Below are 247,486 nucleotides of genomic sequence, written 5' to 3' on the forward strand. Positions count from 1 at the left end.
GTGTCGCTGAATGAGCGTGCCAGGCCACAGGCAAGATAAAGGATCTACTATTGCTGTTATAGGGGAGTTCTCCTGTAGCGCAGGCTGGAGATGTGCCTGTGCAGGGGGTGTGAATCCCAGCTTCTTGTGTGTGTGAGATTTCCCCAGTTGTGTTCCACAACACAGGGCGGGCAGACGGACCAACAATTCAAATTCATTTCAGGGAGAACTGTGACCCTCCCCGATCAGGCCCCCCATGGCCTGTGCTCCCTGTCCTGCCGACCCTCTCCAATCCAGCCCCCAGGCCTGTGCTCCCCAACTTCCCCTGACTTTCACCGATCCACCCTCCCATCCTCCCGACCCTCACTGATCTGACCCCCCCACCTGTGCTCCCCAACCTCCCTTGACCTTTACCAATCCACCCCCCATCCTGTGCTCCTCCCCGACCCGCATAGATCCAACCCCTGCCATCCTGTGCTCCTCCCTGACCCTCACGGATCCACCCCCCCATCTTCCCGACGCTCACCAATCTGAACCCTCAACCTGTGTTCCTCCCGCTGACCCTCACCGATCCAACCCCCCGGCCTGTGCTCCTCTCCCTGACCCTCACCGATCCGACCCCCCAGCCTGTGCTCCTCTCCCTGACCCTCACTGATCCAACCCCCCTACCTGTGCTCCTCCCCTGACCCTCACTGATCCACCCCTCCAACCTGTGCTCCTCCCCCCGACCCTCACTGATCCACCCCCCCATCCTGTGCTCCCCCCCCAACCCTCAGAGATCCAACCCCCCCAGCCTGTGCTCCCCGTCCCTCTGACCCTCTCTGTTCCAGCCCCCAATCCTGTGCTCCCCTTCCCTGTGTGTTCGAGTCAGTGTTAGAATTCAAGGATTCCTGGCCCCCAGTCTTGTGCTCTGCACCCCCCATTTTTTCTAATTGCTTTGTTTGATGCACCCCATTCATTTACGTGTGTGTTGCTTCATGCTGTAAACACTGTGCCTACGTGGGACTCTGCATTTTCATGATGCTGCAAACCCCAGCCATGCAGAACTCCAAGGCAACACTGGGGACAGACCCCAGCTCCTCCAGCTCAGTGAGCACAGGCCCCTACCACTTGAGCTAATAGAGGGTCCCCGTCAGCAGTATTGGGCTTATGACACACAGTTGAGCAGTTCTTATAACCAAAAGAAGCTCGGTGGTACTCAACCTTTTCTGTACAGGGATCCCTCTCCCACCTACTTGGGATCTAGTCAGGATCCACCCTCCATTTAGCAGTAGAGGAAGAGCAAGATGGTTGCAATACTGATACCTCTTCATGTTGCCATGTTGATTACCCAGATAGTGATGGTGGCAAGTGGGCTGAGGCCAGAGAACCCTCTGCTAGCAAGAATATTTGATGGCCCCTCCAGGCGACTCTGGGAAACCCCTCTTCCCTCTTGCTCATCTCCGTGTATTGGGATTTGGAAGTTCTTGCCTGAGTGTCATGGCTGAACCACAGCAGTAACCGGAGTGCAAGAACCTGTCGGCTTCAGTGACTTATCCCTTACCATAACCCAGCCTCTCCCAGCGAGTCATTATTCATCGTATGCTCACGAGCCCACGTTTCCGGAGCTGGCGCAGCTAGGACAGTGTAAGGCAGCGGCCAGGACACCGACACGACAAGCTGCATCCTGGAGTTTCTAGTCAGCCGCTGGAACAACCAGCGTTCACTCTGTGTTCTAGCACTGGGCTCCCTCCAACCCAATCTGAGCAAAACAAGACTTCTGGCAGCTGTGGGGGAGAGGAGGGAATTTTCAAAGACATTCGGGGGATCAAAAATCACCTCCTCAAAACCTGAACAGAACAGGTGGGGCATCAGGCAATCGGGCAGCAAACTGATGGTGGCAAGTTGAGCAGCCCGTTCATCTGACCCCCTCACCCTTCCCTCCCCACTTCTCCCCTCCTGCTGTTCTACTGACGGAATCCCATCAGTTTAAGACCTAGTCAATTTTACTCAAGAGTTACAAGCAAGTTCAGGTCCAACTTCTGCCCTGTGGTCTGCTGGGCAAAATTGGGGGTTTTACCGTTGCATTTACCTTTACAGTTGTTCTCCCTCCCTCCCTCACACAGACAGCAGGGAATCTCATTAAGGTCTCGATCCTTCAGTTGGATCCACGCAGGCCTGGCCCTGTGCCCACCTGCAGCCATAAAAGGGGGTGGGGGTCCTTTCTCCCCAAGGGCAGCGATCGCAGGAGGTTGTGTGTTACAGCTGTCAGACAGAAACATGCACTAAAGGCGTAGGGCCTCTCTTGAAGCCTGGCTGGAGCGTAGCAAAGGTGGGAAAGGAATGGAGAAGGCAATAAATAACCCTATTGAAGTAAATAGCAGGCAGGAACCTCTCCAGAACAAACATTCCAGGACCCTCCCAGTGCTCGCAGCTCCACTCTCAGGCTCTCAGGCAGAACAGAGGAACAATGATCACTTTTCAGAGGAACAGCCGTGTTAGTCTGTATTCGCAAAAAGAAAAGGAGTACTTGTGGCACCTTAGAGACTAACCAATTTATTTGAGCATGAGCTTTCGTGAGCTACAGCTCAATTCATTCATGATCACTTTGTTAATCCCTTGGTGTCAAATCCAGTGACTGTGGCCCCTCACTACCTGTCCCCTTTTTTCCTTAACCACTCTGCTGAGATATTACCAGCAGCCTTCCCTCCTGGAGGGGTGGTCAGCCTGAGGAACAAGGATGGTGGCCCACATCAGACATGCCAACTGGGGCAGAAGCTGGAGCTAGGGCTGATTAGGATTAGCTCGACCTGGCCTGGATGAGCCTCCTCCTTGCTACAGGTTTCAGAGTAACAGCCGTGTTAGTCTGTATTCGCAAAAAGAAAAGGAGTACTTGTGGCACCTTAGAGACTAACCAATTTATTTGAGCATAAGCTTTCGTGAGCTACAGTGCCCCTATCTGTCAATCAGGGAAGGACGGGTGGCGGGATGCACAGACACAAATGGGAGATAGGGGCTCCGCTTTCAATGGGAATTGGGTGCCTTAAGGACTCTCCAGTAACCAAATGGTTAATAATATACTCTCCCACCCAGTGCATGAAGGCCCCCTTCTATTACTGTGACAAATCCATTCATTGAATGAAAGCCAGCAAAACCCAGACTGCCCCAAGCTCAGAGCGAGCTGAGGCGAGAGTTTCTTTCTTCTGTGGTTTGTTTTTAAAACCTGTGCGACCTTCTCCCACCTCAGACACAGCTGCCGAGGTCTGAACGCCGAGTGCGTCTGTCCACTCGCTCCCACTGCCCCTTTCCATCTAAGAAAATATAGACCAGCCAGAAGTGCAGATTCTTAAAAGGAGCCTTTCTCCATTTTATTTTGCTGGAATAAAAACCCCTCACAGTCAGATATTGATCTAGAGAGATAGCTAGAGATACGTATACATATAGATCTTTACATATATATATACACACCTATCTCTATATGGACATATATATATATGTACACTGTAGAAAATCCAAAAGGCAGTGACTCTTCACAACATTATAACCCGATGGGGATGTACAATAGACTAGTCGATTGTGAAATGTGCTGGAGGTTTAACAATAGGTTTCTAAATGGATACATCTTTGCTGTACAAAAAGTCCAGGGTTTTTTGTTTTGTTTTAATTTCTTTTCTTTAAACACATTTACCAGAGGCACAGTTAATGCGACGGTGTCTGAATGTGGACATGAGCCACACTTAGGTTTGTTTTAATTAAAACTTATTCTTTTGAAAGTATATGTTTTCGTGGATGTTTTTTCCAAGTCTTGCTAGACGGAGTTCAGAGAAACCCATCAAAAGTCAATGCGGAACACAGGGGAACAGTTTAACTTCTGGTTTGAATTCACAGTAAGAGCAGATAGTGAGTAAGAAACAAAACGCACAAGGTCAGGACTTAGCTGCAGAAGATCAGGACTTACATTTACAGTAGGGCTGTCCCAAGTGCTGCCTGCAGGTCTATGCGGATTCCAAAGAAGCCGCCCGCAGCTAACCCAACCCCTACCATCGGCAGGGCCAGGCTCCAACCTGTTCAGCTGTGGGGTTTTTATTGCTGGTGAACCCAGACAACGTTAGGCCAGATCCTCAGCTGGCCTAAGTTGGCATCTCTCCACCAAAGTCAAGAGAGCTATGTGGACTGCCAGCAGCTGAGGATCTGGCTCACTGTTGCTGTAAAGGAACAGACACAAGACAGAGACAAGCAAATAAGCCATGGAAATTTAGTTTTGATTTAAAAAACCCAATGTAAATGCAAAGGCAGGTTGGACACATTCCTGGCAGGTCACCTGTCAGGGTCCCACATGCTTGGGTGCTCCCGGTTCACCGCTTTTAGAAGAGCAAATGTCAGACTTAGAGAAGATCTGAGGAAGTGCAAATGAAAACACCCTTCAGAGGTTCCAGCTCAGAACCTGACTCTGTCATCACATGGTAAGAAACTGCATAGGCATTTGGTTTGCTCAGCACACTACTAGGGTGTGGCATTTTGCACCAGTGGGGTAGATCTGCCCATGTGGTTTTGTTCCTCCAGTCATCCAAAAGGAGCCAAGGTGCCATCCCAATAGACTAGAGAAATACAGTGTCTTCCTAAGAGATGGGCTCAAAATGATACTCTAGATCCAACCTGCCCATACTTGGATTCTGACCAAGTTTGGATCCCAGTCCAAAATTCAGAGCTGCCCCGGTCTCTGTTTGGATCTGAATATAGCAAACTATGGCTGCAAAAGTATGGACACAATGGTTGCCAGTGGGGATCAAACTGGTACCTTCAATGCCATAAACACAAGCCCTCCCGCCTGAGTTAAAGGACTCCTTCTGTCAAGAAGCAGAAAGCTGTTATAGTTGCAGGGGCCAGCCCCTAGAGGGAGACATGATCATGCATACTAGGGGATTCTGATTCACAGAAATCTGAATCACAGCCCAGGGAAGGCAATGGAAAGACTCCCACTTACTCAGATGGAGTCTGAACCAGGGCTTGGGCCAATGTATTACACAAACTCTGGGGAAACTCCAATCTCAAGTCAAACTCTGTAGCTTGGGCCCATCCCTCATCCAAATGTCATAGTCCTGGCTCCAAGGGAAGAAAGCTATGGGCTTCTTATACGCATGGTCTGACATTAGGAGCATCTAAAGGCCCCATCAGAATGGATGGCTCTGCCTGACAGTATCTGGAGCAGGAAACAGCTACAGCTAAATCTTGCTCGACAATTAAATATCTTTGTAAGGGAAAGCCAAGATTGATTTCTTCTGAGAAAATAACCATTCAACTCCAGAAAAGTACAATCCTTGCTCTTCAGGTGCCTTGCCTGACACTGGGCCAAGCTATGGATTTTATAATATATTCAAGGATTTATGATCTAAACAAACAGACTCACCTACCAATTTGAGCCATATCCCCAATGTCTCCAATAGACCACCCTGTGTCTAACTTAGCTCCGGAGCCCTGTCTTCCATTTGATCTGCTAAGAGAGGTCTCCATTAACAAGCTGGCGTTTGCTAATAGTTCCCACATTGCAGTAGTCATGACTGTCATTGTTTCCCTTTCCATTCAGATCAAGAGTGATCTGTGGGACCTATGGGGGAGGGGGAGGTGGCAACAGCTGTGTACATATGTAACATCTGGCAAACAAAGTTCTAAGGGATCCCTCCCCCACTTGCTGCTCTGCGGTGTGTATGAGGCGTTGCACTGCGGCTTGCTGCTCGGTTTGGAACCGTTTTCCAGCCAGCTGGCTGCAGTTGTAACACTGTTTGAGCCCCCACCTAATGCACTGACAAGCCATGTGACAATGGCGCATGCTAGGCAAATATAGGCAGAGCATGAGAACTACATTACTTGGGAGCGAGTTCGGAGCATGTTATTGGCTAGCACAAGTTGTTCCAAGAAATATCTGCACACACTGGACCGGGAAATCATGGGGATCAATAGTTGTGCTGGAAAACAGGTGACAAGCACAGCTCCCAGAGAGGCAATCCTGAATTGGCCGTAGCTAGCATAGGTCAAGCTCTAAACACAGATGGGGATGACAGGGCAGATCCTGCTAATAATTTCATGGCAAAGGAGCTGATTACTAACAGAAGATGGTTCCTAAGAAAAGAAGGGCAATAGTTCCTTAATAGTGGAAGATCCAGGCCTTTCTGCGATCCCCTGTATAGTAGGCACTGAGATTCACCCTGCCAGGGGCTGACTCCCGCTGGCTTGCCGAGCCAGTTGCTAGGAGTTCCAAAGGGAAGGGGAAATGGAGCGATGGCTCGTAGGTGCGACATCTCTCAGGGGCGCTTGCACGGTGGTCCCAGGCAATGTGCTGGGGCAACTTCCATGGTGTTTGGAGAAGTGCCTTGAGGGCAAATGTCCTGGTGGGGCAGAAGTGGTCATGTGTGTGGATTTTATGTCTTAGGCTACAGGGGTAAAAACAGGAGAATTCTTCGCACTGTATCAAATGTGGGGCCAACCAGGCCTTCACTGTTGTCACTGTGCTGCACATCCTGGCTGCTGAAACCTGCCCCAGCAGCTCGGTCCCTCACTACTTGAGCTAATGGCCTATTGCCACCGGGTGCGAACAGCATAGGTCCTATAACGCAGTGCCAATTCCATCCAGCAGTGGGCAGTAGTTCACACACATTAGCCTGATCATTACAGAGCACATTAGCATGCCCCTTGTGCCAAACTGTGGCCCGCTGTGGCCTTGAGCCCCGCATCAGTCGGTGAGACATCACTACCTCCAGGAAGTTTATTCTTTGTGAGGGACATTTAATAAGTTCTCTCCTATGAGGCGAGGGGCACAAGGGGGTAGGGGGGAAAGGCTGTTCTCTTTGTTCTCCCATAGCACTTTCAAAATAGGGCTCTCTCAGGCAGCACATTATATTTTTCTTACCCCTTTCAGATGGAGATCTCAGGGCATCTTACAAAGGCTGTCCCTCTCTGGGCATTTCTTCTGGGCATCCAAGTCTCAGAAGAAGAATGGAGGGAGCTTAATGGCCTTGTCTAGGTGGGCTTTGTGGAAGGTACGCACCAAAGCAACAACAGGACGTCAACATCTCAGGTTCTCCACAGGACTATCAATGGGTAGAAGGAACACAGAGATAAACAGGAGAGCAAGGGCCCAATCCAGGGAGATGGAGAACACCCCCCATTCCTATTGGAGTCAATGGGGGCTTGAGGATGCTGAGCACCTTGTCGGATGAGGCCTGTAGTCCAGAACTTAGCTCTTGAAAATGATTTCTGCTCCTACAGTCACCCACATAGAAGTTACAGAAGTTTCTTTTTTTGTTTTGTTTAATAATCATATATACAGAACTAGACCATTATTTACATCCAAGTACACTTGTCTCTGTATAATTTAGCAGCATATAGTATATGATTCGGTTCCTATTTCCGTTAATAAGCACTTCACACAAAAAACCGTCAGTGATTTTCCTACAGTTTTACGCTAGCAACGATACTGTTTGCTTGTCTGTTTGCAGTGATGCGGTTGATCGCCAGTCAGTAGATTGGTGGAGGCTAAGCAGTACTGGGCATAGCTAGGTGCACAGTTTTAATCTCTAATCCTTTCCCGTATGGCCATTACACACCTGCTGCTCTGGAGACAAGCCAAAGCAACGCAGGTGTGACGTCTTAAAGCAATAAAAGCAAAATCATGGAAGAAAAACAAACACATAAAGAAATAAAGGATCCCATTCTTCCCTCCCTTACACGAGTGTAACTCATTTGAGCCAAATCTTCAGCTAATGTACGTCCGGAGCTCTGCGGCAAGGAAGTTATGCGGATGCACATCAGCCAAAGATCTGCCCTACTGACTTCAATGGAGTCGTTAAGGATCAGAACCTTCTGCTTGGCAACCCACCAGCAAGAGGCACCTCAGGCAGCTCGCTGGGGCATTAGCTCCGTGCTGACCTGGGAGGGAAGAATGCCCGTTCCTGAATCACCAGCCTAACTTCTGAGCGCACCTCGGGTATTCGGTGCGGCTCTCCCACCAAAGGAATGGAGGGCTCAGAGCTGCGTAGTTCAAGAGATCTGAGTAGATCCCAATCCAAGGTGACATATCTGCAGGAAGAAAGGTAATGACACACGACCAGAGGGGTGGGAACAGGCACTTTCCGCCTGTAAGGTGGAAACTCTCTGCACAACACCCTCTCCTGTCCTTAAGTGGCTCTGTGGTCCCTAAAATCGGCAGTGTGTCCAGCAGAATGAGTTCGTTTTCCACCCAACAGTTTTGGTGGGGACTCAGGGAAAGGAAGGGAACGGGATTGTGCACTTGCTGGCATTTCGGCAAAACATCTGCCTACAGGATTCACGGGGTAAGTAACCTCAAAAGGGGGCAACCTCAAAAGGGGGCCCTCAGCTACCCTCTTGTAATGGCAACACACGGGTGGGCGTCATACACAAAGAACAATTTGCAGCACAATCACCCTGCAGAAAAGTCATGCCTGACTAATCTAGTGGCCTTCTATGATGAGATAACTGGTTCTGTGGATGAGAGGAAAGCAGTGGACATGTTATTCCTTGACTTTAGCAAAGCTTTTGGAACGGTCTCCCACAGTATTCTCGCCAGCAAGTTAAAGAAGTATGGGCTGGATGAATGGACTATAAGGTAGATAGAAAGCTGGCTAGATCATCGGGCTCAATAGGTGGTGATCAATGGCTCCATGTCTAGTTGGCAGCCGGTATCAAGCAGAGTGCCCCAAGGGTCGGTCCTGGGGCCAGTTTTGTTCAACATCTTCCTTAATGATCTGGAAGATGGCATGGACTGCACCCTCAGCAAGTTTGCAGATGACACTAAACTGGGAGGAGCGGTAGATACGCTGGAAGGTAGGGATAGGATACAGAGGAACCTAGACAAATTATAGGATTGGGCCAAAAGAAATCTGATGAGGTTCAACAAGGACAAGTGCAGAGTCCAGAAGAAGCCCATGCACCGCTACAGACCAGGGACCAAATGGCTAGGCAGCGGTTCTGCAGAAAAGGACATAGGGGTTACAGTGGACAAGAAGCTGGATATGAGTCAGTTTGCCCTTGTTGCCAAGAAGGCCAATGGCATTTTGGGCTGTATAAGTAGGGGCATTGCCAGCAGATGGAGGGACATGATCATTCCCCTCTATTCAACATTGGTGAGGCCTCATCTGGAGTACTGTGTCCAGTTTTGGGCCCCACACTACAAGAAGGATGTGGAAAAATTGGAAAGCGTCCAGCAGAGTGCCACAAAAATGATTAGAGGACTGGAACACATGACTTATGAGGAGAGGCTGAGGGAACTGGGATTATTTAGTCTTCAGAAGAGAAGAATGAGGGGGGATTTGATAGCTGCTTTCAACTACCTGAAAGGGGGTTCCAAAGAGGATGGATCTAGACTGTTCTCCTTGTTCTGTCATCTGCTACCATTGAGTAATGGTCTCAAATTGCAGTAGGGGAGGTTTAGGTTGGATATTAGGAAAAAATTTTTCACTGGGAGGGTGGTGAAGCACTGGAATGTGTTACCTAGGGAGGTGGTAGAATCTCCTTCCTTTGAGGTTTTTAAGGTCAGGCTTGACAGAGCCCTGGCTGGGATGATTTAGTTGGAGATTGGTCCTGCTTTGAGCAGGGGGTTGGACTAGATGACCTCCTGAGGTCCCTTCCAACCCTGATATTCTATGATTCTATGATTCTATGAAATGGTGACTTTGCTGAGTCTGGCTTGTTAAAGTGTCTGGCTAATTTGCATAGAAAACAGCCAGTTAAGTAAGGGGCGGTGGAGTGTTCAAGGTTCAGCTTTTTCTTGGATTTCCCTTTGCACTGGCTGATTCCTATCACAGCCTTAATGTCTCTTAAACATCGCCAGATCCTCAGCTGGTCTAGCTCCGACTTCAGTGGAGTGACACTGATTTACAGTAGCTGAGGTTCTGGCCCAGAATCTTCACCCCCCCCTCCCGCCCCCCCCGATCAATGGTGGACAATGGACATTAAGGGTGGTCTTAAAACACACCACCTGCCTGTTTACTCAAAGATCTGGGATGCTTCAGTGCATTGGATAAATATGCATTTAGGGGCTTTTTAATGCATGGATTGTTGGCCTCCCTACTCTGGGACACACCTAGGGTATATCTACAAAGCAACTAGACGCCTCTGGGTGTGCCAGCCAACTCTGGCTCATGGGACTTGGCTGTTTCATTGCTGTATAGACTTCTGGGATCCTCACAGGGTCCTAGAGCCCAGGCTGCACCCCAAGCCCGGAATTCTACACAGCACTGAAACAGCCCCACAGCCCAAGCTCCCACCCCGAAGCCTGAGTCAGCTGGCACGGGCTAGCCGCGGGTTTTTCTTTGCTGTGTAGACATACCCTGAAGGAGCTTTCAGGAAGTGTACTATTGATCTGATTAGATCACTCTTTATTTAGGGAATGTTCCTGCAGAACACGTAAATCTGCAATCAGGGTCTGTTCTGCACTTGTTAGGCATCAGTAGGAATCTCAGGTATGTATTGAGTGGGTAGACGGCAACAATGTGAACTGCTAGTTGATGCTAACACAGGTTAACATCAGGGGTGTGAACATTCTCAAAGGCTGATTGGGGCCCTTGAGAATGATAGGGGGAACTCCTGGCACCACTGAATTCAGTGTGAGTTTTGCCATCAACTTCATTTGAACCAGAATTTCACCCCTAGTAATGGAGGAGCTGTAACAGGTCCTGGGGCTCATCCCATTCGGAGTGTGGATCCTGTTCCCCTAAACATCGTCTTGTTAAATGATGGCCTGAAAAATGACATGTAAGGTTGGTCTGAAATCTATTAAAAATATTTGTAGTTGCTCAGCCCTTTTCCCTTCCATCCAAGGAGCTCAGAGCTCTTTGGGGACAGGAATAAATTCATCCCTGCAAGGTAGGGAAGGATGGTTATCCTGGTTCAATTCATGGGGAAACTGAGGCACAGCAAGGTGGCTTGCCCCAGCTCACACAAACAGAAATCAGACCCCCCCCCCCATCGCTTAACTCATGAAGAAGCCTAACTCTGAAGGTTTAGGGCACTCAGCCCGTCACGCTGACTGATGGGGACTCAGGGTGCTCAGCACTTTGCAGGATCCAGCCCTCACAGGGTAGGCAGGTGGCCAGCTCCATTCAAGTCAAGGGAGTTACTCTGCTTTACGCCAGCTGAGGAACTGGTCTAGCTAATTTAAAAGGACAGAAATAGGGCCTAATTTCATACACGCTTAATTCAGCCTTCGCACACAAACTAGGCATTTGCAGACCCATGTGGCCCAGGTATGGCTCCAACAGGCCAACATGCATATTAGACACGCCCCACTCCGGGTGCACAGAACGTTTGCCTGTGGAATTGCACTGCCTGCTGCTGAAAGCCAGGCTGCAGCTCTCCAGGAACTATAACTGCAGGCACCGGGGAGGGAAAACGCCCTGGCCTGGAAACGGTGCCAGGTCCAATGTTCTAGCCGAGCCCTATTCGCTGGTGTCTGCATGCTGCTCTATGCACACAGCCTCAGCCCTGTGCACCCTCAAGCAGCACTTATTATGGCCAACTCTGCTGCCTGGCTGGGGGCGGATTAATGACTGGCACCTGGAAACCTGAGCAGGGACACAATTGCACCACTAAAAATGGGCAGCACAGCAAGAAATCAAGCTTGCAATGCTAATGCCAGGTCTCGTCCATTGCTAAGACTGGAATGCAATAATGTGCCCTGCTGAAGCCCTTGTCGACGGATGGTGGCTGGGAAGCAATGCCCCCTCCCGCACCGTCCTGGCTCTGTAGACAGAGATGACGGTGGCTAAGGTTGCTCCTCTTCATATGACTGGGAGCTTTGCCACTGATCTTGCTCCCACTGACGCCAATCTCCCTCCTACTGTAAGTGCTTCCGCTCCCATAACTGGGCTACAGGGAACATGGTCAGAGCCTGACTCCTCTCTCACAAGGATGTTATACTGGAGTCATTCCACTGACTTCAACGGAGCAGAAACTGATTTAGGGCCTCATCCAAAGCCTGTTAAGTCAATGAGACTCTTTCTACTGGGCTTTGCTTCAGGCCCACCCGGTATATTCAGTATGTGAACCCCATCTCCAAGAGCCAGGCCCACTCCTTGTCCTACATAGCCCACACCTAGACCAGGACAGTGCCATTTGGCCATCAATCCAAGGCCGTTTCTGAGACAGCTGGCTTGGGTTCGTCTCTGGGACAGCCAGTTTCACAGGTATTTGCTTTAGTTTTTGCTGGACTGATGCCATATATTTTCTTTGCCTCCCCTAGCACAAGAGCAGCAGGGGGAAAACTGAGGAGCCCTCAAGATCAATTGCTGTTTCCCAGGACAGGCTGCGACAGGTCATCCCGCTAGATGCCTTCACTTGTACAGCAACAACGACCATTGTCATCCACCAGCACCACCCGTAGCCCATGCTGGTCCCTGTTGGTACGTGCTCAAAGGGCAAAGTCAGCTGGGAAAACAACAGAAACTCCCTGAGAACTGGTCAGTTTCTCCATTCTCTAGTGAGCCCTGCTTGCTGACTGCTGGGCTTTCCCCAAGATGTTCTAAATCCCAACAAAAGTTCAACTCCTCCCCTCCCCCCGAGGAATTGTGAGCCACCAGCTCGTAGTGAGAGCTCAGCTAAGGGGACATATGGAAAATAAGCAGCTTCCATGCTTTTCTTGGCTGCTCTTTTCCCAGTGCTGAGCCTCTCATCCTGCCTTTCTCGCTCAGTACACGCTTGGGCCTGAACGCTCATTGAAATCACCGTGTAGGGCTTTGCGTCGCTGCTCATTCTACACCCTTTGTTCCTTCTAGCTCTGCCTCTGGAAAGGACACCGGGCCTCCTCCTGAGTTACACTGAGTCTCCCGCACACCACTGCTTCCGACTGAGTCCCATTTGAAGACCCCTTTACACTTCCGGAAGGGTGTGACACATCCTTAGTAGGAGACAGAATCAGGCCCATTTATGGCTGAATGCGGCCCTTGGGTCCCGGTGTGAGACTTGGCGATTGTGCACCTGCATCTGCAGGCAGAACTGGGCCCCTAGGATTTTCCTACGGCTCCGACTCAGTATGGTTCTTAAGCACATGCCTAGCTGAGGCCTTTGTTGAACTGGGGCCTAACTTACTTCCTATGCGAGGGTCTTAACTCCTGCCACATCTATACATGGTGCTGATGCTTGTTCACTAGCAGAGCAGAGTCTGCAAATGTGTGGGTGGTTTCCTGAGGCCCTTTTGTAACTAGGCCACCTCGACAGGGAACAACGGCAAGAGGAAATGCAACCCTGGCACCTTTCTTTGGGAATGGGATAGTGTCACCACTTGGCATCCCCCACGCGTTAATTTCTGGTTTGGACAAACATGGAAGGAGTTTGAATGCTTCTCTGAAGCTTACTCCAAGTTCTTTCCTCTGGGATCTCTCCTGAGGACTGGGAATTGCTGCCTGAATCACTGGGGATTCCTTATCTTGGCCAGGCCAGAAATACAGGAAAAACAGTGGGGTTTGCTACAATTTGCCATTTCTGCTTCTAGTCCTGGTCATTGCCAAGAAGTGGAAGGGGACGGGAATGTAAATATCAAAGCGAAAGCACAGCATGTATTCAGAACCTCAAACGCAGCTCTCGGGTCATTTTGGGCAGCGGTTGGTGTCGGCTCATTGTACCTCAACTGGCTTATTCTAACCCCTAGTGACATCATGGACCTTGGCAATTGTTAGCAATGTACTTGCTATAGAGACCTATCGGAATAGGGTCAAAGCCTGGTTTCACTGAAGTCAATGGCAAGCCTCCTACTGACTTCATTGGATTAGGCTGTCAGACAAGTATCATGGAGATAGGATACCGTGATGTGCTGAACTGCACGGTTCTTCTGATCCCAAGAGCTTTGCTCTGTTAGCCAATGTGGCTAAAATGCCCTGAAAAACCCTGTCACTTTGCACTGTTTTGCTGCATGAACTGACAGGGAGGGGCGGGGGGGAGGAACAAATGGACAGGGCAGGGGAGTTGATGATGGTGGAAGGGATGGCAGCATATAGAGAAGTAACAGTCACGGCAGATTCCAAAAGGGCCACTGGGCCCTTCCTAGCTGTACCAGGAGAAACCGATGTAGCATCATCAATAGTATAACAATGTACACCCACGGTTAGTTTACTTACAGAGCACTGAGGAAGAGAGAAAGGGTGGGGGGTTTGGTGCATTTACACCTCTGGTGAAAAAGCACATCATCCTTAGGAAGATCACTGGCAGGAGTAGGTAGTACATGCACAGTAATAAAAATTACTTTTATTGACTTGGTCCCGTGTTAGATCTCAGTGGACTCTATGCGCTCTAGCCTGGATGGAGTCCATGGTTTTTTCTCCTCAGCGTAAGGTGGGCTGGTGGCCTTGGTGGTCATCTCATTCACCTTGTGCTCCAGGAGCTGGTTCTTCTGGTACATCTCCACGTAGTTCAGCTGTAACTGCTTCTGGTATTTGATCACCTTCTCCTTCTCCTCCTGCCACGTGCGCCGCTCCTCCTCAAAGTCCATCACCTGCTGCTCCAGCTGCTGGCGCTCCAGCTTCAGCTCCGTCTGGAGCCGCTCCACCTCCTTCTTCAGGGCAATGACACGGTCCTCGTTCTGGCGCTTCATCTTGGCCTCATCGCTCTCACAGGCCAAGGGGTCCCTTAGTTTCTCGGTGAGCTCTGCATTGAAATGGCCATGGTGCCCCATGCTGGCCAGCGTCTGCTTCAGGCCAGAGACCTCCAGCTCACAGTGGTTGAGTTTTTCCCTTAGCATCTGCACCTCATTCATCTTTCTCTGCAGCTCATTCTCGCAGATCTCCAGGTTGACAGTCTTGGAGCTGTAGGAGTCTTTCAGGGTGGTGATCTGCTCCTCCTTCTCTCTCAGGAAGTTCTTACCTTCTTTGAGCTGAGTCCGCAGCCCCACTATCTCGTTCAGTTTCTGAGAGACGTCAGCTTGGGAATCCTTCAGTTGTTGCTTGAGTAGTGAGATCTCACCAGCCTTCTGGCACACCTGGAAGAGCAAGCAAGAGCTATTCACAAGAGCACAACATGTGCAAAAGGCAATTTTCAGTGGCTTATAACTTGGCCAAATCAGAGTGGCTTTTCTTGGGGTGAGCAGGGGGGAACTCCTTGACCCCAGAATTATCCCCCTTTTAAATCTTTTTGTTCCCACTCCAGTTCATGGAGGTGATAGAGCTCTTCAAAAAAACTCAAAGCAACATTAGGGCTCGGGTTGCTAATTTGGGTTGGACATATTCCTGGAGGTTTCATCAAATGACAGAATATTTAATTAAAGATTAAACTTTAATTCCTGGAGGCTCCAGGAGAATCCTGGAGGGTTGGCAACCCTAATTAGGGCAAATATGTTAACATTGGGAAAACTACTTCCTTTCGGCAAACGTTGTTCTTGGAAATGGCTGAAACTCACTTATAAAAATGAAGTCAGCCTGAGGCAGAGACCAGGAATGGAAAATTTCAGCCTGAACTGTTAAAATTTGGTAAACGTGTCAGCAACTGAAAATTGAGTCTGATAATGGAAAGGGTTAGGAAGCCTTAACTACAGGCATCACTGCCAATTAAATTAAAAAACAAAGCATATGAGCTGTGAATTCAAGGGTTTGTTTAAACACAGCAGTTCCGCCAGTTTAGTTGAAATCTGTTTAAAAACTGATTTACTTAACAGTGGTGCAAACCCTATGTGGACACACATCAGTTTAAACCTGACATACATCAGCTTAGCTGCCACCTACCAGCTGAACCAACATAAACCAGATTTAACCCAACTAAAGAGAGTGCACGTACAAAGTTGCGTCAGTTTAACTAAAATCAGTTTAAGAAGAGGTCACAGCTTTAGTTAATCCAGAGCAACTCGGTGTGTGGACGAAGCCTTGGCTGTATTACCACATGCCATAGAACAGATCAGAAGAAGCCTCCAAATCCGGATGTAACAAGGATAATAATAATTTGCACCAGTTATTGAGGGTGGTTGTGCCATTCTCACAACCTCTCTGCCACCAATGGGAGTAAGATAAAAGACGTTGACAGAGATAAAAGGCAAATGGGCACAATGGGAACCCCCATTTCTTTTCCCAGCAGTTCATGCACTTCTAAAATCAGAGGACCCCAAAATGCTTCATGAACCCTAGCTCAAAACATCCCCATGGTATTATCATCCCACTGGGGAAAATAAGGTGCAAAGAGAGGTTCTATGACTTAAGAGTAGGCAGGCTGGGAAGAGAACCCAGTAGGCTGGAGTCCCGCCGTTCTGCTGTGGCCACAAGCACAACACGTCTACTAATCTTTGGTGTTGAGCAATTATTTATTCATGCCCAGATTGCTAACGTCTTGGGCAAGGTATCCTTCAGTCCATTCTACACGGAGGATTTTATCTGAGTTTGTTGTACTCGCCTAACTAAATGTTTTGCTGCTAGGGCCTTGATCCAGCAAAGCACTCGATCATGTATTTAGCTTTAGACATGTCAGAAGCCCCCCTGAAATTAGTGTTCCGGTGCTTTGCTGGACTGGGATCTGTGTTAACGCGGACTGATGCTTTCGCTCCCCAGACACCAGTGTAACTAGTGTAATGCTGTTATTTTTCTGGGTCCTTACCTCCCACTTGGTTTCTTCAATCTTGGGAAGAAACTCTGCCTGTTCTTTCTTGAAAGCCACAAATTTTTTCTCTAGCTCTTCTCGCTGTTGGAGAAGTTGCCCCACATCATCCTGGAGCTTTTTTTTCTCTTGCTGGAGCTTGAAGATCTGGAGCTGCAAGGCCTGTTGAGCCCTCTGGGCCTTCTTGGAGACCTGCTGCAGTTTATTTGCATAATTTTGCCTGAGGTCCTCCATTTCACGCTCCCAAATTTTTTGCTTCTCCTCAAACACTTGGAAGATGGCAGCCTCGCTTTTGTCCAGGTTTCTTCTCATCTGCAGGACCTCCTGCTCCTTCTCCCACAGCCTGTCCTCCAGGTCCTGGATAACGTCATCTGTCGAGGGTGAGTGGAAAGGCATTGTTTCGTTCAGATGGTTGAGTCTATTGAAAGAAGAAGTACTCTTGCTTGAAGACCGTCCACTGTCTGAGGTAGATATTCCATTGTATCCCCCTGTGTTCTTATCTACATAGGTTGTGCCAATGCGGTTTATGTGACTAGTTGAAGCACTCATTGGGCCAACGTGCTGACTGTAGCCCGTCCCGTAAGTGGGCAAGCTCGTCAAAGAGTTACGGCCAGAATCAGAAAGACCTCCCACTTGGTTTGTAGTCCTATTAAGGCTGGTCTTCTCCAGTCCGCTTTTGCCAGCAGACGGGCTATTGCTGTTGGTGTGATTCAAGCTCTTTCTGTTCTCAGTTATTCCATTGTTCTGCGGCGGGCAGAGATTCTGCATGGAATGGAAGTTTTTAGGAACTACTGGTTTAAAGGCTGAAGGTCTAACTAAGGGCTCATTGCTCTGCAAACGAAAAAAGAATCACACATCAAACGTAGCCAGGAGGCTTTGTAACAATACACAAAAGATCACGGGCCTGATCCAGAACTGGGGTAAATCAGTGTAACTCTATAGGCTTTGTTAGAGTCAATGGAGCAACACTGACTTACCCCAGCTAAGAATCAGGCCTCATGGTTTTCTACTGCTCAACTTTGAAAGACACTGTAGATTTTTTGATTTCATATTTGATGGACATCATGAGTAACTCCTGCCAGTGCTGAGCTCAAAGCACTCCACTCCCCCTCTCAATCTCTCTCGTTCTGTGACTGAACTGAATCAGGATTTATTCCAAGATCCTACCATTATCCTTTTACGCTCTATTCAGGTGATCACCATTTTCTTCTCTGTAAGAGAAAAAGGTGTCATCCTCCCATGGGTTGGAGTTGTTTAACAGCCCAGATAGAAATTGCTCTTTGTTGAGCGTTATCTTCAAGTTCCATGGTGCTATTTGTTGAGTCAGACTATGTTTTGAAAGACTTTTCTTTAGTCAATAAGGGTGTGTTTTTAAAAGGAGTATACCCCCTTTTATTGAAAACTAAAGTAAGCCCTTGGACTAGTATGGAAAAAACGTTAGTGATGGCAATTATTTGCTCTGATAAAGTCCAATCCAAAGCTCAGTGAAATTAATGGAAAAGGAGGACTTGTGGCACCTTAGAGACTAACCAATTTATCTGAGCATAAGCTTTCATGAGCTACAGCTCCCTTCATCGGATGCATTCAGTGGAAAATACAGTGGGGAGATTTATATACATAGAGAACATGAAACAATGGGCGTTACCATACACACTGTAATGAGAGTGATCACTTAAGGTGAGCTATAACCAGCAGGAGAGCGGGAGGGAAAAAACTTTTTGTCGTGATAATCAAGGTGGGCCATTTCCAGCAGCTGACAAGAACGTCTGAGGAACAGTGGAGGGTGTGTGGGGGGAATAAACAAGGGGAAATAGTTTTACTTCGTGTAATGACACATCCACTCCCAGTCTCTATTATTCAAGCCGAAGTTAATTGTATTCAGTTTGCAAATTAATTCCAATTCAGCAGTCTCTCGTTGGAGTCTGTTTTTGAAGTTTTTTTGTTGAAGAATTGCAACTTTTAGGTCTGTAATCAAGTGATCAAAGAGATTGAAGTGTTCTCCAACTGGTTTTTGAATGTTATAATTCTTGACGTCTGATTTGTGTCCATTTATTCTTTTATGTAGAGATGTCCAGTTTAACCAATGTACATGGCAGAGGGGCATTGCTGGCACATGATGGCATATATCACATTGGTAGATGTGCAGGTGAACGAGCCTCTGATAGTGTGGCTGATGTGATTAGGACCTATGATGGTGTCCCCTGAATAGATATGTGGACACAGTTGGCAACGGGCTTTGTTGCAAAGATAGGTTCCTGGGTTAGTGGTTCTGTTGTGTGGTGTGTGGTTGCTGGTGAGTATTTGCTTCAGGTTGGGGGGCTGTCTGTAAGCAAGGACTGGCCTGTCTCCCAAGATCTGTGAGAGTGATGGTTCGTCCTTCAGGATAGGTTGTAGATCCTTGAGGATGTGTTGGAGAGGTTTTAGTTGGGGGCTGAAGGTGATGGCTAGTAGCGTTCTGCTATTTTCTTTGTTGGGCCTGTCCTGTAGTAGGTGACTTCTGGGTACTCTTCTGGCTCTGTCAATCTGTTTCTTCACTTCAGCAGGTGGGTATTGTAGTTGTAAGAATGCTTGATAGAGATCTTGTAGGTGTTTGTCTCTGTCTGAGGGGTTGGAGCAAATGCGGTTGTATTGTAGAGCTTGGCTGTAGACAATGGATCATGTGGTGTGGTCTGGATGAAAGCTGGAGGCACGTAGGTAGGAATAGCGGTCAGTAGGTTTCTGGTATAGGGTGGTGTTTATGTGACCATTGCTTATTAGCACCATAGTGTCCAGGAAGTGGATTTCTTATGTGGACTGGTCCAGGCTGAGGTTGATGGTGGGATGGAAATTGTTGAAATCATGGTGGAATTCCTCAAGGGCTTCTTTTCCATGGGTCCAGATGATGAAGATACCATCAATGTAGCGCAAGTAGAGTAGGGGCGTTAGGGGACGAGAGCTGAGGAAGCGTTGTTCTAAGTCAGCCATAAAAATGTTGGCATACTGTGGGGCCATGCGGGTACCCATAGCAGTGAGACTGGGAGTGGATGGGTCATTACACAAAGTAAAACTATTTCCCCTTGTTTATTCCCCCCCCCTCCACTGTTCCTCAGACGTTCTTGTTAACTGCTGGAAATGGCCCACCTTGATTATCACGACAAAAAGTCGTCCCCTCCCCCCCCGCTCTCCTGCTGGTAATAGCTCACCTTAAGTGATCACTCTCGTTACAGTGTGTATGGTAACACCCATTGTTTCATGTTCTCTATGTATATAAATCTCCCCACTGTATTTTCCACTGAATGCATCTGATGAAGTGAGCTGTAGCTCACGAAAGCTTATGCTCAAACAAATTTGTAAGTCTCTAAGGTGCCACAAGTACTCCTTTTCTTTTTGCGAATACAGACTAACACGGCTGCTACTCTGAAACCTGAAATTAATGGGAGTCTTTCAACTGACTTCAATAAGCTTTGGATTGAACCCACATAGAGCCTTTCACTGGAGCATCTCAAAATATTTCAAGTATCAGTTCAGCACAGCAAGGTGAAGTGACTTGTCTGGGGTTTCACGAGTCTAGCTTCCCTGTTGCCACTAGCCAACTCTTTTTACATGGAGGCGTACATCTGTGACACCTGCACAGGCTCCTAAGTGCCTAAATCCCTTTTGAAAATATTTCAGCTCCTAACTCACAGAGACATTGCAATGCTAAGAATGCCTAAATACCTTTAAAAATCTGGACCTAACTCTGACTTGGGTAGCCTAGCAGTGAAAGACTCATTACCAATCCCACGAGGTCCCAGAAGGTAGAGTTTTACTCTGCTTAGCCTCCTGAGACCACTGAGAATTACAGACCAAGACCTGTCCTGTTCTCTCTGCTTCACTGTTTGGATTTGCATCACTGGACTTACGCCCTGCAAGCGTCACAGGGCACCAAGGTATATTGGAATCTTACCTGGTCCAATTTGCCAGAGACTGGCAATATCTTTGGTGGGTTACTGGGTTCTCTGTACTGGGGAGGAGGTGGCAGGTTTTTCTCGTTGTTGGTGGTAACGTTCCCACAAATGTCTGTCTTCATCTTCTCACTCTTGCGCAGGTCCCCATTGATGTAGAGGGAGTTGGAGATCTTCTCTGACTTGTAGGTCTTCTCCTCCCCGGAGTAACGGTTAGAGATCTCCCGCGTGGAATAGCCATTCCGTGAGCCATCAGCCTGCCTGCTGCTGCTCTGAGTCCTGGTTCCCACGCTCTTCATCGCAAACTCTTGCTCATTGGCGACTCCGCTGCCCACGCTTCCCATAGTGTTTTGGGGGGCAGATTCAGAGGGCCTGGAGGCAAACGAGTGGAAGGTGTCCTGGCTCTGGTAGCTTGGGTCACTAAGAGCAGACACGGTCTCTAACTTGGCCATGGCAACTCAGAGGTGAAGTTGAGGCATGAGTCAGTGGCACTGAAAGAGAGGAAAAGGAGAGAGTTACTGGATTGCCTTTATTTACTATTTCGCCTTTGCTGAGCACTGAACACAGAGGAGCAAATGTGTCTCTGAGCACTTGGGCTGTGTGCACTGGGGCAGGAATACTCCCCTCCCAGCCTGCGGAGCAGGACAGCTACTGGTCTGCACCTGCTCCTGTGACTGTGTTAACTCCCATGGCGGTTGAGACCCTGCTTCTCCTGTGGGAAGCAATGGCTGGTGGATTCCGCTAGCAGCAGATCCACTGACTCTGCTCCTCCCCTAATCTGCCCCTGCCCAGTTCTGTGTGCCTCTATGGGCAAGAGCATGCAGGAAGCCCTGCTGCATAGGCTCCCCAAATCCTGTCTGTCCCCATGCAGCAGAACTGCTCTGGTTCCTCTCCATCTGGGGATCTTGAGGTCTGTGCTCACCGGAGCTGGAGGAGCAGGACATGTGCTGTAGCAGGTATGTGTTGCAGCGCTGCCCAACAGCAGTCTACTGGGGTCTGATCGGTTTAAGGTGACCCAGCTACCGAGTCACTGCTGCAATACCTCTCAGGCCAAAGTAACAGTCACTGGGGATGGAACATTCCTCCATGGAGGTCCCACCTGGTCCATCACAGGGCTTGGGTGGAATTGTTCCCTCCAGTACATTTTCCAGTATGGTTTGAAATGTCCTAAGCAATGGAACTTCCACCACCTCCCTGGAGAGACTAAACGTGAGCTGTAGGAGGCTGTGGAATAAAAAGCTTTCCCCCCATGACAGTCATACTAAAATTTTCCTTTACAAATTTTTACTCTCTTTTTTGCTAAACATTCTCCCTTTGATCACCCTAAACAAGCCCTGTCCCCTTTGGCTGTTTACCCTTCATACGCTTGCAGATGCTTATCTTGTTCCTCCTCGTTATTGCTGAAGCCAAACTATTGGTATTTAATTCTCTCTCTTACCTCCTATGTCGGTTTCTCCAGCCTGGTAAACATTTGTGTGGCTTTCCTCTGAATTCCCTCATATGTACCAGCATCAAATGGAGCCAGAGTGTTTTAGGTGTGGATGCACCAGTCCTGAACCTCCAGCCCCAGGAGTCCATCTCCATCCTCTCTTCAATGCAGGCATCTCACTTGGAACATCTTCATACTAAGTGATTGGCCAAAGAGGTGACCTCATGGCTGCATCCCAGGTCACAGGGGAGAATTCTTTAAATCAAGGCTTTGAGCCTCTGGAGTGATAAACTATGGCCTGTGTTTTCAAAAACAAATAGTGATTTTGGATCCCTCATTTTTTGGGTCCTCAACATGAGGGATATTAAATGGGCTGGGTTTTCAGAGGGCAGTTGGTCAGCACTTTATGGAAATCAAGCCCTCTTTAAAAGTGTCTCAAATTGGGTACCCAAAATCACTAGTCATTTGAAACTTTAGGTTTATGACCTTTATTGATCACGTCTGCACTACACAAGCACCCAAACTATGCTAACTAAGCTCCCAAAATTCTGCCCCACCATGCACGGTGTGTGTGTGTGTTTTGGTGTAAAGATTAGGATGTACTTTTTATCCTCAATCTCTGGTTATGGTCCTCGTCAGACATCTAGATGTGCACCCCCAGGACATCACAACCCATACTCAACCAGATCCTGAAGACATGGCCAACCCATAAAATACAAAGCCCTAGAACAGGTCACTCTAGATTTTGTCTGAATAGGGTTTCTGGGAAGATGACAATTTTTTTTTTTCACTGAATGCATCCGATGAAGTGAGCTGTAGCTCACAAAAGCTTATGCTCAAATAAATTGGTTAGTCTCTAAGGTGCCACAAGTACTCCTTTTCTTTTTGCGAATACAGACTAACACGGCTGCTACTCTGAAAAATGTTATACTTGATGACAACACCAGGTTTTCTATTCATTTCAATCACTAGTTAATTCAATAATGTTTAACTTAATCCAGCACCTCATCAGTATGAAATCATTTCTATTAAAAAAACTGAAATTCCTTTATTTTGATCACCCTACTGGTTATTACTGGAGAATCTGATCCAATACTAGCTATGGGCAGTTGTTTATTAGAAGAGAAGGCCAATATTCTGAATGCAAGGGAAGAAGAAAAATCACAAGGAAGAGCCGTGTGACAATAATCTGGGCCTGGAGATCCCACCCTGGAGATCCTCAATGGAAAGTGACATGTGCGTCTGATCTGTTCATAGCAGCTCAGACACAAAGGGTCAGACCATGCTGGGGGTCTCAGTGGGATGTTTCATTCGCCCAGGGTGTCATTGTGAGGTTAGCCCTCCCCCAAGCAAAATAGGACAATTGGTTTTATTTACTTTGGCGAGCCAGCTTAGGTCTAAAGGTCGGCTCCGATACAGCAACTCCTACGCTCCCAAGTGTCCCCTGTTATCACAGCATACTCACGGCTCTGGTTATTTGCACTAAAAATGGAATGGAAAAATAAAAGATTACAATGAGGTCCATGACTTTTGACTTTTCTTTTATTCAGCTGCATTTCTAGGGACTTTGCCCTTTGCGTTGCCACCACCCTCCCTGGGTTCTGCTCTGAAAAGGTGACCTGATCAAACTGCAGCCCTGCAAGTTACACCACTTTATGGTGTAAAGGGCTTGATCCTGCCTAGGGCAGGTGAGCAGAATTGTGCACCTAAGCACAGGAGAAAAACTGATGAGCTGGGCAGGGGACCCATATCACATATTAATGAGATTGGTGCCAGGTGGCTGTCAAGTCATGAGGCAAGGGCTTAGCGAAAAGCTGGATGCTCAAATCCCTGTCTTCACCCACACCCTGCCCATATTTTAACCCTGTGCTCTTGCGAGTAAGGGTACGAAAGCATGCGGGGATTCCAACCTGGGGTTCTGGTTCAGGCCTGTCTCTCATCGTGTCCTGTTAGAAAAAGTTTCAGGTCTTCCCTGTAAATAATCTCACCCTGATAGCTTTGAGCAAATAAAAGATCCCCAGCTCCTATACAGAAATCCAGTCTGACATTACAACAGGCAGAATATATTTCAAACAGAAAACCCTGGACAGGGGAGGTGACACACGGTTAGCAGTAGAACTCCCACCCCTCAATGCGACTGTAAGGCAGTGGGTGCTGTCACTTTTCACCCAATACACAGTCAACCTGTGGAACTCCTTGCCAGAGGTTGTTGTGAAGGCCAAGACTATAACAGGGTTCAAAAAAGAACTAGATAAGTCATGGAGGTTGGGCCCATCAATGGCTATCAACCTGGATGGGCAGGGATGGTGTCCCTAGCCTTTGTTTGCCAGAAGCTGGGAATGGGCGACAGGGGATGGATCACTTTATGATTACCTGTTCTGTTCATTCCCTCTGGGGCACCTGGCACTGGCCACTGTCGGAAGACAGGAGACTGGGCTAGATGGACCTTTGGTCTGACCCCAGTATGGCTGTTCTCATGTTACCAAAGGCTACGACTAAAATGTAGCCCCTAGTACTCCTGGTCTGCCAGGAGCACTTGGGCTGCAGAGAAGAAGGGCGAAGGATTGAAGAAAGTGTTCATTAATCAAGAAAGCAAGCCTGGTCAGAGATGCTTCTATGAAGTGCCACTTGCTGGAAATGTTAGTGCTTCATTCTAGAAGAACATCCCAGCTCTATCAACAGTTTAGGCCAGGGGTTCATCTTGTGCCACTTGAAATGCACCCAAGACCGAAGCGCCCCAGGGAATCCTCCCAGGGAAATCATTATCTTAACATATCAGATAATGGTAGACGCTAGTCTAGGGGTTCTCAAATTTTTCTTGCTGAGACCCCCTTCAACATGCTATAAAAATGCCAGGGCCCAGTGGGAGCGGGGGCTGGGAACTCGGGGCTGGGGGATCCTTGGGCATAGGCCTAGTTCTACTTCTATTGCGGGGGGAGGGCAAGAGATGGCAGAGCTCAAGCCAGACCCGCCCAGCGGGGATCCAGGGAGGGAGCGCGCGCCACCTCCACCCCCTGACTCACTCAGGAGGCCACTGAGCATGTCTGGGCTGTGGGGGGAACGCAACCAAAAAATATAACTCAAAGGGGGGAGTCAGTTCAAAAAGTTTGAAAACCGCTCAGGGTGCAGACATAGAGTAGCTAGGGGCTGTGTGCAGGCCGAGGAGTAGCTTAGGGTGCAGGGAGGGGGTAGCTAGGAGCTGTGTATGGGTGGGGGGCTACCAGTGCTGCTTTGGCTTTGTGGGGAGGTTTGCCAGCTTCAGCCCCACACAACTCCTGGCTTCGGGGGCTTGAGGGGGTGCTGGTATCAGCCCTGCGTTGCTCTCGGCTGGGGTGTGGGGGGGCTGCCGGCTTTAGCCCCCCACCACTCCTGGCTAGGGTGGGGGGGCCACCGTCTTTAGCCCCACACAGCTCCTGGCTGGGGCGTGGGTGGGGCTGCCGGCTTTAGCTCTGCACCGCTCCCGGCTTCAGCGCTGGGGCTCAGGGCGAGCTGTGGGGCTCCCCAGCCCCCTTTAAAGGGCTTGCAGACCCCCCAGGGGACCACGGACCCCTGGTTGAGAACCGCTGATCTGGTTCACTGGAAAGGCAAAACACTTGCTCTGAGCCCCCAGGGACAAGTCATTTCTGGCAGGGAAGGCGTAGCAGTATTCAGAGAAGGCATGACTCCAGCAGAAGCAGGGAGCTCACCCCAAATCTCAATCCGTGCGGGTGCCCCTTGCTAGGACTATGCCACCACTGAGCCCTCCAGCCCGTCACTGTTACAAATCAAATTATACAGAGTCACTTTTTAACGGAGTGAAATAAATTAGCACTCGGATCAGCCAGTCCAGTCCCTGGCACTTCTGTAACAGAAAGGCAATGACAAGAAGGTGGATATGCGGAAAATAATAGCCTTCAAAATGAGTACTGGGCTGAAGGGTCTGGTCAAGCAGGAAAGATTAAGTTTATTGTGGGTTGCCTAGCTAAGGGACCATCCCTTATGGACAAAGCCTACAGAAGTGAATAGAGAAGGATACCCTCATTATCAGTGTTTAAACAAGCCTACATGAGTCTATAGTAGGGATAGAACACTCTAGGGATTTCAGAGTTATGTCTCCAGAACCCTATTGGTTTAATCTCTACTAAACCCAATGGAATTTTTTCCATAAAAGCACTAAGGAGGGGTGTGAGCAGATGTAATTTCCAACCTGCTCTAAACCAGTGTCCACACACTGAGAAGACTCAAAGCTCACCCCCTTTCTTGGGTTTGTATTTAACACCAAAAAATTAACAATGATATAACAAACTTCTGCTCAAACCTTCTACCCAGGCTTGGCTGCTCCTATGGGTCCTCCCTCAGGACTGCTCAGCCCACACCCTAAATTCTCTCTCTTTAGGCAGCCAATCCTATTTCTTTAATATCTGGGCAAGGTAATAAGTCGCTGGCTTCAAGGAGACAGCAGAACCCCCACAGGAAAACACTGGTACAAGGGTTGGGGGTAGTATAACAGCAGCAGTGTGCACATATGTTTGAAGGGTGTAAACTCCAAAGAGCAAGCAGTTATTTAGAGAAACAGAAGTTGGTATTTGGTGTAAAGGGATGAAACTGAGCTATGGAAAATTTAGACTGAAGAGCAACAAAAACAAAAGAACCAAAAAAGCATCCAAGGAGTGAGGTGTACTTGACTGTGGATCAGCTTCCGAAGGCACACATGGAACCGCCGTTCTTTTGAGACAGGATAGCGCCATGGAACATACGCTAGGGAACAGACCTGCACCGGCAGGGAGAGCGACCTTGTGATCTACTGTCACAGGGCTTCTCCATTCCAGGGTGGGATTTTCACATGCAAGCTGCTCAGCACTGGTCTAACCCTGCTTCCACTGAAGTCAATGGGAGTTTCCCCTGCCTGAGCTAGATATTGGTGCAGGGAGTCTATGTAGCAGTTCATTGCCTTTTGTCCATTCACTTTCACACTGATAGCACTAAGGATTAGGGCCTTTCTTTTTCCCAGCTAGTCACTCTGCTTTTGACCTTCGCTGAAATGGCACCACAGGAGAAACTGTCTGAACAGCACTGGAGTCAGGGTTCTCCCCAGGGCTCCCTGGAGCACATGCTCAGCAATCAGGGAAGGGAGTGCAGGGGGGAGTAGAAGTCAGAGGTGTTTGTAAGTGAGCAGTCGCCCTCATGGCATGCAGTCAGCTCTGCGTTGCTCCGGCCGTGCTAAGGCCAGCACCACATGCGCCCTGAGACCTGCAACTCCACGCCAAAATGACAGCGAGAGGCATGTCAGGTGACACGCACCTGGCCGGCGACACTCCAAAGCTCCTCTACTCGCGGCTTGTTCTTTTGCTTGATGAGCCCAGCAGTAGCGAAGTGCCTGCCAAGCCCTGCTGGGAAATAGGGGTTATCAGCTGCTGCTGCAACAAACTCCGACAGATGAGATCATGGCAAAAGCGAGACACCGACAAACCACTGCCTCGTTTCTTCCCAGCTTGAGTGCTCAGCTGACTGAGCAAGAAAGAGCTCAGTGGGTTGGTCCAGGGACAGGAGCCCTTATGCCCCGGCGTTGCCAGGGATTTTAAGTGGTGACTGTGGGATGACAGGTTGGTGACCAGTGTCAAATAAGTGGGTAGCCTCAGTCCAGTGCACAGCTGCCCACATCACAAAAGACCTCCAGACTGGTCATAACACTGGTCCCCTTCGCTGTCCCAGTTTAACGACCGAAAGCTGAGGGACTGAGGGTGCAATAAAAACCCACGGCTGGCCCGTGCCAGCTGACTTGTGCTAAGAGGCTGTTCAATTGCAGTATAGCCATGCGGCTCATGTCGCAGCCCAAGCTCTGGGACCCTCCCACCAGACAGGGTCCTAAAGCCCAGGCTCCAGCCTGAGCCTGAACATCTACTGCAAATAAACAGCCCCTTAGCCGGAGCCTAAGCCCGCTGGGACAGGCCAGCCACGGGTTTTTAATTGCAGTGTAGACACACTTGAGGTGGCCCTGCCAGTTCAGGGTGGGGACACTTCACGGTTAAGGCACAAAACATTGTATACATGAAATGAAAGAGAGCGCAAGTGTATTCAAGTTTGTCTTCTCGCCCCCTCCGGACCCAACGATGCCCAGCGTCAGTGAAGAATGCAGTGTGTCAGCAGTGAAGAAGATGGGGAGTGCTGGGGACCCTGACCCTGCATTAATGAGAGCACTGCTGTGCAGACATCAACTTGTTCCAGCCCAGAAGCTAGGCTTAAGAGGGATGCCACATGATCATGATGAGGACCACACCTCAGACACTTCCATTCTATGCCCCCTTTTCATCCTGTGTGCTTCTGACTCCTTTGCAGTGGGGCTAGAGACCTCCTGCTGCTCAGTGCAGATTAGCCTTCACTCAAATGTTCTGGTGTAATCATTGCCCAGGCTGACTTGCTGTAGAACTTGAAAAACCTCTGGATTTAAAAGCATGAGCGTCTACTACTGAAGCCAAGGATGAGCTGAGGCAGTAGCTGACTTAATATGCAAACTAGATACCATTAACTTAGGTTTGAATAGAGACTGGGAGTGGCTGGGTCATTACACATATTGAATCTATTTCCCTGTGTTAAATATACTCACACTTTCTTGTCAACTTGTCTAAATGGGCCATCTTGATTATCACTACAAAAGTTTTTTTCTCCTGCTGATAATAGCTCATCTGAATTAATTAGCCTCTTACAGTTTGCATGGCAACTTCCACCTTCTCTGTATGTATCTATATGTCTTCTTACTCTATGTTCCATTCTATGCATCTGATGAAGTGGGCTGTAGCTCACGAAAGCTTATGCTCTAATAAATTTGTTAGTCTCTACAGTACCACAAGTCCTCCTTTTCTTTTTGCAGATCGGGGTGGGGGGTGGGGGAAGGGATAGCTCTGTGGTTTGAGCATTGGCTTGCTAAACCCACCCAGGGTTGTGAGTTCAATCCTTGAGGGGGCCATTTCGGAATCGGGGCACAAACTGGGGACGGGTCCTGCTTTGAGCAGGGGTTGGGCTAGATGACCTCCTGAGGTCCCTCCCAACCCTGACATTCTATGATTCTATGGTGTAGCCACTACAGGGGGACAAACAACCACAAAGTGTTAGTGGACGTTACACTGTTGTGCAACAGTTGCATCCACCTCACTGTGCATCACATAAGGCCTCAAGGAAGAACATGATAGGAACTCCATGACAGAGCTCAGCCTGACAATAAATCCAGCCGGTTCCCAGGCACTGCAGAAACTGGGTTTGTCTCTCTCTCACCAAGGAAAGTGATGTGTAAAAAAATCAACTGGCTCAAATAAAACTCATCCCATTCTGTGCCTGAGGATTATGCTAATCAGGGAAGACTTTTCATTCAGTTAATTACGTGTGTGTTTAGGAGTAATCTTTATTTCAATGACTTTGGAGGATTTTTGGTCTTTATAGGCCGCTTGTCCTTTATGGTATCCCTGCTGCCGGTGGCTGATATCACAGAGTGACTGTAAGGTCCCAGTGCTAGGAAAGGGGAGAGAATGTTACAGACTTACATGCAAAGTTCTCTATCAAATGAGCAGGGTTTCAGGGAAGAAATCTAGTTTAGTGTTATCAGCTTTGTAAATTTCATGGTGACATTTACACTGACTTTTTGAGGGCAAGATGAAGTAACCGGAGAGACGCTTTTATCCTTTTTTAAAAAATGGCGTGTCAATTTAGTGCTGGTGAAAGAGACAGACTGTTAACACTCCCCAAGGAATCTCTCTCGTGCCAGGCAATGTCTAACACAGAGACACTGAAAGCTTGCCCCACACTGCCCTGCAGGGACCACCTTCACAGCCCCAAGGCCTGTTCCGGACTTATGGGTCTGGGTACTTATATGGCCCTCTTCCCTGTAGTATATGAGCCCTGCCCTGGCCTCTTTACCAAGACTGCTAACAGTGTGCGATGGTTTTTGTGACATGGACACTTGCCCACTGAGAACTGTCCTGAAATCATAGAATCATAGAATATCAGGGTTGGAAGGGACCCCTGAAGGTCATCTAGTCCAACCCCCTGCTCGAAGCAGGACCAATTCCCAGTTAAATCATCCCAGCCAGGGCTTTGTCAAGCCTGACCTTAAAAACCTCTAAGGAAGGAGATTCTACCACCTCCCTAGGTAACGCATTCCAGTGTTTCACCACCCTCATAGTGAAAAAGTTTTTCCTAATATCCAATCTAAACCTCCCCCACTGCAACTTGAGACCATTACTCCTCGTTCTGTCATCTGCTACCATTGAGAACAGTCTAGAGCCATCCTCTTTGGAACCCCCTTTCAGGTAGTTGAAAGCAGCTATCAAATCCCCCCTCATTCTTCTCTTCTGCAGGCTAAACAATCCCAGCTCCCTCAGCCTCTCCTCATAAGTCATGTGTTCTAGACCCCTAATCATTTTTGTTGCCCTTCGCTGGACTCTCCAATTTATCCACATCCTTCTTGTAGTGTGGGGCCCAAAACTGGACACAGTACTCCAGATGAGGCCTCACCAATGTCGAATAGAGGGGAACGATCACGTCCCTCGATCTGCTCGCTATGCCCCTACTTATACATCCCAAAATGCCATTGGCCTTCTTGGCAACAAGGGCACACTGCTGACTCATATCCAGCTTCTCGTCCACTGTCACCCCTAGGTCCTTTTCCGCAGAACTGCTGCCTAGCCATTCGGTCCCTAGTCTGTAGCGGTGCATTGGGTTCTTCCGTCCTAAGTGCAGGACCCTGCACTTATCCTTATTGAACCTCATCAGATTTCTTTTGGCCCAATCCTCCAATTTGTCTAGGTCCTTCTGTATCCTATCCCTCCCCTCCAGCGTATCTACCACTCCTCCCAGTTTAGTATCATCTGCAAATTTGCTGAGAGTGCAATCCACACCATCTTCCAGATCATTTATGAAGATATTGAACAAAACCGGCCCCAGGACCGACCCCTGGGGCACTCCACTTGATACCGGCTGCCAACTAGACATGGAGCCGCTGATCACTACCCGTTGAGCCCGACAATCTAGCCAGCTTTCTACCCACCTTATAGTGAATTCATCCAGCCCATACTTCCTTAACTTGCTGACAAGAATACTGTGGGAGACCGTGTCAAAAGCTTTGCTAAAGTCAAGAAACAAGTACATCCACTGCTTTCCCTTCATCCACAGAACCAGTAATCTCATCATAGAAGGCAATTAGATTAGTCAGGCATGACCTTCCCTTGGTGAATCCATGCTGGCTGTTCCTGATCACTTTCCTCTCATGCAAGTGCTTCAGGATTGATTCTCTGAGGACCTGCTCCATGATTTTTCCAGGGACTGAGGTGAGGCTGACTGGCCTGTAGTTCCCTGGATCCTCCTTCTTCCCTTTTTTCAAGATTGGCACTACATTAGAATTTTTCAAGTCATCCGGGACTTCCCCCGTTCGCCACAAGTTTTCAAAGATAATGGCCAATGGCTCTGCAATCACAGCCGCCAATTCCTTCAGCACTCTCGGATGCAACTCGTCCGGCCCCATGGACTTGTGCACGTCCAGCTTTTCTAAATAGTCCCCAACCACCTCTTTCTCCACAGAGGGCTGGCCATCTCTTCCCCATTTTGTGATGCCCAGTGCAGCAGTCTGGGAGCTGACCTTATTAGTGAAAACAGAGGCAAAAAAAGCATTGAATACATTAGCTTTTTCCACATCCTCTGTCACTAGGTTGCCTCCCTCATTCAGTAAGGGGCCCACACTTTCCTTGGCTTTCTTCTTGTTGCCAACATACCTGAAGAAACCCTTCTTGTTACTCTTGACATCTCTTGCTAGCTGCAGCTCCAGGTGCGATTTGGCCCTCCTGATGTCATTCCTACATGCCCGAGCAATATTTTTATACTCTTCCCTGGTCATATGTCCAACCTTCCACTTCTTGTAAGCTTCTTTTTTATGTTTAAGATCCGCTAGGATTTCACCATTAAGCCAAGCTGGTCGCCTGCCATATTTACTATTCTTTCGACTCATCGGGATGGTTTGTCCCTGTAACCTCAACAGGGATTCCTTGAAATACAGCCAGCTCTCCTGGACTCCTTTCCCCTTCAAGTTAGTCCCCCAGGGGATCCTGGCCATCCGTTCCCTGAGGGAGTCGAAGTCTGCTTTCCTGAAGTCCAGGGTCCGTATCCTGCTGCTTACCTTTCTTCCCTGCGTCAGCCACCACCTGACCCCCTATAAGCTACCAGTCTGACGGCCACCACTTTCAATTACCACCGTCCTGCGCTGGCTTCCAACAGGCATCAGAGACAAGGGACAGATCCTCAGTTGGTGTAAAAACTGTTCAAGCATTAAGTTGAAGGAGTTACAGCAGCTTACACCAGCTGAGGAGCTAACCCAAAAGGCAGTGGGTCCTCGACGCAACCCCCTGAGCCAGCCCACCACGGCCATCAACAAAAGAAACCAGGCCCGGCTCAGGCTAAAGCCCAGGAATCAAACAACTGGGGAGCCCTGCCTCCCTAGAGACACCTAGCCTCTCTGCTCCTATAAAACTGCTCTGGGGTGGGGGGTCCTCTCTTTTCACTGAGTCCAATGGGCAGAGTGCTTGACTCCAAGGGCCTGATTAGGCCTTCAGCCTCCATCCCTACTTTGCATCTCTGCCCTGTCTACCTGGGTGAGGGCTAAACCAAGAGATAACTCCTTGCCTGCTGGGATTCAGGGAGGAGCTTGACATCTTTTTAGAAGCAGCTTTTACATTTGCTTCACACCATAGATCACGGATGGGCAACTGGCGGTCCGGGAGCTGCATCCGGCCCGCCAGATCATTTCATCTGGCCTGCCACAACCCAGATTGGGGATGGGATCTGGTAGGCCAGGGCCAGGAAGGGAGCAGGGAGGGTTGCCGGGGGGCAGGGGAGGACCTTGCACATGTCATGTAGCACTGTGGTGAGAGACAAATGGGACAGAGTAGGGAGCTGGGCCCAACTCTGTGTGACAGGAGCCCTGGGGTGAATATGGGGTGGGCTTGCTCTCCAACTCATCCCAACCCCTGGACAGGACACAACCCATCAAAGCATTTTAGTGGATTTTGTGGCCTTCTCCCACCTTAAAGCTGCCCATCCTTGCAGTAGAGGAAAAGCCACAGGCCTTGTCAACACCTGGGCAGATAGCAGACCGCTGGCCCATAACATGCAACTGAACGACATCCCTTCAAAGTTACTCTCACCACCACTCTCCGCTCTGCGGGCACCCAGAAAGAAGCCAACACCCAAGCCCCTCACACATAGTGACCGACAGCCAGCCCTCGTTCAGAGCCAGATTCTGTGCCCTTCCTTCGGCAGTTCCAGTGACTGCTCCCGGCGTAAAGCGCTATTCACCGAATCGAGCCCTCTGGTTGGAAAACACAAAAGCCTACTTCCTGAAACATTTCAAAATAGCCAAGATGTTTTTGCTCTGAAGGGTTTGCCTCTCCCCCCACCACACCTTTTTTTTTAAAATGTGAATTTTTCCTCTGGAACATTAATGGAAAACATGAAGACTGGTATCAAAATGGCTACTGATATATTTGTTTACTGAAAAGTCAAGTTTTGGCAAATGCAACATTTTGCAATCTCCGTCGGGAATCTTTTGCATAACAAAATTTGAAAAGGGTATAAAGAGCACACCATTTTCCACAGAGAAATTGAAAAACTTCAAAAACGTTGATGACTGTTTCTGCCCAATATTTTTTGGGGAAAAAAGAAATTTCTTAAGGGAAAAAAATTGGTTAAAAAAAAAAAAAAAAAGACCAGCTCTGATTTTAGGTCAGTTTTTACCTCAGTCCTTCCTCAGAGACAGTCCCATGAAGAGAAGACTGAGGTTAAAACTAATTACCTCACTCTTTGGCCCTGTTTGGTTGATTTGTCTCCTTTTGGGATTACAGATGAGTGTACAACGGTCCTTCCCAGAGAACACGCTGCTCATTAAATACCGCAACAGATGCTGTTCTAGCAGTGTTCCCACCTTGCTGGCAAAAAACAGAAACACAGTTTACATGAGGTTCCCAACTTGATTTCTTAAGCAGAGAGGCTCAGATAAGCTTCAGATCAGCCTGTGACTCTTGGGATGGTTACCTCAACTATCCCAAACATTCACGCAACACAGCTTTGATGTTAGTCACTGAGGAGAGGATCCATGTGGTCCCACTCTTCTGCTCCAGACTGAAGTGCTGCTGGCTGTGAAAGAAGAGTATGATTGATGCATCCCTGGCCTCCCTTGAGCAGAACAGCATGCCCCTGGGAACTGGGCAGGGACAGGACTAGGAACATGGCACAGATGCACATAGCCCCTTTCCTCCAGAGTCAAGGCTACAGGACCCTTGTTCCTGAATGGATGAACACCCGATTTCTAGGCCTGGTCCAGCAGGGCATAGCACGGAGCTACGAAAAACATCTGGAACGAACCTACCAGCTTGGGGACAGGTGTTTGTCATCTGCACGTCATACACATCCCTCACTAATGCTTTGGGGCTATGCCAGGCTCTTGTTGTCCAGCAAAACAGAATTTATTTGGCTGTAGCCAGTTCCTACGGAGCCTGAGCACTGGCCGGCTGGCACCTTCCCTCCGCAGGGCAGCTCCCCAGAGAGAAAGTGGTCACAAAACTTCTCTTGGTTGAGCGGAAGGAGGAAAGATGAGGGTCCCTAGTGCACTTACTCTTGGTCACATTTCATGTAGACCCAACGATATGCCATGGGGGCTGCACAAATCCCCAGATACATAGGGACAGCTGCTGTAACCACATGGTCCGTGACTGATATTACAGCAGAGTCTAGAGGTGATGACTGAGACCAGAGTTGCATTGTGCTAGGCATTGTACATTCACGCGTTAAGAGATAGGTCTTTGGTGCAGGGACTGACAATTTAAATAGAGAACATGGGCCCAGGGTGGGAGAAGGGAAGCATGCTCATTCCCTTTAACAGATGGGGAATTGAGGCACAGAGATCCCAAAGTCACCCTGGAAGTCTGTAGTAGTGCCAGGAACTGATCCTAAGCCTCCAGAGTCTCAGTCCACTGCCTTTCTACCTTACTCTAGTCTCCTCTCAAAAGCTACTGGCATATAGCTGTTAGCTACATATTTACTGCTTCTATATCAGAGCCTTAACCACAAGACCATCCATCCTTCTCTTAGCACTTCTATTATCTTTTTTTATCCCATCTTTAAAATGCTAGATGGCTATTAGAAGCCACTTTTGGAAATGTTGGCCATGATTTTAGGTGCCCAAGTGAGACCCTTTCCCTCCACTAATGCTGCTCTGAACTACGTTGTGCTGAACCCTACAGATTTTAAACAAGAGTAGACAGACAGATGCTTTCTAAAAGATCTGCTCTTGGAATTACTGTGGGGAAATTCTCTGGCCTGTGTTATGCAGGAGGTCAGACTAGATGATCACAATGGTCCCTTCCGGCCTTGGAATCTGTGATTCTATAACCCATAACATTTTGCTTGTCTGTTTAGATTGTCCCTTCTGTCTAATAGGTTTTAAGCTTGGCCAGCTTTGGAACAGACTACCTTCCATTATACCATGATGGCAACCCACATGGCAGCCTGAAATAGTCTGAGTTACCCTACGGTGATGCAGGGGAGACCCAGGTGAGAAGGCATCAGAACAACATACCAGCCAGAAGTCATCTCAGACTGGGAATCAAGACCAGGCCTGGAGGGCAAAGAAACCTGTTAGCGACCGACCTGTCTCTCTGTTGTATCCCATCCGCAGCATACAACTGGACCAAGCATCGAGGGGGGAAGAGGTTTTCCATTCATTGCAATCCTCCCTTCTGTGTTATGTTTATCTTAACAGCAGGATGCATCCTACAAAAATGACTAAGACAAAAATCAATATTGAACCAGCTCTTCACCCCCTCCCCAAAAAGGGCATTTGGTTACTAAGGGGCTTTAAATGAAAACCTGGATTAAGAGGCTTTATGCAAACACAAAAGGAGGACAAGGGAACCTTTCCAGAATGAATGTTGATCTAACTTTCCATTTCCGAGTATTTCAATCTGAACTCTTTTTGTGTGTTTAATAAAAGCTGGAGAGGAATTCCTTTGTCTGGATGGATTATACTGGAGCGGGGTCCCCAGCAAATCCTTTTGCAAAAGTGCACAGACTCCAAATTAACTCTCTAATGTTGTGACAGAAAAGATGGCTCTAACAACATCCTACCGGCCCAATATCTAATTAATACAATCACCTTTCTATCTGCCTGGGAATATACTGCATGCCCATTGCTGCAGTAGGAGAGCCTTAAATTCTAAAAGTGGCAAGGAAATATCATCTTGTGGTTAAGATGCTAGACTGGGACTCAGGAGATCTGGGTTCAGTTTCTGGCTCTGCCACAGACTCACTGTGGGGCTGTGGGCAAGTCACTTAATCTCTCTGTGTCTCAGTTTTCTATCTGTGAACTAAGGATGATCAGACTTCTTATTGCCAACCTCTGGTTTATTTAGTACATAAACTCTTTAGGGCAGCAATGGTCTCTCACTATGTCTTTTTGTGCAGTGCATGGCACAATGGGGCTCCAATCTCAGTTGCAGCTTCTAGGTGCTATAATAATAACAACAATTATGTTGATCTGATTACTCTTCTATCGTCAGATCTGCTTTAGCCAAATTCATTTGCAAAGTCTAAAATTATTTGAATTTTTTTAAAAAAGCTTTCAGATAAGCAGTTGAACAGTGAACTAGGCCAGATTATAAAGACCTCACTATTTCTCATCTAATAGGTTAATTGTTAGCACTGTAACGACAGACAAATTTGGAAGACATACATAGCCTCTGTGCCATTCCAGCTGCTGAAAGGATTCAACCCGTTGTCTGAGGAATACAAAATTCTAATAACCAGCCCGAAAAATTCAGTGAATTTGCATCAAAACTAAAGCATGGGGTCCCTGTTTGATTTTTATAGCACAGGGTTGTTGTCAAGGGTATTTGAATATCTGCCCCATTTTAATAATAGTTATAATCAATGGAGAGAGTTCTCTGAGCCCTCATTAGCTAGATTTTTAAAAAATCAAACATTCTATTACCAATAAACATGCTGCACACATTTCTGCAGGACCTACATAAACATAATATTTAGTGCTTCCTCTGTTGGTTCTACAGCAGTAATTAAATAGATGACACTATTCCTAGAGAGCTGTTCCGCTTGGAGGAACAATGTCTCATTCTGGCATGATGATGTACTGTAGAAATAAAGGTAAGTGATGTTAAATGAAAAGGGCCATGTTAATTTCAGCTCCATTTGAAACACAGAAGTGGAGGGATGAGGGGGAGATAGATTACTATATGGAAGAGGACAGATTTAGTAGAGAACAAAGAGTCTATGGAAGTATTAACAAATGCTGGAGAGGAAACACAGTTAAAAATCATGAAAAGTAATTTACTCTGTCCCTGCCAAAATGTCCTTAAAAACCACCATGTAAATCTGAGATCCCTCTTCCCCCAGCAGTGTTAGCGGTATCAGTTAGTGGGACCAGACATCGGCCAGTAGAATACTGTTGGACTTGCTTCTGTGTGTCTGTGTGTATAAACTTCCTAGCAGACAGGACACAGACACGAGTCATCAGGTAACCGTACACCAGGGACATGGGGAAGAGAAACTACAACCTCTAGCTCCAACGACGCATGTTCCCAGATTTCAGCTAAAGAAAGAGTCCTGCTACTATTTCAACGGAATGGGCCCTGATGCGTAGAGGAGCAGCACTACGGTGTGCCATCGAGTAGAGGGAGCACACACACATCCATGCTCCGGGACAGGGCGCACTGGAGTTTAGCTGAAGAGTTAAGCCAAAAGAGTTAAGCCGCTCTGCTATCTCCCGTATTTCGTGGAAGCTCCTTCCTTGCTGGCTGCAGAACTGGGACATTCAGGCCTCATTTCCTTAATGCTCTCAGGTTCTTGTACAGAATGTGACATCTTGACAAATCTCCACTGGATCCACCCAACGTTAATAACGCAAGGCTGACATGTACAACACCTGCAGGTAATGAAGCGACTGCTACTTTACTAGCCTACTGTATGCAGGGATGACAGAGTATCTTGCACTCACTGCATGCCATTCCAGCTGTGCTCATCAGTCATTATTATAGTTAGAGCTGAATCAGAGCAAATCCCAAACGATCATCACTTAAGCTTAGTTACTATAGGCCTGATCCAATGCCCAGTGAAGACTCACACAGATTTCAATAAGCATTGGACCTGGTTCTAAACTGGGGGTGGGGAATAGCTGACTAAGGCAAAACCCCAGATTACAACATGCCTCCCCTGAACTTTGGAAGCGTTTGGATCAGAACCTGAATGTGGTGGTTTGGGCCTCATCTCTGGATTGAAGTGTGGTTCGAGGGAGAGGAAATTCTTTCATCAACAGAATTCTTTACTAAATTCCAATCAGTTACATCCATGCCAACCCCCAGGGGAAGGCAATGGGTTGCACAGGTGTCACTAAAGACATACTCTGAAAGCTTCACGTGACCTGTAGAACCTTTACCACTAGTAATGCTGCATGAGAAGTAAAGTTTCATAGAGTTTAAGGCCAGAAAGGACCATAAAATCATCTAGTCTGACCTGTGTACCACAGGCCCTTGAATCTTACTGTTGCCTCTGCATTGAGCTCAATAAACTTGCGTTTGACTAAAGCCTCTTCCAGAAAGTCTTGATTTGAAGACATCAAGAAATGGTGACTTCCCTTGATAATGGCTAATCACCCTCACTGTTACAAAACTGTGCCTTACTTTTTATTTGAATGTGTCTGGCTTCAGATTCCAGCCACTCGTTCTTGTTGTGCCTTTCTCGACTAGATTAAAGAGCCCTAAAATACCTGTAATTTCTCCCCCTGAAGGTACTTATACACTGTAATCAAGTCACCTCTCAATCTTCAAGCGCAACAGATTGAGCTTTCTAAGTCACTCACTGTAAAGCATTTTCTCCAGCCCTCAAATATTTTTGTGGCTTCTCTCTACCGTCTCCAATTTTTTCAACATCCCTTTTAAGCGATGTGGGCATCAAAATGGGACACAGTATTCCAGTCTCAGCCTCACCAATGCAGTCCACAGGAGGTAAACATCCCCTCCCTCCTGCTACTCACTGCTCTCCTGAACCTGGCAGGGCTCTCAGATCCCAGGCTGAGGCTGCAGGGCCGGCAGCTGGAAAACTCATGGTTTTGCTTGTGGAGTGAGCACATTTGATCGGGAACCACTGAGGCACAACCGCGGAATCCCACAAAAGCATTTTTACAGAGCCCCTTTTCAGAGCACAATTGTATGTTAAAGGGCAAGCCCAACCAAATAAGAGAACTGCATATGAGTAGGGAGCAGTTAATCTTAGAACACAAATTATGACCTTTCTACAATTCTTTGCCCTCAAGTCTAACTGAACTGTTTTTGAGGTTGGCAGAAAGTTCTGAAAGGCAACAGAAACTATGAAAGCCATCACAGAACCACAGGGTTAGAAGGTACCCGCAAGGGTCATCTAGTCTAACCCTCTGCCATGATGCAGGATTTGTTGTGTCTAAAGCAAACAAACTCTGGGTGAAAGCCTGACTCCATTGAAGCCAGTAGCAAAACGCTGTCCCTGCTGTATTTTCAGCCTGCCTGCAACTACACTCACACCTGCAGTCAGCCTCAGTCTCCTGCTCTCCCCCACCAAGAGCTAGATGGCATTCCTGGTACATCCATTGCTCCCAGTAGCTTCCATGGGCATTGAGCCTTCATTTCCTGCACACCCGAAACTCCCACTGAAGGAGCTCTGGATGTGCAAGGAACTCAGGATGGAAGCCCGAGTAAGGTTTTCCAATACACAGCGCTGACAATCAAATCTACCCATCTAGCTACAATACTTTCCCCGAGAGACAAATAAAAAACAGCACCCTGTTTCATCAATGTCCATTTTCAAAAGTGAATCCCAAGGAAAACAGAGCAAAAGCCCTTTGTAACAGAGCTCTTTGAAAGCCCACAGCACAGTTGTATTTAGCAGGCTCTCCAAACTAACAAGAAAGGTCATGGCTGTTTGGTCTTTGGCTTTCACAGGGCAAAGGCAGGCAAGAGGGAGGGATTCCACAACAGCAGCTAACTGAGAACCTGCTCATGTAAAAGGCTTACTGACGTTAACGTGCTGTTTGGAACAGCCAAGCAGCGTCTTGCAGTTAGTGTTCAACAAGAAACCGTTTAATGGCAATTGGTAGCAAACTGTAAGCAGGTACATCTGAATTCATTGGCTAACACCAACCAGGTATATCAATCAGACTTATTATGTGTATTGTGGTTGTGCCTGGAGGTCACCAACCAGGGAACAAAGCCCCATTGTGCTAGGCACTGTAGGGACACATACCACAAAGGTAGTCCCTGCCCCAAAGAGCTTACAACCTAAGTAAGTATTGTGCTCATCTGGGGTCTGATGCAAAGTCCACTGATGTCTCTAGGAGCCTTTTTGTTGACTTCAGTGGCTTTTGAATCTGGCCTTTGACGGCCAGCCACGCTTCAGATCCGATTCATTATTAAAACTGGGGAAAAGGGGAATCAGGAGCAAGAGACAAATATTCAACAGACCAAGAATTCAATCCAACTCCAAATGAAACGAACCATACTGACTCCAGTCGGACTTGAATCAGGCTCATCTTGACTGATTAACTTGGGTATCTCTGGATGGGCAGTGACTGGGTGAATCTCTCTTTGGAAAAGGGTGATTTAGAGAGAGTTTTGTAGTGACCCCAAAAGACTCTTTGCCATTTACTGTAGTAACAAGTGAGCTGTGAATCTTAAAAATCCCCACTGTCATCTTAGGAGTAACTTTCTTGTGTCCTAAGGTTCTTCCCCTCTTGTATCATGTTTAGATAATTGCATTCAAACAAGAGAATTTGTCCCTGATACTTCAGAACCCACTTAACACTTTGTAGAAGAGCCACTATTTTTTACAGGAGACAGGAGCAAGCCTTGAGCACTCATGGGAATAGTTCCCATGGAGCTTTTCGCTAGACTGAGGAGGTTAGCCCCAGATTCTTATTTCGGCACTTTCTGCCCATCTAAGCTCCCCCTGAAGTCTCAGCTGGGCAAGTTATTTTTCACTTTCTGTCCTACACAGCTGGGTAGTGTTTAGCACCTCCCATGGCTGAAGGGGCAGCATCATAGTGGCAGAACTGACTCCTGTGTAGCTGTAGGGAGTATTGTAACCCTTCAGGATGAAAGGTGCTCCACACAAATGCAATACATGACCTCGGCCCTAAGGAATGCCACCCTGGAGCTGAATAATGATCCATCCAGTCTGGTATCCTCTCGCAAAAAATGGTCCATTACTCAACCTTTCACATCATGACATCACTCTGGACCCTGCATTCAAAGTCCTTCCACAAGTATTTTGTACTCGTTTGGGTTTGTTACTTGGTTTCCTTGTACTTCCCGGTTGCCCGTGTGACACGCGATGGTCAGTGCTGAACATCATGGTGACAGCAGGGATAGAACTCAGCTCCTCTTATTTCAAGAGCACAGGCCTCTACCATCTAAGCTAAAGGAGACTCAGCATTAACAGTATACGGACTAAGTCACACAGCTGAGAAATTCCGACTGTGATACAAACCACATGTGCTAGCCAGTTTACCCTCCTTTTTCCACAGAAAATGGATTTCTCACAATGCTTCCCTTATTTTAAAGTTATTTAAAAGAAACAAAACAAGACCTGAAGATACAAGGTTACTCCCAACCTCTGATGGCTCAGGGACCCCGTGGATACAGAAATCTGCTGCTCTAGGCAGACGACAAGTTTCTCACTCCTGCTAAGCTCTTTGCCTCACCAATGTCTTGGGGCAATGAGTTCCGCAGGCTAGCCATTCATTGTATATAAAATATTCCGTTTACTCAATTTGCAAACTTGCCCCCTTTCAGTTTCATTGAATGTGCCTTTGTTCTTGTATTAAGAGGAAGGACAAATAGCAGAGGTCGATCCATCTTCTCGAGACCAATCGTTACTTTTTAATGCCTTCATCACTCTCTCTCAGGTAAACAGTGCTAGTTTTTTCAGCCTCCTTTCAGAAGAAAGCAGCTGGAGGAGGCCATCATGTCAATGCTTTCCATACCATCATAACAAACACTCTGTGGACAGGTCACAGCTCCCTTAGGAGACAATCTTGCTCACATGTACTCTCCTGGTGAATAAAATAAATCCTCCCACTCAACTGTTTTCCCTTCCAGCTCCCACAAGCCACTCACAGGAAGGGCAGCCCCACATCCATGCTCCTTTCTCAGGCCACCCAGGAAGCAGGAGGGGAGAACAGAGGGAGTAGGGGAAGGAGGAAGGGTAACGGGGCACTAGTGCACTTTTGCCTGGATTGGAAAGTGTTCCTGACAACTATTTAATCATACAAGAGTCCATCGTGCTGTGCAAAACACACACACAAATCCTATGGGGGCTACGTGATGGCAGGCTGGGGTGTAAAGGTTTTTATCAGATTGATTCTGGATGGCTGCATTCCTCCCAAGCAGAGAAGTCACAAGTGTATTATCCAGATTCTACCCCTCCTGCTGCTCCAAGCATTCCCAACCAGCAACACTTGACCTGATTCTTGCCAGTTTCATAGCTGACCACACGGTTCTGATTGGCAGCAGTGGCAGCATGGGCGCTGTCAGCCTGCAGACTCAGACAGACAGCACTGCATAAATTTACGCTGCGCTCACATACAGAGGGCCAACTTTGCAACCATGAGAGCTAGGTTTTGTTGTTGCTGTTGTTTTTTAAATGGAAGCCTCCCATGACTCTTTTCCAGCTGCTCCTGCCTAGAAATGGGGAAAGCATCACCTTCACTTAAGAAAACACGTAAGACGAAAGTCAGTGCAATTTTCTCTTCTGTGCTAGAACTGAGAGAGCAGATCAACTTGTTTCAAGGGCATGCACTCAGTTTTTCCTCATGTGCCCTTCGATCATCCTGCTATGCATCCCTTGGGTTGAAGATGCTTTACAATCACCCAGCCTGTTCTGTCCTAACTGTTGACTGCTGGGGATTTCCTGATCAGGGGAAGGCGTGGAACTGCAAGGGCTTGTACTTGGCTGGTAAGTTCATTACTTGTACAGGACCACATCCAGTAGAAGGCTGAGACTGAGGCTAAAGTTGGAGAGGCCGGGGATGGTGTTCTCCTGGGCAAGTAACTATCTGTGTGCTAGCTCAGTCACTCAAAGCCCACACGACAGCTACTCCGGATAGCCCACATCTTCAGATATTCCCATTTCTTACCCTGTCTTGGGGAGGCAGTGCAGCCTAGCAGATAGAGCACTGGATTGGGACTTAGAAAACCCAGTCATTCGATTCCTGGCTCTACCACTGACCTGCTTGGTAGTCTTGGGTAAATCACGTTCCCCCATTGTGCCTCAGTTCCCCCATCTACAAAATGGGATAACAACACTGACCTCTTTTGTGAGGAGCTTTGAGATTTACTGATGAAAAGTGCTAGACAAGAGCTAGTGTCATAAATATAAAGGGAAGGGTAAACCCCTTTGAAATCCCTCCTGGCCAGGGGAAAGCTCCTCTCACCTGTAAAGGGTTAAGAAGCTAAAGGTAACCTCGCTGGCACCTGACCAAAATGACCAATGAGGAGACAAGATACTTTCAAAAGCTGGGAGGAGGGAAAGAAACAAAGGGTCTGTGTCTGTATGTATGCTGCTTCTTGCCAGGGACAGAACAGGAATGGAGTCTTAGAACTTTTAGTAAGTAATCTAGCTAGGTATGTGTTAGATTATGATTTCTTTAAATGGCTGAGAAAAGAATTGTGCTGAATAGAATAACTATTTCTGTCTGTGTATCTTTTTTGTAACTTAAGGTTTTGCCTAGAGGGGTTCTCTATGTTTTGGAATCTAATTACCCTGTAAGATATCTACCATCCTGATTTTACAGGGGGGATTTCTTTATTTCTATTTACTTCTATTTTTTATTAAAAGTCTTCTTGTAAAAAACGGAATGCTTTTTCATTGTTCTCAGATCCAAGGGTTTGGGTCTGTGGTCACCTATGCAAATTGGTGAGGCTTTTTATCCAACATTTCCCAGGAAAGGGGGGGTGCAAGTGTTGGGAGGATTGTTCATTGTTCTTAAGATCCAAGGGTCTGGGTCTGTAGTCACCTAGGCAAATTGGTGAGGCTTTTTACCAAACCTTGTCCAGGAAGTGGGGTGCAAGGTTTTGGGAAGTATTTTGGGGGGAAAGACGCGTCCAAACAGCTCTTCCCCAGTAACCAGTATTAGTTTGGTGGTGGTAGCGGCCAGTCCAAGGACAAAGGGTGGAATATTTTGTACCTTGGGGAAGTTTTGACCTAAGCTGGTAAAGATAAGCTTAGGAGGTTTTTCATGCAGGTCCCCACATCTGTACCCTAGAGTTCAGAGTGGGGGAGGAACCTTGACAGCTAGGTATTATTATTATTATGAGACAAGAGCAACAGTTTAACAATCAAACTGAACCTAACAGCATAAGTCCTAAAGCACTTATTGATGGTGTTGCTCATTCAGCAGGCGGAGCTCTTCCCTTGGAGGAGATACTCAGACCAGTGCCTCAGGAGGATGTGGAAACATAAAACCACGGTCGAGGCCACTCTGTACTCATCAAAGATCCACAGCATGTTTGGCAAAAGTAGGGGTATTAACTTCATTCTCCTTGCTAAACACCAGCTTGGCTATTTACATTCTGTCTCTCTACAGTCCCTATAAAATTTCTATTGATTTTACTTGCTTCTTTCTTTCTTGTCCTTAACTGTTGTTTAGCGTTGTAGTGTGCTGTTCAACAGCTGCCATGTTCCACCCTAGAGGTGGCCACACTGGGAGATCCAAACCTTTACTGGCAATTGTAAAGTATGGCTAACCTGCAGCGGGGAGGGTGCCTCCCAACCTGGGTAGACAAGACTCTCACCAGTTTTGCTCAAGCTATCAAGCTACTAAAATACAGTAGCGGGAACACTGCAGCACGAGTGGATGGCTCAGACTAGCCACCCGAGCTTGTATCCAGGCGGTTCGCCCGAGCCACTGCGTTCACACTGTTATTTTTAGCGCGCTAACTTGAGCAAAGCTAGCGTGAGTCTTTCTGTCCAGGCTGGGAGGCATGTTTCAAGCTGCAACACAGACATATCTTAAGATGCTTTGGGATTTGTCTGGATGACAGCCCTATATAAATGTAAGACTCAGACATGCCTCAGCACTTCTGGGGTCTTTGTGTGTTCCAAGCACTTGACGAACAACTAACCAATCAATAGTAAGGTCCTTATTCAGACTCTACTGAATAGCTAAGCTCTCATCAGGTCTCACACTTTGTTCTGAATGCAACTAGGGTAAGGCTCTAGGAAGGAGTTTCCTAGCTGAGATCCTGCCAGTGAGAACGCTCACCCCAGGGAGCAAGTAGGAAAATGATATCACAGGGCATGGTCACAATCTCACGACGATGACTAACATCAGTTATGCCTGCTGAATACAAACGTGGCACTGCCTTATTGCATGGGCCAGTACTGTATGAACCGTGCACACTCGCACAGAACATTCCTAGTTTGTACCGAGGACCTAATTCTACAACAGCGTCGTCCAGACGACGCAGCATTGGACTGGGAATCAGGAGACGTGTGTACTGTTCCCAGTTCTCCTGCTGGCCTGTTGTATGATCTTGAGCAAGTCACTTCACTCTGTGTGACTCAGTGTCTCCTCCCACCCCTTTGTGCCTTGTCTATTTAAATTGTGAGTTCATCAGGGCAGGGACTTTTTCTCACTAGGATATACGTACAGCACCTAACACAGTGAGGCCTCTAGGCATGCCTGTCACCCAAATTATAACTAATGATACAGCCCTTCCTCCTAGAAGGGCTGCAAGTTCTGGCTTTTGGTCAACAGAGCTGGACACATTTAAAAAAAAAAAAAAGTATCACACTAGCCAACTGAATTGTGGAGACTTTCCCGGGCTGTTCACCAACATTTCCAGACCAGGGCCCATTCCGACACCCACTGAAGACAATGGAAAGGTTCTCAACAACTTCTGTGGGCTTTGGCTCAAGCCATTACAGCACCGAGAAAATATCCCGTCAGCCCCAATGTGCTAGACTCATTTTTAAACACTGAAGCCAAGACTCACGCAGACAGTTTTAGAACCAGCTGCTTATGTTACACATTCTTAAGGAAGGTCAAGTAATCCAGCAAACAGCTCATTGATTTCCTGCGCCGGCCTTCAACTGCTTTAATAAAAGAAAAAGGATAGCAGCACCAGAAGACTGAGTCGTGAAAGCTGGCTATCAAAATCTTACAGGGGTAAACGCGTTTGACCTTGCAGTAAGAATAGCCCTTCTGGTCATGTGGCCTATGCCCGCTGGGCATTTAATTACAAAAGTCTCCTGAATGTTTAAGGAGAGGGAAACTCTTCACAGGAGCATTGCAGGAATGACTGGGACTAAGACAGGCGTTATAGCAAAGCCCGTCTACAGTCTACTGTGTGCCAGGTGAAGAGCGGTGATAGCCTATGTCATGTCAGGGAGATCCTGCTCTGTGCCAACAGCAACTGGACGGATGCAGCATCTGCACAGTCCTTGGGACACATCCTTTGCTCTCCCTGAAGACAGTGGAGCTGCACCAGTTTGCACCAGGGGAAGATCTGCCCTGTGGAGAGTCTAAAGAAATAATCTTACCCAGTAACTTAATTTTGTGCCAGGGTTTTATTTTAAAGCACTTCAAGAAACAAGCAGAAATTGGCAATGTTTTAAATCAGCCTGTATCACAAGGGATCTTGCAATGAGCTCAAAGCTCTGCTTCACGGCAGCTACAATGGGGCTGGGGCACTGGCCCATGGTCTCAGTGCTGCTAAAGAGTGGTAAACCAATTGCCAGCACGCATCCACCCCTATTCTGATCGGAGTTTGGTGCACTGGTCAATAAGGAGCAGCCCCAATGAAGCCACCCGAGTGAGATTAGAATTGAGCCCTAGGGGGTGGTTATGTATTGAGTGCGGTCGATGGGCCCGATTCCCATCTCATTTACACCAGTGTAAATCCAAAGCAACGCCATGAAGTCTGTGGAGTTACACAGGGGGGATCAATTCACCCTTTTAAAAAATTTAATATAACACACAAAGGCCTGCCCAGTCACAGATCCCTATCCGGCAGCGAGGGAAGGAGAGAAAGATCCAGTCAACAGCCATTATCCCCGCTTGACTTTTAGAGTTTAGGGTTAGGGTAGATTGCTTAGTAACTCCTGCTGTCCCTGAAACCAAGGGAGGAAAAGGGCCAAAAATGGCGTCTGACCCCTCCCCCATTCAGATACTTAGCCCTAAGTGTTATCTGGTGACGCAGGGTGGATCAGATCCCTGCTCTGTTCCCTCCATGCCCAATCTGTCGGGACCCTGTGGAAGAAGTGGGATCATTTCCACCCACTCAGAAAGCAGGAAGCTGCAGCCATCGGGAAGCTGAGTTTCTCGTGCCTCGCTCCCACATATTGGGAGCGAGGCAACAGCCATATTGGGTCAGACCAATGGTCCATCTAGCCCAGTATCCTGTCTTCTGACAGTGGCTAATGCCAGGTGCCCCAGAGGGAATGAAGAGAACAGGTAATCAACAAGTGATCCTTCCCCTGTTGCCCATTCCCAGCTTCTCACAAACGGAGGCTAGGGACACCATCCCTGCTCATACTGGCTAATAACCATTGATGGACCTATCCTCCTTGAATTTATCTAGTTCTTTTTTGAACCCTTGGGCCTTCACAACATCCTCTGGCAAAGAGTTCCACAGGTTGACTGTGTGTTGTGTGAAGAAATACTTCCTTTGTTTGTTTTAAACCTGCTGCTTATTAATTTCATTTGACAGGTTTCAGAGTAGCAGCTGTGTTAGTCTGTATCCGCAAAAAGAAAAGGAGGACTTGTGGCACCTCACTCATGAAAGCTTATGCTCAAATAAATTTGTTAGTCTCTAAGGTGCCACAAGTCCTCCTTTTAATTTCATTTGGTGACCCTTTGTTCTTGTGTTATGAGAAGGAGTAAATAACACATCCTTATTGACTTTCTCCACACCTGTCATGATTTTCAAAACTTAAAAATCACGCATTAGGCCCCTTCCAAATTGTAAGATTGGCTTCGAACTAACAACTTGGTGGTGTTTGTATTTGCTTGCTGGTGTCTGAGCTTTTAAGTTTCATGTTTTCTGACTTTTCCCCACAACCACAGGACCTGGAAACCTTTTTTTTTTTTTTTTTTAATTGCAAGCTGAGATTCTTTCCAATTTACGTGATCCTTCGGCCCAGCAGAAAGATAAGAGATTTGCTGTCAAACCATGAGATGGCAACCCTTGGCACTTTAATCTAAAGTGTGACTAATGGAGACATTATTTCCTTGTGTGGTAGAAATGAGAAAGTGAAACAAAAAAATAAAAACAACACGGCAAGTGATCTCCAGTGAGGACAGACTTGCTTTTTTCCATAGCCAGAGAGATAGGACTTCCCTCACGGGTCACCAGCATGCATGAGCAGAGCAGTAAAGGGACTGCAGAGAAGTGGTGTTGGAGAACGAGAAGATGGGAAAGGGGGTAGGTGTGGGGCTGAAAGGCTGCTAATGATTGTGACTGAGCATCTGGCAGGATCTAGTCCAGTTGCGTTTATTTTAAAACAAACATTCCAGTTTGCCCTTCAGAGCCACCATGTCCACTGGGGGTGAGGCTTTGATTGTAATCTGGGAGCAACAGCTTTGGCAAGATAGTGCTGAAAGCACCCCTCCCAGCAACACGAATCAATTCAAAAACGTTTCTTTTGGCTGGGTCTGCAGCCCCGAAGTGCTGGCCACAGCTGATTAGAAACCAGCAACACAAGACAGAGTCAGCACAGCTCACTTTGAGTCTGAACCCCACATCTCCCGAACGTTCTCCTCCTCCGTCACAACTTGAAACAACTTCAGCCAAGCGACCCAAAACTGGCCGAGGAATGAAAGCGTGCTAACGAACGGAGTCCCAGGGCCCAGTCAGTTCTCTCCTACCTGCGGGGAGAAAAATACACACACACACACACACACACCCGTGCTTTTCAGGTTTGGAATCTCTCTCTTACAGACTGGTGCTGCTGCTTTCCACTTGGAGATGCCAAGGGATCATTTTGCGAAGAAAATAGTCTTTAATCTGCACGGTTCCCTCCTGGATGGTTCTTAAATAACAACTAGGGTGTGTCTCACACTGCACACTTGGGCTCAAGGGACTCGGGTTACAGGGCTGTGGTGTACACATGAAAGGGGAGGGTCCTAGAGCCTGTGCTCCAGACTGAATCTGAACGTGTACACCACAATTAAACAGCCCCTAGCCTGAGCCTGAGTCAGCTGACATGGGTCAGCTGCGGGTGTTTCACTGCAGCATAGACATACATCTAGAGCCTTTGTCCAGGAGACTCTGGACATGCTAAGCCTCCATTTTGGCCAGATCCACCCTAGAGAAGTGAACGAGCTGTAACTGAACCCATTTAAGAACGAACGGCTCAGTGAACCCCCACTAGCCATGCTGAACCGCCCCCAAACCATTTTAACTGCAGTGCCCTCTGGGTACCTATCCCATAACGCCCGCCTCGGCTCCCAGCAGAAGCGTATTCTGGGAGATGGTGCCAGGCCAGTAACAGGAAGACTAGCTGTACTGTTTCAGCTTGTTAGCATCCACACTGGGACTAAACTGGTTCAGAATGAACTGGTGAAGCTTTAACCAGGTATTAAACCCGTTGGAAGGCTGGCTGTGCTACCCAACTGTTAGACCTCTTGGGGCATTTTAGTGCATAGGCACAAAGCATTCTACAAGCCTTCCAGGTTGTTTATTGTCCCTAGTGTAGACAAGGAATTTGCTGGCTGGCAAATGACAAAGTAGTAATGAAACAACCTTCAATTTACTCAGCATGGGAAAAAAACACGGCCATGTACATGAGCAAAAAATAGCTGTCATTAATACAATTAAAAAGGTGATTTTATACTACCCTGTGTGTCCTGTCCATTACCGGAGAACAGTGATCAGCCAGGTAGGTTAGAAGGTTAAAGGTTCTATCGTGGCAGAAAGAGCCAGAGACGCATGGAACAGGGGTTGGGAGGTATCATTTCCCAGCAGCAATGGCTTGATTTTCAGAGACATTGATCACCGGCTTCCCTCTCTACAGCTCACTTCATCGGATGCATGTAGTGGAAAAGACAGTGGGGAGATTTATATACATAGAGAACATGAAACAAACAAACCATACACACTGTACTGAGAGTGATCAGGTAAGGTGAGTTCCTGCTGCCTTGAAGAACTTACAATCCAACCGAAGATAAAGTGGGGTGTAAGATGATCAGAGGGAATGAAGGAGGGTAACAGAGATAGGAGACACATGCTTACTTGTCATCAAGTTAAAGAAGTATGGGCTGGATGAATGCACTATAAGGTGGGTAGAAAGTTGGCTAGATTGTCGGGCTCAACGGGTAGTGATCAATGGCTCCATGTCTAGTTGGCAGCCGGTGTCAAGTGGAGTGCTCCAGGGGTCGGTCCTGGGGCCGGTTTTGTTCAATATCTTCATAAATGATCTGGAGGATGGTGTGGATTGCACTCTCAGCAAATTTGCGGATGATACTAAACTGGGAGGAGTGGTAGATACGCTGGAGGGCAGGGATAGGATACAGAGGGACCTAGACAAATTGGAGGATTGGGCCAAAAGAAATCTGATGAGGTTCAATAAGGATAAGTGCAGGGTCCTGCACTTAGGACGGAAGAACCCAATGCATTGCTACAGACTAGGGACCGAATGGCTAGGCAGCAGTTCTGCGGAAAAGGACCTAGGGGTGACAGTGGACGAGAAGCTGGATATGAGTCAGCAGTGTGCCCTTGTTGCCAAGAAGGCCAATGGCATTTTGGGATGTATAAGTAGGGGCATTGTCAGCGGATCGAGGGACGTGATCGTCCCCCTCTATTCGACATTGGTGAGGCCTCATCTGGAGTACTGTGTCCAGTTTTGGGTCCCACACTACAAGAAGGATGTGGATAAATTGGAGACAGTCCAGCGAAGGGCAACAAAAATGATTAGGGGTCTGGAACACATGACTTATGAGGAGAGGCTGAGGGAACTGGGATTGTTTAGCCTGCAGAAGAGAAGAATGAGGGGGGATTTGATAGCTGCTTTCAACTACCTGAGAGGTGGTTCCAGAGAGGATGGTTCTAGACTATTCTCAGTGGTAGAAGAGGACAGGACAAGGAGTAATGGTCTCAAGTTGCAGTGGGGGAGGTTTAGGTTGGATATTAGGAAAAACTTTTTCACTATGAGGGTGGTGAAACACTGGAATGCGTTACCTAGGGAGGTGGTAGAATCTCCTTCCTTAGAAGTTTTTAAGGTCAGGCTTGACAAAGCCCTGTCTGGGATGATTTAGTTGGGGATTGGTCCTGCTTTGAGCAGGGGGTTGGACTAGATGACCCCCTGAGGTCCCTTCCAACCCTGATATTCTATGATTCTATGAAAGACTAGCGAGGGACAAAGACTAGCAAGCCCTAAAAGTATCGGGCGTGGTTTGCAAAAGTGAAGTCCCACTGGAGTCAGTGAGAGCACAGTTAAGCCAATGGGGCGAGCTTTTGGAAAGCCCACAGTGACTACACAAGGAACGCATGCTACCCTTGATCTCTGTGTAAGCCCCATCCTGCTATCAGCAGGAGCTCTGCAGTGGATCAAGGGGATTATCTGGTCCTACATCTTCTCTTGAGTAACACCCTGCTTTAGGACGCCGTGGGATTAGTTGCGGAGTAAAATGCTGCACAATGCTCTTAGGACTGTCAGAATCTGGCGCTTTGTAAACCTGGCCCACAGCCCATAATAAAAAATGTAAGATAGATCTTGCAGAAGCTTCCAGGTACAGTCTGATTCCTCCAGGACTTAGTTTCTAAAGAGGCTAATCTTCATAGATGCATTACTATTTATTATTATTAGTGTTATCGTAGTGGCTGGGAGCTCTAGTCATGGCCCAGGGCCCCACTGTGTGAGGTGCTGTACAAACACAGAACAAAAAAACGGATGGCCCCTGCCCAAAAGAGCTTCTGATCTAAGTAGAAGACAAGAGATGGGTACAGACAGATGGGGGCAATTACAAGGAAACAATGAGACAGTTCCGGTCACCGTGACGGGCAGTGCTCTCTGCACACCAGCAGCCTAACCGTTGTCAAGTTTCTTGAAGGCACCACAGGAAAGGAAGTTTTAAGGAGGGATCTGAAGGAAAACAGTGAAGTGACCTTGTGGATGTTTACAGGGAGCGCCTAGAGTTTAAGGTCAGAAGGGACCATTAGATCATCTTTCTAGTCTGACCTCCTGTAGATCACTGGACATTAAATTTCCCTTAGTTAGCCCAGTCCAGAGCCCTTCCTTTCTCCTTCATGAGGGTTGCCAATATCTCCTGGTTCTGTTGGCAAAGAGGGTGGGGTCTTGGCCTTTCTTTTCAAGAAGATCATCACTCTTCAAGCTGGTTTTGTGAAATATATGGCAATGGAGGGGGAGGGGCCAGAATCTCAGTGTACCCGTCTGCTATTCTGTGTTCGTACAATGGGTCGCCCCGGAGCACCCACAGGGGAAAAATGGTGGGTGCTGAGCACCCACCGGCAGCCCCCCCATCAGCTCCCAGTGCCTCCTGCCCACTGGAGCGCCTGACAAATCGGCCCTTCCCCATCTCTCCTGCCCACCTCGATCAGCTGTTTCGCAGCATTCAGGAGGCTCTCGGGGCGGAGGGGGTGGAACTGGGCAGGAAGGGGCGTGGTGGGGTGGAATGGGGGCGGGAAGAGGCAGGGTCAGGTGGAGCAGGGGTGGGGCCTTGGGGGAAAGGGTGGAGTGGGGGCAGGGCCTGGGGCAGAGCCAGGGGTCAAGCACCCCCTGGCACTTTAGAAAGTTGGCACCTGTAGACTCAGGGACCCTTGGTGCCAACTGGTACAGAGCACGGGGGGTACATAGGGTTTTACAGGGAACCCCTAGGTCAGATGTCTGCATAACAAGTCATCAAAGGGTAGATGTGAGGTCTCTGCTGAGAGCCAGTAGCCCACTGGCCAGCATAACCATTGTGACATGTACATATGGGTACCATATAAAGAGTTCTGTAACTAGACTGAAAAAATAGGTTCTTAAGGTCTTGGAGTTAAGAGCTTGTCTACACTTAAAATGCTACGGTGGCACAGCTATGTTGTTTGTCCTTCGGGTTCAAAGATGGCCAGCACAACACCGGTTGGTTTGGTTTCTGTGAACACGTGAGTGGCTGACCAGGCCAGTGTGAACTATGGTGCTTCAGTGTAAACACTACCTATGCCTATGGGAGGGGTTCTTCCATCAGTGTAGCTAATCCACCTCCCCGAAAGATGGTAGCTAGGGTGATGGATGAATTCTTCTGTGGACCTAGCACTGTCTACATGGGGACTTAGGTCGACTTAACTATGCCACAACTCAGGGATGTGGATTTTTACACCCCTGAGCAGCGTAGTTATGCCAACCTAGTTTTCTAGTGTAGACCGAGCGTAGGGCAGGTCAGCTGAAGGTGACATACCTTGGAGACGTTCCTTTCAGGTGAAGGTAACTGATACCTGGCTCCCACTCCGGCTATTTGAATATTGCAAGCTTATTTGCATACTGAGCCAGGTGCGAACAGAGAGTGGGAAGAGAGGGGCAGGGTGGACCAATGGGAAGACAGAGTTAAGAGACTTGAGTTCCCTTCTGAGCTCTGCCACAAAATCCCTGTGTGACCTTAGGCAAGTCCCTTGACCTGCTTGTGCCTCAGTTTCCCCCATCTGAGAAACACGGATACTGCTTGGTGCTGACCTTGGTACAGCCCTTTGAGAGTTCCAGAGGAAAAGCACCACGTAAGTACTAAGCAGTACTGAATCCTTGGGGGCTTGAAGAGTTACCATGGAATGTTCTTGGCACAAGTCAGACCCATGTAAATGGAATAAAAGTTCCAGTGCTGAGGGACAGGTTAGAGAAGACTAAAGGCCAGATTCTCCGTTATGATCCAGCCCCTTTGTACCCAGCAGGTACCACAAGGGAGCTGGGCTGTGGCTGCAGACAGCCAGCAGAGATTTCCCCTAGCAAAGGGAGACTCTCTGCCAAGGGCATCGGAATGGGGGGGAGTCCGGGGGCCAAGGCCTAATCACTTTTTACCACCAATAAGGGCGAGTGACCGGGGGGGGCGGGGGAGGGAAGCAGGCAGAGAGGAGCAAGAAGGGGGCAAGATCTTGGGGAAGAGGTGGTATGGGGCGGGGCCTCAAGGGAAGAGGGGGCGGGGCCACAGTTCAGGCACCAGTGGACCCCCCCACACACACTTTTAGGGAGCTTCCACCACGCCTGCTCTCTGCTGGTATGAAGCTGGCAGAGCTGACCACCCTCACCCCGCAGCATAGGACGTGCAGCTCCTCCACTGGAATAGCATCCATAAGGCCCCTTGCCCAGTGGTGTAAGTAGGGCAGCCCCTCGCTGCTCTAACTTACACCCAGGCGATGCCGTGAGCAGGTAGCTGTAACTACTACCCCTGCTCCTGGGGGCCACCCAGAGACGCAGGGGAGATTCTAGCTCAAAGCCTCCAACACACAGGGAGTGAGAGGGGGCAGCCAACTGGCCATATTACCAGCGAGCCACGTACCACCCTAGATCCCTCTATGCTTTAGTCTGCGGAAGAGAAGAATGAGGGGGGATTTGATAGCTGCTTTCAACTACCTGAATGGGGGTTCCAAAGAGGACGGATCTAGACTGTTCTGAGTGGTAGCAGATGACAGAACAAGGAGCAATGGTCTCAAGTTGCAGAGGGGGAGGTTTAGGTTGGATATTAGGAAAAACTTTTTCACTAGGAGGGTGGTGAAGCACTAGAATGTGTTACCTAGGGAGGCGGTGGAATCTTCTTCCTTAGAGGTTTTTAAGATCAGGCTAGACAAAGCCCTGTCTGGGATGATTTAGTTGGGGACTGGTCCTGCTTTGAGCAGGGGGTTGGACTAGATGACCTCCTGAGGTCCCTGCTAACCCTGATATTCTATGATTCTATGCTCAGCTTCTATCGGTATCATTGAGGCAACACCATTTGGTGGACTCCGCTTCCCAGCTATGGGCTAAGAGAGACTTATGAGCTCTTCCCCAAAGAAGTGCCAGGTAGCGAGCTGATGCTACAAGCTTGGGCACAGTGAGCAAAGAGAGACCATGAACATGACAGGATCCTTTACATCCAGAGCCCTCAGCAGTGGAATTCCCTCTCCCTTGTTTTATGCAGAAGCACATTAGTGGCACATGTCAGGGCTACGTTCAAGGTTTGATTTCTTGGTTCCAGAACTGCAGCGTTTGTATCTGGATTTGGATCCAATTTTTCCTGAAGTTCAGGGGAGTCTGGAACTGTGATTTTGATGTGGACACCTCCCTGCGTTCAAATGACGTAATCCTGTAAGGTGCTGAGCACCTTCCACTCCACAACGAGAATTGAAGGGGTCAGTACCTTCCAGGATTGGGCCCTATGTTTGCATGGAGATTTCCACCCTCTTAGGGATTTACTCAGGCACGTTGCCCAGTTATGGTTAATTAACAGGCCTGATTCTGCCCTCAGTTAGAGAAGTGTGACTCACTGGATGTCCACGCAAGTCACACCCAGGAGCTATGGGCTGCCCAGCACCTTAGTGTTGTTTTGTTAAGGCACCGAGTGGCCTGGAAGGGCTTTGTTCTACAATCACACATGTTTCAGAGTAGCAGCCGTGTTAGTTTGTATTCGCAAAAAGAAAAGGAGTACTTGTGGCACCTTAGAGACTAACCAATTTATTTGAGCATGGTTTCTGCATTGCCCCAGGCTCTGGGTGTCCCTAAACCTCTGACTGCCAGAAGCTGGGACTGGACGGCAGGGGATGGATCACCTGATAATTGTCCCATTCTCTTCGTTTTCCCTGAAGCATCTGGCACTGGGCCAGACAGACCACTGACCCAGTATAGCTGTTCTTACATTCTAAATCAGTGGCTCTCAACATTTCCAGACTACTGTACCCCTTTCAGGAGTCTGATTTGTCTTGCGTACCCACAAATTTCACCTCACTGAAAAACTACTTGCTCACAAAATCAGACATAAAAATACAAAAGTGTCGCAGCACACTAGTACTGAAAAATTTCTGACTTTTTACCATATAACTATAAAATAAATCAATTGGAATATTAATATTGCATGCTCATTTCAGTGTATAGTATATAGAGCAGTATAAACAAGTAATTATATGACATTTTAGTTTGTACTGACTCACTAGTGCTTTTATGTAGTCTGTTGTAAACGTAGGCAAATATCTAGATGAGCTGATGTACCACTTGGAAGACCTCTGCGTACCCCCAGGGGTACGCGTACCCCTGGTTGAGAACCCTGTTATAAATGATCCCTTTGGAATGCAGTGAGGAGTCTATTAAATGAGCGAGTTGTGAAAAGCATTGGTAGTGCACAGGCCAGATGCTCAGTGGATGTGAATTGGTGTAGCTCCACTGAGGATCAGAGCCACCAGTCTCATCTCCTGTTCCACAGTGGGACGTGCACCCAGAGCCAGCTGGCTGATGTCCCTGGCGCCAGCAAGCTAAGGTGACCACCTCTCACTCCAGCCTCCCCAACAGTCTCACGGGTAGAGAAAGAAAAAAATTCAAGGTGTGTTTACAAACCATGCCCTTTTTCAGATCAAGCCGCCGCCACCTCCACCTCCCTCGCCAAGGTTTTAACCACTCAGTATTGTGAATCCAGCCTCGGCTTATAATTAACTGGGCATGAGGAATTTCAAGGGCAGTGATACAGCTCCAACCTACAGCCCCGCAACACACCACTACCAATGGAAATATTCTCGTTATTCATTTCCCTCCCACCCCGCCCTGGCTGGGAGCGGCCTGGCTGGAGAATAAGCCAGTTCCTACGTTGCTTAGAAATCCTGCTGCCATAAATATTAGACCTTATGGTTTGTATTGGGGTTGCCTGAATAATTTGCATTTCTACTGTCAGTAAGAATGGCACAAACACTGCAAATAAAAGGCATGACACAGGGACGTGACTATTATCTAAGCCTCATACAACACCTTTCAAGCTGAAGGCTCCCAAAGGACTTTACAAAGCATAGGGTACATTCTCAGTTACAAACTTGCAACTCCTTTGCTCCCTACATGCAGCAGTGTCATATCAGACAGCTGTGTGCTCCACATACTCAAAACTTCACTGCAACAGCTCCAAAGTCAGACCCTACTATTCCACCACCCCAGTCCCCTACCACTTATGATAAGCTCCACAAGCTGCATGGGCCCTATGGTACACAGTAGAGCAGTTTTGATGCTCTCCAGTAGAGGGCAGTGGTGCACCCCCACAATACCCAGTTCAGCGCGGTATAAATACATACACACAACCCTACACTCATGTCTCAAAAAGCAGCCACCCCTGGAGTGAAAGGTGGCTGCTGTTTAGAATCATAGAACTGGAAGGGACCTCAAGAGGTTATCTAGTCCAGTCCCCTGCACTCATGGCAGGACTAAGGATTATCTAGACCAGTGCTACTCAAAGTGGTGGTCCGCGGACCGGTGCTGGTCCACGAGCCATCGGCTGCCGGTCTGCGCGCACACTGGAAAAAAAAATTGCCAGTCCCCCGCATCAGATAGCTTGAGAAGCACTGATCTAGACCATCCCTGACAGGTGTTTGTCCCACCTGCTCTTAAAAATCTCCAATGATGAGATTCCACAACCTCCCTAGGCAAGTTATTCCAGTGCTTAACCACTCTGACAGTTAAGAAGTTTTTCCTAATGTCCAACCTAAACCTCCCTTGCTGCAAATTAAGCCTATTGCTTCTTATCCTATCCTCAACGGTTAAGGAGAACAATTTTTCTCCCTCCTCCTTGTAAGAACCTTTTATGTACTTGAAAACTGTTACCATGTCCCCTCTCAGTCTTCTCTTTTCCAGACTAAACAAACCCAGATTTTTCAATCTTCCCTCACAGGTCATGTTTTCTAGACCTTTAATCATTAGGCAGGAAATGAAAACAATACCATACCCAATCTTTCCAACTCCTTCACCACACAAATGGTCAGAACAGCCGTAAACCTGGGGTATGTATTTCCTCTCTGTCCATCACAGTGTGGCAAGGCTGCTCCTGGTTAACATAATCCACTGAGTTGACGGATAGATGCTCTTCCCTTGTGCACACAGGACGGCAAGGCATTGCACTCCTTGTCCTGGCTGGCTGCTCTCTGCTGTTTCCACTCTTCCTGGGAAGCGTGCTCTCTAACAAAGGAGTGCCATAGTGACACCTTACCCAGAGCTTCCTTTAAGAGACTAAAGCAGAAAATGTTTTCAGCAGAAGTAAGCTAGCTGCACGTGTACCTCCACGATCAAGAGGTTTTTCCTTCCATGCTCTCCCAACCCCTGCCCTCGGTGCCTGAGGGGACTCGACAAAACTACATGTTGTAAACAACAAATCACCTGTTACCTTAGCACAGGCACAGAGCTGAACCTCTGCCCCCTCTGATTGGCTAATACCAGGGAACGGCTCCCGCCAAGCACTTAAATTTCATTAACTCTTTCCTTGCAAGATGCAAGCTTTGGAAAAAAAAAATATCAGTGTGGAATTACGCCATGCCCCACTCAGGAGTTAATGCCAAGATTTTACAGAGTGATTCCGAGTGCCTATTTCTGGGGGGACTCAACCTGAGACCCCTTACAGGGGCTTGATTTTACGTGCTCACACACAGCCCCTGAAAATCAGGCAACCTAAACTCACTCCACGTTCGGAAAACCGGCCCCAAACCCACATAATCTATCGCCCACATATGAGCCACTCCCCTTCTCCCCCTCCCCCTCTCAATGTTACCATATACTCCAGCTGGTCCAATAAAAGATGTCTCTCTAACATCCTGGGACCAACAGGGCTACAACACTGCATATATACTCCAGTGGCAGACCCACCAGAAAGGAAGAAAGATGGCTGAAATAATTTTGGTCACTCATTAATGGATAGTGTAAAAGTACCATTACTTAATTTGGCAGAAAATTTTCAGTTATGCTTAAAAAGATAATTAACTGAGGTACTTAAAAATCATCAGACGAGCTTTCTAATCTTAATGGGCCCCAATTTTCAAACTCGAGCACCTACTAAAGTTTGCAGGCACCTTCTGTAAATTCTGATTTTGAGGCAGCCTAAAGATACATAACTTTAAAACTGCCTAATTTTATCTTCTATGTGACTTCATTAAAGAAAAAAAAGTCTCATTACAATCTACAAATTAAACCCCAGTCTGACATTTGAGGAATAATATATTTTCGTCATACTCAAATAACTGAAAACAGCTCCGTCGATTTAGCTCACACTTATTACCTAGAAAAAATCCCACCCTTTGGGCATTGACTAAGTGTAGAACAATTCAACCCAAAAAGGAATTTTGAGAAAGTTATGAACAACTGGGGGAGGGGGAAAAAAGAGTTCAAATAAAAATGGGAACTTATCCTCATTTATATTGACCACTTGCTATATTGACCATTTGCTCAGTTTATGGGCAAATGTAGGGCTAGTGATAGCTCTTCCTTTAGGCATGCATAGAGAATGTGCAAACGGGTGACAACTTTCAAAGTGCTGGGATTTCCTTCACCAATCACAAGGAGGTTTGTTTTAGCTGGAAGTGACTGGGCAACCCTTTAAGCAAAATAACAAAAACAAAAACAACACACACACACACAGACACACAACCCCCAAACAAACAAATTCCCTCCTTCAAACTGGCCATCTTTGATTGCAACTGGCTAAGAAAGTTTAAAACACAGATGGTCAAAGATGGAGAGAGAAGAGAGAGACCATCTCTGAAAGAACACAAAATAGATGGAAAACAGCAGCTTCACTGTATGACCATTTGCAATGACAGAAACACTGATCATAGAATCATAGAAATGTAGGGCTCGAAGGGACCCCACGAAGTCATAACGTCCAGCCCCCTGTGCTGAGGCAGGACCAAATAAACCTAGACCGTCCCTGACCGGTATTTGTCTAACCTGTTCTTAAAAACCTCCAGTGACGGGGATTCCACAACCTCCCTTGGAAGCCTATTACAGAGCTTAACATCCCTTAAAGTTAGATTGTTTCCTAATATCTAACCGAAATCTCTTCTGCAGGTTAAGATGATTACTTCTTACCCTACCTTCAATGAACACAGACAACAATTCATAGCCGTCCTCTTTATAACAAGCTTATCAAGTCCCCCCTCAGTCTTCTTTTCTCAAGACTAAATATGCCCAGCATGTTTTTTTTAACCTTTCCTCATAGGTGACGTTTTCTAAACCTTTTATCATTTTTGTTGCTCTCCTCTGGACTCTCTCCAATTTCTCGACATCTTTCCTAAAGCCTGGGGCCAAGAACTGGACACAGTACTCCATCTGAGGCCTCACCAGTTCCAAGGAGAGCGGGACAATTACCCTCTGTGTTTGTCACATGACATTCCTGTTAATATACATCACATTGTTGACTCGTATTCAATTTGTGGTCCACAATAACCCCCAGGTCCTTTTTGGCAGCGCTACTGCCTACCTCGTTATTCCCATTGTGCATTTGCATTTTTTTTTAAGTGTAGTGCATTGCATTTGTCATTACTGAATTAAATCTTGTTGATTTCAGACCAAAATGTCTCCAATTTGTCAAGGTCATTTTGAACTCTAATCCTGTCCTCCAAAGTGCTAGCAATCCCTCCCAACTTGTGGGGAGCCACAAATTTTATAAAGTGCACTCTTCACTCCATTATCCAAGTCATTAATGAAAATATTGACTAGTATTGGACCCAGGACAGACCCCTGTGGGGCCCCACTACATAGGTCTTCCCAGTTTGACAGCAAACCATTGATAACTACTCTGAGTATGATTTTTCAACCAGTTGCGCACCCACCTTACAGTAATTTCATCAAGACCACATTTCCCTAGCTTGCTTATGAGCAATTCATATGGGACTGTGCCAAAAGCTTTATTAAAATCAAAATATAGCACATCTATAGCTTCCTCCTCATCCACTAGGTCAGCAACTAGGTTAGTGTGGCATGATTTGTTCTTGACAAATCCATCTTTACTATTATTTATAACCCTATTATCATCTAGGTGCTTACAAACAGATTGATTAATTTGTTCCAGTATCTTTTCAGGTACAAAAGATCATCTGACCATAGGTGCTGGAACTAAGGGTGCTGCTGTGCCCCCCAGCTTGAAGTGGTTTCCATTATATACAGGATTTACAGTTTGGTTCAATGGCTCTCAGCACCCACACTATACAAATTGTTCCAGCATCCTGCATCTGACTGTGCTATAATTCCTCAGGTCCTCTTTTTATCTGCTTTTTAAAGATAGACAAACATAGTACCTTTCTCCAGTCATCTGGGACCTCCTCCATGAGTCTCGCCGATAATAGCTAATGGTTCCGAGATTGTTTCTGCTACTTCTTTAAGTACCTCAGGGTGCATTTCATCAAGCCCTGCCAATTTGAGTACATCTAACTTATCTAAATATTCTTTCACCTGTTCTTTCCCAATTTCAGCTTGAGTTCCTTCCTCTCATTATTAATATTAATTGTGTTAAGTATCCGGTCACAATTTACCTTTTTAGTGAACACAGAGGCAAAACAGGCATGAAGCACCTCAGCCTTCTTGATGTCGTCCATTATTAGTGGTCCTTCCCTGCTAAATAATGGACCTACACTTTCCTTTGTCTTTCTCTTGCTCCTAATGTATTTATAAAACCTCTTTTTATTATCTTTTATGTCCCATGCTAAATGTAACTTATTTTGTGCCCTAGCCTTTCTGATGCTATTCCTACATGCTTGTGCTGTTCTTTTGTACTCATCCTTCACAATTTCTCCATTCTTCCACTTTCTGTAGGATTCCTTTTTGATTTTCACGTCATTAACAAGCTCCTAATGGAGCCATAGTGGCCTCTTCCTATTCTTCCTATCTTTCCTTCACATCAGGCTAGTTTGCTGTTGCGCCTTTAATATTATCTCTGAGAAGCTGCCAGCTCTCTTTTTTTCCTTAGATTTTCTTCCTATGGGATCTTACCTACCACTCCTCAGAGTTTGATAAAGGCTGCTTTTCTGAAGTCCATTGTCCTTATTCTGCTGCTCTTACCCCCTTTCCTTGGAATCATGAAATCTGTATTTCATGATCTACTTTTGCCTTCAACCTTTAGATTCACACCTAATTCCTCCCTGTTGGTCAGAATCAAGTCTAACATGGCTGCCCCCTGGTTACTTGCGCCACGCTCTGAAACAAAAAGTTGTCCCCAACGCATTCCAAGAACTTACTGGACATTGTGTGTTTTGCCATGTTGCTTTTCCAGCAGGTGTCCAGGGCGTTGAAGTCCCCATTACTACCTGGTCTTGTGTTTGGGCTATTCCTGTTCTTTGGTCTAGTAATGTCCCAGTCACCTTCTTTTCAATGGCTCTGATAGCTCAACGACACACAGGCATCCCCACATTCCTGCTGTGTGTAGCGTGTGCGTAGGTGTGAATATCTCCCCTCATTCTGCTGCACAGGCCCTCGCAGGACCTATAAAGCCCTACAACAAATTCATACAGAAATCGCGACCTAAAGGGCTGACGGAAGGCCCATTATTTATTGCCACGTGTTACTGACCTATAACCTGCAAGTGCTGGAGTGAAGCTGTTTACAAACTACCCTGCTAAAGCTGATAGCAACAGCAGCAACTCTCCTGGGAGACAGCAAATGGGCCACTTTTACTTCTCTATATTTATTTGTAGAGGTGAATCCAGGGTCAAGTTTGGGCCCAATTTATCTTCCTGAATAAAACACGACCTGATAAAATAGTCACTCTCTGCAAGAGATGTGCCAAAGAGCGGCACCTAGCATAATGGCAAGTTCTGGCCTCACTCATGGATGCCGGAGATGTCACAAAGGCTGTGTCATGGCATACTGACAACACCAAGAAGTCACAATGCAAAAGTGGCTGAAGTGGAGTCATCAGTCCCTTTCCTCAAAGCTAAAGCCAGTCCAGAATTCAAGGAGACACTAGACAGCAGCAAGTATCCCAGTGACGGTCTGGGAGCAAGTGAGCCAGAAAGGACCAAAGGGTTTATGTCCGGTCGCTTCAATAAAGAATCTTTTATATTCATTTCAACTGAGTCCTGCCTCTTTTCTAACCTGCACCAAAGATTAGTGATGTGCTGGCTTCGTCCAGCAGGATAGACATGTGGCAACTCTGTGTATGAACTCAAAGCTACTTCGTACACACGATAACCTGAATACAGTGAGTGTCTGCTATGTTGCAACCTCTTTAAGATGCATTTCTACCAAAGGTGCACTATGCACTTTCATGCATCTCTTGGCAGTTTTCTTCATTTTTTTTTGACTAAGTAGTAAACCCCTTCATTAGGTTATTTCCCTACCACCTACTTTCCATTACAGCCCCACTGTTTTCAGAGTCATACCGTCAACGTCTCGTCGGATACAACTGCCACCCAAACGTTAGTACACAAAGGTGGAAACTTGCCCTGGATCTATGGTACTCCTGGCAGTAATAATACTCACAGTTTTTGCTTAGAATCATTGAAGATTAGGGTTGGAAGAGACCTCAGGAGGTCATCTAGTCCAACCCCCTGCTCAAAGCGGGACCAATCCCCAACTAAATCATCCCAGCCAGGGCTTCTGCTCTTACAGCAAGTATAAGGCACATTTGTTATTTGTTCAAGATGGGTTTTATGCCTCAAGTTCAACACACCTGCGGCAATGGCACTTGTATCAAAGAGGGGTGTGAACTCCAGTGTCCGAGCCAAATCTCAGTGATGGGAACAACGTTCTGCCAAATCCCTCTGCAACCTCACTTGGGCATGGCACTCTTCTTTCCTCACTCCCTTTCCTAACCTCTTGGGTAATGTTGGTGTTATACTGTTAACTAGATACTGCCCTACCTTCTTCTCTGCTGTGGTAGGTGGCGAGGGGCTGCAAGGGAGTCAGCTACGGCTCCCTGGTTCTCTGGCTGGCTCATTCTCAGCGTAGTTTAAAGCAGCCTGAGGGCTGCTCTAAACTACCCAAGGTCCACCCACCAGCTGAGAACTACTGAAGCACTGTATTTCTCTAGCCTCTAGCAGACCTCCCATGCTGGGCTCAGGGGTTGGCACTGGAGCAGGCTATGTTGGTTCTACACCATTTGTGGACTTCCTACAGTTTTGTGCAACACAAGAGGGCTGGAGAAGACTAGTCAATTTGCCCTGCTGTATTGTGCCCTCCGGTATGGCTGCTTTTCAGTGGTGAGTGAAGGGATTCCTGTGATGGATCAAATAAAGTTGGGAGGTCTTGATTTATGCAGATTAGTTAGAAAAACTGCTCGCTCTCTCAGGTATCTCTAAGGCACCTATTACCATTGTATCTAAGCACTAAACACAGCTAATTAACACTAAGCACATCCCCAGGTGCTCTTATCTCTCGGCCTCTCCTCAGTTCCAGAATGTTATTCTCCCCTCCCCCCTTTGTCTTCTCTCTCTCTCTTCTTGCTCTCCTGTCTGTCCCTCAGGGTCCCCCATCGTGCACTAGCCCCTGGAAGGATTTTGGTACTGGAGGAAGGCTTAGCAAAATGAGATCATGCAATTTCATCACAAGAGAGTCAGGTTTGGGCTCACTGCAATCTCCTTTGGCAAGGCCAGGTACCTCCTGCTGAAAGTGCTATGGTGACTGTACTATCTGACTACCCTCTGGGGACCCCCTGCCTCCTAGGAATATATTAACTAGTCCATTTCTGACTTCGAAGAGGAACAAACCTAGAGAACCAATCCCACACAGGAACACAGCTCATGTAGCATTGTGCTCTCAAATGCATTTCCTATTGGCATGAACATTACAAATCAAGGAAATCACCAGGTAAGGCAACATTAGTAACATTAGCGCTATTGTAATAATAGCAAGTAATGGGGTGTAAGATGCACATTGGTAGTGGGGGTAAGTTTAAGGAAATCTAAGGGAGTCTAAATGAATTTAAGGTGATGCAATATATACCCAAGGGGGCAGAAGAAAGGTGTAAACTACATTAAATTAGGTTCACCTAAAGGATATTGATACACTGAAGAGGGTTCAGGGTTCAGAGAAGAGCCACAAGGATTATTAAACGATTAGAAAACATGCCTTATAGTGACAGACTCAAGGAGATCAATCGATTTACCTTAAAGAGAAGGTTAAGGGGTGATTGATTACAGTCTATAAGTACCTCCATGAGGAACAAATATTTAAAAATGGGCTCTTCAGGCCAGCAGAGAAAGGTAGTACCCAATCCAATGGCTGTGAGTTGGAGCTAGACAAATTCAGACTGGAAATAAGGCGTACATTTTTGACAGTGAGCGTAGTTAACCTTTGGAACAATTTACAAAGGGTTGTGATGGATTCTCCGTCACCAACAATTTTAAAATCAAGACTGGATGTTTTTCTAGAAGATCTGCTCTAGGAATTATTTTGGGGACGTTCTATGGCCTGTTTTACAGAGGAGGTCAGACTAGATGATCACAATGGTCCCTTCTGACCTTGGAATTTATGAATTTAGTCCTTACACTTTAGGAGTACAACATTTTAAAAGAAACGATTATTCCATATATTGCTGGAATATGTGGAAACTCTAAAATCTTGATAACGTGAGCAGAACACTTAGCCTGTGCGCATGCTGTTGCTGTGCGCTGTCAAATAGCTAAAAGAAAAGGAGTACTTGTGGCACCTTAGAGACTAGCCAATTTATTTGCGCATAAGCTTTCGTGAGCTACAGCTCACTTCATTGGATGCATTCCACCTCAGGGGCAGTTGCATTTCAGTGAAAGGTGAAGTAATTGTCCTGTAGGTTCCTTACTTATTCAAACCCATGGGGTATCCTGTGGCTTTTTGAAGCTCTCTGAGATCCTCAGATAAAAGGCATTATGGAAGTGCAAAGTATCCATTCCTTTAATAAACATGATTTCAAAGCTTTCCAGGCTTAATTGTGACAGCAGTTAATATATAGGTGTAGCGGCTTTAGGAACACACTCATTTCTCTCCTCAGGATTTCCATCGTGTCTTAGTGCTCTCCATCTATAAATAAGTCATAGAGGAAGATGCTTCAGAGAACACAGGAGACAGCATGGGAAAACCCTTTTCCCCAGGCTCCATGCCCACGTGGTTGAAAGACACAAACTTCTGAACTCTGAGTGGAAGGATTCTGAGCGTTCCCAGCACCAAGTTTCTCAGCAAGTCTTTGATCGCTTGATGGATATACCCTTTCCCACAGTTGCACTGACTGCGCTCATTCAGACCCTGCTTCCCATTCACGAGAAATCTCATGGAGTGGGTGGGTTTTTTAGGTCAAACAGTTCCAGACTCAGCGAGTTAAGATTAAAAAGCTCCCCATCTCATTCTTTTCCTGGAAGGTCAATTTGCACTGCTGGCAACATAGTCCCAGTTTCAGCAAAGGCAAACCCAGACCTGAAGCTAGGTTTCGGAAGAGGACTCTTTCATCTAAGCAATGACACGATCATGGATTTGAACTTGTGGAGCCGAGAGGCTAGCCAGCAAGAAGTGACAGCTAAAGGGCAAAGCTGTGACACCTCTTAGGGATTCATAAAGCTGCCTTCACGTTGTTCCTATGAAATAGAAATAAAAGCTCTCTGCAGCGAAGAGGTTTACATTGTACAAGAGCATTGTTTTTAAACACAACTTGCCGGTATTGATCCTCCCAAGATGCTGTCAGGTCCCTCCCTTCCTCTCCCCTCCCCGGGGCCTTGTTTACATGATGATTAGTTGGGAAGAGCATAAGCTAGAATCCCTGCCACGTCAGTTCCCAGAAGCCCTTTAATGAGAGAGGCTTTTGCCTCATCCCCAGCCCATTAGATCATCCACCTAAGGCCTGGTCTCCACTTAACTGAGACCGAACTAGCCATGTTCCTCAGGGCTGTGAAAAAAGTTTACACTTCCGAGCGCTGTAGTTAGGCCAGCCGAGCCCTTGGTGTGGGTGTGGCTAGGTCGATGGGAGGGAACCCCCGCTCGGGGAGGGGGACTAACTGCACCGAAGGCAAACCCTTGCGCGGGCGCAGGAAGTGCCCACGCCGTGGCACCGCAGCGGCATAGCTGCAGTGTTGTCCCTGCCGGTCACAGTGTAGACACAGCACAGGCAGCGAGGAGGCAAAACACCACACACCGATATGCTGCTTGAAGGAACGCAACTGCGCGAGTTGCTCTTCAGCGCTAGGGGGAAATTGTCCCCGTGCTACAGGAGAACGGGCCCGCAGCCAATCCAAGAACGAGGCGAAGTAGTCTCTGCATTTCCGCTGTCTCGACAGGCTCGATCCTGCAAGGTGCTGTGTGCTCTGCCCCTGATCCAGCAACACACTCAAGCTCATGCTCAACTATAAGCATTTGACTCGTGCCACTGACTTCGGTGGGGGTTTGGATCAGGCCCTCAGTCTGGATTAAATAAGAACCGATTCCCCACTTTCTTTTTGACCGAGACAGTTAAACCCTCACCATGTCACCGGAGCGCCTTTGCCCAACATGTCAGACGAGCCTCTTTGGTGAAGAGGCTGAGAATTACGGTTCGCATTACTATTTGTATTGAAGTAGTGCCCAGGAACCCCAGTCATGCACCAGGACCCCATTGTGCTAGGTGCTGTACATACGCAGAACAAAGACAGTCCTTGCCCCAAAGAGCTTACAATTTCTAATCCCCCTTGCTGCCTCCAAAAAAGAAGCATCTCTCATTCTCATGCCCGCTGCCCTTTCTGGGAGAAGCAGAGGTGTCAAAACACCAGCAGACAAACTTACCTCACTTTGCTTCCAGCCCAGCCAGAAGCATCACACAACATTCTTCCCAATTTTGCAAACTCAAGAAGTTTGGCAAAGCCTTTGACAAGCGTCCAACCTTTTGGGTGCTCATCTGATTTGAGCTACGCTACAAAGACAAGCCATGTCAGGGAATCTGGTTATACGTGTGGTCCCAAGTTATAGTATAACCTTGCCTCCGCATGTTTTCCTATCAGGCTTTAGCCTTGACGCTTTCCTGGTACCATCGTGCAGCATGATGCATTCCAATTGTTATCTGTATCAGAGTAGCACAATGCAACTTTCTTGTTCTAGAGTTCTGGAAAACTTTCTGGGATAGCCAGTTTAACCCTTTTATATCAGACTGATTTGTGCATCCTCCTGCTTTGATCATTATACCTGACTGCTCACCACATCCAGAGGGACACTCCCAAATCAGACGTTTACAGGAGTAAGATCTCTCTCTAGCAAAGTCACAGCAAGTTCTCTTAGGGCATTCCATGCCCAGGCAGGTGAGCCAGGTTCTAAGTTGCTCTAATGGGCCTTCTTACAAGCTGTTACATTCTTCATCTGCAGCCTCCTGGTTCTCAGAAAGGTGAGACATTCTTTCCTACTTTTTATAGTTAGCATGGCACCTTCCACCTTCTCTCTATGTGTGTGTGTGTGTATATATATATATATCTTCTTATTATATGTTCCATTCTATGCATCCGATGAAGTGAGCTGTAGCCCACAAAAGCTTATGCTCAGATAAATTTGTTAAGTCTCTAAGGTGCCACAAGTACTCCTGTTCTTTTTGTGGATACAGACTAACACGGCTACTACTCTAAACCTTTCCTACCTGGGAAATCATTAAAGAAATTCTGATCCTTAAGACTAAAAGCCTCATCATGAACTGCAGTATGGCACCACCCACGCTGATCACACTCTATAGGGTGAAGTCATCCTGACACTACAGAGAGTAAGACAGAGTTTGCCTCCTTCTATGCCCATTCTCTGTCCATTCAAACTAAGGCAACAAACTCTTTCTGAACCACATATGAGTGGGGAGTAGAAGCCATTCATAAGCGCATGACCACTACATGCATATGCAAAGAAGGGGGTGAGTTTTAATTCAAATAGCTCGGCTGTGAATTATTGAATAGTGCAGAACAGGTTTAAGTTCAGTAGTTTGCAGCTTTGGATGGAAGGAAAAATAGTACCTGCATCTTAAATACAGAAAAGCTCCTTTCTCTGTTCAAGGAATATCCAGGACTGCCTGCTACAGGAGGGCGATACAACTACTTTGGGTCAGAGTAACTAGAGCTGGATGAAATGTTTCGGCAGAAATTTTTTCAAAAGAAACTTTTCAATGTCAAACTGGAAAAAAGTTTTCAGAATTAAAAAAACCCTGAAAAACAAACAAAAAGAAGTTACATTTTTGGAAAGCAAAAAAAAAATTTTTTTGTGGGAGTGGATCCCCTCTGATCCCACTGAGGGTTACCAAAAGAAACTACACCATTTGCTCAAGAAACTCCCTGAAAAAGCACAAGAACAAATCCGCACAGACACACCCCTGGAACCCCGACCTGGGGTATTCTATCTGCTACCCAAGATCCATAAACCTGGAAATCCTAGACACCCCATCATCTCAGGCATTGGTACCCTGACAGCAGGATTGTCTGGTTATGTAGACTCCCTCCTCAGGCCTTACGCTACCAGCACTCCCAGCTATCTTTGAGACACCACTGACTTCCTGAGGAAACTTCAATATATCGGTGATCTTCCTGAAAACACTATCCTGGCCACTATGGATGTAGAAGCCCTCTATACCAACATTCCACACAAAGATGGACTACAAGACGTCAGGAACACTATTGCCGATAATGTCATGGCAAACCTGGTGGCTGAACTTTGTGACTCTGTCATCACCCATAACTATTTCACATTTGGGGGCAATATATACCTTCAAATCAGCGGCACTGCTATGAGTACCCGCATGGCCCCACAGTATGCCAACATTTTTAAGGCTGACTTAGAACAACGCTTCCTCAGCTCTCGCCCCCTAATGCCCCTACTCTACTTGCACTACATTGATGATATCTTCATCATCTGGACCCACGGAAAAGCAGCCCTTGAGGAATTCCACCATGATTTCAACAATTTCCATCCCACCATCAACCTCAGCCTGGACCAGTCCACACAAGAGATCCACTTCCTGGACACTATGGTGCTAATAAGCGATGGTCACATAAACACCACCCTATACCAGAAACCTACTGACCGCTATTCCTACCCACATGCCTCCAGCTTTCATCCAGACCACACGATCCATTGTCTACAGCCAAGCTCTACGATACAACCGCATTTGCTCCAACCCCTCAGACAGAGACAAACACCTACAAGATCTCTATCAAGCATTCTTACAACTACAATACCCACCTGCTGAAGTGAAGAAACAGATTGACAGAGCCAGAAGAGTACCCAGAAGTCACCTACTACAGGACAGGCCCAACAAAGAAAATAGCAGAACGCCACTAGCCATCACCTTCAGCCCCCAACTAAAACCTCTCCAACGCATCATCAAGGATCTACAACCTATCCTGAAGGACGACCCATCACTCTCACAGATCTTGGGAGACAGGCCAGTCCTTGCTTACAGACAGCCCCCCAACCTGAAGCAAATACTCACCAGCAACCACACAACAGAATCACTAACCCAGGAACCTATCCTTGCAACAAAGCCCGTTGCCAACTATGCCAACATATCTATTCAGGAGACTCCATCATAGGGCCTAATCACATCAGCCACACTATCAGAGGCTCATTCACCTGCACATCTACCAATGTGATATATGCCATCATGTGCCAGCAATGCCCCTCTGCCATGTACATTGGTCAAACTGGACAGTCTCTTCGTAAAAGAATAAATGGACACAAATCAGACGTCAAGAATTATAACATTCAAAAACCAGTCGGAGAACACTTCAGTCTCTTTGGTCACTCGATTACAGACCTAAAAGTGGCAATTCTTCAACAAAAAAACTTCAAAAACAGACTCCAATGAGAGACTGCTGAATTGGAATTAATTTGCAAACTGGATACAATTAACTTAGGCTTGAATAAAAACTGGGAGTGGATGTGTCATTACACAAAGTTAAAACTATTTCCCCATGTTTATTTCCTCAGACGTTCTTGTCAACGGCTGGAAATGGCCCACCTTGATTATCAGTACAAAAGGTTTTTCCCTCCCCGCTCTCCTGCTGGTAATAGCTCACCTTAAGTGATCACTCTCGTTACAGCGTGTATGGTAACACCCATTGTTTCATGTTCTCTACGTATATAAATCTCCCCATTGTATTTTCCACTGAATGCATCCGATGAAGTGAGCTGTAGCTCACGAAAGCTTATGCTCAAATAAATTTGTTCGTCTCTAAGGTGCCACAAGTCCTCCTTTTCTTTTTGCGTATGCAGCACTTGCTATTCTGGGCTTTTTCTCCTTGTAGGAAAGCCCTAAGGCAGACAGAGGTTAAGTGCTTGCTCAAGAACACACAGCAAATCTATAGTACAGATGAGACCCCAAGTGTCCCAATTCCCAGGCTTGAAGTCTAACTACTCACCAGCATTCCTTCCTTAAAAACTTTGTGTAATAAATGTTCAACAGAAAAATTCTTGGAAGTAGCAAGGGTCCCTTCCCCCCACCTCTATCAAAGATCCTTTGTTGAAAGTTTTTCAAAACCATTAGAACCAGGAAGACCCCCTCAAACACAGACTCATTGAAAGTGACGGCCCCTGGCTGGAAGATCTTACTTTCTAAATAGACAAGAGAGAGGTCCGTCTGGAATTTCACTGCTTCACAGCCCTGCCCCACACAGCTACGGACAGAAGTCTGTGGTGTAGATCTGGCCTCAGCACACTCCTGCTTCCAGAGAGATAAAGCTTTACATTATCTGGTCTTAGGCGTGGCCTACGCTCAGGTTTTGTACTGCTGTACGTTTTTTGGCTAGAGATGTGATTTTTAACTGGAATAGCTATAAACCCCTTATCGTGGACCCATATATACCAGTATAAAGGTGCCTTACATCAGTATAGCTTAGTCCTCTTCCCACACAGGAATACACACTTTTATACCGGTATAACCACATTCATGCTAAGGGCTTATTCTGCTTTTAACACATCAGCATAACTACAGCAGTACAACTTTGTGTTCAGACAAGCCTTTCGATTCTACTCCCAGCACAAAAGAAAAGACCTAATGGTCATTTACACTAAAGTCAGTTTACACTGCTCAAGTTGTAGAAAGGGGCCCTCGGCCTTGTCGACCCACAAGTCATCCCGCTCTAGTTATACCAGTGGGTTCAGCCCCGGTGTGGACACAATTATCCTGCTATAAAAGTGTTTATACTGGGATAGTTTACTCCCATACAGGAAGGGAAACAAGCTAGTCACATTTAAGGCATCTTTACAGTGATGTAACTTCTTTCACACAAGGGGTATTCAGTACAACTGTTTGGGTAAAACACACCCCTAGCTGAAGCACTTATCCCAGTACAAGTTGTGCGTGTAGACCAGGCCTTAGTGTAAATGATAACTAGGCCCCCGAGTGTCCAGCAGTAGGGTAATAAAAGCAGTGTATATCCACTGTAATGCGCAGAATTTATTTTTTGGCCAGGCAATCTAGGTCAGGTTTTAGTTACAGAAAGATAACTTGTGGTGGGTGCGCTGCGAAACTTCTGCCATCAGTCTGTTTCTAGAGTTCTGCTCATCATAACTTTTCTTCAGCAACAGGGGGAAGAAACATTAAATCCCTCGTTTTCCCCTTCAACGTATTAGCAAAAAAATCCATCCCCACTGTGAGATCAGGGTTTCCTCTTCTTATTTATCAACCACGGGAAATGCCTCCATGCGGACTCCATTAAGGAGGAGAGAACCAGCCTGGATTAAATTAAAATTGACCAATATTTTCATGCAAAATGTATGTAAGATCTGAAGAAGTTCAAGGAGCATCTTTTTGTTCTATTGTTCCTGCCACATTTCCCTGCTCCCTGATGTTGGCTGGGATTGGAAGTACCAAAACCCCACAAGAGGGGCTGTTCTGGTGACGTTCCAGACTTGGCCTCAGCACCGCATCTCTTGAGAAAACCTGATCTCACCAGACTTCCTGTCCAATTGCCAGCCCAGAGAGACTTGGACAAGCCTCCAGCTTTGGGATATCTATCTGGAAGAAATGGAGCCAACCTCCCCGAGTCAGACTGGAGTGAAACAGAGGGATGGTTCTCTAATCCAGCACTCCCCACAATCCCAAAGGACCCTGGCTGTTTCCGCTAACAAAAGATCAGCAGCAAAACAGTTGATGGTAAACTTTGAATTGCCCTCACTGGTCTTCAGCCATAACAACCCCTTTGCTTCTTTGGAGGCACCTCACTTCAAGCTACCATTTGTCTGAGAAGTGATAGGCTAGCATACAGCCAAGCACCAGCACTGTCCAGCTCCGGGGACTTCCTAGACTTTTACTATGTAGCAGCAAAATAAAAGCTTTACTGCAATTTTTACCCTCTTTCATAGAAACTATACTCCAGACCACCTTTCAGAATAACAGGTTTCAGAGTAACAGCCGTGTTAGTCTGTATTCGCAAAAAGAAAAGGAGTACTTGTGGCACCTTAGAGACTAACCAATTTATTTGAGCATGAGCTTTCGTGAGCTACAGCTCACTTCATCGGATGCATACTGTGGAAACTGCAGAAGACATTAAATATACACAGAGACCATGAAACAATACCTCCTCCCACCCCACTCTCCTGCTGGTAATAGCTTATCTAAAGTGATCATCAAGTTGGGCCATTTCCAGCACAAATCCAGGTTTTCTCACCCTCCGCCTCCCCCCCCCCACATACAAACTCACTCTCCTGCTGGTAATAGCCCATCCAAAGTGACCACTCTCTTTAAAATGACAGGTTTCAGAGTAACAGCCATGTTAGTATGTATTCGCAAAAAGAAAAGGAGTACTTGTGGCACCTTAGAGACTAACCAATTTATTTGAGCATGAGCTTTCGTGAGCTACAGATGAAGTGAGCTGTAGCTCACGAAAGCTCATGCTCAAATAAATTGGTTAGTCTCTAAGGTGCCACAAGTACTCCTTTTCTTCTCTTTAAAATGTGTATGATAATCAAGGTGGGCCATTTCCAGCACAAATCCAGGTTTTCTCACCCCCCACCCTCCTCCAAAAACCACACACACAAACTCACTCTCCTGCTGGTAATAGCTCATCCAAAGTGACCACTCTCCCTACAATGTGCATGATAATCAAGGTGGGCCATTTCCAGCACAAATCCAGGTTTTCTCACCCCCCCCCCCCCACACACACAAATTCACTCTCCTGCTGGCAATAGCTCATCCAAACTGACCACTCTCCTTACAATGTGCATGATAATCAAGGTGGGCCATTTCCAGCATAAATCTAAGTTTAACCAGAACGTCGGGGGGGGGGGGGGGAAAGCAAGGGGAAATAGGCTACCTTGCAAAGGTACCTTGGAAAGGTAGCCTATTTCCCCTTGCTTTTTTCTACCCGCCCCCCCCCCCCCCCCGACGTTCTGGTTAAACTTAGATTTATGCTGGAAATGGCCCACCTTGATTATCATGCACATTGTAAGGAGAGTGGTCAGTTTGGATGAGCTATTGCCAGCAGGAGAGTGAGTTTGTGTGTGTGGTTTTTGGAGGGGGGTGGGGGGTGGGGTGAGAAAACCTGGATTTGTGCTGGAAATGGCCCACCTTGATTATCATACACATTTTAAAGAGAGTGGTCACTTTGGATGGGCTATTACCAGCAGGAGAGTGAGTTTGTGGGGGGCGGGGGGGCAGAGGGTGAGAAAACCTGGATTTGTGCTGGAAATGGCCCAACTTGATGATCACTTTAGATAAGCTATTACCAGCAGGAGAGTGGGGTGGGAGGAGGTATTGTTTCATGGTCTCTGTGTATATATAATGTCTTCTGCAGTTTCCACAGTATGCATCCGATGAAGTGAGCTGTAGCTCACGAAAGCTCATGCTCAAATAAATTGGTTAGTCTCTAAGGTGCCACAAGTACTCCTTTCCTTTCAGAATAAGGTCTCATTCCTGCCAAACCTCCATACCTGGAGCTGCCATTGGACTTTAACCGGAGTGCTGAGCTTAGAGGATTTGTAGAATTGGATCCTTAAGTGATACATAATAGCAGCCGGAGAGAGAACCTGAGTGGCTTGGACCTGGGGTGGGACAAGTGGAGAGGATGTTTTCAGATGCAACCTGAAAAGAGATAGAGAGAGGATGGAAAGGCCAGAAAGGCTGTTCCAGACAAAAGTGCCCACGGAGCTAAAGGCTTTTGCACCAACAGTACAAATGCCAAGCGTGTGTGGAAGGGCCCTGAAGTAGGTGTGAGCACATGGACGTTTTAAAAAGAAATTTGGAGAGCTTTTGCCTCCAGACGCCCACACACTAAGGCCCCCATTCTGCAAACATTTACACACGTGAGTAGTCCCATTCACCCGCATAGGCTCAACACACACGAGCAGTCACATTGAACTCAATGCAAGTGCTCATGTGCATAACTGTTTGCAAGATCAGGAACTAAGTGCACCCGAGTTAGCGCCATCCATATGAATTAAAGAATGTGCACACTAACAAAAGACTCCTGCTGTCATGTTTTGTCTCTCTGTGACAAAAGCTACATGCACACAGAGTCCATTGCGTGGGTCTCCCCTAAACACAGAACAAAAGTCCAAGAGGTTACACTGGTGACAGAACACAGACAGAATTGCTCATACAAATGCATCATTAAAAAGGAACATATTCCCGTATGGCCAGCTGTGGTAAAAGACTTTCAAATAGTTCATTCATTTTCCTTCAGCCTCCCATCTACCCGACCCAACGTCCTTTCCTCCTTCACACCATTCCCTGATTACAAGGGCTCTCCCCGGCACCACTGAATTCAGGCCCAAAGCGAGCTCAGTGCTGTTCGGTCATGTAGGAAGATACAGTCCCTGCCCCAAGAGCTTACGATACACAAACCTCTTTATGGATAAGACACTCTGTCCTGCTCACGCTCAGCTCCTTTCCTCGACCACTGAAGAAAGTCTGGTAGCCCCTGCCTCCTTTAATAAGCAGAACAGCAGTGTAGGCTGGGGCCCTCAGTCACCAACCTGGGAAAACTGGTCAGGTCAGTTCCTAGCCCTTATACCAAAGCTCGATTTTCGGTTTTCTGTGACTAGAAAGTTGGCAACCCTAGGTCCACAGGGTCTCACCACCTCATAGTTCTCTGCTACAGGTACACGAACGTGTCCTCCCAGCCCTCTTGGGCCCAGGCTTTCTCTTTTACATCTTCCAGCCCCAATCACCTCATGCTGCCCAGCTGGGTTGGATTTCCCAGCACCTATCTGCTTGCTCGTCTCGTCTTCAGAACAGAGCTGGCTGCTCCCTAGCTCACCCGGCCCTTAGAGAGGCAGACGGCCCTGTTACAGGCAGTCAGTGTTGTCCAGTGGTTAATGCATGGCATGGCAACCCAGAACTCTAAGATTCTATTCCCTGCTCTACCACTGACCTCCCCCCGCACCCTGGCCAAATCACTTTCTCTTTGCCTCGGTTTCCCCTCCTAACCTTTGTGTCTTTAGTGCAAAGACCATTTCTCACTGTCTATACACCGAGTAGTACTTGGGGGCCCTGAACTTCAATAAGGCCTCTAGCTGCTATGGTATTCAATATTAATAAAATATAATAAGACATAATAAATTATTAGGGTTTGGGGTGAAAAAAGAAGGGGAGCTACCAGAAAATAATGGGGGTGGGAGAACTTGCTCAAGGGAAAATGCCTTCAAGGACTCAGATAATAAATTATGATATAATAATGCATATCTATTAAAAATTATAATAACCATTTTATATACTTAATTATTAATATAAGCAGAAATCTATATTATAATCTAGTAACAATTAATAACAACACAGCCGTTGTCTTTTGTAATAGTCAGACCAGCATGGGTTGGGGGCAGAACTGAAGCGGGCTTTGATGAATGATATGGAAGGGGACAGGGAGGTTCCTGGGCCCAGGGGAAGAAATCAGTTCAAGGTTTGCCTGAGTAACAAGTGAGACTTTGAGCTGACTCGTGATTAACTACCGCCCTCATCTCCATAACCACCCCCATCTCCACCTCTGCAAGAGAAGTTAATCCCAGGCTACAGAGAGATTTAGCCTAACATTTCCCAACTTGGCACTTAATTGTAGACACCTCCATAGGAGGGCGGATTTTCACACCACTGAGAGATTAGAACCTGGCCCTCATCTAGAGATTTATAATGAATTCAGCATTCGGTCGGACTGAAATGAAATCGCTGACTCTAAAAATCTCTGTCTGTGGTCATACTGATGTTTTAGCACTGGCGAGAACAGCCGTATCTGATTCTAAGGACAAAGGTTCTGATTCTGACCTCACAGTGGCTTTACACATCGGCTTCAATGGAGTTAATCCTGATTTACTCCAGTATGACGGAGAGAAAATTCAAGCCTTGATTTTAAAGATGAAACCCGCCAGAAGTGGATTTCAGCCCCTCCAACTCCAGGGCAAATCTCCTAGGGTTAAATCTGATGTCCTCCTGCATCCCATGTCCTACACTGACACTTTGGAAAATAAGCCATGGCCTCTCCATGGCCCAAACAGCTATGGAGCTTCTTCCCTTCTCCAGGAATATACAGATGTAGAAGTTTCCTTCTTCCATCTTTGTCAGAGCAGCATGGCCCAACATGCTTTGAGGAGCAACTGGCAACACATGGCCAATTGTCCCAGCAATACATCTACTAAGTATTTTCAAAATTCAGGTCCATTTCCCCCCTTCCAGTTAACCCCAAAACACTTGAAATCTTTAATGCAGATTCAGCGTTTCAATCATGCACCCCTCTCCCCCCACCAAAAAAGAAAAACCCCAACAAAACAAATTGCCTTGGTGCCAATGCCCTCGACTGTTTACCCTGAGCGTATACAGAAATGAAATGGAACCTGTAAAATGCGGAGGATGATTCTCCACGGCCCTGTGTGGTCAGTTACGCCCGGGCACAAATCGTGCTGAATGGGAGGGAATGGCTAAGCAAGGAGCAGGTGAGCGCACCCTCTGTGGGTGCATAAGGCCATAACCAAGGTGGTTCTGACACTCGGGGAGCAGTGGTGACAGGCTGAGAGACTGTGTCGGGGCTCTGTGCCCCAGAGAGCTCTGGTCTGCAGTGCATCTCTCTGCAGCACTGCCGCAGTAGTGTGTGGGAGAAGCAGGGAGCGGCCAGTGGCTCTACCATTGGCCTGCTAAACCCGGGGTTGTGAGTTCAATCCTTGAGGAGGCCATTGAGGGATCTGGGGCAAAAATTGGGGCTAGGTCCTGGTTTGAGCAGGGGGTTGGACTAGATGACCTCCTGAGGTCTCTTCCAACCCGAATATTCTATGATTCTATGACCCAGGAGCTGTTCCCTGCTGAGCCAGGCCACAAAGGGTGTGATATGAAACTGAGTGGCCAAGCCCGCCCTGCTGGGTCAGAGCAGAGTGAACATGGCCAGGCTTGGTGCCAAGAGTGAAGTCTTCCCCATGAGGGGCGGGAGGGATCTTTCCTGAGCTGAGCTGCTGCACCAGATGTGTAATGGGAGCTCTTCCTGCCTTTGATCCTTCTCAGGATAAAATGCGCACGTCTGATTTTCGCAGCTTCTATTCTTTCCCCTGCTTGGCGATATGGACTCACCTGCAATTAGGGACATGTGTCTGCCAAATGCTTCATGCAGGAAAGAAGGCTATAATTTATTTCACAAACTCCAGGCTTCTTGTTGTTTTTTGGTGCACGCCGGGAAATGAGGTGAGTGCCCAGTGCCTTAACTCTCAACACGCCTGCTTTAGCCGAGTGAATTTAGTACAAGTGAAAAGGTGGCAGATGAACAGCCCTGGAGACTGAAGTCCCGTGTTTATCCCCAGATACAGCACAGCCCATGCAAGCTTCACCTCTCCTCCCCTCCAATGTGTCTCAGTTCTGATAGTAAAGACCAGCGTCACTTTGGCCCGTTCTCCCTTTGGCCTAGCTGCTGAGGCTGCCTATGGATTAGCCCTAGAGCTAAACTGGGCTTTGGTGCAGTGGGGCCCTGACAAGAGTCAGACTTGCATGTTCTGAGATTCCACCCGAACGCCAGGGTTTATTTATACATCGATGTACAGCTGGAAAACAAGCCAGCCTGGTCCAAAAGCCACTTGGCACTAACCCAAGGCTCCAAGCAATATGCATCCAGTGAGCGCGGGTTTGTGTGCACACACCTTAAACTACCCACTGCCACTTTCCAGCTTATTCAAGTGCTTGAATGGTCATTCCCAACAATTTCCACCTGCTAGCTCCAGCCCTGGCAGTTAGCCAATGCCGAAGAGGCAGATAATCCTATTCCAGTAGTGCTTAAGGAAGTTGTTTCTCCTGTAGCTGTCTTCTCAAAGGTTTGTTCGCGACCATAGAACTCCCTCTCTCTCTGAGGGAGGAATGGTACGAGCTGTGAGGGACTGGAGGTCTCGAATCCAGGTCCATAGGTCCCGAGACAGCGTTTGGGCTGCAGCTCCCTGGACCCACTTGAGAGGGGGCCACCAGAGCTCTAGCTCATCTTAGGCTTGTTGAACCCCAGTCTCCTGGCCAAATTCCAACTCCAGATGTAACTGTATCCCTCTAGGAACAAAGAATGCAGGCCATACTTACAGGATGAGGGGGTTCTATCCTGGGAAGCGGGGACGACGAAAGAGATTTGGGAGTCGTGGTGGATAATCAGCTGAACATGAGCTCCCAGTGTGACGCTGTGGCCAAAAGAGCTAATGCGATCCTGGGATGCATAAACAGGGGAATCATGAATAGGAGTACAGAGATTTTACCTCTGTATTTGGCATTGGTGTGACTTCTGCTGGAATCCTGTGTCCAGTTCTGGTGCCCACAATTCAAGAAAGATGTTGATAAGTTGGAGGGGGTTCAGAGAAGAGCCATCACAATGATTAAAGTATTGGAAAATATGTCTTTTAGTGATAGACTCAGGAAGCTCAATCTATTTAGCTTAACAAAGAAAAGGGTTAAGGGGTGACTTGGTTACTGTCTATAATTACCTATATGGGAAACAAATATTTAATAATGGGCTCTTCAATTTAGCAGAGAAAGATTTGACAGGACCAAGTGGCTGAAAGTTAAAGCTAGACAAACTCAGACTGGAAATAAGGCACACATTTTTGACAGTGAGGGTAAGTAATCACTGGAACAATTTACCAAGGGTTGTGGTGGATTCTCCATCACTAACAATATTTAAACCAACATTGAATGTTTTTCTAAAAGAGACAATCTAGGAATTATTTGGGGAAGTTCTATGGCCAGTGTTATACAGAAGGTCAGACAAGCTGATTAAAATGGTTCCTTCTGGACTTAATGGATCCTTGCCATGAAACTTCAGAGCAGGAAACCCTGATGACAAAGCAAGATTTCAAGTGCTGCAGGTTTCCCGAAACCCTGGCTACCTAATTCAATCACTTATAAATTATACATGGTAAGTCTGTTGACACAGACAAATTAGGATCTGAGATGCAGGGCTGTCCTATATTCCCTGGGCCAACTGAAAGTTTGGATGGAGGATGGGAATAAGGTCAATGAAATGAAAACCAGGACATTAAATGTGAGTGAATTAAACAACCACCATCTCCTGCAGATCAGTTCTCAGAGAGAGAACTCACCTCTAGGCACATCTGTTCTGATCCTCTGGCCCAGCCCACAGAATGGCTAATGGCTACCACCTCTACTGGACGATAGCTATGCATCTCCAATGCACTTCACCAGCATTAATGAATGAATCCTCCCAATACCCCAATGAAGTGCATAAGCATTATCCCTATTTTACAGGTAGGGAAGCTGAGGCAAAGAGATCAGGGGCTTGATTCAAATCTCAATAAAACCAAAGGGTGTTTTTTCCACTGACTTCAGCAGGCTTTTGATGAGGCTCTGTATGACTTGCCGAAGGCCAGAGAGGCAGTCCATGTACAAGATGAGGATAAGAATTTATGCGTGGTTGGACCACAGTCCAGTGCTCAGTGCATTAAACCAGTGGTTCTCAAACCGCTTCATATTATGGATCTGTTCTTAGGATACCTGCAGGCATGCCCTCGTGAACACGTCCTGGCCTAGCCATTCCATCGCAGCTCTACACCTCCCCACCAGCAACCGTAGTGCTTGATTACAGAAAAAAGGTGTAGGGATGAAGATGATGTGACAGAAAAATTAATCTGCTTTGAAGCAATGGATCTGGCTACTTGGTTCCACCCCCCTATTTCATACCTGGGCTGTGCGTGTCTTCTCCCCTGGTGTGGGACTTTATGGTCTTCTGCACCAGATCTCCTCCTGCAGCCCCTGTTGCTCTGATTTCTCCAGGTCGCTTTGCTGTTTGATTCCATTCTCCTGTGTATTTGCAACGCCTCCAACTTTATCATCATCATCCACTAATCTGCTCAGAGCTGTATTTACACCCACATAAAGGAAATGAAGCTGCAGAGAGAGACGGTTTTAGTTGACCAAAAAAGCCCCAAAAGGGCCATAGACTGGGCTAGAACTAGTCTGGTTGAAAGCATCTTTGTTTGGAGGCTGATGGACGTACCATCATTTTACTAACAGAAGCAGCTCTAGGGACCCCTAGTGGCCATGGCAGATCACAGCCTGACGTGTACTGCACTACAAGGAATGAAGGGGGAAAAGCAACCTGTGACCAGGTACAATGATGCCTTAGGTGGGATGGATTTTTGGCTAAGGTTGCAGGATTCCAAGTCACCGGATGGTGGCTTGGCTGAGGGAGTCTGCCTAGAAGCTACCACTTTCCAGTATTGCTCGTGGAAAGGCAGATGGGACCAGACCCCAGTCGCATTGAAATCAACAGATCAGGCCCAGAGAACAGTGAGAAACCAGACACTATTCCCAGTTACCGGGAATAGACGGAGGCCCTGGAATTGCCACCAGCTTCTCAAGCAGCTGCCTGTGCTTACGGCCGGGTCTGTCGCTGACCCACCAGACTCAACAAGATCCCATTAAAAGAAGCAACAGTGCTGAGTTTGGGATGAAAAGCTTGGGGCCGTGTGGGAGGGAAGGTGATGGGAGAGTGAAAATTTCCACAGCAGCACAATAACAGTAGATTACATAATAACATATTGCCTCATCCTCTGCTGCGGCTGGCATCTCCGGAGGAGTAATTACAACTACGCCGCACATTTAAGTAAAATATTATCACATTAGCCTGAAAATCCTATAATTAGCTCTCTCCCAAGCATGTGCCAAGGTCCCTTATTATACTTTTTTTGCCCACAAGGAAAATATTGTGAAATTTTTTAGCGTGACAGACGACTCTAGGAAAACAGAAGGAGATGGGGGGACTGCGACCAAAGCTAAAAAAAAAAAATAAACCACTCCAGAATGGCCACAACCGTAGGGAGTGAGAAGGCGCGGGAGGAAAGAGAACACTATGTGAAACATTTTCATTATATGGGTTTAAATGCCTTGCAGGGTTGGAAATGATCAGACTCAGGTCAACATTTGCAAACCTGGGACCTGATTTTCAGAGCACCCACAGCCTCCCATTGTGCAGCTGGGGGCCTAAAGTGAGAGCCCCGAATCCCTATCTAAGCTGCTTCGTAAGTGATCCAATTTTCAGAGGTGCCGGTCTCATAGTTCTCCCATTGACAGGAAGGAGATTTGTGGTCTGCTCAGTCCTTCTGGAATATCAAATCACTTGCCTAAATATGGATTTAGGAACCTAATTTTAGGTACCCGGCGTTTGAATATTTTGCCGTAAGAGCCTTTGCAAATGGTACTTTTGCTTTTTAAGTTGACAGACATGGTGCGATTGATTGAACTTGACTGATGCTTTTTAATATGACACCTAGATAGTACAGTGATGGATACATTAAAAAATGCCTGAAATAGAGCCATTAGACTCACGTCATCTGCTTTTTAAGTGCAGCCACTTTTAATGCGGGACATGACAGCTGGTCTGACAGGGCACAGTACCACAATGCTACAGTTTAGGACAGGAAGTGAAGAAAAGTGCTGTGCTCAATTGTAATCTCCAGGGAAGGCGATGGGGGTGAACAGACTGGAACCATCTCAACTAGACTATGGCCAGCCCTACGCCCTGACATTGCATCAGGAAGTGCCAGGAGAATGAGCAGAAATGGTCAGGATGTCCGTTCTGCAGTTCACCCAAGAGGTGACTCCCTGGCAGTGTCAAGCGTCCCCTGACGGAATGCTGGCTCAGGCATTGGCTCCGTAATGAATCCGATGAAAGAGCATTGCTCAGAGACGCCCCAACAACACGTCCTGCAGTACCTCACTGTTCCTGAAGACACGCTTTCAGGCCGGAAGGGACCATCGTGATCATCTAGTCTGACTTCCTGCACATTGCAGGCCACAGAATCTCACCCACCCACTCCTGTAATAGATCCATAACCTCTGGCTGAGTTACTGAAGTCCTCAAATCATGATTTAAAGACTTCAAGTTACAGAAAATCCACCATTTACACTAGTTTAAACCTGCAAGTGACCTGGGACCCATGCTGCAGAGGAAGGCAAAAAAAACCCAGGGTCTCTGGCAATCTGACCTTGGGGGAAATTCCTTCTCGGCCCCAAATATGGTGATCAGTTGGACCCTGAGCATGTGGGAAAGACCTACCAACCAGACATCTGGGAAAGAATTCTCTGTAGTAACTCAGAGCCAGGACTGGCTCTAGGCATCAGCAAAGCAAGCATGTGCTTGGGACGGCACAATTCCAGGGGCGGCATTCCGGCCACCCTTTGGGGGGGGGGGGGGGGGCGGCAGTTGTGCTCTCGGAGTTTGGGGAAGCAAATTTTTTGCTTGAGGTGACAAAAAACCTAGAGCCGGCCCTGCTCAGCGCCCTCCTGAACTGGTCTCCCATCATGGGCCGTTAGAGATATTTTGCTACTAGCAGTTGCAGACTGGCTACATGCTATTGCAGGCAGTCTCCTCATACCATCCTCTCCATAAACTTATCAAGCTCTTCTTGAAGCCAGTTAGGTTTTTTGCCCCCATTACTCCCCTTGTGAGGCTGTTCTAGAACTTCACTCCTCTGATGGTTAGAAATCTTTCTCTGATTTCCAGTCTAAACTTGTTGATGGCCAGTTTATATCCATTTGTTCTTGTGTCCATATTGGCACTTACCTTAAACAACTCCTCCCCCTCCCTGGTATTTGTCCTGCTCACGTATTTATAGAGCGCAATCATATCTCCTGTCAACCTTCCTTTGGTTACGCTAAACAAGCTAAGCTCCTTAGCTCTCCTCTCATAAGGTAGGTTTTCCGTTCTTCAGATCATCCTAGTAGCCCTTCTCTGCATCTATTCCAATTTCAATTAATCTTTCTTAAGCACGGGAGATCAGAACTGCACACACTATTCCAGATGAGGTCTCACCAGGGCCTTGTATAATGACACTAACACTACCCTGTCTCTACTGGAAATACCTCTCCTGATGCATCCTAGGACTGCATTAGCCTTGGAAATCTCACATCCCAAATACTGAATCCAGTTTCACAGGTACGTACAATCTGAACACCTTTCTAATCTCATCAGACTGTGACCTGGAATAAAAGGTTTTGCTGGCATCTTGCTGAAAGGCATTGCTGGCATCTTTATGACATTTTCACTTTAACGAGGAACCCAGTGGCAGAAGGTGTGACCCACTCAACTTGCCATCCTGATGTTATGCTGATTCAGCAGCCAGAAAACAAACCTTACTGTAAACATTAAGGGTCAATTTTCTGTGTGCGCGCCCATTCCGCGTGAAAGATGCTGTGGAGAGTCCTGTGGGCTGGAGCCATCTGCTTCTCCATTGAGTAGGTACAACAGGGCAGCCGCAGGGCAGGTAGGTCAGATTCGATGATCACGATGATCCCCTCTGACCTTAGAATCTGTGAAAAGCTTTGTCACATTCCCTGCCAGCACTTCTCGACCCTGAACTGCCGAGACCACCTCTGAGGACTGGGGAAGGGAGAGGATTCTTCAGTCTCCTTGGCCCACTTCCTTGACCTCTCTGCTAGGGCTGCCAACTGTAATGTGGACATTGTACACTGGGAACTTCACTACAACCACCAAACTAACTTCCCATAGGCCACTGAATGGTCAACAGACAGTGATAACTTTTGGTCATTCACTACATTCTTGGGATAGAGTTAAGAACATAAGAACGGCCATATTGGGTCAGACCAATGGTTCATCCAGCCCAGAATCCTGTCTTCCGACTCTGGCCAAAGCCAGATGCTTCAGAAGGAAGGAACAGAACAGGTAATCATCAAGTGATCCATCCCATCACCCATTCTCAGCTTCTGGAAAGCTTCTGAAGTTGAACCTTCAGCCTATAGACTTAAGGGTTTCTGTCCCTTTACCAACCTGGTCACAAGGGCTAGGTACTCAGAAACAGTCACCTGAGATCTGTGCTTAAAACGAATACATGCACCTGCAGTGTGACCAACAGGAAGCTGAAAGTGCAATGACCCGTTTTGTGAAGGACAGGTCTTACAGGTGGATTTTGATGCCTGTTCTGGAAAGTTCCACCACAGTGTTTGTAAACATTCAACATGTTAAAACCCTGCTCTGTGCTGCAAGACCAGCTTTCCAGCAGGACAGACACTGCCGGCTGTCCCTATCATCACTGATATCATCAGTGATGGCTTTTTCTTTCAGTGAGATGAGCTCGTCATCACCAGTAGTCGAAATTTGCTTTAGACGAACACATTCATCAACAAAATCAAACGCTCACACAGAAAAGGAACACAGCAGGGACACACACGGTACCAAAACAAATCCACTGAAAAAGTCCCAATTAATATTTGTGGAAATTATTTTTTTGCATTATTCACCTATTTCTACTAAAAAGCATCTCTAGTGTTCACACACCTACCTTCTTTCTACTCCCTTTCCTGGCTCCTCTCTTTTCCTTTCTACAACTCATTATGGTTCGTGCAAGAGCCTTCTCCTCTGTAACTCTGGCCATCTGGAACAGACTTCCTGGAACTATTCCTTTCACTGATTTTCCACCTCTTTAAAAATCCCATGTAAATACAGGATGGGCCCTACTCAAAATGCAGGATCTGAGCAATCTCCAACTTGACTCATCTCTGTTGAAAACATCTCAAATTCCCTCCTCACCTATTAATAGCTTTAACTCTGAATGCTTTAATTTATTCTCCATACAATGGCTTATGCCGCTGTTTCCTGTAACTTGTGCCCTTGATTGCCCACTCTCTGGAACTAAATTCAACTCTGTAAACCAGCTGAGAGGCTGCATTTGTGTGAAAGATGCTGGACCAACTCAAATTGCATTGTACTGTTTTTGGTGTGTCTGAGGACTGAGAAAGCTACTTGTGTTACACGTGTTACCCAGCTTTGCTTATGTTTGTTTTCATTTCACTCGGTGCCAAAGGACTATTCAGTTACAACAGTGCGAAAAGCCTTCAATCACATTTATGAGAGCATGGACAAAATTAATTGTGCAGATATCCTGCTATGCAGACAGCTCCCTGAGCTATTCCTGGACAAGGCAGCCCTCATCACTTATTGCTACTGAAAGGAAATACCCAGGCTAGGTAGCCTTAGTCAGTCACCAAGCTTCCTGGCAGGTAATATCTCACCAGACCCACTCCTCCAAATCATTAACTCCACAGCAATCGCACGCAATAGATGGGTGATCGACTGCGTTGGTAACTATAGGCCCCAAAAGTGCTCGGAGCTCCCATTGACTTCCATGGGAGCTGAGGATGATCAGCACCTTGCAGGCAGGCTCTGTGGAAGTTCACTATTATTATCTGAAATGTATATTGCAGGAGTACCTGGATGGAGGCCATCCCCGGATTAAGGACTCATTGTGCTAGGCACTGTACAAACAACAGTCCCTGCCCCAAGGGGAAAAAAATGAAATGAGCGAGACTGGCTGTTTTTCACTGCAGCGCAGTGCCTTGATGGTTTCATGTTATTTTGTCTCCATAAATGGCTCCCTAGGGGAATGGGGATTTGCTCAAACAGAGATATTGATCTTTATCTGCACACTTCACTGTGCTCAGCACTAGCGCTGGTTAGAATTTTTCATTCCAGAATATTTTTCAATGAAAAATGCCCCTTCCCATCCATCCCCAAACAAAAACTTTCTACAGATTCTCATTTTGTTCAACATTTTCAGATTTTCGGACTTAATCCCCGTCCTCCCCAAATCCTTTGTTGTTTTGTTTCCCCCTTTGTTTCCCTTTTTGATTTGTCCATTTTGCCATTGGAGGAGAGGAGAGGAAAGGAACAGAATGGAGGCGGGGGATGAAAAAAAAAAATCAAACATTTTTGTGGAAGATTTTTTAAAAAAACAAAGTGTGCTGAAGTTTCCCATGAAAATCAATTCCTATTTTTCAAGCAGTTCTACAGAGCACGCCAGTTGTAGAGGCATGGCGGGAAAGGGGGCAGGGATTTTCCCACGGACACAGGCAGAGGTGGGAATAGAACCCAGGTCTCTGAGCCCCGGTCCAGTGCTCCACCCACTGGACCTTCCTGCACAACCAGACTTTCCTAAGACAGTCCCGCCCCCAAGAACTAATTTGCATAAAATTTGCATGCTCTTTGCTATCTCCCCCATGTCTGCCTCCCGCCTTTCCCCCTGCCCTTCCCAGTGTCTCCTGTAGGTTCTGACCTCCTCGAGCTCAGTGGGCCATTGGCTGCACCCTCCCCGCAATTAATCCTCTCCCTCTCCAACACACAAACCCACCTTCCCCCTTAATTGCCTCTTAGGGCTCAGGCTCCACTTCCCCACAGCCAGAGCCACCCCCTCACAGTGGCCTGGCCTGCTGCCCCAGGGTGGGGAACTCTGCTGCCAGGCTAGCCCAGCTCTGCCCCAGGGAGGGAGGAGCTGGGAGGCCCCTGCAGGACTCTCTCGGCTGGGTCCCCGGCTGTGTCTCCTGCCTGGCAGGTAACCAGAAAGCCTGGAGAAGGCAGGAGAGCCAGAGTGAGGAGAGAAATGCTGGGGTGTCTTTTGGCCAAGAGCCGGAGTCTAGGTCAACCTGCGTGTGCAACCCAAATGCACAGCAATACAGAGCTGAGGTGACAAGTGTTACACAAAGATCAAATCTGCACTCAGGGCCTCAGCCAGGGTTTACATGGCTCAGAACCAGCCATAAAAACTTCCCCCCAGCCCTTTTCCCCTCCCAAATTCCCCCTCCTGATGTTTCAGTTTGTACCCCGTGCCCTGCTGTTTTCCCAGATGCCCCCCCCCCTTACCAGGGGAACCAAAACCATCAGCACCACCCATCTCCAAGATGCCCTCCCCATGCCCCCTTGCTGGACAGGGAGTCTAGGCAGAGTTTTGAGCAAACAACTGGATTTCGCATGGCTCTGGATAGCCCGATATTTAGTGCTGGAACATCAACCCTGAGACTGATATCCTCGGTGTACCCAAAGAGCAGATGCAACACAAGGAATAGCCATGCAAGCTTCCCCGCCCAAGAGCTTCACGCCTGAACTGGAGGGCCCATCTCTAGGGAGGAGAGGGGAGTCCATTCTCTGTGGCACATGCAGTCTTTTGACCACCACTCCTCTGAGATTGCCAGCAAAGGTGCCAATCAGCCCCACTTCTATGCGCTGAAGATACTTGTCCATTAGGAACCAGAATGAGTTTGCCGACACATTTCACACAGGCAACACGCTGCAACACTGCACAACTGCTACTTGGGGCTGGATTTGAACCGACAGCCTAGAGGGGAAAACATCCATGCCTCATTGCTATTCCCACCCTGCTGTCCCCAAAACGTCTTTCCCAGCCTCAGTATGGTATCCTATATCGCCTATGCACCCTAATTAGCACAGTGGTCTCCAAACTGTGCGGTGCGTCCCCCTAGGGGGGCATGGAGGAACGTCTGGGGGGGCGTTCGGGGTCCAGGCCAGGCCCCACGAGGGGGCGGGAGGGAGTGCCACCCAGCCCTGCTCTGTCCCCAGCTCTGTTCTGGACCAATCCCCCCACCCTTGGCCACCGTGTCTTCCCCCCAGTTCCACTCCTGGCCCCCAGCCCGGCTGCACCTCCCCTCCTGGGCCGGGAGGAGGCGACCGGGGGGGAAGACACGTTCTATCACTGGTAAGGGGGAGGCGCGAGAGTAAAAGTTTGGGGACCACTGAATTAGCGACTGAAGGGTTGCTCAAGAGTGTTGGGCTGCTGCCACTGCATTTAAACCAATGCCAGCAAAATCATAAATAAACACGTTTCAGAGGAGCAGCCGTGTTAGTCTGTATTCGCAAAAAGAAAAGGAGTACTTGTGGCACCTTAGCGACTAACCAATTTATTTGAGCATGAGCTTTCGTGAGCTACAGCTCACTTCATCGGATGCATACCGTGGAAACTGCAGCAGACTTTATATATACACAGAGAATATGAAACAATACCTCCTCCCACCCCACTGTCCTGCTGGTAATAGCTTATCTAAAGTGATCACTCTCCCTACAATGTGCATGATAATCAAGGTGGGCCATTTCCAGCACAAATCCAGGTTTTCTCAACCCCCCCCTCCCCCCCCCCCCCCAAACACACTCTACACATTCACGAACTGCAGGCAGATACAAGCATTTGGGAAGACAGGTCAGCCCTGCCTGCATCTCTGAGCTGCTGTAAGTACATTTTCATGAATCTGTCTCTTTACATACAGAGTTCCCTGTCTCTCCTATTCCCAAAGCTCCAGAACTACTTTGTGAGAGACTTTTAACCTCTCGCTAGCTGGCATTTCAGACGTGTGTGGGTGGTGAAGCCAGCACAGCAGAAGACACTGACAACCTCGCAGCGCAGCGGATGTGCTGAAAGAAACAGGTTAGAAAGGAGGACTACAGATCACTGAACTTCCCTCACCAGACGTCTCTTTCTCTCAGATTCAAATGCTCTGGAACGGGGTGCTACGTAAGTCTCTGGAGAGGGCGGTGAGTGGCTGGCCTGGGGCAAATGTTTTCTGAAACATACCTGTTATATTCATGACATACAAGAAGTTAGATAAAAAACAGTACTCTTTCTGAAAGGCTGCAACTTAACACTACTTTAACACACAAGAAAACAGGGACAGACAAAACAGGCTGCTCCCTGAGACACAGAGGCACAACTCAAGCCACCTTGCTCTAGGCTGGCTCTTTGCAAACTGCCTGCTGAAGAACCAGATTTCATGCTTCCCTACAGAGCTCCCTAGCCTGCAGGCAGGCCCAGGAACCACCTTAAAACTATAAACTATTACTTTAAGTGTAACACAGTTTTCAATACACTACAGTATTTCCACTTTCTCCGAGAAATCACAGGCTGGGGACAAAGCTGCTCAAATGCAGGTTGTACTGCAAGCAAATTCAAACAGATAACTGCTAGTCCTCTAGACACAAGCACAGGCAAACATTATGGGCTTCGGGCATTTGTTTTTAACAGTAGACTCTGAGAGCGACACCTTGGCTCAGGGGTTTGGTAATGGGACACGAGGCCTTTCAAACCCAGTCAGTAATGAGCAAGAGTTGTTACCAAGCGACGACTGTCCGGAGGCCCACGTGAACTGAGTTTGGGGCGTGGCTCAGTCCAATTCCCAAGTCACAAACACCATTACCACTGGCCCTCACTGATGCCCTTGTGCCCAGTCTCAACCAAGAGGTCAAGGACTGAGTGGGCACCTACCCTCTGCCCCACACAAGTGGTCCATCGAAGTCAGGGTTGAGTCACACGGGAGAACGTGGTGGGGAAAGCGGGTGTTGCTGAGGCTACTGGTGCTGTATCTATTGTGTGACTGGAGAACTTCCTTCTCCAGAGCTGCCATCTCCAAGAAACACTTACCTGCTGCAGGAGGTGGTGTTGGTGATTAGGTAGGAGACAGAACCAACACTCCCAGTGTGACGTTAGGGGGTGTGAAGATATGGAAGGTGCTGCCTGTCACTGTCCAGGGCAACTGCACCCGTATTTCCCCCTTGGGGTCCATCAAGGCCAGCCACTCTTAGGTTTCTGGCTCTCCAGCCGTCATCTCTCTTGGGCAGAGACGTGCATCTCTCTCCCTCCTGCCCAGGGCTTTTCCAGGCTGCACAGTTCTCTGCCTACACTGTGAAATCCCCCAAAATGAAGACTGCCTCAGCAGGCCTGTTGGTACACAATGTGTACTTACCAGCTGTTACAAAGTACCACATAGCCCTTTCTCAGCAAGCATATTTATTCTCAAGGTGAAAGCATTACCGAGGAAACATTAAAAGCAATAAAAGAACCTACACACATGCTAATTAGTGTACCAGAGATCACCCCGTCTCCAACAAGGGCGCTGGCCAGTAAACAGCTCTTCAGACCCCACTCAGGGGTTTTGCACTGCTTACGAGTTCATAACTGCTTTGGCTCAGAGTAAAGCATCCCCATGAAACTGAGAGTCACTCTTTAATACAGTTTCGGCTTTCTGGATCTGTCCTCATGTAACAGGTGATCAGCAGACAAAAGGTCCCCTCCGCCTTGAGAAGCTACGAAAGCTGAATTTTTGCATACCCAGAGGAGTTGACGTTTGAGTGTACTTTCCCCTTGAAGCTTCCTGGGAAACCCACTTAGCTTTAAAAAGCTCACATTGTTCCAAAGGGTCCTTTGAAGCTCATAACACTTCCCAGGGTTTACATTAGTCTTTGTTTCCTCCGTAAAGAAGTTACATGCAATCCCACAATAATACATATACATTTGTATTTTTAATACAATGAATTCCTAAAATACTTAAATGTAATTCATAAAAGTTTAATTCAATAAGGTTTGTCCAGGATATCCGTCACACTGCCTTTCACATAAGAGTAAGGGCATGCGTCCTGGTGTTCCAGCCAAATTTCAGCTCAGATAATTACATTTGACTTCCTGCAGCTAAAATATTCCCTTCAGTTTCAATTAGATACAACATGTGCCATTTCCTGTTGTGTACTGTTAAACTGTCACCACTTTGCACCACAGAAGTGGCTGCATTTCAACAGCTGTTAAAGTGATCTCAAGCTTATATGTAAAGCTGTATGTAAACCTTACAAAGTGCTTTGTGATACAAATGGATGATGTGAGTCATATGAAATGTAAGATACTAGATTATCTAAATTACTCTGTATTTGAGCCTCAGAACTGCATATCATATATCTATTTTGTGTCTAGGTACTCATTAAAGGCAGTTTTCCCAAGTTGGCTATAGATGCTTTGTTTTTTATTTCTATTTTTTCCCTTCTCTTATAAAGAGATTTGAAATCAGTATGGACTAAGGAGTTGCAAAATATAACCTCCCTCCCCAACCCCCCCCATCCCCCCCTTCAGATTTCTTCTAACAATATGTCTAGCATCTCTGGAGCAAATTGCAATTCAGATTCAGGTTGGCAAGGTTTACTGTTCCCCCTTGTAAACTGCCGGTGACCTAAAGCTAGTTTTCAACATTCTGCTATGTTTTGTCCAAGGAGCAAATTGATAAATTTGCAATGATTAATGCTGCCCTGTGTCTGTCCTTGAAATAGATCTGTCTGCTCGAGAAGAGCCATTGTTTGTTTTAAGAAGCCTTTGATTTTACTTCACCTTGCTTTACCTCTTCAGAATTTGATTCAACGAATATGCAAAAACACCACATGTCTGGGTGCTGCCAGATGACAGACTGTTCAGGGATCTTGGCCTTGCAGGTTAATTTACAGTGACATCATTGGTGGTTGCAACCTAGTGAAAAATAACCAGGGTGCTCATTTCTGCTGAGGTAAACAGCAAGGCTTACTGAGCTAGGTTAATATATCATAACAAATCTGTGGTCACCTTCATGGGAGTGCTATGCTGCGTGTCATGGCCATTCGGAACTTCAAGTGACAGTTGAGATAATGTTTCCTGCTCCAAAAAGCAAAGGCCTCTACCACCTAAGAATCTCCACCAGTTGATAGCAGTATAGGGCCTATGTGACACACAGTTGAGCACTACTGATTCCATTCAGCAGAAGACACACACATACACTAGCCAGGTCATTGCAATAGTCCCCAGGCCTGTTTTCAGAGAACCCAAAACTCCTGTTGAAGTCAGCGGAAGCTGCAGATGATCAGCACTTCAAAAATCAGGCTCTCGTTATCTTCATGAGAAACACACGGCTACTGCTTTATCCCAGCCATGCATTTCTCAAGTGTATCAGTGGCTTGTTTATTTGCTGGGAACATTTTAAAGAGGCCGTGAACCTAGAGGTCCAGAAAAATGGTATTCACCCCTGATAAGCAAATCAGGAAGTACAGATTTGCACATGTCCTTAGTTGCTTAACATTGTCCCAGAGTTCAGTAACTTCCTGACTCATCCCACGTCTGCTTTCAGTCATTTATAAGCTAGGGTTTTCTTCTTTTGGAACAGAACGTTATGGCACCAAGCACTAGCTATCAGTCATCATTTACCTCTCCTTGACCTCTAGGTAACATTCCTGCCTAGTCCAAGCTCTTCCCCTGTCGTCTTCTTGCCACACAGGGTACAGAAAACACCCTCGACTCTCCACCGGTTTCTAATGCACCCATCATCATCGTATCCAGGTGCCACTGACAGGGATTAGCACACTAGGACCATATTCTCTGCCCTTCTTGCTGTGTTTCCGAAGGATCATTCTGGTAGGTTGTGTACATGAGAAAGGATGCTGGGGTTGCTTTTGGCCCCCTTTATTAAGGAGAGGCCTGTACAAAGAGAGGAGTCTTCCACTGAGTACTCTGAAGGTGGCAAGGCTCACACTCAGCCTCATCTCATCTCCAGTGGTAGGGCGCCGAGGACCCTGTATCAAGAATGCCTTGACCCAAGGAGAATTGTGCCCTGAGCTGCCAGCAGCATCATCCCTCCTGACTGTAATCCTCTTGCAGGGGGGCAGAGAGAGGGGGAAGCCTAGAGGTGGCTGAAACTAGCTGTCTTCACCTAGCTACCTCCAGTAACCATATGAACGCAGCACCTTTAATAATTCCATTATGCACCAAGGGGACCTTTGGAAAGACAGGTAGTGGAGGACAGATTTTCAAGTTGCTGGGTGAAGATTAACCTGATCACTACCTTTCCCATATATATCATCGGTCGAGGAACTGCCATGGTTAACACCGCACCCCCACTGCACTCTGCCCTATATAGGCAGAGATAAGGCACCTTTCCCCTCTAGTGCAGGGGACATCCAAATTTTGCAACCCCCTCAAGTGCCATTTTGGCAACTTGCCAGCATCCTCAGCACTGATCCGAAGTGTCCTAAAACTGCACATAATTAAGTCACCCATCATATCAGCTGGGCCTGGATCTCCCTTGATAGCAGAGTAGAAATCACTTCCTGTTTGCACATCCCAGCAATAAACACCTGGCCTTACTCACAGAATATCAGGATTGGAAGGGACCTCAGGAGGTCATCTAGTCTAAATAACGGCTCATAGCAGGACCAATCCCCAATTTTTGTCGCAGATCCCTAAATGGCCCCCTCAAGGATTGAACTCACAACCCTCAGTTTAGCAGGCCAATGCTCAAGCCACTGAGTTATCCCTCCCCCCTTGGTCAGATTTGTCCTCCCATAGGGAGAACATGGCTGGGAACCATGTATTATGACCCCCAAAACACTTATTTGGTTTGCACCTAATACTTAGGTCGACATAGCCACGTTCTCAGGCATGTGAAAAATTCACACCCCTGAGAGATGTAGTTAAGCCGACCTAAGTCCTGGTACAGACTCTGCTAGTCTCTCAAGGGGGTGTGTTTACTACAGCAATGGAAAAACCCCTTTCTGCGCTGTAGGAGGAGGCTACAGTGGTGCAGCTGAGAGCTGCAGCTGTGCTGCTGTAGCATTACTGTGTAGACATGCTCTTAGACCAGTGGTGGGAAACCTGTGGCCCCTCAGGGTAATCCACTGGCGGGCCACGAGACAGATTGTTTACACTGACTGTCTGCAGGCACGGCCGCCCGCAGCTCCCAGTGGCTACGGTTGCTGAAGATGGCTGCCATAGCACACGGACAGCCTACTTGGTGCTAGAGGTGGCTTTTATGAGGTGATCTATCTGCAAAAGCAGGCTTAGGATTGTCAGAGAGTCAAAAATCACACACACAAAGAGGCAAAAATACAGTGAGAAACATTGCTCTATTGATTTGGAAACATACACGCTAGCCCCAGGACAGTATGGGATGAGTGAGACGCACGATCCTGGGAAGTGAAACTGGTCCACCTAGTCCACTGTCCTTTCCCTGACTTTTCCAGTACCACCTACTTCAGAAACAGGGCAAGAACCCACGTAGCAGGCAGGGGTGGGATAATGGAGTCCACAGGCAATGCTTCCTCGTGACTCTCTTTAGTCATAACACCTAGGTCTTAGCATTTTTCAGCAGTAGATTTCAAAGTGCTTTACGAAGGAAGTCTATATCATTATGACCATTTTACAAAAGGGGAAACTGAGGAACAGACAGGTGACAGAACTTGCCCAAGGCCACTTGCAGAGCCAGGAATAAAACCCCAGTTTCCCATGTCCCAGTCCAGTGCTATATTCCTCCTGCTCACATTGCTCTAAAGAGAAACCAGAGTATTTAGCAGTTGGTTTAGGCCCCGAACAAGGAAGAGTAATTTCCCTTCCCAAAAGTTTGCTTATTCTTTAGTATTTGCCATTACAATTCCAGCTATGCTTGCTCTCCGTAGGATTAGACGTTTCTTTCTTGGGTCTGACAGCTGCATGGTGACATCTATGGGGGCCTGGGCTGGGAGGCCAATTTCTCATTTCAGCCTGGGGTTGGATATACTGCAAGGTCAATACAGCCACACTAAGCGCAGAGTTTTTGGTGCAGGCTGTGGGTTGTCTCCTTTGGATTAGACATTTCATTTGTCTGGACCAGCTCTCCCAGGTTGCCAGATGAAAGGAGTTTTTAGAACTTCCCATGTTGTTTTAGGGGCCAATTTTAAATGATGTCGTATGCCAGTGTAATACCGACAGACCCCAGTTGTCAGCAGGTGGGATCGAACCTGGGGCTTCTGGAGCTTAGTGCATGAGCCTCTACTGCATGAGCTAAAAGCCAACTGGCTCTTAGCTACGGCTGTAGAGAAGCCTCAGTCGCTCTCAGTGGTCTTGGTGCCACTGGATGGGACAGAACCCCCCCCCCCCCGGCAGTGTGTGGATTACACCAGCTTCATTCTTTAATGCTCAAAGAACAGTCACATTGTGAGCTCTTTGGGGCACAAACCGACTTTTTGTTCTGTGACTGTACAGCGCCGGGCACAATGGGGTCCTGGTCCATTACTGGGGCTCCTGGGTGCTACCACAATACAACCAATTAATAATAATCAGTGCTCACGTACACGGCAGGGGTGTCAATCCAGCACCAAGATCCTTTTCTTGGCCGTGACCTTATGCCACTTATTTCAAAATGACCTGTCTATAGCTGCCTGCACTGCACTTGAAGGGGCCTGAGGGAGCAGAAGGCCTAGTGGGAAGAGCTGAGGAGGGAGCAGTGTTTAATAAAGCAATAAGAGGTCTTGAATTAGCTCTGCATGGGTCTTTAACTTCTTTAGCTAAAGAAAGGCACCTTCTGCAGTCCCACACGACCTCAAAATTAGCCTCTTGCTAGTGAGCTCTTTAGGGCTGGCCCCTGGACTCAGACTGAAAAGGCAATCTGGGCCTGTGCAGAGAACAGGAATTTGACCTCCCTGTGGTGCGGGGTGGACTACGTTTTTACCATCGCGCCTACTGGAGGGGGCAGTGCGGAGGTGTGCTGCCCTGGAGATATTGCAAAAAGGGTGTAGCATACCTCCCCCCTTCCCAGCCAGCCAGCTCCCCTGGTGCACAGATGGGGTGGAGCCACAGTTCTGATTACTCCCCTTTCCTCAACCCTCTCCCTGCCCCCTTTATAGCAAGTCCCGCCTTGCTAAGGGGCAGGGCGGGGACTAACTTGGCAGCAGCCCCCGTAGCAGTGAGCTATTAGGCTGAATAGCTAGTTCCACCATGGAACAATTTATATTGCTCTACATGTGTCGCCTGACCTCCAAAGTTTAGAACTGAATGAAAGGAGTATGAGCCAGGGGTTAGAGTGCTAGCTGGAGGCCTGGGATCAATTCCCTGCTTTGCCACACACCAAGACCTTGGCAACAAAAATGATTAGGGGGCTGGAACACATGACTTATGAGGAGAGGCTGAGGGAACTGGGATTGTTTAGTCTGCAGAAGAGAAGAATGAGGGGGGATTTGATAGCTGCTTTCAACTACCTGAGAGGGGGTTTCAAAGAGGATGGCTCTAGACTGTTCTCAGTGGTAGCAGATGACAGAACAAGGAGTAATGGTCTCAAGTTGCAGTGGGGGAGGTTTAGGTTGGATATTAGGAAAAACTTTTTCACTAGGAGGGTGGTGAAACACTGGAATGCGTTATCTAGGAAATGGTGGAATCTCCTTCCTTAGAAGTTTTTAAGGTCAGGCTTGACAAAGCCCTGGCTGGGATGATTTAGTTGGGGATTGGTCCTGCTTTGAGCAGGGGGTTGGACTAGATGACCTCCTGAGGTCCCTTCCAACCCTGATATTCTATGATTCTAAGTCACTTTTAGTTACTCTGTGCCTCAGTTTCCCCACCTTTACCATGGAGATAACAGCACTTTCCTACTGCACAGGGGTGTGGTGATGACAAACACATTAAAGATTGTGAGAGGTTCAGATGTTTTAGTAATAGGCACCCAATAGATAGAATGAGGGGGAATAGAGATGGGGGAAATGAAGAAGCTATAACGCTGAGTAACAGCCAAAGCATTTATAAGATCTCTGAAGTAAGAAAGCATATGTGACTCAGCCAAAATTAAACTCCTGGCCTGCATAGTTTGATGGCCTAATTTTCTCATGTTGATTTAACACCTCTTGGCACAGTTCATGCCTAAATTCCCAGAAAAATCCTGAGTTAATCTATAATGAATTAATTCTCAACAACAAGCTCCAAAACTAAAAGAGTTATTTCCCCGACAGAAAGGGAGGTTTTGGTGAGTCAGACGCTTGCTGGCCATGTTAATGTTTTAAGTCTTACATCCAACCGTCAAGAACAAGCAGATCACAACTATCAATAGTGAGTCCTTCACTAGCACTTTGTATCTTCCAACCGCCGCATCACCGTCGTTTGTCCCCATCGTCGCATGAAGGGCTATAGGTTGGAATGATTATCCCTCATTTTACAGAGAAGACAAATGACTTGTACATAGCCACGAATCAATTTAGTGGGAGCGGTGGGATTAGAATTTAGGGCTTTCGAACTCTCCAGCCTGAGACCATTCCCCTAGACAACTCTGCCTGAACAGTTGTTCCCACATTCAATGGCTACTGAAGTCAATGCGAAGATGCCCACTAAAACCAATGGGAAGGCATTGGATTGGGCCCTTTTTGATTTTCATTAGGATGGGGCAGATTAACTTTGAGAGGCATGGTGGCCTAGTGGAGAGGTCACCGTATTAGGGCTCAGGAGAGCTGCATTCTACTCCCAACTCTGCCACGGACATGTTGGGCACACCACTTTATGGGTCTCTGTCTCATTAGTCCAATTGTAAAAGGGGAATCATGATATTTACTTCCTTTGTGATCTCCAGATGGAAAGGGCGATGCAAAAACTAGCTATTATTCACATTCCGGGTCTTCTACAGCCATGGCAGAACTTCACTGAAGTCCATGGAGTTCACCAGGGAAGAATTTGGCTCTGGGTCGTTTTGTATTTATCTGTGCTGCGTATTCTAATAACATACAAGAGCCTAAGCCAGACAGCAGTAATTATACTTGATGCTTGATCCAGATCCACCAATGTGGGCTGGCAAGTTACCATCATGCTGGACAAACAAAAAAAAATATTGTCAGTCAATTTTTTAACCGTGTCCCCAACCCTTTGCAGGTTGCCCGCCTTCTTAGGGCAAGACACTTGGAAATCCAGGGGAGTCTCTCCATTGACTTCAACGGGCTTTGGATTAGAGCTTCAGACAGTCCGCTCTCGGGGACAGTGCCTGGCTTATTGTGGGCACTGCTAGAATACAACTAAATAACAGTAATACATGTAAAAAAGTTCACTGCTTGCTTCCTGTGGACAGCATGGAAGGAGTGAGCAGTTAACCATTCCCAGCTCCTTTCTGCTCACTCAGAGCAGTGAAAAAAGAGGAAGGATGGTTGGGTAGTTGGGATGCTAGCCCAGGCAGCCTTGGGTTCAATTCCCTACTCTGCCCCAGAGTTCCTTTGGGACTGCGGGCAAGGCACTTAATCTCTCCGGGCCTCAGTTCTCCATCTGTAAAATGAGGATAATACCCAGGGGCGGGGTGAGGAGAAATGAATGCCAAATGGTGAGGTGTTCAGATACTATACCAGGAGTGGTGCAAGTGCCATAGATAGATGAAATTACATCTGGTTTTTAAACTGAGGGGCCGGGGAAAGCCGGCAGGTGCGGAGGAGCAGGTAGCCCTGACAGAGACATTCCTTAGGAGAGGCTCTATTAATGGGGAGTCTCTATATCCTAGCAAAGGGGAGAGGATAGAAGTTGATAAAGTACAGGTAGGCACTGAAGGGAAACAATCAAATGAAAAAGAGTCCCATTCAATTACATCCCATGAAGGCAGACAACTAAACATTGACAAGTTTTATAAGTCCTTGTATACAAATGGTAGAAGTCTAAATACTAGGATTAGTCCTGGGGGAATTCTGCACCAAAAAAATTAAAAATTCTGCACACACGATTTTAAAATTCTGCAAAATTCTGCATATAATATAATATAATATAATATAATATAATATATAATCACCAGTTTCAATCATTTTGGTACTTTATTTCAAAATACCTGTCAGCAAGTATGTCTATAACAATGCAGACAACAAAAAAGACCCAGGAAATGTTTTCTAACACCACAGATTCATTACTCAGCATATTAATACAGAACTTTGAGTAATAATTCATTTAAATTACAATATAGGAATGTATTTCCAGCTCCCTTTAGAAAGGATTGTGGGGAGTCCAGGGTAACAGAAGAGCTGAGAGAGAGAGGGAAGTAATTGCTAGGAAGAAGCCTGGGAGTGAACCTGGAGGGCTGTTGGGTGTGGGTGGGAGAAGTATGGAACAGTTTATTTGTGGGCACGGAGGGATTGTTAGGGATTTGGGGAAATTCCCCAATGCATATCCTGGCTGACCCCTAGCCTCTCCCATTCAATCAGGGAAATCTTCCCCATCCCTGAGTGTCCCTGCACTCCTAATCCCCATTCAGCCAGGCACATCTGTCCCGTCCCCACGTGTTCCTTCACCCCCTTCCCCTGTCCTCATGTGTCCCTGTGCCCCCTTCCATTCAACCCATGCCTCAATGCTATCACCCCACTAGCTCCTGTGCCCCCATGCCAGTCTGTCCCGCCACTAGCCCTTCTGTACCCCAGTCTGTGACCCCCCCAGTACCCCCTTGTGCCCTGCTCTGTCTGTCTTCCCCATGTCTCCTTACCCGGCCCATTGGACAGGGCGCTGTGAGGAATGAAGACTCTGACCGCTCCCTCTCCCCTATCTGCAGCCGGCTGCTCAAGCACTGAGCCAGCTGCGCTCTCTTCTGGTGTCCCAGCTACCCCTGGTGGGCAAAAGGTGTAACTGCAGCGCCTCTCCAGCAGAATCTATTTTCTGCAGAGAAAAAAATCTGCAGGAGACATGAATTCTGCGTTTGCACAGTGGCAAAGAATTTCTATGGGAGTATAAATGGGGGAACTTTAGTGCCTGCTATTAAATGAAGACATTGATGGTAATAGGAAACATACAAACTTGGTGGAATGATGATACTCAATGGGACGGTAATACCGGGGGTGAAAATATATTGGAATGACAGAGTAGGTCACACTGGGGGGGCACTATATGTGAAAGAAAGCATAGACTCAAATACAGTAAAAATTTTAAATGAGTCAAACAGTACTATAGAATATCTATGGATAGAAATTCCATATTGAATAATATGAGTATAGCAGTAGGAATATATACTATCAACCACCTGACCAGGACAGTGATGGTGTCTGTGAAATGCTCAGGGGGATCAGAGACTACAAAAATAGAAAACTCAATAATAAAGGGGGATTTCAACTATTCTCATATTGACTGAGTATGTATCACCTCAGGACTGTCTGCAAAGATAAAGTTTCTGGACACCATTAATGACAGCTTCTTGGAGCAGCTAGTCCTGCAACGTACAAGGGGAGAGGCAATTCTTGATTTAGTCCTAAGTGGAACACAGGATCTGGTCCAAAAGGTGAATATAGCTGAACCACTCAGGAATAGCAACCATAGTGTAATTAAATTTAACATATGTGTAGAGGGGAAATATCAAAAGAAACCCACCAGAGCAGCATTTAGCTTCAGGAAAGGAAACTAATCTAAAATGATGATGCTAATTAAACAGAAATTAACAGGAACAGTCACAAGAGTAAAACGCCTGGAAGCTGCTTGGAAACTATTTAAAAATACCCTAACAGAGACTAAACCTAAACTTATATCCCCGTTTCCCCCCAACAAAAAACAGCAAAAGGACCAAAAAATGCTACCATGGCTAAACAGAGTAACAGAGGAGGTAAGAGGCAAAATGGCATCCTTTGGAAATTGGAAGTCAAATTCTTTGGAGGAAAACAGAAAGGACCATAAACTCTGGCAAATGAAGTGTAAAAGTATAATTAGGCAGGCCAAAAAAGAATTTGAAGAGCAACTAGCAAAAGACACAAAACTAACAGCAAATAAACTGGTTAGTCTCTAAGGTGCCACAAGTACTCCTTTTCTTTTTGCGAATACAGACTAACACGGCTGTTACTCTGAAACCTAACAGCAAATGTTTTTCTAAGTGCATCAGAAGTAGGAAGCCTGCCAAACAAACCATCAGTGGGGCCACTAGATAATCAAAGTACTAAAACAGCACTCAAAGAAGACAAGGCCATTGTAGAGAAGGCCATGCTCCTTTGCTCATTACCATCCCATTACTCCTATTATTGTGGCAATACCCAAAACTCTAATATAGGGTCAGAGCCCTACTGCGCCAGGCGACCCGAACCTGACTGCAATGGCTGAGTCTGGGTCGGGTGAGAAGACAACTGGACCCGCTTGGGGCAGCTGACACTTCTGTGCTCCAGCAAGTCCTTCCATCCTGATGTGTGAACTACCTAAGAACCTGGGAAGTCTCCTCTTGCTTTCAAACCTCAGTACTTCAAACCCCATTAGAAATGGAGCCCGATGGGCACGAAACTGCAGCCCCGTTCTCTGGGCGAGGGAGGAGTACTAATGGACTCAGAGGGGGGAATACACGGAAGACAAAACCTAAACAATCGCCGACATCCTCGCTTGTGCAGTGGAAGAATTCCACTTGGCTGCCCTCCAGAACTTGCTCTTGCCTAGACAGTCTCCTCTAAAAGCCACTGCTAGTCTGACAAACAGCTTAATGACCTTCAAAATGCACATCAGAGCTAGGCAATAGGAGGAGCTCAAAAGGTCTAGCCTGAAATTGGTGGGCGAGGGGCCAAAAATCAATGGTGTTTATTCCAGTCGATCCAAATGTGATACATGCTCCTTGCTTGGATGCCAGTGGCCAACACCCTGACCCTTCCAAGCTGACAGCTGCGCTTGACAGCTCCAGCTGAGCTGCATGGTGTGGTCTGAATCCAGGCTCTGGGGCTATGCCTAGGTCTCCATCCCGTCAGTCCTTGCTGGGGGGGTTGGCAAGTTCGCTCTGTTGCACTGGAAGAAATGGTGGGAGTTGTGTTTTGCACCAGTAGGGGTAAGTCCTCTGTACTCAGCAGTTTCAAGGCTGCATGCCTGCTCCCTTACCAGGTAGAAAAGGGGCAGGGCATGGAAAGGAGCGGGCACGCCTGGCATAAGTGTGATTCTCACTGTGCTGATAAGGTACCATGGGCCTCTCTTCACCCTCATTCCCGCCATTAGGCGCCTCTCTCGCTAATGAAGGCACAGGGCCGCCTCCGGTCACCTGCATTCCCTGTCCTACTCCTCACTTTTCACCTTGTGCTCACAGATGCAGAATTCTGCCCCTGCCCTGTGCAGCACCCAGGCCCACGTCCCTACTCTGCCTTCCTCCACCAGCCACAATAAAGACTCAGAGAGGATGTGCCAGAAAAGTTCTATGGACTCAGACGTAGGATCTTCTCCCAACTTTGGTAAGTACTGACTAACGTATTCCTAGGGAGGAGAGTGTCAGCTTGTCCCTCACAGCCCCAGCCGCAATCAGAGCCTCAGGGCTTGTCTTCACTACTGCACTAGTGCAGCAGTGCCAAGGAAGTGCGTTTGGCAAAGAAACGGTAAGTCGACAGGAGAGCGCTTTCCCGTTGATGTAATTACTCCACCTCAACAAGAGGTGGAAGCTCTGTCAGTGGAAGAGCGTCTCCCACCTACATAACATGGTGTAGACAACTTTTTAAGTAAATGTAACTTACATCGCTCAGTGGGGTGGTCTTTTCACACTCCTGCACAATGTAAATTACACTGACATAAGCCATAGTATAGACAAGCCCCCAGTGTGCCAGATGCTGTCCACACACATAGTAAAGGACAGCACCTTCCCTATGGAACTTGCAGTCTCAACAGGCAAGACAGACAAAGGAAAGATGATCAGAGCTGATCGGAAAGTTTTCGTCCAAGGAGTTTTCCATCCAAAAATGCCATTTCAACAAAACCAAAACTATTCAGGAAATCTTATCAATTTCAACATTTTGTGTTGGGAGGAGGGGGAGAAACCCCGCATCAGAGAAAACTGACATTTTTGGATGAAAGATTTTTATATATATACACACACACACACTAAAGATCAAACTCAAAATGCAATGTTTTGACTGACCCGAAGCAAATTTTTCCCCCAGAATTTTGTTTTGCAAAATGTTTTCAAAATTTCAGCTTTTTGTCCCAACGTGTATTGTGGGATGGAAAATCCGTTCTCTGACCAGCTGCAGTTATGATCCTCATTTCCCAGAGGGGAAACTGGCAGAGAGAGATTAAGGCTAGGCCCCCACTACGAAAAAAGGGTGTTTAATGTCTTAACAAACACATGTGAAAATCCTTGTGGAGACAACACAGATTAGCTGGCTGAGGGAACATGTTAACAATGCCTGCTTTTTCTGAGTGTGGATGTGGACTAAAGCCCAGCTCCTCAAAGATATTTAGACTCCTAACTGCCATTGCAATCAGCTTGCCCGTGCTCAGATAGGAAGCCTGTGGCAAAGCTAAGAATGGAAGATCTGAATGCAAAGTCCCAGCCTGCTCTGTTAACCACCTTTCCTCCCTTCCTTACACACGCAAAGCACATTAATGGAGCCCCCTCCAGTCCTGAACTGCCACCAGCCCTGTCCCCTGCCATTTGTTCACTTCTGCCCCACTCCTTTGCACTTCCTTCCACTGGGCCTGCCCTCCTGCCACTAATTCATCACACTGCTCTCCTGCCCCATAGGGCCTCAGGTCAGGCAGTGAGGTGGGGATGGCAGCACTCCAAGGAGTTGGATAGATGTGCCCAGATTCATCCTACAACCTCTGGGACAGTTAAAGAGCCCCAGAAAGTAATTGGGAAGCAGCTGCACACAGGGCCCAAGAAACCCAATGAAGGAGCATGGGCTGACACTCATGAAATAAACTGGAAACTCACACAAATGGGAATCTCTGCATGTATGTCTCCCCCCAGGTTAGTCTCCCTTTGATGAGCACCATGTCCTTATCCAAATCTTCCTTCTCTCCTCCCTTCACACATACATCATCCTCTGCAAAATTGTTCAGCAGTAGACTTCAAGAAAAGCAAATGGTGTCTGTGCTGCTGTGAAACTGGCCAGACGGCATCTGTGTCTGAACTGGACGCTCGATCCAGTGTAGATTAGAAACATCTTGGGGCAGAGACTGTTGTACAGCACCCAGCACACACATGGCTCTCAGTAAATCACAACCTGGCTATTCCCCAGATGAGATCACATCTGCTCGTGGCCTGATCCTGCGTTTCTTCTGAATCCAAACTCACGTTCCAATGGGATTTTTGAGTGTGCAAAGAATGCAGCATCCAACTGCTGCCCAGTTTTCACCTTCACCGGCTACTCTCAGAAGGCAGCAGCAGGGTCCAAAGGGTTCTGGAAACGTCAGATTAGCACTTACCTGCAAACAACTGGCTGCCACAGGTGAACTAGGTGATATCTGCCAAGGTGACTCAGATGAAAGCCACTCCTGCTATGTACTACAAAGCAATTGCATGGGATGTAAACACTAGCCCTAAAAACTACTCCTACTTGCCCTGGCTCTCCGGAGAGGTGGGTTAAATCTCTGAAGAGCAGCCCTGCAAGAAGCTGAACCTGTATGGAAACAGTATGACAGGATATTTCCAGGCACTGCTGAGCCAGAGTTGCACCAGGGAAAATCAAGAGGATTTGAGAAGGCATTAGTGACTCATGCTATCTACGACCTCGCTGCACTCACTCGGAGCTATTTTCAGTTTAAACTCGTTCCCACACATGAAGCTTCAAGACTCAAGGTTTGCTACTGATGCCTGCGTGTTTTTCTCACCATTTAAAGAGACACCCAAACACACCCTTTGTTTCCACCAGTGCCAGAACAGGCCAGTAACAAGGGGAGGGAATTTTGTTGTGTGTTTGAAGAGGGAAAAGTAAGGCACCTGCCTAGGGATGTAGCTATCTCAGAAGAGAGTGGTAATGGGACACAGGGCTTCTCACTTACATGTCACTGGGTCAAATCCCACCCAACTGCTAGTGACCTAAAGTGGCTAGCATTGGGTGGTGGAGTGTGTGAAATGTGGTTAGTGTTCTCTGTCCAATGTGGCCACCTGATAATTAGCAATATTGCTGGCACTTTTGACAGAGGGACCAAGGACTGAATGGCCCATAGGGACTACACTCTATCCTTTCACTCAATGTGCAATTGCTTTTTTGCACAACACAGAAAGAGACTGTGGAACTAACTGCCACAGCATATCATTGAGACCTAGAATTTAGCAAGCTTGAAAGAGGAATGGCCGTTTAGAGGGATAACAAGACTATCCAGAGTTATCATCAGTAATGCTAACAATAGTATTGAATCATAGAATCATAGAATCATAGAATATAAGGGTTGGAAGGGACCTCAGAAGGTCATCTAGTCCAACCCCCTGCTCGAAGCAGGACCAATTCCCAGTTAAATCATCCCAGCCAGGGCTTTGTCAAGCCTGACCTTAAAAACCTCAAAGGAAGGAGATTCTACCACCTCCCTAGGTAACGCATTCCAGTGTTTCACCACCCTCTTAGTGAAAAAGTTTTTCCTAATATCCAATCTAAACCTCTCCCACTGCAACTTGAGACCATTACTCCTCGTTCTGTCATCTGCTACCATTGAGAACAGTCTAGAGCCATCCTCTTTGGAACCCCCTTTCAGGTAGTTGAAAGCAGCTATCAAATCCCCCCTCATTCTTCTCTTCTGCAGGCTAAACAATCCCAGCTCCCTCAGCCTCTCCTCATAACTCATGTGTTCCAGACCCCGAATCATTTTTGTTGCCCTTCGCTGGACTCTCTCCAATTTATCCACATCCTTCTTGTAGTGTGGGGCCCAAAACTGGACACAGTACTCCAGATGAGGCCTCACCAATGTCGAATAGAGGGGAACGATCACGTCCCTCGATCTGCTCGCTATGCCCCTACTTATACATCCCAAAATGCCATTGGCCTTCTTGGCAACAAGGGCACACTGCTGACTCATATCCAGCTTCTCGTCCACTGTCACCCCTAGGTCCTTTTCCGCAGAACTGCTGCCTAGCCATTCGGTCCCTAGTCTGTAGCTGTGCATTGGGTTCTTCCGTCCTAAGTGCAGGACCCTGCACTTATCCTTATTGAACCTCATCAGATTTCTTTTGGCCCAATCCTCCAATTTGTCTAGGTCCTTCTGTATCCTATCCCTCCCCTCCAGCGTATCTACCACTCCTCCCAGTTTAGTATCATCCGCAAATTTGCTGAGAGTGCAATCCACACCATCCTCCAGATCATTTATGAAGATATTGAACAAAACCGGCCCCAGGACCGACCCTTGGGGCACTCCACTTGATACCGGCTGCCAACTAGACATGGAGCCATTGATAACTACCCGTTGAGCCCGACAATCTAGCCAGCTTTCTACCCACCTTGTAGTGCATTCATCCAGCCCATACTTCCTTAACTTGCTGACAAGAATACTGTGGGAGACCGTGTCAAAAGCTTTGCTAAAGTCAAGAAACAATACATCCACTGCTTTCCCTTCATCCACAGAACCAGTAATCTCATCATTGCTCATGTTTCAGAGTTTAAACCAATTTCTAACCACTGGGGAGGACGACGAGATCTTCATAGCAGGCGGATTATCCCACATCTACCTATTGCTGGGTTCTTACACCTTCTTCAGAAGCATCGGGGGCTGGCCAGTGCCGGAGACAGCACCCTGGACTGGACAGACCATGGTTATCCCTAAATTCCACTCCGCAACAGGATCTGTCTAGGTCAGAGCTGGGACAGTGTGGGGAAAGCCAGTGCTGCTGCATCTGGCCTGCGGATAAAGTCTATATAACTGTCCACCGAGCAGCTTTCCCCCAGCACTTCAGCTACATTCAGGGGCAAACACTACCCCCTGCCCAGCGCTCTAAGCGAGCTGAGAAGCTTCTGAGCGAGAGCTGGTCCGTTGGGAGGTCTCACAGTGCCACCGACCCACTGCGGGCTCATGTTCTCTGCTGCCTCAATTTCCCCTCTCAGGCTCCTCAGTAACTCACACAAGGTGTTCACATGTCCAGTAACAGCTCCCCCATGCTTCTTTGGAGGCTAGTTTATTAAGGAAAATAGAGCCCCCCCCCCCTTTTTCAGCCTGCTTGCTCCCTACACTCCAGCCTTTCTGCACTCCACAGCCCTGTCCTTGGGAGCTAAGAGTCTTTCTGTAGGGCTGCTTGCATCACCTTTCTGCTCCCTCTCAAGCAATATGTTTCTACCTGGAGTCTTTCCTCTCCCTCTGGAGAGGACTCAAGGGCTCCTCTGCCCTCTCTCTTTGTCTCCACAGGCTTCTCTTATCTGCCCTGCCCACCCAGGTCTGATGTAGCCACCTGTGGCGTTACTCATTCTCTCCACCTGGGGAGGTAAGGAAAGTGCATCACAGGCAGGGCTGGGACCCATCACCTCTTAAAGAGGTCAGCCACCCTGATACAGGAGGGTCAAGGGCAAGTCTCTTGGTGCAAAGTGGCTCTATGGTGCTAAGGCCCAGCTAAATTATCTTCCTTAGTAGATGATCCCAACGTGCTTTAGAAATTAGACACGGGTGTTGCCAAAATGCAGCCCCCCTCTGGGTAGGGGACACAGCAGCTGTTTATAGTGCTGTTAACTCCCTGTGAGCTGCGGGTTTTGAGGCTATGGTGAAGTTTTCATTCTAAAGGGAAATCCACTTCTGATTGGCTGCCCTTCCCTGGGAGGTGGGACAATGCAGAAGGCAGCCAATCAGAGCTGTTTTTGCTCAGGGGAGCCTCCTTCCTTCAGGCACATGTAGCTGGCTTGCCATATCTCTTCCCCTGGAAAAGAGCTGGAAAGCTGCTGAAATGCTCCAGCCTCTCACTTCAAAGCTGGGGGAACCGTCTCCCGCCCCTTTCAGCTCCAAGCACTGGTTGTACTGCACCTTCCATCAAGGACCTCAAAGCATTGTATTAGCATTAGTCCCTCAGGCAATCCCAAGTGGAAGATTAGGGGTTACAGCCCCTTTTTACAGATGGGGGAAATCTACTCTGACAGGGTGTCATAAATATAAAGGGAAGGAGCTGTTAATTATCTCATAGCATTCCCCACCTCAAACTGAAAGCCTTAGGTTTACCATATTAATTCTCTAAAGCCCTTTTATTCCAGAGAATTAAGGGGTTGTCAGTTTACAGCCCAGGGAGGAGACGACGCTGAGTGGCCTGACGGTGTCTACTACGAAGGGAAATGTGCTGGTGGTGTGGAAGAGGTGAACCTCTCCATGACCTTGGGTGTATGCAGTGACAGCAGATCCAGGAGCTGTGCGCTAGCTACGCGCCGACGTTCTCAGCCACCCCAAGACTGACTGAACGGGCATACCACTCCATTGACACAGGTAATGCTCACCCAATTAGGGTCCAACTTTACCGGGTGTCTCCTCAAGCTAAAACTGCTCTAGAACAGGAGATCCAGGATATGCTACAGATGGGCGTAATCCGCCCCTCTGGCAGTGCATGGGCATCTCCAGTGGTTCTAGTTCCCAAACCAAATGGGGAGATAACGTTTTTGCGTGGACTACCGTAAGCTAAATGCTATAACTGACCCAGACAACTATCCAATGCCACGCACAGATGAACTATTAGAGAAACTGGGACGGGCCCAGTTCATCTCTACCTTGGACTTAACCAAGGGGTACTGGCAGGTACCGCTAGATGAATCTGCCAAGGAAAGGTCAGCCTTCATCACACATCTCGGGCTGTATGAATTTAATGTACTCCCTTTCGGGCTGCGAAATGCACCCGCCACTTTCCAAAGACTTGTAGATGGTCTCCTAGCGGGATTAGGAGAATATGCAGTCGCCTACCTTGACGATGTGGCCATATTTTCAGATTCCTGGGCAGAACACCTGGAACATCTACAAAAAGTCTTTGAGCGCATAAGGGAGGCAGGACTAACTGTTAAGGCTAAGAAGTGTCAAATAGGCCTAAACAGAGTTACTTACTTTGGACACCAGGTGGGTCAAGGAACTATCAGCCCCCTACAGGCCAAAGTGGATGCTATCCAAAAGTGGCCTGTCCCAAAGTCAAAGAAACAGGTTCAACCCTTCTTAGGCTTGGACGGTTATTATAGGCGATTTGTACCGCAATACAGCCAAATCGCCGCCCCACTGATAAACCTAACCAAAAAGAAACAGCCAATGCCGTTCAGTGGACCGAAGCGTGTCAGAAGGCCTTCAAGCAGCTTAAAGCGACACTCATGTCTGACCCTATACGAAGGGCCCCAGACTTTGACAAACTGTTCCTAGTAACCACCGATGCGTCCGAGCGTGGTGTGGGAGCAGTTTTAATGCAGGAAGGACCGGATCAAGAATTCCACCCTGTAGTGTTTCTCAGCAAGAAGCTGTCTGAGAGGGAAAGCAACTGGTCAGTCAGTGAAAAAGAATGTTACGCCATTGTCTACGCTCTGGAAAAGCTACGCCCACATGTTTGGGGACGGCGTTTCCACCTGCAAACTGACCATGCTGTGCTACAGTGGCTTCGTACCGCCACGGGAAATAACAAAAAACTTATTTGGTGGAGTTTAACTCTCCAAGATTTTGATTTCGACATCCAGCACATCTCAGGAGTTTCTAACAAAGTGGCTGATGCACTCTCCCTAGAAAGTTTCCCAGAATCTACTGTTTAAAATCATCCTTGAGATGTGGAAAATATTGTTAGTCTTTATATACTTGGTAGTATATTTAGAGGTGCATGTGTCTTATTAACTCTGTTTTCTCCTAGAGCTCCAGGAAGAAATCACAGCCAGCATTTCACCCTATCTGTGATTTGGGGGGCGTGTCATAAATATAAAGGGAAGGTAAACACCTTTAAAATCCCTCCTGGCCAGAGGAAAAACGCTTTCACCTGCAAAGGGTTAAGAAGCTAGGATAACCTCGCTGGCACCTGAACAAAATGACCAATGAGGAGACAAGATACTTTCAAAGCTGGAGCGGGGGAGAAACAAAGGTGTTCTCTCTCTCTCTGTGTGATGCTTTTGCCGGGAACAGAAAAGGAATGGAGTCTTAGAACTTAGTAAGTAATCTAGCTCAATATGCGTTAGATTCAGTTTTGTTTAAATGGCTGATAAAATAAGCTGTGCTGATTGGAATGAATATTCCTGTTTTTGTGTCTTTTTGTAACTTAAGGTTTTGCCTAGAGGGATTCTCTATGTTTTGAATCTGATTACCCCGTAAGGTATTTACCATCCTGATTTTACAGAGGTGAGTCTTCTACTTTTTCTTCAATTAAAATTCTTCTTTTAAGAACGTGATTGCTTTTTCATTGTTCTTAAGATCCAAGGGTTTGGGTCTGTGTTCACCTATGCAAATTGGTGAGGATTTTTATCAAGCCCTCCCCAGGAAAGGGGGTGTAGGGTTGGGGAGGATTTTGGGGGGAAAGACGTTTCCAAGCAGGCTCTTTCCCAGTAATATATCTGTTAGACGCTTGGTAGTGGCAGCAATAAAGTCCAAGGGCAAAAGGTAAAATAGTTTGTATCTTGGGGAAGTTTTAACCTAAGCTGGTAAAAATAAGCTTAGGGGGTTTTCATGCAGGACCCCACATCTGTACCCTAGAGTTCAGAGTGGGGAAGGAACCTTGACACAGGGTGAGGCCACAATTTCCAAAGCTGGCTGCCTCCAGTTGGGCTCCTCAGTCCATATTGGGGCACTTTTAAATAATCATTTACAACTTGACTCCCACAGTGGCACTCCCCCATCTCCTTTTGAATTCAGTGGAAGTTGAGGTTATCCAAGCCCTAAGAGATCATATTTTATAGAGGAAGGGTGATCTTTGCACTGAATTAGGATGCCTAAGATCTGAGACCAATTCCCAGCCCTGCCACGCTCCCTCTCTCTGTGCCTCAGCTGTAGAATAGGGATAATTGTGGGGCCGGAGAGAAGGGATTTGAGGTGTAGGAGGGGGCTCTGGGCTGAGGGGTTCGGAGTGTGGGAGGGGGCTCTGGGCTGGGACGGGGGGTTGGGGGCCCAGGATGGTGTCAAGGGTGCAGGCTCCTGGCGGTGCTTACCTCAAGCAGCTCCCAGAAGCAGTGACATGTCCCCCTTCCGGCTCCTACATGGCGGCTCTGCGCACTGCGCCGTCTGCAGGGACTGCCCCCGCAGCTTCCATTGGCCACGGTTCCCAGCTAATGGGAGTGGCAGGAGTGGCACTTGGGATGGGGTTAGTGTGTGGAGCCCCCTGGTTGCCTATAGGTGTACATGTCAGCTGCTTTCCGGGAGCCTGCCAGCCCCAAAAACCAGACACCTGGTTACCCTAGCCTATATGCAGCTGTTCTCAGGTTTGTTTTATTAAAGTTTTATTCCTGTCTCATTCACTGGTTTGTTATTTAATGAACCCGAAGATCATTACACTGTTCACATGGAATAAAGCTCTGACTCCTTCCACTAAGAGATTGGGAAGAGAGGGTTTCTTTTCTGGGGGGGACACTGATATTCTGCCTCCCCCAGGGTACGGCCTTCAGACCCCAATCACAGGTAGTCTCTTTTGTGGGTGTCCTGTGGGAGATAATCCAGCCAAGGGTTGCAGAAAACCTCTCAGAGACTTTTCGGCAGGCTTCCTAAAACAAACAATCCAGCCTTTAATCTGAGCCCCTTGCCACACTGCTCCCCGTGTGCTTGTCCAACATGCTCCCATCTGTTGTGACAAGGGCAGGTTTTCCTTTGGCCCCAAGGGCAACCGCTCACGGAAGTTAATTAAGAGGCAGGCATCCCCCTCCTTCCCTTCCCCCAGCCCCAGTCGCTGTGAGAGCTGGAGCTGCGGCTGATGTAAGCAGGGCCAGGGACAGAAGCAAGGAAGCAGATGAGAATTATGCCTGAGAGCTCCATAGCATTATCTATGTCTGCTCCAGAGAGCAGGGCTGGGTGATGACAACACAACTGACAATTGAGGAGGGTAATTTATTGGCCGACCTTCAGTCACTCATCTTTGCACGTGGGCCGGGAGTGGGCAGCTTCGCTCCTACCCACCCGGGAAGAACGGGGAATCTGGGAGTTTAGACAGATGGAGCAGCCGGAGGAACTGAAGTAAGAGCCCTGCCTCCAAGCCAGTCACGTACTGGAGCATCACCTGAGCTCGGAATGCTTCAGGCAGGGCCTATCAGGGAATGGAAGAGACAGCTATTTTCTGCCAGCTGGTAAATAATATTATATAAAATCAAAATCTTGCTGATTAACCATCAGTACGGTGCTGGGCACTAAAGGCACGCTTCAGAGCGCAAGTAACCCAACGTTCAGCTTTGCCAAAGCTGGCAAAGACCCATCGGATAACCCCGTCAGTCTACCCTGAAGACAATGCAGGATGGCTCCCTCCAGGAGATTATCTAGGGATCTGTCCTATCTAGATTGAAAGTTATACATAAAAGTTACACAGATTTCCACCACTTGTCCTGGATTCCGTTCCTCATCCTTATACAGCTCACAGCCAGGGGATTCCAGCCTCTGTTTCCCCAGTCTTGATTTTATGCCATTACTCCTAGCTGTTGCACTAAGCAATTCCTCTTCTTCCTTGATGTTTACGCCCTTCATATGTATGGAAACTTATCAAGTCCCCCTTGCCTCACTCCATCAGTTGGTACTTAGGCTAAGTAGCTTCTCATAAACATGGGGCCTAGTGGTTAGAGCACTGGACTGGAATTCAGGAGAACAGGGGTCTATTTCTGCTGGGTAACCTCGGGGAAGTCCTGCCCCCTCTCTGTGCCTCAGCTTCCCCATCTGCAAAATGGGGATAATGGTACTGACCTCCTTTGTAAAGATTGCCTGCTGCAAAGCACTAACTAACAGCTAGGTAGTATCATAAGTCAGTCCCTCAAGCCCCGATTGCTTTCAGTGCCCTTCCTGTTCTTTACAGGTTACAACACAATTGCTCCACTTTGGTATTGGCTAGGCCTCCACCTTAAATTATTAGTGGTATTACATTAACATCTGGAGATCTTGTCTTTCCAGGCACTGTGCAAACACACAGTCCATAAGTATCTGTGAAGATACTGGAACAAATTATTAAACGATCAATTTGTAAGCACCTACAGGATAATAGAATTATAAGTAATAGCCACCATGGATTAGTCAAGAACAAATCATGCCAAACCAAACTAATTTCCTTCTTTGACAGGGTTATTGGCTTAATGGACAGGAAGAAAGCTGTAGACATGACATACATTGGATTTTAATAAGGCTTTTGACACAGTCCTACATGATATTTAGACTATTTAGACTATTTAGGGACTATTTAGAAAAGCTGGACGTGCACAAGTCCATGGGGCCGGACGAGTTGCATCCGAGAGTGCTGAAGGAACTGGCGGCTGTGATCGCAGAGCCATTGGCCATTATCTTTGAAAACTCGTGGCGAACCGGGGAAGTCCCGGATGACTGGAAAAAGGCTAATGTAGTGCCAATCTTTTAAAAAGGGAAGAAGGAGGATCCTGGGAACTACAGGCCAGTCAGCCTCACTTCAGTCCCTGGAAAAATCATGGAGCAGGTCCTCAAAGAATCAATCCTGAAGCACTTGCATGAGAGGAAAGTGATCAGGAACAGCCAGCATGGATTCACCAAGGGAAGGTCATGCCTGACTAATCTAATCGCCTTCTATGATGAGATTACTGGTTCTGTGGATGAAGGGAAAGCAGTGGATGTATTGTTTCTTGACTTTAGCAAAGCTTTTGACACGGTCTCCCACAGTATTCTTGTCAGCAAGTTAAGGAAGTATGGGCTGGATGAATGCACTACAAGGTGGGTAGAAAACTGGCTAGATTGTCGGGCTCAACGGGTAGTTATCAATGGCTCCATGTCTAGTTGGCAGCCGGTATCAAGTGGAGTGCCCCAAGGGTCGGTCCTGGGGCCGGTTTTGTTCAATATCTTCATAAATGATCTGGAGGATGGTGTGGATTGCACTCTCAGCAAATTTGCGGATGATACTAAACTGGGAGGAGTGGTAGATACGCTGGAGGGGAGGGATAGGATACAGAAGGACCTAGACAAATTGGAGGATTGGGCCAAAAGAAATCTGATGAGGTTCAATAAGGATAAGTGCAGGGTCCTGCACTTAGGACGGAAGAACTCAATGCACAGCTACAGACTAGGGACCGAATGGCTAGGCAGCAGTTCTGCGGAAAAGGACCTAGGGGTGACAGTGGACGAGAAGCTGGATATGAGTCAGCAGTGTGCCCTTGTTGCCAAGAAGGCCAATGGCATTTTGGGATGTATAAGTAGGGGCATAGCGAGCAGATCGAGGGACGTGATCGTTCCCCTCTATTCGACATTGGTGAGGCCTCATCTGGAGTACTGTGTCCAGTTTTGGGCCCCACACTTCAAGAAGGATGTGGATAAATTGGAGAGAGTCCAGCGAAGGGCAACAAAAATGATTCGGGGTCTGGAACACATGAGTTATGAGGAGAGGCTGAGGGAGCTGGGATTGTTTAGCCTGCAGAAGAGAAGAATGAGGGGGGATTTGATAGCTGCTTTCAACTACCTGAAAGGGGGTTCCAAAGAGGATGGCTCTAGACTGTTCTCAATGGTAGCAGATGACAGAACGAGGAGTAATGGTCTCAAGCTGCAGTGGGGGAGGTTTAGATTGGATATTAGGAAAAACTTTTTCACTAAGAGGGTGGTGAAACACTGGAATGTGTTACCTAGGGAGGTGGTAGAATCTCCTTCCTTAGAGGTTTTTAAGGTCAGGCTTGACAAAGCCCTGGCTGGGATGATTTAACTGGGAATTGGTCCTGCTTCGAGCAGGGGGTGGACTAGATGACCTTCTGGGGTCCCTTCCAACCCTTATATTCTATGATTCTATGATATTCTCATCATGAAACTAGGGAAACATGATCTAGATTAAATTACTAGAGAGTAGGTGCACAACTGGTTATCGTAGAATATTAGGGTTGGAAGAGACCTCAGGAGGTCAGCTAGTCCAATCCCCAGCTCAAAGCAGGACCAACCCCAACTAAATCATCTCAGCCAGGGCTTTGTCAAGCCAGACCTTAAAAACCTCTAAGGATGGAGATGGCTGAAATACTGTACTCAAAGAGTAGTTATCAATGGCTCGCTGTCAAACTGGGAAGATGTACTTAGTGGGGTCCTACAGGGGTCTGTCCCATGTCCGGTTCTAGTCAACATTTTCATTAATGATTTGGATAATGGAGTGGAGAGTGTGCTTATAAAATCTGTGGATGACACCAAACTGGGAGGGGTTGCAAGCACTTTGAAGTCAGGCTTAGAATTCAAAGTGACCTTGATAAAACTGGAGAATTGGCCTGACGGAACAAGATGAAATTCAATAAAGACAAGTGCAAAGTACATGTCAGGGGAACAGCCTGCAGCGGAGCCAGTCTCCTGGTAACCTAACAGGCACAGCTGGCCTGTCTGATTGACTGAGCCACCTGCTTGGCTGCAGGACTCAGCAGGCTGATACTTAAGCTCAGTAGCAGCATCAGTCCAGAGGCTGCTCAATGTGCTCCTTGCCTGTAGCTGTGCTTGGCCCTATCCTTTCTCCACCCGACCCCTGTCTGCACCTGTTCCCATCCCAGCCTATACCTGTTCCTGCCTCCGTACCCCACTCCATCCTGGCTTTGGATTCCCAATTCTGACCTTTGGCTTTGCTCCAGAACCTGCCCCAGCTGGATTCAGCTTTTAATGGTAGGCTGGACTGTTGCTCCAACCAGTAGGAAAGACCACCCACGACTTGGTCACTGACGGTATTACTCTTAGGAAGAAAATCCAATGCAGAACTACCCCGTGGGGAATAACAGGAGAGGTGGTAATACCGCAGAGAAGGATCTGTGGGTTATAGTGGATCATAAATTGAACACGAACCAACAATGTGATGCAGTTGCAAAAAAGGCTAATATTATTCTGGGGTGTGTTAACAGGAGTGTTGTAAGTAAGACATGGAAGGTAACTGTTGCACTCTGCTCAGCACTGGTGAGGCTTCAGCTGGAGTACTGTGTCCAGTTCTGGGTGCCACGCTTCAAGAAAGAGGTGAACAAGTTGGAGTGTCCAGAGGAGGGCAAAAAAAAATGATAAAAAGTTTAGAAAACCTGACCTCTGTGGAAAGGTAAATAAAACTGGGCATGTTTAGTCTTGAGAAAAAAAGACTGAGGGAGAACCTGATATCAGTCTTCAAATATGTTTTCAAGTATCAGGGGGTAGCTGCGTTGGTCTGTAGCCACAAAAACAACGGGGAGTCCGGTGGCACCTTAAATACTAACAGATTTATTTCGGCATAAGCTTTTGTGGGTAAAAACCCAGTTCTTCAGCTGCATGCAGCGTTTTTTACCCATGCAAGCTTATGCCCAAATAAATCTGTTAGTCTTTAAGTTGCCACTGGACTCCTTGTTGTTTTCCAAATACGTTAAGAGCTGTTATAAGGAGGACTGTGATCAATGGTTCTCCATGTCTATGGAGGGTAGGACAAGAAGTAATGGGCTTAATCTGCAGTCAGGGAGATTTAGGTTAAACACAAGGAAAAACTTTCTAACAGGCTTCCAAGGAAGGTTTTAAGAACACGTTGGACAAACACCTGTCTTGGATGATCTAGGCTTACTTGGTCCTCCCTTAGTGCAAGGGGTCTGGACTAGATGACTTCTCGAGGTCCCTTCCAGCCCTACGTCCTATAATACCGGACCCTGAAGAGGAAGGGAAGGTTGGCAAGTGAGATTCTCTCTGCTTTAGATTGTAATGTAGTTTAACTCCTTACAACCCCTCCCCTCCCACCCCCAAATTGCCATGTGTGTGTCCCGAGAGTTGCGACTCACTGGTGGAGAAACCCCGAACTAGACCCTGCTGCCTCTTGCTTGCCTGGCAAGCCCCTTCTCCCTCCTCCTAAATCCGCTTCACTTTGTACCTTCGACCAGTAAAGTCCACACCTGCCCTTCTGCGAGCAGTTGCTCCATGTCTCGTCTCGCTTTGTCTAGCCTTTCTCAGCTATCTAGAGCAAGAAATAAGGCTGCTCCTCTAGTTTAGGCATCAGGCTGTCTCAGGAACCAGAGGTTCAAATCCTGACTCTGCCACAGGGTCCCGTTTACCAAGGAGCAACGCAAGTGTACATGGATGGTGGAGAACTCCTGGTCTCCCAAATGACCATGGGCAAGCCATTTTGTCCCAGGTTTTTAAAGGTAGTCAGGCATTGCTCCACTCAGCGTTTCAAGGCCTAACTGACTCAGGAGACTAAGTCATTTTCAGAAGTGACTTAGACACTTAAGACCTAGATCCTCATATGTATTTAGAGGTAATCACTGAAATCAATGGAAGTTAGGAACCCAGTTACCTTGGAGGATCAAGACCTTAGGAGTCTAAACCTCACTGAAAGTTAACGGGACTTATGCTCCCAAACCATTTTGAAGAGGAGACGTTGGCATCAAAGCCAGCTGGGCCTAGCAACACTGAGCAGAGCAATGCGGGAGTATTTTTTAAAATCTTGGCCATTCTCTTTGCATGCAAAAGGGGGACGATCTCCCATCCCTACCCTCCTCTACACTGAGCGATCTGCAGCCGTTAGATGCGTGAGCAATGGAGGGCCATATAAGAACCTAGGTAAATGTGTCTGAACAGCACTGTATAAATCAGGGGCGGCCAAACTTACTGACCCTCTGAGCCGCATACGACAATCGTCAGAAGTTCGAGAAGTGGGGCACGCCTCCTGGGGTCAGAGCTTCAGCCCCATGGGAGGCACCTGCCCAGGTTTGGGGCTTCAGCCCTGCTACACCTGAAGCCCCGAGCCCTGGCAGTTGCCTCGCTCGGGGCTGAAGCCCTGAGACCCCTCCCTGCTGGGCAGAAGCCAGAGCCGATGTGTGAGGGGGACACTTGCCCACTCTCAGCAGGCACCAGTCATCTTTAGAGAAAGCCCCTAACCCCACCACCCTGTCACAGGGCAGAAGCTGGTAGACAGAGAATAGGGAGGGGGTGGGCCCTCTTTTAACTGTAAAAGAGCCGTATGTGACTCATGGGCCGCGGTTTGGCCACCCCTGGTATCAATGTTTAGAAGCTGTAATAATCTCACACAGAACGGGACAATTCTGCCTCCCCATCATCGTTATCATGGAGCCAGGGGCCACCGGAGACCTGCTGGTATTTATAATAATCAAGGTAATTTATTCCAGTTGCTGCAGTCAGGAAGCAAGCGATATCAGTATGCCGCAAAAGAGACATCTTGTAGGAAAAGCCCCCCGAGGTTTAATAGAGGGATAAGCAAACTGGAAAGGGTTCAAGAGAGAGCAACAGATGCAATTCAAGTATGAGCATAAAAAGCTTGTGAGAATTAGGAGGTGTGTAGTCTGGAAAGCAGATGACAAAGGAAGAGACAGGATAACTGCCTACAAATATGCAAAAGCTGCCAAGGATCAATTATTCTCACGAGACCATGAGGACGGAACAAGCAGCAAAAAGTCAGAACTGCAGCAGGGCAAACATGGAGCTCGTTCCAAGAGACACCCCCTCACAACTGTACGGGTAGTTTTGGAGGGAACAGAATCCATTGACAATGTGCCCAGATCCCCAGTGATGGGCCCAGTATAAGAAGCTAAATGGAACAGAAGGCAAGGTTTGGACTCACCAGCACAGGAGGTATTCATGAGTGGATAAGACACCCCCTCCATTATGGATTAGGCAATTGATCCTGCTGCAGTGCGGAATGGCCTGGATGGCTCTCTAGACTTTTCTTCCCACCCCTCTGATCTCATGGTCCATTCTGATGGCCAGGAGAAGTTCTATAATTAGAGCGTTAGCTGCCCCCAGAATAAAAGAACTTCGCAAGGAAATGGCGTTATGGGCTTGGCGCCGCTATTGGTTACACCGGTGCAAGTCAGCAGTAACTCTGGATTTACACAGAGAGCAGAATCTGGCCCAAAGGACCAGACGCGGGGGTCAGAGCCAGATGGGACTGAAAGCGAGGGTGTGGATGGTGTATGGGTCAAGATCAGGGATTTCCACTGACCAGCTGGCACCAAGCTTCAGAAAAGTATTGCTCACTTGTCCATTGCCTTAACCCTCACCATGCCGTTACATCCAGCATGTCACGTTAGGGGCACTGGAAGGGTCAGCACAACGGAAGGGGGACTGAGCATCCCATCAGAAATTAACAACCCTCTCATTTGTAACGGTGGCTTTGGTGGCCTGAGTCCTTTTCCATGAGGAACTGCGCCAAGAACTCATTACACACTAGCCGTCGGACAGTAACAACTCCCAGTCACTGTCAATACGGCATGGAAGTCAAACCACGGAGCTCGAGGTGAAAGGCTCTCGTAGGTCATCAGATCAGGAGACAGGGCAATCTGTCCCCTATTATCCCTCTTTCTGCTCAGCGGTGGGGATGTGACAGACTGATGACAAGCCATTTCCTTCTCCTGAGGGGGAAGGGAAGCTGCACACCCCCGGCCTCTGATCTCTACCACCCAGGACCAGTGCTAATACCTGCAGCACAGAGATGGTATTTATCTGTCCTCCCTCCCCCCACGACCATTGCCACAGTATCAGAGGGATTGTGAGGATCAATATGCAATCACTCTGTTAAATAGGGCAGTGCTATTATCCCCATTGTACAGATGGGGAAACTGAGGCACAGAGAACTAAAGTGACTTCCCCAAGGCCACACAGGATGACTTTATGGGTGACCCTTACCCCTCTCAGAGCAACAGAGATTTGCCGGTCCTGCCGCCGGCAATCCCCATTCCCCTCCCTTGGAAACGAGATGCAAATCTCCAAAGGCTCCTGGTAAAATGATTTTAAAATCAAATTCAACTGAAATAAAAACATACATGCTGAGCCCAAGGCAAAGAGCAAGTGAGAGGTTTTACTCTTTGCATCATTGGGGTTATACCTAAAGAGCTTGAGCTTTTGCTTCACCCCCCACAGCTGCCCCAGGAGTGGCTAACGAAGGAGCTGGAGAAAGGAACTAAGGGAGTTGACTGAGAGTTTGGGGGGGGGAAGGAGGGGGAGGGAGGAAGAGAAATCCACCCTAAATTCCTGAGGGAGAGAGAATGTTGGCTATTCAGCTAAACCTCCCCTCTGCTCTCACCCCCACCAGAGCCACCGGAAATACCAGGGCTCTGTCTGTCTAGCCACGTTCTTATATGGCCCCCTTCAATCTAGCAGTGAGGCAGAATTACCAAGTGGTTAGAGCACTAGCCTATGACTTGGGAGACCCAGGTTCAAAGCTCTTATCCACACAGTCAGCCCGTGTGGCCTTGGGGAAGTTGCATTAGCTCTCCGTTTCCGCATGTGTACAATGGGGATAATAGCACTTCCCTATTTAACAGAGGGATTCCACATGGATCCTCACAACCCTTCTGGTACTATGGCAATGGGGGACAGATAAGTGCCATCTCTGCACTACAGATATTAAAAGACTTGTTCCGAAGTCCATTGAAATCCATGGGAGACTTTCCATTGGAAGAAGGGGTTTGGATCAGGTCCTTACTGGAGGAGGGACAGGAAGGTTATGGCAGAGTGACAGTGACACTGTACATTGGAACAGCTGGTGGGGGGGCGGGGGGGGGGGGAGTTACAGCCAATTGTTAATGGAGACTAAGGTTTTATTCTTATGAAAATTCGGAAATAAAACCATGCAAGTTTGTTTAAATAGGCCCCAAAGAACTCACGATCCAAGGATAAAGTGAGCCAACAGGAGGATATAGCAGACAGGTGGACACAGCAGACAGCACAAAGTGACAAAGGAGATGGTACTAGCCAGCATGAACAGCGGTGGTCAGAGTGCACCAGCTGCCTAACCCTGGGCAATGTTTTTTCTAGCCATCACAGCAGAGGAGAGTTTGAAGGAGGGATTGGAAGGCGGACAAGGACCTGGCTCTGTGGATATTTACTGGGAGCTCTTTCCATGCGCTGGGGGTGGCATGGTAGAAAACAGAGGTTTCTGTTCAAAAGGGTAACAAATGGGTGATGAGTAGAGGCCTGTGTTGATACAAAATCTGTATCCACATCTAATCCGTGATCCGCAAAACATGGTCTGTTGCAGGGCTCTAGTGAGGACGGCAGGCATCACTGGGGGAGCAGAGCTGCCATCTTGATAGCGTATGAGGGAGGCTATACGTCAGGTGCGGACAGGCAGTGATGAGCCCGGAAAGGGACAAGCATTTGGGTTTGATGCGACAGGGAATGTGGGGGCCAAGGAGTGATGCACAGAGAGGGGCGATGTGGTCAGACTGATGAGCCAGGAAAGTGATCTTTGCAGCAGCAAAGGTATAAGGGAGGAGGATGGGATTTGGCATGGCCAAAGCAGAAGAAGTTGCAGTAGTTGAGGTGAGGGATGGAGGGCCCAGATGATTCATTAAGCTGCGTGCACTGTGCCAATCCAGCAAATGAATACACAGGCTTTGCGTAGATTCTTCTAACCTACCAGTAGCTACCTACTTAGGGTACGTCTGAGGCACTTGGCCCCTTTATATCTAAGCGCTGGATTCTTGGGACATGAGAAATGGACCAGATCATTTCTACACTGAAATGGAGGGGCTCTCTGATCACAGAGGTTTCCAGGTACTAGCAGGATGGGGCTGGCTTTCAAACAGGTACAGCCAATTTAGAAACCAGGTAACTTGATCTGAGCAGGGCCAGGGCAGGCAGGGATTATGGCAGATCAGGCATACAGAAGGAAAGCCAGGCCCCTCAGGAGGTGATGTAGATAGACTGCTCAGACCTGGAGTTCTTTTTCATTACTGCTTGGTGTCAGACAATAGAACCGAATTCAGCCATGTAATGAAATCCACAGGAAGCCTCTTTGGGATTAAGTGAGAGTGCTTTAAATTTTTATGGACAAAGAAATTCCTTTGGGAAATGCAAGCACAAAGCATAGGCTGGTGGCAGCAGTCCCCCCACCACACCCGGGGGGTGGAGGGTTAACGTACTTCACAGTTGGATCCAGCTCATGGCGGGGGTGGGGGGCCTCATGCAGCCCAATCTCCTGGGGAGCAGTGACCATGCTGCATGCAGCCCAGTCTGCGTGCGCAGTGATGTGATGTACGCTCACATTTCCGGAAGCCAAGGATGAAGGGGTAACTCTCATCACATACATTCCCTTCACAGGTGCTCGTCACAGGGCCGGGACAGAGACAAACACAAACTCTCGCCCTCTCTAACCAAGTGTAATTGAACTGTAATCACAACCAGCGAAATTCCCTTGGCTGCTGGCAGCCAAGCTGGCAATCTGCCTGACGTCTCTATTCTGCTCGCTTTCCTCTGCACAAAAGCCTCGTTTCAGCTGGAGAGGCTGCCTCTTCAGTACCATCGTAGGGCCTGTATTCTGGGGCGTAGGTCAGCCAAGAGCCTCTGCTTTCTCTTTCAAAGAGGGTTTCAAGGCTTCCCACCAAGATGCCGGCTCTCTTTAACCGGATCTCCCTTCACAGCCGCCTGAGCGTTCCAGTCCTCGCAGATCTGGGCTTCCAGGGGCAGACCGGAGGCATCCGAAGAGAGGGATCTGTTGGGGGCGGCGGGGGGTGGCATTAACCACCCTCTGTGCAAGTAAATCAGGGAAAGAGGCAATGCTAAAGGTTAAACAGGGAAAAGTGGGATGAAGTTGTGAGCTGGAAATTTTGGCTGAGCAGCAGGATTCCTGGATGAAATTCACACCCGAGACGGAGACCAGCACAAAGCTTATATAGGCACCAGTTAATCCCCGTCTAAGTCCGGTTTTGATGCTTTAAGTGGCGCCCAGGACTTGCACCAGTAAGATTAAGATCCTGGAGGACAAACTCCCAAAAGAAGGAAGGGTGTTTTCCTTCCGAGGGACGTGCGAAAGAGCAGTGGGGAACATATTAGGGTTTTTCGCTGGTCCCCACTGCGATGGGCGAGATAAGCCAATATTGCTATATTTTTTACAATTCTTCCAGGGAAAAGACAGGCATGGCACTTCGAGCGCGAGCCGGTTTCACTTCCCGGCGCTGCTGCTCCTCTTGGTTTTACACATGCTGCAGGGCGGCGCTGGTTAGGTCATTTACACCTTTTTATTAATGTTCGCTGTGGTAAAAAAGAAACTCCGCTGAATGTTCGTGACCTGAACGCAGTCCTTGCACCCCCCCTTCCTGGAGTACCTGCTGTGCAGCCCAGAGGTTCAGCTACACAAACCAGAGTGCAGACGAACGATGTTCTCCTCACCTCAAGAGATCACGTGCACATGTATGGCGGCTTTTTACCATTCGCTTCTCCTGAGCCGCTGGCTGAATTGAGGAGGTTCGGTAAGAGGCCAATAAAAAAAATGGTTTTTATGATTCCACGTGGAATGCGTGAATCAGGTGGAATTTTCAAGGCATCTCAGCACCCGATTCTTGTTCATCCGAAAGGGAATCAGGCATCTAAATCCCTCTGGCAGCTTGGAGAGCTCAGCCACAGTGTCTTTAAAATGACAAATACCTTCTAAACATTCAAAAAGCAGGTCCTCCATTATGTAATGCCAGTGGGGAGCAATGCCTGTTAAACAATCAAATTATGTGCCGGCAAAGGGCCCTATTCTTAGCATTTTGCTGTCTCCCTGCGTCCCACATTGCAATATAAAGCAGCAGATTTACAGCAGGCTCAAGGAGTAAATTCTCTAGCTTTCCTCATATGTACCTCTCCGAGACTCCTCCTTACCAATCAACCATTAGCGTGCACGACTCACGACAGCAGGAATCACGGGGCCACAAGGTATTCTACCCAGGAGCGGGTTACAGATCTACCCCACAGAGGGAGAGGTCTGATTTTCCCTTCTCACCAACTGTTCTCCTCTTTTCCTCAGTGTCTGCAATGGACCAGACCTCAGTCCCTTTATTTGTGCATAAAATACTGCTTGGTCGCTTGGTTTTTTGTTTGTATGAATTTTAAAGCTAAGTGAATGCTCTTGAGAGATGACAGATTGCATCTGTTACAGCCTGGCTCCTTAGCTCGAGCTGCGTACTCATGCTCTGAAGGTTGCCAGTTCAGACCCTGGTGTGTTGGCCAAAATGGCGGCTGTCAGACATGTTTCTGCCATTTTGGCCCCACAACAGCTCTTGCCTCTGACCCGGAGGGGTCACCTGTAGGGATGAGAAAGGAGTTCAATCCACAAGCTCCGTTCAGTTGTTGGCCTCTCTCAGTACTGCCAGCCTTACGTGTTTAAAAACCATGAGTCAAACTGCAAAAAATCATGAGATTGAAAAAAACAAAACCAAAAAAACCCCCAGCCAATTTCAATGCACTTTGGGTTCTCTGTCTTCTGGCTTCAGAGCCAGTAGAGTGCACCTGGGTCATGCTTTCAGTCTTTTCTCTGCAACCTCGAGGGCTAGAAACTGGATTAAAAAATGACAGCTGAGATTCTCCTCTGTTCACATGATTCCAGGAGCTAGGGCTGTAAGGAAAAAAACACCCGCTATCCTGAGACTCATGGTAAAAATCACAGCGATTGGTAACACTGCCTTTTGCTGAGACAGCCAACAAAGGAGCCAAGGAGCATCCTCAACAGGGGTGGGTTTGGTGACATGGACGCATTCGACTAGAAATCTGATGGAGAACATTAGCTCATAGGGGCCACTGAACCACCATGGGATAGGAAGGACTCATTTCATGCCTTGGCAAGCCTGGGCTGGATTCAGAGAGATGACCCAAAAGAAAAAGACACTGTATCCGATTGCTACTCCCCCAAGCTTGTTGTGGAATCTATTTCACAAGCATTCTCTGATAGATAAGAAATGGCAACACCTCCCTCTCACACATTCCTGAGGATAGGAAGAAAGGAATACCAAGGGAACGGGAGGGTAACTTCTTTTTTAATTCGGTGACTTTCAAAAATACGTGCAGCTTTAACAAGTAACTAACTGTAACTCCCCAATTCAGGTTCTTTAAGTGCTATAGACCAAAACACATAAAATAAAATACACGTGGCAAATATCTGAAGTATGCAAACAAAGGGGGAAAAGAAATTATTTATCATTGGTCAATACAGGATAGAACTTTGCCCTTTAATCCACAGCCCCCGAAGTGCTTATAAACATTGAGTTCCGCCTTACAATGCCCTGAAGACATATTTCAGTAACATCTCCGAAAGACAAAGGTTTTGTTGTTCAGTTGCCAGTGTGGACATAGCCTTAGTTTCATTTTGCAGGTAGGGGAAACTGAGGCACAGGGTGCTTAGTTTACTGGCCCAAGATCACATAGCAAGTCTGTTGTAGGGCCTGCAACAGGAAGCAGGGGCCCCAACGCCCATCCCCTTTTCTGACCAGAAGATCAATTCCCCCTAAAAGGGAGATCTTCAGCTGGAGTAAAGTGTGGGTAATGCCATTTAAATCAACAGAGCAATGTCAATTTACGCCAACTGAGGATCTAGCCCATTGTGCTCGGCTCTGCGGCCAGCTACTCCAATGACTCTTGAAATAACCTTGGAGGCTCACCTAACGCAAGAGAAAACCAAGTGGCCTCCCTATAAAACACCAGGGCCAGATTCTACTCTCATTTTTAGAGGAGTTTCAGAGCAGCAGCCGTGTTAGTCTGTATCCGCAAAAAGAAAAGGAGGACTTGTGGCACCTTAGAGACTAACAAATCTATTTGAGCATAAGCTTTCATGAGCTACAGCCCACTTCATCGGATGCATTCAGTGGAAAATACTGAGTAAACCCAGAGTCCATTCCTTCAGAATTCAGACCTGAACAAGAAGAAGAAATTCCCAGTGAAGCCAAGAAATGCTCGCCCTTGGGTCCTTCCCGCGATGCCAGGGAGAGGAAACCATGGTTAAAAACAGCAGGAAAATGGGACTGAGGTATCCCTTAGAACCAGTTAAGCCTTATTTTACTTAGCAGTAAGGAATAGGCCTACGTCCTGTAAGACACTGGCTTAAGCAAGTTACCATAAGCGAAGCATAGGCCTATGACCCTGAGCACAGATAAAGTGGCCAAGCACCCACCCTAGATTTTGGGGAATTGGGAATAACTTGCTTACGAGGCAAGTTGGCATAAAAATCAAACTAAGCAACCGCTGGAATATTGAACCAATACTAAACTTGGATATTTTAGGATAGGATTGTTGGCAGATGTCTCACCACCAACTTGCTTTAGCAATATGGTAATGAGTAAACAGGCATTAATAAGTTAGCCTATCAGGTAAAGGCACCCCAGTATTATGAGGGTGAGGCAGTTGGATAAGGACAGAGGAAGTGGGGTGTTTGTATAAATATTCATGGTGATTCCCAGGCCCTATAGAAGCAAGAACCCAGATGAAGAAGCTAGCTAGCCCTCCATTCTTCAATATTTTAGTTCTATAATCTATCACCTATCTTCACGCACTGGGGATCTGGAACATCAGACCCATTTGGCATGCCAGAGATGGGGCTGATCCTTTGTCTCTTACCACCAGATCTCCAAGAAAGAAGGGGTGAGTAGATGAGTGCATGAGCATATGCTATGCAAGGTATAATAACCTTTAAGATTTCTCTAATACTCTGTTATTACTATTTGCTGATGTGGTTTGGAGCTTTCTTGGCTCTATTAATTGTATTAATAAAGACGGTTAAGGGGGTATTTTGCTCTCCCTTGCCATACGTCCCGGGGTTCCATACAAGATAGCGAACTTGTCGGTTTTGACTCCGTTGTGTCGGATTCTGGGGCAAGAACCGTAGCACACTCCTCTCACTCGCCGAGTACCAATTGGCATTCATTATAGCCTCAGGCTACACTGGGAAACCCCAGACTGTCAGGGAGACTCAGGGGCAGGACCTGAAAGGATCTTTGTTGTTGCAATTGTCCAGATTTCACACGAACAGCCTCCCTGCAACACAGCAAACCCGCAGGAGTGCAGAGGTAAGGCCAGTCTCAACAGAACTACACAGGGAGGAAGAGAGGAATGCACATACCCTCAGGCCTGGTGGGGATGTAAGTGTGAGGTAGGCTATAAGTGAGACTGGCCCTTTGCCATCTCCGGAGGGTGATTATTTGTTATTTGCATTGTAACAGCTAGCCTGCTCCAGGACTCACTGTTCAAATATATTGTAAAAGGCTGCCCCTGCCTTGATAACTTTACTTTACGGTCCTGATCCTGCACAGACATACACACATACTTAATGTGACTTATGTGAATAGTCCTATTGGCTCTAATGCGGCTGCTCAGATAAGGGAGGCGAAGCATGTGTGTGAGAGTTAGCAGGCTCGGGTAACCAGGGTTAGAATCATAGAATATCAGGGTTGGAAGGGACCTCGGGAGGTCATCTAGTCCAACTCCCTGCTCAAAGCAGGACCAATCCCCAACTAAATCATCTCAGCCAGGGCTTTGTCAAGCCTGACCTTAAAAATCTCAAAGGAAGGAGATTCCACCATCTCCCTAGGTAACGCATTCCAGTGCTTCACCACCCTCCTAGTGAAAAAGTTTTTCCTAATATCCAACCTAAACCTCCCCCACTGCAACTTGAGACCATTACTCCTTGTTCTGTCATCTGCTACCACTGAGAACAGTCTAGAGCCATCCTCTTTGGAACCTCCTTTCAGGTAGTTGAAAGTACCTATCAAATCCCCCCTCATTCTTCTCTTCTGCAGACTAAACAATCCCAGCTCCCTCAGCCTCTCCTCATAAGTCATGTGTTCCAGTCCCCTAATCATTTTTGTTGCCCTCCACTGGACGTTTTCCAATTTTTCCACATCCTTCTTGTAGTGTGGGGGCCAAAACTGGACACACTACTACAGCCCAAAATGCCATTGGCCTTCTTGGCAACAAGGACACACTGTTGACTCATAATGCCATCCTGCAAACACTGATTCACATTGAGGAACTTCATTCACACAAGTAGCCGCACGGAACCACTCCCTCAGAGTCAAGCTATGTAGGATCAACAGCGTTTGCAGGAGTGGTTCCTAAACCCATTAGAAGGTCTTTGGCACCAGCAAGAAGCAGCAGCGTCTCACATGCTCACAGGAGTTCGAAATTTAATGACAGCCAAAACAAAACCAAAATAATCCAGATCAGTAACAGATGCAGAAATGACATATTTGATTACTGCACTATTTAATAAACATTCATCTCCTAATATTTTGTTTTCAAACATCAACAAATTTCAATGCCTTGAGAAATTCCTTATGAGACACGTTAGCACACACATGCACATGCTTAGTAGGCCTCTAGATGCTCGTTAGGGCCCCCATTCAGGAGAGCACTCAAGCACATATTTAAAGTTAAGCACATGCTTAGGTCCCATTGAAATCAAGCATGTTTTCAAGTGCTTTCCCTGAATCAGGACCTAAAAGTGGACCCAGAACACTCTCTCCATGTTAGGTTTTTGGGGCAGCGACTGTGTTTCATGATATGTTTGTACAGCTCCGAGCACAATGAGGGCCTGATCCCTAACGCGGGCACCCTGTGATACAAGTATTGAACAGCATCACTATGGCGCCCATCACCATGAAACCTGGGATGTTAATTAACAACAGAACTTTCCCCCCCCCTTTCCGTAGAGAGAGATTTCAAGGAGACATTTGCCAGTTCCACATGTCATTAAACCCTGTCCAGGGGACCCAACACTAGGTCTGTCTATAACTTAAGTCTCACTTAAGCCCCCAAAATAGTCCTGACGTGGGAGCTAAGGGTACATCTACAGTGAAACAAAAGACCTGCAGCATGGCCGTGGCTGGCCCATGTCAACTGAGGGGCTTGAGGGGCTCCGGTTGTGGGGATAAAGATTGCTTCAGGCTTGGGCTCTAGCCCAAGATCGGAGGCCCTGGGAGGGAGGAAAGTCCCAGAGCTCAGCTTCCAGCCCAAGCCTGAACGTCTGCACAGGAATTTTGCAGCCCAAGCCCTCCAAGCCTGACTCAGCTGACCTGGGCCAGCCATGGGTGTTCAGTTGCTGTGTAGACATACCCTAAGTGGCCCTTGCACATGGGTGAGTTTCACTTGCCAACCCTAGTTTTAGTCATGCCAGTGGGACTGCACTCTTACAGTAAGCAGGATTTGGCTCACGCGTTGTAAAGGACTTTGAGATCCTTTGTACCTTTAAGTCCACGTATGCCCAGGTAGTCTATTATACCTGTATTTATTTTAAAGGAAATGTAACAGGACTCCTTGGCACTTGTTCAGGTACACAGATCTTCTGGGAAGGGTCAGCAAAATGCTCTGGAAGAGCACAGAAATAGTTTCTACAGGTACCTAGAGGCAATAGTTAGCCTCCATGGCTGGGACATGTCATTCTGGGATAGGACGACAGGACCATACATCAAGACAATGGGTGAGAAGAGGACTGTGATGAGGCACTGTGAATGTTACTGGGTACTCGGCAGTTTTGAAAATCAGACCAGTTATTTAGGCATCTAAATATGAATTTAGGAGCTTGACTTCAGTCATCTATATGTCAAAGCCTGGGCCCCCAACAAAAATGTACTGAATTTGCAAATGAGCCTGGATAATGCCTTAATAATTTGCCTCCACCAGGGACACTTTACTCTTCCCCTACAGCCCGCATTAGTAGCAACGTAACGGAAGTCGACTCAAAATAACCACCAGCAACTCTCTCACCAAACAGAACTCTAAACACTTGCAGGGAGATCACCTTATGCACAATTGGGTGAAATTCTGAAGTGATCCAAGCTGATGGACCGATTTGAAATTTTGTGCTTGGATCTCTTCAAAGTGATCCAAAGTAAAACCTTCACACTTGGCTTGTTTGGAAGATTTCAGAGACTTGAAAAAAATCAAGTCACAGTAGAAGAAAGCTGGTTTTCAGTCATTTTAAAGATATGAGTTTTGAAAGTTGCCAATTTGGGCCATACATGGTAGGATTTTCCTCAGAGGTATAAGAAATTCCAGTTTCTATCACATTTTATAAATTGTATTGTTTAACAGATGTATATACAGAGAGAACACAGGCTGAAGGCACTAGAGAACAGAGTTAAGGATGCACATCCAACCTTAACTCTGCCCTCCTAAGTATGCAATTTCTCAGATATTTTGGCATGAGGGGCCACAGAGGAACCTGGAGAACCAGAATCTAAATGTTGCATTAACAACAGCTCAACTTTAAAGGAGGATGCTTTTCTTGCCACCAAGCATCATCTGCTAATGTTTTGACTCCTGCCTCACCTAAAGTTTGGTCTCTTGCCTATAACCCTGTCTTGATTGCTTGTAAAAGTGCAGAGTCTCAAAAGTGCCTGGGTCACCCTGGCTGCCTCTAGGAGCCAGTGAGAACCCCTAGGAACCTGTCTCACCTCTCAACCCTGGTATTAACAGCAAATCAGCTCTGACCTTCAGCACAGGAGGCTGGCAAAGCATGAGCAAGTCAGCTAAAGAACTGCTTCCTAGTCTAACAGGTGGGCAGTCCCCCTGGTACCACTCCTTGGCTATGTCTCCTCCACTCCCCAAAAGAACACACCACATCCTTGGCTGCCTACAGTACTTGGAAACCTACAGTACTGCTCCCTACAGGGAGAAATCCAAACGCTCGGTGCATCTGGGCCCCGACTTACCCCTGCGTTGGGGCCAGAGTGAGAGCAGTGATGGGGAGGTGACATGTGCCTCTTTTGTCAAGGGCTTGCTGGGGCCGGGTCAACACCTGGCATGGACTAGGGCAGTACTAGCTTAGACCCTCTTGCTATGGTCACTGTGACCTCCCCCTGGTTGCAGGGGTGCTGAATGGCCGTGGCACCGGTCTGCCCAGGAATGGCCCCTTTTTCTGGGGCCAGCCCAGCGTCCTGGTTGGTTTTACAGGATCAGATGTGACGGCTTGAGTTTTAGGTCACCCCTGCAACTGCCAGCCGCCGGCCAGCCGAGCTGGTGAAACTGTCAGCATGCGCTTTTCTGGCTCCATCCCCCACCAAACCTGCCACGTTACAGGCATGCCCAGCCCCTCTCCAGAGAGCAGGGTAACCAGATGCCCCAGACAACAGAGAATCTCTCGTGCTGTCCCAGCCTCCCAAAAGCCATTCTGCTCTCCCTTCCTGCCCTGGAGGGTGCAAACCTGCTTCAGAGCCACTCCTGGCCCTGCTGCACTACTGAAGGAAAGGCAAGGACCCTCTTCCCTCCCCCCAGAGCTGCTAAAACCCACCCACGTGCACCCCCCTGATTCCCCACCTCTTGGCAACCCAGCTCCTGCTTTGAAAATCCGCTCGCCCTTGCCTGGAAGGGGCCACGGCTGCATGGCTCCGAGAGGGCTTCCGTGGGGGTTGGGAGCTGCTTGCGTGACCAGGCCTGCCTGGCTTCTCTGCCCTGGGTTACTCTCTGCCCTGCACTCGGGGTGCTGCGCGGGCAGCTCGCTCGGGATTGCCACCTCCTGCTCTGGAGCGATTCTCCCATCGGGGCCCCAGCACTGCACCACGGCTGGCCTGGCAGAATGGATGGCAGAACGTGCATGACCGCAGACCAGTGAACAATGACCGCGTCAGCATGCAGAATTCCCAGCCTCTTAGTCTCCGTGCGAGCATCTCCTGTGGTAAACAGGGCCGGAGGAGAAGGAGAGCAAAGTGCAGCACTCCGGTTACAGAAGCAGGAGGTGAGGCATGCTCTAAAGGCTCATCAATCTGACACACACATTCCTCCAGCTATTCACCAGCGCCTTTGCTGCCCTCTGGGTTCTCCAATCCCACAGCACAGTGACTAGCCAGCTTCTGTAAGGCCGCCTGGGTCTGCCAAACCCACAGCCCCTGTAAACCAGATAAAGGGGCTTCTGGTTAAAGGTCTCAGGAGATCTGAGTTCCTTTCCCTGCTCCGCCACTGACTCCCTGTGAGACCATGGACAAGTCACTTAGTCTCGGTGTGCCTCAGTTCCCCATCTGTACAATGGGGATAACAGCACATCCTTCTCCTAGCCGGTGGACGTCTCGTCTGTTTAGACTGTAAGCTCTATGGAGTAAGGAGCCTCTCTTGCTACGTGGCTATGCAGTGCTCAGCAACCAGGGGGCCTGCTCTCAGTTATGGCCGCTCGGAGCTATTGTCACGAAACAGATCACTGCAGCACTGGAAATCCTAAAACAGAGAGGAGATGAACCAGGCTGGCTGGTGCTCAGTCAAGAGATCCTCGTGCTGCTCTCTTGCACCGCCTCGTATGGCAATTGCTCTCCTTCCAGCGCACCTTGGCAGGCAGCAGAGACACGGGACCCCTTTGCTGGATGCTGCTTGCAGCTGTCAGTGGCTGCCTGTCCTCCACAGCGTTCCCTTATGGCCAGGGGGGCCCTGCCTCAATTTCCCTCTCAGGTCCCTGGCTTTAATCCAGAAAGGCTTTCTTGGAGCTCAGAAGATCCCTGCCTGGGGCTGGTTTAACAACAAACACTTCAGAACAATCCTCAAAATCCCAAAGTAAAGTCCAGCACCACAATACTCACTTTCTGACAGTCCTGGGACTTTTCATCAGTCAAGCAGCCACCCTCAGGCCTTTCTACCTGGAGTCCTTCCTTCCTCCCAGGAGAGGATCCAGCAATTCCCTGGGTTGTCCTCTCTCCGGCTCAGAGACGGCAGCAGGCAGATCCCCTCTGCTGCTCTCTTGACAGCTCGGGATCTCCTGCAGGACCCTCCCTCACTCTGCAGCCCTGAGCTGCCTTCTCCAGGCCTGCGCTGAAGTTTCTCTCCCCCTCTCTCACTGATCCCAGCGGTCCGAACCCAGGACCCATTTCATCTTGCCTACCCAGGGAGGTGAATTCACAATGTCGCTTTCCCCTTTAAAAGGACAGCCATGCTGTGACGCTGCCCCTACGCAGTGGGGCTTTCCCGCTAGCAACGCTTAGAAATCAACCAGGAGGGCAGGTGCCCAACCTGCTGAAGAGCAGCACGGCACTGCTTGAACACTACTCGGCACTCGGGGCACTGGAGAGGTCAAGCTCAGGGGTCAATCTGTCCTGGGATTCCCCGGCTACAGACCTAAAGGTCGCAATATTACAACAAAAAGACTCCAACGGGAGACTGCTGAATTGGAATTAATTTGCAAACTGGATACAATTAACTTAGGCTTGAATAGAGACTGGGAGTGGAGGTGTCATTACACAAAGCAAAACTATTTCCCCATGTTTATTCCCCCCCACCACCTTTTCCTCACACGTTCTTGTCAACTGCTGGAAATGGCCCACCTTGATTATCACTACAAAAGGTCCCCCCCCCCCCCCCTGCTGGTAATAGCTCACCTTACCTGATCACTCTTGTTACAGTTTCCAGAGTAGCAGCCGTGTTAGTCTGTATTCGCAAAAAGAAAAGGATTACTTGTGGCACCTTAGAGACTAACCAATTTATTTGAGCATGAGCTTTCGTGAGCTACAGCTCACTTCATCGGATGCTCACGAAAGCTCATGCTCAAATAAATTGGTTAGTCTCTAAGGTGCCACAAGTCCTCCTTTTCTTCTTGTTACAGTGTGTATGTAACACCCATTGTTTCATGTTCTCTGTGTATATAAATCTCCCCACTGTATTTTTCCACTGAATGCATCCGATGAAGTGAGCTGTAGCTCATGAAAGCTTATACTCAAATAAATTGGTTAGTCTCTAAGGTGCCACAAGTCCTCCTTTTCTTTTTGCGGATCCAGACTAACACCTGCTCTGCTGACACCTGCTACAGCTGTGATGCAGCAAGGCAAGCAGGGCTGGGAAAGCGTGTGGTTCTTGTAATCTCACCCCCACCGGGAATCTTTGCACAGCGCTCCCACGAGAGTCCTTTGCATTCTCCTGTGGAAGGACAGATGCTGTGGGAAGTTTGAAGGAGCCGAAGAGAAGGTTTCTGTGCGGTAGCGGGTTCAAGAGCGCCTGTCTTCGGCCCCTTGTCTGTCCCTAACAGGAAGATAGATACTGACTGGGGGAGTTTGTGCCCAGCCCATAGCTGGTGCAACTGCACCAAATCCAATGGAGATCCACCAGGGATGAGTTTGGCCCAGTAACTCAGAAAGAAGTGGCTGGCTCATTCCAGTCCACCAGGGACAACCAATAGTGAAAATAACCAAACATTTCACACCCCTCTCAGAAACGCCATAGTGGGCCTGATCCAGACTCCCTGGGATGGAGTGACTCCTGATTTGCACCAGTGAGAGACCAGATTCAGGTCCAACAGGTCTAAAGCCACGTGGGATGGGCCGACTGCCAGCAGTGACTGTAAAGTCTAAGAGGGACCCACTGGCTCCTGGAGAGCCGGCTTCCCCTCCTCCCGCACAGACATGATCTTTGCGAATGTGGCTTCTCAAAGGCAACAGTCACATCTCCTTGCAGAGCTCCCCACATGCCCTGTGTTTGAAGGGAAGGGGGTCAGAGGAAATGTCACAGCTCAAGGAACCATGCCTGAAAGGTGGAGCGGAGCGGACTATGGTGGAGCAGCCGGATGGTGATGAAAGCAATTTGCCTGGTGCAAAAATCCAAAACCTGCAGAGAACCACCTTCTGGAAGACAAAACGCCCTGCTCCAGCAGCCAGAGATTAGTATTAGACAGCCAAGAATCCACCATCTGGGCATCCACAGGCCAGCGTGCTCTCCACAGCTGCCTCCTCCACACTGCGTTTACAAGCGCACCGACTTGTTTGCGGATGCATCACCTGTCCCCTTGTTGCACATGAGCATGCCAGTATTTTCAGACAGGCAATGGAGCTGCTCTTTAGCATCCAATCAGAGTTGCAGTTTATATTGAAATCCCCTGATGTTAAGCCCTGTGGAAGTATTAATCATCCCTGAGGAGAAGGATGGTCTTTGGATAAGGTACTGACCGGGGATTCAGGAGATGCGAGTTCAATTCCCAGCTCTGCAACAGACTTCCTGGATGTCCCTGGGCAAGTCCCTCTGTGCCTCACTTCACCATCTATAAAATGTGGCTAATGGTACTTCCTTTCTACTATTTGATTTTGATTGCATGGTCTCCAGGGCAGTACCCTCTTACTGTATGTCTTTCTGTACAGTGCCTGGCACAATGGAGTCCTGCTCTCAGTTGGGGCCCCTAGGTGCTAATATAATACACTTGATAAAACATCCCTGTGAGTTCTACCTGTTTTACAGAGTAGGCAGCTGAAATACAGAGTAGTTTAGATGAGAGACAGTGGCAGAACCAGGGGCACGAGTCAAAATGACTAGCTGCTTGCTCTAACCACTAGACAAGACTAGACCCAAATGTCATGAATACTTCCTGCAGTGTTCCATCCTGCTTGGATGCTATCAGATGTGGAGTTAAGCATGGTGGAACACACCAATGGACTGCAGAATGGAAGGCCCCAACTGGCGGAGGGATCTCCCACTGCCTGGAAATTCATTTACCATTTGTACTATATTCCCAATCAGGAATCAGGGACCCATTGTGCTAGGCACTGTACAAAATATGCAATAAAAGACTGTTCCTGTCCCAAAGAGCTTGCAACCCTATCATGTGGCAAGAGACAAGGGGTTCCAACAACAACAGTGGGATGAGGTAGGGGGACAAGGCAATAGTGACACTAATCTGGAGAACTCTGCAACAAGAAATCCCTACTACTTGACCTATAGGAGAATCTCCTAGCAGTACAGGGCCTGTGACACACAGAGTCCAGCACTTCTGAGTCTATCCAACAGAGTACAGCAGCAGCATACACATACATGCTAGCCAGTTCACTACAATATGAATTTGCATCTATTGCGTCCAGGCCTCTTCTATTACCTCTCTTACAAAACTAAAGCCATTCCTAGTGGTTTATACCCCAGCAGATAAGGATCTTGTAGAGGTTGATCTGTTTGCATCACCAGCTGCATGGAACCAATTTCCACCGGCATTCACTAGGTGACGGACACAAAAGAGAAGAAATTGCTGATCCTTGTTTTTCCTGGTTCGGATCATTATTTCTGCTGTTTTGATTCCACAGGAAAACATGTCACTGGGCCACGTACCAATGGAACTGGGTAATTCATGACACATCTAGTTAAAAGCTTCTAGCATTACCTAAACTGGCTTTGGTGCTGCCAAATAATTTCGCCAGCTAATAAATATTTGTAAGATTGTTTGTGGGAAGAGCAGAGTGTGTTAATAATAAGATCACATTTCTTCCCAGTTGGGTACAAAGTAAGACAAAGGGTCTCTGTTCTATCAGTGACAGAATTACTTCAGATCTGCACCAGCGTAATCAAGATCAGGATTTGGCCCCGAGAATCTAAAAGAAGCCGGGGCTACTTATCTGTTCATACACTGCTGGCCTGTACTGTCAGCAAGAGTAGCGAGAGCTTTATCTTTGCCCCAGTGAATCTCAAATGCACAGTGCAGTTCAGACTACCTGCCAGCATCTGCTAGAAGCAGCCTTGGGGAGTTGCCCTGTTGAAGTGAAACAGAGGTCGGCTCTTTGGCGGCGAAGCTCAGTTTAGCTATCGAAGACAGTATAATGAACCTGTGGCTGCATCTCTACAGGCATCCTGGTTTTAAGCGCTACTGCACACATGCTTCATGGGATGTACAACCCAAAGCATTCCGCTCCAGTGATTCAGGACCCTGCTACTTGAGCTAAGAGAGGTCCTTGAGTAGCTAGGAGTAATATTGGGGTAATAGATTCCTTGCAGGCCTCCACACACTGGAGGGCAATGCAGATTAGATTTGACCTTCCATCCAATGGAGAGCCCTGGGGCACATGAAAGCTGTGATCAGCCTTTGTAAGAAAATTCAGTCTTATTCTCCACCCATAGTCCCAGAGCCATGCCTTTCCCCCGCATCTGCTATTCCAGAGGGTCTCGAGCTGTGGTCCATAGACCAGGAAATGTTGGCAGGCCACAAGGTGCTAATGTCCTTTTTATATGCTGCTTCATCACATTAAAAGACAACTAAAAATATCTCCTTTTCCTACACGGTGTTGCCAACTCTTGCAACTTAATCAGGAGCCTCATGATTTTTAGTGTTTTTCTGGAAGCCCCAGCGGTTTGCATGCACTAGCAGGATTCCACGTCAGCTTTCATTTAAGAAACAGATAGCCACAAGGGCGAGTAACTGCAGAAAAAAAGCTCGAAAACAGGAAGCAAGCACATCCTAAAGGCGGGGGGAAAGAAAGGGGGAAAAATGGGCAAAGAAAAGGCCAACCTTTCTGATTGAAGATGATCTCATGAGTGTGAGGATACGGACTCACGATTATTAAACCTGCTTCCATGTAAGGAATTATTGGGATTGGGTCAGGGATGTTATTTGATCACAAGAGGGGGGAGTTGGTCTACTAAGCATTCTCTCTAATAAGACGGGCTCCATGCTAGGAAAGACTTTGTGAATCTCTCTGTCCTATTCCACTGAGATAGAAACACTAATGGACATCAGCCACTCTCCTCTGTGATTTGTTGGGAGTCCTGCTATCCTCTCTCAGTGACCATTCAGCTGTACTGAAATCTTTCGTCATCTTGCAACACCTTCCACAGTACATGTGCTCGGATTCTCAGTAGAAGTTTCTGTGGGGGAGCATGATCGAATTGCAGACATTGAAAACTCAAGGTAGGATCTGGGAGTTGAGTTGTGTTCTTCCTGGTGTTAGATTTAGATGGCAGAATTCAGTCCAACAAGTTACTAGGGCGTTCTACCCTCCTTTGTATTCAGAAGGCCTAAGAACCATCCGGGATTGCTTTTTGGAAGGTCTGGTGGGTTTGGAAGAGAGATCTGGGGAGGGGAATGAAGGAAGGCTGGCATCCCTAAGGGGCAGAGTTAAGGGTATGGTGTGTGGCCTTTGGGGTGCTGTTGCTGCAGTGGTATGGACTTTTATGTGGGTTAATTTTTCATTTCTTTGCTTTTGTCTCAGGTATGGTGTGTGTGTCTCAACCTTTACTGCTGCATCACAAACTGGCGTGTATATAACACACACACACACACAATCATTTCACCTACCACCAAAATGCAGCCATTTCTGGGGTGGAACACGGCAGCTGTGTAACCGCACACAGCAGCTCTAGGTCATACAGAGGCCAAGAGGAGAAGAATGCCGTAGCCCACTGAAACTGCGGGAAGGGATTCCAGGAGGCAGAATGGAAAAACCCAGAGTGGCCATGCCGATAGCCTACCCTTGCAACGTATCCCTGGGGAGTCTGGATGCCCGTTAGGCTTCCATTCCCCAGCTCACCCAGCCACCAGCAAGAGGCCACCTCGAGGGGCACAGCCCCTCGAGCACAATGCCAGCTGTGCTGCAGCTTCACAGACAGAGGGAAGAGCACCACCGAGCGACCCGCCCAGACCACTTCCGGCAGCACCTGGGTTTCCCCTTAGAAGACCCCCGACCTGCCACCGAGCGGGCCTGCCACAACAAGCAGGATACTAAGCCATCTGATCAAACGAACAAACGTTCTCCTAGTCGCGGAGGGGCACTGAAGATCCATTGCCGTAATCCTCCCTTTAAGGCTTGTCATGTTCACTTTCCAGGGAGCATCGGGGTCAACATGGATGGAGCTAAATGGAGACAATCCCTTTCCTAAATGGCCTCACACAAGAAGCCCACTGAACACCTGATCAGTTCAGTATCGCTGGGATACCTTTGCTTTCCTTCTCTTGGAGCACTGAGCCACGACCGCCACACCTCGGGCAATAATCTGGTCATCTGCATCTAAAATTCCCCACCGAGAGCTCCTTTGAGCACCGCAGGGGACGGCTACACACCACAGACAGGCCTCATCCTACGAGGTGCTGAATTGCTTCAGACTCAGGGCCGCTTTAACTTGCGCCCAGCTGCCTGCGGCCCCACGAGACCATTTCATCAACTGGGACTAGCCAGAGTGCACGGGAAAGTCCTAGCCACGTCCACTGTACTAGAGTGCCAACAACCAGGGTGTTGTGGGGCTGCTTTGGCCAGCTCTAGGCTGCCCAGGGATTCTCCTGCCCCCAGGGGGATTGCCTGGGAGCTGGTTAAGCCAGCGGAAGCTCTAAGAAGATGGAGCCGAGTGGGGCCAAACTCTGGGCCCTGAACACTCGCTGACTTGAGGGCAAACAGCTTGTAATGCAGCCTTGCGTTCAAGGAGCAAGAGCAGGGACTCCAGGGCTCTAGTCCCAGCTATGAGTCCCAAACGGCTTTGATACATAGATCCAGAAGGGACCAGTGTGCTCATCTCATCTGATCTCCTGTATAACAGAGGTCAGAGAACTCCCCAAAACAATGCCTAGAGCAGATCTCTTAGGAAAACCATCCAGTCTTGATTTAAACATTGCCAGTGATGGGAAAGTCACCACAATCCTTGGCAAACTGACCACTGGAACAATTACCTTCAGTGTTAAAAAAAATTGCACCTAAATTTCCCATCTGAATTTGCCTAGAGCGGAGCCAAACTGGCTGGGTTTGGCTCTATGGGTCCCAGAGCAAGTATAGCATCTCAGATCCTTACCTGTCTGCTTTGTGACCTGGGGGACAAGTCATTTCACTTCTCCAGGCCTCAGTTTACCCTCAGAGATGTGTGAGAATTGAAGGGACCCCAACCCAGAATTTACACTTCCCACGGAGAAATCCAATGTGTATGTGGCGTGGGGAGAGCTCGGGGGTTTGTGGGAGATCTCATTTTAGTTTAATCATTTGGGGCAGGGGCACCCAGAGTCTCAGAGAGGTGCCCCTTTTCATATTTTGGACACATCTGTTATTAAAATTTACCTGTTATTGTGCCAAGTAACAAACAGGATGACTGTAACGGAGCATGATTAGAGGGAAAAAAATATCCCTCTCTTTTTCCCCCCCCCACCCATTTATTTCCTGGATGCATTTGACAGCTCTTTGCATATCGTCAGTGTCTGTGCTTCCCCTCAAGAGTCCGTGCCCCTTTCTCCTCCTATTAAAACCGGTAAAACGTCACCCCTTCTAACAGCTCCAATGGTGCAGTTTCAACCCTGATCTTTCCCTGTCGTGAAGTTGCTCAGTTTAGAAGTTCTCAGCCCCTTTTCCCTGGGATGTTCAAACAAGCCACCTGCATTTCGCACCCCCTCCTCCTTGGAGTTTGCAAGCCATGGACCCACTCCTGCAGTCCCAACTCATGGCAAGAGGGCTGCAGGATTGGACCCTGGGATGGTGACATCCCCCTGGAGAACCAGGTCTCTCTAGCAGTTCTATCAAGGCCAGATCCCCCAACCCACCAGAACTCCCCTCAGGAGGTCACTCCATTTTCCCCTCAACGCCATTCTGGGATATCCCCACCCACAACAGAACAAGCCAGGATGACTCCCTCCCCAGCAGATCCCAGGGTTCTGCAGTAAATAAGAGCTTGTGATGCTGTACTAGCTTCTGTGGCCCTTAGAGCCAGCTCCGCTCCAAGCCTCACTTCCAGGGTTCTCTTGGTTATGGGGGCCCATGGGACTGTCCTCACAGGGGGCTTCCTTAGCATGGAGACGCCGTAAAGAGCCTTCTCAGGATCATTGCCACAAGGCCCCGTGAGGGTGGGATGAAGAGCGTACAATGTGTCCAGCCTCACCCTCAGAACTGCCCATTCTCCACCCTGGGCTTCCCTTGTCTCTGCTCCTCTCCCCTGCCCACACCCAGACCATACAAAGAGATCCCTTTGTGGAGTCCCAGGAAGTGGAGGGCAGTGGTAAGGCCTCCCCCCACATATGGTCCCCTCCATACGCTGTTCCACACCCTTGGGCTTCACGGTATTCACAGGGAGAGAACTCAGATCCACTTGAGCTAAAGGGGAATCTCTGCTAACAATCAGCAAGATAGGGCCTTGGATAAAGTGAGCAATTCCAAGTTCATCCATTAGGGGGCAGGTACCCACTAGCTTGTTTGTTGCATGATGATTTTTATCTGGCCAGTCTTAAAATTAAACATCCACTTTCAACTATCAAAGTTATACTTACTCCCCTCCAATTACTCTGAATAATGCCTATTTCTAATCTAGCACCTTTTATCAGTAAGTCTCAAAGTGCTTCATAATCTTAATGTATTTATCTTCATAACACCCTTGTGAAGTAGGGCGCTGCTATCACCCCCTTTTACGGATGGGGAAACTGAGGCTCGGGAAGGCTAAGTGACTTGCTGATAGTCACACAGGAAGTCCATGGCAGAGCAGGGAATTGAACCCCTCTCTCCCACGCCCTTAGCAAGTTTCCTAACCTCTGGACCATTGAACCAGGTCTCTCCACCTGGATAATGTATTTGTGAATTTACAGGGCCTACCAGAGAAAGAAAACATATGAGCCCTATCCAGCATGCCTCGTTGACATGAGTAAACCTTTCCTTACCCAAATAGGAGCCCTGGTGTCACTGATGAAGAATTACTCATGTGTAAGAGGGTTGCAGGACCATGGCCTATAACTGTACCCTCTGTTTTCCAAAGAACGGTCTTCAAATGTTTCAAGGAAATAATTCCACAAGTAAGCTGAACTCAGATGATATTGTCGCATTCGATATAGGGGCATGTGAAATCATATCGCCACTAGCACTGTGCGCATATATAAACAAGCAACAACACTACGCTGCATACACAATTCTCCCCCTGGGGAGAGGACGAGAGAGAGAATGAACCACATGTGACAGATGTTAGTCACATCGCTTAATGCGCTCCTGGAAGGTCCTCAGATACCATAGTGATGAGCGCAGAAGGAGAACCTACACAGAACAGACGAGCTGAAATATCGACACCATTCCACTGCTTGGTGGGGAGTCGATCGTCCTTTTATTAACAAATATTTGATACCATCTTCCATCTGAAGATCTCAAAAGCAAGTATTAATTACAATGCCTAGTGCAATGGGTCCCTGATCCTTGAGTGAAGCCTCTAGAGATTTCTGTACTACAAATAAATAGTAACGTTACACCCAGAAGAGGTAGGTAAGTATTTTATGGATGGTGAAACTGAGGCACAGAAAGGCAAAGTGACTTACTTAAGGTCACACAGTGAGTCAATGGCGGAGCTAGGAATAGAGCCCAGGAGCTCTGATGCCCAGGCCCTTGCTCAAATTTAGCTCAGTTACTCCCAATGTTAAATAAAATACATTGCTAGCATAATCCCTCCCGCTCTCAATTAAAGGGGCCATCAGATTCTGTGTAAATACAGAATAGCCCCATTTGCTGAGATCAGGATCTGGAACACAACCTGCCTGTTCTCATTTATCTACTTATAACATAGGGTAAACCCCCCCACCCTAGGTTGTAAGTGGCCCACAATGATGGAAGACACACCTAGCATACACCCCAAAAATGGCACTCGTACACTATTCTCACAGCCCTCTTTCCTCGGGATCGTCAACAGCCCTAAATGCAGGATCCTAAAGGCAGGATATTCGTAAGTGTCAAGGATTCTTTCAACTTAACAGCTCATGATTTGCACCTATCAACAGCCTGCGCCCCAGTCATGGGCTTTTGATCATTTACTAGTCAGTGACAGCATGCACAGGTCACAGAGCAAGGCTCAGTCCCTGCCTGAAGGAGTTTACAAGCCAGCTGGCCAGACAGACCGTGATCTGTAACCATAGGAGGCCTTTCCTTGATCTACGCCTGCCCTTATTCAGGCTAGATGGGTAGTTTACCAAAGAGTCTAGCTCCCTTTCTGAACGTACCTTCTGCCCCGTGGCAGAACGTGAGCCACTCAGGGTGGTTTAAAAATCGGTCAGGTTTTCCCCTCCCCCACCAAGGCACTGATGCTGGCTATGAGTGGCAGCAAGGTGGTACCAAATCCTGCTGCTGGTGCTTACTACACAAGCCAGCGGTGCTAGATCTGGGGAGATGAGCTGGCTGCAGCAAGCCTGCATATTGACAGGGGTGATCTCCAGCTCCTCTCTCTCTCATAGCCACAGAGATCGCAGGGCTCAAGGCCCTGCAGTCTGGCATTAAGTCGTCGTCCGTCCGTCCCCCCTCCCCCAACTCGCCCCCCCCCCGTCCCATGTGCACTGGGAACGCCAGAAGAAGGGGCTCCCCTCTGCTCATCTGCAGCTGACCTGGGTGCCCCAGGCAGTGCGGACATCATGCAGGGAGCCAGGGGTGGCGTGAAAGCGAGCAGGAGCAAGCCACAGCAGCGCTCGCTTCTCTCTCTGCCTGCTCCCGTGCAGTCAGGCTGCTGCCCTGCTCTCTCCTGGGGAGATCAGCTCTGAAACCAAGCTGGGAACTCATGCCAAGCCCAGCCACCTGCCCATACGAAGCAGAGCAGCGGAGACATGAAGGCAAGCATCCACTCGGGGCAGCAACTTATATTTGCTTCTCCTTGACACGTAGGGGATAAAGGGGAGGGGAGTTGGAACTAGGGGGTGCAGCCGCAGCAGCACTCCCTGGCTTGAAGCAATAATAGCCATCAAATGCATGGCTCCCATCATCTACAGGGTTTACAGTTTTGTTCAATGGTTTTCAGCAACCCCACTCTACAAATTGTTCCAATGCCCCCATATAGGGCCAGATCCAGAACTCCATGGATTGACCCCAGCTGCAGAGCTCGCTGGTTTCATACAGGACTAGGAGGGTGCAGGTGCTCCCATGGTCTATTGGGGTTCCCAGTAGGCAAGGGATTAAAAAACTAGCAGACCCGACACCCAGACTATTAACTGGACTAGTAAGGCAGATATCAGAGGGGTTTGGGGTCCTCCCCAAATCTATATTCTAGAGCCTTGTTAAATCATCCCTACTCTGCTGGATTAAAATACCGTATTGCAAAAGGAGCAGGCCCTGAGCGCTCCCCCCTCTCCCCCCCCCCCCCCCCGTTGCTGCTAAAGTCTCACACAGTACACAAGAGGCAGATGACATAATTCACAGTTAGCGCACGTTAATCACCCGCATGTCAGCATCTCCCTTGCTGGACTGAACCCCACTCGTGACATCATCGCAAACACGGACACCAACCACCCCTGACAAGCAGTCCACCCCCCCCCACACACACTTTATATTTTGGGTGGTTGGTTGTTTCCAAATGGGCCCAGCAGAGTAAAAAAAAAAAAAAAAACAAACCAACCCACGATGTGTTACCTTAGCCACACACCAACCTTTCGCCAAAGCAGAAACCGCAGCTGGTCCCCAAATCCTCCACCCTCCCCCACGCCCGCCCCTTCCCAAAGTGTTTGATTTGATGGCTACAACCAGGGTGCTGCCCCATAAACCCATCCCCCCCCCACCCACCCACCCTTACAGGTTTTCCAAGATGCACCCGATTTGCACCCCCCCAGGCAATTTTCCTGGATGCACCAGCGACTGTATCGAGGTGCCTTGCCACGGCCAGCCCACCCAGGCCCCCCCCAAATGCACGCGCGTGGGGGAAAAGTAGGAGCCCCCCCCCTCCTCCAGCCTTACTCTTGGCAGGCAGGCTGCGGCGCTGCCTGGATCCAGGCTCCGGACGGGTTATTCCCTCCCTGGCGGAGCAAGGGCCAGACGCGCCGGACCGGCACGGGGAGCGGCCGCCTCCCACGAACCAATGGACCGCGCTGCGTGCAGGGCGGCAGCCGCTCGGCCGATCCCGGCCGGCCCCCTCGCAGCCCGAGGGGGGTCTCGGCGCCTCTCCCCGCGCGCGGCCGCGCTCCCCCCCTTCCTGCGGCAAAGAGCCGCCAGCCCCCGGCCCAGCCCCCGCCAGCCCGCAGCCTAACAGAGCCGGGGAGAGGCGCGGAGGGTGGGACGTGCCCTGGCTTCCTCCCTGTAACTCTTCCCTCTCCGGCAAGCCCCGGCCCCCCCAATTAGCCGCTGGTGAACCCCCTCCAGCCGCGCGAGGCGTTGGCGTGGAGCGGTGCAGCTGCCGCCTCGAACCGACAGCGCCCCGGTTAACCCCCCCAGGGGCCCAATGCGGTTTAGGACACGTGACGGGGATGCAGGCGGCCTGGATTCGAATCCTGCCAGCGCCACGGAGGCCCCGGGCAAGTCGCTCCTTCGGGGGCGGTCTCGGCTGCCCTGTAAACCCGGCTCTGGGGGACCCGGGCTGGTGGACTTCGTTTCCACTGCTGCATGGTAAACCTGGGCTTTCCAGGTGCTGGAGCCGGGTCTCACACCTCCAGGCTGCAGCTACCCAGACCTTCTGCCCCCAGGCTGCGGCTTGGGCCCTGTCCACCCTGCGAAATGACAAGGCTCGGCCCAGAGTCTCAGCGGGACTGCGGCTCTGCGCCACCCTCCCCTTTCCTTAAGCCCTGTGTGCTTGCTGACCCAAGTTATACAGATTTGCAGGTGGATGACTGGGGGTGGGTTGGGTGCAAATCTGAGTCCAGGTTCACCATGCTGTGTAGACATACCCTTAGCACCCAGTTTTTATTTAGGAGCCTACAAATGCGGATAGGCACCCAGCGGGATCTTCAACTGCAACTCGCTCCAATTGATTTGACCTTAGCCTTTCTCGGCCTCAGTTCTGCAGCTGTAGAATGGGGATAATAGCTCTTCCATGCTGACAGGCATGAATTAAGTGCACCCAGATCCTAAAGCATTGGGGCTTTTATGGGAAATCACATTTGACATGCACTGAAAGTTGATCGGAGAGGATAAGGGCCACACTAAGCTATTTTTAAAAAAAAACAGCTTTATAGGGATACCACCACTACGTTAGAGGCAGGCTTGGCTGTTGATTAGAGCAGAGGACTGGGATTCTATCCCCAACGCTAACCGTTGGCTTGGGTTAATCTTAGGTTTCTAGGGCACCACTCACACGTGTATAAGCAGACCCTGCTGCATATAGAATCTCACCCAGGTGATATACGATGCTGCTTATGCGCCATGGCTGGGGTTCCAGAGGTGCTCACAGCGATGTAAATGGTGCAGAAGAAGATGCTAGCCCTCTCCATGGAGGTGAATTTCACTCCACCGCACCCTCTGTCTTTTAAACTATGAAACTCGGCTAAGTTCTTCTCGCGTTTGCAGTGCTTGCCGGGTCACCCAACAGCAGCTGCATCAACAGAATGAAGGCCCTTCAGGCCACCATGAAATCTAGTTAGTTGACTCTGTCGTCGACATGCGCCATTGCCTGATGGAGGCACCATTGACTAAGTGGGTCATCACGCCGACCTCATGTGTAGAGGATACCGGAGCATATTCCTTGGCTAGTTTGGAACCTGTTTTTATTTGTCACAAGGGGGTCGTGGTGCAATGAAGTTTGAGAACCCCTGGCCTCACCTCTTTGAAAAGAGTTATAACCAGCTAATTAAAGGGGCTTTAGAATGGAAACTCTAGGGTAACCTTACCAATAGGTGTTGCACCACGCTCAACCTCTAGCATAGGTAAGAACACACAAACCCAGTGCAGCGCCGTTGTCCACCATGCAACAAACATTTGTGCACACGCTGATCGCTATATCTTGGTAGGTTCACAAATAGCTGATTTTCAATGTAACAATTCAGTCATTTTCTCCACATGCTGCTGCCGCCACCACCACCTCTTTCAGTGAGCACAACCTTCTGTGCTGATAAAACCTCTCATTTGTTAATCATAATACTAAGTAGATTTATAGAGCTCCTTCCGGAGGCTTTACACTCCACAGAATTACAGACTGTACAGTTTCACAGTGGTAGCCGTGTTAGTCTGTATCAGCAAAAACAACAGGGAGGCCTTGTGGCACCTCAGAGACGAACAAATTTATGTGGGCATAAGCTTTCGTGGGCTAAAACCTAATTCATCAGATGCAGCTGATGAAGTGGGTTTTAGCCCACAAAGTCTTTTGCCCAAATAAATTTGTTAGATTGTACAGTATACATCAGAATATTACTCAGGTCTTGTGTGGTACCTTTCCTCCTGTGATTTTGAAGGGCTCTACAACGTTATCATCTTCATTTTACAGATTGGGTAACTAAGACAGTTATCGGCAAAGGTCGCACAGCAGGAATGGAACCCAGATCCGCAACCCAATATACTGGCCTACTTCCACCTCACCACCAACTGACAGGCACCTCGGTGGGAGAAGTCATAGGACACTCCCTGAGGGCGCACACAGGAAATTTTATGGGCCACGATATACAGGAGGTGAGACTAGTTGATCTAAAGGTCCGTTCTGGCCTTAGCATCAATGAACACAGCAAGACTGCCTGATAGTTTAGGACTGGAAGTGAAGAACACACAACCAATTAAGCCAACAGAGGAACTGTTTTCTCTCTACAGGAATCTGGCCAGGTTTTTATGAGAAAGGCCATGGGAACCTGAGAGCTAAATCAACCTGTTTTGTGGAAAGATAGTAGAAAGGGAGGCTTATCTCCAGAAGCCAACAGGTTGCTTTTTCCATATTATCCCCTTCCTTAAGGTAGGGAATGGCAGATTCACAGAAGCAGCAGGAGTTGGGTCTACAGGTCATGGATACACAGGTAACGCTAATCTCACCCTGTCTCTGACTTAGCACATGCAGCCCAAGTCTCTTTGTGCTGCCTTCCTGGGCCCCTTCCTTTCCACACCCATCATAGCCAAACAAGTTGCAGGACCACACTGCCATTGGTTCCCCCACAACAAGTGTATCTCCTACCCACATCACAAGGAGTTAATGCCACAGCGAGAGAGTTAAGGCTCCCCCAGGATATTTTAACTAGGGTAACATTGCTCTAGAAGATATTAGGTAGCCTTGGGGACTGGTCTAGATGACTGCTTGAGATCCTTCCCAGTCCTACATTTCTGTGATCCTATAAAGGGGAGAAGAGGGCATAGCTGCAAGGTGATGAGAGGGACAAGGATACGGTTCGGAGGCCCTGCCCAGATGTTTGAGAAATTGTATGTCAAGTATCACCAATGGCCAAAGATGGGTCACTAGGTGGGGAGGGCTCTGAGTTACTACAGAGAAGTCTTTCCCAGGTGTCTGGCTGGTGGGTCTTGCCCATATGTTCAGGGTCTAACCGATCACCATATTTGGAGTTGTGAAGGTCAGATTAGCAGAGAGGATGGCTTTTTTTTTTCCTTGCCTTCTTCTGCAATATGGGGCAAAGGCCACTTGGTGGTTTGAAATAGAGTGAATGGTGGATTCTCTGTAACCTGAAGTCTTTAAATCATGATTTGAGGACTTCAATAGCACGCCAGAGGTTATGAGCCTAGTACAGGCAGTGACGGATTAGCCACTGGGCCAATGCCCAGGGGCTCTGGCCAATTGGGGGCCCCTGGAAAAATGGGTGCCCTTGCACCCTGACCTACTCCGCCCATCTGGCACTCCTGCTGTGGAGTGGGGTCGGGGCACAAGGGCTCTCCAGCAGGAGAGCCGGGCGGGCGGAGCAGGGCAAGTCCCCGTGCCCCGATCCCATTTCCCCGACAGGAGCACCGGGAGGGGAGGGGGGGTAGAAAAGGAAGGACAGCAGGTAGAAGGGGTGCAGAGGGGCCCCCAACTTGCTCTGGCCCAGGGCCCATAAAACTGCCATCCGCCTCTGACTACAGGAGGGGGTGGGTCTGCGATGTGCAGGAGCTCAGACCAGATGATCATGATTTACCCTTCTGGCCTTAAAACTTATGAAGTCCTTAGATTTCTCCTACCCCCATTTAGAGCATAGCAGGATGCTCAGGTTAGTCGCATCTCTGCACTCGGTGGAGTGGATGCACTCAAAAGATAGTGAGTCAAGTGAGTGTTTCCTGCTTTGTAGCCTAGAAGGGAATAGAGTGATTTCTGAATACTCCACCTCCAGTCCTCCTCCCTCTCGCTCTATGCACAGCACTCCCAAAGCGGGTCTCAGGTTTCGTAAGGCATTGTGTCAGGCAGAGCATTTCAGGCAAGGAACGCTGATTATGTACGCAGTTTACCCCCTGCAGTCCTGTCCCTGTGAGGGAGTTAAAAACACCCCATAAATTATACAGCGTGTTCTCTATTTGACAAGGGCATTATTAAAAGGCAGGCAGAGGTAGCGCAGACAGATACTGTGTAAAACACTGTTTACTCATGGAAATCGCGTGCAGCCCATTGCAAGAGGCTTTTTGTGGGGGTGCTATTGTAGCTCATTACCTGTGGGCAAAGGTCTCCCCAGCCAGCATGGCAGGCTAGGACTCCCATAATGCACTGCAGATTTTCCATGGAAGTGATGCTCTAAGATGATCATATTGAGGCAAAGGTGTGAGCAGCAACGGACTCGGTCCGGTGAGTGCGCCTCTGTGGCCATTCAGCACGTCACAGGATCAGAAGCACAGGCCGCAAACCTGTGAGCCTTAAAGCCTAGCTTCTGCCTTCATTTTCATAATGGTTTTGTCCAGTGGGGAACAAACAATATAATGCACTGGGTGTTTTTGCTTCTTGAGCAGCGTAACAGGGTGGGACTCCCCCTGCTAGGTCTTGCTGCTGGTCACCCTGCGGATCAGCTCCAGAGGTCGGTATGCTGACTTTTAGGGGTGTCGAACCTGCCATCACCCCTGCTCCTGGATCCATGTCATTCCAAGGACTGCTGCGTCCTCTTCAGAGCACAGCCCTCCGGCTGTGCCACAGTCTGTGCTCCCCCCCTTTCAGGGGACAGTACCACAATCCAACCACTTCCTCAGTGGCACATGGGGGTGGGGGGACCCTGGCCTGCCCAGTACTCTGGGTCCTGGCCTAGGGACCCTGTAGATGACAGCCACATGCTGCATCCCCTCCAACCTCTCAGTCTATTTTCCTGGGCTACTTCCCCGCAGCCTGAGCACCTTCTTCACCCTTGCCTCAGGGCCTCAGCCTCCAACTCCCAACCACCAGCCAGGAGCTCTTCCCTAGCTCCTCAGGTCTCTGTCAGGGTGTTGGCTTTCTTCTGCCTGCAATGCAGCCAGTCCTTCCTCCTTGAGCTCCAAAGAGCAACTGAACCTCTTCTGCCCTGCAACTCTTCTTATATTGGCCTGCCCAGCCCTGATTGGCTGCTCCTCGTGGCCCGTCTCCTATTGGCTGCTTTCTGCACAGCCTCCAAGGGCTCCATTAACACTTTACAGACCAGTGTGGGGTAGAAACCCCATCACAAGCAGCAAGTGCCCGCAACAGAGTGAGCGAGCTGCCAACGTAAGGAGACTTTGGCAGCAATGAGGACAGCTAAGTGCCCTTATTTTTCATTTCCATTATTTTAATCAGTTTCCTAGCCTGAGATTAGCTGCCTAAATTTTGAACATCCTAAAACTGAAGATGGAAGGCCTCGCCCTGTAAATTCTGTAAAACTCTAGTTGGTAGAGACTTGGCATTTTACAGGCCAAGCATTTTAAAATCTAGGGTGTGGTCTACACTACAGAGTCAGGTCGACATAAGGCAGCTTATGCCAACCTGACTCCGTAAGTGTCTACACTAAAATGTAGCTCCTTCTGATGTAACTCGCCCCCTACACTGACTTAACTCCACCTCTGCGAGAGGCATAGCGCTTAAGGCGATGTAGTTAGGTCGAAGCAGTGTCAGTGCGGACACGGTGTTGCTTACATCGACTGCTGCTGCCTTTCAGAAGCCTTCCCACAATGCCCCACACTGGCAGTTAAATTGGTGCAAGTGCTCCCAGTGAGGACACGCACCGACACCAGGAGCGCAGCGCGGACGTGTAAAACCGATTCAATTCCTGCGGTGGCTCTACGTCGACATAATTTAGGTCAACTTGATTGTGTAGTGTAGACTTGCCCTTGGTTTAAAATCTAAAGGCTTACCCCGCTCTAAACCTTATCTTCCAAGCTTGGTCAGAGAGGCTGCACTGGGGGCTCATAGCGCCTCAGAGGTGCTAGGCATGATGGCAGCCGAGGGCCGGTCTACACTAGAAAATGAGGTCAACCCCATGATGTCACTCAGGGGTGTGAAAAATCCACACCCGAGAATGACACAGTTAAGCCGACCAAAGTCCGGGTGTAGACGGTGCTAGGTCAATAGGAAAATTCTTCTGTCGCCCTAGCCACTGCTTCTCAGGGAGGCGGACATGTTACCCCGACAGGAGAACTCCCGTCAGCGTAGGTAGGGTCTACACTGAAGCAACAGTGCCGCTGTGTGCCACCGTACCAGACTAGATGATCCTAATGGTCCCTTCTGACCTTAATATCTATGACTCTATTTTAAGTGTAGACAAGGCCTGAGTAAATCACTTGTTAGTGATACTCCTTGATCAAAGGGACAGCTTTTAGAGACCAGGACACAAGTAATCCACAGGAGGTGGGAAAGGGGTGTGGCCTAGACGTAGGTGTAAATCTAGAGCCCTCCTACAGAAGCCCCTTCTCGAGCACAGCTGCCCAGGGAGGAGTTTATTGTGCGTAGGCCAACACATCTGATTCCCTGCCTCATGGACAGGTGGCATATGGGGGTATACAGTGCAAGCAACTCATTGTCCTCGGAGACCAAGTGCGTGCTCTTGAGGCCAGAGTGGCCGAACTGGAGGAGGAAAGGAAGACGGAGGTACATAGAGGAGACTTTCAGGGACGTGGAGCAGTCCCACCTCCTTCCTGACAGCTCCTGTGCTGTTAAAGAGCATGAAGGTCTCGGGGCAGGAGAGCATCAAGCTGGAGCAGAGCGAAAATGATCCCATACTTGTGACTCTCCTTCTAGATGATGTCATGGTATCCTCTCACCCTGAGGATATTCTTTTGGGAGTGGAGACCCCAGTTATTAGGAAGAAACAGACAATAGTAGTGGGGGATTCAATTATTAGAATTATAAGTAGTTGGGTTTGTGATGACCAGGAGAACCATATTGTAAATTGCTTGCTGGGTTCGAAGACACAAGACATCTAGATAGCCTATACGTAGGGGTGAGGAGCAGCTGGTTGTTGTGGTTCACGTGGGTGCCAGTGACATAGGGAGAGAGATCCTGGAGGCCAAATTGAGGCTGCTAGGTAAGAGATTACCTATTCTCTGAAATGCTTCCAGTTTCACACGCGGGGCCTGTTGGACAGCCAGAACTGCGGGTCTCAACGCGTGGATGAGATGACAGGGTAGAGAGGAGGGATTTTCATTTATTCAGAACTGGGAAACTTTTGGGGAAAGGAGCAGCCTATACAGGAGGAATGGTCTCCAGCTAAACCAAAACAGAACCAGATCGCTGGCATGTAAAATTAAAAAGGATGTAGAGGAGTTTTTAAACTAAGTGTTGGGGGAAAGCCAACAGGTACAGAGGAGCACAAGGTTCGGACTGAGACATCCCTTAGGGATGAATGAATTAGAGGGGGAACTCTAGATCCTAGTAAAGAAGATAGCAAAAGTTGTTAAAAATTGGCAGTTAAATCCTACTGAGGAAAAACAGAAAGGAGCAACAACTCTGGCAAGTCAAGTGTAAAAGTATAATTAAGTTCCTCAGAAGCAGGAAGCCTGCCAAACAATCAGTGGGGCCACTGGACAATCGAGGTGTTAAAGGAGCACTCAGGGAAGGCCATTGCAGAGAAGCTAAATGAATTCTTTGCATAAGTCTTCACAGCAGAGGATGTGAGGGAGGTTCCCACACCTGAGCCCCTCTTTTTAGGGGACAATTCTGAGGAACTGTCCCAGGTTGATGTTTCAGTAAAGGAAGTTTTGGAACAAACTGATAAATTAAGCAGTAATAAGTCACCAGGACCAGATGGGATTCACCCAAGAGTTCTGAAGGAACTCAAATGTGAAATTTCAGAATTAACAACTGTGATATGTAACCTATTGCTTAGGTCAGCCTCTGTACCAGATGACTAGAGGATAGCTAATGTAACACCAATTTTTAAAAAAGGCTCCAGAGGTGATCCCAGCAATTACAGGCTGGTAAGTCTGACTTCAGTACCAGGCAAATTGGTTGAAACTATAGTAAAGAACAGAATCATCAGACACATAGATGAACATAATATGTTGAAGGAAGAGTCAATGCAGCTTATGTAAAGGGAAATCATGCCTCACCAATCTATTAGAATTCTTTGAGGGGGTCAAACAAACATGTGGACAAGGGTGACCCAGTGAACATAGTGGATTTTCAGAAAGCGTTTGACAAAGTCCCTCACCAAAAGCTCTTAAGGAAACTAAACAGCCACAAGATAAGAGGGATGGCCATTTCATGGGTAAGTAACTGGTTAAAAGTCAGAAAGCAAAGGGTAGGAATAACTGGTCAGTTTTCACAGTGGAAAGAGGTAAATAGCAGAGTCCCCCAAGGATCTTTACTGGGACTTGTGCTGTTCAACATGATCATTAATGATCTGGAAAAAGGAGTAAACAGTGAAGTGACAAAGTTTGTAGAGGATATGAAATTTTCGAGATAGTTAAATCCAAAGCCAACTGTGAAGAGTTACAAAGGGATCTCACAAAACTGGATGACTGGGCAACACAATGGCAAACAAACTTAAATGCTGATAAGCACAAAGCAATGCACATTTGAAAAAATAGTCCCAACTATACATATAAAAGATGGGATCTAAATTAGCAAAGATCTTGGTGTCACCATAGACAATTCTCTGAAAACTTCAGCTCAGTGCATACTAGCAGTCAAAAAGACTAATAATGTTAGGAACTATGAGGAAAGGAATAGGAAATAAGATGAGAATATCATAATGCAACTATATAAATCCATGGTGTGCCCACACCTTGAATACTGATTCCAGTTCTGGCTGCCCCATCTCAAAAAGGGTACTGTGGAACTAGAAAAGATTCAGAATAAGGGGAAAGGAGATGATCAAGGGTTTGGAACAGCTTCCATATGAGGAGAGACTACAAAGATTAGGGCTATTCAGCTTAGAAAAGAGATGACTAAGGAGGGATATGATAGAGGTCTACAAAATCATAAATTGTGTGGAAAAGTGAAGAGCAAATGTTATTTTCCCTTTCACACAATACAGAAGCCAGAGGTCACCTGATGAAATTCATTGGCAGCAGGTTTAATACAAACAAGAGGAAATATTTCTTCACCCAACATGCAGTTAACCTGTTGAACTCATCGTCATGGAATGCTGTGATGGCCAAAACTGCAACTGTGATCAAAAAAGAACTAGGTAAGTTCATGGAGGATAGGTCCATCAATGGCTATTAGCCAAGGTGGTCAGGGATGCAACCCCATGCTCTGGGCAACCTCAAACCTCTGACTGCCAGAAGCCAGGAACGGAAGATAGGGGTGGGTTACTAGATAACTGCCTTCTGTGCACTCCCCCTGAAGCTCTGGTATTGGCCACCGTCAGAAGACAGGATGGACCCTTGGTCTGACCCGTTGGCAGCTCATATGTTCTTACATTCTAAGCACCCACTAGTTACTGCCTCCAAAAAAAAGCCATCAAGGGAAAGTCACCAGGAAGTCACGGCAGCCAGCCAAATACAGTTAGTATGGCTGCGTATTGAAACTAGGGAACAATGATACACTGGGGTGCCTGATGCCCTGGGAATAGTCCAGGGGGTGATGAGCACTACTCACACACCATCTGGGGATGCTTTCATTGAGCATGTTTGCTTTATCCACCCATATGAACAGGATGAACACACTCAGTAGATCATAAGCTTTGTAATGAGACCTTACAAGAGACCTTTTGCATGAAGTGTATTCCAGTTCCATCATATTCACACTTATACACATATTTTTATAACGCATATGGAGAGTAACTGCAGAATTCATCCCTGTAGTTCCTTAAACGTCCATCCAAACCCCTCTTAGGTTTCACTGCCTCCAGCTTAGGACAACTCACCTCAGTCCCCAGGCTTCACCGCCCTGAGCCTCTCTGGCTTCCTCTTGCCCCAGGACCCTCTAGTTTGGCTCTAGGCCTCCCATGCTTCTCTCAGCCTTTAGCCCAGAGAGGGAAACTCCTGGCTACCTCTCACCTAGGTCCCCTCCCTCATAGGTGCCAACTTTCTGATTTCCCCGGGGTGTTCGATCCCCTGCTCTGCCCCAGACCCCGCCCACATGCCACCCCTTCCCCCAAGGCCCCACCCACACGCCACCCCTTCCCGCCCTGTTCTTCCCCCTCTCCTGGGCATGCCCTGGTCTCGCTCTACCTCTTCCTACCCCCACTCCTCCCTCTTCCACATCAGTGCCTCTTGCCCAGGGGTGCTCCAGCCCCAGAGCATTCCATCTGGGCTCCTTTCTTTCTGAAAACCGAGCTCTTCCCCAGCTGGGTTTGGGCCTCAGTTATGCCTCACACCCTATAAGAGTGCCACTTAAGAATGGCTTAATTGGCCTCAGGCTCCTGTTAACCAGCATGGAGTTTATACAGCCCATCACGATGAGTATACAGACAATGGGCTGAATTCATGGAAACATTCACAAGTGCTGGAAGTTTCATGGGCTGGATTCTCATACACTTATGGCCCCATTTCACTGCTCTGCCTGTGGGAAGGGACCGGGTAGTGGGTGTAAATGTTTGCAGCCACTCTGAGGCCCCTTCGCTGTTCAAGTGTAAATGGGAATCACGTCCTTGTGATCGTTAGCATCATCCCCAATGGAGTGATTCTGGATTTGCTCTGGTGTAGCTGGGATCAGAAACTGGAGCCAGGCGCTTGCATAGTTAGCTATCCTATGAGAAACACTCTCTAGCCATTTTGATTCAGAAAGATGAAGCAGCCAGGAACTGCAGCACTGTCTGGTATGTTGTTCAGTTCTGCACAATATGTAAGTAAAGGCTCTTCTTACCAGCCTCACTAGAATCTCTAGTGGACTTTGTTTGCTTTTATTTGTTTCATGTTTTGTGCATCAGGATATGGTTATCGCATTCCAGCGTCAGATCTTAACAAGTCCCAGGGAAGATGCCAGCTTTAACATATGCCCCAACAGTTCTTTTCAAACATATACAAACTGGAACAATGCCTGGCTGAGAATATGCTTGTTGATGGGGTTTACCAAATCTGCTCTCTTCAGCAAGCACCAGCTATTTGTAGATGGGGCAGAATCCAGGGTTCGACACGCTGTGACGGGCCTCCCCGGGCACCGAGGAGCCAGCACTGAAAATAAAAGGGATGCATCATCCACATTTAGAACAGAGCTCAAACCAAATTGCTTTCAGCATCCTAAAACATCCAGATCTTTTTTTTTTTTTCCCATGCCTCTTTGTGCTTGGTGGCTATGCCCAGCGCTGGAACCAGGACAGCAGAAAACCACAAGAAAATCCACATCAACCACGGGACAAATTCTCTCACCTTCCAATTTTAAGCTACACCTTCATGGCTCTGCCCAATTCTGCCGTCACCTCCATCTCCACTCTCATTTCTCAGCACTCTCTCGCTCGCCGGTTGGTTCTGCCTCCTCACTTCTCCTTGTATCGCCTCCGCTCACGGTCAGCGTTGGGCCTTCTCCCACGAGCTCCACAATAAAAGATGAGAACTCAAGTGAAAGGCCAGGTCTTGCTAATCCCACCCCCAGGAAACGGGCAGCAGCTGTGCTCCTTTCTAGATAGGTTGGAGAAGACTCCAGATTGCTGTTGAGTGTCTAGGTGACTCTTGAGAGGTTTGGGTCCCAGTTCAGCAAAACATTTAAGTGGATGGATAAGTTCCACTGAGCTCCACAGGAATTGCGTAGCAAAGCATTTAAGCACGTTTGGGGGGGGGTATATGCCACCTAGTTTGTCCATCTCTGCTCTCACCTTCACTTGGGATCCACAACATGCAAACTCTTCTTCTCCTGGCATCTCTTCCTCCTGGATTTCAGGAGTGCCTGTGTGTTCCCTATTAGTCATTGTGGGAGTTAAAAAACCCCCGCACGGTTTGCCTGCATCCAGCAGCCTCAGTTAAGAATCAGCTTTGTGTTCAACAGTCTGGTCTCTTCAGTGGTGTGAGACACACGAGAGATGCTGTGGGGCTGGAGGAGGGGTGAAGAGGACTCCAACCCCCAGCTAAAGCCCATCACACCGATACACACACCCCGGCATTTCCATCTGTGAGCTGTTGATCTCAGGGCAGTTGTCCTGGACTCTAGCCCTGCTGGAAGCAGGGACTCTGTACAGTATGTAAGTAAACGTATCAGTTCTGCTCTCCCTGGGCGTTATTAGGTCTAAAGCTGGCCCAGACAGAGCAGCGCACCATCAGGCATCCCCGGATGTTTAGGAGTCCCCAGACTTTCACAGCCCAGGGTCCTGTATTCCCTTCACCCCGGCCTAGGAAGAGCAGAAAGCATTCATCTCATGCGTTCATCACGCCATTCCTGACAGTCACGCTACAATCAGCTCCCAGCTGCATCCCTTCGTGGTCCCCTGCTGCATCCCTCCTGCCTCACTGGTCTCCGTTTCACACTCTCCGCCTGGCACCTTTCATCACGCTCCCTTCGACACTTGGCCACATCTTCCACTGCACATCGGCCAAGATGCTCTGCTTGCCTCCTCCGAATCCTTCCTTCACGCCCACTTTTGCCCCGGGGTAACGTGTGCAAGAGCCTACAGGAGGCGGAACGTTCAGCGGGACTCAGGCTCCTTACTCCAAAGTTGCTTTTGAAAATGGGAGACCGGAGCTGAAGTCACTGGGACACTTGAAAATGTCCGTCATGATGCAGCGGTGAGCTGGGACTTCCACAAATCACGACTGTCGCATTGTGCTCACCCTGCCAGCTTGAAGTCTTATTTTATAGTCCAGCTGTATGTTCAGGGACTGTTGTTTTGTTACACGGATACAATGGGGCCCCGATCCCTGGTTTGGGTCCCTTGACAGCACCAGAATATGCAGATAATAACCATAAAGGGTGAGGACAACGACAAAAGGAGAATTATTCATCATTTGGATTGTGGAACCAGATGGGAGCCCAAGTCATGGATCAGGATCTCATTGTGCTAAGTGCGGTACAAACAGAACAAAGAGACCGTCCCTGCCCCAAAAAGCTTATAGTCTAACAAAAGACAACAGCTGGAGCCAGACACATGGGGGACTACAAGGGAAAAATGAGAACATGCAGAGTAGCCTGATAGGCAGTTGGTGTGCTACCAACACTGCCTATCCATTCTCCAGTTTTTTGTAGGCATCACAGCAAAAGGGAGTTTTAAGGGAGACGTTTGGAGGATAATGATGTGACTTTGTGGAGGTTTAGGGGGAGCTCCTCCCAATTGTGAGGGGCAGCCTTGGAGAAAGTACAAAAGTGATTGTTGGAAACTTTACCAAGTGGGCGATGAAGGCTGGTCTCCCTGGCAAAGCAGCAGCGGGAGCGGACATCTCAACAGCTTTCATTAGGAAACCACTCTCCGGTGGCCTTCGTGTCTGTGTTGTCTGCCTTGGATCGCAGACTCTTTGGGGCAGGGACCATGTCTTGCTGTGCCTTTGTGAAGTGTCATGTGAGCGTATGGGGTCACGCAGAGTTTTTGAGTCATAATAAAATACAATAAGCAGCTCATCAGTTGGAGCGTTGGTACTTGATCCTAGACTTTCCTTGGTAGGTCCCCAAATGCACATTTGTTTAAGGTAGCAAACAAGTAAGAGACTGTAGTTCATAGCAACCTCAGTGAAAATATCTCTTGCTGGCTGTGTGTGCTGGGATCCAGTTTGGCAATGGGTATCCAGCACAAGTGGGCGATCTCACACTTTCTCAGCAGGAACCTCCTCCTCATAGGGACCCAACCAAAGAAAGAAACACAAGCAGATGGCTTGAGGGTGCTCAGAGACTTATGCCAGGGGCTGCCTCATCTCTTGCTAACCATAAGGGACTCCCACGGAACATGGAGGGATGATCATCCTGCCAAACACACTCCAGCCATGGAGATTGGTGCAACAGCAGACTTGGGGTGACCTTCAATCATTTTGGGTGATGTAGATTGTTTTATCAGTGACTGGTGAGGCATTGGGGAGAATCAGTAGAGAGCAGAGATCTTGGGTGGTATATTCAAAGCACAGAGCCCAACTATTCTCACTGGAGTCAATGGATGTCAAAGGGAACAGCATGTAATGCTGAATGCTTTCAGAAGTCTCATCCCTAGAACTTGGGATTGAGGATTGACTGCAGCTGCTAGGTTAGGGGATGGTGGCCAAAGCATTTCAGGAGAGCAGGCAGGCAGAAGTTTTAAGGCTTCCACTGAAATCTTTGCCTTAATTCTGCATGCACTGAAGTTTTATCATTTATTTCCATCCCATTTGGCTGCTCCAGGCATTTTGTTTTCTCACTCCCAAGGCTGCATAAATCTTCCAGAATCACATGCAGTGAAACGGTCTCCTACACACCTAGCATCTGAAGGAGAGATGCTTCCCACACAGTGTCTTTCACCCAAATCACACGGCTTTCAGCTGAGCTTGCCTCCCCCACCAGCCACCAGCGCCAGCCTCAAGTCAGAGTCTCATGCCCACAGCTTTTTATGGCCTTTTGTGTCACATTTAGCCGGAGTGAACTGGATTTTATGTAATGTGCAGTAAAGTGAGTACTGGCCAGGACACCAGGAGGCCAGCCTCTGCCTTGGGTAGGCAACTCCCCATTGAAACTGCTAGGAGCCCCTTGCAGACTTAGCCCCCCTGTAATTACTGATAGAGGCCTATTGGGTGTAGGTGCCCTGATGCCCTGCACCATGGAAGTCAATGGCAAAGCTCTAATTGACAGTAGTGGGTAGAACTACTACAGAAGGGAAGAGAGTGGGATCTATCAGAGGGGGGCCTGTGCAGGGCTGCTCCTTCCAGTGCTTCAGCTTTCGATATCCCAATCCACAGGGGTTTGCACCACTTCCTTGCGAGACGCCTCCGCAGTCAAATACACAGCACTTGCCGGAGGCTTTTCCTCCTAGATTTCCTTTGCTCCGCTTCCCCTGGTTACTCCTAGTGACAGGATGGTCTGGCTCCAGAAGAGGCCTTTTCTCCCCAGCCCACCTTAAGGATGTTACTGTTCTGTGGTTTCTTGTCTGGCAGGACAGGAGTGCGGGAAGGGATGGGGCGGGAAGAAGGTGTGCAAGGTAGTGCAGCCAGCGTGAGTGTCTCTTTCTATCCCAGGTCACCAGCAAAGGACAAATAAGCAAACACATGCAGCTGCAGGCAAGCACCAGCTGGTGGTCATAGACGTTCACGTGCAGGGGCCCCATTTCCAAAAGGCTCTTCAAGCACACGTGCAAGTCCACCCCTGCTCAGCCATGTACCGATGCCCATGGTTTACTGAAGGGGCTGGGAGAGTTGGATGCAACAGGTTAGCAAGGGGCAGTGTGAGGCACAGGAAATGGTGTTAACCCCCCCGAAATCAGAGAGAGCAGTGGAGGAGGCCTGCTCTGGAGCAGACCAGTGACGTACGACCCTGATGCTGGCATGGATAGAACCAAATGGGGAGGAGGGGTTGTTCCAGCCCCTTTCCCCAAGGGGAGGATGACAAATAAATGAAATTGATTTGTCCTTGACTGGAGCAGCAGCCTACCCTTGGCTCAGCACTTCCACAAGCCCCTTGGAGCACCCAGTCAGATGGTTCGATTGCTTATTGGGGGATGAACTGAGAGGTTTTTACTTGCCAGGCCCCCAGTCAGAGGTTTCTCCTGCAACTGTTCATATCACTGTCATCTAAGAGTGTGTAAGTGAGTGTAGTTATGTAATCACATGCAACAAAGATGAGACAGAAGCCTGAATCCTGAGCTGATCTTAGCAGGTGTGTGAAGGAAGGTTTGATTTTCCCAGCTATTTGGTTGCAAGACAGCTGCAATTTTTGAGTCTCTGCATATTTTGGACCCATCCTTGCACCCACTAAGTCAACCGCAAAACTCTCACGGAGTTCAGCTGGAGCAGGATCAGTCACAGATTTGGGATCTTAAAGTGGATCTCCATTAACTCATGCCTGGTGAAACTGACCAGAAAGCCAGCCAGCTAAAGCCCAGCTGCCTCCCACTCCCATGGAGAGTGCCAGTTGGACTCCCCTCCCAGCTGGGGGCCAGAGCGAGAAGCCTGGGTGGCTCCCCCCGCAGCTCCCAGCTGGGAATGTTGGCTGTCTTGTCAATGTCATGGTCCCAAACTGGAGCCATGACACTGACAAGGCTGCCTGGCTCCGGGCGGGGAGTGGGTGGTGGTGGTGGTGGTGGTGTGGGGAAGACAGCCCCCTAGGAGCCCAGGAGCCTGTGGGGCTACCGGGCTCCAGCGGTAATAAGAGACTGGGTTCTCAGCTCCTCAATACTACCCCTCTTAGGTTGGTGAAAGTGCTCCTGGTGAGGACGCGCCCACCGACCCAAGGAGGGCAGTGTGGATAATGCATCACCACAGTAATTACTGCGCTGGCTGTAAGTCGACCTAATATAAGAGGATTTAGGTTTGTAGTGTAGACATACCCTTAAACCTTAAACTTGTATTTTCTGCTCACCTTTCAGTGCTGGGGCCTAGCCACACCCAAGAATGTCTCCGGTCCCGCAGAGCGCAGGCTCCCTGCTGTGTGCTGGACGGGCAGCAATATGAGAAGGAAACTTCAGGCTGCACAAAGAGCATGAATGAAGTGCCTGTGAAGTGACTCAAACCGAGAACTCCCGGTGATTGAAACCGCTTCCCTGGGCCACATCCACTTGTGTAGGGCAAACAATGGTCTAATTGAAGTCAATGGCAAAACTCCTGTTCAAGTCGCTGCGGCTGAGACTTAACCCTGGGAAATCTGATGTATTTTTTTTTATTTAAGGGATCTTACATTACCGAAAGCAACAATTATCCCTGAACAAAACCCTTGGATTCAAACGTCCTTACAGGATTAGACCTGTTTTTCCCACCTCCTCAGATGAATGGGCTTGGTGGCACAGCCAGAGTTCAGGTGTGGGAAAATTTATAAGCCTGTTAGGTCTATGAATCTTTTCCCAGGAGGGGCGTTCAATGGAGGGTTGCTTATCCCGTCTGTGCCTCAGTTTCCCTCTGGCAATAGGATCATTTAGCCCTCCAGCTGAACCCAAAATCTTTTCCTTCCAGGGCAAGGAATGTCCAGCAGCAGCAGAACCAGACCTCGGCTGCGAGGGTGTCAGCTCACCACCTCCCAGCAGCTCAGCTGAGGCACAGAGGTGCCCATTCCCTCCTTCTACTACAGACTTCAGCCACAAGGCCCTAAAAAGCATAACAGCTTTCTGCTCCAGCCTCCGATAGTCCATTGCACTCTTCCCCCAAGCCAGTTACTTCCCACCCTGTCTTACCTGGCCCTTTGGCAGGGTTCTTTCCTGGGTCTCTCTCAGCTGGTGTCCTCATTGGAGAGGCCCATAATGAACAAAGTGGCTTGCCTTTATACCACTTCCTCTCCCAGCAGGCCTTGCTCTCAGGTCTACAACTCTAATGGTGCCTGAACTACAAGTCCCAGAAGTCCCTGGAGCTGGGTGGGAAAAAAAGGCACAGGTCCAAACTGGGACTTGAACCCTTCTTAGAGACTCGGCTTCCCCTGTGTCAATTCTTCCTCACATCCCACCCCAGCTTGGGCTTCTGGCTATCTTCCTACCCCTGAGGAGAGCTGGATGAGAGTCCCCCTCATAGCCATTCATGCAGTTCATATTCACTGCAGAGCAGTGTCAGATGCTCTCTTCCTCTAAGGGCTGAGCACACAAATGCCTCTTGATAGCTGGGTGAAGGAAACACCAGAACTCCAAGTCAAACCCAGGTGGAAAGCACTAAGCACCCGGTCACCCATCATATACCTCCAGACGGGCCCGGGCCAGCTTCTCACCTTGGGTGAGTAGCGGCACTCTTTGACACTCATTGGTTTTGCTCTAAGTGATCTGGATTCCTTGGCGAGAAGGGCCCATTTTAAATACAGCCACATGCAAGGTCATATATGTAGGAACAAAGAAGGCAGGTCACACTTCCAAGCTGGGAGAAATATCCTGGAATGCATCCACACTAAAAAGAACTGCAAAGTCCCAGTGGATAACCAACTGAACATGAGCTCCCAGGTGATGCTGTAGCTAAGAGGGTGAATGCAATTCTTAGATGTAAAAGCAAAGGGACGATCGAGTAGGAGTAGGAAGGTTTTATCATCTCTGTATACAGAATTAAGGAGACCATGACTGGAATAGTGCATCTAGTTCTGGTGTCCACATTTCAAAGAGAATGCTGAAAAATTGAAAAGGGTTCAGAAGAGCTCCTAGAGTGCTCCGAGGTCTGCCTTCGAGCAAGAAACTTAAAAAGCTCAAGCAAAGGGTAAGAGTCTAATCACAGTCTATCCATATCTATGTGGGGAAGAGATTTCTGACAGCAGGTGGTTCTGTAACCTAGTAGAGAAAGGCATCACCAGACCCAGTGGCTCGACGATAAGCTTGACAAATTCACAGTAGAAATACATTTCAAATTTTTAACAGTGAGGGTAATTAACCATTGGAACCAAATACCTAGAGGTGTGGTGGATTCTCCATCTCTTGAATTCTTTAAGTCAAGCCTGGTTATTTGTTAAATGATATACTCCAGCTCAGGGGTTCTCAGCTTTTTCTTTCTGAGGCCCCCCAACATACTATAAAAGCTCCATAGCCCACCTGTGCCACAACAACTGTTTTCCTGCATATCCAGGAGATTAAAAGCTGCATGAAATTGCTGGTTATACAGTCACACACACATATATGTATATATATCAAAAAAGGAGAATATAGGTATAAAAATAGAAAACTGAGTATCATTTTTGTTTTAACTTACCCAGTGTGACACTTGTTGCTGTTGCTGACCCACAGGCTGGGTGAGTCACACGGTGGGCGTGGCACTCCCTCCCCAAGCCCCGTTGCCCGGGGCTGACGCTCCGTTTATTTTGGTGGATTCCCTGAAACCTGCTCATGGCCCCGCAAGGGGCTGCAGACCCCTGCTTGAGAACCGCTGCTCTTGCTCAACCAGGTGTTACGGGTTTGATGCAGAAATTACTACGTAAGGGTCTATGGCCTGTATGATACAGGAGGTCAGACTAGATGCTTATAATGGTCCCTTCTGACCTGAAAAATCTATGAATCTACAAATTTATTAGCCACGTGCGGCAGGACATTTTAAGATGTGCATTTGTGCAGTGCCTAGCGCAATGGCGTTCTGGTCAGTAACTGGGGCTTCTACGCACTAGGATCTCTAACTAATAAGATGCTTATCTGACAGCGCCTGTGTGCAGAGCTAGACGCCCTTGGGTATGCCACCTGGGGAACGAGTTTTACTCCTATATGTAAACAAAAATGGAGTGCCTTGTAAATCTAATCAGCATAAAAGGATGTTCTACTAGGTTTTCCTGGGCACCCTTTAGTGGTGACAACGTTATTTTGCTTACTGTGTAACTCAGACAAAGCTCAAGAAAGGTCAGACACGACCGGGCTATCTCCTGAATGCAACATGGTGTCAGCCTAGGCTGAAAACGCAAGCCAACTGGAGAAACGGAGTGTCTCTTGAAGCTAAACCACATGGGAAATGTTGCAGAACAACGCAGGAATTGCAGACAGTGGTGGCTCATTTATTGAGTAGCTAGAACGTCAGAGGAAAACCACACTGCGGATAAAGAGGCCCCTGTTTCCTACATGTGGTGGAAGGAGTACCACTGGGGGTTAATAATTCACTCTCCTTTGAGAGAAGGTAGGAAGTGGTCTTGTGGCGACAGCACTTGACCGGGCTTCAGAAGATCTAGGTTCAATTCCTAGCTAGGTGTGACCTTTAGACGACGCCTACACTAGGAGCACGCTGCTGGTCTAGGATCCCCAGGATACAATATTGACCAAGTGCTCGTGGGGATGCAGCTGAACTGGCAAAGCTGTGCTTTGTACTGGTCTAGTAACCTCCCTTCCCCTCACCCCAAGCAAAACAAGCTACACTTTTACCAGTAATAACTGGGCCTACCCAAGGGGCTTCTGCCAGCACAGCCATGTTGGTGAGGAATCACACCTCTTCCCACCCTGACCAACATAGCTAGGCTGGTAAAGTCCATAGCATGAACCTTTCTTGACTTTAGCAAAGCTTTTGACACGGTCTCCCACAGTATTCTTGTCAGCAAGTTAAGGAAGTATGGGCTGGATGAATGCACTATAAGGTGGGTAGAAAGCTGGCTAGATTGTCGGGCTCAACGGGTAGTGATCAATGGCTCCATGTCTAGTTGGCAGCCGGTATCAAGTGGAGTGCCCCAAGGGTCGGTCCTGGGGCCGGTTTTGTTCAATATCTTCATAAATGATCTGGAGGATGGTGTGGATTGCACTCTCAGCAAATTTGCGGATGATACTAAACTGGGAGGAGTGGTAGATACGCTGGAGGGGAGGGATAGGATACAGAAGGACCTAGACAAATTGGAGGATTGGGCCAAAAGAAATCTGATGAGGTTCAATAAGGATAAGTGCAGGGTCCTGCACTTAGGACGGAAGAACCCAATGCACAGCTACAGACTAGGGACCGAATGGCTAGGCAGCAGTTCTGCGGAAAAGGACCTAGGGGTGACAGTGGACGAGAAGCTGGATATGAGTCAGCAGTGTGCCCTTGTTGCCAAGAAGGCCAATGGCATTTTGGGATGTATAAGTAGGGGCATAGCGAGCAGATCGAGGGACGTGATCGTTCCCCTCTATTCGACATTGGTGAGGCCTCATCTGGAGTACTGTGTCCAGTTTTGGGCCCCACACTTCAAGAAGGATGTGGATAAATTGGAGAGAGTCCAGCGAAGGGCAACAAAAATTATTAGGAGTCTGGAACACATGAGTTATGAGGAGAGGCTGAGGGAGCTGGGATTGTTTAGCCTGCAGAAGAGAAGAATGAGGGGGGATTTGATAGCTGCTTTCAACTACCTGAAAGGGGGTTCCAAAGAGGATGGCTCTAGACTGTTCTCAATGGTAGCAGATGACAGAACGAGGAGTAATGGTCTCAAGTTGCAGTGGGGGAGGTTTAGACTGGATATTAGGAAAAACTTTTTCACTAAGAGGGTGGTGAAACACTGGAATGCGTTACCTAGGGAGGTGGTAGAATCTCCTTCCTTTGAGGTTTTTAAGGTCAGGCTTGACAAAGCCCTGGCTGGGATGATTTAACTGGGAATTGGTCCTGCTTCGAGCAGGGGGTTGGACTAGATGACCTTCTGGGGTCCCTTCCAACCCTGATATTCTATGAACCTGGCCTTAGTAGCTATCAATCTGAGGGTTTTATGCTGACTCCCATCACCGTAGTATCTGAGCACCAATAGCAGAAGCGAGGTTGCTAGTGGACGCTATGGAATCTCTGTGCCTCAGTTTCCTACCTACCAGCTGGTGATTGTAATACTTCCTTCACCCTACCTCGTGTCTGTCCTCTCTATTTCTATGTGGTTGCCCAGCACCCAGCACCAGGGAGTCCTGATCTTGGTTGTGTGGTCTAGGTGCAACAGTAATGCAAATAATAATAAATAGCGTGCGCCCTGAAATAACGGAACATCTGGGAGGCATCGGTTAGGGAATCCTGAGAAGCTTGACGAGCAGCTGAGGAATGAAATGGGATGGCAACACAGTCTGCTGCATTGTATTATTTTGATCTAAACAAATAGGCTGAGCTGCCAGCAGATGTCTCACAAAGCAGACGTGGGCTGCGTTATGGCAGTTTAGGGCCATGATTGCTTCTGCTTCTAGGAGAGTGACTGAAACTGCACCCAAAGACAAGAAGAGACACACGCTGTCCTGGTTGTCTGGCAGAGGCTTAAACCGACACCGTTATGGTAAAATATTTGGGACAGAAACGAACCAGAAAATCCTCTGACTCCATTGTTGAAAAGCCTTTGGATTAGAGAGGGGTTCTCAACCTTTCCCATGCCAGGACCCTCTTTCACACTCCAGGCCCCCCCTGCCTTCTCACCAGGATAACCTGCAATAGGAGGGGGTAACTGGGGCCCTTAGGTTAAGAACGTCTGGACTACAGCATTACCTAGAATGGAAAGACTGCTGTGGAGATTCAGAAGGTAGCTGCTTAATTAGGCCATGTGCCATCTTAGCTGGGTCAGATACAAGAGCTAAGGCACATTTACCAGGAGTTCAGTGTAACATGGAAGGTGAGGTTAAAAACAGGAGTGCCTATGCTTACTGCAAACATACACATCTGTGGATAAACAGATACGTATGTTCCTGAGATGGTTGAAGGGATTTTTTGCTGCTTTGATGTACTGGCTAGCTGAGTTAATTATTGATTTGTAACTGGTTTTTAGAAGCTGGGTGGTCCTCAGTGTGTTTGTTAGTCTAGTTACCTGTTAGGGGCCAAGAGCTTTTTACACTGGCATTTGTAACTCTTATTTACATTTATATGAGTATAATACAGGAACTGGAACGAAAAGCATGTGTAATTGCAGAATTGCACATTCTGGGACCAGAGGCTAAGAGAGAAATCGAGCTAGCTTACTGTTGCTGGTCTGTTTGTGATTAGTTCGTGGTTGTTGATAATGTCGTTCTTAACCTAGAAAAACAAAACAAAACTGTGATTCCATCCAGCCTGGAGAAAATTAATGTCTGTCTCATTCTTGAAGGAAACCTAGGAGTGTGGAATTATGCAGAGAGAGGAAAATATTTACCGGCCTGGTGTAAACACTCAGGTTGCTGATCCGGTACTGAATTGTGCAGGGTGTCATGTGTTTTGATCACAATGGGCTAAAAAATCATGACATCCCCAGCAGTGCCAGAAATGCTAGACGAGCAAATAACTCACGAGCAAATCCTTTAGTTGTTGAGCTGCATTTTCTCCCCCTTTTGCGAGCAGATGCCAACACCCTCCAGTTAGTTTAGATGATTGAAACTACACATGGATTTTTGGAGAAAATGTTTTCATATGAGCCCAAGCCACCTCCCCTTCCTTATTCAAATACACCCTGGAACAGAACCCACCTAGCTGTAGCACTGGTCCTTTAACTGGCTTCATTCCCTAGCCTGCTGTAACTTACACCTGGGCTGGAGGTGGAGCAACCAATGATTCAGGGAGGCAGAAACAACTCCTTGATGCCCCTACCCCTCTCCTGTGCTGAGCATTTCATGGCCAAGTATTGCAGCGGGCCTGCTGACTCCACATTCCCAGTGTGGAAAGAGCCAGCAGAATGAATTGTCAAAAACACAATCAGCAAAGCAAAGGAGATTAATCAGGGTCCCTATTTGGCTATAAAGAAATACAAGCCCACAAGACCAATCTGGAACACCTTCATGATTACTTAGGAGCAGGTGCAAAGGAGGAGCCAAAATTCTGCTCTCTTAGACCAAGTCAATGCAGAGTAATTCCATTGACATCCACTCCTTAGGTGTCTAAAACAAGATGGCCACTTGCAACTAACTCAGAAACAGATATGGAAAAACAGGAGAGCAAAGCCCCCCCCTTTCCTGGGAGACTGGTGCAATTTGAAGCCAATGACCATTGCTAGAACAGGTGCCCAAAAGAAATACTCCAAGGGCGTGAGTCACACAGGTATTTAGGCACCTCATTCCCAGGAGTCACGTGCCTGAATACCTGCGTGAATCCCACCCCTCAATCCTAAGCAGTGCAACTGTCTAATGGACGAAGGAATTGGAAAGATGTACTGAAGGAGTCAGACTCCAGGTTAGAATATCCTGGTGAACAATGGAATATGCTTCTACGGACACTGTAAAGTAAAGAGCCCAGGTGATGCGAGAAATGCAGAAACAAAAACAAATACTTTGGAGAGTACCTGAAGCCACAGGTATTTTTCCCAGATGGGTGCTCCGTCCCAAGGCCCCACCCCTGTTCTGCCCCTTCCCCCAAGGCCCCGCCCTCGCTCCACCTCTTCCCGCCCCTGCTCTACCCCCTTCCCCAAGGTCCCCTCCCACGTGTTGCTCGCTGCTCTCTGTCCTCCCTCGAGTGCCTCCCGCCAGCTGCCCAACAGCTGATCAGTGGCCTTGCCCAACAGCTGTGGCTGATGAGCACCTTCTAGTTTTTTTCTGGGGGTGCTTGAGTCCTGGAGCACCCACGGAGTCGGCGCCTATGCCTGAAACAACCTATTCAGTTGCTGGAACTACCGACCATGGTCAACTAATTCGAAGGCTTTCCAGGCCTTGTGTACTGCGGTGACCAGTGCTCTATATAAGTGTCAAAAGGTAGACCGAGAGCCAGCAGTAGTGTAAGGCAGAAAAGCTAATGAGTCTAATCCAGACCATCTTTGAATTAGTAACCTAGGGACAGACAAGATCCCAATCATCTGAGCTGTGTTCACTCCAGCCCCATTCCCACCCCCATCGCCAAGCCCACTGTGTGACACACACTTCTGGGGCCACTTTCAACAAGATGACCCAGCTTCCCATTAGTGCTGACTTGTACAGAAACGCTCCCTTTCCAGCGGCACGGACCTGCGTGCTGGCTGGAATAGATTTCCCAGGACTCTGTGCCAGGAGATGCTTGCAGGTTGCCACAAGTACTCCTTTTCTTCAAACAACATAGTGTATTTCTTTCCCCCTGCCCTGTTGCCTTTGGGAACCTGTTCAGTTTGGTTTAACCTTGCTGAGCAGAGTTTGAGAAAGGAGACGTCCAGGCAGCCACATAGACTGATAGACTCATAGATATTAAGGTCAGAAGGGACCATTATGGTCATCTAGTCTGACCTCCTGCACAATGCAGGCCACAGAATCTCACCCACCCACTCCTGCAATAAACCTCTCACCTTTGTCTGAGCTACTGAAGTCCTCAAATCATGGTTTAAAGACTTCAAGGTGCAGAGAATCCTCCAGCAAGAGACTCGTGTCCCATGCTACAGAGGAAGGCAAAAAAACCCCAGGGCCTCTTCCAACCTGCCCTGGAGGAAAATTCCTTCCCTACCCCAAACATGGTGATCAGCTGAAATCTGAGCATGTGGGCAAGATTCACCATCCAGATACCCTGGACAGAATTCTCCGTAGTAACTCAGATCCCACCCCACCTAACATTCCATAACAGGCCATTGGGCCTATTTACCATGAATAGTTAAAGATCAATGAATTGCCAAAATCATGTGATCCCATCATACAATCTCCTCCATAAACTTATTGAGTTTAATCTTGAAGCCAGACAGGTCTTTTGCCCCCACTGCTTCCCTTGGAAGGCTGTTCCAGAACTTCACTCCTCTGATGGTTAGAAAGCTTCGTCTAATTTCAAGTCTAAACTTCTTGATGGCCAGTTTATATCCATTTGTTGTTGTGTTCACATTGGTACTGAGCTTAAATAATTCCTCTCCCTCTCTGGTATTTATCCCTCTGATATATTTATAGAGAGCAATCATATCTCCCCTCAGCCTTCTTTTGGTTAGGCTAAACAAGCCAAGATCCTTGAGTCTCCTTTCATAAGACAGGTTTTCCATTCCTTGGATCATCCTAGTAGCCCTTCTCTGTACCTGTTCCAGTTTGAATTCATCCTTCTTAAACATGGGAGACCAGAACTGAACACAGTATTCTAGATGAGGTCTCACCAGTGCCTTATATAACGGTACTAAACACCTCCTTATCTCTACTGAAAATACCTTGCCTGATGCATCCCAAGACCTCACGGCCATATCACATTGGCGGCTCATGGTTGACCACAGGATGACTAATACTCCAAGGTCCTTCTCCTCCTCCGTTACTTCTAATTGATATGTCCCCAGTTTATAACTAAAATTTTAGTTATTAATTCCTAAATGCATGGCCTTACACTTCTCACTATTAAATTTCATCCTATTACTATTACTCCAGTTTACAAGGTCATCCAGATCCTCCTGTATGATATCCCTGTCCTTCTCTAAATTGGCAATATCTCCCAGCTTTATGTCATCCGCAAACTTTATTAGCACCAAGGTCAGTAATAAAAAGATTAAATAAGATTGGTCCCAAAACCGATCCCTGAGGAACTCCACTGGTAACCTCCCTCCAGCCTGACAGTTCACCTTATAGTATGATCGCTGTAGTCTCTCCTTTAACCAATTCCTTATCCACCTTTCAATTTTCCTATTGATCCCCATCTTTTCCAATTTAACTAATAATTCCCCATGTGGCACCATATCAAACGCCTTACTGAAATCTAGGTAAATTAGATCCACTGCGTTTCCTCTGTCTAAAAAATCTGTTACTTTCTCAAAGAAGGAGATCAGGTTGGTTTGGCACGATCTACCTTTTGTAAAACCATGTTGTATTTTGTCCCATTTACCATTGACCTCAATGTTCTTAACTACTTTCTCCTTCAAAATTTTTTCCAAGACCTTGCATACTACATATGTCAAACTAACAGGCCTGTAGTTACCCAGATCATGTTTTTTCCCTTTCTTAAAAATAGGAACTATGTTAGCAGTTCTCCAGTCATACTGTACAACCCCTGAGTTTACAGATTCATTAAAAATTCTTGCCAATGGGCTTGCAATTTCATGTGCCAATTCCTTTAATATTCTCGGATGAAGATTATCTGGGCCCCCCGATTTAGTCCCATTAAGCTGTTCAAGTTTTGCTTCTACCTCAGATATGGTAATATCTATCTCCATATCCTCATTCCCATTTGTCATGCTACTATTTTCCCTAAGATCCTCATTAGCCTCATTAAAGACTGAGGCAAAGTATTTGTTTAGATATTGGGCCATGCCTAGATTATCCTTAACCTCCACTCCATCCTCAGTCTTTAGTGGTCCCACTTCTTCTTTCTTTGTTTTCTTCTTATTAATATGGCTATAGAACCTTTCACTATTGGTTTTAATTCCCTTTGCAAGGTCCAACTCTACTTGACTTTTAGCTTGTCTCACTTTATCCCTACATGTTCTGACCTCAATACGGTAGCTTTCGTTGCTGATCCCTCCCTTCTTCCACTCCCTGTATGCTTTCTGCTTTTTCTTAATCACCTCTCTGAGATGCTTGCTCATCCAGCTTTGTCTACAACTCCTGTCTATGAATTTTTTCCCCTTTCTTGGGATGCAGGTGTCCGATAGCTTCTGCAGCTTTGATTTAAAATAATCCCAGGCCTCCTCTGCCTTTAGATCCATAAATTCTTCAATCCAATCTATTTCCCTCACTAATTTCCTTAATTTTTGAAAGTCACTCCTTTTGAAATCAAAAACCCTAGTCGCAGATTTATTTTTATTTATCCTTCCATTCAGTTTGAACTGAATTAGCTCATGATCACTTGAACCAAGGTTGTCGTTGTCCCTACAACCGTTTCTTCTATGGGGTCCTCACTACTCACCAAAACCAAATCTAAAATGGCATCCCCTCTAGTCGGTTCAGCAACTACTTGATGAAGGAATCCATCAGCTATCGCATCTAGGAAAATCTGAGCCCTATTTTTATTACTAGCACTTGTCCTCCAGTCTATATCTGGGAAGTTAAAGTCTCCCATGATCACGCAGTTTCCATTTACTTCATTAAAAACATTAAAGAGGGCTCTATCCATATCCAAATTAGATCCCGGCCGTCTATAGCGCACCCCAAGTACTATCCCAGGGGAGGGATAGTTTTCTAGTAGTTTTCTTCCACAATGTGATTTTTGCCCAGACGGACTCTGTAACGAAATAAGAAGAGATGGAATGGATAAGACATTCTACCTCATCCTTGATATACAATGCTACTCCACCACCTTTACCTTTATTTCGGTCTTTCCTAAACAGCACATACCCTTCAATAGCTGTAGTCCAGTCATGACGACTATTCCACCATGTTTCTGTTATCCCTATAATAGCTGGTTTTACTTCCTGCACCAGTAGCTCTAGCTCCTCCATTTTGTTACCTAGGCTCCTCGCATTGGTGTACAAATATCTTAATTTTTGCTGTTTGGACTAGCTCACATTCTTTACCTGATTAGGCACGGACATTCTAAAGCCAGTATGACCTATTAGACTGGTATCCACACTGCCCTTCCTCCTTATGTCCATTCTCCTACCCACGGCTGTATCCTTTCTTACTTGGTTTTCTTCCCTCTCAATGTTAAAATCTGGCGTGGCAATTACCTGGACATCTCCCAACCATCTCCCCCAGATTCCTAGTTTAAAGCTCTCTTAATCAGTTGTGCCAGCCTCCATCCGAGAAGTCTATTTCCTTCCCTACTCAGATGAAGTCCATCCCAAGAGAACTATCCTCTGTCCATAAATGTCTCCCAAAGCCCTCCTTATAGCACCACTGCCTGAGCCATCTGTTGATAGTCATAGTCTTGTCACTCCTTTGTTGCCCTTCTCTAGGAACAGGCAGAATCTGACTGAAGATCACCTGAGCCTCGATTTCCTTAAGCATCTTCCCCAGCCTGGCATAGTCTCCCTTGATACGTTCCAGTGAGAATCTACCGGTATCATTTGTTCCCACATGAAGGACGATCAGTGGATTCTTTCCCACTCTCTTTAGGATCCTCTTCAACCTCAAGTCCACATCCCGTATCTTAGCACCTGGAAGACAGCATACCCTTCTATTCTCTGGATCAGCTCTGGTTACAGGCCTGTCCATTCTTTTCAGTAAGGAGTCCCCGATCACGTAGACCTGCCTTTTCCTGGTGATGGTGTGATTCTCCGGTCTATCCCCTGTTCCCTCTGGCTGCAAGTTCTTTCCATTCCTATTCTCCCTTGTAATCCTTGTCAACCCATCCTGTATCCTCCTGGGGCTCATATTTGGTGTAGTCTCCATTGACTCTTCCCCTTTTCCTATAGGATTTGCCACTCTTCTCTTCTTCCTTGCCCTTCCACCTTCAGTGACCACCTGCTGAGCCCCTCTTTCATTTTCCAACTCTGAAAACCTGTTCTTGAGCTCTATTTCTCCTTCACTAGCCCATCTTTTCCTCTGCCTGGTTCTCTTAGTCACATGCTTCCACTGTCCATTTTCTTCACCCAGCAGTCTCCCCTCAGAGTTCTTCAGTCCTACTTCCATCTGCAAGTCTGAGCTTTTCCCTTCAGCCGCCTCATGTCTTAGCTCCATAATCCGCTCGAACCCCCTTCTAAGCTCAACCAGACTTTCCACCTGCATCTCCAGTCCTCGGATCTTCTCTTCCATCAGCTCTATCAGGCGGCACTTCATGCCAACGAAACTCTTTCCAGGTCCCCCCTCCAGGATCATGTACATACTGCAGTTTCCACATCCAGTCATTTTCCTTGTGTCTTCCACTACTTGGGTAACTCCCGCTGCTGCCTCTGGTCTGTCATAGCCTTCCCACCTAAATCCTGTTCATCTGGGAAACACAAACCAAACCAAACCACCACTCCCCACAGCAAAACAAACCCCAAACAAGCACTGCAATACAAACTCCCCTTGCAAACTCCCACTCAAACTCCCATGTTTACAGCTCTGTTTGCTGGCTCCTGTGCAGATTTATAGAGTCCAAGGCCAGAAGAGACTATTGTGATCATCCATTCTGGCCACCTGTTTAGCACAGGCCAGAGATCTGCCCCAATGTAATTCCTAGAGCGGGAGCGTTTAGAAACACACAAACTTGATCTGAAAATTGTCTGTGATGGAGAATCCAACATGGCCCTTAGTAAATTTGTTCCAATGGTTAATTACTCTCAGTAATCTTAAAAATGTAGCCCTTATTTCCAGCCTGAATGTGTCTAGCTTCAACTTTCAGCCACTGGATCCTGTAACACGCTTCACATGCAGTATCTTTGCACGCCACCCCCCCCCCCACACACACACACTTGTTTTTACACAGTGCAAACAAATGTTCCCCACATAATGATGATTCAGCCAACAGGTCAAGCCAAGCGTGACAGATTTCATTTTCATGCAGCGGCAGGCGGTAAATTACTTTTACATTGCTGACTTGGAGATCCCAATGCTCCGAGGCTTTGGCTGTCACACACCCTGCAACACCATCCTGGATTCCACATCCAAACTTTGGGAAAGTTCACACCCAGACCCCAGTACTGCAGCCTGGCCCTGTCTGTAGCAGGAAGAGACGAGCTCTCTATAAAGGTCCTGGAAACAGGGGATGTTTGAAGCTTTACCTCTCTCTTATGCACTCCTGGCTTCTGATCTTCCATCCTGCCTAGAACAGCTTCCCACTTCTTGTCTCCCAAGTACACGCTCTCTGCACTGAGAGACCCCTCTTGAATACTTAATTCTTCAGGGAACATTTCCTACCATCTCTCCACAGCCCTCCTGAGCTATCGTTGCATGTCCGATCATGTGTTCACGCCTAGTTTAAACGAGGCTTTAGCCTGACAGACGCTGCGCGTCCGTCTCTCCCACTGCAGCCCACAAGCCTCAACAGGGCCAGCAAAGCACTTAGCATGACGAGTCCCACCAATGTCAACGAGGCCACTTACATGCATCCAGAGAAGTCCGTATTTAAGTGCTTGTTGGATCAGGGTCCAGGTGCATGGGGCTTATCCCTCACACTGTCAACTCTTTGGGACAGGGACCGTGTCTGCACTGCAGTCAGAGGTGAGACTGGAGACATGTGGGCTAGCTTTGATCAAGCAGGCTCGACTCACAATAGCAGTGAAGCTGCAGCAGCATGGGCTAGCCACTCGAGTACACACCCAGGGTCCCCGGCGGGCTTGTACAGCCCCACTGGTGACTAATCAGCTGCCACCGCAAGTGACGCGTGTGAGGCCAGGAATCACTGCATAGGTGCAGGTCCCCTGAAGCTCAGCGGAGACGGAGAGATGCCCAGGAGCGCCGTGGGTGGGGGGAAAGGGGCCAGGTTTACCTGTTTTGGGACGTAAGCCCATCCCTTCAGAAAGGGACTAAAATTCCTCCCCTGGAGTGAGTTTAGAAGATGACCTGGCCAGTAAGTTGGCCCACTGGATAACAGAGTAGGCTAGAAATTTGCAGACAGGCTGTAAATGCCATGCCGGGGAGGAGAGGGGGCCTAATATTATGAGGTTGTGAGCACCTCCTGCATTGACTTCAGTGGGAGTAAAGACCCCGATCCAGCAAGGCACTTACACACGTTTGACTTCCAGGGCATGACTCGTGCTTAGAGTTAAGCGGGTGCTTAAGCGCTTGGCTGGATGGGGATCTACGGGCTGTTGACACCTGATCAGTTCAGACCCCATGGGAACAGACGTGCTCATGGCATTTTGCCACCTCCACTTCAAGGGTGAATCCTGGGAGCTCCAAGGCTCAAGCTCCCTGGCGTGGACAGCCAATTCCAACTGACCTGGACAGACGGGCACTACAAAGGGACCATCATTTTAAAACGTTAACTCAGTTTTCAATCATATAAAGAAGCAGGTTCACCCATCCCATGTCTCTGTAGCACCAAGGCAGGGAATAAAACCTAGGTCTGATTCCTAACTCTGCATCTATTTTATTGGTGTGATCATTAGCCTCTTCCCGTCCATCATGACTTTCCAGTTGGAAACAATGAATTTCACTTATGGCCCGGATTCCTGATGTGTCCTCTTCCCCCCAAAGTTTTCTGCGTCACTCGAGACTCCCCAGCTGGGAGAAGGGTGGTGGGACGGGGGCGGAGGTGAAGCATCCATGCAAGGTAATTAACCTCCTCATTTGCACAGACATATTTTAGTAGCCCAGCACACTGCCTGACTCGTTAGTGCCTAGGAGGGAGCGTGACCCCGGTGAGTGGCGCTCAGAGTAGTTTGAAACACGTTGCTGCCTCCATGGCGAGGAGTGTTCATCTGAAATTGTGTCAGATACTCTTCTGGGCTTTCAGTGAAAGGCAGCAACCTGCTCTGACGTGCCAGGCACTTGCATGCAGCAGCCAAAGACAGAGACAAGCTGCCGACAGCTTGTGTGAGGAGTCAGTACCATGCAGACAGTGCTTGTTTCTCAGAGTCCGTCGCTCCCTGCAAAGACCTAGATTTTTCAGGTATTAACTACTGAACCTCAGCGATAGAAATGAATTCACACTGTGGAACTAGCTCCCCTCAAATCACCGAGTTGGGCCTGGTCTTCAATCAAAAGCAGGCAAAGCCACTGAGTTTTGTGCCGTCCTGATGCTATCACTCAGCACAGGCCCACTGGAAACCCAGCTTGCTTTCTGGACTATTGCATGCTCTGTTCTTGCATTCCTTAAACAGAAGTCTGATTCCATATGACCTGGATTCGTCTCGTGCTAGCATTTGAGTCCAAGGTCCTGTACAGACGTGTCAGACTGGGAGCCTGATGACGAACTGTAACGTGTCTGGTAGACGTCTGACTGTGCTGACAGATACTGGACCGGTGGCTGGACTACAGCTTAGTCGAGGGATGAACCTGAGCTGGAGCTATGATGTTCGGAGCCAAACTGCCCCGCAGTTAGAAGGGATTTGGGATCCATCATGTTGATGTCTCTGATTTTCATCTGCTGTGCCACCTTTATTCCCCCCAGGAGGCACCCAGCCTCCTGCTGTGAATGGATTCTCTCCAGCCACCATCCAGAATTGCCAGCCCGGAGACAAAAGGTATAAAAAGGGAGCGGGGGGGGGGGGGGGGGCGGGGGAGGGGAGGAAGATTCTGCAAGTTCCATAAACTTTTCTTTTGAGTCAAAATTTGGATGAAATTTGTCAAAGTGTAAAACAAATTTCAACCCCTTTCTAAAAAAAATTCCAATTTCCCCCTTCCCCCAAAAATGATGGTTAGATTTGGGCAAAATTCGAAATGTTGATGAAAAATGTAGCTGAAAAATTGAATTTGGGAAATTTTCAAAGAAGTCGAATATTAAGCTGCCCTAGAGGCTATGTCAGAAAATCATTGCATATGGAGCCTTTGAGGACTTACCACCCAGGTAAAAATTCTCCGAGTGCATGCGGATTTCTCCTCTTAATCTCCCTTGGGAACATCATAGTTGCTTGGGTCTCTTCTCATTCATACTCTCCCTTAAGAACTCTCTCTTGTGAGCCCACAAGCACTAACCCATGTCAGTCCAATTGCCCAAAGACTAGAGGAATCTGATCTCAAATACTCTAAGATGATGCCACCCTCTAGTTCTCTCACTGTGTCCTGCCTATTGACAGTGTCTTCTAGATGGTGAGCTTTTTGAGGCAAGGACTGTCTGTATTTGTTCCTTGCAGAGTAAGAAGCACATTAGCAGTGTGGCAACTCACCAGATCAGATCAGAGGTCCGCCTTGTCCAGAATCCGGTCTCCTGGCTGTAGCCAGTACCAGATGTGTCAGAGGAAGGTGCAAGAAACCCTACAATAGGAACTTATCAAACCAATTGCCACCTGAGAAAGTCTCTTCCTGACTTGTTAATTACAGCATGAGGGTATCCTTCCCAAACCGTGGGATTTGTGTTTGGGTGTTTCTGAGATCTTTGCTATCATAACTCTGGCGGTTCTCATGTATAGGAGATGATTCCAGAATTGTCACAATCTGTGTACTGCTCTGAAGCCTAGATTGTCTGTAGAGACAATGTGAATCCACGGAAGCAGCGACAGGCGTGGTAGAGGAGCTCTGTTTGTTCACAACAGCACCAGGGTGACGATCACTGGGTTTCACTGGCCAGTTTTTAAATTCTCAGCAATTCTGAGTTTGTGAATTACACCCGTACAGTGTACAGCTATACTTAGGCATGTATCTGTGCCATACCAAGAGCCTAAGATCATTGTGATAGCAGAGGTAAGTCAACCAATTTGCATGCAACAATTTATTCATTGTATGAGGGAGACATAAGAACAGCCAGACTGGGTCAGCCCAATGGTCTGTCTAGCCCAGTATCCAGTCTTTCAACAGTGGCCAATGCCAGGTGCTTCAGAGGGAGTAAACAGAAAAGGCAGTCATCGAGTGATCCATCCCCTGTCCTCGTGTCCCAGCTTCTGGTAGTCAGAGGCTAGGGATTCCAGGAGCATGAGGTTGCGTCCCTGCTCATCCTGGCTAATAGCCATTGATGGACCTATCGTCCATGAACTTATCTAGTTCTTTTTTGAACCCTGTTATAGTTTTAGACTGCACAAATGATGGATTATTTGGCCCAACTGCCACCCACACAAATCTCTCAGCACAGCCTGCCGAGACACAAACCAACACAACTGCCCACCCAACAACACAACCAGGACACACAATAACCTGAGACAAGTATAGCCCTGTATCGCAGCACACACCCTTCATTTGCCACCCACAGCAATCCACACAACCCTTCCAGCACAACCCACCCGCAATAACCCCAAGCACCACTCTGCAGCCTGAGTCAGTGTGAAGCGAGGGAAACAGATACAAGCATGGCCGACAGCAATTTTTGTTCAGAATATCACCAGGTTCAGCCATCAATGGGATTCACGGCCTGTTATTGTCCAATTTTTAAGGTCTCGACCATTTTCAGCTTTTTTTTTTTTTTAAACACACAATTTTACAAATTACACCTGTGTGACAGCCTGGGCTTTCAGCTACTAATCATACATATAAAAAGCCCAGTGATGTACAATTAATGATTATACAATACATTATTGGCTCAATGCCATCATGTGGCAATGAGTTCCACAGGGCAACCGTGTGGTGTGTGAAAAAAAGCAATGCTTGAAGTGTGGTTGTACTTGGAAGAGTGACGGTATTAAAACAGTCCTTTCTTACTCAGCAGATCTACTCCCTGTGCCTATCCAGGAGTCAGATGTGTTTATGAGAGGGTCAAAACATGACCGTACAGCTTTAGGCTCCTGCCGAACTAACACAGCTACTGGATTTTAGTCTGCCTTGCACAGCATCGGCAGACCCACTACGTTGCAATCCTTTACACCCGTACCAGTCCAGTGAAGACACTGCGGTGGCACTGAGGGTCCAGGCCTGGAGAAACTTTAGTAGTGGTGGAAAAGAGTGTGAGAACTGCAAGGCCATTTGGGCCTCTAGCACAGAGGTGGGCAAACTATGGCCCCTGGGCCACATCCGGCCTGTGGAACCATCCTGCATGGCCCTTGAGCTCCCGGCCGGGGAGGCTAGCCCCTGGCCCCTCCCTTGCTGACCGCCCTCCCCCCCAGCCTCAGCTCGCCACACCGCTAGCGCTCTGGCCCGCTGCTCCTGCTGGGCAGCGCGGCGGCATGGCTGGCTTCAGCCAGGCGGCAGGGCTGCGAGCTCCTGCTGCTCTGAGTGGCATGGTAAGGGGGTTGGATAAGGGGCAGGAGGTCCCAGGGGGAAGTCAGGGGACAGGGGGCGGTTGAATGGGGTGGAGGTTCTGGGGGGGGTGGGGGGGGGGCGCGGTCAGGGGACTGGGAACAGTGTGGGTTGGATAGGGGGTGAGGGTCCTGGGGGTGGGGGATCCCAGGAGGGGCGGTCAGGGGACAAGGAGCAGTGGGGGGGTTGGAGGGGTCAGGGGTTCTGAGGGGGGCAGTCTGGGGGCAGGAAGTGGGAGGGGGAGGATAGGGGGTGGAGGCAAAGCTGTTTGGGGAAGCACAGCCTTCCCTACCCGGCCCTTCATACAGTTTCGCAACCCCGATGTGGCCCGCGGGCCAAAAAGTTTGCCCACCCCTGTTCCAGCACCTTAAAATCTTTTGAACATTCCAAGCAGCTAATCCTGGTCCCCTTGACACCAGTGGGGATATACCCTGGTGCTCGTACTCCAACCGGAGGAGCATAAGAGTTTTTACTTCACATAGGGTGTGAAACCTGTATTCTTGGCATTAAGTCAAGCTGCTTTCAGCTGAATTCCTTCCATGGCCCCCCATTCTATGAAGGGAAACAGGGTTCAGTGAACCAGCCGCTCCCCCAGGCCCTAGAATCCTTGAGCGTCAGAAGAGCTCTTATCCGAACTCGGCGCTGTCCTGAAGGGTGGAGCTCAGTTCCCGCCCTAAGTGAAAGTTGGTACTGGCAGCCGAATGGAATAACGGAGGCCCCTGCAGCACTAATGCTGAATCTTGGAGATGTGAAACTTTCTGCTCCCTCATTCCCTGTGACAGGCACGTCCACCTCACAGGCCCGATTCAGCCCGACAAGTCAGGTCAGACACGAGGAGGCAAGAAGCTGAACTGTGCTTCCCGCAGAGCTCCTGCCAGGAGGAAGAATCAGCTCGCGGAGTTTTGGTTCTGCCACACAGCGCCTGTGACAAAACCCAAACCGATGAAGCGTTCGTGGCTACCCAAGGATCAGGGCTTGCAGGACAGGTATTGCTGCCAGTGAGCTAGGAAATACACGCGTAGAAATAGGAGACTTTAATCCTCCTCCTTCCCACCCAAAAGTTTGCTCCAGAGGCCCTTTCTGAACACACCTGCCAGAGCCTTGAAGAGCTTCTTTTAGCAGGACTCCAACTGCTGGGATCTCTCACTGGAGTAGTTCAGTGTGACGGCAGCAGCTCCCCGGATCATAACGGACGGGTTTGCCAGCTGATGACATTTTCTGTGGAAAGGCATAGCTAATGTGCAGAGAGTGAAATGGTTTTAGTCCCCCACCATGCAATAGAGCAAAGTAAAACAATCAGGAAAATCCAAAGAAGGAGGGGACATGCTCTGACCTGGGCAGAAGGAGGCGGCAGCATGGGCAGACCGTTGTTCTGACTGCATTTGTCTTGGTATCAGTTTAAAAATGGAAAGTGCACGGGAAGGTTACAAGCTGAATTATATTAGTGTCCTCCATCCAAAGAGCACCCTCCAGCCAGGAAGAAGTGAAAATGCCCAGCCCCCTCAGGAGCGAGGGCTGGGTTATTTATTATCTCACTTCTTCTAGCTGGGGAAACTGAAGAGGAAAGAGAGAGATGACTTGCCCAAGGTCACACAGTCACTCAGTGTTAGAGCCAGGAACAGAAGCCATATTTCCTGGCCCCCAGCCCTGGCCTTGACCACACTCCTGGTTTTCCTCCATCTGGGCCCAATCCAGCTCCCGTGGAAACAGAAGTCAACGGGAGTCTTTCCACCAGCCTCAGTGGGAGATGGTTAGGGGACAGGTTAGAAGGGAGGGATGGGGGATCCTGCCCCTGTGGAAGGAACCCCAGCTCTATGGCCTGCTCCCTCTTCTCTCTGCCCACGCAGAGCACCTCTCTTGGGAGATCATGGCACCTGGAGGGGTAGACTGCAAGGGGATGGAGCACGATGGCCGGCTGGGCTCCTCTGGATAGTTTTCCCTCATGCCCAGCAGGGAAGTGTATGTAATTGAACAGAGCCTGGGACTGCACTATCTTGTACAGGGCCTTCCCACTGCTTTGTGTAACGAATCCCCATCTGGCTCCTCTGCACGGTTAAAAGATTTCAGCCTGGGACCTTTGGCCCTGTAGCCCGACCTTTACTTCTGAGTTAAAGGAATGACCAGCAGCCCCCCCAATGCCATACTGCTGGGCGACCTTATACAAGAGAGCTTGGCTGTTATCCTCAAGTGGATGAGCCACTTGAGTGGGATGCAGCATACTGTGTTAGGATGTGTTACATTCACACTGCACCTGCCTTTAGGGAAGCCCCGGGAAGCCCAGCTCCAAGAGGATCCAGGCTCTCCCAGGGCAGGTGAGATCCTGCTGTTCCCAAGGGGGTTCTGAGCTGTGGGTTGCATTCAGGCTCCTCTCCAGCTAAAGGGGATGAACCACACAGATTTGAACGATGTCAGACTGGGAAAAGAATAATTCAGCACGTGTGGAAGGTGCTCCAGGCAGCCCTGGAAATGGAAGGCCTCTGTTTCTTTGCAGAAGAGGAAGCTGCCCGCAAAGGTCCCCCAACCAGCTGCAGGTGTGCTTCAATGCCACGTGCACCCAACACCCCTTCAAGGCACAATACCAGAGTTATCGGAGGTATTTACATAGCCCCCTGACACAGCCACACCCCCTGCTGGCCAGGCAAGGTGCTGACAGAAATGCCTGCCCCAGTTTCCTTCCCTGAGGTGGGTCTCCTCCACTCTCCACACCCCAGTCTGTGCAAACAAACAGAACGCCTTCTGGGGTAGCAAAAGTCTGACTCAAAAAGTCCCTACAAACAAAAAGGTCCTTCTACCCTTCAGCAGCTTTTCTTCAGCCCGCTCTCTAGGACCTGTTCCCAGCTCCTTTCGGGACTACCTGTGAGTCTTTCTGGCTCTGGGGTAAAGCTCTTGGCCCCCAGGCTGGTCCTACAGGAGTACCCCATTCTCAGCCCCTTCTGGGCTCCATTCCTTCATTCGGTAAAGAGCACTGGGCCCCTGAGGTACTCAGCCTCCTACAGACCCTGGCTCAGAAGCCAGCCCACTCACTCTCACTCCTTTTATAAGATCCTGGTGCCCATTAACCTGTCACCTGACCTGCCTTAGCCCCATGCTTTCGGGCTGGGAAGCTGCAAATTAATTATGGCCTAGTTGTGGCTGGCCCCTTCTCCCCTTAAAGGGGCCAGTCACCCTGTGGCAGCCTCCATTATCATAGCACCTGATCCAAACACAATCTTTAATGTCTATATCCCCCCCAACACCCAGGGCAGGTCCATTACCCCCATTTTACAGGTGGAGAACTGAGGCACAGATTTTAAAAAGGTATTTAGGTGCCTAACTCCCATTGACACCCAAGAGAATCCATAACAGCACAGAATTGAACCCAGTTCCCTCATAACCCAGACTAGCACTTTAACCACTGGACCACACTGCCTCTCCATTCAGAGTCACTGCGATGTTCATGAGACGGAAACCTACAGTAATAATTATATGAAGCATGGTAAAAAGATAAATCCTCTTCTCTGTGTCTTCTAGAGCAAAATCATTTTGGGGCATGGACTGTCTCTATTCCTTTGTTCTGGTGTTGCGTACAATGCCCAAGCATACTGTCAATGCTAAGCAAATGAACACGATTAATAATTATGCTATGCCAATTCCCTAAGAAAGACCCACAGATACCACCGTGCAGAGCGTGGTCTAGTTACCTAGATAGACAGAACAGCCCCTCTGGGCCCTGTAATTGCACAATCGAGTTATTTCTATCAACTGCACTTTAAACACATTACATTTAAATAGCATCATTGCTGAGCTAAGCTATAATTACTGACAGCTTCTAATTCTGGAGAACAGTTTTAATTCGCTGCAGTCTACGGGTTATTATTATAATAATCTTTTATTACCACACCTCCTTGGTTACAAATTCCCCTTTCTTTCATTAGAAGTGAAAATATTCCCTTAAATCGCCATTGTATTGTGCTGGCTTGTGGCTTGTTGATTTCCAAATACATTGTCAAGGAGTTGGTTAGCGTGTGTGCAAACTGCTGTCCTCTACTGGATGGAATCAGAACTGTGTCTTGCTTGGCCTTGTACTGCCAAGTAATGGAGATTTTCCTTTACTTCAGGTTGGGAAGCAGGATGGAATGAGTTCTGTCTCTGCTGTCACCATGAAGTGGACCTGATGATAATCACCAGGTTCCTAGACTGCCATAAGTTTGTTACAGTCTATAACCCACTTCCCAAATTTAAGCCACTCAGCCAAAAGAGCAATCGCACCTTGCCCCAGATCCACCAAGGAGCCTGCCAACTCCCACTGATCTGAATGGGAATTAGGACCTTTTGTGGATCTGGGCCCTTCTCACTAATCAGAGAACTGGATTTGCACATAGACATGGTGACCTGATAGACAAACTCCAACCATAAATAAGGTGCACACTTAACAGTGAGTGTAATTATCCATTGGAACAATGTACCAAGGGATGTGATGGATCCTCCATCACCTGTAGTCTTTAAATCAGGACTGGATATCTTTTCAACAAGAGACACTGTTGCTCAACCAGAAGTTATAGGGCTGATGCAGAAGTTAGTGGATGGGGTTTTTGGCCTGTGTTGTGCAGGGAGTCCAACTAAATGGGCATAGTGGTCCCTTCTGGCCTTAATCTAGGACACACTCCAGTCCTTATGGCCTTCTTCATCTATGTCTCCATTGCCTGCACTAGACATGCAGATTCCCCTCCTGAGTCCCTCAGATCCAACCCCCACCCCCGGAGCTTTGGGAAGTCCATACTTGGCAGCTCCAGTTCATCTCCAGCTTGTGTTTTCTTTGGACCTAGGTCCAATCCCCTTACACACACACTGAATAGGACCTTACCTCTCAAGTAGTCCCATTGGTTTTCAATGAAGGATGGTATTCTGAAAAGTGTGTGAGGGCCTGCATAGCAGAATCTGGCCCTTTATCAATGTTCTGTGCTGTTCAGTGAACATTGAAGGAGAAGGCACCTGAACCAAGCTGAAGACATGGGGCAGGAGAACAGAGTCAAGGGAAGGTAAATGTGGGCTGCATCAGGAAGACCTTCCTGATAGGAGGGAGCTCTGCTAGACTGGGGCAGCGTCTTCTGAGCAAAATGGGGGAAACACCATCACTTGGGTAAGTCTAAAACATGGAGACCTGGGTGAAGGGTTGGGATCGGGGGTGAGTGGGGGGAGGTCATGGGCAATCACAGCAGGGACAAAAGGTGAGACAAGAGGGTTAATCTAATGTCTGTATACTAAGGCAAGAAGTATGGGGAATAGACAGGAAGAACGAGAAATACTAGTGAATAATCACAATTATGACACAATAGGCATCACAGAAACTTGGTGGAACATGACTGGAATATTGGTATGGAAGGATACAGCTTGTTCAAGCAGGACAGGCAGGGGAAAAAAAGGGAAGAGGTGTTGCCTTGTGTATCAAAGATGTTTACACTTGCACTGAGGTTGAGAGAGAAGTGGGAGGCAGACCTATTGAATGTCTCTGGGTAAGGATAAAAAGGATAAAAAACCAAGGGTGCTGTCATGGTAGGGGGTCTACTGCAGACCACCAAACCAGGACGGAGAGGTGAACGAGGCTTTTTTCAAACAGCTAACAAAATAATCCAAAGCACAGGACTTGGTGGTGGTGGTGGTGGACTTCAGCTACCCAGACATCTGCTGGGAAAATAATACAGCAGGGCACAGATTATCCAGCAACTTTTTTGAATAAACTGGAGACAACTTTTTATTGCACAAGGCGGAGAAAGCAACTGGAGGACAGGCTGTTCTAGATTTGATGCTGACAGATTGGGAGGAACCGATTCAGAATTTGAAGGTGGAAGGCAGCTTGGGTGAAACTGATCAGGAAATGACAGAGTTCATGATTCTAAGGAATGATAGAGGCAAAAGAGCAGAATAAAGACAATGGACTTCAAGAAGGCCAACTTTAGCAAACTCCGGGAATTGGCAGGAGAGCAAATCTACAGGAAAAAAGTTCAGGAGAGTTTGCAGGTTTTTTAAAGAGAGTTTGCAGTTTTCATTAAGAGCATAAGAGCAACTATCCCAATGTGTAGGGTAAGAGACGACCCTGGCTTAACCAGAAGATCTTCAATGACCTAAAACTCAAAAAAGTCAGACAAAAAGTAGAAACTAGGAGAAGTTACGAAGGACAAATTTATATGTAAAAAAAGAACCACAAGCATGTAGGGACAAAATTAGAAAGGTCAAGGCACAAAACGAGATTAAACTAGCGAGGGACATAAAGGATAACAAGAAAACATTCTACAAATACATTAGAAGCAAGAGGAAGACCAAGGACAAGGTAGGCCCAATACTCCGTGAGGAGGGAAAGACAATAGCAGAAAATGCAGCAATGGCCAAAGTATTAAACACCTTTTGTTTCAGTTTTCACCAGAAAAGTTGGTCATGATTGGATGACTAACATAATGAACTGCAGTGTAAATAGGATAGTATCTGAGGCTAAAATAGGAAAAGAACAAGTTAAAAATTACTTAGACAAGTTAAATGTCCTCAAGTCACCAGGGCCTGATGAAATATATCCTAGAATACTCAAGGAGCTGTCTGAAGAGATCTCTGAGGGCTTGTCTACACTTAAAATGCTTCAGTGTAGACAGCAATTATGCTGAGGGGAGTTGCTGTCTACACTGAAGGTGGTAGCTAGGTTGAGTGAAGAATTCTTTCATAGAATATCAGGGTTGGAAGGGACTTCAGGAGGTCATCTAGTCCAACCCCCTGCACAAAGCAGGACCAATCCCCAATTAAATCATCCCAGCCAGGGCTTTGTCAAGCCTGACCTTAAAAACTTCTAAGGAAGGAGATTCCACCACCTCCCTAGGGTATGTCTACACTACGGAATAAGGTCGAATTTATAGAAGTCGGTTTTTTAGAAATCGGTTTTATAAATTCGAGTGTGTGTGTCCCCACAGTAAATGCTCTAAGTGCATTAAGTGCATTAACTCGGCGGAGCGCTTCCACAGTACCGAGGCAAGCGTCGACTTCCGGAGCGTTGCACTGTGGGTAGCTATCCCACAGTTCCCGCAGTCTCCGCTGCCCATTGGAATTCTGGGTTGAGATCCCAATGCCTGATGGGGCTAAAACATTGTCGCGGGTGGTTCTGGGTACATATCGTCAGCCTCCCGTTCCCTCCCTCCCCCCGTGAAAGCAAGGGCAGACAATCATTTCGCGCCTTTTTTCCTGAGTTACCTGTGCAGACGCCATACCATGGCAAGCATGGAGCCCGCTCAGGTAACCGTCACCCTATGTCTCCTGGGTGCTGGCAGACGCGGTACGGCATTGCTACACAGTAGCAGCAACCCCTTGCCTTGTGGCAGCAGACGGTACAGTACGACTGGTAGCCGTCATCGTCATGTCTGAGGTGCTCCTGGTCGCCTCTGTGAGGTCGATCAGGAGCGCCTGGGCAGACATGGGCACAGGGACTAAATTTGGAGTGACTTGACCAGGTCATTCTCTTTAGTCCTGCAGTCAGTCCTATTGAACCGTCTTATGGTGAGCGGGCAGGCGATACGGACTGCTAGCAGTCGTGCTGTACCATCTTCTGCCGAGCAGTCATGAGATGTGGATGGCATGCAGTCCGTCTGCTGCCAGCCAAAGATGTAAAAGATAGATGGAGTGGGTCAAAACAAGAAATAGACCAGATTTGTTTTGTACTCATTTGCTTCCCCCCCCTCCCCTGTCTAGGGGACTCATTCTTCTAGATCACACTGCAGTCAAGGTGCAGCGAGGTAAATCTAGCCATGTATCAATCAGAGGCCAGGCTAACCTTCTTGCTCCAATAAGGACAATAACTTAGGTGCACCATTTCTTATTGGAACCCTCTGTGAAGTCCTGCCTGAAATACTCCTTGATGTAAAGCCACCCCCTTTGTTGATTTTAGCTCCCTGAAGCCAACCCTGTAAGCGCCCCTCCCAGCGTCAGAGCAATGGCAAACAATCGGGCATCTGAGAGTGCTGTCCAGAGCAGTCACAATGGAGCGCTCTGATGGGGCTAAAACATTGTCGCGGGTGGTTCTGGGTACGTGTCGTCAGGCCCCCGTTCCCTCCCTCCCTCCGTGAAAGCAAGGGCAGACAATCATTTCGCGCCTTTTTTCCTGAGTTACCTGTGCAGACGCCATACCACAGCAAGCATGGAGCCCGCTCAGGTAACCGTCACCCTATGTCTCCTGGGTGCTGGCAGACGCGGTACGGCTTTGCTGCACAGTAGCAGCAACCCCTTGCCTTCTGGCAGCAGACGGTGCAATACGACTGGTAGTCGTCCTCATCGTGTCCGAGGTGCTCCTGGCCGCGTCGGCTGGGAGCGCCTGGGCAGACATGGGCGCAGGGACTAAATTTGGAGTGACTTGACCAGGTCATTCTCTTTAGTCCTGCAGTCAGTCCTATTGAACCATCTTATGGTGAGCAGGCAGGCGATACGGACTGCTAGCAGTCGTACTGTACCATCTTCTGCCAGGCAGGCAAGAGATGAGGATTGCTAGCAGTCGTATTGCACCATCTTCTGCCAGGCAGGCAAGAGATGGGGATGGCTAGCAGGCGTACTGTACCATCTTCTGCCAAGCAGCCATGAGATGTGGATGGCATGCAGTCCTTCTGCACCGTCTGCTGCCAGCCAAAGATGTAAAAGATAGATGGAGTGGGTCAAAACAAGAAATAGACCAGATTTGTTTTGTACTCATTTGCCTCCTCCCCTGTCTAGGGGACTCATTCCTCTAGGTCACACTGCAGTCACTCACAGAGAAGGTGCAGCGAGGTAAATCTAGCCATGTATCAATCAGAGGCCAGGCTAACCTCCTTGTTCCAATAACAACGATAACTTAGGTGCACCATTTCTTATTGGAACCCTCCGTGCAGTCCTGCCTGAAATACTCCTTGATGTACAGGCACCCCCTTTGTTGATTTTAGCTCCCTGAAGCCAACCCTGTAAGCCGTGTCGTCAGTCGCCCCTCCCTCCGTCAGAGCAACGGCAGACAATCGTTCCGCGCCTTTTTTCTGTGCGGACGCCATACCACGGCAAGCATGGAGCCCGCTCAGCTCACTTTGGCAATTAGGAGCACATTAACCACCACACGCATTATTCAGCAGTATATGCAGCACCAGAACCTGGCAACGCGATACCGGGCGAGGAGGCGACGTCAGCGCGGTCCCGTGAGTGATCAGGACATGGACACAGATTTCTCTGAAAGCATGGGCCCTGCCAATGCATGCATCATGGTGCTAATGGGGCAGGTTCATGCTGTGGAACGCCGATTCTGGGCTCGGGAAACAAGCACAGACTGGTGGGACCGCATAGTGTTGCAGGTCTGGGACGATTCCCAGTGGCTACGAAACTTTCGCATGCGTAAGGGCACTTTCATGGAACTTTGTGACTTGCTTTCCCCTGTCCTGAAGCGCATGAATACCAAGATGAGAGCAGCCCTCACAGTTGAGAAGCGAGTGGCGATAGCCCTGTGGAAGCTTGCAACGCCAGACAGCTACCGGTCAGTTGGGAATCAATTTGGAGTGGGCAAATCTACTGTGGGGGCTGCTGTGATGCAAGTAGCCCACGCAATCAAAGATCTGCTGATATCAAGGGTAGTGACCCTGGGAAATGTGCAGGTCATAGTGGATGGCTTTGCTGCAATGGGATTCCCTAACTGTGGTGGGGCTATAGATGGAACCCATATCCCTATCTTGGCACCGGAGCACCAAGCCGCCGAGTACATAAACCGCAAGGGGTACTTTTCAATAGTGCTGCAAGCTCTGGTGGATCACAAGGGACGTTTCACCAACATCAACGTGGGATGGCCGGGAAAGGTGCATGATGCTCGCATCTTCAGGAACTCTGGTCTGTTTCAAAAGCTGCAGGAAGGGACTTTATTCCCAGACCAGAAAATAACTGTTGGGGATGTTGAAATGCCTATATGTATCCTTGGGGACCCAGCCTACCCCTTAATGCCATGGCTCATGAAGCCGTACACAGGCAGCCTGGACAGTGGTCAGGAGCTGTTCAACTACAGGCTGAGCAAGTGCAGAATGGTGGTAGAATGTGCATTTGGACGTTTAAAGGCGCGCTGGCGCAGTTTATTGACTCGCTTAGACCTCAGCGAAACCAATATTCCCACTGTTATTACTGCTTGCTGTGTGCTCCACAATATCTGTGAGAGTAAGGGGGAGACGTTTATGGCGGGGTGGGAGGTTGAGGCAAATCGCCTGGCTGCTGGTTACGCGCAGCCAGACACCAGGGCGGTTAGAAGAGCACAGGAGGGCGCGGTACGCATCAGAGAAGCTTTGAAAAACAGTTTCATGACTGGCCAGGCTACGGTGTAAAAGTTCTGTTTGTTTCTCCTTGATGAACCCCCCCGCCCCTTGGTTCACTCTACTTCCCTGTAAGCTAACCACCCTCCCCTCCTCCCTTTAATCATTGCTTGCAGAGCCAATAAAGTCATTGCTGCTTCACAGTCATGCATTCGTTATTCATTCATCACACAAATAGGGGGATGACTACCAAGGTATCCCAGGAGGGGTGGTGGAGGAGGGAAGGAAAATGCCACACAGCACTTTAAGCACAGCACTTTAAAAGTTTACAACTTTAAAATTTATTGAATGACAGCCTTCTTTTTTTTGGGCAATCCTCTGTGGGGGAGTGGCTGGTTGGCCGGAGGCCTCCCCACCGTGTTCTTGGGCGTCTGGGTGTGGAGGCTATGGAACTTGGGGAGGAGGGCGGTTGGTTACAGAGGGGCTGCAGTGGCAGTCTGTGCTCCAGCTGCCTTTGCTGCAGCTCAACCATACACTGGAGCATACTGGTTTGGTCCTGCAGCAGCCTCAGCATTGAATCCTGCCTCCTCTCATCACGCTGCCGCCACCTTTGAGCTTCAGCCCTGTCTTCAGCCCGCCACTTACTCTCTTCAGCCCGCCACTTACTCTCTTCAGCCCTCCACCTCTCCTCCCGGTCATTTTGTGCTTTCCTGCACTCTGACATTATTTGCCTCCACGCATTCGTCTGTGCTCTGTCAGTGTGGGAGGACAGCATGAGCTCGGAGAACATTTCATCGCGAGTGCGTTTTTTTTTCTTTCTAAGCTTCACTAGCCTCTGGGAAGGAGAAGATCCTGTGATCATTGAAACACATGCAGCTGGTGGAGAAAAAAAAAGGGACAGCGGTATTTAAAAAGACACATTTTATAAAACAGTGGCTACACTCTTTCAGGGTAAACCTTGAAAGTTAACATTACATACATAGCACATGTGCTTTCGTTACAAGGTCGCATTTTGCCTCCTCCCACCGCGTGAACGGATTTTGGTTGAATGCCAGCAAACATACACTGCAATGCTTTGTTCTACAGTGATTCCCCAGTACGTGTTGCTGGCCTGGAGTGGTAAAGTGTCCTACCATGAAGGACGAAATAAGGCTGCCCTCCCCAGAAACCTTTTGCAAAGGCAGAACCGCAAATGCCAGGGCAAAGTAATCCTTTCACATGCTTGCTTTTAAACCATGTATAGCATTTTAAAAGGTACACTCACCAGAGGTCCCTTCTCCGCCTGCTGAGTCCAGGAGGCAGCCTTGGGTGGGTTCGGGGGGTACTGGCTCCAGGTCTAGGGTGAGAAACAGTTCCTGGCTGTCGGGAAAACCGGTTTCTCCGCTTGCTTGCTGTGAGCTATCTACAACCTCCTCCTCATCATCTTCTTCGTCCCCAAAACCTACTTCTGTATTGCCTCCATCTCCATTGAAGGAGTCAAACAACACGGCTGGGGTAGTGGTGGCTGAACCCCCTAAAATGGCATGCAGCTCATCATAGAAGCGGCATGTTTGGGGCTCTGACCCAGAGCGGCCGTTCGCCTCTCTGGTTTTCTGGTAGGCTTGCCTCAGCTCCTTCAGTTTCACGCGGCACTGCTTCGGGTCCCTGTTATGGCCTCTGTCCTTCATGCCCTGGGAGATTTTCAGAAAGGTTTTGGCATTTCGAAAACTGGAACGGAGTTCTGATAGCACGGATTCCTCTCCCCAAACAGCGATCAGATCCCGTACCTCCCGTTCAGTCCATGCTGGAGCTCTTTTGCGATTCTGGGACTCCATCATGGTCACCTCTGCTGATGAGCTCTGCATGGTCACCTGCAGCTTGCCACGCTGGCCAAACAGGAAATGAGATTCAAAAGTTCGCGGTTCTTTTCCTGTCTACCTGGCCAGTGCATCTGAGTTGAGAGCGCTGTCCAGAGCGGTCAGAATGGAGCACTCTGGGATAGCTCCCGGAGGCCAATACCATCGAATTGTGTCCACAGTACCCCAAATTCGAGCCGGCAAGGTCGATTTAAGCGCTAATCCACTTGTCAGGGGTGGAGTAAGGAAATCGATTTTAAGAGCCCTTTAAGTCGAAATAAAGGGCTTCATTGTGTGGACGGGTGCAGGTTTAAATCGATTTAACGCTGCTAAATTCGATCTAAAGTCCTAGTGTAGACCAGGTAACGCATTCCAGTGTTTCACCACCCTCCTAGTGAAAAAGTTTTTCCTAATATCCGACCTAAATCTCCCCCTCTGCAACTTGAGACCATTACTCCTTGTTCTGTCATCTGCTACCACTGAGAACAGTCTAGAGCCATCCTCTTTGGAACCCCCTTTCAGGTAGTGGAAAGCAGCTATCAAATCCCCCCTCATTCTTCTCTTCTGCAGACTAAACAATCCCAGTTCCCTCAGCCTCTCCTCATAACTCATGTGTTCCAGACCCCTAATCATTTTTGTTGCCCTTCGCTGGACTCTCTCCAATTTATCCACATCCTTCTTGTAGTGTGGGGCCCAAAACTGGACACAGTACTCCAGATGAGGCCTCACCAATGTCGAATAGAGGGGGACGATCACGTCCCTCGATCTGCTCGCTATGCCCCTACTTATACATCCCAAAATGCCATTGGCCTTCTTGGCAACAAGGGCACACTGCTGACTCATATCCAGCTTCTCGTCCACTGTCACCCCAGGTCCTTTTCCGCAGAACTGCTGCCTAGCCATTCGGTCCCTAGTCTGTAGCTGTGCATTGGGTTCATCCGTCCTAAGTGCAGGACCCTGCACTTATCCTTATTGAACCTCATCAGATTTCTTTTGGCCCAATCCTCCAATTTGTCTAGGTCCCTCTGTATCCTATCCCTACCCTCCAGCGTATCTACCTCTCCTCCCAGTTTAGTGTCATCTGCAAAACTTTCATCGACCTAGCATTGTCTACTTGGGGACTTGGGTCAGCTTAACTGTGCTGCTCATGGCTGTGGATTTTTCACACCCCTGACTGACATAGTGAAACCGACCTAATTTTCTAGTGTAGATCAGACCTGAGCCATTAGTGATTATCTTTGAGAACTCATGGAGGACTGTAAAGACCCAGAGGATTGGAAAAGGGCAAATAGAATACCTACCTATAAAAAGGAGAACAAGGACAACCCAGGGAATTATAGACTAGTCAGCTTAATATCGGTATGCAGAAAGACATTGGAGCAAATAGTCAAACAATCGTCTGTAAGTACCTAGAAGAACATAAGGTGACAAGTAACAGTCAGTCAATGTGGATTTGCCAAGAACAAATCATGGCAAACCAACCTAATCACTTTCTTTGACAAGGTAACAAGCCTTGTGGATGAGGGGGAAGTGGTAGACGTGGTATATCTTGACTTTAGTAAGGCTTTTGATACTGTTTCACATGATCTCAAACAAACTAGAGAAATATAGCCAAGATGAACCTACTATAAGGTGGATGCACAACTGATTGGAAAAGCATATTCAGAGAGTAGTTATCAGTGGCTCACAATCTAGCGGGAAGGCCATATTGAGTGGGGTCCCACAGGAATCTGACCTGGGTCTGGTTCTATTCAATATCTTCATATATGATTTGGATTGTGGCACAGAGAATACATTTATAAAGTTTGTGGACGATACCAAGCTGGGAGGGGTTGCAAATGCTTTGGAGGATAGGTTTAGAATTCAAAATGATCTGGACAAACTGGAGAAATGGTCTGAAGTAAATAGGATGAAATTCAAGAAGGATAAATGCAAAGTACTCCACTTAGGAAGGAACAATCAATTGCACAAATACAAAAATGTCAAATGACTGCCAAGGAAGGAGTACCGCAAAAAAGGATCTGGGGCTTACAGTGGATCAAACTAAATAGGAGTCAAAAATGCAATGCTGTTGCAAAAAAAGCAAATGTCTTTTTGGGATGTCTTAGAAAGAGTGTTGTAAGCCAGCACAAGAAGTAATTCTTCCACTCTACACAGCACCGATAAGGCCTCTGCTGGAATGTTGTGTCCAGTTTTGGGCACCACACTTGAGGAAAGATGTGGACAAATTGAAGAAAGTCCAGAAAAGAGCAACAAAAAGGATGAAAGGTCTAGCAAACCTGGTCTACAAGGAAGATTGAAAAAAAACTTGAGTTTGGTTAGACTGGAGAAGAGAAGTCTGAGGGGGACATAACAGACTTCAAGTATATAAAAGGTGGTTATAAACAGGAGAGTGATAAATTGTTCTCCTTAGCCACTGAGGACAGGACAAGAAGCAATGGGCTTAAACTGCAGCAAAGGAGGTTTAGGTTGGACATTAGGAAAAACTTCCTAACTGTCAGGGTCGTTAAGCACTGGAATAAATTGCCTAGGGAGGTTGTGGAATCTCCATCATGGGAAGTTTGTAACAGCAGGTTAGACAAACATCTGACATGGATGGTCTAGATAATATTTAGTCCTGCTTCAATGCAGGGGAATATGACCTATCAACGTCCCTTCCAGCCCTACATTTCTATGATTACAACTAGCCTGGAGAGATCACTAGAGAACAGTCCAGTAGGGCACAGCACAAAATTGCCCAAGAGAGAGACTGGAGGGTCCACTAGATCAGTGGGCTCCCAATCTTTCCACACCCTCACTCCATGTTACAACAGAAAAGAGTTTCAGGACCCACGCATATGTTTCAAGATCCCACCCCCTTCTTCCCAATCTATTCATGAAAGAAATGGAAGCTAGTCACAGCCCCATGAAACCTGTTCACAACCCCAGATCACCTCCCACCCCCAAGACTGAACTCCCATGCAATAGATCATTTCCCTCTGTGATTGCCCATTGCTCACAAACCACTTGAAGCCTCAGACACTAGCTTGCCACCAGCTTACAGTAGCTCTTCAAGATAGTCATGTTTTATTTGGTCATTGTTCCCCACCCCGTCCAAAGCCATTGGGTTAGAGAGAACGGACTCTTGCGAGAGGGTCTTCTTTTGCTAGGATCACCATAAGAGCTAAATGTGCAGAAGATTTTATGAGATTTTCCAGTGTGCACTCTGGAAAAAGCAAAATGTATTACCTTTTACATGTAGGAAAGTCCAGAGCTGGGTTTCTTCTGCCAAGTGCAGCAATTACTCTGCTGCTGAGCCACCAAGCAGCCAGCGACCAGTTCTGTTTTTTGCCGTCAGGCCTTGGCAATATGCAGAATTCATCATTCCAGACATTTGGGTAATGATCCTTGGTAACTCATTGTGGTTGCAGGAGATTAACAACCCGCTGCGGAGGGGCAACCTTTTAGGAGAGATGTGAAACCAAGGTCCTGTGCACCTGTGGTCGTTAAAGATTCCATGATAATCCTTATGCTCGGCTAGGAAAGTATCAAATATTTGTGGTAGTGTCTGGAGGCCTCTTTCAGGGATCAGGGCTCCATGGTGCTAGGCACTGGACACACACCAAACAAAAAAGACAGGCCCTGGCCCAAAGAGCTTACAAGGTAAATACTATATAAAGCCTACAAGTGACCATAGGTGGACACAGGCAGACAGGGGTGCACGAGGTAGCGTGAGACAATTATGACCGGCATAATGAGCAGCGATCACAGCAATCATTATGAGCCTGGTCCAGCTCTGCTCCTTAAATTCATTTCACTTATATGTGGCACATTTCAGTCCCCACTTCCAGTCTTAAACTGGTACAGGTGGGTGCTCTGCTGTGTTAAACAGTTGCTGTGCTTCCCACCCCCACCCCAGAACTGTCTTCACTTCTGCAGGCCATGGAATGATCTCGGTGACCCCTTCATATACCAGCGGGTTTTGGTTTTTAAACCGTTGAGGTGTTTTGGGATCCTTCAGAGTGAAAGATGCTGAGCAAGGCCTTTGTTGTGCTAGGAACCCACCTCCGGGAGAAAAGAGGTACCAGCAAAGGGTTCATGTTTAACTTGGGTTGCAAAGGTGGTTGGATGCAAATTTAGATTTGTTTCATGCGTTCTTCAAATGCTGTCTCTAACAGGCCCATCCCCGGGTATCTGTGTGCCATAAAGCAGCAGTCAGTCATGAGGATGATGTACTCTGCCCCGTCTTTGAATCACACCAGCTGGGAATGCAGGGAAGTGACAAGCTTTAAGGGAACGGGAGAAAGCACATTAGATACCAGCTGTAACAAGCATGTTCTGCCTTGGCCCAGAAATCTGGCAATCATCCCAAACGCCCAGCCAGGTTCACAGAAGTCATTCTCCCCCAGCCTGGTTGTTTATTAATAGGCTTGGCAGAATCTGGGTTGTATTATTTATAATTTTGTCAGATAATATTAGTTTTTTTAAAATCATTGATAAAAAAAATCTTTAAAAAAATTAAATGTTCACAGTTGTGGGAAGTTATGAGTTTTATACATTTTTCTCTCTCTAGTCAAATGTTCATAGTCACAGGAAATCATGGGAGGGGCAGGTCACTATTTAACGGCAGTAGGCATTGAGACGGAAAAAATGAAAGCTTTCTAAACTGTTAAACCACAGCTTATCAATATCCCATGTCAAAAATATACCAAGTAAATGTCCTTAAATCCACAAATCAGCCAGTTTGTACTCTTCATTCACTAGCCCATTCTTAACAAGCCCCGTTCAAGAGGCTAAATCACTGGATTTTGACACTCATAAGTTCACAAGCAGCATTCTTCTTACTTTGCCTACCTGTAAATTTCCATTATTATCAATGTAAATATTTTGTCATCGCGTGCGTGAGTGTGTGTGAGAGAGAGATGAAATGGACATTTACCAATAAAAATCGAATCCTTCCAAGCCTAGTTTTAAACCTGATTCAGATTTCCCTGCTGGCCTTACTATACTCCCAAAGGAATGGAAGAAGGGGGCAAAGCTGCTAAAACCCACCCACATCCACCTTCCCAATCCCCCATCAATTTCCCCTGCTATCCACCACTGTCCTGCATCATGGGCCCTGCTTATTCTGAGTGGTGCTAACAGGTGCAATCAACGGGGGGGGTCTTTGCTCCAGAGACAATCATGGATTTCATTAAAACCAATGGGTATGCCAAACACTCTCTTCAGGCTCAATGGAAGAAGCAATTAAGCCCATTTACGTAGTGAAGACCGCTGCAAAGAGAGAGGCAATAGGCCACAGGGCATCTAATTGTATGGGCTGAGGGATTTCCCCGATTGCAAACTCAGGGGCTAGGATATTGGTTTGCAGGCTGTGTGTTGGAGGCAGAGAGCCATCAGGAGTTGGGTCACCTTGAGAGGAGCAGAGAGACAGAGTTTCTTTGCACAGTTTGCTGGAGTGGCAGACTTGAGGATTTCGGTGCAAGGACACAAACAGCCACTGGCAGTTTCTACAGTGTCTAAGGAAACAGAACTTAGTAAAAGCACTTACATGAGAGGAAAGTGATCAGGAAGAGTCAGCATGGATTCACCAAGGGAAGGTCATGCCTGACTAATCTAATCGCCTTCTATGATGAGATTACTGGTTCTGTGGATGAAGGGAAAGCAGTGGATGTATTGTTTCTTGACTTTAGCAAAGCTTTTGACACGGTCTCCCACAGTATTCTTGTCAGCAAGTTAAAGAAGTATGGGCTGGATGAATGCACTATAAGGTGGGTAGAAAGTTGGCTAGATTGTCGGGCTCAACGGGTAGTGATCAATGGCTCCATGTCTAATTGGCAGCCGGTGTCAAGTGGAGTGCCCCAGGGGTTGGTCCTGGGGCCGGTTTTGTTCAATATCTTCATAAATGATCTGGAGGATGGTGTGGATTGCACTCTCAGCAAATTTGCGGATGATACTAAACTGGGAGGAGTGGCAGATACGCTGGAGGGCAGGGATAGGATACAGAGGGACCTAGACAAATTGGAGGATTGGGCCAAAAGAAATCTGATGAGGTTCAATAAGGATAAGTGCAGGGTCCTGCACTTAGGACGGAAGAACCCAATGCACAGCTGCAGACTAGGGACCGAATGGCTAGGCAGCAGTTCTGCGGAAAAGGACCTAGGGGTGACAGTGGACGAGAAGCTGGATATGAGTCAGCAGTGTGCCCTTGTTGCCAAGAAGGCCAATGGCATTTTGGGATGTATAAGTAGGGGCATAGCGAGCAGATCGAGGGACGTGATCGTTCCCCTTTATTCGACATTGGTGAGGCCTCATCTGGAGTACTGTGTCCAGTTTTGGGCCCCGCACTACAAGAAGGATGTGGATAAATTGGAGAGAGTCCAGCGAAGGGCAACAAAAATGATTAGGGGTCTGGAACACATGATTTATGAGGAGAGGCTGAGGGAACTGGGATTGTTTAGTCTGAAGAAGAGAAGAATGAGAGGGGATTTGATAGCTGCTTTCAACTACCTGAGAGGTGGTTCCAGAGAGGATGGTTCTAGACTATTCTCAGTGGTAGAAGAGGACAGGACAAGGAGTAATGTTCTCAAGTTGCAGTGGGGGAGGTTTAGGTTGGATATTAGGAAAAACTTCACTAGGAGGGTGGTGAAACACTGGAATGCATTACCTAGGGAGGTGGTAGAATCTCCTTCCTTAGAAGTTTTTAAGGTCAGGCTTGACAAAGCCCTGGCTGGGATGATTTAATTGGGGATTGGTTCTGCTTTGAGCAGGGGGTTGGACTAGATGTCCTCCTGAGGTCCCTTCCAACCCTGATATTCTATGATAAAAGTGAACAACAATATCCCTGACTTGTATAATCGATTTCCCTTCCTAACAGATGCAACCTGCAGAGCCCTGAATATTGGACAACCACTCAGGGCAAAGGGGTAATGATGTTTACCCGAGCAAGAAACTCCATGAGCAGAAAGAAAAGGAGGACTTGTGGCACCTTAGAGACCGACAAATTTGAGCATAAGCTTTCGTGAGCTACAGCTCACTTCATTGGATGCATGCAGTGGAAAATACAGTGGGGAGATTTTATATACATAGAGAACATGAAACAATGGGTGTTACCATACACACTGTAGTGAGAGTGATCAGGTAAAGTGAGCTATTGCCAGCAGGAGAGAGAGAAAAAAACCTTTTGTTGTGATAATCAAGGTGGGTCATTTCCAGCAGTTGACAAGAACGTGTGAGGAACAGTGGGGCCGGGGGGGAAATAACCTTGGGGAAATAGTTTTACTTTGTGTAATGACACATCCACTCCCAGTCTTTATTCAAGCCTAAGTTAACGGTGTCCAGTTTGCAAATTAATTCCAATTCAGCAGTCTCTCATTGGAGTCTGTTTTTGAAGTTTTTTCGTTTAAGAATTGCAGCTTTTAGGTCTGTAATCAAGTGTCCAGAGAGATTGAAGTGTTCTCCGACTGGTTTTTGAATGTTCTAATTCTTGATGTCTGATTTGTGTCCATTTATTCTATTACGTAGAGACTGTCCAGTTTGGCCAATATACATGGCAGAGGGGCATTGCTGGCACATGACGACATATATCACATTGGTAGATGTGCAGGTGAATGAGCCTCTAATAGTGTGGCTGGAAATCCTGGACGCCACATCCTCTCAGGCATTGGCATCTTGACAGCAGGATTGTCTGGCTATGTAGACTCCCTCCTCAGGCCCTACGCTACCAGCACTCCCAGCTATCTTTCAGACACCACTGACTTCCTGAGGAAACTACAGTCCATCAGCGATCTTCCTGAAAACACCATCCTGGCCACTATGGATGTAGAAGCCCTCTACACCAACATTCCACACAAAGATGGACGACAAGCCGTCAGGAACAGTATCCCCGATAATGTCACGGCAAACCTGGTGGCTGAACTTTGTGACTTTGTCCTCACCCATAACTATTTCACATTTGGGGACAATGTATACCTTCAAATCAGCGGCACTGCTCTGGGTACCCGCATGGCCCCACAGTATGCCAATATTTTTATGGCTGACTTAGAACAACGCTTCCTCAGCTCTCGTCCCCTAATGCCCCTACTTTACTTGCGCTACATTGATAACATCATCATCTCATGGAAAAGAAGCCCTTGAGAAATTCCACCATGATTTCAACAATTTCCATCCCACCATCAACCTCAGCCTGGACCAGTCCACACAAGAGATCCATTTCCTGGACACTATGGTGCTAATAAGCGATGGTCACATAAACATCACCCTATACCGGAAACCTACTGACCACTATGCCTACCTACATGCCTCCAGCTTTCATCCAGACCACACCATATGATCCATTGTCTACAGCCAAGCTCTACGATACAACCGCATTTGCTCCAACACCTCAGACAGAGACAAACACCTACGAGATCTCTATCAAGCATTCTTACAACTACAATACCCACCTGCTGAAGTGAAGAAACAGATTGACAGAGCCAGAAGAGGACCCAGAAGTCACCTAATACAGGACAGGCCCAGCAAAGAAAACAACAGAATGTTACTAGCCATCACCTTCAGCCCCCAACTAAAACCTCTCCAATGCATCATCAAGGATCTACAACCTATCCTGAAGGATGATCCATCACTCACAGATCTTGGGAGACAGTCCAGTCCTTGCCTACAGACAGCCCCCCAACCTGAAGCAAATACTCACCAGCAACCATACACCACACAACAGAACCACTAACCCAGGAACCTATCCTTGCAACAAAGCCCGTTGCCAACTGTGCCCACATATCTATTCAGAGGACACCATCACAGGGCCTAAATCACATCAGCCACACTATCAGAGGCTCGTTCACCTGCACATCTACCAATGTAATATATGCCACCATGTGCCAGCAATGCCCCTCTGCCATGTACATAGGCCAAACTGGACAGTCTCTACGTAATAGAATAAATGGACACAAATCAGACGTCAAGAATTAGAACATTCAAAAACCAGTCGGAGAACACTTCAATCTCTCTGGACACTTGATTACAGACCTAAAAGCTGCAATTCTTAAACGAAAAAACTTCAAAAACAGACTCCAATGAGAGACTGCTGAATTGGAATTAATTTGCAAACTGGACACCGTTAACTTAGGCTTGAATAAAGACTGGGAGTGGATGTGTCATTACACAAAGTAAAACTATTTCCCCATGGTTATTACCCCCCGGCCCAATATTCCTTACATCTTCTTGTCAACTGCTGGAAATGGCCCACCTTGATTATCACAACAAAAGGGTTTTTCTCTCTCTCCTGCTGGTAATAGCTCACCTTACCTGATCACTCTCATTACAGTGTGTATGGTAACACCCATTGTTTCATGTTCTCTGTGTATATAAAATCTCCCCACTTTATTTTCCACTGCATGTATCCAATGAAATGAGCTGTAGCTCACAAAAGCTTATGGTCAAATAAATTGGTTAGTCTCTAAGGTGCCACAAGTACTCCTTCTCTTTTTGCAGATACAGACTAACATGGCTGCTACTCTGAAATCTGTCTCCAGAGCTGCCCAGCTTCCTGCTGTACCCACTAGACCCTGCTGCTTCCTTCCTCTTCCAAAGGAACTTGATGAAAAGAGAATTAATACACCCGACTGGGAAATGACAGAACATGGCTGACCCCTGCGGCTCTGATTTGTTCCAGCATCGCTCGGCTGTTAGCACCTGCCATCCTCCTGAACTTACAAAGATGCTCTTCACACTCCTTGAGGCGGCAGCTTCTCTGGGTAACCGGCACTGAAACCATCTCGGCGAGGGGACAGCTTCATTAGTACAAAGAGCAACAAGGTTCTGGCTGGTAAATACTTCTCGTGCATTGATTTCGTAATCGAAATGTGTTTCCCTTCTCCCCTTCCCCCCCCCCCCAGGGTGTGCTAACTCTTTCAAGGGCTGTCAAGGGTACCTGACAAACAGCTGCGGTGGCCCTGTGGAATCAACAGCCGGCTCGGCATTCCAAATGAGCTACTGGGAGAAGCTTCATTAAATGTCAAGATCTGCAGCTTTTCAAGCTGCCCAGAGATAGTCATTGAGAGCTTGGCTGGTGCCATGTGAAGGGGGAGAAAATAGAACAGAAAACAGGCAGAGCCCACTGAGTCTGGGCCAGGAGCTTCCCTGCACCACTGCAATGAGCAGCGGCACTGACTGTATGCAGGCTGTGCAAAATCTCCCACTGCAATTATTTTCCCCCAGCCAAAAATCATCATCGTATTTGTTAAATGCAGTAGCAAAAAACCCCGTGACATTTCGCACGTTGTCTTACTGTGGAACCAGTATGCTCAAAAACGTGCCAGAAAGGCAACATATTTAAAACTGGATCGCAAAGATTTTCCACTGCATTTTTGCACTGAAAAGGCAAAATGTCACCCCAGTGTGTCACCGGCAGGGTCTGGACCTGCGACTTGCTAGAAGGAGCAGCTGCAACTGTCTGAGCTAAAGGACCAGCTCCTCGAGGCCATGTCTACACTGCCACTTATGTCAGCAAAACTTACGTCGCTCAGGGTGTGAAAAAAACCACCTCCCTGAGCGACATTTGTTTCACTGGCATAAGCGCTTGTGTGCGGGGGAGCTTCTCCCCCATCCCGTCGGCATAGAGTGGCCACATGAGTGATCTCACAGTGTCACAACTGCATCGGTTCGCTGGTGTAGACATGGCCTTCCCATAAGCAGTAGCAGACTCATTAGTGTCCATATGTGGGCTTGTTACCAAAGGGAGACAGGAAGTCATTCTGGGTTTGCATGGGTTGGCCAGATAGGTTTCAATACAACAAAGCACACACTGATGCTTGCAGCTGGAACGACCCTCAAAAGAAGACCGAAACAAGGAAGAAAGTCGAGTCTCCATGAAAACACAGCATCTGGGCATCTCCCCTGAATTCAGCACAAAGAACTCATCTATCTCGGCATCCAGCACGGTCCTTAGGAATTTGAACGTGTGATGTGCAGACAGAGAAATAGCAACATAGTCCTATAGCTAAATACGCACTAAGGCCAAAATTGAATTGGCAATAAAATGTGGCAATGCTCCAACCGCCAGCTTTCCAAACTTCAGCGAGACTGTTCTGCACATATGTCGGATTCACACAGTCCTTCACTGGTGTTACTGTGGGTAAATTAATGTAGGATTTGGCACCGTGTCTCCCTGGAAGAGGTTGTTCTATCAGAGTGCATGGAACAATGCTGAGATCACAGTGTCTGCCTCCCTTTCTCACAATGCAAGCGCACAGGGATAATCAATGAAACCAAACGGCAACAAAATTTAAAACTGATAAAAGCAAACACTTTCTCCTCTCAGCACTTAACTAACCTCTGGAACTCATTGCCACATGAGCTGGGCAGGAATTTTCTGTCTCGTTGATTTTCCCCGACAGAAAACGCAATTTCCACAGAACTGAAATTTACACCAGGAAAATTTTGATTTTGCTGAAGTTTCTGATTTTTTTCACTGGAAAAAAACAAAATATTTTGCTTCAGGTTGGTTTGACTTGAATCAAAATATTTTGGTTCAGTCCCACATTAACCTGCATTTTCCTATTGAGGCACATTGTCTCTCGGGAGTTGTAGTTCAGACCCCCATTCTCTCCTATAGGTCAGGCTCCCTGGCTAGAGTACGTCTTTCCTCTAACTGGGTGGCATGGTGCACCGGGAAGTCACATGGTGGGAGATGAATCATAGGAGGGGTGGAACAGGTGATGGGTTCTCCATCCCTCAGAGATCTTTGGTGGTCCTGTGAGTCCATACGCTTCAGAACAGCATTCCTAAGCTGCAGCCCAGATGTGACCTGGAACCGAAACAACGGGGACTGTTTGGATCATTCCCCTCCACCTTTGATACTGAAAGTGGGGGCTGAATCTGGCCTGTCTCTCTAGTTTGGGAATAACTCATCTAGGCTTTTGGGACTTCTCCACACTGAAGTGCTAAACTCTGAGGTTCCCCATCCCTAGCTCTAACCTACTGCTCTGACAAGCCCTTTAAAACATCACCCATGAGAAATGGCTAACGACTGTAACCAGTACAGAATAAGATACATTAGATGCTCTCATGGCTCTTAGCCAAAGGGCTGGATGCCATATGCTTTCATTCCCAAAGCAGACGTTCAGCTGTTTCAGTCCAGTTTTGTTCTCCAAAATAGTACTGACGCGGCTTGCGGGGCTTAATGAGGCTGGGGCAGTGTGCTTGGTAAGGCACGGGTAGGAATGTGGGACTTGCAGCAGGATCCGTTCAGGAGGTTCCTAGTCCCTAGAATAGTGGATCATGCTAGGAGAGCGGTGAGTGTATAGAATCCCTGCCAACTGGCAGCCCGCTGCTGAATGTTACAGGTTTCATGCTGGTCTCACACCCAGTTCTCCAATTAAGAGCCTGCATGTTAGATCCATTCCTCTATGCAAGCACAAACATAGCCAGGGTGAAATGGTCCTAGGAAGGTGCTCTGAACAGTGCAATAGGGCACAGGTAACTAGCACCCTGCATTCATGGATCTTGGCTCTGCAGAATCTGCAAGGCAGTAGGGTTCAGCCGTGCTTACAGATTGCAACCTCTAAGGAAAGAGCCTCCCTACTACAATGAATAAAGGGGATTCTTTTTGGAGGCTGCTAGATACAGATACACCTTGTGATTCTCCCAGGCTCTGGACTGTTTCACACAGCCTGGGCCAGACAATGGCACCACATGGGGGAGCCCCAAGTCTTGCCCTAGACACACAGTCCTGCTGTGTGCATAAATCAAAGAAATTCTGCCCTGATTTTCTCTCCATGGACTCCCCCTCCTGAAATCAAGGGGCACAAGTCAGGATATAGTTGGGCCCTGGGTGTCTGAAGTGGAGCTGATGAGGGATATCTACATGGAACCATATGTCACTGGAATATGTGGCTCCATAGACACTGATGTTTCACAAAATCAGGTGGATTTTGCCGGGATTTCATTTGAAAAGGTGAAAAACAAGCAAACAAAAAAACATTCTGATCAGTCTGATTCTCTCTGAATTCTCCTTCGTGGAGAATTCTGAAATTTCCCGTTCTCACACGGATTCTGAATGAAGCCAGAATTTAAAAATCTCCAAATCCTCCGTGAAACAGAATATCCATCTCTGCACAGCTCCACTGTGAAGGGCTTTGATAGCCTCAGAGGGAAGGTGTTAGATGTTCTGAGCAGGCAGGGATGGGCACCTGGTTCAGATCAGAAAAAGACACACCGCCATCTCCCCAAACTCAGATTGAACCTGGAGCGTAGAACGGGCCACATCCTGCTCTTCCCTATGTTCGGTGCAAAACCCCTCAGCCCCAGCTGATTCCCTTGAGGGAGGGTGGGGTAGGAAGAGTGGTTTCAATTGGTCCCCAGGATGTGGGAGTCATCAGGTCCTGAGATGGAAGGGGTGGCTGGCCAATGGGCTCCTTTTCAGTCCAATATCTACGATTTGCTAACTGATATTTTCACATGGCCAGATTTGCTCATCCTCTGAAGACAGTTTGGAAACAGCTCAGACAGATGGGGCGGGGTGGGGTGGACTTAAATTCCAGGGATAATATTTTACCTCAGGAAAAACAAATTCTCCCTTAGATGCTGAGCTTGTGTGGGGAGGGTGAGGGGGGTGTCAGGCCCCTGGCACACCAAGATCTGAGCTGATGACAGAGCATGTTTCCCTTTTATACAGCTCCATGGACTGCTTGGGTCTGAACTAAACAGTAGTGGGGGAGGTCTACGTCATCTTGTTTAAGTACCAAGCACGTTGCTTATTGGCAGTCAAGGCCACTTCTCAGCACTGCTCCATGCTCTCCACTTCTCTGATTCTTGGTCAGAAGTCCCTTGGCTCAGCCCTTCGTGGGTTTTGCAGATCTCAGAGGTCACCTCTTTCTCCATGACTCACCACACCAGCTGATGGTCCCATGGATGAAGGTCTTGGCAGCCACAGTTATGGAAGAACAGAACAAGCCAAGGCTTGCCACTGTCTAGCCCATTGCTTCAGCTTGGCCTTTTCCCAGTAACACAATGGCTTCATGGAAAAACATCTCCAAGGAGCAATCCCATAAAGAAGGAAGTTTCAGAAAAAGAAGAGACTGCTTACAGACATATATAACTGTTCCTGCAACCTTAATTTTGTCCATGATGCCAGAGGTGATGCATTGGGGGAGGGAGAGAGGGGGAGGAAGGAGCATGCGGGGTCATGTGCCCCCCTCCAGATTTGCTGCTTGGCTTGTACTGAGCATGCTCAGTACAACTGCTGAAGCCAGCTGCCTTCACTCTGTCCCCTGACTCTTGGCAGGCGCGGATCGGCTCTGCATGATGTCTAGGCACCACGTGGTGCATTAGCAGGACGTGTAGTTTGATTACTAACATAAGACCAGAGGTTCATAAGACAGAGGCTGGTGGTGTTGCTTGTACATCTCTGACACAGTCTCCTCCTCTTCCAGGATTGTTCCAGTCATCAGGTCTCCGAAGGGCTGCTACGTGATATTGGATAACGCGGGGTAAAGGCAAGGGGCACCGGTTTGTTGGCTCCCACGTCCCAGCGATGGGATCCCTTTGAGATGATCCCAGGAGGCTGCAGTGGTTCGGTTCCTAGAGCATGTATTACGACATAACTACACTAGTCCAGGTTAATTGACTCCTGATCACACTACAGGGCTAAATAGAACAGTGTAGCTAGCCCCTGTGGTCGTGGAGAAACGGCTGGAAAACACAAGCCCCAAGTTTATTATTGTTTAAAACCTCATGATTTTAAAAGCCAATCTCATGAGTTCTGACGACTGACTCAGGATTTTGTAATGCTTGGGGTTGCCACTATTGGGAGGTGTTTAAACCTCCCCACATAAAGCCCTGGTTTGGGTTCACAATTAGGAGAACCTTTTTTTACTCGTGCTAGCTTTTCTCTCTTTTTGATTGAATTTGGGACCTAAAGTGACAGCGCTTCTGAGCGTCCCTTTTGACAGCTGATAGGGGTACAAACCTCCCACCCAGTCTCCTTGTTGCTGATCCATTCAGAGTTAGGATGGATTGTTATGCAGAGTGACAACGGTCTGGTTTCAGAGAATACAACCCCTAATCTTCACGCTTATGTAGCTCAGCTGAGGGCTGGGGCCAGGAAAGCAGAGATTTCTTTGTACGGGCACAGCTGCCAAAGAGAAATAGACAGATCCACCCATATCAGCAGATTAGACCCTGGGCATGTGGAGGAAGGGCTAGAATCTGCTAGCCTGGGGATTTTCCAGGTTGGAACATCATTTCTCCTGTGACTCTTCCTGCCCGTGGCTGCCCTTTACCTGTAAAGGCTGTGAAAGCTTCAGGGCAGGGACTGGCTCTCACTATGTGATTGTACACGCTGCAGAGGAAGGCAAAACCCCCCCAGGGCCTCTGCCAATCTACCCTGGAGGAAAATTCCTTCCTGACCCCAAATATGGCGATCAGCTAAACCCTGAGCATGTGGGCAAGACTTACCAGCAAGACACCCAGGAAAGAATTCTCTGCAGTAACTCATATCCCGCCCCATCTAACATCCCATCACAGGCCGTTGGGCATATCTACCGCTAAGAGTTGAAGATCAATTAATTGCCAAAATTAGGCTATCCCATCCTATCATCCCCTCCATAAACTTATCAAGCTTAGTCTTGAAGCCAGATATGTCTTTTGCCCCCCAGTGCTTCCCTTGGAAGGCTGTTCCAGAACTTCACTCCTCTGATGGTTAGAAACCTTCGTCTAATTTGAAGTCTAAACTTCCTGAGGCTGGAATGTATGACAGGATTCCCCACAGACATAGGTTTATTTGATTTATGACATTGTCGGCACTGGGGTAGGGGAAAACATTATTCGGATACTCCCCAGCCTCCCAGAGGTGTCCCCAATCCACCTGTGAATTTCAATTGCATATCCCCATTAAACAACACACACACACACGCTGATATTTTTAGCTCAGCTACTCAGCGGGAGTTGCATGGGAAGCATATGTTTCCCGCTTATTGCTGCACTTGCCGGCTGAACCTTTCAACCCTGCCTTTGCCAGAGGACACAGCACCAGCAGGGAACTGACCTGGGAGGTAAAGCATCACGCCACTTCAACAGGTGAACAAGAGGAAACGCTAAAGGAAAGCCCAAAGGACAGCAAAGCATTTCCAGGGCAAACGGCCACCATCCCTGGCATGCCAATAGCTGCAGACTGACAGGGCTGAATTAAAGGAACAGCTGATTGTTTTTTAAGAAGTCTGGGAAAGAATACCGTTCTTGGATGTGCCTCAGTATGTTATAGCTATACACAGGCTATAGGATAGAGTGACCAATAGCAAGGGTAGAGCAGGCACTTCCATTTACCCTCTCATTACACAAGGACAAGAGGACATTTGATGGAGTTGAAAGGGAGCAAATCTAAAAATAGAAGAGGAAGAAATATTTTTCCACATAATGCGCAAATAGCCTGGGGAACTCATTGCCACAAGATCTCATTGAACTATGCCGGATTCTAAATAGGGCTGGACATTTATATGGATAATAAGAACTTTCACAGTTCCGGTAGTGAGGATTAAGACACGAAACCAAGTGTTTTGGAAGGGATCTAAACTGCTATACTTCAGTGCACAAGATCCACAGTTTGAGGATCCACTGGTCTGGAGCCTGCTGGTTCTGTGACAGCTACTGTGTCCACGCTGCCATGGGACAGTTCCATTGGCACAGGGAACAGCAGCCTTAGGAGTCCGATAGACTCAGGATTCCCTAGATGCCCTGATTGGCAGTTCCTACTGAGTTCCCAGTTGGCTCAGGCATGCTATTTAAGGCCTGGGGGTGAACACCTGGAGGCCATCTGTGCAGCTAGGTGGATCCCTGACTCACTGCTGTAAACAGACCCTGTTGCATTCCTGAGACATTGCCTGGGATCCAACTCCCCTTGCCCTGCTCCTGGCCCTTCACCCTGCCTTTGCTCTACTACCCCAACCTCCGCTGACGCATTTGGTTTCTGACTCGGCGTGGCTCATCAACTACAGCTCCAACTTGTCCCTTCAGCATGACACCAGCACAGACCGCGGCTTCTGGCCTCAACCCACATCCCATGGCTGGGATCCTGACAGTCTCTAACTAATGGGGGCTAGGACGAAGCTTCCCATAGGGGCAAGTTATCCCAGAACTGCCCGCTGCAGAGTTTCCTTGTACCTGCCTCTAAGGCATCTGGGATTCTGCAGCTGGCCACTGTGGGAGATAAGCTACTAGACTAGCTGGACTTTGGGTCAGCCCCACTCTGACAATTCCTGTGTTCCTATGAAGAATTATTGTAACTAACAAACTCTGTTCCCTTTAGGATAGATGCGGATCATACAAACTCTCATAGCCAAACTTTGGAGAAGTCCGGAAGCGGGATTTTACAATCTGCTGCTTTTCAGCGATGCAACTTTTGAACAGATTTTAGGCACTCCAAGAACAACCACCCTGGAATAAAAATGCAGTCCCATAACCTCGATGCTAGAATCCTCGTAAATGAACAGTTTACAGATTAAGGGAAGACGCTGTTGTTAGAAAGACAGCCTGAAATGACTTGAAAGGGAGTTAAATCCTATACTGAGTAAAAATATACTCGCAAGAGCAATATAAGTCTATAGCTCTGGTACACCACCCTAGGCACCGGTGCATCTTAGCGCTGCGCAGGGAACAAGGGGAGACCTGGCCCCTGCTTATGGAGTCACAGCCACAATTAGTCACAGGTGCAAAATTAGATGGGGGAGGGGCATTTAGCCTAATTGAGAGTCTGGCTAGGACAATAAACCTGCTCTTTACGGGGATTAGGTGGCTCAGGATATCTGGAGTGAGGTACTGAGGCCTACTCTACACAAACATGCACTGGTGTAAACTGAAGGAGTGATTTTAAACGGTTTTAGTTAAGCCAGTGGAAAAACCCTGGGTACATGAGATGGCTGCCTATGGGCTGATACAGCAGGAATTGAACCAAGGAGCTCAAGCTAGCTGCTCCAACTTGAACTAAAGCCCCAAGCCTTGAAGGGTGGGGGCAGAATCTGTAATAACTCCTGTGCTCTGTGGACTGGCACACAGGAGGAGCCATAAAACAAACAAATACACACCACAGCGGCTTCACTGTGGGCAGGTCTACACGACAAACGCTGCATCGGCACAGTAGCAACAATGCAGCTGATGGGAGATGCTCTCCTGCCGGCACAGCGCTGGCTACGTGGAGGGGGTTTCACATCCCTAAGTGCTGTAGTTGTACCCAACTAAGCATGTAGTGTAGACCTGACCTGAGTTCACTTAAACAGGTTTCAGAGTAGCAGCCATGTTAGTCTGTATGAGCAAAAAGAAAAGGAGGACTTGTGGCACCTTAGAGACTAACCAATTTATTTGAGCATAAGCTTTCGTGAGCTACAGCTCACTTCATCGGAATGTTTCAAACGAAATCAGACGTCAAGAATTATAACATTCAAAAACCAGTTGGAGAACACTTCAACCTCTCTGGACACTCGATTACAGACCTAAAAGTGGCAATTCTTCAACAAAAAAACTTCAAAAACAAACAGACTCCAATGAGAAACTGCATAACTAGAATTAATTTGCAAACTGGACACCATCAAATTAGGCCTGAATAAAGACTGGGAGTGGACGGGCCATTACACAAACTAAAAAACTATTTCCCCATGCTAATTTTTCCTCCTACTGTTACTCACACCTTCTTGTCAACTGTTTGAAATGGGCCATCCTGATTAACACTATAAAAGTGATTTTTCCTCCTGCTGATAATAGCCCACTGTAATTGATTTGTCAGGTTAGAGCTGGTAAGGCAAACCCCATCTTTTCATGTTCTCTGTGTATATATATATATATATATATATATATATATATATCTTCCTACTGTATTTTCTACTCCATGTATCTGATGAAGTGGGTTTTAGCCCACGAAAGCTTATGCCAAAATAAATTTGTTAGTCTCTAATGTGCCACAAGTACTCCTCGTTCTTTTTACCTATAAGACAGGGACTCTAGGCCTACCACTAACTAGAGATGGGCCTAAGTGGAGAAGTTTGGATTGTGATCAGTACTTCTCCAAGTGTGATGGGGTTTGGGATGGGTGCTCTTGATTAACCCCCCTGCTGGAGGTTGGTGCTGTCTGGTAACCTGTGCAAAGGAAATGGGCTGACAACCACCTCGGGGATGGGAATTGATACCTGAAAAGCCACCTTCCAAACAGGATCCCTCATTGGCAGAGTCAACAGAAGGGCCCAGGATGGACTGAATCATGGTGACTGAGTGCCCCGAGAAGAGGCTTCCCCCTGACCGTAGAGAAGCACCAGAAGCAGCTGTGTCAGAAGACTTGGTCAGCTGCTGGACACAGCTACACATGCATCATGGACAAATGACCCAGTATGAATCTCACTGAAATCAATGAGAGTCTCTGATCAGACTCATACAGAGGCCATCAGCTGGTCATTTCGGCACCTCTAACCACCACTACAGTCTCTCTATTGCTCTTGCTAGGAGCGACAATAACTAAGCATAACCCTGAGCAATATGTATTCCATCGTAATAATCCGAGATAAATAAACTATTGGCTTGCTGTTAAAGATCCTTTCATCTTCTGCAGTGGACGCTAGTGGCATCAGGCCAGAAACCCAGTTTAAGTAAATCGCCTGTTCCCCCATTCAGTTAGACATTTGGAGAGCCTGAAGTTCTAGCAACCCTTTAATTTACACAGCGATGGCGATCTGAAGGGTAAAGAAAGTACGAAAGCAACACAGGAAGGGGGCAAAGCCGTAAATTACAGGGTTGCCACAGGATATCTTTATGTAACAATTCATACAGTCATGCTGACATAATTCAATTATCCCATCCTAGACATTTAGCATAACAAGAGGAACGAAGACGAGCTAACACCGGTCGCTCGTAGCTACCACTACGTGACCAGATGTGGATCTTTCAGACAGGCTCGAGCAGTGAGCCCGTATTACTGGGGTTAGTTATAACTTTGATACCAAACTGATTTTCCCAGCTAGCTCCCGTTTCAGTGATTTGTAACAACAGGTTTATGGACAAAGGTTATAGACAGTAAGTTCTTTGGGGTAGGGATCATCTTTTTGGTCTGTGTTTGTACAGCACCAAGCACAACGGGGGTCCTGGGTCAAGACTGGGGTCCTAATATCACATCAGTGCCATCCTCACTGGCCTCTTCTACTGCAGTTGAGGACCCTGTTCCCTATGACCCTCCATGGAACTGCCTCTAGCTCATCTCAGAGCTCGGATCACGTTCAGCCCTAGCCACGTTGTTATGGTAGGTGTCACCAGGTGGCGCTGTTACACAGTCTTCCGAGTTCTTTGGGGCTGGTCTACCCTACAAGGGGAGGCTGGTTTAAACTGCATTGCTCAGGCTGTGAACAATTTCACAGCCGGTGCCTCGCAGCTAACCGGACATAAGCCCCAGCGTAGACACTGCTAGGGCGACAGAAGAATTCTTCCCTTGACCTAGTGGCTGCATCTCAGAGAGGTGGATTTATTACAATGATGGAAAACCCCTTCCATTGCTGTAGTGAGTGTCTATGGTACAGCAGCTCAGCTGCTTTTAGAGCCGTCGGTCCCCACGGATGACCCAGTCAGGGGCATCATATCAGGAAGAGATGAGTGGCTGGAAAACAAAGTGTCGCAGGGCACTCTTCAAAGCATGGGGTTGCCGAGCCATTGACTGTGCTCTGATCTGGTACTGGCTTGCAGCACTTGGCATAGCTGGGGGGGTGGGGTGGGGGGATGGCACAGCTCCTGATCTTGGGGTACCAATCTGGCCCCAACATGCCACTTGGAATAGCCTAGAGGCTGCTCTAGGTTGTGCTGCCTGCACACGGCTCTGAAGGAGGATACCTGGGGCACAAGGATGCGAACTCTCCCCTGGGGGCTGGAAGGAGGGTGGTGGAGAGCTGGTGCAAATAGGCCATACAGGGGTCAAGAATCTAGCCCTGGGTGTCCGAGCTATAAAGGAGAACGAGGCCTGGAATGGGGGTTGGGTGAGGAGCAGTGAAGGCGACAGAGCCACTGCCCCGCAGAAAGAAGCTCTGTCTCTTGGCAGCAGCCGGAGTGGGAGCTGGAAGCAGAAGGGGAATCCTGGCCTAGCTTCATCTCAGAGGAAGTGGCGTTCTCCTCATGCCCTGAGGATTTAATGACGACAGGAGAGCAGCAACTGTGTGTGGGAGACAGCACGTGAGTGAGAGACAAATGACTTCTAGTTCTGTTCGTCGTCGCCGGCCTCAGCGGCTATCTGTTCCCATTCAGTGCACCTGACCGCAAATACCTGGCAGTGTTGCCATGGTAACCCTCCCTTGCTCAGACGCAGCCCAGAATTGTCTGTACCAATGGGGAAGATGGGTAGACCACCCCTCGCCCTTCTGCCAGCCCATTTTAACAAGAGAGACACACAACCAAGTCAGACTCATGAACCTAGCAGCAAATCTAACCTTAAATAGATATGATCCCCTCTGTTTGTTATACCCACTGGGGCAATTTCTGATCTCAGTTCCAGCAGGGTCAGCCCAGAGCAACTCTAGTGACTCCCACTGCGTCACACCAGGTGTATGGAGGGATAGGAAAGCAGATTAGAACTCTGGGAACTATGTGGATTTACATCAGTTGAGGATTGTCCTACAGAGATCACTCAGGATACGTCTACACTAAAAAAACCCAAACACATCTACTGCCACGCGTCTCAGAGCCCAGGTTAATTGACTCCGGCTCACACTACAGGGCAAAATATAGTAGTGTAGACATTCCTGCTTAGGATGGAGGCTACGCTCTGAGACACCCCCCCGCTTGGTTTCAGATTCCTGGAACATATACACTGCTATTTTTAGCCCTGTAGCACGGGCCCCAACCAGTTGACTCAGGCTTTGAGACTTACTGCTCCAGGGTGTGTGTTCATTTTTTATTTTTAAGTGTAGACGTACCCTCAGGCTCTTAGTCCGGTGTTGCCCCTAACCGCCGTCCTGTCCACACGCGAAACCATCTTACCTGAGTTTAGTGAGTTTGGCTTTAAAGCAGGGCTAACTAGTGGGCTGGGGGTATAGGCTAAAGCTTGGTTGCTGCTTTCACTCAGGCTGGTAACCTGCCAACTTTGCAGCGAGGATACAGGCTAAAACCACTCAAGTGCTGAGTCCTCTGGTGCCTTCCCCCCCAGGCTGTGCTTCGTTTGTAATGAAAGAGGGCTCAGTCCTGGCAAATTAAGTACTGCTTTCCTGTGCCCAGAAGGCCAAACAAGTTATTTTACAATTCACTGTGAAAGAATCATAGAGCGGCTCATCTTACTCCAGTGCAAAGAACCACTGAATGTGCCCCCAGAAGCCAAGGAATCATAGATATGTAGGGCTGGAAGGGACCTCAAGAGGTCATCTAGTCCAGCCCCCTGAGCTGAGGCAGGACCAAATAACCCTACACCATCCCTGCCAGGTGTTTATCCAACCTGTTCTTAAACACCTCCAATGACGGGGATTCTGTAATCCCACTAGGTAGCTAGCCTGATTCTTCCAAAGTTCCTCCTAATATCTAATCTAAATCTCCCTTGCTGCAAAGACAGACAGTTACATCTGGTCCTACCCTCAATGGAATGGAGAACAATTGACAACCATCCTCTTTATAACAGCCTTTTATATACATTTGAAGATGGTTATGTCCCTACTCAGCCTTCTCTTCTCTAGAAGGAACATTCCCAACTCTTTCAACCTTTCCTCATGGGTTCTGTTTTCTAGACCTCTTGTCATACTTGTTGCTTTCCTCTGGACTTGCTCCAGTTTCTTCACATCTTCCTGAAAGTGCAGTGCCCAGAATTGGACACAGTACTTCAGCTGAGGCCCCACCAGTGCCACAGAGCGGGACAATTACCTTTTGTGTCTTACATGTGCCATTCCTGTTACTACTCCTCTGGATGATATTAACCTTTTTTCCTTTTCTTTTTCTCTTTTTTTTTTTTTTTTGCAGCTACATCACATTGTTGATTCATTCCATTTTTGACCAGTATAACCCCAAGATCCTATTCAGCCGTGCTACTCCCTAGCCAGTTATTCCTCCTTTTGTAGTTATGCATTTGATTTTCCTTCCTAAGTGTAGGTTTCAGAGTAGCCGCCGTGTTAGTCTGTGTCTGCAAAAAGAAAAGGAGGACTTGTGGCACCTTAGAGACTAACCAATTTATTTGAGCATAAGCTTTTGTGAGCTACAGCTCACTTCATCGGATGCATTCAGTGGAAAATACAGTGGGAAGATTTATATACACAGAGAACATGAAACAATGGGTGTTACCATACACACTGTAAGGAGAGTGATCAGGTAAGGTGAAAAGAAAAGGAGTACTTGTGGCACCTTAGAGACTAACCAATTGAACACGGCTGTTACTCTGAAACAGTAAGGTGAGCTATTACCAGCCGGAGAGCGGGGGGTGGGGTGGGGGGGGACCTTTTGTAGTGATAATCAAGGTGGGCCATTTCCAGCAGTTGACAAGAACATCTGAGGAACAGCAGGGGGGCTCGGGGGGGGGCGCAAATAAACATGGGGAAATAGTTTTACTAAGTGTAGTATTTTGCACTTGTCTTTAAGTGAGATGAGACCCTATTTGTGGTAAGCAGTGTGCACAGTCCCCGCCCCAAATTGCTTACTGTATACATAGAGAAGACATGTAATGGGTGGGAGACGAAACAAAGAGAGGAAGTGATTGCCAAAGGTCACACAGCTGGGAACAGAACCCAGATCACCTGAGTACTAGCTCAGTGCCCTGGGCCACCCAGCCCCACTAAGAAAACACAGAGCACTTGAGAAATGCAACAGGCCAATCAGAGCCAACACATGCCAAGATGATGAGTTAGAGCAAGCCCTTGGGAGGTTTGCTACACAGACTAGTGTGTGCTGCTACTTCCTGGAACCTGTGCTCGCACATATTCCTTCCTGACCCAGACCCCTGCAGATGGAAGCCCTGAAGCTTAAGATTTGATTATAGTCAGTGTCTTAATACTGAGCTGCAAGCATAGCTGCATTTCAGTGGGTTGCCAAGTGATGACTATATCTACTGATTTCAGAGTAGCAGCCGTGTTAGTCTGTATCCGCAAAAAGAAAAGGAGGACTTGTGGCACCTTAGAGACTAACAAATTTATTTGAGCATAAGCTCCTGTTTCACCCTCATTTATACCTGCACAACCCCACAGAGTCCATGATAGGGAGGGGCCAACGTTCCTAGTCTTGAAGTAAGTGCCCTGGGATTTTTAAGGATCACAAGAAGGGAATCAGCGGACATTACCATCAAGAGAATGGGTTGCAGAAAAATTGCTCCCCGAGCTATAAAATGCCTGCAGGTCTTTCAGGAAGAGTCAATATAAATATTGATGTTCAGTGTCAGACTACAAGGTGGTAACATGGTCTAGTGGTTAGCGTATGGCACTGGGAATTAGTACACGTGGAGTCTAATCCTGGCTCTGACCTTGATCTGTGTGACGTTGAGGTAAGGCATGTAACCACTCTGTGCCTCAGTTTCCCCAATAGACTAAATAAGGCTGGTCAAAAGTTGAGCACAGTTTTCTGGACAAAACCAGAAAATGTTCAGATTTTCCACCCAAAGTTTAAATTTTCTAAGAGAAATGTTGATAGAAATGAAATAATTTTCTCACGCTCCTTAAAGTTGTCCACAGCGGGAAGCCTCTTTTCCCACCAGTTCTAGTAAGCCCTGCCTTCTGGGTGCATTGTGACATGTCACCTGTTAGTGCATGGGAAGCTCTGAGCGTCTCAAAGGAAGGGGACCTTTAAATATTAAGGGTTATTACTCACTGTTTCTATGGGAGGTAGACAGGACATCCAGAAATGCTGAGCTCAGCTACCATCACGAGAGTTGATACAGGAAAAACTGGCAGATCCAGCCCCCTGAGGTGCACCTGCTGTGACAGGATGTTCTACTTTTCTGACTCATAGGAAACTGAGCAGTACACAATGCCATTTTCTCACCAGTTCTGCTAGGGCAGGCAACCAAACCATTCGGAATTCAACAGCCAGGGAGCTGCTGCAGCTGGGGATCCTTTAAGGTACAGGCCCCAGCTGTCAGCAATAAAAAGGAGGAAGAGGGAAGCTGTGAGAAAATGCTAGAATTGGATGGGAACAGTGCTGGTGTTATTTGTATTAGTCTAAGCCAAATCAGGGCCCCATGGCACTGTCTATTCCCCGAAGGGCTTACAATTTAAGACTTGGATCCTGCATGATGATAGGATACAACACGCCTTGAAGGCGGGGGGCTGGCGGTGCAGCAGTCCACACACAGGGATCAAAATGTAGAGGCAGACACAGGGTAAGGGGAATGGATACAGCATATAAGGTGGGTGACCATAGAGACGGTAGAGAGACACAGTGGGCAAGGTAACATCTTTTACTGGACCAAATTCTGTGGCTGAGACTAGAGGGACAAGTTTTTGAGCCACACAGAGCTCTTCCTCAGGTCTGGGGAAGCTTGTGTCTCTCACCCAGAGAAGCTGGTCTAGTAGATGATGTTACCTCACCCACCTTGTCTCTCCAAAATCCTGGAACCAACATGCCTACAACAACACTGCAGACAGAGAGATGGTAGGCATGTGAGCTTATGAGGGCTAGCTCCTCAAAGCAATACACCTAACTCCCTTTGAAATCAATGTGAGTTAGGTGCCTGGCTCCTTGGAGGACCTGGGCCATAGGTAATTCTCCCTTGGTGGTTGGTTCCTTTTCAGCTGATAGCCGCCCCCTTCCTCCCCACCACTTGTCTGTTGTGTTGGCTTTGTATTTTGACATCACCTCCCTTCTTCCCTTGACTAATTTTTATTTTTAAATCAGTTTTAATAATTCCACCTCTACCTGTTTTGGGCTGGGGGCGGGTGTTGGTCTTTAAGAATCATTTTTCCTTGTAAAAGTATATAAAACTCACACAAACAAAACCTTCTCAGCCTCCCCCTCCCCTCCAATCACTCGTGATCTGCTAGGAGCAACACGTGCAAGATTGCAAAATGTCACTCGTGATTCTGGGGGGCCCCCAACTTGAGACCCGTGGACAGGCCTGATTTTCATTGAGCAGTGAGCACCCACCTTCTGAAAGCCAGGCCCCTTTAAGGTGTGTCAGGGTGAGCACCCAGATTGCTAGCTGCTTTAGAATCTCTTGCCCTAAAAGCTCATAAGAGCTCTTGATGGGATGACCAGGCCTGTGGGCTCAAGAAGACTGGCCCGCTCCCAGATTCCTCGGTCTTGGGATGGTCTATTACAAGCTGGCCTCATGGAAGTGCTGTTACACGATCTTACCCCGTTTCTCCAATGGGGCTACCTCACATGCATTAGCAGGAGGGATGGAGGAAAGGAACCTGATGATTACTTGTTTTTCCAGTGTAGGGTTCCTGAAAAGTGCCAGGGCACAAAGCCAGGAGACAGCAGCCATCTGTTTACCCACAGGGTGGGTATAGCACAGGGCACCAGCCATGCCAGCTTATGACACATCACCCTGCCAACTGGTGCCAGCACTGACCTGGGGTTCAGTTTCCAGAACCCACTCACTCCTTTGCCTCTCAGCTGAGCCCATCAACAAGGGGGTTAACGAACGCGAATTGTTTTTGCCTGTGCGCTCTTGGCATCTATCCACTAGCACCTGGCCTGGGATGAACTCATCATTCCAAGGGGGTGGGGGGAGAGAAGCTGATTCATTTTGTCACAAGTCATAATTAGACCCAACATGCCGCTGATTAGTCTATTTATTGGGCTAAAAACACTTGAATGTTTGATACGCCACAAATGCACAATGGCCCGTGAACTCTATGTGGTTCCACCCACTCGCTGGAGGCTTTAAAACCTCTCCACAGGAGACCGGGCCCCTCTCCCTTCAGATGGGCCAGCCAGGGATTAATGACATCATTAACCCGCCACCCCTAGCATATTTACTACCGCGCGCTCGCGTGTCAGCAGAAATACGGTGAGCGCTGTTATTACGCTAGACAGAACTCAGTCAGTCTTCCTTTGTACACCTGGTTGGTTGTGCCCACAGGTTGTCTCTCATTTCACACTTAGTCAGAGACGGTCTTTCCACTAGATACATGTGGAACCCCTAGCACAATGGGGTGCGGATTGGTCGCCTTAATAATAAATAGTTGCACTGCACAGGGATTGGGTGTGTCCTTGGTTCTCAAATACTTGTTTCCATTGTGATTATTTTTTCCACAGCACCCAGTTGTCTGCAAGGCTCTATGCCCAGAGGCTCACAGATAGTTAAGCTCCTAACTTTCACTGAAGCCAGTGGAAGCTTAATCTGGGCCTTTATACTACAAGTGAAAGGACAAAGGGCCCCCTGAAGATACATCCTTAACTCTAGGGCATCACCTTCTGCCTGGGCACAGTACTGCAGCCTCTTACACACACACACCCCCGGTGGCCACTTTCTCAGCCATGCTGGCCAGTCCCTGCTGGTCTCTTCCCTGGACACTCTCACTGGGATTTCTGTAGCTGAGCCCTCTAGCAAAGTCACATACCTTCAACTCTAAACCAAAGGTCCTTCACCCCTCCTGGGCCTGACTTCACACACAAGGTCCTTCACCCCTCCTGGGCTTGACTTCAATTGCTCCCCATCCTCAGGGTACTACCCCTGGAGGCTTTTCCTTGATGGGAGCCCAAGCACTACTTTTCCACTCCCTCATGAGTGTCTATCTCATTCCTGGGTCCTCACAGATCCTGGCTCAGGGGTCCTCTCCGCCCTGAGGCCCTGCCACAGAAGTTAGCTTCGCTGCCTGGCCACAGCCAATTCAAAACCACCAGCCCTCCCTCCAGGCCCATCCCAGGAAGAGAGAACTCCCCCTAACTCTTCCGTTCTGGGTCTCTCCTCCCACCTGAGCTCCCTCGGCTCCTTATACAGCCTAGCTCTGCCGCCTCTGGTCAGGAGGCAATTAATCACCTCCCAGGTGCAGAGCATTACTAATTAGGTTCCTTCTGTGGCCTTACAGGAGGTGGGGTTAAGCCAAATCACAGGCCTTGAGGTATCTTTGCTCCACTAAGGTGGTCTAAAGGAGGCTTGTTTAGATGATCACGATGGTCCCTTCTGGCCTTGAAATCAAGCTGTCCTAAAACCTGCTTAGGCAGCCCCTGAATGGTTCCCTCTGTGTCGGGGGAGTCCATGGGTAGCATAGAGATGCCGCAGCAGCTCCGTGGATGGGGACAGGGAGCATGACCAGGGCTCCCTCATGCCCAGCTGCCAGAACAGTCCCTTGGAGCCACTGTCAGTGGCTGGGCTTTTCAAAGGCTCCCAAATCCCATTGAAATGCAGTCGTCTTTGGGCACCTAATTCTTCTATGCCCTGCAGAAAATCCCAGGCACTGGGGCCCAGATTTTTCCATGGATTTAGGCATTGCTGAGCTGAGTGGAGCAACACCTATGTGCTAGGTGGCCTGACGCAAGTGTCCCGTTCAGGCGTGATGCCTCGGTTCCCTATTGAGTGTGGGGCCAGTTAAGTACCTATGAAAGGGATTTTCAGAAGCCGGACAGCTGAGCAGGAAGATGGGGTGCAATGCCAAGGAGAGGGATAGGGAGAAGGAACTGACTAGGTGTTTAGCATCTAGCATCTCCCCCTGCTCAGGATCCTCAACCACAAATCCACTCCTGGAGATAGGCCCCTAAGCCAGGTCTGGCTGAAACTCTCTATCTGCTGCTCTCCCACACAGTACTTGTGTCACGCTCACCCTACATTTCCCTGGACCCCCGGTTGTCTTTTAACAGGAGCCATGTTTCCTTTCCACCCAATCTGTGGCCTGTATTAGCCCTCCTGCTGCAGTTATCAGGTTTCTCCACTGATGAGATAGACGTTTCCCTGGGGGGGCTTCAGCTTGAGCCAGGGCTCAGAGCAGTTCATTAGCTGTGGGGTGGCTGCAGAACTCAGCCTGCTTTGAAAATGCCAACTGGCGGAAACTTAAGTGCCCAGGTTAGTCAGGCACCTACAAGCTTATGCAGTGCCTGAGCTGCGGCTTGGAAGATATCAGCAGGGCCTGTGTGGTGGATTTAGGTGCCTGACTCCCTTTAAAAATCTAGCCTGGGGTGTAACTTAGAGCAGCCTTCAGGCTGGTGGCTCGAACGCAAACCAGGCTCTGGTCAGCTGCAGCATCAGGAGAGGACGAAATGACGTAAAACCACCTTTGCACGCTCAACCCCGCGCTGGGTCAAATATTCCTCAGCCACCGGCCAGGGTCTGGCTCAAGTGCCTTGCCCTGAAGAATTTACAACAGAGATTGAGATGTGAGTATAACAGCCGGTGATGGGGAGGGAGGGAGAGCGGTGCGTGATTGTAGCACTTTTATTGGTACTGCTTGTTTATCCTGGCTTTGGAAATTATATCTATTCTAGTTTGGTCAGGAAATGTTTCTCCCACCTGGTGAAACATTTAGACCAAAAAAAAAAAAATGGATTTTTATCAAAAGCTTTTCATGGAAAATTTGGGGGGTTTCTCAAAATAAAATAAAATAAAATTAAAAGCTATAAACCGTTCATGTTTTCTGGTTTATGGAAACCCACATTTTCAACTGAAACTTTTTGTTTGTGCCAATGTAAAAGCTCCGTGCTGAAAATGTTGGGAACTGTGCTGGTTTCGGTGCTTTCCTGCTGCCTCTTCACACGCCCAGATGTGCACAGGGTCCCCCTGGGCTTAACGTGAATCAGGGCAGTTGGATTGTATTTATTCCGCCCCTTCCAGCTCTGCAGTTGGTTTGGGTTCGGAAGGGCCAGGGCTTACTCTTGGCTGGAATAGCCCGGCTATTGCGCCCGTAGTTGAGATGGTGTTTTACTCACTCTGTTCTGACTTGCCCCTCTGTTCATTATAATCATCGCCAACTGGGACCAAACCACAGGCTGGGCCTATGCTTACGATCGGGACTCTCTGGAAAAACACGGCAGCATCCAACGCTTAGAACTGCAGGTAGCAAAGTTGCCAGGAGCTGCAGCAGCACCAGCAGCAATGGCATTCCCGAGTCCATGAGCCTGGCAGAGAGGCAGTCAAAAATGTTACTATGACAACCAGCAGGCGGTTCAGGTGTCACAAAGGGGCGAGTGGTGGGGGGAGAAGAGAGGGCGACTTCTTCCCGAAACCAAAATTGCTTGGGCAGGAGATGGGAAGGAACAGGGCTGCCATGGCTTCGGCTTATTTGCTTCTCCCGCCACGCTGGGAAGAAGGCAGCCAGAGAGCCTGAAATCTCCTCTGGCAAATGTCAAAGCTAAGCCGGGAATAGTCTTAAACAGCTTGTTTTGTTTGGCTAATCTAAGCAAGTGAGCTCACGTCTCCTGGAAGCCTGAAGAGATGATGTGACAGGAGCCAGTGCAGCTGGGCAGACGGTGCAATGCAAGCACCCTCCTCTTCCTCCACCCAACACAGACCCTGTTACTGGAGAGAAGAACAAACAGTGTCTGGGCTGAGCCTTCCTGGGAAAATCCCACTGCTCCCTGTGATCATACGGTAACGTGTTGCCTCTCTATAGCAGCTTCCAGCCCAGCCCACCAGCTCAAAGGCTTTACCCAGCGTTAACCCTGCAGCCTCATGCTCCCTACCTGAGTGGGAGGAGCTAGACCCATTTCACAGAGGGGGCAAGTGAGGTACAAGGCCTCTAAAGGCACATTTTTCCAATGTGGCCTGATTTTGGATGCTTCCATTTTTCACAGCCCAGCTTTAGCTATGTAGGCCTTATTTTCATAGGGACTGCACACCCTCAGCTCCCACTGACTTGTGCTCGGTGTGACAGAGACGGCCATTTCCTGCGCTAGCCTTGAAAGACCTTAGGCGAGTAGGTTCATGTTTTATTGTGGGCCAAGACTGTGTATAACTTTTTATGGGGAGCTATGACAGATATTGCAACCCCTTGTAGCATCTTTGGGGTCCATTTTTTAAAATGAACAGTCTATGAATGATTGTGTTCTACTCCGTGGGGGGTGGGGGGACCTACCACAGCTCCTCCAGGAACTAAAACCAGAGGGTGGTGATTACGGCAAATCATCCAGGTTGTAAACCCTGCTTCCCCTCTCACCCCTCCTCTGAGAGGTACCACCTCCTGGAAGGCTCACATATACTAGTTCAAACTGGGTCCTCCAGAGACCAACAGACAAAGATGGAACTTTGGTATAAATAGGTGGAGTTTAAACTGACTCAGGCCCTTATTTCTGATCCAGAAAACAGGACCTTCTGCCCCAAAGGGGGACCCCAATCCTTAGGGAAGGGTTTGAAGGACTGAGACCTTATTGGCATTGCGGGGGGGTGCAGTTTGGGGGTGGGGGTGAGCTCTGGTAAGCTTACAAGCATGCACGTAGGTTCTTTTATTGATTTTTATTTTCTGTGTAATACTTTCACCTTAAGAATAAATGTGTTTGCTTAGAAAGAGCTCTGTGGTAACTGGTAAATGCTGGCAATTACAGCTGTTCAGAGCCTTTGGTGCACAGACACTGGTCTGTTTAGGTAGGCTGGCTTGCTGGGAATATCATGGCATAGGCAGGGAGCTGTGCAGCCTGGAAAACCCCCCTTCAGGATGGAGAGTGTTGCAGGTCTCCACCCACGAGAGGTGACGGCTGGAAGCCTAGGGTGGGTGCATTTTAAGGACCACAGAGGGTGAATGCAGGTGCAACTACCTGATCTGTGACACTCGGTACCTCAGAAAATTAAGCCCTGGGCTTTGAAAGATGGGCAACCAGCAACCAAAACTTGAGGCCACTTTTAGAAAATTTTGGCCTAAGCAATTTAATCACAAACCAGTGACTCAGGGACATTACCAGGAGGAGAACGCAGGTCTCCAGGCTCCTAGTCCTGAGTGGTAACTGCTAAGCCATGCATCCTAACCCTTGTTTACTCACCAAAGGCATAGGGGTTCTATTTAAAGAGGAGAACTATTGCCTGGGAGAAAAGGCCCAGGAGCCCAGGTGGGGCCATCCTATGTAACATGCCTTTTGTTCCCCATTTAGTGTGTACGTGCCTCTCAAAGTGGAACATGGAGTGCTGGATTCGCCACACCAGAGCAAACCATAGATACCACTGTGATGGGTTGGACCCCCCTTCCGGGATGCCACCTGATGCATTGGGGTCCCACTACGCACACCTGCTCCACCAGCCTGGGCTCCCTCACCCTGTCCTGCTGCACGCACACACACACAGGTAGGGACACACTCAGCTGTAGAATCACACAGAGTCTGCAATCAGCTCTGTGTGCGGAGACTCAGCTCGGGGAATTGCCCAGAGCTCTGGTGCACACGCCTTGTGGAGTGTAAACCCAAAATTATGTTGTCTTGAGCGGTATAGAGATCTATACAGTGTAGACTCATGAAATTCGCTCCCTCCCTCAGTGTGGAGGAAGATATACAACAGCTTTTTGCCCCCCACCCAGTTATGAATTGCACAAACTGGGTTTTAGAATAAACAAAAAACAAGTTTATTAACTACAAAACATAAACTTTCAGTGATGATAAGAGATAGCAAACAGAACAAAGCAGATCACTGAGCAAATAAAACAAAACACGCAAACTAAGCTTATTACATGAAAGAAATTGGCTACAGATGGTAATTTCTCACCCTAAATGTTGTTTTATGCAGGTTGCAGAGTTTCTTGAAGGTAAACTGCACTGCTTGCAGCTTAAATCTCCAGGTATACCCTTCACAGGCTGAACTTTCTCGCCTGGGCTCAGCCCCTGCTCCCCTCCCCAACTTAGTTCCTTTGTTTCTTCAGGTATTTTCAGCAGTCTTCCTTCTTGGTCGGGGAGGCAGTGGAGAAGAGCCTAGAAAACTCAGTCCCCAGCTTTAAATAGGATTTGCATATGGCAGGAATCCTTTGTTTCCCAGTTTGACCCCCGCCCCCTTCCAGTGGAAAAATACCACAAGCCCAAAATGATGTCCAGTACCAGAAGAGAGGATCACCTGACCCTGCAGTGTTAAAGCAGCATTCCTGGAAACTTCTCAGGAAGGAGGAAGATTAGTATCTTCAAAGTCCTATTATCCTTCCTAACGGCCCATCCAGGCTGTTTACATATTGTCTGGTGGGCGTTCCCCAGGTGAATACACAGTAGTAATGGTTACAAAGTCAATATTTCTAACTTCAGATACAGAAATGATACATGCATACAAATTGGATAATCATAATCATAACCTTTCCAATGATACCTCACCTGACGCATCTTGCATAAAATAGATCTTAGTTATGCCATATTCATATTGGCATATTTCTATGAAGAATAGGGGGCGTAATGTCACAACCGAAAATCCAGTATCCTGCCTCCGGCACTGGACAAGACTAGATGTTACAGAGGAAGACATACCCTTTGTACTCCCACAATGCCCTTTGAGCATTATGGGGGAAATTCCCTCCTGACCTCTGTATTGATGCCTTGGAGCCTGAGATTTGATGACCCTCATTTTTATAGCTGTAGATGTCGGGCCTGAAGCCAGGAGGACTTTGTGTGAATAAAGTCGACTGCAAAAGGCCCCTTGTTCTTGGTCCACCAGTTATGCAGTGCCCTGCTCCCAGTAAACTTGCCTGGTACTAGGGTTGGGTTGCCCGATGTTATGGCTATGGTGCTGAAGGCAGGTCGAAGAAACGGGTCTTGCACTTGGAGTGGAAGGCAGGGAGGTTTGCGCTGGGCATTAGTTCCTGGGGTGTTTTTCCAAAGTCTCTGACAGACCCCTGAGAAAGCTCTGTCTCCTGCACAGAGGAGTGTCACCCTCGCCACAGACAGTCCCACTGCGCCTGAGGAGTGGAGCTGTCGACCACGCTCCTCATGCTGCAGCCTCAGAGGTCTTTTAGGTATGTCTCCCCCTTTGGGTGTTTGGCCCTTTGCTCCTTCTCCAGCCGGAGGTGCGAAATCAGGCTCAGGGATTGCTCCAAAAGCATTGCTGGTGACTAGGAGTCTCTCTGCTCCTGCAGAGGCTGGGTTTATTGGCTCCCATCTTGCGGCAGGGCCTGCTTCTGGATCTCTCATGGTGTGAACTGGTGCCCAAGGATGGAACCCTGATGCTCCAGGAACAGTGTGCCCAGGGGTGGGGGTCACTCACATGACCCCATCACAATGTTAGAAACCAGAGTAGCTGTACCAGTGCAAGTCCTGTGTTACACCAGTGCAGCATGTCTACCCTAGGGGTGAAATCTTGGCCCAATTGAAGACAATAGAAGTTTTGCCATGGACTTCAGTGGGACCAGGATTTCACCCTAGGGGTTTGCACTGAGGCAGCTACATCAGTGCAGAACCCTGCCTCCAACTGCTCACCCCATGTAGAAAAGGCCCACTACTTTTCATTCCTACAGCACCTTCCCCTCCAACGATCTCAATGTGCAGATATTACTTAATCCTCACCTTGCCCATGTGAGCTATTTATTTTTTACTGTAGGTTTATGTTAGGCCTCAAGACCTTGATATGCAGGCTAAGGGTTTTATAAGACAACTGAATGATAAATGAGCCTCTGCTAACTCCGTACAACCCCTTGTCCCTGATGTGCCTGGAAACTCTGCAGCCTGGTGGTGACCAATCAAGTAAATATTAATTAAGGGCCTGTGAAAACTAAAAATGTCTTGCGGCATCTCTGCAAAGTTATCAGATGAGCTCCGGCAGACCTGCTTGAAGGATGTAGTTCTACAGACAAGGGCCCTCAGCAAAATGAGGCCTACTCAAGGAGGAAATGCTCTTGGGAGATCAGCGTATGGGGCTGGGGAGCTGGAGACTTGGTTCTGTTCCCTGCTCTTTCACTACCCAAGCTGGCCAGGACATTGCCTTGCTATAGGATCCTTTAATGAGCACATCTGGTCAGGACCTTGCCTTTACATTTGATCCAAAAGACAGCATCTCCAATAGCACAATGCCCAAGGGCCATGCAAAAGGAGGATGCCATCTAAGGTCACCAGTCACACCCTGCTTAGCTTGTGAAATCTGAGGATCTAGATCAGAGCTGTTAAAGTCAAGCTAAACAGGGGGAAACCCCCCTCTATAGTTTAGCGGGAGACTTCTAAAGAAAATCCAGCTTGCTGCCAGTCAATAAGGAGATTGTAATCGGAGACGGTAAAAGAACAGAAATGATATCTCATCTAAAGCATTGAGGTAACATCCATTTTCTGTGGACATGTGTTTGCTGGAGCTGTTCACAAGGTGGGACTTCAAACCCCAACAATTCATCAGCTGGCACTGGAATTAGAACAATGTGAGAGATGCCCATGTTTCTGTGTCAATTGCTGTCATGATGTGTATGTCGTGCAGCAATCACGATCACAAAAGAGAACGTGTGATCTCGTGATTAGGGAACAGGCCAGGAAGGCAGAACTGCAGGGTTCAATTCCCACTCTCTGACCTTGGGCAAGTCACTTAATGGCTATCTGGATCACCTTTTGGCACCCGTTAATAATACCAGTCATGTTTTATATAGGGGGTTAACACTGCTTGCTCACCTCATCAGACTGTTGTGAGGAATCAAGCTTTGTAAAGTGCTGTGAGAACTTCAGATGAAAGGCGCTAAAAGTAAAATGTGGATATAGCAGAGTGGTTAGAAAACATATTAAAACTAAAATTCTATTTCTGAACATTACTACTACCCTCGTTGGACAACCGTTTGAGTTATGCTCGAGCTGACAGTTGGAAACAGTGGCATGTTCACATCAGGTCAACTTCAATGGAGTTGCAACTACTTACACCAGATTGGAATGTGGTCCCAAGAGGGCTACCCTCTGAAGCACGTGTGCCTAATTCCCCACTGATGTTAATAGTTTGGATGAAAGTATATCAAAGGAGTAGACCCCCAGTGACAACTAAGTGTTACATTGGTTTCTAATTGCAAAAATTCTGCATGCAAATTTATGGAAACAGCCATAATGATTTTTCACATATAGAAACTAGATTTTGTTAATATGCATGTTAGTGCATGCTAATTAGCTCCCTCTACTGCGCCTTCCATAAGCTTGAGGAAGGCTTATTCAACACGTGTTAAGCAGCTTATCTGGGGTTGTAGCATGTTGGAAAGCAGAAAGAAAAAAGCCAAGTTCCTAAATGCCTCCGACCAGCTCTTTATGAGCAGCGTGAATGGCCTAAGCTAGTGGATGTTGAGCAGCCCCAGACACTGCCTGCAGCTGGTTATTAGACTGGCTGGAATTGTTGTATGCACTCTCCCCATTTTCTTTGCTTCACACACCTAGGATCGAGGTCACTGCCTCATGAGGATCCTTTCCTCAACCTGCTCCCCGCTCCCACCTCCAAAATAGTGAATCAGTAACTTTGGATGATTAAAGAGTCATCAAAATACCCAGAGGTAGGTCCACTGCCTCGTGTTTTGTTTAAAAGTAAAAAAAAAAAAAAAAAAGAAAGGGAAGTTTGTTTGTTTTACCATCAGCAAAAGCGTGTTGAGAAATCAGCGGTTTGCTGGGAAGCAATGGATCTTTCTGTAACCTTGCATTTACCCTCTTGCAGATTTCTCCCTGGTGCTTGTCCTCTGTTGCCATAGAGATGCTAGGCAAGAATAGGAGCTATGTCGCTGCCATCTTCTGGGCAAGTGGGGGATTGCCTGGTACTTTGGAAAAGTCCAAAATGTCTGCCACCTGGAGACGTTTAACGCATACACCACAGGCCCATTTCAGATATGCCAGAAGGGTCCATTAGGTCATCTACTTTGACCTCCTGAATAACGCAGACTGTAGAATTTTATCCACTTACTCCACCCATAGCCCCTGATTCCAAACTGAACAACATGTACTCTTGAATATTATTAATTCAAATGGATATTATCCCACAAGCACCCTTAAAAACCACCTTCATTTGTTAAGTGCCTCCCCCACTCCGGCCTGCTTCTTTGTCTCCTCCCCCTGCTAGGTCTCATCTATTTAGATTATAAACTCTTTGGGGCAGGGACTATATGTTTGTACAGCACCTAACACAATAGGGACCCAATCCTGTTGGCCTCTAGCTACCACTGTATAAATGTTCTATAACACTAACGTTGTGTTCCAAGCTAAGAGACATTCCCGTGCTATTATCATGTATGATTATGTCTAATGGCACCTCCTAAAGTAAATAAAGAGAGACAGCCCCTGCCCTGAGGAACTTACAATCTAAGAGCCTGATCCTGCAAGCACTTAGGCATGTGAAAAATATTCTTTACCCGTTGTTGACTTCAGTGGAACTACTCAGAGGAGAATAGTTACTCAATATGCAAGCGTCTGCAGGAGCGGGCCATTAATTAGACAAGATGTAAGCAGCTGGAAGAGAAGGGAAGGAGATATGATGCATCATCATCAAGATTCTGCAGCTGCCCAGGTCAGAGAGGGTTAGTACAAGGGATAACGTAGTAACAGGGCCAGCCTTATAGGTGGGCCACCCACGGTGCCATGGTCACAACCCCACCCCATACACACAACAAGCCCAAGGCCCCGTTAGCCTCCAAACTCTGGGCCCAGCACTGGGAAGGGGCAGGGCTAGGAGCACCCCAGCTGGGGGCTCTTATCGTGTACTGGGCTCCAGCAGCTAGTCCCGGTTGGGTAGGGGAGAGCTGGGACTTCCTCTTCCCCTGCATGGGTCAGACCCACCTCGGGCTGGCTCAGACCCACCTCTGGGAACCTCTCCCGGTTGCAGGCAGCTCTTCACCCCTCCCTGCCTCCGTGTCCTGCCCCCATCACTCCCCAGCCACAGGGGGAGGGGTCACTGTACACGGAGCGGCTCCCCATCCGCCCAAGGTGCCATTTTCCCTACAGCCAGCCCTGTGTAGTAAAGTGGGAGATATTCGCTCTTAAGTAGATGAATGGTTTAATGACTCCTTTTGGATAGTTTCTGTGCCAGACTGGGTCTTACCAGGGAATCTGAAGGATGGGTGAGGGCCTTGGAGATCAGCGCAGGAAAGGCATGTAGGAAGTGACATGGAGGAAATTGTTTGTGGAAGAAGCAGATAAATGAACCATGTGACAGATATTAGTCACATCGATTACTTAATGCACTAAACTAATGGCAGAGAATGAGGTAAGAGGGTTATGAGTAGGGTGACCAGAAGTCCCGATTTTATAGGGACAGTCCTGATTTTTGGGTCTTTTTCTTATATAGGCTCCTATTACCCCCCACTCCCATTCCGATTTTTCACATTTGCTGTCTGGTCACCCTAGTTATGAGGGCAGTGCAAGATTCTGTTTGCAATGGAGTCGAATCAAGCAGGATTTTAGGCTGGTATCATTGGCAGATCAGAGCGGACGGGGGCAACACAAATAAGTTCATCGGGGCAGGTGAGGGGTAAAAGCCAAGATAAACGTTGGAAGTTTTATAGAAAATGGAGAGCGAATATCATTCCTCAGCACTGCAACCAAGAACTACATCTTCTGACAGGATGCGATCTGAACATGTAAACATGCAGCCTACAGAGGTCCCAGGTCCAGATGCAGCGTTGCCCGGCTGCTTAAATCAAGCTGGAGCACCTTCTGCTCAGAATTGTACCTCCATATTAAAAATGAGAGCAGGTATGGTCCACCCCGTACAACTGCGTGGGCTGAGTTTTAAAGTTACATGAACAAAGAATAACTATGAAATGCAGAACCACCAACAGTAATAGACAAAATGACTAACTTTTAATAGGTTTATGCATGGGAATCCCATGTTTGTACATTGAATAATAAGATTCAAGTCATATATTCATCACCCTGACTCAAAGAATACATACCATTTTACTGTACAAACACACTTTTAAGCCCCATAACACTGTACCAAATAAACCTAGAGGGAGACAACAGAGTCAGCATTATTAAAAAGTGGCACCATAGGGGTCAGATCTATCAAAATTTTTCTTTCCAAACAAATCCCCGAAGGTACAAAATGTCCAAGGTTCTAAGCAGGAACACATTGAAAACTTTGGCCGAGTCACTGGCTTCAGTTCTTCTTCTCTATATTTTCAAAAGAGTTTATGGAAATGACCATATATATTTAAGTATGCAGCTTATCCAATGACAAAGTTATGTATGTTAACAGCATTGCAACAGAATTCTAGAAACACTGGGCAAGTTCCTCGGGCGCTATAAATCGGTGTTGTTCATTGACTTCAAGAGATCTACACTGGCTGCACAGCACCTGGACAAAACCTGTTGCTTTCGATCTCCCCAACAATCTCAGAAGGATGTAAATCTTTTCCATAGACCATCGCTGACCAGATGCTAAATATGGACGCGAGGCTTTCTAAAATAAAGGCTGCGATGGTTAAGTAGAAACTTTCTCCCAGGGACGTTGCGTACTGGTGCTTATTTAACAAATTTTTGATGCTAGGTTTCTGGATGATTATAAAGATCCAAGTACAAAACCCCAGAACTAGTGCACAAAGAATGGCTGTGAAGAGAGAGCAAAGAAAAGAAAAACAGTGACTTTATGGCAGTGATTCGCAACCGAGGATACCTGTCGCGGTGCAGCTAGTTCACCAGCCTCCCTCCCTCCCTCCCTCATGAGTTAGACTCACAGAAGACCAGGGTTGGAAGAGACCTCAGGAGGTCATCTGGTCCCACCCCCTGCTCAAAGCAGGACCAGCACCAACTAAATCATCCCAGCCAAGGCTCTGTCAAGCCAGGCCTTAAAAACTTAAGGATGGAGATTCCACCACCTCCCTAGGGAACCCATTCCAGTGCTTCACCATCCTCCTAGTGAAATAGCGTTTCCTACTATCCAACCTAGACCTCCCCCACTGCAACTTGAGACCATTACTCCTTGTTCTGTCATCTGCCACCACTGAGAACAGCCGAGCTCCATCCTCTTTGGAACGTCCCCTTCAGGTAGTTGAAGGCCCCGAGTGCCAACTCCCAAAGCAACATCACACTGCCTGCTTCTCATTCAATTCTGTCCTCCAAAGCAGCACATGTGGAGTAGCCCAAGCTACAGTGCAGATCAGGGAGCGTACGGGTGGTTAAGGATTGTTTGGTTATGTAGCCTCTCCATTCTCCAACTCAATGGAGAGCGGGGTTGGGCTAGGATTGTGATAATCCTCCATTTGAAGAGGACAGAGCTTTCCTCCTTTTTGGAAGAGGCTTAATTGGGCTGGACCCGGTAGGGAGTGAGGGACCTGCAGGACTGAGAGGATTTGGGAGCTGGAAGTGTATGATCAGTTTGTTTCTGTTTGCAGACGTGAGCCTCCCCCGTTACCCCAGTTCCAGGTTAGGATAAGAGCATGATGAGCCTGGTCACTTTGCTAGTACATTTTACAATGCCTGGCAAGATTTTCACTCTGAAGCCATTAGGCACAAACATGCTAGAGGACAAGATGAACGCAGCTCCTGGCTTTTACCTTGTAGCCCCTTTATGTGAGCAATACCAGCACAAAGAGAACTAGTCTTTGAGACCTGGGGGCAGAGGGGATTTTCAAAAGGTATTTATGAGTTAGGCACCTTGATCAGTTCGGCACATATACTTCTTTATGCAAAGAATGTTATGCCCCACCCAGTCCCCTGACAGACAGGTGGGAGAGACAGACAAAGAGAACAAACCCTGACCTGCACCCTCATAGCTATTAATAGGCAGAACTAGGACCCCTGTGTGTTGTGCTGAAGGTGACCACAGCTCCTGGGTCCTTTCAGTGAATCATTGACCAGACAACGGGGGTCAGCCAGGCTGCCACTTCCCCCGCCATGGGGCACTGCCTAGTAGCTCTCCTATGAAAAGACTGTATCCGAGATCAATTTCTTCACCAAGAGTGTGATCCAGAAATGCAGCTTCAGGGGAGTCTACAAAACTGCCCACTTCCTCTTTGTTCTGGGTGCTGTGGATGGCACACGTATCAACATGAGGACCACAGGACAGCAAGCTGTTGATGCAATGGCCATCTGTAATGTAAGGATGTGCTTTCCAGGTGCCCAGTTTAAAAATATTCTGTAGGTAACCATCCCAAGAACATTGCTATGATTTATTATTATTGTTGTTGTTAATAATAAAATACATAATAATAATAAACACAAATGCGGCTATTTCATCAACCAAACTGCGTCCATCGCCGTCTGTCTAGGTACTTTATGATCTCCATTGATATAATGTCAGAGTGCCTCACATACAGGTTTGATGGAAAAAATTTGGACAAGAGGGTTTCATCCAAATTGAAATTTTCTGCTGGAAATGATCGATTGCACCAAAAATGTCTGTCAGCGAAAGTCAAAATGAAATGTTTCACTTCTGGTTGAGTCAACGTTAATTTCTGCATGAGGTGTTGTAGCTGTGTTGGTCCCAATTGCTGGGTCTGCCTGAGCCACTATGGTGCCTCATGAGTGTTGGAGTTTTGAGTCCCTAATGCCTCCATTCTCCCCTGTGGGCCCAGCTCCCGGCCTGGACTACATTTCCCATGAGGCACTGAGATCTCTGGCTGTCACTGAGACCCCCCCAGTGCATTGTAAGAGTCCCATGATGCACGGTAGTGGCTCATCCACAGGTAGAGACCACAATGCATCATAAGAGATGTCCTCAGGCCAGAAAGCAGGGCCAATAAGGGAAAATGGGGGCGTGAGGAACCTGGAACTCCAAAGGGGCAGCCACAGAGAGTTACGTCAGCCTGACCTGAAACAAAACATTTCATACTGCAGGTCAGAAATTCTATTTTTTCTTTAATTCAGCTCTGGTCACAAACTTTAATGAGTTTATCCTCATAATACCGCTGTGAGGTAGGGAAGAGCAAAGGGCAATTACGTGACTTGCCTAAATTTGTACAATAATCCTGGAACTGAACCTCAACCACTTGAGTCTCAAACAAGTACCTTCACCACAAAACCATCCCTTTTTCCCCCGACTAAAGAATCTAACAGGATATCGATGGAAGCTTTAATTTAATAGAACTCTCTCATACACTTGCAACGACCTGGAACCCATCTTGCCTAGGGGTGTTTGAAGAAATGAGACACAGTCTTCTATAAAACACACCTCTATTTACACTCCAGATTTCGCAGTACCAGGCATCTCTCTACAACCGTATTAGCTCCTGTCATGATACTGTGCCAGTTACATGGGCCACAAGAGGATTCTTTTTCTTCTGTTGCAGGACTACATTCTGAGATCAGTTTCTGCTTAAGAGCAGTTTCCTTAAAAGGGCATGGTCAAAACAAAAAAACTTCATCATAAGCTATTAAAACTGAAAATGAACAATGGCTGATTTATAGATGCATCAATTTTAAGGCCATCAGGGACCACTGTGATCAGCTAGTTGCTTTTCATGCTGGCTGTTTACTTATTGCATTTGATTCCTTTGGGACGACGACTTTTTAATATGAACGTTTTTATAGAAATCCATTAGAAGCAGCATTCCAAAACAACAGAGGAACCAGCACAACTCAACTGGCCCAGGAGTGAGCAACCTGTGTGTGTTACCAGGCTGGTAAATTTCACTTTTGAATCTAGTGGCGTTCACCTTCTGGTTCTCCTGCAGTAGCCCAATGCTGCTGCTGTTTAGGATTTCAAGCCTGCTGAGGAAAACTTACATGTATTCAAAATGAAGGAACATTTTGTAAAAAAATCAAACAGGAAAACTCTTGTATTTGTATTAAGTTTTACAAAAACCCAATATACTTTCTTAAGACAGAACATTTGGTGGTTTAAATTAAGTTGAAAGTACCTCTTTAATGTAGGTTACTGTTCAACTAACAAAGTTACCTGACAAAATATGTAGGACTGTTGCAATGATTAGACGTGCCACTCCTAGCTTCTTTATCTCTATGAAGTCAAGGAAGAAAGCAATGAAGCCAGCCAACACACTCAGGAAACAAGAACCCATCATCAAATCTGCGAAGACCCACTGATCCGTAGACAGGAGAACAATTTCTTCAATCAAAACAAGAAAAGCAGAATGAATACAGGACAACATGAAATTAAATTGAATGAATAAGTACAAGACAACAATGCCTGGAAAGAGTTAAGAGAACTCTTCCTGTATCCCGGGCCCTTTCCACATGCTGTGCAGCCATTGGCCATCAACATTGTTGAAACTAATGGACTTCTATAGCCTATAGATTCAGGCTGACGGCACCATATATTGAGCATGTAGATCTGTGGCAGGATGCACCTAGAACATTCAGTGACGAACTCATTATCTCTCTGAGTTGTATCTGTCTCTTGCCTTGTATTTAGATTGTAAGACCTTCAGGGCAGGGGCTCTCTCTTTTTTTATATATGTACAGTACAATGGGGTTCTGGCCTCTCTGCACTATCATGATACAAATAATAATATGAACAAGAGAGAGTTGAGTCCTGACACTTCTATCTTCAGAATCCCTCCAGGCTAGAAGGAATATCCTTCCCATTCTTCCTTCTCTGGATTGGGGGTGAAAGTCCTCCTGTTGCATCCCATCTAAGCAGATGTCATAAGCATGGGTGCTACCCCTGTTCAGCCTGGTGAGCAGAGGGAATAAGAAGGACAGAATGGAACGCCTGGTAACCCAAGTTATTCAAACTGGCTCTGGCATTTTCAACTCTCTAGCCCACTAACACTACATGGTTAACAACTCACCAAGGCCCTGATTCAGCAAAGAACTTAAAGCATGTTCTCAAGTCCATCCTTCTTTAGCAAAAGACTTAAGTACATGCTTAAGTCCCATTGAATAATAATAATAAATAATGCCTAGCTCTTTTATAGTGCTTCTCAGCAGCAGACCTTAAAGTACTTTACAAAGGGGGTAACCATCATCCCATTTTACAAATGAAGAAAGTGAAGCAGGGAGCAACAATGTTGTTTGCCTAAGGTCACCCAACTGGCCGGCGGCAATGCCAAGAAGTCAATGGGAAATCAGATTTGTGGTGGCAAGGCAAATTTGGGGCTCTGTGAATAGTTCAATTCTGTTTGTGTTTATGATTTATGGCTGGGGACCCTAGAGCCTGGGATACGCACTACAGATTTCTAAAGCCAATGGAAAGACTTCAAAAGGGGCTTAACAGACCTTTAAAAAAAAAAAAAAAAGATAGACATATAAAGTTACAAACCCCTGGACTCTCTGGGGAGAATGGGAGATGATCCATTGCAACTTATATCCATAGAGACCAGCCAAAAGGCCACCAGATTTTGTAAATTTGAGAGCAGCACTCAGAGAGAGTCAATATGGATTCAAGAAAAGATATAAAAGAGCTGTTCTGTTAGAAGAACAAGTGGGTGAGTATCGTATCAAAGAGGAAAAAGAAAAGGAGGACTTGTGGCACCTTAGAGACTAGCCAATTTATTTGAGCATAAGCTTTCGTGAGCTACAGCTCACTTCATCGGATGCTCAGGAAAGCTTATGCTCAAATAAATTGGCTAGTCTCTAAGGTGCCACAAGTACTCCTTTTCTTTTTGCGAATACAGACTAACACGGCTGTTACTCTGAAACGTATCAAAGAGGATACGCCTCTAGGTTTGCTAGCACATTTGAAACAACTGCCCTAGTTTTCATTCTTAAGTGATCCAACACACCTTGCTAGACATTAACATGAGCTTGGCCTGTGCTCCACGTAGAGGGGATAAAATGTCAGAGCCACTGTTACAAGACAGTGGGTCCTGATTTCGTCTCTGAAAACTTGCATTCAGATCCTGTTTTATGAAGACAGGAGAGAAAACGTACTTGGTAATTTTAGACACACAGGGGCTTGGGCATTGATTGGCGGAGCTGTGCGACTGTGAGATATTCACCACAGAGACAGAGGCACGGAGAAGACAATAAGGAACACACCACACACACGGAAGCACTGGCAGCATAGAACCAAAGGACTGGAAGGGACTCGAGAGGTCTTCTAATCCAGTCCCCCGCACTCAAGGCGGGACTAAGTATTCTCTAGACCATCCCTGACAGGTGTTTGTCTAACCCGCTCTTAAAAATCTCCAATGATGGAGATTCCACAACTTCCCTAGGCAATTTATTCCAGTGCTTAACCACCCTGACAGTTAGGAAGTTTTTCCTAATGTCCAACCTAAACTGCCTTTGCTGCAGTTTAAGCCCGTTGCTTCTTGTCCTATCCTTTGATGTTAAGGAGAACAACTTTTCTCCCTCCTCCTTGTAACAACCTTTTATGCACTTGAAAACTTATGTTCTATGATAAATGAAGGGGCTGGGGGTATCTACCTTTTATGGACACCCAGCCAGCCAGTTAGCTACAAAATCCTTTTTAGTAGCTGTCCTCTACTTGTTTTACCTGTAAAGGGTTAAAAAGTCTGACTGCATGCATAGGTAAAAGGAAGTGAGTGGGCACCTGGCCAAAAGAGCCAATGGAAAGGCTAGAACTTTTTAAAATTGAAACAAGACTCCCCTTTTGTCTGTCTGTTGTTCTCCGGAGAGACAGAGCAGCAATGCTGTAAGAAGCTTTGAGCCAGGTATGAAAAATCATCAGATCATACTGTGAGGGGGTTGGGATTCACCACCGTGGCACCTCCTGCTGGTGACTCCGGGAATTAGCTCAGTCCACGTGGAACGCCCTCCACCGGTGGTGTCCCATCAGTCTCTCGCCCTCTGTGGTGTCTGGACCCGCGTTGCTCCGCTCGGCGGTGTCCTCTTCAGGACACTGCCCTGCGGCAGTGCCCCTTACTCCATGCTCACCCCCTTCTGGGGGGCGAGGGCGGGGGAAGACTAACAGAAGTCTCCTGGTTCACCCCTGCCGCAGTGGCCAACCACACCCCAAAGTCTAAACCCTTCCCTCAGGAGTCTGGTGCCGTCCGTTATGGCCACTTCCCACAGCCACGTGCAAGATAAGGGGGAAGGGGACCCAGGCCAGCCCACTACTCTGGGTCCCGACCCAGGGACCCTCTAGCAACAGCTTCCCTGCCTTCCTTCTCTCCCCTCTTCTGTCTGCTCTCCCTGGGTCACTTCCCCTCTGCACCCTCTAGGCCCTTCTGGTCAGGGCCTGCAGCCTGGCAGGTAACAGGCTGGAGCTTTCCTATGCTCCCCTGAGTCTGCCCAACACTGCACTGTCCTAAGTGCTGGTCTCCTTGCTCAGGAGACTGACCTCCCCTGCTGGAGGCCTGGGAGAGACTACCTGCTCCTCTCAAGGGCAGCTTTTATATAGGGCTGAGCCCGGCCCTGATAGGCCACCCCTTGCCCAACCCTGATTGGCTGCCACTTTGCGCAGCCTCTCTGGCCTGTCTTTGCCCACTCTCACAGGAAAGGTGGGGCACTCGTTTGAGAAACTACTCATTTGAAAGCCCAGATATGTAAGTAGATCAGAAAATATCTAGAAAGATGCAATTAGGTTTATCTCTTTTATTTCTTTATGGCTTGTGGACTCCTCTGTGCTAACCCCAGGTGCTTTTGTTTTGCTTGTAACCTTTAAGCTGGACCTCAAGAAAGTTTTTTTTGACGCTTAATCCTTGTAAGTGGTTCTTTTTAAAATCTAGCAATAGTCTGAGTTTTTAGATGTATTTCCTTTATTTTTGTTTTTAATAAAAATTAACCTTTTTTAAGAACACGATTGGATTTCTGTGTCCTAAGAGGTTTGTGCACATGTTGTTTAATTAGCTGGTGGCAACAGCTGATTTCCTTTGTTTTTCTCTCTCAGCTGTTCCCTGGAGGGGGGATGAAAGGGCTTGAGGGTACCCCACAGGAAGGAATTCCCAAGTGCGCCTTCTTGGTTTCTAAAAGAGGTTTTTTTGCACTTGGTGGTGGCAGCATCTACCTATCTAAGGTCAGAGAAAAGCTGTAACCTTGGGAGTTTAATATAAGCCTGGAGTGGCCAGTATTAATTTTTAAAATCCTTGCGGGCCCCCATCTTCTGCACTCAAAGTGCTAGAGTGGGGAAATCAGTCTTGACATGTCCCCCCTCCGTCTTCTCTTCTCCAGACTAAACAAACCCAATTTTTTAAATCTTCCCTCAACGGTCACGTTTTCTAGACCTTTAATAATTTTTGTTTCTCTTCGCTGGACTTCCTCCAATTTGCCCACATCTTTCCTGAAACGTAGCACAATACTCCAGCTGAAACCTAATCAGCACAGTGTAGAGCAGAATTACTTCTCATGTCTTGCTTACAACCCTCCTGCTAATACATCCCAGAATTATGTTTGCTTTTTTTGCAACAGTGTTACACTGTTGACTTGTATTTAGCTTGTGATCCACTATGACCCCCAGATCCCTTTCCAGAGTACCCCTTCCTAGGCAGTCATTTTCCACTTTGTACGGTGGAACTGATTGTTCCTTCCTATGTGGAGTACTTTGCATTTGTCCTTATTGAATTTCATCCTAATTACTTCAGACCATTTCTCCAGTTTCTTCAGCATGACCCTGACAAAAAGCTGAGATAGCTTTTGGGCTAAGTGCTGGCTTGAGAGGAGCTTGGAATTGTGAGCAAAGAAACAGGCTCCTGTGTTTGATTCCTGCTGCGTTCATTGAAACACAACTTTGCTGCACATTCTTTGTAAATGAACAGGTCTGCATCAAATAAATGATCTATTATCAATTTCTCCTCCTACAGAAACAACCCTCAGAACGCTGAATATTGGCTAGCCATTTAGTGCGGCCAGCAGATGTTTAATATTCACGGCTACTTTCCAGGTATGTTTCTCTACCTTGGACTAGACACAATAGACATTGGAAGGAACTTTTGGGTCTCAGTAGGTACATCAGCCACAAATAATGTTGCTGTGGAGACTTTCTATAGAAATGATTTTTAACCAGTCTATGCTTTGGTTGTCTGTCATCTTTATATCTTATCTAGGAAAGCATGCCAATGTGACAAAGAGGCCTTCAGTGTCTCAGCAGAGGCCTCACAGCCTACTGGTGCAGTCATTAATAACATGGGTGAGTATTTTGTTTAAAAAAAAAAAATCTTCCTGGTGACAAACTAAAGTCCCATTTAATAAATTGCACATTCAGCTTCCTGACCTTACTAGGAAACTCTCTGGAAAACTGGTATATCCCTCCTCAGCCTTCTCTTCTCCAGACTAAACAAGCCCAGTTTTTTCAATCTTTCCTCATAGGTCATGTTTTCTAGACCGTTCATCCTTTTTGTTGTTTTCCTCGAGACTTTCTCCAATTTCTCCATATCTTTCCTGAAATGTGGTGTGCAGAACTGCTCACAGTACTCCATTCATAGACTCACAGAAGATTAGGGTTGGAAGAGACCTCAGGAGGTCATCTAGTCCAACCCCCTGCTCAAAGCAGGATCAACCCCAACCAAATCATCCCAGCCAGGGCTATGTCAAGCAGGGCCTTAAAAACCTCTAAGGGTACAGATTCTACCACCTCCCTAGGTAACCCATTCCAGTGCTTCACCACCCTCCTAGTGAAATAGTTTTTCCTAATATCCAACCTAGACCTCCTCCACTGTAACTTGAGACCATTGCTCCTTGTTCTGTCATCTGCCACCACTGAGAACAGCCGACCTCCATCCTCTTTGGAACCCCCCTTCAGGTAGTTGAAGGCTGCTATTAAATCCCCCCTCACTCTTCTCTTCTGCAGACTAAATAAACCCAGTTCCCTCTCCTCATAAAATCATGTATCCCAGCCCCCTAATCATTTTCATTGCCCTCCACTGGACTCTCTCCAATTTGTCCACATCCTTTCTGTAGTGGGGGGCCCAAAACTGGATGCAGTACTCCAGATATAGCCTCACCAGTGCCGAATAGATGGGAATAATCACTTTCCTCAGTCTGCTGGCAACACTCCTACTAATGCAGCCCAATATGCTGTCGGCCTTCTTGGCAACAAGGGCATACTGTTGACTCTCATCCAGCTTCTCGTCCACTGTAATCCCCAGGTCCTTTTCTGCAGAACTGCTGCTTAGCCAGTTGGTCCCCAGCCTGTAGCAGTGCATGGGATTCTTCTGTCCTTAGTGCAGATTCTGCACTTGTCCTTGTTGAACCTCATCAGATTTCTTTTGGCCCAATCCTCCAATTTATCTAGGTCACTCTGAACCCTATCCCTACCCTCCAGCCTATCTACCTCTCCCCGCAGCTTAGTGTTATCCGCAAACTTGCTGAGGGTGCAATCCATCCCATCATCCAGATCATTAATGAAGATGTTGAACAAAACCGGCCCCAGGACTGACCCCTGGGGCACTCTGCTTGATACCGGCTGCCAGCTAGACATCGAGCCATTGATCACTACCCGTTGAGCCCAACGATCTAGCTAGTTTTCTATCCACCTTATAGTCCATTCATCCAATCCATATTTCTTTAACTTGCTGGCAAGAATACTGTGGGAGACCGTATAAAAAAGTAACCCATACACCTCCTGGGTGGGGTGCTCTGTCCCATCTAATGGCACCAAGACCACATAGAGAGAGAATGATTAATGAGCCTGCTCTACAGTCTTAGCTAATAGCTATATGGCTTGAGGCTCATGCACTAAGCTCCAGAGGTCCCAGGTTTGATCCCTCCCGATGATGACTGGGGTCTGTCAGAGTTACAAAAATCTTTGCTAAAGTCAAGGTATATCACGTCCACTGCTTTCTCCATATCCACAGAGCCAGTTATCTCATCATAGAAGGCAATCAGGTTGGTCTTGCATGACTTGCCCTTGGTGAATCCATGTTGACTGTTCCTGATCACCTTCCTCTCCTCCAAGTGCTTCAAAATGGATTCCTTGAGGACCTGCACCATGATTTTTTCAGGGACAGAGGTGAGGCTGACTGGTCTGTAGTTCCCCGGATTCTCCTTCTTTCCTTTTTTAAAGATGAGTACTATATTTGTCTTTTTCCAATTGCCTAGGACCTCCCCCAATCGCCAAGAGTTTTCAAAGATAATGGGCATTTGAGGGCTTTTCAGCACAGAATAGAGTATTTAATCCTGCTGAGGGAAGATTAAATATATCAAGACCATCCCTGACAAGTGTTTGTCTAACCTGTTCTTAAAAACCTCCAATCACCAGGATTTCAGATCCACAGCCAGCAGCAGCCTGTTCCAGTGCTTACTGATCCTAATAGTTGAAAGTTTTTCCTAATATCTAACCTAAATATCCCTTTCTGCAAATTAAGTCGATTGCTTATGGTCCTACCCTCAGTGGACATGGAGAACAGTTGATCACAGTCCTTTTTTTAAACTACCTTTCACATATTTAAAGACTGTTTTCATCTTCCGCAACACCTTCTCTTCTGTACACTAAACTAAACATGCCCCGTTCTTTCAATCATTCTCATAGGCTTCGAAATCTCTTATTTTTGTTGCTCTCCTCTGAAATCTCACCAGTTTGTTCACAATCTTCCAGATGAGGCCTCACCAGTGCAGGATACAGCAGAACAATTACCTCCCCTATCTTACACGGTCCTGTTAATATATCCCAGAATGACATTTGCCTCCTTCACAACAGCAATACACTGTTGGCTCATATTCAATTTGTGATCCACTGTAAGGACTCAGATACTTTTCTGCAATGCTGCTTCCAAGATACTTATTCCCCACTTTGTATTTGTGCATTTGCTTTTTCCTTCCTAAGTGTAGTATTTTGCATTTGTTTTTATTGAATTTCATTTTACTAATTTCAGACCAATTCTCCAATTTATCAAGATCATTCGGAATTCTAATCCTGTCCTCCAAACTGCTTGCCAGCGTGGGGTCATCTGCAGTTTTTATGACCATATTCTCCACTCCACCATCCAAGTTGTTTGTGAAAATATTGACAAGTACTGGACCCTGGACAGGCCCCCATAGGGCCCTGTAGCGGGGTGGTCACCCCGCTCCGGCCCCGAAGGGGTTAGAGCAGCCCTGGAAAGGGCTGTGGCAGAGAAAAGCTGGGCTGATGGGGAAAGCAGCCACAGCTGTAGCCAGGGCAATCAGGGCCCAGCTGGCCCTTGTAAGAGGGCAGCGGGCGAGAAGGACTCAGACAGTCTCTCTCTGGCTCTAGAGGAAAGGACCTGGCTGCCTGGGAAGCTGAGGAGGGTACCTAGGGTGGAGCAATGCTGGGGAAGGGCAGAGGGAGCTAGGGAGCTCCAGCCTAGCAAAGCCGCAGGCTGAGTTAAGGTCTCACAAAGGGTATTGGGGCTGCAGAGGGGCAGCCCACGATAGGCAGAGGCAGCAGGTCCAAACCCTTGCCAATGATGAGCGGTCTTGACAGACTGCAGTCTGCCCCAGTGAGCAGGGGCTAGATGGTGGCTGGCAGTAGCCACCGAGGGGAGGTGGGGATGGGGGTTGGGGGTTCCCCTGAGTGGGGAGACCCAGATTGGGGGTTGCTGCGGTGGGCAGAACCCCTGGGTAAAGGGCACCGGGAGGGACATGGGGGCCAGCGGCAGGTGAGACATCAGCCGGCAAAGGGCGCTCCAGGGCTGGAAAGAGCGAATTCCCTGGACAAACCAGCAGGAGGCGCCGTGCTGGTGAGTTGTCGGCCCGTCACAGACCCCTACGTGATGTGCCCTCTCAGTTTCACAGTAAACCATTCATATACTGAATATGGTCTTTTAACCAGTTGTGCACCCAACTTATAGTAATTTCATCTAGAGCCTATTTCCCTACTTTGCTTATGAAAATGTTGGGTTGTATCAAAAGCCTTACTACAGTCCCTTTCCCCTGTAGGCCAGGTACCCTGTCAAGGAAAGAAATGAGATGGGTGTGGCATGGTCTGTTCTTGGCAAATCCATATTGGCTGTTACTTATTCTCCTGATGCATTGGGCACCCCATGGGATGGATCCAGTCTGGCAAACACTCTACCCCATAACAGGGCAGCCATCTCACAAGAGTTCAAGTACCCTGCACCTTCTGGAAAGGACCAGCCGAAAGGACAGAGACCATCCCTGAACAAACTCACCCAAGGGAGCCCTGCCCAGACCACCCTTCCCCCTCTCAAAGACGACGGTTCACCCCTCTGCACCCCCGAACAACTCACTGGAGGCAGGCAAGCTCCCCCACTGCCCCTCCCCCTCCCCACTGTGAAATCCAGCCTACTCCTGGGATCACCAAATAGTGTCTCTCCCCCCCCCGCCCCCAGCGTATGATCCTCCGTGCCAGACCCCTCCCCCTCCCAGCCGCCAGGCCTCTCTTTTTTCCTTCTCCCCAGGGTTGCCTACCTCTTACCCTTTAAACCCCCGACCCCTTATCCCTCTTCCCACCTGTGCACCCCGATCCCGCCTCACCTGCGGACTGAGTTTCATTCAGCCACTGCCGGGATTGGAGGTGGACCGGCACCCCAAAGACATAGGTGACGGCCCAGTACTCTGACCTCAGCTGATGAAAGGACATGTCGGTCTCCAGCGTGATCCAGGCCAGGTTGGAGATGGCGATGCACACGCCTGCCATGCCCAGGCACTGACAGACGGCTGCGGCCAGGCTCTGCTGCGTGGCCATCGACAGCTGCCACAGCTGCTCATGGACGGAGCGGGCTGGCAGGTGGCCCCTGGCCAACAGTCCCGAGTCGTCGCTGACGGCCGACGAACCCCCCTCCATTGCCACCCGCCGCCAGGGGGAGCCGGTCCCTGGCCGGTTTACAAAGCAAGGCTGGCTACATTCTGCCCCCAACCGTCTGTGTCACTCCCTTCCGCAGCAGGCCCCGCCCCTTCCGCCCACCAATGGCGGAGGCTGCCGGGGCTTTAGCACCGCCCCTCGCGGCCCCGCCCTCTAGGCCTGCTAACACCAAGCAGAGGCTACCCCGCTGCCCCAGTCCTTATAGCAACTGTTACCAGCCAGTCCCACGGGCCTGGCCCCTGCCTGCTCCTTATTAACAATCCCACAGCAGTGCCCCAGCCAGGCTGGAGACCACCATGTGCTAGGGGCTGTACAGACACATGGCAAAAGACGGTCCCGGCCCCCCAGAGCTTACCGTCTTGTTTGAGTCGAGATGCCACATGGGGGCGTCACAAACCAAGAGGGCGGATGAGGGTAACAGGGCTAGGGGTGTGGGCTAGCTACGTGCACAGCCAGGCGGCCAGGCCTCCTGGGGTATATCTACACTGTACCAAATACCACCCCTGGCAGCGTGTCTCAGAGCCTGGGTCAACTGACTCGAGCTGGTGCAATGCGTAGGGTTACCACCTTTGAAATGCAAAAAACCCAGCACCTCCCGCAACCCCCACCACACCCCCAACCCCAAGGCAACTGCAACACCCCCTTCAACAGCCACTTATAGTGACTCAAACCCTCTCTGTCTCTCTCACACACGGCGCGCTTGCGTGTTGGTGGGCAGACAGCTGCCGTATTTTCACCAGTTTTGATCGGTTAGCGCTGACGCTGCGGAAGTGGGAACACTGCAGCTTCTTTAGCTGGACACAAACTTTTAACATTCGATAGCCCCCAAACCTGGCAGATTATTTTTCTGGCAACTGGCAAATCCATAAAAAAAACCCTAGGCAGGCTGGTCAAATACTGGCCAAGTGCTAACCCTAGCTATGGGGCTAACAGTGGCACTGTAGATGTTCCCACTCGGGCTGGAGCCTAGGCTCTGAAAGCCGGTGGGGGTGGGGGTCGGGGTCTGGGCTCAGCCCAAGCAGGAACATCCGGACTGCTATTTTTAGCCATGCAGTGTGAGCTCAAGTCAGTTGACCCGTCTCTGAGACTTGCTGCCAGTCCCCCCCCCCCGCACCTCTCCTTTCAGTATAGAAGTACCTGTGCTGGCCGACACTACTCAGGCCCACACTGGGGCATGCACATCCCCACCCCTCACCTCATTTCTGGGCTCACTGACCAACTGCGTTGGAGGACAAGGGGAAACCCAGATTACCCTGTGGAATTCGGGCAATGTCCAGGAAGGAGTAGGGCCAGCTCAAGGATATTAGGAGGGAGAATTCCCAGGGAGGCAGGATTAGACGAAAGGACGGGCAAGGATACCAGGCACTTGTTCCTATCTCTGTTATGGACTTTGCTCTGACAAACCTTTGTGCCTCAGATTCTCCACCTGTAAAATGGGCCCAAGAACAGTAGATCTGGAATCTTTGCATACAATGGCGATAAGGCAGTTTATTGATGGCACAGGGGCTCTGACCAGTGGTGATGAGCGGTCATGTACGCCACAAACCATTGGGATCCCCACCCACACCAAGGGGGAGATGCTGGAAGCCCCCACACCATCACCTTGTATTCTAATTCATGCAAAATACATTGGGTATTGCTGGGGTGGGGGTTGCCTCTCCCCCATTTAGAGATGCTCTCTCCCTCCATCTCTTTCCCCCCTTTGCATTATAGAATGGAGACGAAAAAGGAGGGAAAATAGGTCGGGGGTGGGGGGAAAACAGGGAGAGCCTAGAGAGGGAGGAAATGAATGATTTGGGGAGAAGTGGAGAGTGGATTTAGTGGAAGAAAGATAGAGAGAAAGGGGTGGGGGGGGAGAAGGGGGATGAGTCCCTCTCACTCCATTCCCCATTCCAAATCCTTCCCACTTCCTTCCACAAAAACAGCCCTGCCAGTCCTACCCCAGCCAGACCTCGTGCACCTCATGGCAGGCTGGTATCACACGCTACCCATTACCGGCCAAGCCTTGTATCTTTCACCAGCCAATGCCAGTCAGCAGGTGACACTGGTCATTATTACGGGAGCACTGCTAAGATCCCATCAGGCTTGGGGTCCCATTGTTGCCAGGCGCCACACAAACCCAGAGAGAAAGAGAAGAGAAAGGCACTGCCCTGAAGAGCTGTACAGTATTTATGACTCAGACATGACAGACTTTGGTAACGTGGCGCACCCTCTGTGACTTGAGCACCTTCCAGACGGTGAGAATTGAATCCTCAGACCTCAAACGCTGCAAAATCAGGAAATGCAGTTAAGGTGACACTTCCCACACAATCCAGCCATGCAACCTTAACTCTGCCCCTTTCAGAGGGATGCTTGAGGGAAAAGATCGAGAGACCCCACAACCTTACCCCTTCCTTAAACATTTGTATTCAGAGTAATCACTGCCAGCCAGCGTTAAGCTCCTTAGTACCAAACCAGCCAGGATTGCCTTCCAATCTCTAAACAAGCTCCCAAAGAGCCAAAATAGCCTATGGATGGGGGAAACTGAGGCACACAGATGAAAGAGGCACTCAAAAAGTCTGGGAGCTAGGAATTGAACCCATGCCTCCTGAGTCATAGTCCAGCACCTCATCCCCAAGACTCTCTTTCCTCCTAAATCTCTCTGGGGTGGGGTGTTCTGGGCACAGAACATTTTTGTTTTTTTGCTCTCGTTCTGTAAGTAGTCTGTGGAGCGCAGGACAGAACTTGGACCCCAGGCACGGCCTCAGTGGAGAGACTGCACAGACTCACCCCAGGTCTTGGCTAAGATTGGCAGCCCTGCAAACTAGGTCTGTAGGTCAACAACACACCTATTTCAGCTGACAAAGCTAATTGTGCTACAATCCAAAACTAAACCCACTTGTAAAGGGTATATAGGCAGTCATATCCTAGTCTGAGCAAGGCTGTAACCGGGGTGGTGTTAGATCAAATACGTATAATTTATAACAGATAGACTTTTAAACTCCTTCATTACTTCAGGGCCAAACTTGTTTATGCTCTGTATACATCCTTGTCTGCATTCAGTGGCAATGATATCCACTGGCCGTGCAAGTGCCATAATACTGGCAGGGAAGTAGTGAAAACTATCTCTGGAACAAAGCCACTGCAATGAATTTAGTGGCTCTGAAAAAATGGCTCCTCAGAGGTGTTTGAAGCTCCTGGCCCTGTGGCATGCATCACAGCCGAGAACACAATACTCGGACCAACCACACGCTTGTTCAATGTGGTAGGAAACAACAGTGAAGAGCAAAGTTCAAGCAGCAAGGCCAGGCACCATTTAAGCCCCACATTAAGAGGTTAAAGAGAGGGTTAACTGGCACAGAGAACCTTGCCTGGACTCTCCGTGGTGCAGTGCATTTCATCCTAAACAACTAACCTCTTGGCTCTTAGATCTGCTCTTCTCGGAAGAAATTTTAGCATTTGAATAGACATGATCTTAGACGTTTGCTCCTGCTGACCATGGTGTGCTAGAAGTGCCACACTGACATGGCTTTCTCAGCCGCCGAAACACACTCCTCCAGCACATTTCCCTCTGGGTAAAGATGTGCAAGGAAACTACAATACCAAACATATGAGTGATCTAAGAGATTCATTATGTAATATTTGTGAAGGTTTTGAA

At 48.0% G+C, this 247,486-nt stretch overlaps 1 protein-coding gene and 1 long non-coding RNA gene across 9 annotated transcripts; one reads left to right on the plus strand and one right to left on the minus strand.

Annotated features, from left to right (window-relative positions):
* Positions 1-3,295: 3,295 nt before the first annotated feature.
* On the minus strand, positions 3,296-144,547 carry LZTS3 (leucine zipper tumor suppressor family member 3). Of its 7 annotated transcripts, none has more exons than XM_048846360.2 (5): positions 144,327-144,547; positions 23,266-23,370; positions 20,462-20,950; positions 16,537-17,367; positions 3,296-14,938 (listed from the first exon to the last, which is right to left on the minus strand). In XM_048846360.2, exons 3-5 carry the CDS (start codon positions 20,909-20,911, stop codon positions 14,228-14,230), a joined length of 1,992 nt encoding a protein of 663 aa, XP_048702317.1. In that variant the 5' UTR covers positions 20,912-20,950; positions 23,266-23,370; positions 144,327-144,547; the 3' UTR covers positions 3,296-14,227. The 7 variants fall into 7 exon arrangements, with proteins under 7 accessions (XP_048702317.1, XP_074984238.1, XP_048702318.1 ...); XM_075128137.1 differs by lacking the exon at positions 144,327-144,547 and adding an exon at positions 80,888-80,903; XM_048846361.2 differs by lacking the exon at positions 144,327-144,547 and adding an exon at positions 57,818-58,218.
* Positions 144,548-176,214: 31,667 nt separating this feature from the next.
* LOC125635122 (uncharacterized) lies at positions 176,215-209,595 on the plus strand. 2 transcript variants are annotated; one of them, XR_007356153.2, is made up of 3 exons: positions 176,215-176,883; positions 201,078-201,411; positions 206,018-209,595. It is a non-coding gene; the product is annotated as an uncharacterized LOC125635122 (long non-coding RNA). The 2 variants fall into 2 exon arrangements; XR_012668246.1 differs by having other exon boundaries at positions 201,119-201,411.
* The last annotated feature ends 37,891 nt before the right edge of the window (positions 209,596-247,486 follow it).

The sequence above is a fragment of the Caretta caretta genome, chromosome 4, assembly GCF_965140235.1.
Source record: "Caretta caretta isolate rCarCar2 chromosome 4, rCarCar1.hap1, whole genome shotgun sequence".
Classification (NCBI taxonomy): domain Eukaryota; kingdom Metazoa; phylum Chordata; order Testudines; family Cheloniidae; genus Caretta; species Caretta caretta.

Coding starts and splice junctions, on each gene's coding strand:
- LZTS3 (XM_048846359.2), bottom strand. CDS start 20,911: ATGGCCAAGTTAGAGACCGTGTCTGCTCTTAGTGACCCAAGCTACCAG. Junction 17,368..20,461: donor TCTCTGGCAAATTGGACCAG/GTAAGATTCCAA, acceptor TTTCGTTTGCAG/AGCAATGAGCCCTTAGTTAG. Junction 14,939..16,536: donor TTGAAGAAACCAAGTGGGAG/GTAAGGACCCAG, acceptor TTGCTCTTCCAG/GTGTGCCAGAAGGCTGGTGA.